This window comes from Amia ocellicauda, chromosome 18 (genome assembly GCF_036373705.1).
Source record: "Amia ocellicauda isolate fAmiCal2 chromosome 18, fAmiCal2.hap1, whole genome shotgun sequence".
NCBI lineage: Eukaryota > Metazoa > Chordata > Actinopteri > Amiiformes > Amiidae > Amia > Amia ocellicauda.
In genome coordinates, this window is record NC_089867.1 from 16935149 (window position 1) to 17206465 (window position 271317).

The 271317-nt window shown below is 43.8% G+C and overlaps 1 protein-coding gene across 3 annotated transcripts; it reads right to left on the reverse strand.

Annotated features, from left to right (window-relative positions):
- Positions 1–6896: 6896 nt before the first annotated feature.
- On the reverse strand, positions 6897–210827 carry agrn (agrin). 3 transcript variants are annotated; one of them, XM_066691166.1, is made up of 36 exons: positions 210311–210827; positions 207367–207628; positions 109153–109194; positions 83666–83881; positions 76353–76577; positions 74212–74436; positions 73103–73309; positions 62335–62556; positions 58341–58535; positions 57832–58032; positions 51226–51371; positions 50982–51087; positions 48479–48595; positions 47489–47653; positions 44240–44383; positions 44006–44130; positions 43735–43840; positions 40548–40985; positions 38278–38403; positions 36020–36147; positions 33745–33859; positions 32320–32439; positions 31649–32038; positions 29906–30098; positions 29504–29719; positions 27927–28156; positions 26338–26472; positions 23629–23725; positions 22523–22687; positions 21452–21563; positions 17790–17906; positions 17475–17658; positions 16613–16700; positions 10835–11059; positions 10574–10677; positions 6897–10191 (listed from the first exon to the last, which is right to left on the reverse strand). In XM_066691166.1, exons 1-36 carry the CDS (start codon positions 210509–210511, stop codon positions 10034–10036), a joined length of 6246 nt encoding a protein of 2081 aa, XP_066547263.1. In that variant the 5' UTR covers positions 210512–210827; the 3' UTR covers positions 6897–10033. The 3 variants fall into 3 exon arrangements, with proteins under 3 accessions (XP_066547263.1, XP_066547264.1, XP_066547265.1); XM_066691167.1 differs by lacking the exons at positions 207367–207628; positions 210311–210827 and adding an exon at positions 113169–114116; XM_066691168.1 differs by lacking the exons at positions 6897–10191; positions 10574–10677; positions 10835–11059 and adding exons at positions 13217–13500; positions 15533–15556.
- Between the last annotated feature and the right edge of the window lie 60490 nt (positions 210828–271317).

Here is a 271317-nt window from a genome sequence, read left to right on the forward strand (position 1 = left end):
TATAGACTATATATAATGTATTGTATGGTGCTGTACTGTACTACACTATTATGCCACTGCCATAACTCTGATGGTATTACTACACACAGACGCATGGTCATAATTTCTCTGGGAATGTGTGTGCCTGTGTTTGTGTTATTGCTATTGGTGTGTGTGTGTGCAGTATACAATCAGTGTAATGAGTGAAAACAGGGCTTAGTCCGTATTATTGTTGCTTTCCTGTCTCAAGTGTCGCTGTGTAGTCTGTTTGGACCAGTCAGAGCTGTAGCAGGAGATTGGCTTCAGCTGCTTTTATAGTAAGAATACACGCAAAACCTGCTGCCAACTGCAGTGTTTGCTTTACCGTTTTCTTCAGGAAATGAAAGCTTATACCCCCAAACACACACCCAGGGGTGCTGGAAATGAAGCTAGCATGAAATGAGTCTATGTGCCATGTCAAACACAATGAAATAACAGGGGAAGAGAAAACAATCTGTTCAACAACAGGTCCCTCTGCTCTCTGAAACAACCTCCCAGCACAAGTTGCTACATACCTTGTTGAACAAGAGATATGCTAGCTATGGCAACGCGTGGGTGAGCTATGGATGTAGTAGAAGCACGCAACATGGCTCCAGGACTCGGAGCGGGGACCGCCGCGCTGAGAGAGAAAAGGGACATGGATGAGCTCCTCTGACTTAGAGGGGATCTTAAGAAGAGTTTTAAATAGAAAACAATAAAACAAATAACATGGATTTACACACACACACATTTCTGTTGAAGAACATGAAAAAATAACAAATTCGGATTGATACACGATGAATGAATGAATGAATTAAAACATACATAAATAAATAACATAACATACAAATAGGGTTAGAAACCTGTTTATGACCTTAACGTCAGATCCAAGGGGATTTTCTTACAATGCCGGAATACAATTGTTATTTTCCAAAGTGTGTAAACAGCATTACCAACCCATATCCTCTAAAGTCAATTCAGAGATTAAAACCACACACACGCAGACACAATAATAATGGATTGTTCAGAGTGACTAAGATGGAGATAACAGAAGCGACCTTCTGTGTTGGGAATTATGAATGTTCTGAATCAGCTTGGCTTAGTACTCCTGTCCTTCCCAGGGCTTTACAGTTCACCGTGTGGCCTTGCCCTTCGAGTCAGAGGCGATCATACGGCGGCTACAGAAGCCCTTGTGTCGATAGGACAAGGAAGATGGAGGGATGGGAGGAGGGGACGAACACACTCCAGCGATTCTCAGATTCCCAGCTCAGCCGATCAGGAGGGACCGTTGCACCCAGGAAGCCAGTGCCGTAGTCAGCTTCCTTTTTTCCCTGCCTCACAGAGGGGCTTTCTCTCTCTTTTTGTCATCACATTAACGAGGACCTTGGAGAGGTGACTCACAGCATTTTATCTGACTCTTTATATATATACAGCTCTGCAAAAAATTAAGAGACCACTGCAAAATTATCAGTTTCTCTGGTTTTACTATTTATATGTATGTGTTTGGGTAACATGAACATTTTTGTTTTATTCAATAAACTACTGACATTTCTCCCAAATTCCAAATAAAAATACGAATGGAATGGAATGGCTGCCATACATGTAGAGATGCTGATTTAAGAAATAATTGCAGTGCTCTCGTAATTTCTTCCAGAGTTGTATGTGTGTGTGTTCTAATGTATTTACAGTTCATTCATCCATACATATTAGGTAATGGAGATGAGGCTTGCATAAAAGAGACAGGAGTTTATAGTTTCTGTGGGTGGAAGACAAACAGAGTCTCTGCTGGATTGATTTTTCATGACCACAGTTCTGTGAGTGGCAGGAATAGGTGTCAAGTGTCTGAGGGAAGTTGTTTCCAATGCAAACTGATAAAAAGCCGAGTACTGATCCTCACTGCGCAAAGGGCTGCACAGTTATAAATGAGTCAGTAGAATAAATCACCAGTTAATGAATGGTGCCGAACCTCAGCACCACCTCAGACACACCTGTCCGTGCCATGAGGTTTAGTTGATTTGTGTTTCGGCAGATTGAAGGTGAATGAATGTATTTCTCTCTTTTAGCTTTTCTTAGTGTTTGTAATGATTGTATGGTTGAGTATGTTCACCCGCCCCCCAAATTTCCTGCCTGTGTAAGGGGATGTGAAAACATTCAGTCTTGTCAGTTGTCTTTTCTGTTTACCCAAACGGCAAAGACTAAACCACCCTGTTCACAGTCAGCTGTGCGCCGGCCTGCAGTGCTGCGTTCAATGGGCCCCAGCTGCAAATCACCCTGCAGCCACAGCGAAATGCACAATTGTTCATTTAGGTTGGATTGGGATATTGAACATTGACAAGCATGGCAGGGCACAGAACGAATCTGAGTGGAAGTTAGCAGCAGAGGGAGCAATGCACGCTGGCAACGGGGGGCTCGCCAGTGGCCCCTCAGTGTGAAACCAGGTGAAGCTGTCATATCTGGTTTCACTTCTGCTCTGTCTTGTGCCCCAGAGCATTGGCTTCACAGCTGCAGCCTGGGGGGTTTGTGAGCTGGGGAACCCGGCCAGCCCAACAGAAGAGAGGCAGGGCAGAGAGGGACACTTGCTGTTGACCCTGCAGCTCCTGCACACCAGGCCAGACCATGCCTGTCCCCTTCATGGTGGGAGACCATTCGCACAGGTGCTATTCGGGTCTCAGGCACTCAAACCAAGCCAGTTTAGCTTTGTTTACAGTTGGAGGTTCGAACAGACCCATGTCCCTGCAGCTCTGAGGTCCTCCAGGACTAGGACCCGGACTGAAGGGTTAAAACTGAAGAGTTATGATTTTAACATGTCAGCATTTATGACCTGAAGAGCAACATAGGGGGCAGTTCATATTTCACCTTGAACCACTACTACCAGCTGTATATTATGCTAATTATGCCTCAGGGCTCATGCGTTTTAACTTCCTCTTCGTTAAAAGCCTCTATCACATTCCCTAAGTCATATGAATTCTGGTTCAATTACAAAGGAGACAAATTAGCATTGAATTATACATACAATACAGTGCAAACATTTTAGGCAGGTAAATGCTCTAAAGTAAGAATGCTTTCAAAAATAGACATGTTAATAGATTATATTTATCAATTAACTAAACGCAAAGTAAGTTAACAGAAGGAAAATCTAAATCAAATCCATATTTGGTGTGACCACGCTTTGCCTTCAAAACAGCATCAATTCTTCTAGGTTTACTTGCACACAGTTTCTGAAGGAACTCGGCAGGTAGGCTGGCCCAAACATCTTGGAGAACTAACCACAGTTCTTCTGTGGATTTAGGCAGCCTCAGTTGCTTCTCTCTCTTCATGTAATCCCAGACAGACTTGATGATGTTGAGATCAGGGCTCTGTGGGGGCCATACCATCACTTCCAGGACTCCTTGTTCTTCTTTACGCTGAAGATAGTTCTTAATGACTTTCGCTGTATGTTTGGGGTCGTTGTCATGCTGCAGGATACATTTGGGGCCAATCAGATGCCTCCCTGATGGTATTGCATGATGGATAAGTATCTGCCTGTACTTCTCAGCATTGAGGAGACCATTCATTCTGACCAAATCCCCAACTCCATTTACAGAAATGCAGCCCCAAACTTGCAATGAACCTCCACCATGCTTCACTGTTGCCTGCAGACACTCATTCGTGTACCGCTCTCCAGCCCTTCGGTGAACAAACTGCCTTCTGCTACAGCCAGATATTTCACATTTGACTCATCAGTCCAGAGCACCTGCTGCTATTTTTCTGCACCCCAGTTCCTGTGTTTTTGTGCATAGTTGAACTTGGCCTTGTTGCCACTTCGGAGGTATGGCTTTTTGGCCACAAGTCTTCCATGAAGGCCACTTCTGACCAGACTTCTCCGGACAGTCGATGGGTGTACCAGGGTCCCACTGTTTTCTGCCAATTCTGAGCTGATGGCACTGCTGGACATCTTCCGATTGCGAAGAGAAGTAAGCATGACGTGTCTTTCATCTGCTGCAGTAAGTTTCCTTGGCCGACCACTGCGTCTACGGTCCTCAACGTTGTCCGTTTCTTTGTGCTTCTTCAAAAGAGCTTGGACAGCACATCTGGAAACCCCTGTCTGCCTTGAAATGTCTGCCTGGGGGAGACCTTGCTGATGCAGTAGAACTACCTTGTGTCTTGTTGCTGTGCTCAGTCTTGCCATGGTGTATGACTTTTGACAGTAAACTGTCTTCAGCAGCCTCACCTTGTTAGCTGAGTTTGGCTGTTCCTCACCCAGTTTTATTCCTCTTACACAGCTGTTTCTGTTTCACTTAATGATTGTGTTTCAACCTACATATTGAATTGATGAACATTAGCACCTGTTTGGTATAATTGTTTAATCAGACACCTGACTATATGCCTACAAAATCCCTGACTTTGTGCAAGTGTACCTAGAAGAATTGATGCTGTTTTCAAGGCAAAGTGTGGTCACACCAAATATGGATTTGATGTAGATTTTTCTTCTGTTCACTCACTTTGCATTTAGTTAGTTGATAAATATAATATTTTTTTGTAAGCATTCTTACTTTACAGCATTTTTTCACACCTGCCTACAACTTTTGCACAGTACTGTATGCTATACACCAACACCATATATTAAAATGCACCAACTCTAGGTTGTGTGCAGATTGCACTTGCAAAACAGGTTGGCAGTTCTGCATACTCTCCCTCACAGGCACATGAACCCCATCCCAAAACTGTCAGGCACGCATAGTCATGTGAAAACAAACCAAAGCTATTGAGCGAGGTATCAGCACGACACCCACACAAGTGTGTTTCCTAATGCCACACATTGGGCAATCCCCCCCCACCCTCCACACACACACACACACACACACACACAGAACAAAACCAAAACAAGACCAAAATCTATCTTGTTACGGGATTGTATATATTCAGCGAGCCGGTGACATTTCGCGATGTTTGTAAATATTATTCCAACAGCATCCTCTGCGTGAAGGTTTTCACATGCAAGCCACCCACTCCACATCCTCCCTGCACCGCGCAGAGCCGCTCTACAGCTACTCTGACGATCTGCGGAGGACAAGGCAGTTCATGGCTTATTTAACAGCCTGCTCCAGAACACACCTGGGGAGAAGCACAGCCTTGTTCGAGAGCAAATGTACGACACTGAGCGCAAGCCGCCTCACAGAGTGGGCTGGAAGGAGTCGAAAGGTAAAGCTCAGAGTCCCAGGGAAAGGGAACGACTTCAGTCACGTTTTTTTTTCTTTCCTTGCAAGATTTAAGACTTGCTCTAAGATCTCCATTGCTCACCGTCACAAGGGGATTGCAGGGCAAGAGTTTCTGGAAGTACAAATCTTAGTAATCCTTGTAGGAAATTACAAGGGGGATGCGCATTAACGCACGTTTCTACTTTAATTTCCTTTCATCCCATGACACTGAGCCACCACAAAAGCAATTTAGAGCTGCAGCTGCTGCACTGATGCAGACATGTAATGAGCGGTTCGAGCAGCAATGCGGGCGGCAGCAGTGTGGCGTCTTGCCGGGGGATTGACGTCACTCCTCCTCGGTAATCACCAGAGGTTAATCTGGCACGGCGAGCTTTAGGGTTATGCAATTGTCTGAATCAAGAGGGTCTGAACTGCAGATTTACACAGTCCCACAGCGAGCGGGGCGGCCGAGCAGATACAGCCCGGACGCAGGGGAAAGAAAGGAAGGGAACGAAAAGTAAACTACCGGAGTTGCATCTTGCTTTTCCTGAAGAGTTAGCCTTTAGTCCATTGAGCATTTTAATTGACTTTTTGGATTTTAGGATTGCTAATCTTGGTTTTTGAATTATATAGGCCTAGTTTATCATATACATACACAGAGAGAGAGATTGATTAAAGTTTATGTTTTTTTAGGGAAAAACTACACACACACACACACACACACACACTAAGTCTAAATACCAGCATTGTTTCAAAGACAACTTTCTGGGACAGAGGTTTGTGGTGGTGAAGGCCGTGTAGAGAGCCGGGGAGGGCGGTGGAAAGGGAGCAGTCGGGGGAGTCGTGCGTTAGATGTCCATCGGCGTCTCTCTGCAGCATCTGAGTCACTAACGGAGGGATTGACTGGCGCTCTCCCCGCAGCCAGGACAAAGTGGGAGAGCATTAGTCAGAGATGTGCGCCCGCGTCTCGGCAGGAGGGTGGCGGTGGATGCATCTAAATCACCCAGACCCTTTGAAGTCGTCTAGCGTGAAATTAACTGTTGCACATTTATTTTATTTTTTAAACATAAAGCACATAGCTGCTGCCCCCCCACCCCACCCCCGGCATGCAAAGTTCCCACAGTTAATAAAGACCGGCATCACGTGTGTGGCAGTGCCCAGCCTCTCAGCAAACTGTGGATCACTTGAGTGACCTCCAGACTCACCATACAGGTCCTCTGCAAAGTGTACGCTTAACGCTCGTGTGTGCCGGCAAACTCGTCACATTTTAAGACGCGTATTGTTTTGACCCTCTGATAATTTACATGAACAATGAACTCACCAGATGCACTGCACATCGGCACACCCTCGAAACTGGGGAATCATCTGAGCTTCAGAGACAAAATCGTGATGAAAATACAGAATTTAAATTCATGGCACTCTTCTGCAAATGACTGGGGAAATACCCACCGTCTGATTCTATTTACCTTGTAATCACACACACATTACCTATATCTATCTGTTTTGGTTTAACAAAAGGATTGTCCCTTCTATCCAATGCAACCCTGCAGTGTTTTTAATGTGGTCCAGGGGCTCGGTTTGCTTAGGACCTACACAATAAAATAAATAACTGTTCAGTGGCCAGTGGATTGTGTTCGTTCCACCTGTAGGCCCTGGCCGAGACGAAATGGGACACATCGCCAGTGTTACAGTAGATGGGAAGCACACACAAGACCAGGGGAGTAGGAGGTTTTTACACTTTAATTCATGGTGGTAGGAACACAAGACACAAGTTATAATGTTAGTTAATGGAATGTCATGCTGCCCAAACTCTGTGCATGTCCTTCAGGTATATTACAAACAGCAGTTTACAAAGGCCAGATACAAGCCATGTGAAAGACACATAAATAAAGAGATATGAACTGGAAAAATACTATAAAAAACATCCTGGGCTTTTCATCATTATTATCATTATTATTTATTTATTATTATTATTTTTACATTATAGGGATGAAACTAATATACGTGCTAAAGTAAGTGCACAGAACAATATGCACACAGACAAAGGTCATTTAGGTTTAAGGCATTTCTGATACAGTATTGATCCAGACATCATTTCCCCATGTCCTTTTCGTTTGTGATTTCTCTAGTTCATCTGTTTTTGTTTTCTGGCCAGGCTTCGGGTAGGCGGGTATTATTTCATTTTATGCACAGCTGTGGACATTAGCTTAAAAAAAAAAAATACAAAATAAAAACAACCTTAAAAGAACCACTAAACTGTACCCGACCAATTTCTGTGCCCACTTCAACACACGGTTTCATTGTATTTATTCATTTATTTATTTTACAGTGTGAAATACAGCGTGGTCCAGATTGTACAGCTAACAGCCAATACATAAAAGAATATCCCTGAACTCCCTCAAGCCTGCAAAAACAGAAACTCCCAAAATGACACTTAAAATATAGACACATAAATATGTTCTTTAAAAAAACCCTACCTGCTCAACAGAGACTTCGGTACGGCAAGAAAGCTTGTAAATTATCCATGACAGGTTATACTTAGTTCCAGTGTATAATACTAAAAGACCTCAACAGTTACACATGACTAGTTTTCAGTTCAGATAGTAGATCTGTGCAAAAAGTATGTCGTCTTATTGATGGGGAACAAAAAAAAAGAAATCAAAATAAATAGAACTGAACCATGTCCTGGTCACTGCCATTCCACTGTGAATAAGCTTTTTTTATGATTGAATTTGTTCTAGATGCAATCCGAGTGCAAATTTAAAATCTCGTACTGCAAGCGCCAGCAGGAGGCTTGATTATACTATATCTCGCTTCAGGTTATAGAGTCATCCTAAACACACAAACCCATGCATTATTACTGTTATTAATGTTATTGTAATTTTCATTTGATTATGATTACTAGTAGGGCCGTGGATTTGAAGATGCAAGGGTTTAAGTGTAGCAGGTCGCATTTTGCTGCTGCTGCTGCTGCTGTTGTAGTGTTTGATTGCTTATGCTGGCTGGCTGAGCTCAGTATGGCAGCTTCTGGCTGGCCACTGCAGATAACACTTTCCTGCTCAAGCAGAAAGTCCCCCCAGCAGGGAAAAGTTCTCGGTTGCTTGCGACTGAGACCTCCAGACGGAGAGTTCGTTCTCTCTCTCGCTCTCTCTATCTCCTGTAATTGCCCTAGTGAGGGACTATGTGGTTCTCCAGCCCTGAACAACCACCCCTGCGCTCCCAGTGACTCCCAGCACTGCCTGTGCCACAGCGCCTCCAAGTGGGAGGAGGGGATCACGGCTCCATTTTCACTGTTCTTTTGGCACAGTTTTTAAAGTCATAAACCAACGAAGAAAAAGAAAAAGAAAAAATCTTGGCTTTCACCAAAAATAATATCGTTTTAAAGGCATCTTGCTCGGCTCACTAGCAGTGCCAGGCATTCAGTCGACTCTTTGATATCAGCCAAGGACTTGCATTTTCAAAAACGCTTTCGTAGCATTTACGCTTTTTATTTTATTTTTTATTACTGAACAGCTACGTGTTTGCCCAGAGTAAGACCTTCCTTTTATTATTAGAACAAAACTAATACAAATCAAAAACAGGAGAGCAACATGCAAAACCATGGTTCGTTGTCAGGCTACCACTTGCTCTCAAAATAAAAATGACACAGCTGGTCAGACGAATCCTCCTGCACGTACTAAAATATACACAGTCTCAGGTACTTTGCATTCAAATATCTAAATGATTTTGTGTTTTTTTTTGTATTTTGATATGCCATACAGTTCAATGTGATTCCTTTTGGAATGCTTAGTGTTTTTTTGTACATTAGGTTTTAAAACATGATTATTACACACACCCCTCTGGAACAGGCCAAGGATCCAAAAGAAGAAAACAAAATAAAAACAACAAACAAAAAGAAGGTGTTTGAGAGGTAATACTGGACAGGCCCTGACCGTCACGTGAGCAACTGAAAACTGAGCAGCTGCCTAACAAAAACTATATATAAAACCAAACCATTAAAAAGCACAAGACTCCTCATATCTGCCTCATGTTATAGACCGCAATACTGGTACTTATAGGTTTCAATTCACACACAACACAACAAAACAAAAAAACGAGCACAATTTTAAGACGCATTTCACTCTTTGTGGTTGGTATCGTCTCTAAAAACACCTTTTTTTATTTCTATATATATTACACTGGCCAACACCTGTCACTCTTTGTTTACCTTACACTCAGGCGTAAGTCACAGATACGTTTACATATAAATTAATTATTTAAAAAATAATAACAATACAGTAACATAAAAAGCCCATTTAGTTGTGGTTGTTGTTGCGGTTGTTACTTTGTCACGGTCACGTCTTGATTCTTGAGCCTGACAATTTTGGTGTTAGTCCAGCTGGGAAAACCTGCAGGTGCTGACAGGTTTGTGTTTTCAGTTCCGGCGGACAGAGGGACATGCGGACACTGAAACACACATGTGAAGAGAAAGCGCAGTACCATGACAAGTCAGGAGAGTAGACACCAGCACCAATGTCATTTGCACAATGTTCAAGTATGAGAGAAATTTAGAATTTGAAACAAAAAACAAACAAAAAACGATTTTTTTTTGTTAAGCCGGGTATGTGCTGGGGGGCAACAAAATTAAACAAAAAAACAAACAAAAAAACAAACACCTGCAGTGCGTCTCAGGAGAGGTTGGCGTACGATGGCTGACAGAGGAGGAGAACGTGAGGGAATGGAGCGGAAGACACAGAACGGAAACGAATCAATAAAACGAAACTGGGAAAAAAAAAAAAAGTATTTTCCAATATAAAAAGCAATAAAAGTTTACAAAAATAGAAAATAATTACAGCAATGGACAGGGTGACTGGCGGCGGTTATTTGGCCGAGCAGTGTAGTATTTTGGGGTTGTTTAAGGCATCCTCCACCAGATGCAGCTCCACACTGTCCACACTCACGTCCCGCACGCAGCCCACAAAGCCGGTGCTGAAGGCCTTGGGCAGCTTCCTCGCCACTGCCAGCTGCTCAAGGCCACCTGCAGGGGGCGCAAGAGAGGGTCATATACTGGGAGACAGAAATACAGCCCTGCACACACACACACAGGTCAACACTAATACTGAATAGACACACATACATAAAGATATACATACATATATATGTATATGCAGACAGATAGATACATGTATACATATATCATACGGTAGGTAAAAAGACAGACTGGTAGATGCATATATTGATATATTTAGTAGAGGTCAGGGATCTGGACGTCTGAGTGGGGTGTTGTGGTCACCCCGGGTAAGAAATATAATAATAATAATTTATTAAACCCATGTAAACAGGTACATAGACCAGTTGGTAAGAAGGTAAATACACATACTCGATATATATGTATTTGCAGTGCGGATCAGGATACGTACCTAGCCACAGTGCGCCGTCAGTGTCCAGCTGTGTGGCTGCCAGGGGTGACGAGCCCGTGACCGGAGCCTCGTTACCCACCTGCAGAGACCCGTCTCTCAGAGCCCTGCAGAGACAGAGAGAGGACAACATACTGAAACACAGGACAGCGCTGAGAGGGGCAGAGCAGCACGCTTAAATACAGCTGCCATAAAGAGAGACAGCAGACAGATCAGCTCTTCTTGGGGGGCTGGTCAAGGGTGGCACACGAACAAGTTGCCCACCTGCTGGCTTTGATCCTGATCCAGCGGTTGGTGTTGACCCGGACGCTGGACTGGAGGACGACGGGCTTAGAGCCAAGGTCATAGGTCATCTGGACACGGCCGTCCACCACGGCCAGAGCGATGTAGTCCGAGCGCTCCACACCCTTGCCGCTCCAGAGGATCAGGCCGTGTGTGGCCTCCGTCTTGATGCTAAGCTCGAACTTGTTCACCAGCAGGGCTTTCTCGCTGCACAGGGGGGAGGCAAGAGAGAAGTGTCACCCTCGGGCAGCAGGGCAGCCCAGCAGCCACATAAGAAACCACCTGAGCTTCATCAGTCGACACAGGGGTGTATCTCTGTCACTAGTGTTTTGTATGGCATGTATCCTATTGCACTGTACTGTATTGCACTGCACTGTCATTTTTTGTCATTTTCTGTATGACATACAAGTGCCGGGAAGCGGCTCCCCAGAGAACGAACACTAAAGCAGCTGATAAAATACAGCTTGTGTGTGCAAACCATGGGGGCTCAGGGAAAAGGGGTGGATAAGGCCATTAATGTGTCTTTTTCTCTGATGTCTGTCTCGTTGCAAATGTGCGTCACTGGAAAGAAAAAACAAGCAAAAATGAAATAACAAATGCCTGCTAACGCTCTCATTTAACACAGTTCAGCACACGCTGGGAGGAAACTAATCAGGTAGAAGGATTCCGATGAAATTAGCAGCCAAGGATGAAGATGTAATCTGTTTCATTTCTTTTTTTAAACCCATTCATCTACGTGATCTCGCTCCGAGCTTTTATGGGAACTTCTGCGGCTTTGCTCTGCGGTTACCTGCTGCTTCTGCACAATGAATACCCAACTAAGTGCATATCTGTAAGTGGTTGAATGTCCATATATATATATATGTGTATGTGTGTGTGTGTGTGTGTGTGTGTGTGTGTGTGTGTATGAGAATTTGCAAAGCGAGGAGAGGTAAGAGATATTGTGTTGTACTGTTGGGTGAAAAAATGCTGGACTGTCAAACCTGTAAACAAGAGAGCTACACACATATAAAATCCAAACACAAAACACACACAGGATGGACAACATGAAGGAGCACAGAGAACAGGGAGGCCTAGGCAGCTACAGTAAGCACACACACACATATATACACAGAAAACACACAGCAAGCAGCAGCCAGCTAAGAATACTATTTGCTGTGTAGGACCAGAAAGGAGCAAACTGCACTAGACCTTGGACAATTTGCCATCGACTACTGGAGTGGTGGTGAACAGGCCGCACTTGTTACAAGGACAGTGGGTAAGTAGGGTGGATCAAGCGACCCGGCACTGGAGGTGTCTGAGCACACCGGGGCCCTCGGCAAGCGCGCGATTACAGATTCTGCTCAGGAAGGCTAGCTCTTAGTATGCTGGAGGTATTGCACCTGACACCTGACACAGACTGAAGCACAAGAGTCCTAGTCAAACACCGCACGCCACTTCTAATCCAGAGTCTTGTCTTGGGTTAGCTGCACCCGAAGAACCAATTAAAATAAAAACAAAAAGGTCACGATGATAAATTTTTAACAATGGTTTCAGAATGACTTCTTGTGCCCGAATGACGCCGAGCTGTGCACACTAAGACAAAGACAATCTAAGACAAATTGGAGAGGCCATTAATCATAGGGAATTATAAGTAAGTAAAAGATGCACTCAATCTGTGACGGCAAGTACCAACACACTGCGCTTTGATTTTGTAGGTTAGCTGTTGTGAACAGGTTTTGAAAACCAAAAAACAACAAAGGATGTTTGGAAGGTCTGTTTTTCCTCAAATTCATTATCCTGCCGAGGCCGTGGCGAAGGCCGATTGGCCAGCTGAATTTGCTCAGAAATGTGACATGAATTGCTTGAAACGTTTGTTCAGAAGAGGTGTACAGCACACTGCAATTCACTGGACCCGTTCAATCAGCCTTCCCTGGCCAGCCTTACTCTGGGGACATCGTGAAATACCCCTCTGTGCAGTGTCTGGCAGGCTTTAAAACTCTCACTCTACTCTCAAAATCTCTCACTTCTCACTATTGTCAGCTTTAACTATGCACTGTGTGTGTGTGTGTGTGTATATATATATATATATATATATATGCAATACTGTGCAAAAGTTTTAGGCAGGTGTGAAATTACAGCATTTTTTCACACCTGCCTAAAACTTCTGCACAGTACTGTATATGTATATATATGTATGTAAGTTAATCAAACAGGCCATCTCCTGTTTGCTTTTAATTAACAAGAGAACAGTCCTTTGCACAGGAAATGTCCTCATTTACTCAGTCCTGTACAACATGCTGGATTTACCCAGTTTGATATCCTGGTTCGCAAATCACAATTAATGACTTTATTGCAAATTAATAATAATAATAATAATAATAATAATAAGGAACACAGCTATGGACAGGCGTTGATGCTGCCCCCAGGGTTCGAGCTGCAGCACGCAGAGAGAGCAGCCACTGAGTCTGCAGCCACAAGGAGCCCTGCTGTGTACCTGGGTCTGTGTTTGAAATTCATGGCCACCTGGTTTGAGGATTTATGACCCCACTGGTAACACAGCAGCAGCCCCCTGTGCCAGCAGCAACCCCAAGGGCACAGGTGGGGCATGCAGGGGGGCCGTGGGGAAGACTCACCTCTGTTCCTGCGGATATTCCAGCGACTCAGGACTTAGCGGAGCAGAAAGAAAATGAAGGCATGCAATAAGCAGCAGCACTGAGAGGAGCACCCCCAACCCCTCATGTCACCCCCTCTTAAAGCACCTAGTGGTGACGCAGGGGAGAGGATGGGGAGGGGGACTGAGTGAGGAGGCAGGGCTAGACTCCAGGGCTGGGAACTTCCTCAGCATAGAGTCATTTTGAACAGTCGCAGGCAGTGGGCAACGAGCCAATCAGAACAGGGCAGGAACTGACTCAGCTGACCTCGGGAAGGAAGGGCAGGAGGGGCACTGCGCTCTCTGTCCACCAGCTAAAGGGTGAGGCATACAGTCCAAACATCACAAATACTACCATTTAAAGTTTTAAGCAATGCCGATGGACTCGACTTTCAAAATCAGACTACGAAAAGGAGGAGGCAACAACAGTCACATAAAACTCATTACGCTTCTCCAGTAACTAGGGTACTAGTAGGGGAGCGGGGGTTGCACGAGCTTGACAGGATAAAATTGTTAACTTCAGCGTTTTAATAATGAACAGAGACAGAAAAAAGGGTCTCCATAACACACGAAACACAGCAGGAAAAAAACATTAGATAAGATATATATTTATTTAAAATCTCATACATTACTATGAACACATGATTTCATCAATCCTGCTTTATAGGCCACCAAGTTCAAGTTTACACGAGGAGCCGAGCATTAAGTGGGCAGCGACGCAGCACGGCTTGAGCTCATGCTTTCCGAGGGATTCATTAACGCGCCCAGCTCCGCTCAGAGCATCACGCTGAATGGACGGCGTTTGTGAGATGGGGGGAGGGTCAGCTGCCGTTAATTTACACACTGTTATCTTCCCCACACTGTGCGACTTCTTGTACAGCTCAGCCTGACCGAGGAGGGCCTCCTAACGGCTTATTCTTTTAAGTGTTATTGATGCCCCCCCGGCAGCACATTCGATCAGCTTCTTAAGGGCCTTCCCATATTAATATTGAACTTTAATAAAACAAAGACCTTGATTAACGTTCCAGCGCCAAGGACTCAATTATTAGAAATTACAGCCACAGATACACCAAGTAACATGACAAGGCTTAATATGGACTGCAACTTTCGGAGGCTCAGCCATTGTATAAATCACAGTAACTCACACTTTATTGGGCTCTGTACAGGTACTTACCTAGCTAATTAGGCTGAAGAAGAACTACATTGTTTGGCCGATTCATCATTAGTAAAGACAACTCGTTTTTTTTGCCCCCCCCCCCCATAATGCCTATTTGAAAGAGACAATTAGTGTCACTGTGAAGTTTTTAGTCTGACAATTTCACACAAAACGTCTCGGAATCTTCTATGACCAGAATATAATTTCAATATGAAAATCAAAATGAAAGAACGTCTGTTTATGTTTGATCACAAAGGAGTAATTTGTTTTAGGATGGTGGTTAATAACACTCTTGCAAAATGCGTGGATCAAAATGTAGAGATGGATTCTTGCATGCAGAGCTCGCAGTTTTTAATTTCAATTTTTACGGCTATAAAAATGTTTTTTCCTTCGAATCAAACAGTGCACATCCTGCAAACATGCAACCATGCAATTTAAGTATTGCGGCTCTAAGTATTTTTAACAAGATTTGGTTAAACTATCAATATGTATAACTGTATATCATCATAAACAACTTATATCAATTCACTATATATATACAGCTCTGGAAAAAATTAAGAGACCACTCTTATTTTTTTCCAGACCTGTATATATAAATACAGATATACATGTATATATTTAGTTATACATATATGTATAAACTCATATGTAGTTAAACATAAAGTTAATTAAACGGAAAGGTTACAATTATAAACAATTCCTATATGGCCAATGATACACTATCCTTATAAAATTGTATATTTCTCTGTGATACAAGGTAAAAGGTAAAACTAAGAAATTAAACAATAGAGTTGTCATAGAGCTGATTTTAAACCTTTCAATTTGGGTTAGTTAAAATAAATAAACAAATAAATAAATAAATAAATACCCAGAATGCATTAGGACTACTTACTCTGGTATCTCATTGGTCTGTTGGCTTGCGAGTAGGAAAAAGACAACAGGGACACTGATAAGACAGACAGACAGACAGACAGACAGAGCCAGACAGCACAGGACAGTGGGATATCGCTCCACACACAGTTCACTGCACACAGAGCGCACAGCTGACCTCCAGGGTGGAACAGCTATCAGTCTACAGATGGAGTTGAGCTCCCAGCGCTGGGCCTCGCTCAAGAAACGTCTCGCTGTCAGCACAGTACAGCACAAATGTCATTTAACTCTGGAAGTAGGGGACAAGTAGGGCCACACAGGCAGAGCGGGCGTGACACAGGAGAGCTGCCTGACTGGGGGAGCTCAGTAACTGACCTGCAACGCCTGGGAGTTCTCTCGCAATACAGGAGCACAAGAGACTCTGCCCTCTGTTTGACCATTTGTCTCAAGTAATTTCCAGTGGTTGGTATTAACTGCATTTGTGTATTACTCTAGTTTTGGCTCCTGCTAAAAGGAACGCTTAGAAATGGTAAAGTGAGAAAAAAACTAATATCAATGGAACAACTGCTGGAGACTGACGGCTGTTATCAGTGGCTTTCAATTTCAATTATTTTCTTTACCCCCCCACAGCGCGTCAAACCCTCAGAGCGTCCATGGAAAGACTTCTGAGGCATAACGATTGTTAGAAGTCTAGTAAACGTTCCTGCAGTAACAGGCAAGTCCAGCATGCACTAATTTAATTGGGGCTCTGTTGCTAATTGGCGGAGAATCATGTCAAGGATAAAGAGAAGGAGAAAAAAGGGGTCAGTTCTCTGGGAAACCCATTACTGCGAGAGAAATAAAATAACATAACATAAAATAATAAGAATAACAACCAGCGTTTCACAAAGTGGTTAGCCGTGCTTTGCCACTCGCTGAGTGTGAAAACGTCTTGGAACCATCTCAATCCCAACTCAGCCCCGATGACTCCTCGTCACTCCCACATGTCTCCTTTTTCTTTTCTGCTCTTCCACCACATTTCTCTCGCCTTCTCCAGGAGAGAGAACTGCGGAGGAGAGGGCGGTGCGGCGGCTGGCAGGGCCCTCATGGGGCATCCTCTTACCTCTTTGTCACAGCGTTGTGGTACTCTATGTAAGTCCTCCCGTCAAAGGCGATGGCTTCTGTCTCTCCCGCGGACTTCTCCACGATCGCTGTGGAGGTGGAAAAGAGTCCCCACACTGGAGTGAGCAGTAATTCACGACAACTGGCCTGTGCGCTGAACTGAACGTGGGATTTGTATATATTTATATGTATATGTTAAAATCCATTTTCTTCCTTTCTGTTTTTGGGAGGTCCAGAGGGCAGCGTCTGCCATGGGGGGACACACATTTCACAGTGCTGGGTGAAGTTTGATTTTCACAGTGCGGTAACAAGAAAGGCCTTCTGTACGCACTCACACACCCCATAGGGCACAACCCTAGGGCAAACCCTGCTCTTTTGTAGACTTAGAAGATCTGGTTCAGGCAGCGAGAATCAACAAGGAAATTATGGGTCCATTAAGTCATCACAGCCCTGGTTATGTTTGCATTAGGAATCTTGCGCTGCACCAGGCTCAATTAAGAAATTATCAATCCATTAAGTCATTAAAGCCCTGATTAGGTTCAAAGGAGGAAATATGTAATGGACAGAAGGAAGAACTCAAGCTTTCCCAGCACCGTTCTACTATTATAATTATCATTATGATTATAATTGTTTTTATTATTGTTCATCAATTTTCCACACAGCATTGTCCAAGGCGACATGCAAAGTATACAAGAGTATAGTATATGTATGGTATATGTCATCAATGCACACTGCTATATGTACCGGTCATCTACTATACTATTTACACTGATGCAGCAATGCAGAGAGGAATGGATTCCAGGAGTGAGTGAATGAAGTGTTCTAGAAGCCAGTGGTTCCGGGGGGGGGGGGGGGGGTCTCACCGTTCTCGCAGTGAGTTCCGGTGTAGCCATGACGACACACACACTCGAAGCTCTCCAGCAGAGGGTTGCACAGGCCTCCGTTCTGGCAGGCGTTGGAGAAGCAGCGGTGCTTGGGGTACATGGAGACGTCAATGGAGCGCACGGCGTTGGCGCGCTTGAGGATCGGGGTTCCCATCAGTGTGATCTGAGACGACACAGGGAGGAGACACACGGCCCTCTTCAATACCACGTCTGTTGGCCGCCAACTCAGTCATAATCCATCCGTCAGGCAGTCAGTGTATCAGTCATCCCCTGCGCATTTTGTTCCATACTAACCTTCTGAATTGCTCCCTTAAAGCCGTCCTTCAAAGACGCAGCTCTGGCCAGTTGGCTGAAATCTGGTGCCCCTCCAACGAACAGAGACTCCTTCAGGTTCAGGGAGGTGTGCTGGTTCTGTAACACAAGGCTGCTGCTTTACCACAGGAAGGAAAATAACTGACCTATGACCTAAGCCCTTCTATCTCACTTCACTTATAGCGCCTACTGGGCCATCTTCTGGTGCTGTCCTGAATTACATCTCTGTATATCCGCCAGAGCAGTGAAAACTCCTGTCACACACCAGGCTAAGCTGTGCTGTAATTAAAATCACTCGACTCTGTGGTGCTGGTTTGGTGTATAAACTGTGCAATTTTCTGTCTCATTATAAGATCTTGAAAAGATGCCTATTAGATATAGCAAATGCATAAAAAACATCAGACAACGCTGCAGCATTAGGATCCATTTCTCTTCACAGTTATATTGATTTTTAATCTTTGTATTTATATATTTAAAAGGTAATTAAAAGACATCTGTGCAAATGAAAGTTTCAAGTAGGTTTTTCATTTCCTAACTGTGAAACAAACAAGCATGAATGCTTTTAGGCTTGATTTGGTTCCGAGGCATTTGGATTGCTTTTTATGTTATGAAGGATTTTAATAGAGGTGTGATTATTTCTCCGCCTTTAAACGAAGAGTAGTAAACCTTAATTGGTCTATAATTTGCACTCTGCTTGACCGTGAAATCAGTTTTCCAACCTGCATAAAAATGCCACAATTACATAAGGACTTGCCGACGAGGCCCCTTCTTATTAAGAATTGAGGATCTTTATTTTATGTAGGACAGTAACTGCCTCAGGGCAAATCCCAACTAATTGCTGGAAAAAAAGTAAAGCAACTGCCAAACCCTGTGCTGGTGGCTGGCATGTTTTTGCTTTCCTTTTCTGTTGTCCCTTTAAATGAAAGAGATGTGCAAAGCAGAAAGCATCTCCATCTTGCGTCTGATCCAGCACCCTGTGTGCCAGAACCCTGCGTTGGCCAGAGAGCGAATATCGGGCCTCTTTCTGAACATCTGCTGCCTTAGGTCCTCGATAGACAATGTTGGCACAGCACCAGGAACACAACCCCCTACCCTGCCTTCGGACAGGAGATGACGATGACAGCCTGTTCCGCCCCGGTGATGTGAGCGAGGGTGACACAACGCACAGTGGCATGTGTGTTATTGTGGATCGATGCATGGGCAACACTACACTGAGTCAGGGGAGGAATACATGACAACTCTGTTTGGCTTTGCACCCATGGACTCCTTGTCTAACGTGTTTCACAGTACCAAAATCAGCAGCTGCTACACCTTGTCAACAAAAATCCCCCATGCCCCCTCACATCCACAATAAAGCTTTTGCATTGTGTGTTTATTTCACAAGAACCACACCACGGTGGGGGGGATGATACAGTAAACATGATCTTTTCCTCATTCTGTCTCATCAGGTTCAAGCCAAACAGAGTTATTTATCAAATGCTTCTACTTGAAGACATGAAATGGCAGTGAGGCGATGCCCTCTGTCGACGGCTAATCTTACTATCTCGTACGATGGAACTGAGATGAGGAGAAACGCAGTGTGACACAAGGATGGGGACAAATGAAATGTCTAAGAATTGAAGAGACTTTGACTCAGATCATTACCTTACGGGATTTCTTATATCCAGACAGCACGAAAAAAAGACAAAAAGGGAAGGGGGAGATGGGGAGAGAGGTAAAGATCAAATCAAATCAATAAGGAAAGAGAGAAGAGGACATCAATAGGTGTGCAGAATGAAATAATATAAAGTTAAATTAAAAAACAACATTCTGCACTTTACACACCACACAAAACTACAGCACACTTGGAAACACACAGAGACAAGGATGTTAATAACAAGCACACACACACGCACGGCCGTTCCCTAGGATCCCTGCGCTGACACATTTGAAGAAAGCTTACTGATATTTGCAGTTAAGATTTTCACCTAGAAGTCTGGGTTTTCCGGAGCTGGGAGACTTTACTCGGTTAATATTCTAAATGTTATCAATCTCTCATGACTGCATTTCAACAAAAGCAAAAGGTGGTTTGCTCTTTGAATTAGGGTTGGTCTTATTTCTTGTACATAATATATAAAATTCTCAAAAGGGAATATATTACTCAGCTGTCTCTGTGGGACAGGTGAAGATAAGCAGTGTTTTTAAAAGCCCAACCTGTTTCCCGGCCCTGCCAAAATTATTATCCATTTCATACAGGATATTACTGACAACTACAGAGCTTTCAAGAAAAAGATCTGCTGTGAGACTTTGAGAACCGGGCCTGGGAAATAGGATGCAGACACATTAAAATACATACATACATACATACATAAAATGCATCTACATAATTTCTGCCAGTTTAATATCCCAGAGGTATTGTTTTTAGGCCACTCCTTCACACTTAAAAACAACATTTGATCATTTAAAAGAGACCATTAATACTGAAGAGTGAATGCATATTTAACAGCTCCAACACAGAAAAACAAACAAACAAAGGAATATATTTCACAGCACAAGATGGCACATGCACAAACACACACACCAGCAGTAGCCTGGATCTGTGCGCCCCCCAGCAGGGCCTAAGACATCTAATCATGCAAAAAAAGCAGCACAAACCGGCTCTTGGCCCTTGCTCTAACAAGACAAGTGACTTTGTATGGGAGAAGTACGCATGTAATTAAGCAGTACAGTGCTTAATGTATTGGATGACTCGCAGCTTATTAGAGTGCTTTCAATTGTGTGTAGTAATAGGATGCTTAACTGCATATTTCATTAATGCCCTAGCTCTCCAAACGCATTTCTTTTTTTTGTTTTCCCCAAATACCTGTGGTTCAAGCTGACATTGTGTTGCCTGGATACACAGCAGACTGGGTTTAGCAAGGGCAGAACAGTTCAGACACAGAAACTGAAATCAGGCCAGAAGACACGCATGTACAACTCCAAACACACGTACAAGGCCAGTCAGACCTACAGCAAATAAAAACACTTCCTGAACGGCAAGAGCACCGACTCAGAGGGAGGGGGCGGGAGAGCCGATATGCACAGGAAGACATCGCTATCACGCATCTACGTCTTCTCCCGACTGGGTCTCTAGAGAGCTCAGTGCCTCCCAGGCCAGAGTCCGCAATGGTCTGTTGGTTTGCTTGTGGCAGACTGAAATGAAGGGGTGCATGTGTGGGTTTTAACAGCTGCACCCCTCCCTGCGTGGAGGAAGGTCAAGGTCTGGAGTATCACACCTGGAACTAGGGCGATGGAAATGGGTCCCCAGTGGTGGGGTCAGCCACTCAAACAGGGACCCACGTCTTGGTTACTTAATCAATTGCAGTTACCATGTTCTCCCGACTCCTGCCTCACAACAACACACCTCATAACAAAACACCCATCATACCCATGCATCACGGAGAGCGCAGGAGAGCGGGCCCCCTTTGCTCTCAGTGCCTGGAGACAGAGCGCCTCTGTCCGTGCTCCCCATTAACCTCGCAGAGCTGTGAGCTATAACCAGCCAGGAGCCTCGTCTGTTGCTACACAGCTCTGATTAGGCGGCAGCGGTGGCAGTTTGTATGCCCTGCTGACAGGCGGCCGCGGGAGACTGGCACATTAACGACAGACACAACACTCTTCCTTACCGGTGACTCTCCTCTCACTTGGTCCTTGTCGTTGACATTTATCTCTCCCTTGCGATTCATGCGCTCCAGTTTCACTGTGTTCCACACATTCTTCTTAATCCTTTCCTTGCTCCTGAGAGTGTCAATAAACACACAAAACAAGAACAACAGGCAAATAACTATTCAAATGTCAGGCTGAAGAAAGCAACACAAAAAAAACAGATAAAGGTCAGAACTGACAGAGCCTTTTCATTTATTCCTTTCACCTCGTTTTCAACTTGATATTAACTACGGCCAGATTGCTTTATTCTCACAATACCAAGACGTTTTATATATTTATATTTATTTTGTGTGTGTTAATGCTTCTAGCTTTATGATGTTGAAATTATTATTTGGTCTTTTGAGAAGCAAACAAAAAACATGAGCTGGGCTAATAAAATGTTGGATCTTAAGGCTTTGTCTTTCTTTGAGGTTTTTTAAAAAACAACGGTAAAAAATCCCACTGCCATCATTTTCTGTAACAATGCTCCGTGGTTATTCACCATATCTCTACACTGTGTGGAAGTTATGGGGTAGATAATGAACTGGACTAATCTGCTCTTCAATATGAAACTGGATGCATGGTGAGCACCACTAAACAGGCACGTCTGCAGGTGCTATTATGAAGATCTAATTAGCTGTTCTCCCAAGGCAACATACAGGGCTTGTCAAACGCAAGCATAAAATGTTTTACTAGATATAAATGACATGTAACAACTTCACTATTACACATCTACCAGCATTACTATACACAGATAACAGCATCACTATTACACATGTAACAGCATCACTATTACACATGTAACAGTGTCACTATTACACAGATAATCTCAGTCATCTTCTCATTCAACAGCACATGCATTAGGACTGTTCGCAGTATAAATGGATCTGCATTAAATGTGTGTATGTATATAAATATAAATATATACACATAGATTCTAAAAGGGGGGGCAGGGAAATTTGTTTAGGCAACAGGCGTCTGCACCAGGGTGTGATTTAATCAAAAGCTTGGAGGGGTTCGTGTGGACTGAGGGATGGGAGAGACGCACTGACCTGATTACGGCCGGCCCCTTGCCCAGGTCGTAGCGGAACTCCAGGAAGCCGTCGATCAGAGCCAGAGAGATGAAGTCACCCTTGCCGTCGGTCTTCTGCCCGTTGTAGAAGAGCATGCCGTTCGAGTCCTCGGCCAGGAACACCACCGTCATGCTGACCGTCTGCCTGCCAGACGCACACAGAGACACGCAGAACACAGAAAAGGGCTTCACAAGCTTGAAAACACGCACATGTACAGATTCTCATCTCATTTATCACAGCTCCCGAGTTTGACATTTGTGCCCTTTCTTTTTATGCATTCACAGTTAAACGGTCTAAATTCAAAGCTTGAAACACAAGACAACACAAAACCCCTACGGAAAAAATGAAATGGGTCTAGTTGTCTTTCTGCGACTATTTATCTTCAGTAGAGTGTGAGACGGTGTGAGGTGATATACACTCACCTAAAGGATTATTAGGAACGCCATACTAATACTGTGTTTGACCCCCTTTCGCCTTCAGAACTGCCTTAATTCTACGTGGCATTGATTCAACAAGGTGCTGAAAGCATTCTTTAGAAATGCTTCACAAATGCTTTGCTGCATACCTCGGTTGTAACGAGTGGTTATTTCAGTCAAAGTTGCTCTTCTATCAGCTTGAATCAGTCGGCCCATTCTCCTCTGACCTCTAGCATCAACAAGGCATTTTCGCCCACAGGACTGCCGCATACTGGATGTTTTTCCCTTTTCACACCATTCTTTGTAAACCCTAGAAATGGTTGTGCGTGAAAATCCCAGTAACTGAGCAGATTGTGAAATACTCAGACCGGCCCGTCTGGCACCAACAACCATGCCACGCTCAAAATTGCTTAAATCACCTTTGTTTCCCATTCAGACATTCAGTTTGGAGTTCAGGAGATTGTCTTGACCAGGACCACACCCCTAAATGCATTGAAGCAACTGCCATGTGATTGGTTGGTTAGATAATTGCATTAATGAGAAATTGAACAGGTGTTCCTAATAATCCTTTAGGTGAGTGTACACAGCTATGTCTAAACATGAAAGCCCAACAAAAATTCAAGTAACAAACAAAAGAAAATAAGAATAAATGTATGTTCAGCCACTCACTGCAAGTCATGTCCATAACTCTGCAGCCCCCGGAGCTCCAGGAAGGAATCCCCCCCGAAGAAGGGGATATAGGCCTCGCTGGCACCACTTCGGGACTCTGAAAAACGTACAAACAAAGAAAAGCTCACTTTCATAGTATTATCCAAGTTGGCAGTTTCAAAGGACAGGTGCTTACTCGATAACGCACGCGCACAACGCTCACACGGCACAAGGAGGCTTACGCCTGGCTCGGAACACCCTGATTACTGATTATGTGGGATTACCTCATGGTAATTTAGGAACAGCGTGTGCAGCCTTAAAAACTAATCAGGCAATGTAGGACTTGCTGACAACTGTTAGAAACAAACAAACAAGAACAAACAAACAAACAACGACAAATAGTCACAGAGCGACAAGAAGGATGAGAACAGAGTGAGATTTGATCCCCGCTGGCTGGGTCACATGCCAGAGGGCGGAAAAAACCCTGTTTCCACAGCGACTGCCCGTTTCCGTTTCCTCTGATGTTTCCGTGCACAGATCTGCAACTGCACAACTCGCTGAGGCTTTCTATGTGTTTGGATTAATCGAAGCCCACTGAAATGAATGGCAACAGGCTAATTGCATCCCAGGAGCTTGTGGGCGCTTGAAAGCCGCTACTGCTAGTTTTATAATATTTACTAACACAGGCGGTCTCTTGTATTCATTATGTATATTGTGATGCCGTGCTGGGCGGCGTGGTGCAGGACCGCCCCGTACTGCTCTGCACTTCCCCGGCCCCTGGGGGAGGAAAATGCTTTACTGTTTGTTCTATGTCTACATCGCAACCTGATGCTGTTAGTTTAGGCTCGAGAGGAGCTAGGTTTTGTTTTGGTTTTGATTGCTGCGCACTATGAATAATTAAACACTTATTTCCCCCCAACCCCAGCCTTGTTGTTTCTTAAAACCCCCCTTGAGAGCCCCAAACTCCATGTCAAACCCCCTTTGGTGTCACAATATATAATATCTTCTTTTGAGTGTGCGCTACATATGGTCCATCCAATCCCAGATGTAAGATACTGCAGCCCTCTACAGTCCTCTCATGCTCCCCCTTGACTATACTCGTTAATGCACTTGGCAACAATTTGCTCCCCACTAATGCTCCCTTTTACAGAGGCACTCCTTCCTGCTCTTTCTTTGCATTACTGTACCTACTTCTGCACTTCTGGAAATTTCAGCTGCTCTGACACCACTGCACACAAATACTGTGGTTTGCACTGATTATGGTTCACTTTAAGTAGGAATAATGCTGCGTATGACACTTAATTTCACTTGTACTGTAAAGTGTAATGTTTGGAGAAACATATTTGTTGTGACAGCTGTAAGCCTTCCGATAAGTAAGCCAAAAAATCAACTAAATAACAAGAATGTATACTGATAGAGGGTGATGATTTCATTATAAAAAAGGCAGGTCCAGGCTTCAATAGATTTCAATATGTCAGAGAGAGGAAGGGGAGCTGGTGAGACAGTTTGTATCTTGCAGGTAAACAGGCCAGAGGTAAATATGATGTGGGGTAAAATGTTTATTGGGGATACCATTTCAAATCATGGCCGCTGTATATGCTTAATAGCATTTTCTTAAACTGAACACTGATGCATTGACTGCAGATCATCGCAACTGCGCCTTCCCATCACCAATAACCCCCCCGTCCCCCCAGCCCCAAACCTACAACAGCTTGAAGGTGGCAGGGCTAATAAATAACTTATTGACATCTCACTTTAGAAGCGGAAGGGTGTTAAACAGAAGCTCGAATGGTTTCCTCAGACATTTCAATTGAACATGAACTCAATTGATCACAATATGTGGCTGGCTCATGCAATCGCTCACACAATTGATTTTTTCTTTTCCCTTTTCAGTTGTCCCCCCCCGCCCCATAGACTTTATATTTCCCTCTATTTTGTATTTCCTTCATGTGTTATAGATGTATTTTTGGCTGTTGTTGTGAATTCCACAGGCGACTCCCTCCGAGTGCTTTGTCTGCACTCCTCTCCTCTCCTCCATTTTCCTGTGGTTTCCAAAGATGAATCTTAATAGTTGATGTTTGTTTGTTTGTGTGCTTATTTACTTACTTGTTTGCTCGTTATTCTGACGGACTTTGTTAGATGCAGGAGCCTTTCAATTAAAAATAAACATATAAATAAAGCCCAGACTGGCACACTAATAAAGACTTCAAACAGAAGCAGAAGTAGTTCAATTCCTGAAGCGTAGCTGCTAAGAAAGCCCCACTGAGATTCAGCACTGTCTATTCAACACAACACCTGTAGGAGGGAAGAAAGAGCTGAGGTGCTAAAAAGCCAAATTAACAATGATACAAACACCCAATGCAGTCAGCTCCCATGATTCACCAGCGAGCCCCCGGGGGGGGTTAATGCATTTGATCTCTGCCTTCAGAATGTAAATGAACAGCCACAATGTATTGTAGAGTGCTTTACACCCCACAGCCATCACTGTGCACAAATAACAGCCCCTACAGAAAATGCACATCAAGAAATGCATAATCAGAAAGAGTTTTTATAAATATGTTAAAAACAAAATGGCCTGCAAAATAAATGTACTGCATTTTGTGAGCCTATGCTAGATGTGTGAAGATAGTGAGGCATAGCTAAAATATTGCAGCATACACCAACACATATTTAAGGCATATAAACAGCATACTGTAATTAGATTTAAATACACATTGATTGGGCCTTTACCTCTCTCACAGTGAGTTCCCTCGCGTCCCATTGGACAGTCGCACTTGTAGCCGCCCTCAGGCAGCACCTGGCACTGGGCGGTGGGGTGGCAGTGGTTGGGCTCACAGGGGTTATGCGCATCAGCACAGGTTGGCCCTGAAGTTGGTGATAAAAAAATGAATATAAATGAAATCGTAATTCACAAGAATATCATTCACCTTATAAAATTTATTAATCTGGATGATAGGAGATATATATATACACACACACACACACACACACACACACACACAGACACACACAGACACACACTATATGTATGTGTAATTTTTATTTTATTTTTTATCAAGGATTTATTCTATACTGGAGGTCATTTGTAATAGGATTTATCATGAGGGTGTCACGCTTGTGAGGCCTCTTGGCTCTTCAACTGCAGCTCCTTCAAGGACATTGATCTCAGCTGAGACGAGGACTCGTCAGAATCGAGCTCTGGTGCCGTTTGCTTGTCAGGCCAGATCGCTCCAATACAAGGCCACTGTTCTCTGAAATATTTTGCACCGGTGTTGGAAGTAAACTGTGTAAACATCCACCTTCGCTCTGCACACCCTCTGCTGATCTCCATATCTGATTTTCTTTTCTGTCTTTTTAAATCCCCCTCCTTAACAAGGAGGCTCTTCAAAAATCAACCAACCGCCAAAGTGTCAAGCATTTATGAAAATGGCGGTGCTTATCACACTGCCAGATATATGCAGACGGTGCTCTTTTACAAATGAAATATTTGCATTCTCAAAGGCTAACCTAAGCTCTGCACATCTGAGGCATTTCAAATAAAGAAAATAAATAAATAACTGTCATGTTGATGCTGCATGGCTGATTACATTTGCCTCACTTATTACCTCAGTCCTTCATGTATCTTTACGCTGCTCTAACCCTGGATTTGCGGGGGAGAGAATCCCACTATTCACAGGGAAGCTGCAGAGCCTTGCTTCATTGCCGTACTGCAGGGGGCAGAAATTTCTAGAGGTTTCTTTTAGTAGCTGGCAGAATGAAAAACTACCCACATACAGTCTGACTAAGTTCAGCTCAACTCCCTGACTACACTGGAGTTTGCAGATATGCTTTAGATCACCAGCTGGAGTTTAGACCACAAGGATGCAACCACTGTGTGAGAGAACAGCGTGACCTTTAGGCTGAGAACTGCAAATGTTTTAAGTTTTTTTCTTGTCATCTCTGTGTTTCTGACACCACCAACGACTCCCTCGCGTGAAACCGTGAGCTGTCACTGACCAGCAGCTGCCGTGTCACACCTCCTCCTTTAGTTAAAGGGCTTGGACATGACACGAAATCATCTCAAGTTCGTGGTGCTGGTGTTCGTGGTGTCCAGGATTTTGCCTGATATTTGTGGAATGAAGCTCATCAATAAAGAATAACTGGGAAACGTGCATATTCTTCATCCAGTTATTCAGCAAAAAATGAGGGTCTCTATTAAACAGTTCACTGTGGATCTCTGGCTCTACCGAGATGTGGTGAACAGACAAGACCTGGTTCCCTTTGCAAATCCTACGGAGGAAGAGGAAGGGAAAAGAGAAAGAGACAGTGGACGCACTCACCTGAGAACCCATTGATGCACTTGCAGTGGAACATTTCGGCCTCTTTGACCTGGCACAGCGCCCCGTTCCTGCAGGGGTTGGGCTGGCAGGGGTTGTTGCCGCACTCGCCCACGCCCGTGCCGTATAGCACGTTCCCGCCCTTCTCCTGCAGGTTGTACACCATGTTGTTGACGTCCAGCATGCGGATGCAACCCAGCAGCCCGGTAGAGATGGATGTCCTCTCCTTCACGCTGTAGGCAGACAGAGCACGGGCAGGTGAGAGAGAGAGAGAGAGAGAGAGAGAGAGAGAGAGAGAGACAGTGAGCCAGCGGCCAGGCACTGCTTTCAGTTCAGCTTCCCACCTTCTTTTTATTGCTCCCGGATTGTTGCATTTAACACACTGATTCAATATTCTAGTTTAAGGAACAGCTGCTGCATTTAATACTTAAGTCGGTAGATACTTAACTGGTTTTATTATATTTTAATTTAATTTTAATGTTAAAAATATATTTTAAATACGGTAATTGGTCTACAAGGCACAGCTGAAATGCGCTTGAGTCACTAGACCCCAGGTTTCTGATCCAACCAGCAACATGAATTGTTTATAAATATATATATGTGTGTGTGTTTAAAAAAACAAAAACAAAAACGCTTGTGTCCTTGCTTATTATATTCAAACTGAGCATAAGTGCATGTTTTTTATGCATAACAGAGCATTGTAGATATCTGAATAAAATGTCTGCTTTGCTGGTTGGGTCCCACTCCCAGACTGATGAAGGTGAGGGATGACTGATGTTAAGAAACCATGCCATAAGCGAATGGAATAAATATCTGCTGAGAGCTGCAGAATGGAGAGAGATCAGGCGATTGGGGGAGAAACACTGGAGTCTGCTCAGGCTTAAACTCCCCTTGCATCCTGCAACAAAGTGGAGTTGACAGAGAGTACCCAATTATAACTTCCAGCTCACACAGCGCTGCTAACTTCGACCACACTGTGCAGGCTGCCTCCACAGACTGTGACAGACCGGGCCGGATTGCGCAAATATGTTCAATCCGTTTTCCGAAAGCTGGGAGGGAGCAGTGGAACACCACACGGCGCTAATGAGTTTGTGTCACGGTGTGCGTTGGCAGAAAATAAGCACAGAGACCATATATAACTAATTAAACATCTATGACGTGATTAATTCATTGACTATCAAGAAATTTCTTCTGCAGTCTAAGCTGGAATAACCCCCCTCCCTCCAAAATCAAAACAAACAAGACCTTGTTTCACAGGATTTCTGTCACTACCAGTAATCAGCAGGTGACAATTAGAATCGACGTGCAAGCTAATTGTGCTAATGGCTAATTAGACTTTTTATTGTTGTGGGGCATTTAATTAATTAGTGCTTCAGATGGAAGTGTATTTCTTAGTCACAAAAAGGAGCAAGAGACGGAGAAGGAGAAGGAGAAGGAGAGGGAGATAAAAAATATTAGGGTGAGAAGAGAGAGGAAGGAGAAGGGTGTGAACATAAGGAGAGAGAGAACAGAGAAGAGAAAAAATGAGTGAAGAAAAAAATAATAAAAGACATAGCAGAGTAATAACTGCTGTCACTCACTCCTGCTGGAGCTCGTCCGGCACGCCGCCGATGAACAGGTCGGTGTCGAGGTTCAGCCCATCGGTGCCGGGGGGGCTCTCCCCGTTCACGTGCGATTCCCCGTCCACGCTCAGCATCCCGGTGCGCCGGTTTCGGGTCACGATCAGCTGGTGCCATTTCCCGGGCTCGATCCGCACCTTACTGGTCAGGGTGCCGGTGCCGGAACCGGTGTTGAACCTGTGAAGTGCGAAACCCCCGAATCAGAGATACAGGAGGAGGAGCAGTTTCAGCCCCACGTTGGCTTCTCTTTCAAATGCCTTCTCTTTCTCTTACGAAGACAAACTAGCCAAAACCATGAGTCAATTCATACAATACAATCTACACGGCTGCATGACCCCTGACTGCCCCCCGTCACACACGCACCGCAGCTCCACGTAGCCCGACACCAGAGTCAGCGAGATGAAGTCCTTCTTGCCGTTCTGCCCGTTGAAGAGCAGCACACCGTTGAGCTCGGATGCCCTGAACTCCATGGCGATTCTCACAGTGTGGTAGGCCTTCATGGTGGTGAAGGCCAGGTAGGACTTGCCCCCAAAGGCAGGGATGTAGTATTTGATGACTTCCAGGATGAAGAGGGGAAAAATAAAACAAACCAACAGAAACGTGAATCTTCACTGACAGGGAACGGAGTGTCCTCTTCCAGCAAAGACATGCATCAAAACCTCATATGGGCACATATTATATACATGTTTAAGTGTTTAATGGCATCAGAAGTAGAAAATAAAACAGCTCTGTTATTTATTATTCTTGTTATTATTGGTATTCTTTTTTCTTTCTTACGGACTCTTACACTCTTAGTTGTCACAAGAAACACTTTTCAAAAGCATAACAAAACACGGGAATCGCAATAAGTGCAAAATACAATACGAACCACATATGTCCCAGTAGAAATGAGGTAAAACAAGTACAAATAGGACTTGTAAACACAGCACCTCGAATGACAAGGTCTTTTAGAGCTAAGGAGTGCGTGTCAATCATAACCTTGTATCGCTGACAGGTTTAAATAAACAAGAAGCTTCTAGACATCACGAGGGGATTATTGTAACTATTATTGTAATGTGTATAAACACATTCTCCTGACCTGGTCTCTTTGATTTAAATACTTATCTTGGCAAATGAGTGACACTGCATGACCTGCCGTCCTGCCTTCTCCCTCATGTTCAGACATTGATAAGGTGTCTCTATGTCTCTGCTTTTCTAAATGTATTTCATGGGTACATGTGTGCGGTTTGCGTGCGTCACCCAGAAAAGCCCCAGGAGTGAGTACACGGATCTGCCCTGTCTGTAATGCACATTTCTGAAGAGCACTTAAACAATTTGTCGTTTGCCTCCGTTTAAAAGCCTCCTCTGGAAAGCTCTGAAATCGTTCTCCAGAGAATGCCGGTTTGATCCTGTTTCTAACGATAGCCCTGACTAACGAAGGCCCGGCTGAGCGGAGGTAAACTTTCACCAAGAGGAAAATGGGTCTCGTTGAGGGGAACACTTTCGCGATCTTGATGTGAGGACGTACACGTGATGCCTTCACCCAAAAAAGAAAGCAAGTACTGTTTTCTTCAAAGAAATAGGAAGTACAAGTTACAAATAGGAAAAATATATATATATGTTTTGCGAGATGTCATTATTTTCCCTTTAAATTGATGATAACTTCTCTGACATAAAACTAAAAAAAACTCAAGACTCTCATGATTCAAGATCAGGTTTTGAACTGGACCAGTTGAACCCTTATTTTTTGGGAAGCTCTTAAACACACTGAAGGTTTAAATAGCCCTCGAAATCCTTCAGGACTGCCAACATGCTCAGAGTGGCACAGTGCCGCCCTCCACACTGGTGTTACAAGTGTAGGCAACTGTTTAGATCACACATCTTCATGTTGTGAAAGCATGTCACTGTTTACTTGAATTTGTATTGGGGGAGAGAGAGAGAGAGAGAGAGAGAGAGAGAGAGATAGATAAAGACAGTACATTTTCAAGTAGTAGTAAGTATTCTCTGGTACAAAATAAAAGCACAGCCTGGGCACAAGTTTGCAATTTGCGATCTGGTTTGATCTGGTTGAGGCAGGGGAGAGAGAGAGAGAGAGAGAGAGAGAGTTGTGTTGTTAATCGCACTCACCTTTTTCACAAACGGCGCCCCCTCTCCCAGCGGGGCAGATGCAGGTGAAGTCCTTGCCATCGTCCTCGCAGGTCCCCCCGTGGATGCAGGGGTGGGAGTCACAGGGCTTATGCAGTTTTTTGGGATGGGGGGGTGGTCTAGCTCTGGCGGTGGTGGTGGAGGTTGGAGGCAGGGTGGAGGAGGTGGTGGTGGGCGGGCGGGGCGTGGCCACGGGGGCAGCCGCGGTGGTCTTCCGGCTGTAGGGCCGTCGGGTGGTGGATCTGGGTGTGGTTCCCGGCCGTCTTGTCGTCAACGAGACCGTGGGCGGGAGGGTGGTGGTGGTGGTCGGCACAGTGACTGCTGCCGTGGTGGTGGTGGTGGTGGTCGTGAAGTAGGGAAGCGTGGACAGACCTGCAGGGAGTGAGACACAGATGTTGGGTGGCAGGGACAGCTGTGCAGCAGCCATGTACCACCAATCAGAGCGAGCCACCGAAGCAAACTGTGATCAGGGATTTACTGCTAAAGCTCCCGCCTCCAAAGCCAAGGTCAGTGGGACACCGGGCTTCTGCTGGCCATGCTTTAAACAGTTATATTTACCCAAAGATTGCATCAGACTTTAAATGTATCAGTTTTAGTAGTTCACTGGGGTTTGAAATGCACAGTTATACACAGTAGGATTCGATGTAAATTACCAAAGTTATTGAATCTGATGTTATCCAATTCTGGCTTCTTGACCGATATCGCCTTCTTCTTGGAAACCCTCAGCTGTTTGAGAAGGGCATTTTCCACATCCTCCACTGTGTATCTGGTGTCTAGGATAAAAAACAAACAAACAAGCACACACAAAACAGTTTCACAGTGAGATGACATGACTAAGCAGAGCACCCTGTGTCATTTGTATATGATGCAGGTTGAGCTTGGTTGTCCCTCCTGTTAGAAGTCGTGCTTTGGCATCTTATGGGAAACCTAATGGCAAATTGAGTGTAATTCTCTTCAATAGATTAAGTGTACCCTGACAGCAGGGGGTAATAAACCCGTGCTGTACGTGGGGAAGGGATGTAAAAGAATAAGAAATAACCAATCATGCTGATGGCACTCCATGGGAGACAGCATTTTCAAATGATCTGTTCGTGCAATAAAATAACTGTGCTTCCTGTTTTTTTCCATACACATTAAGGGCTGCACTTCTTGATATGATCTGAGTATGGGAGTCTCTTTATGTCTCTGCAGATGGGGAGGTTATTAGCCATCGAGGACTGCTTTTACAACAGGCTTCTTTGCAAAAACATTCAATGGTACCAATTAAGGCAAATGCAGCGAGAGTTTTATGTGTTGCTCAGAATGCCTCTGAAAAGCTTTATAGTGAATGTCAAAAAGCTGTTCACTCTCAATGTTATTAAACCGATCTCTCTCTCTTTTTTTTGCCTTTTTATTTGTCTAAAGTGCAACTTGTTACCTGGGCAAATTTCATAAACGACTACTGCAGCTCAGATGGCACTCCTGAAAGCTGCGCAAACACAGTGCCGTGGCTTAAACAACGAGCCCACGGCTAGATTTCAATTTCAATATTGTTTGTATACTGGGGGGGGGGTTCTTCTGTCACTACTGAGTACAATCTTTTCTGCATTCATCTTGCCATTGCCTATGTTATACGGGATGTCACAATATGGAGGGATCCACTGCAATGATGCTGCAGTCTTCTAAGCTCAGTATGAAGTACGCTGACTGGAGCCCCCCAGGGCACTGACAGACCAGCAATGGACACATCCCCAAGAGCCCCCTGCCCTTTCTGAGGCAGAGGTGTCTGTGGGCAAAGAGACAGGAACACTTACAGAATGACTCACCTGTCAAGGAGTTCACTGCACCTAGAATGACTCACCGCCTGAGAGTTACACGCCCCCCCCCCCCAGGATAACCTTGTTTTTAGATTTTAGCTTTTTCTCCACAGCAACATTTTGTTAGCATTTAAAAGTGCCGATATCAGAAGCCACCACAAAAGAAACATTAAATTAAATTATTATTTGCCCTTTTCCTTTAAAGATATGTTGGACCCAAAAAGTAAAAGAAAATTCCAGCAAAGACCCATCTGTGAAACCCTGTGATAAACTCTCACTCACCCGGGTCGAAATGCGCCTCCACGAAGGCCAGGATAGAGTTGCTGGGAGCCAGTCTTCTCACTTGGACACTCTTGAAATCTTTCTGTACGTCAGACCGCCTGAACAAGTCGTTCAACTACACAACAAAGAACAAAAATACAATTTAGCTTGAATGACAAAAGTGGAGGTCTGAAGTACTGGCACCAGCCAGCAAAATTTTCACAGATATGAAGAAGAAGAAGGTATTTAAAACACAGAACTGGCACCTGGTGTGTTGCAATGACAATAGGTGCGGGGGCTGTTAACTAATTATGTTAATTATTACTAATGCCTAATGGTAATTTAAAAGCATTAGGTAATAGTATAATCCTCCTTTTTTGTTTTTGAAAGCTGTAATTATGTCTCCCGACTCCTGCTGCTTTCCAGATCGGACACTCACTTCAATAGAACTATCAGAGCCAATAATTACATTTGACAAATGAGCTTTAAAAAAAAAAGTCTTTCCCTGCAAGCATCACCTAAGTTTTTTCTTTTTTGTGTGTGTGAAGACTCCAGAAACCCTTTGAGTTGAGGAGTCCAGGACATGCAGACCAAAGCCCTCGGATTACCCTATCAGATTTGGCCCGGTGTGTGTTGTTTGTTTTCTGTGTTCCTGGGACGTGCTTGGATTATAAATGCCGGGTTGACACTCAAAACTACAGCTCTGACGTGTGTGTGTTTGCCGTTCCTCTCGACTCCCTCTGTTGACAGCGCGGCAGTTACACAGAAAACACACCCCCTCTCTCCTCGTCTGCCCCCCCATCCCTATTCCACAGCCTCTCCTTGAAAAGCAATGGAGCACTACTCTTCATCGTGACGCCCAGTGCATTTAATGTATTCAAAGTCCCCTGAGATTCTTCATGCGCAGATCAACCCCCCTTTCCCAGCATGCTCCTTGTGAGTAACCTCTATTGTCACCAAATCCCCGTTGGAGAGGGGGAGGAGGAAGGAGACTCCCCCACCGATTACCTTGGCAGGGGTGATCTGCCACTTTGGCCTTTTCACTTGCCACACTTCCTTCCAAGGTGAAGGCAAGATCACCAGAGATAATGGGGTGAGGGGTCAAATTAAGCAAGCAAAGAATTAGTGAACTCTCCAAAGGTCCCCCTCAGTGCAGTCAAATGAGAGACAGACAGGGAGAGGGGGGCAAACAAGGTTTAAAGTAAGGCCAGAAGCTCAGAGTGACCCAGACACCGGACAGGGCCTTCAGTGATGTTTATTTTCAGTCTATCGGGCAAAGGAAAAAAGAGAGAGAATAGAAAATAAAACAAAGGATTGTGTGTGGGGGGGGTCAGCTGCTTATCTTTTGATGCAGAGGGCTCTGGTAGGCTTAGCACATGTGGCATTTTGTTCAAGCTTGCCCTAATTTAAAGAGCCCTGGAAGGCACTGACACCATCTCCAGAGCCAGCACAGAGCCGCTGAGATTCTGATTTGAAAGTATAATTATTACTCGGACCTTCGGGTTTTATTCCCTATTAATTCAAACACACACAGACGGGAGAAAAAAATAAATAAAGTATAGGTCAAGCAATCAAGGCCGCCTGAAACTGGTATTTAAAAACCTCCATGTTGTGCTGCTGGCCCACAGTGAAGCATACGGATTGTAAACCTTGAAATATGAAGGAAATGTGAAAAATAAATACAAAAAATAAAAATCCTTGATTGCGAAACTCTGTTATTTTGAGTCAACTGTTCACAGATTTATAGATTTTTCTGCTCCTGCACAATAAAACAATAGGGGTAGTACACTGGAGGCAATAAATAAATAAATAAATAAATAAATAAAAAGGAGAAATAGCTAATCATGTTTTTTCTCTGAATGTCTCTGAATGTGTAGTAGGAATGTCCAGTGTAATAAGCCACTTGAGATTTTCTTTTTTGTGTATTCAGTCACGAAGCAAAAGGAGGCTCTGAACAGCAATACACATCTGTATGTCCACACCTAAGTTCAGACGTGAGCAGAATACCAGCCCTGCCTGTGAAGGCCCTCCCTGATCTGAATACTGTGGAGAAGAAAATAAAGAACTGGTCTGGAGGTGGGGGCCAGCTTCCCGACGGCCCTCCCAGGCCCGAGGCAGGGCCATTTTTCGCAGGGATACTTGTGAATATCTAATCGTGGTGCCACTGTGGTGTTTGCAATCAGAGCTCCGATTACAGCACATGGCACCTCACTACACTGACCTACACTGTCCTGCACTACACAAAAGCCATGTTACATCACTACTCTGGGAGGGGAGAACTTGTGTGGCTACTCACCGCACTCTCGATGCTCCTCGCTGTTTCGCCAAACAGCTCCGACTTGGGGTCCTCCATCTCCGGTGTGTAGAACACCTCCTGACCTTCGACCTCTTCCAGGTGCAGGAAGCCGCTGAACTTCATGGTTGCTAGAACAACCAGGAAAAAAGAAAACACAGGCTTGCGTGAACAGCTGGAACTGGGCAGATCTCTGAACACCCCCCATAGGAGGAACCAAAACCACAAACGCAAACCCTGACCCTGAAGGTAGTGCCAGTCTGGAGGTTAGTGTGATGAAAGCAGAGCTGTCATTAGTGATTCGTTTGTTTTGTTTTTTGTCCATGGTGTGGTGTGGTGGGGGGTGAAGAGGTTGGGTGAAGTTGGGGCTGCAAGTGGAATGTGGAAACGAGAGCCGCTGCTGTGAAATGACAGGTTGGAGTTTACCCTGCCGAGCGTCCCACGGTTCCCGTGAGCTGGGAGGACCATGGTGAACTAAGTAGAGAGAAACGTGTTAGTGACCACAGAGGACACACATTGACACCCACAGGACTGTAGTAATTCACCAGGCACAAAGACACACAAGAACAAGACAAACACACAGGACCAACATGTGCACACAGGGCCAGACACGCACACACGGGGCCAGACCAAACAAAACACGCAGGCGTTAGCAGAGGAGGAGAAGAAAGAAGATTGTTCTTGATTAACAATGCCTGCTCCAGTCTGCTTGCCAGTCCTCTTTTTGACCCGACACTATTCATGACACAGCCTCTGTGTTAGACCTCAGCACCCTACAGTGCGGCCCACTGCCCTTATATCTTACTGCAAGTCATTAAGACCTGGTGGGAAAATTGCACACAGCGCTAACAGGGACAAAGGAGGACTGAGCCAAACTCTTGAATGCACACATCCCATAAAACGCAGAATACACTGCCTGCATCAATCAAACTCCAGCGCTTCAACTCCTCTTTTCTGTGGTAGCACACTTGTACGATTATCTTGAAAGATACAGGTAATTGTTTCCTAATCTGCTGATTGAAAGGATGACAGAGAGCTCTATAAATTGCATGACAAGGATTTTTTTACTTCTTCTTCACGCATCTGGCTTAGAATTTGATATAAAAAAATAAAAAGAGACAGAAAAGCATTTTCCACGGAGTACAAAGGAAAACAGAAAAAGGCACACGTGAGCACACGCCACACACACAAAGGCAATCACTCAAAAAATTTACTAGAGATAAGAATCAGTGGTTTGAATTCACAAGAGTAGAAATCTTCTGGAGGGAAGTAAATGCGAAAGACACTGGCAGTGCTTCTGTGGAGGTTATTAAAACAATAGTGACAGTGACAGATAAGGGAATGAGGCCCGTCTTTTACCAAATACTGTCTTTTCAAATTTCATAACACTGGGTTTACAGGGATACCTTCAGCGCTTACAGGATATCTTGTCATTGAATTCAAACATCCAAGTGACAGAGCACTGGGACGCACTGACGGGACAACGTATAAACATATATATGGATGTACTGAATACTTCTATTTATAGTCCTAAGGCAAGAATAGCCCTTGCAGATGCTGGGAAAAAACAACATATTTTAATAGATATAATATAATATAATAGATATAATAAAACACCAGCCCAGTACATTCAGACAGCTTTACACCTCCGCTTTCTGATTTCAGAGGCTTGAAGGGATTTTGTTTCCTGTACAGAGACCTCGGCATGTTTGCTGTGCACGGGGGTGCGGAGGTATGCACATCGGCCGTGCACACTCTCAACACTCTTCATCAGATTTTCCACAGATCCATTTGGGCGTCCTACAGAGTGCTCTACAGAAGGTATCTGTGACCCAATATCAGTGTGCTCTGTGCAACTGCTCTGTTCAGATGCCAAAGCCGCCAGCTGTGAGAGGCGCCTGTCTTTGCAAACGCTCTACCGTCCCCTCAAACCAAAGGTGATTTCACGACAGGGATTCAATCACTTCTAAACAGTCTTAGCTACAACTCTGTCTCACTCTCTCTCGGGAAACAAAAAGATAATTGAACAGGAAATAGCACAACAAACACACAGACAGACAAACACACAGGTAAACAATGGGAAGACTTGCTTAGGTCCCAAGAAAGATTATGGATTATTATTATTATTCTTTGTTAACACTCTGCTTTCCTCTAGTTGGACTTTTGGCATGCCCAGATCTACTAAATCCCGAACTATAAATATTTCAGTTTCTTTGTTATGCAGCCAGGTGAGGGAGTTGGTGGGTGGTGGACACACTTACGTGGACAGTTGGAGCCATCGGAGTCACTGGCCGCTGTCCTGCCATCTGGACAGCACCCGAAGGCCGAGTTGTCACAGGAAGACCTGTCCTCAGGGGCCGGAGGAGGCGGAGCAGTGGTGGTGAGCTCTGACAGGGGCAGAGAGAGAGACCGAGAAAGAGACAGAAGGAGAGTGAGAGAAACACAGAGGGTTATTTGGAGGTCTACTTCGAATTCAAATCCAGCGATTAAAAGCTGACTTCCTCCCACGCCCTGTCGCACATAACAAACCCATATTGGGTGGTGGATTCTTTCTTCCTCTTCACTGGGAAAAACACTAGAAGAAAAAAAAAATCACCATCAAATATGGGGCTCTACATGTCAAGTCAGACAACTCAATTTAGGTTTAGTCTGACTCTGCAGCAGGGGGAGCAATGCCACAAACTCTGAATTTGCCAACTCATGTGTTTTTGTTGTTTGTTTAATTCATTCATTTGGCGTCAAATAAAAATAAAATACTGGGGCGCTAGGTTGCCTGAAGTGGACTTTATTCCTACTTCATATTCAAAAGACAAATCAAAAAGTTTTCAAACTTCTGAGCAGCATCATCAGATTTTCATCCGCAAAGTAAAAATGTGTGTTTGTGATCTGTAAATTAGTGTGCAATATCTATATGTGTGTATATACTACACATATAAATACATACCTTGATTTACAGTATATGTGTTTAATTCAGTACATTATTCTAAAGTGTGTATCTTCCACTCCAGCAATAATCTGCGATATTGTCAACTATTGGCTTCAGGGATCTTGTCTTGACAAATGTTTATGAGCTGAGGTTGACTTACGATGCACGGGAAATTAAAGAGGACGATAAAAATAAAATATATAAATATACGAGATGACAGGCAAACTAAACAAGCTATAAACATATCAGAGGGCTTCTTCAAGGACGCTCTGACCCCGGGTCCCCCAAAAAAGTGCAGGATGTGGAAAATTACTCTGGCAAAGAAGCGAGTGCGCCACTGTGCATCGGTTAACCCTGCAGCTACAGATTGTACGAGAGGGTAGTAAAACACAGCAGGACTGCATCTGTCAGGTTATAGCCTGGGAAGCCAGTGTCCTGATGGGGGATTCAGACGGTACCCAGCAACCCAATAAGATATGACCAGCCCGGAAACACGAGGCCTGCATGAAGCAGTCTGGTGTATTTTCATAAAACCCGCCTCACTCCCCCACCACACACACGAAATGCATATATTTTCATTGTGGAAATTGGCTCATAAAGTCAAGGATGCACTAAACTCATTTCAAACAGCCATGGGAGATTAAAAGAGCAACTGCCATATTATTATTGTTATTATTATTAATTCACTTTCTACTTCTATTACAATAATGTTGATGATGTTTAATTATGCAACCACTTTAACCTATATTAATAAAGATACTACTACCACTAACCATTGTAATAAACTTCGGAGAAATCAAAATCTTTCTAAAAATAAACAAACTTTGTTCTGAAGATTACAGTGTTTTCTTGTTCTTTTTCTTCAGACTTTCAATTTTACTGCTCCAGATACTGCAGCTGATGAAATATGTTATTTTCCCTTTGGGGTTTTTCACTCCTACCAAAGGTGACCTCAACGACAGCTACAGCATAAAGGACCTGCCGATCCATGCCCCGCGCTTAACGGTCTCGGCTGTAAACACTCAGGGATCACCAACCCACCTCTCGTGGTCTGAGCGCTGGCGTTTGGGTTTTTATATGGTGTTGTAAAAAGTCAATCAATTTGAAGAAGAAATTGAGTTCTTTTATGTATCTTCCCACCTTCAAACTGTGATTCATGCTTTTTCCTCTGTACTAGACGATAAGAAATAGATCTTAAATCCTACTAGAAGTTTAAAAATGTTTAAGTAATGATAATAATAATCTTAATAATAATAATGATAGCACAGCACTTTTTTAATGGAAAGCTTGAGTGAGCTTGAGATGTTAATCCACTTGTACCTTTTGATTACAGCAATATGAAATCAAGCCAAAAACTAAATTTCCACTCACTGCGACCCATAAAACATGAAACAGGTTGACAAATTAGACAAGTCTGTTGGGTTCTGTCTGCTGCCGGGTTCCTGGACTGGCTCCTTCTCGTTTGTCATGTTTCTTATGTTCTTACAACACGTTTGGTGGCAGTAAGTGGCATTTAGTCTGGTTTTGTTTGTAGTTTTGCCCTTTCTTCAAGCCCATGTCTAAATACCAATTCGGAGCTGGAATGTATTCGAAGTGCACAATTACCCGGAGATTCGTCCCCGCTAGCTTCTGGCGAGGCGCTACCCTCAGAATCATCATCTCCACTGGGCTCCCCACTGCCCGAGTCCTCGAAGGGGAGAGGTGAAGAGGAGGAGGATGAAGAGGAGGACGGGGTGGGAGCGGGGGCCGTGCTGGGGATGGGGGATGTGGGCCGGGCAGGGGTGTGAGGGACCCTGGCCGTGTGGGGGGACCTGTAGGTGGTGCTGGGGCGCTGGGTGGTCGGAGGGTGCCTCCCCTCGGTCTTTGGGGTGGGTGGGGGCGGTAGGGCTTCTACGAAGATAGGCTGCGTCTCCTCCACCGGAGTGATGGGCTTGCTCCGGCGCGGCGTGGTGGCTTTGCTGTGGGTGGTGGAGGGGCTGAAGAGGGAGGTTGGGGTGGGGTTTGGGCTGGGGCTGAAGATCTGCCCGGGAATTGTGATGGTTTCTGGAGAAAGCAGGAATGAAATGATGGGTAAGCACAAAAATGGCAATGCTTCTTCTTTCTTGATGCTGTTCTCCTTTTCCTCTCATCTTACACACACACATGCACACGCACACACACATATGCAAAAGAAAATCCCAACTTGAGGTTTGAATCCACAGCAGTTTAGACATTTCAGAAGTAGTTTAGTCTTATTTTGTACTTTATTTATTTTCTCCCTCTTCTCTCTTTTTCCAAGCTCCTGCAGGGAAACTTTAACAAACAGCTATAAAACCCTTCCAGTTATAAATGATTGATATTATTAGGACACAAACTGAGCTTTAGATCAAACTGCACTGGGGCTGCGGTAAGCATACAACACACGTCTCTAAATACAGCTGTTAAGCACTGTGGTATAGATGCATACGCCTGAGACAGGAGACATTTAACCCGGCCTTGATTCCCAGGTCCGTCCGCTCATCAGCGAGACAAATTCCATACGAGACACTGGACGGCGACTTCCTGTTGAAACCTACAAATGGGAAGCCCTGACTGAGTTGGTTAGGAATTGACGCAGTTGGCGGGATGGTCAATGTCCAGTCACAATGGGATTGCACAGTTTGAACACAGATTTAAATGGAGAACCTCCACAGTTACAGATGAAGCTACTGATGAGTGTAGTGGCATTGCAATCGTAGATTACTGAAGACATCGGTCACCATGGCCTAATGTAAAGCCATCATAATCATGTGCAACAACGACAGGGCTATCTATATTATAAATATCTATACTGCACCCATGAGAATGATGTGTCTCTTGAGGATGTATTCATGCTGACAATTCAAGCACAAATAGCCTCCGCAAACAGGTATCAGTTGATTTTTGGACTGTTTTTCATGTTTTCTTCTTATTCAAGAAGTGACTGTTCGGATTCCAGGTGGGAGTTTAGAAGGACTTCAAATACGGTGGTGAACACCTACGACCGCTTCAAACTGTACGGATCAGTCAGCCCCAGAGTGAGGCTGATTCACCTGAGAAGGCAGAATCAGAATGCCTCCCATACACACCGCTGTTTTCATGTTTTATTTATTGCTCCTCATTAAATGCAAAACAGTTTTTAATTAAAATACTAATCTGTGCTTGATAGGGTAACTGGAATAACCTAACAAGTGACGCAGTTGGAATGTGGTGGAAAAAAAGTAAAATCAAGGCATATACCAGGTAAATTATTTATAACATCTCCCAGTGAAGCATATCTGAACAAATCAAATCTTTTACTTTTTTTTTAATTACATTTGCTGCATCGTTGATTATTTCCCTGCCCTGTATACTCTCCCTACTCTCTTTTTTTCTCGGACAACTGCTTTCATGACAGGTACTATCATAAGGGGACAGGACGGCTGGTAAGATGTGACAGGATAGGCTGCAACATGCGAGAAATGAAGCAGCTGCACAGAGAGATTGGCACACCCCTCTTAATTTGGCTGGCATGCTGCATGCAATTGTATGCCACTTATTTAAAATCCAATTTGCTTACTCTGAATTCCGTTATTTATTTTCCTACCCCCCCCCCTTTGAGTTCGTACAGAGTTTACATTTAATTGCGCTGTAATCATCTCATATTTGATCAGTAATTACCGCATGCCGTGAGAGACATGTGACCTTTTATTGAACAAACTCCCTATCTCCACGCAGGACAGGGCTCGGAGAGCTGCTAGGGCATCGTGCAGCGACACCACCTTGGCGTGTGGGATTAATTTATTTTTCTCCTTGGCTACACCTGTCAATCACAGACCAAGCCGAGCGGCGCCTCTCTCTAGGAGTGTTTCAGTGCTACGCAGGTATACACACAGTCTGGGTGAGCGGAGTCATAGCAGATGAGACAAGCAGAAAGGAAGGCGTGTTGTAATCAAGGTTTAATGCCTTGCTTGATTTGTGACAGGCAAGCTATGAATTTTTTTTTTTTAATAGAAAAAGAAGGGAAAAAATATCTCTACAGACGTACATAAACGTATCTATATGTACTTACTTCGAAGCTGTGTTTTTAAAATCTCTCTGCATCTCTCCCACACTCACACACACACACTCACAGAAGCAAAAGATAGAAGCGAGATCTGACTAGCGTCCAAACAGAAGCATCTATACCCCACTGACCATATGTTAGTAAGCATTGCCAATGCAGGAAATCCATGCAGGTGACAGGACCATATGTGATGCAACACTATGCTGCCAGACTCCAGCAGAAACAACCCAAGAGCCGCCGCACAGTTTATTACACCAGTGTGATGCCAGAGGAGCGTGCACTCTCACATTCATGCCAGATATTTTCTTCTACACTTCTACAAGGTTTTGGCTGTAACAGGCAGTGCGGCAGTAAGGGGACCGGTATCTGAGAGGCCTGCTCCTGGTAATTTGTACCCAGCCACACATGAAATGAACCTCATGATCTGTCCGAGTACTGAGGTTCCGTACTCTCTCTCCTTCTCAGGATACCTTCAGAGCCACAGCTCACTCTCTCTCTCTCTCTCTCTCTGTAAATGTGTCTGTGTCTGTAAATTTATAATGCATTGTTTCTTTTCTCTGTTTATTTTACCCAGCAATCACAGCCATGGATAAAAGTCAGTTCATTCAGTCAAGTTAAATAAAAAGGTCAAAGAATAAATATGATAAACAGATCTCTGCAGAAAGGCGAAGACAGCTTTCAGTGGCGACAGTGACACACCCTGTGCGATGGAAAAGACCGGAGGAAAAAGGAAAAAAGTGCTGATCTCACCTGAGCACTGCCCCATGTTTCTCACAGCAATAGCCTTATTCTGTCGGCAGGCAATGGTCTTCAACTGGCACTGGTCAGCATAGGTCACTCCATCAGACCCACACACCTGAGCAAACACAAACACAGACCCTTAAAAACACCACTGTGACAAGAACAACAACAAACCCTATAAGCTACTGACTGAACTCAGAGATTCACCAGGAGGAGAAATACGATTCTGATCCTCCATCACGCCTGAGAGTCGAACTCCCGAGTTGGACGGCGGCCGTACCTTGGTCCTGTTCTTCTCGTCACAATCAGGAGGGGGGCACTCGCATGACGCCAGGCCGTTCACCACGACGCAGGAGGCCCCGAACTTGCACTTGACAGCTGCACAGGAGGTCTGGGGAGCTGGACCTGTTGGAAGGTGATGGTGGGGGGGTGGACAGGACAGGGCACAACGTGAGGGGATGGAAATCACAGCCTGGTAAAGGGTGACACTGTGGTGGTGTGTGGAGTTGCTTACCATTGTCACAGCCGCTCAGGCCCATCTGGCTGCCGTCGGCACACAGGTTGCACTTCATGCCGGTCACGCCTGTCTTGCAGGAACACAGACCGGTCATCTGCTCGCAGTCGTCTCGCACGGAGCCCGCCGCGTCGCAGTTACAGGCTGCACAGGGGAGAGGGGGGACAGGAGCACCACGGTGAGGAGGACACCACGGCAGCTTGTTAACGCCACTGGCTTGTGCTCACTGATGGGTGCAATGAAGTCACAAATACAAAAACAAAAAATGAACACTAATGGGGTTCAGGACCAGGGTTGCGGTCCATAGGCAGCCTGTCATCACATCAACCCCAATACCCACAATGTCAGCTGAACTTTGTTTGCTACTTCCAGCACGCTTGGAATAAATACATTCTAAGTGCTGGTAGGGACTGCATGATTGTGGCGGGGCGGACAGCGGCAGGAGGAGGAGGTGGCTGCGGGAAACATATCACATCCTGCTGAAAATGAAAGAGGAAGGTCTTTTTCTCATTGCTCTTGTTGTCGTTATTATTGTCCAAAATGTGAAATGGTAATTTGCCCCTGCCAGTGGGGAGACAGGAACCTTGCCAAAACCACTGTGATTCAACTGAACTACGTCTCAACCGGCTTATTATTATTATTATTATTATTATTATTATTATTTTACATCATTTGAAAATAAAGATGGGGCTTTAGCTTTTGTTTGGCTGCCATTTAATGCAGCTCATTTGAGGAAAATCAAGAGAGTAGACGAGCAACACCAATATCACAGGATGCAGACAAAGCCTGGGAGCAAGAATCTAAGCGTTTGCCACATTACAGCAGGTGGATCTGGGTTAGACAAGCCAGGCAACGATCCTCTGGAGCAGTGGTTCTTCACATTTGTTTAGGAAAGGCTCACCCAGACACTTGGAATTATGCTTAGACACACCACATTATATAATCTTAGAACTGCAGTTTAATCACAGATTATATTGCTTTTATTTTGCTAATTGTACATAGGCAATCAGTGCACCATGCATTCCCAACAGGCAAATCATTACTAACAAAAATACAAAATAGGTCTACCATTATAAACTTATCAGTGCAATTGCAATGGCCAGTGTGAAACAAACTGAGGTTTAGACTGGATTTTTCTGGGATGCACAATTTTGTTTTAAGATAAACAATGTATCCATGTTTTTGACTAAACACTTTGACTAAAATGTAACAAGTGACAATCTTAAGCATTGCAATGAGCGCTCCTATTCAAATCAAGAACAAAACACTATAAAACCACTGATTTAAGCGAATATAGCGTTGTATTAATTTTAAATTATTAATCAAAGTATTAATTTAAATAAAAACGAGTTTAACCTTATTTTGCTACCTATAAAAGCAAATAAAAATCATGTCAGAATACTCAAAACTGACACCATTGTTTGTAACACGGAAAACATCCATATACACTCACCTAAAGGATTATTAGGAACACCATACTAATACTGTGTTTGACCCCCTTTCACCTTCAGAACTGCCTTAATTCTACGTGGCATTGATTCAACAAGGTGCTGAAAGCATTCTTTAGAAATGTTGGCCCATATTGATAGGATAGCATCTTGCAGTTGATGGAGATTTGTGGGATGCACATCCAGGGCACGAAGCTCCCGTTCCACCACATCCCAAAGATGCTCTATTGGGTTGAGATCTGGTGACTGTGGGGGCCAGTTTAGTACAGTGAACTCATTGTCATGTTCAAGAAACCAATTTGAAATGATTGGACCTTTGTGACATGGTGCATTATCCTGCTGGAAGTAGCCATCAGAGGATGGGTACATGGTGGTCATAAAGGGATGGACATGGTCAGAAACAATGCTCAGGTAGGCCGTGGCATTTAAACGATGCCCAATTGGCACTAAGGGGCCTAAAGTGTGCCAAGAAAACATCCCCCACACCATTACACCACCACCACCAGCCTGCACAGTGGTAACAAGGCATGATGGATCCATGTTCTCATTCTGTTTACGCCAAATTCTGACTCTACCATCTGAATGTCTCAACAGAAATCGAGACTCATCAGACCAGGCAACATTTTTCCAGTCTTCAACTGTCCAATTTTGGTGAGCTTGTGCAAATTGTAGCCTCTTTTTCCTATTTGTAGTGGAGATGAGTGGTACCCGGTGGGGTCTTCTGCTGTTGTAGCCCATCTGCCTCAAGGTTGTACGTGTTGTGGCTTCACAAATGCTTTGCTGCATACCTCGGTTGTAACGAGTGGTTATTTCAGTCAAAGTTGCTCTTCTATCAGCTTGAATCAGTCGGCCCATTCTCCTCTGACCTCTAGCATCAACAAGGCATTTTCGCCCACAGGACTGCCGCATACTGGATGTTTTTCCCTTTTCACACCATTCTTTGTAAACCCTAGAAATGGTTGTGCGTGAAAATCCCAGTAACTGAGCAGATTGTGAAATACTGAGACCGGCCCGTCTGGCACCAACAACCATGCCACGCTCAAAATTGCTTAAATCACCTTTCTTTCCCATTCAGACATTCAGTTTGGAGTTCAGGAGATTGTCTTGACCAGGACCACACCCCTAAATGCATTGAAGCAACTGCCATGTGATTGGTTGGTTAGATAATTGGATTAATGAGAAATTGAACAGGTGTTCCTAATAATCCTTTAGGTGAGTGTATATACACTGTATAATCTGGTCCAGTTTCGGGTTGCCTTTGGACTGTGCACTGTGACAGGTTTAGGGCCAGCGCTCTGAGCTACTCACACACGAGGAAGGAGGAGAGAGACATGCACTTTAGATCAGGGAAGCAGAGCTGCGATGCTGACCCCAGGTGTCCAGTGGCTTATTTTACACTAACACAAAAAGCACCAGTGGGATAATCACTCTCAATGTAACTAGAGTTGAAGCTACTTCCTGACAGGCCTCTTCTTCTTGTTCTTCCTCGTACTCCTACTCCTTCAAATTTGTTATTTCCGCGGCAGGGCAACCCTGCTCCCTGACTGAATGTGAGACTTGACTGTCATTTATTTAATTAAGGTCAATAAACCAATTTAACAAACAGATAGACAACTGAATCGTCTCTAATGCAATACAGAGGGAACCACGAAACAGGCCCAGCAACAAGGTGCAGCCTATTGTAGGTCACCCCCATCCTCAGTCGCTTATCACAAAGCAAACACAGGGCCTAAGACACAAAAAAGGGAGCAGGGAAGAACAGGATGATGGAAGGAGAGGGGGACTGGCGAGGAGTGCGTACGTGTGCAGCCGCTCTTCTTCTCCGTGACGATGCCGCGGAAGTTCCAGAAGCCGGGCTCGCAGCGGTCGCACTTCTGACCTCCGACCCCGGGCTTGCAGGAGCACTGGCCGCTGGTGGGGTCACAGGAGCCGCCGTAGGAGCCATAGGAGTTACACAGACAGGTACCTGCACAGGGGGACAGGAGGAGGGTCCTCGTTAAGGCACTGCGCTGGGCTGGGCCAGACTAGGTGGAAATGGGCAGGAGTGGGTGGGACTGGGCAGGACCTGGGCAGGACAGTCGGACAAATCTTTTTTGCATAAGTAAAAACTACTATCAAATATATAATTGATGCAGAACATCATGTAACGTACAAGCAGTATATTCCATACAAAGGGTTATACATGACATAAAATAAATAATTGAATCCCCCTTCGTCAGTCACCTAAATCTACAGAGACCAGAAAAATGTCTGTCCTCCATGCATCGTTTCTTTCTTCTAGTCTCCTCAAGGGGCTGCCTCTCAATTTTATGGTATTATTAGTTTTTATGCCATGTTGTCCCCCTGAAACCCTGACAGGAGCTGAAAAGCATCCCTGTGATTCACCGAGATCAACAGGCTCTGTAATTAGATGTGCCTCGGCAACAAAACACCAAAAATCCTGGAAGCGAAAACAAAAAATAAAGAAAAAGAAAATAAATAATGATAATAATAATAATAATACCATTACTACTACCACTACTGCTAATAATAAAATAAACCAGGAACTACAGCTTAAAAGGTGAAACATATAAATACATGCACATTTCCTTCTACGTTCAACTAATTGCTCAGAACATTTTGACTGATCGCCTCTAATCAGTCTTGTCCCTGGGTTTGTGTGTGGTGACAGTGACGGAGGAGGGCAGCGCAGGTAAACACAGTGGGCCGGTAATGTAAGGAAAATAAAGTCAGCAGCACACTGCAGGGGGGGGGAACCCATCTGCAGGATGCATGGAGGGCCGGGACTCACTGGGGCAGCCTGCCAGGCCCACTCCAAGGGCAGTGGTGGAGTTGTCAAGGCAACAGCCATAAACCGTTTGGCTGCAGTGCTGGGTCACCGCTGTGGGGGGGCTGGAAACGGCAACGGCTGGAGAGAGACACAGAGGAGAGGGGGGGGTGAGGGTGAAAGAGTGAGGGGAGAGTGAGAGGGTGAGAGAAAAGTGGGTGAGCGTAAGAGGATTGTGTGGAGGAGAGAGTTGGAGAGGGAAAGAGGGGAGGAGAGTAGGGATAGAGAGGTTGTAGGATGAGGAGAGAGAGAGACAGAGAGAGATTATTAATTCACACAAACAGTTTGGTTTAATAAACACATTACCCATACTAAGACTCCCAACAGTAGCCTGCAACCGCTCTACCTGTTAGCCACCATTTGAGATATCGCTATGATGTCATGGCAAAAGCACTACAGAGTTCAGTAAAGCACAGGGAAGTGATGGGAAACCATGTAAAGGCACAGGAAGCCAGGATAATTGTAATGAAACGATGGCAAAGCGAAGGCACAGTCGCAGCGAGGGGAAAATCAGTCGCAGCTGAATGTCAGTGCAAAGTTACTGTGGGAAGCCTTCAGAACGCATGTTTCTATGACAACCATTCCCAATCACAAGAAGAATAAACGGCGAGCTCTTAACCCGAAATCAAGGCTGGTGTTTTGATCAGAGGGTGGGGTTGTCACCAGGAGCATTTCTGTCCCTCCCCAGGGGTGGCACATCTACAAAACCTACTCGCATCTTGCAAGCGCAGTCTCGACTGAACCCAACCCTTTTTGCCGCCGCTCTCCTGGAGCAAACCGTGCCTGGTTCAGCCACTCTCTCCAGGAGCGCTCTCAGAGGCAGCAGCTGTCTGCCATGCGAGTGGTGCCTGCAAGCGCAGCGATTAGCATTTCTCCGGCGGGGGCCAGTTTGTTGCAGGATGCAGAGTTCAGAATGCTAACCCGGACAGCAGGACGTCCTCTGTACACCGACTGCAGCGTGAGCGACATGGCAATTTTGGACCAGTCTTTAACGGTGATGCCTGGTGTGCGTCCTTCAGCACTTCAAAGCACACAAACATGGGGTTTAGATGCAGCTCATTAACCCCCATGCTTACGTCCTGCTCCTCCTGCCCCATCTATGCTAGGGCCGGCCACACTGTGCTGGATACATTTCTTCCGATGCCACGTCCTGCGTTATGCCCCCGTTGCTCTTTCTGACACAGCATGCTACCTCCTCACCGCCAGCCTCTCTCCAAGTTTACTTTCGGTCTGTTTGTAGAAGGTGAGGCAGCAAGGAGTGATGGGATGTTACTTTTAAATTTGAGCTTCCTGTTAACCTCCCCAGCAAAGTGTTCCTTTTTATGTCAGAAATAAGCGTAAAAAAATATGATCTCGCTTCTTTGATATGCGTGTCAGGCAGGACTCCAGGCACATGTGTGTGGAATGATCAAAGTGTCAACTGTACATGCAGCACTAGGCAATTTGCAATCCGAGAGTGGGCTGCGGGTTTGATTAAATCCGAGCCTTAGTCAATCCAGCAGTGTCTCTTCTTTGCAAGAACAGACGCACCTGCTGGGGAACACACACACACAGCCTTGGGCAAGTTATAATGATATTTATATGCATCGAACAATAAGATTTCACTTCATTTTGTTTCCTCTGACAGGGGCCTGTCACGACATCCTGTTATGCAGCCTAACTTTTGTCTGCATTGGCGTCTGAAATTTCGCTCATCTTATGAAGAACAACACACCCCGATGGGGATTTTGGTGCCGAGCTCATTTGGAATCCACTGGATATGTGACATCACCCTGATGCCAGACCACATACCCGGCAGTGAAACTTAAAGTATATATACCTCTGAGTTATTTTAACTCATCTAGTCTAAGTTCCTTGGACTGAAACACACACCTGAGCTTCAACACAGGCTTCAGACCAGCTTAAAAGTGGTCATCTGCTAGACTGACACCAGGACTGAAACAAACAGGCTGCTCACTAATAGGCTGGCTTTCACAGGGACCCCCAACCCCACCCTCTCTCTCTCCAGTGAAAGATTTGCTCCAAGCTATGTTTAATAAATTGATAGAAAAATATTCATTCCATTTCTCCTTTGCTAACTGTACATTTCCCATTTTACAATCCCTTCGAGAAACTTGGGAAACAAGAGGAATTAAAAGCTCTGGGAATCTCAGTGTCAGTCTGCCAGAGCTGCATGACATGTACTGAAGAACTCCTCAGCACTCCTTCAACTCTGGGGCTACCCACAAGCCATTCCACACATCCCAGATTCGGGTCCTAAGAATCTGGCAATGTTGCATCTATCCCGATACTCCTGTAGAGAATTAGGGTTGTGTGCAAAAAAAGAGTCTGAATTGTGAGAGTGTCAAAGCCTTTTCATTCAATCATCCGCTCATCCACCTGTCCAGTAATTTGCTACTCCTCCAGAGACAAATGTAACCACGCCCTGTGTGTTTCGGCGGCATGGGCTCAGGGTTCGAGCACTCACCCTCGCAGGTGCCCTGGCTCTGGATGTGGACGTGCTGCTGTCTCTCGCAGCGCGCCTTCTTCAGTTCACACTCGTTGCTGTACGTCAGGCCGTCTGACCCGCAGACCTGCAGAGGGGGCGGAAGGAGATAGATGGGAGCGCCAATGAGAGGGAAGCACCCACTGGACAGCGAAGGACAAGACAGACCAACAAATTTATTTATTTATTATTGGCAAATATCCCTTTATAAAACTCTGGTGCTCACCTGGCTGCGCGGCACACTCTCACACGTGAAATCGCAAATGCAGCGGTCGTCCTCGGTGTCCTCGTCCCAGGAGCCTCCAAACTTCTTGCAGCGCTCCTGCTCACACGTGCTATCCTCCCCCGAGCCCGAGCCCCCTGAGCCACACTCTGGACGACACACACAAAGACAGACATAAACAAACAAACAAAAGAAACAGTCAATAAAAAATAAAAATAAATCCTCAGGCAAGAATTGCATTCAGTCAAGCACACAGAAAGTGTGGCAGAGGCAGCCAGAGACGCGCAAGGTGTCAGGGAAGAAGCAGCCTCAGTATGAAGCATGTGTTTGGAAATGCAAGTGCCACTTTTGATTGGCTTTCTAAGAGGGAAAAAATTAAATGCAAACATACTATATATATATATATATATATATATATATATATATATATATATATATATATATATATCAAGGAGAGATTATGGGTAGGGCCAGCTTGTGGAGGCAGGAAATTAAAACCAAGAAATAACAATAAGGTTAAAAAAATGCAAAAATTAAACCAAAAACAACATTTGCTGGTACACGGACACACACACTTGGTATGTGCAGGTGGCAGGCAAACTGGTTATGATAGGGGACAGCCTTGTTCGGCTCCATGACAAATAGCCTTCCCTTGCTGGAGGCGACTAGATGGAGAGGAAGTACTTGTTTCCACCCGTCTCGGGGAATGTGTGCCGAAGGTTTCAAACACCTCCCCTCTGTAGACTTCTATTGATCAGCAGAGACGGGGTAGGGGGGGCTGCCAGTGCTGTGCCGTGGGAGGGCAGGAAGGTGCAAAGCTGCATGAGGTAGTGTGTTTGATTAAAGATCTGTCAGACATCGGGGGAAACACAGATCAAGAACCAGATTGGAAATGATGAAGCGTAGATAGACAAGTAGATAGGCAGACACTAGTTCAATTAGGTAGGAAGGTGGATGGATACAAAGAAAAGACAGACCCCTAAACCAGGCGTTCATGAACACAGCGAGTGGATTTGTCTTTGCAGTTGCCACAGGGCAATTTGTTCAGGTTCAAAGTTGCGTCTTTATTGCCAGGGACCCCTGCTGCAGCTATGTATGTCATCTCATAATTGCTAATTAAAACAGAGCTCCCTGCCTTGTCAACAGATCTGTACAAAACAATGAGTCTCCTCGAGGGGGGAGAGAAAAAATAAATCACCAGTAATGAAAATTACCAGAGGAAATAAAAATACTGGATTCCAATAATCGAGGAGAACGTGAAGGGAGGGGTACACCAGCACCCACAGCTACTCCGATATTAAAAATGTATATGTAAATAAAAGAACAATAAAACATTCATGGTGCTTCCCCCCCGCAGCAATCTTTAACCAGATAGGCTGAGAAGCAGGCCACGAAGTTTTTCCCAAAGTGTCTCGTCAGCGTGGGAGATCAGAACATCTTTGCTTGCGATTAAATAAATGGATGAAAAGCAGCACGTCTTTCTACCGCTGGAAAAAAGAATGAACTAACGTGTGAGCGTGGAGGAAGTAGGCGAGGGGGGAACCAGGGATTTGCCAAAATAAATTAAGCATAACCTGGCAGAGTCACGGCTGGGGAACTTTTATTTCAATTCATTTCTGAAACAAGCGTTAACAGAGATATTAAAGAGTCTGAAGTTGGAATCAATCTGACGGCGCTTCATGGACATTGATTTTCTGATACAAAGACAACATTAATTGCAGCGCACAGGATGCAGCGAAAGTCACTGACTAGGATGCACGGATCTATACTGCCTTTGGAGGGACTGGGTCCAGGCAGCTAAACTACAGCTAAATGTGGAAGGAAGATCAGTGTCAAATTAATTGGTTTTTCTTGGTCAAAAAAAAGAAAGAAACTAGGAGTAGTGTAGTGTCTTGAGTCGGACAAACTCAGCTTCAATCAGCGCTGGAAGACAGACAGTGAGGGGAGGGTGAGCCGACTGGATACAACAGACCAAGACAAATGCAGCGACTGGTCAGATCACATGTGGAGGTGGGGATCCTGTACAGTAGCCTAATAGGCAATTTACTGTGGTTATTCATCTGTGTGTTTATTTATCTGTTTATCTATCTATCTATCTTAACTGAAAATGCACTGCAGCACAAGGAAGAGATGAAATCCATGTTGTAGTACTATACACAACAGGCCGCATTTCTTTGTACTGGTTTTCTGGTCTTGGTGGCACCAGGAACGTCCCTGTAGTTGCTCAGACGTTCAGAAGTTATGCGCTATGCCAGCAAAATGGAACAAGTAGGACCCACACTGGGGCAATAACAGCGCTCCTTCTAAACCTGATTGGGGGCACTGGTCTGCTGCACCACACACCTGCACCGCTTGGCAATCTCCTTATTCCTACGGTCAATACTGCGCTCCAGTCACCTGACCATCGCACACAACGCAGGGCTGTTCTGCTGAACACCTAGAGTGCCAGTGGTGACAGGCAGGTGTCAGTAAGAGTGACACTGCCTGTTCACTCATCAAAATAACAACACAGCACCTCCCAGCTGTGTGGCAGGCCTCTCCCCATTGCCCAGAGTCTATTTTTCACAAAAAGGGAAAGCCTGAGCTGCAGATGCATCATTTTAATAATCCGTGCCAAGCGACAGCTCATATTTCTTGCTTTAAGTACCAACTCATTGCTGTCCAATTTTAAAATATAGATTTCTTGAGAAAGAACCAATCCTCCTCACCAATAAAATAAAAAAAACTAAAAGACACACACAGGCATGCACCAGGCCTTCGTTCCTTTCAAACAAAACCTGTATGTCACTTGTGATATTTTTCCTCTAGGCTATTATTATAATTTTTTTTAAAGCACAATCTCAAAATCACTGACTGTTTTTTTCACAACTGTGTACAGTGAATTCCCAGTGAAGATCACTTTTGCTTTTCCCAAACTCAAGGCCCCCAGAGCAGACTGCACAACGTCTCGTCCTGACATGTAGAACGTTCCATTCAACATCAGCGGCGCTGGAATCAATACCACCAGAGCGGAAAAATGAATAAATCAAGCATCTTATTTAGACCTGTAATGGTCATCTCTAGTACCACTAAGCTGTTAACTGAGGACTCCTATTGCTTGCCAATCCATACACCCCCCCAGAAGGATTCATTATAAACCTCAGTTAGTCAGTAACGGCTCTGGCTGCAGCTATCAAAGCGAGTTTGTGCAAACTGAGTGAAAGATAAACGATGTGGTAGGATTGAGTTATTTCAATCCATATTCAGCGCAGGCCCTGAAGAAAAATGGGACCAAAGTATAGGTGCCTTTCAATCAGTTTCCTAACTTCGATGCCCTTTGAAAATACACAGCTACACCACCCGGTATACTGCAAGGGGGGCCTCCTGTCTCTCTCTCTCTTTCTCGCTCACTCTCTCTCTCTCTCTCTCACACGCTCGCATGGAAATTAATGTGACTTTTTTTGATACAAGGACATCAAGAAAAACAAAAAAGGCGTAAGACGAAGAGGAGGCCTTCAAAAGCTTTCTCACAGTCCTCATGAGGAGTCCATCATATAGCACGGAGGCTGACAGATGTGCCATATAGTGCCTGAAGTGTTTTATCACTCCCCCCGCACTGCCAGTTTCCCAATGAGAAAACCAAACTAACAAACAAACAAAAAAAGGGGGAAAAAAACATCTAAAAAAATGGAATTATAACACCTCAGTAATCAAGCACGTTATTTACCAGCTGTCAGGGACATTTTGAACACTCAGTGCCAATGCCGTGTTCAGGTTTAGTGTATGTGTTCTGCTTTTTTTTGTATCCTCAACATGTCCAGTTTGAAGGATGTGATACCATGTAGACCAAATAAACTGTCAGGGCACGGAAGAAAAATTGCAGACGATAAAACAATAAACCCCATTGGTTTTAGCAACACAGTTTGGTGATTGATTGCAAAGCCACTTCTATCCAGTCTTTACAAATGCATCTCCACTCACCTTGACCACACCTATGCATTGCACAAATTACAGGGGATGTTGTAGTTGTTGTTCTGGTGGTTATTGTTGTGCTGTGTAATATTTCCGCACACAGAGCTCCTATTTACTAATCGGGCATTCAATTAAGCAGGCTGCCCCTACAGGTGATACAGTGCCAGTGCAAAGTGCTTTGTCATTGTCTACAAAGAACTTGGAGTTCAGACTACCCAAGTGTGAAATTAAACAGGTGATAAATTCCCCCATACGGCCACCAATTGGAACACTGTCATTTTTCATTACTGCTAAATAAAAGAGTAAAAAAAAAAAAAAAAAAAAAAAACCTCACCAAAAAAAGGCCCATTTATCCTTGTGACTAATGAATATGGTTTTTAAATTCTGTATAAGCAAACTGAAAAATGAATTGCCTGGGCGCTCTTACTTTCTCTCCCTCGCTCTCCCTCTAACCTCTGAAAAATGTATTTGAAGTTAAATGAGTAGGGAGATGGTAACAATGGAGGGAAATGTGACCCAGGGACAGCCTGTGTGAGGTTTGCACAGCCTCGTTTCCACTGATATTCCATTGCTATGCCACCGTGCTATTTAACATCTCAGAAATATCCTAATGAAAGAAAAAGGAGGACACTTGTATTATTATGACCCCCCTCTTAAGCTCTGGCTTGTTCCTTGTGTGGCTGCTGACCGCGCGGCGTGGTGCAGCCTTAACGGAGAATGGGTTGGTGCAGCCCTGATGAAGTGAAGTCCACAGTCAAAGACAAAAATGTATAAAATAAAACAAAAAAGACAAAAAAGTGTTGATTCTGGGGGTAAGAAACAATACGGCCTCAGCAGAGCAAGTGAGGAATGCTACATCCTGGTGGCAGGCCCCACACAGCCAGCTCTGTGTCCCACAGACGCGAATACTCACGCTCATGTAGGTGGATCGCATGGTTAAGAAACATAGCCCCATTGGTTTGTAAAATAAATAAACAAACAAACAAACAGACTATATTTATCCCTACAGCCCTCCTAACAGCAAGAGCTTAAATAAATGTTTTTGGGGCACACTAGGTGGAAAAAATTACAAATGTGCTGTTTTTTGTTTGTTGTTTTTTTTTTGTTTTTTTTTGCCTGGGAACAAAACAAGGGTCTGACAAACCCAGAATCTCCCTCAGGACAGTCCTGCGGAACAGCAGAATATAAAATTGGCCGAATGATGGCTTCTGCACTTGAAGAGACCTGACCCTGGATTGCTTACAAATCGCAGTCACAAGACTTTATATTCTCGGATTATTGGGTGGCCTAGCACCGCAAGTGCAGGGCACCTATTGTATCTGTTACAATGATTATTATTATTATTATTATTATTATTATTATTATTATTATTATTATTTTTAATTTAAAAGGAACACATTCAATAATTGGCATTTAAACTTTCTGACCAAGAGAGTGGCTTTGTTAAAGACTAACATACATACATACGATCCTCCTGCACCAGTACTGATGAAGCTGAGAGGTACGGCACCACTACCCCCCACCGCCGGGCCGACACAGCGTAAACAAATTAGGTCATTTTAAGCCCTGCAGTTGAAGCTGTGAAACACAAGCCAGGCAGAGACAATCGATTCATGTCTCCTAAATCCCAAGGAGTCGTGTTTATATAATCGTATTTTGTACTAGGATGAAAGTATAATTGTGCATTTTTTCATTCCATTTTTTATTTTTTGCCAAAGATCAGCCATCTGTCCTCATTATCAGAAGCCAGCTAAGCGGACGATAAAGTTTTGTTTACAATCACAAAAGGTCATTTTATATGCTGTCTCACACACACTTCACCCCCCCCACCACAAACACACTCTCGCCCAGTAAAACCTGCTCAGTGACACTTCTCTCTGTGAGTCAAATAGGCATGTTCCTGTGACTGAGTGCAACAGTAGGAGGGCTATAAATGTCATTTTCAAGCTCCCCTATGTAGCTTTGAGAGCAAAACAGAAGTGAAATACGGCAGCCGTTTTTCTCTTGTGCTGATAGCATTTTACAGGCATCTGCTGAGCTGGTATTTACAAGGATGAGCTACTAATTAAACCGCCTGAGACAATATTTTTTAGTAAATGTATGGGTAAAAAAAAAAAAGATTATTTGAAGAAGAACTAATAAACCATATTTTCATTACAAAAATATTTCAACCAGATATGCTTTCACTCTGTATCTCTTGGGTTCATTTGGTAGCCGGTCAGGATGTTTCTTGCAAACATACATTTTCTTTGTAGGGTTTTTTTATGGTTCATGCACTGAACTGGATTGGGTTGACACACCGCTCTACACCTCAGTCACAGTTCTAAGGACCTGCAACCGGGTGCTAAAAACACTGTACCATTGATGCCGTTTTCCCCTTGACTGGAACCCTTGACTGGAAACTTGAGAAAAACTCCAGGCTATTATGAGATGGGAAAATGTAACAAGCTGGTTTAAGGTATTTCAACCAACCAACCAACAATGGTTACTGTAAAACCTCTAATAATTGCCAGGTCAATATTAACCTGTCTCCAGATACGCACATGGTCTGCTGGAAAACATTGAAAATATGTCAGGGGACACTTTATTGAAGTTTTACAGTAATCCCTACTGCAACTGCGTGAAAACAGGCGGTGAAGTACGGTTTTAACATCATACCTTCTTCGCAGCTTCCGGTCTTGGCAATTTCAATCTTTTTCTTGCGGAGGCAGGAGGCCGTCTTCATCTCGCAGGCATTGTCATAGGTGACGCTGTCAGTGCCGCACACAGGCGTGTAGGGCTCGGCCCGGCACAGCGGGCACTCACACTGGCCCTTCACACATTTGGACCCCCAGGTGCAAATCATATTCCCACAAGTCTCTGTGTCAGAACCAGAAGAAGAGTCAGCAAGGGCACAGCAGACATTTCACCCTCACCCTGACTGCATTTAGCTGGATTTAATGAGATTGTACTTTATTTAGGGAGGAATATATACGGATGATCAAAAAAATATATAAAAAGATAATTCTAAAAATAAAGAAAATTCAAACATGAACTGTACTGTTTTATGTAACAGTACAACCCGTCATGCTGTGAATATAGCACCAGTCTATTTATTGATTGTGCTCTTGTTGACCTCTGTGTGTCTTCCTGGAATGAAGAGCGCCCCGGCCTGGGCAGATACTCACTGCACTCTCCCTGGGACGCCACCTTGAGGTCCTGCTGCTGGGTGCAGGCCCGCACGTTCAGCTCACACTCGTTGCTGTAGGTGGTACCGTCCGAGCCGCACACCGGCTGGTGGGAGTCCACGCACTCCGTCGGGCACACGCATCTGCCAGTCTCGGTGTCGCAGATGGCGCCAAACTGGCAACTGCTGCAGGTCTCTGGGGGAGAAGTTAGTAGAGGGGAGGTCAGCGAGCTAAGCCCTTATTGAGAGTGTACAGCAGTCTATTTGCCCCACGGTTTGTCAGCTGGCCCCTGGCTTTAACCATGGCCACACTATGTCTGTGTTGGGCTTTACCATGGGAGTCTGTAGTGGACAGTATTACACATCTCAGTGTTTGAGCTCTTTGGTTTACTGCACTTCACTATGGTTTTCCCCTGGTATACTAGAGCGCAATAATGAAGGAATCCACAGACCACCCATAGAAGACAGACAGAAGACTTGTGCGGCAGCTGCAGAGACTGATAGAGAAGTGGATATAATTCGAACCCTTTGTGCTCACCTAGTCACACAGGGGTGGGGAAGCATACTCGCTCATATTGTGAACTGCTTACAGATTAATGAATTCCTCCTGCCTAATCAGTTACCCTTCTCGTGCGGAGTTTGGAAATTCTCACAGTGCCACTCCAGGGCAGAGGAGTCAGAGGGAGTCCTCACAGCGCGCACTTTCCAAACCGCGACGGAGCCGAGGTGAAATGATTCTCGTGCCGGCAGAATGGCGTGTCGCCTTTTATCAGTGAGAAAGCCGATAAGACGGGCTCTTTATCTCCCTTCACTGTTAAAGCAGCGTGGGAAATCAGGCGAGATGCAGAACTCAAGATACTGTGAACAACGGGATCTGCGGCAAAGAGCTCTCACGTGCTCCCCAACGGCCTTGTTGCAAAATGAAACTTTGGAAGATGTAGGAAAAAAACTAAAAACAAAAAGAAAACAACCTCTGTGCAATCTGTCTTCTACGTCTTTTAGACTGAAGATGTGCTTGCAGGTAAAAGCAATAATTTCAGAAGGAAACAAAGAAGGCCAGACACTGGGAGACTGTTCAGCACAAAAACACGGGTAACTTATCACAATTGAGCTCCTCCACCAATTTTTTAATTAAAATCGCACACTTTCCTTAGCGTCTCCCAGTCGTGGGGGATTCGTAATCTGACACTGCAAATTCAAAGCAGAGTTTTGAGGCTATGGGGATATACGGTACTAAATACATGCAATAGATAATACGGAGCACAAGTATGAAAATAGATCTAAACAATTCCAATACTGCCCAAGGTTGTCCTTTTCCACATGGTAACATGGTATGGTATTGTGTATTGAAGGTCTGTAACGCAATACTGGCCAAATTACGGAACCCAGGCCATTGTACAGGTGTAATAAAGGCGTGTTCCCATCCTTTGTTCATTCACCCCGACGGCATCTTCCCAAGATTTGAAGCTCCGGCTTGGTGCCACACCACTGACAACAGCCGCACAGAGTTGAAAGACTGCCGGAGCAGCGGTGGCGGCAGTACAATAATCACTTGATTTAAAAGCCACCCCCAATTTGACACAGCTGCTTCATTGCTCAGAGGCCCCCGGAGCACATACTCAATCATATCTGATAGAGAACTGGAAAGTTCATTTTTTCTCACTTGGAAAGTACAATCCATAGGAGGCTTAGACAGATTTCCCTTCATTTTTTTTTCTTCTTTCAGTGCTTTAAATTCGGTTGCTAGGATGATTCCAAATGGTGCTCTCTCTCTCTCTCTTTCTCTCTCTCTCTCTCCCCCATTCTCTCTCTCTGTAGAGTGTGTGCATGTGTGTGACCTATATTTCTAACTATCATTCCCAACACCTGTGAGAGCAATTTCCCGGTTTTCTCTCCTCCTTTCCTCTACTCTCTATACGTACACGTTTGTGAATATGTACGTGTGTGTGTGTGTGTGTGTGTGTATATATATATATATATATATATAGCTTTTGACAACAGGAAAGATTCTTCAGAGCTCAAGTACCTCTACAGTGAGACAAGGTCATCCACCATTTTTATTATTTCATAACATTATTAAAAAAACAATAAAGAAATGTCTTTGTGTCAGTGTGAGCAGCCACCTGAGCAGTAAAGATAACCACTTTTATTAACATTTTTTTCTCAAGTGAAGAAAAAACGTATATATATATATATATATATAAACCACACAGACTGATTTCATATTCATTCCTCTACACAACTCTCTCATTTCCACGGCTGCTGATAATGGCTACAGAGGGTTTAATGAAAGGTCTCTCTGGTGGGGAGAGCAGCCACTGTACATAGCAAGACAACACCAAGTCCTTGTACTGGGGATAAGCCGGCTGCACTTATTGATGTGTTCTGTGGACGCAAGTCCCTGTGCGAAGTGAATGGCACCAAAAGCACCATATTACCAATATGCTGCCGCAGGTTTTAAATAAATACTATTTATTACATCCAGGCTCTCAGGAGATGTGGGCTGGTGTCTCTGTGATTGTTTTTTGTTTTTGCTTTCCTTAAATTGAGTTTACTATGCTCAGGCACTTTCTCTTGAATGCACCATATCGACTTTGGGGATTCAAAACTGGTTTATTGTGCATTTCGATCTAATTTGCGTGCCGTTTTCCAGCCTACTGGAATTGCTGATTGCGTTGGGAGCCACAAGGGCTTGACGGTGTGGGATGCAATTTTGTCCTCGGCCATGTGCGGTTATCCCCAGGTCCCCCTTGTAAAGGAGCCCTATGGCGCTCAACTCTTGGATTTCTAACAGCTCCATTGGAAGCTCACAGAAAGTAAAACACAGACACTGCAAAACTTGGGAGTGGGGGGGGTGTCTGCTGTCAAAATATCTGGAAATGCAGAGGCACACCCCCACCCTCCCCTTCTCACGGCACGCCTCACACCCCTGGAGGTTAAACATGCATTAAAATACTGGCTTGCCTCATTATGTTGCAGTCAGTGTGCTGACATTAAATGTGACCAGCAATGAGGTTGTATAATTTACATAAACATTTATTTTCCAACAGAGTAGATGGGAGTGCAGTGAGTAAAGGCTGATGGTTTTTTTTTTTCGTTTTTTCTGCAGGCTGAGATAATGTCCTCAGACTGCAACATCTCTGATAGGCAATGAAGTATTGGACGCACAGCAGTGAGTGAATTAGAATAAGCCCCTCAAGTGCTATCTTGCTTCTCAGCTTTAGGAGTAACACACATTAAAATAAATAAATAAGATAGATAGATAAATAAATAAATAAATAAATCAGACAAGAGGGGAGGTTTACAATGCACTGATCCTGCAGCTGCATAATCTTTCACCACAATGGCAGCAATTGTACATGTGCCGCCTCTACAAAACAGCGGACCGAACGCAGAGCATGAACTAGTGGAACCGTATCAGGTAGGAATGAAAGAAAAAGAAAATCCCTCCACTAACACAGAGACTGCTGGCACACTAGGCCCTGTGTGGGTCTTTAGATCCAAGAAGGGAAGTGATTTGCTGTACTGTACTGTATCGTATCTGGGAGTATACAAACTCAATCCAGCTGAAGATTGTGCAGGACTGGCCTGGCTAGGCTGTTGTGTCTCAGTGCCCCGATAGCAATGCATTATTGAGTGCAGGCATGGGAGAGCCATAGGGAGGAGTACAGTGGAAGCAAAAATAAAACAAAAACAAAAAAAACCTGCTGAGGGAAAAAATATATATATATTGTGGTAATGTGTGTGACATTATCATGAATATTTACAACAATAAACGGTCACAAGGGGAGCATCAAAAAGCCATTTTCAGCTTTTACTTCAGGGAAATTATTTCCTTGCTATCATAGTCTAGTGTGGTAAAGCACAGTAAATGCTCCTCTTGCAAAGCAGACGACCTGTGGTAAGTGTGCGGTCTGGCTGGATCCGAAGAGCAATCATAGCAGCGGTGGATCAGAACGAGGATGCGGGGTCGGCGGTGGGACTCTGGTACTCACTGCAGGGCCCCTTGTGCTTGATCTTGATCTCACGCTGTAAGACGCAGCCCATGGCCTTCATCTCGCACTGGCTGCCGTAGGTGTGGTCGTTGTTTCCGCACACCAGGTCCTGCAGCTGGGGGCAGGCGTCTGGGCACTCGCACACCGGCTCCAGGTTCCGTACCACGCACACCGCGCCGAACTCACAGGTCTTCTTCTGGCAGGGGCTGGGGACACTGAGGTCTGCTCGGGACAGGAGAAGGGAGGGTCAGATCACAAGGGAAGAGGGGCTGGGGCGTATTGGGCGGGTGGGTGTTGCGGGAGGGAAGGGGACGGGTATTGGAGGGGGATGGGGGGTTTCAGCAGCCAGCTGGAAGGAGACTCAAAAAGCTGGGGATAGCTGGTGCATGAACAAGATCACGTTATGGTGCTATACAGTGCCAGGGTTTTTACAGTGCACTTTGAGTATTCTTTTTCATCTTTGTTTTGTGTATTTGTCAGTGTGTGCGTGTGCATCAAGGCAGTGTACCTTTCTGCACTACACAGAGGGGAAGAGAGGGTGGTTTTATCCCCGTCCGTGACCTGATTGTTAGCATGCGAGGCTCAGCTGACCCCTGTGTAATAAAAAGCTTATTGCAAGATCACAAAGCCACAGGAGACTTGAGCACCAGCCCACTGAAGCATGCCAAGAATGCGCCAAAGACAGAGCAGAGCCTCCCTGTAAACATCTCTGACTAATAGATACGTCTTCCGCCCACCCCTCGCTTTAAATGTAGCGGTTTACATCTCGCTGTGAAGTACTCCGCGCAAGCCGGCTCCGAGCTACTCTTGGTGGAACGGGAAAATACATACACACACACACACACATACACACACACACAAATAAATAAATAAATAAATAAATAAATAAATAAAATAAATCAGTAAAGACGGCTCTGATTAATAATTCAAAAACCCGGCTCCTGAGCAGACAGAGACAGATATGAAATATGAACTTGACTGCATAGGTCCGTTTTCTTTTCTTTTTTTTTTTAAAGGGCTGCTCCACTTAAACTTCATTAAGAGGTAGAGCAGCCGTGTGGGACGTCAGCTTGTTACGTTACAGAGCGCCCCCTGAGCCAGCGAAAGACAACACAAGACCAGAAGCGTGCAGCAGAGGTCAGGGGTCATTTGAGGGCTGAGGTTCAATCAAGATTTCCACTGAATAATAATAATAATACAATTATTCCTCTAAAATGGAAAAACAATGGCAAATTAATAACCCCCCTCCTCAGAATGATTTAGGGATTAGCTTTAGGTGAATGTTCTCACCTGCATAATTTATGTGCCTTCAAAGTGATCTCAAACAGAAAACAGTAAAGCTATGCAAGCCCCGATTTCATTAAAGGAAACTTCAAATCTGAATCTCTGGCTCGAGTGAGTGTGTTGCGGTTGGACTTTGATCCCAGTTCCTAGTGAATAAGACACTTTTGATGGCTGCGTGTTCTCCCTCTCTCCGAATGGCCTTCACAGAAGAACTGTAGAGGCCGTTATCTGAGTGCTGGCTTTCCCAGAAGCTGCCCTCGGGCTGTGTCATTACAGTAATTATTCGGGGATTAGACACAACCACCGTGGGTGCTCAGCAGAAGAAGAGCACAGGATGCCGTTAATATTGCATAAACTTTCTCCTCCTCAATAAATTATCCCAATACTATAAAACATCCCCTGCTTGGTTGAGACAGGCTTTGTTTTGAAAGAGAAGTAAGGATTCAGAACAGGTGAAACACGGCCAACGTATACATTTTGCTTTGAGTCTGGGACTGAATCCACACATGAGGAACAGAACTGACTCGAACCGGCCACCTGACGTCACCGTTTAGCATCGTAGTGCCACTGTTGGATGAATTAAGTGACCTGGCCTCTTTGTTCTGAGGTGCAGAGAGACAGTTCTGCATTAGAAAGAAAAAATAAATAAAACATTCTAAGAGTAGAAAGCTCTTTTGAAATGCACTGCAGTGTTTCCACCTGCCTCCTATTAGGTGTACTGTTACTGAAGCTGTGATGCCAATCAGCAGCAGCAGGCCTAGCACACCAGAGTTAGTACTGTTCTTGTCCTGATTGAGCTCTTTAATAGCCAAGGTGATCCAGTGAAACTGTGGGCTTTAATGTGTGCCTGCCTGCCTGCTAGCACACAGGAAAGCTGTGTGATTTCTTTAACCACGGGTTAAAGCAGAATACATGATAAGTTGAGCTTAAAAAAAAAACAAAAACTTTCAGAGTTTGAGAACATAAAATGACATATGTGCGTATATTATGTATAAAACCGCAGCCCTCCAAAGAATACCATCTGCTGCAGACTCTTACTCGCGCCCGCTTGCACGCTCTGCTTTGGAGTCGAATCGAAGGACGAGGTGCCAATCACTGCCAACTGTACTGTAGGCTGGAGCTTCGGCCCACACACCACGGGTTGGCTGTCCTTTCCTGCCAAACCTTGCAAAGAGTCTGCCGTCATCCTATCACCTTTACTGCCTTTTCCACCAAGGCTAAGAGCACCAGCCCAGAAAGCGTGACAAGAAACACTTGTTTATTGATGCAAAGCTGCCTAGATACAGAATAAATGCGCTGTGGCCTAGGGGACTATCCCATTTTTTCAGGAACACCGACAGAATTCTGAGAACCCAGCTGTTGCAAGTCAAAAGTAAGAGGAGCAGGAAAGTACTCGCATGTAGAGAGGAAAAATAAATCATACATGACCAAATGTGTGTATTGTAACGATCATGTGTGACCGAGTGTGACATAGGTTAAGGCACCACAATTGTGCATGTCAGTCTAATTGAGGTTTGGTCTAGCTGAGGGCTTAAATGGCCCCAGTCTGCGAAGATGTGTGCAGAGTTCTGGAAGGGTGCTGGGCATTCGAGAACAAACTATGGCGTATTCTCATCTTTACCAGGAGAATCCCAAAATCCTACAGTATATACATAACCCCCCCTCTACACACACACACACACAAACCCTAATAATACAACAAAAATAAAGATTTACGATGAAGCCCTGCATGTCTCAGCGAATCCCTGGAATGGAAGAGTCTGGTGCTCTAGTTGAGAATATTTCTGCCTCTACACATTTTGTCACACTAATCGATTTCCATACTTAGGAGAGAAAAAAGACACAAGAAGGAACTGGTACAGGAGGGCATCAGGCAAGTTTGGGCTTCTGCCTAGTTTTATGAAGGTAATTTTCACATCGTCCCTTTTTGTTGCACCAGCTCCAGCCTGGCAACACCTGGCCTGTGAAGAGTTTTACACTGGTGTGGCCACTGAGAGGGGGAGTGAAGCCATTCCCCAGGGCACAGCGCCAGCGCCGGGCTGCTGCAGCAGGATAAGCTTCGTCCCTCTTATTTTTTCTTGTTTGACTATAAAGATGACAGGATCCCAAAATGATTTTCTCCAGAGAAGCATTTCCAGAACATTTATTGAGTGAGAGAAATTGTTTGTGTGTGTGTGTGTGTGTGTGTGTGTGAGCATGTTGGGGGGGTTGGGGGGCACTTTACATTGCAGCAATCTCTCTACATTTTCAATGTCTTACACCTGAACTATATCTTGCTGCATGTTGTAATTGAGGCAGTTTGCATATCCTTTCATGAAAAATGTGTTTTTTTTTACCCTTAGTGCAGACAAATCAGCCTACAAAACCCCAGGGCTCTCAATAAGATTGCCATTGGAAAATTACAGCAGCAGCACACTGGCATCTACACCACAGCCTGCTGAAATATTATAGGGAATGGTGTTTTTTATTTTTTTAAGTTTTAAACTAATATATATATATATATATATATATATATATATATATATATATATATATATATATAAAACTGGAATTGTATTGGGATTCGACACAAAAATAATCTGGACGGCCAGCATTTCAGTTAAATGGATTTTCACTGCTGGGATAAAGTCCTCAATGCTAAAGAGAATTACCTGCAGCTTGAACAAACAGGTTTGTCATCTAGACACTCAGTAATTCTCCAGCATAAGAAAACCTGAGCCTCACTTTCAAATCCTTTATCAACAGTGTTTTGGATTTGTGGAGGTAATGCTGTGTTGTTAAGGTCTGTCAAAATATTGTTTAACCAGGTCTGTCAAGATGTTTTATACAGAAAAACTGCACACAAAAAAAGAAAAGAAAAAAAACCCAGATGGATTAAATAACTCATCATCTTGGTGTTAAGTATTCCATGTATTTGAAGAAGAAGCCAACTGACAAACAGTTTGACATCTGTCTTCCCTCAAAGAGGCTAGGGCTGGAGAATATATATACTCCCAGGTAAAGCCTCCCTTTGAGATCATCTCTGCCTGTCGCCCAATTAAAGTTTTAATTACAAAGTTTTTGGGATGATGCTGTCAGATTGTTTTTTGCTTGTGTTTAGTGAAATTAATGAAGTACAGCAGGAGAAAAAATCATGAAGAGCTGCAATAAAAGACATACATAAAAAACAGCTTTAAACCTCTAGATATATGTCATGAAATCAACCTATAGATCCACAGTGGTGGAAGTGTGTGAAGGGTCTGGATGCCCAGTTTCTTGTTTACCTCGACTGCACATTACAATGCAAATGGCATCTTTGCTTGGGAGCTCAGAGGCCTTTACCATGCATCATAATCAATTCCTGAAAAAATACTGAAAACAGGAGGACTGCCTATCCCACTTAATCCAAGCATTCCTCACATAAAGCTGGTCATTCTGGGAAAGCAGGGAAGAATGAAGGCACCAGGAAGAGGAAGGACACGGAGGACAGGCACAGACAGGGACTCAGAGCCCACAGTGAGGACTGGGAAGAGGGAGGAACAAGAGGACACACAGATAAAAACACGCCGCACCAAGCACAAAAAGGGTGTAAAATTATCTATAATTTATACCTTGACTGCATGAAGCATCTGCTGTCTACTTCAATTTATTGGCCTTTTATTTAGGAGTTATTACATTCAGAGGGCTGAGGCTCTCTGGCTCCAGGGGAGAGGTTTTTTTGTCTTCATGTCACCCCCCCAAAGAAAAAAAAAAGAATAAAAAAAAAGATAAAAACCCTATTAGCATACAGAATGAAGAATCCCTTTGGGTGCTGTTTTAGTTTGACTACAAATACATCAAACATTAATGGCTGTCTGGAGAACACTCTTCCACAGCTCTACGGTAGTCAGAGGATTTTATACCAAGAGTTGATCTCATTTAAGAGGAGAAAAAACAGGGAGGGATAAAGTAAAATAACAAAGAGGGATTAGAGTTTGAAGGAATTTAGTTAACAAGCAAACAAACAAGGACGCAAGGCAAGACAGAACAAGACCATCTCAAGACAGGACCCATGTTGCAGGGGCAAGCGTATCCATGAAGGGATCGGTCTGGTGACAGGACAAAGCCAGGGCATGCACACAGCCTGAGTAGTGATGCACTGTCAGTGACGACGCCACACACACAGAGCTCAGCAAACAGGGATGTAGGGGAGAAGAGGAGGAGGAGGAGATGGAGGGTTTCAATGAATCACAGAGGACATACTGGAGTGCCCAATCCTATTTGATCAACAATAATACACTTGCAAAGCCTGGTGCCAGCTCCTGTCCACACTGCATCTCCCTCACGGCCCCCGCTGGGACGCCATGTGGAGTTTCCCCTGATGCCTTGTGGGAGGTCAGTTCCCTGCTCTGGGCTTCTTTGAGACGGCCAAGTCACGAGGCTCTGGCACAGCCACCCGCTGGAAACTGTGCTGCGCTCTACGGTACAGAGATCGTGGCTTTCCACAAAACAACCAGCTTATAAACTACATGGGAATGTATACATCTGGTCACAAAATATTAAGATATATGCATAAATATACTAGAATTCATGAGGTGTGAAATTATTCAAATTTTTGTCTCGTGGCATTTCTAAAATGTATTAATTTTTTAATACATACATCAATCTTTGGCGGAATCCTCATATTCATTACAATTTTGGATTAAAACGTTTCAGTCTTTTTGAATGCCTGAATTTTTAAAATATATATGTATTCATTATATAATTTTTTAACGTGTACAACGCACATCGCACTGCCTCCCTGCGCACACTGTGAGGGGGGTTGGTGGAGCGCAGGTAACATTAACGCACCAAGGGGCCTGAGGAACAATAATATGTTCCTCCTGCTGTAGCCGACAAGGGAAACAATTGAATTTCAGTGTAATAAACACATGGACATGGTCACATGACGTGGACAGAATTCACAGGCCCACAATGATCCTCTCTCCTGCTACAGAAGGAGTTATTAAAAAACAGTGGAATAGACTAGATGTTTCAGCTCTTACGGGGACATTTCTGGCCAAGGAATTATTTAAAATACATACATATAGTACTGTGCAAAAGTTGAAGGCAGGTGTGAAAAAATACTGTAAAGTAATAATGCTTTCAACAAATATTATATTTATCAATTTACTAAATGCAAAGTGAGTGAACAGAAGAAAAATGGTGTGACCAAACTTAGCCTTGCATCAATTCTTCTAGGTACACTTGCACAAAGTCAGGGATTTGTAGGTTGAAACACAATCATTAACTGTAACAGAAACAGCTGTGTAGGATGAATAAATTTCAAGGCAGACAGCGGTTTCCAGATGTGCTGTCCAAGCTCTTTTGAAGAAGCACAAAGAAACGGACAACGTTGAGGACCGTAGACGCAGTGGTCGGCCAAGGAAACGTACTGCAGCAGATGAAAGACACATCATGTTTACTTCCCTTCACAATCGGAAGATGTCCAGCAGTGCCATCAGCTCAGAATTGGCAGAAAACAGTGGGACCCTGGTACACCCATCTACTGCCCGGAGAAGTCTGGTCAGAAGTGGCCTTCATGGAAGACTTGCGGCCAAAAAGCCATACCTCTGACGTGGCAACAAGGCCAAGCGACTCAACTATGCATGAAAACACAGGAACTGGGGTGCAGAAAAATGGCAGGAGGTGCTCTGGACTGATGAGTCAAAATATCTGGCTGTAGCAGAAGGCAGTTTGTTCACCGAAGGGCTGGAGAGCGGTACACGAATGAGTGTCTGCAGGCAACAGTGAAGCATGGTGGAGGTTCCTTGCAGGTTTGGGGCTGCATTTCTGTAAATGGAGTTGGGGATTTGGTCAGAATGAATGGTCTCCTCAATGCTGAGAAGTACAGGCAGATACTTCTCCATCATGCAATACCATCAGGGAGGCATCTGATTGGCCCCAAATTTATTCTGCAGCATGACAATGACCCCAAACATACAGCGAAAGTCATTAAGAACTATCTTTTTCGTAAAGAAGAACAAGGAGTCCTGGAAGTGATGGTTTGGCCCCCACAGAGCCCTGATCTCAACATCGAGTCTGTCTGAGATTACATGAAGATAGAGAAGCAACTGAGGCTGCCTAAATCCACAGAAGAACTGTGCTTAGTTCTCCAAGATGTTTGGGCCAACCTACCTGCCGAGTTCCTGTGTGCAAGTATACCTAGAAGAATTGATGCTTTTTTTAAGGGAAAGGGTGGTCACACCATTTGATGTAGATTTTTCTTCACTTTGCATTTAGTTAATTGATAAATATAATCTATTAACATGTCTATTTTTGAAAGCATTCTTACTTTACACAATTTTTTCAAAACCTGCTTAACACTTTTGCATAGTACTGTATATGAATAACATATATACATAGACATATAAATATATGCAGTATGTATAATATATAAATATATATACATACATACACACACATACATAACCATATATATAGATATACAGATAGTTATGTAGATAAATACAGCCTCCTCCCCTACAGGCCTGCCCAACTCTGCATCTTATTAAGTTACACGCACATTGTCTGTGCATGGCAAAGGATGTGACGGTCCTTCTCACCCCACCATGTCTGAAAAGTGTCTGGAGAGATGGCCCGTGTGCTGTTCTCGAAGTTGACAAATGTCTTCCACTGTGTTGACCTTTCCCAGCCCTAGCATCTGGTTTCCAATGCCTACAGGCTCCTTTCTTTCAGTTTATTTATTTATTTTGTTGCAGTTTTTTTTCTTTTTCAACTTCTTCAAAACCCAAAGCCACAAGGATCTGTCAAGCCTTTAGGTCATCCCCTATAATCTGTTAGCGTTTGAAGGTCTTATATGAATTTCTCTCGTGTGCAGGGAATCCATAAAATAAAATAAAATTCAAACACACACATTCACTCATACAGTCTTTCTCCTGACAACTCGGACTGGGCTGTATGGACCCAGTGGTGGGCTCTCAGGACTTGAGTGTGGTTGTGAGCAGTGCAGGGCGGTTACATGAGGTCCGCCGTGCAACTGAATAGGATTCTAAGGCTCTCCAGATTGTGTCACAATCCCCCTTTATTCTTTGCGTAGGATCAATTAATTTGTCATCCATCGTGATCTTGCCGAGATGCCCGAGACACGCAGTTGTCCTTCACTTGGCTGCTTCCCTGGTTCATCTCCCTGGAGCCAGGTAGAGAGCAATCCCCACGAGATGAGTCCTTGGGCCTTAGCTTCCCCATCAAACCATCTGTCTCCAAACCTCCCCATGCTGCAAATGGGCGGCTGGCTCTCCAGCATCTGCTCATCTGGCAAAGGAAAAGGAGTCGCTTGGCAAGAGGAGAGATGGGAAGTACGACGAAATGTTTTGGATTTGTTTAAAAAAAATTGTTTTAATTCTCTGTACGCAGGCTGTGCTAAGCCGTGAGCATGCTGCACTTACAAGAATAGGATCATTTGGAGGGGGTGTGGTGTTGAAAAGCATGTTTTGTCATTAATTGTCTAGAGGCATGTCAGTTAAAAGAGTACCCTCTTAAATAAGTGAAGAGTTTCCACACGTCAGCTGAACAACAGCACAGCTGAGCAAAAAAAGATGACGAAAAAGTGTCTGATGTTTAATTGAAGAGGAGAGGTATGAGTTAATTATGCAGATAAAAACCTAGATAGTGTAATTTATCCGAATTCTGAATTTGGAAAGATTAGTGCATTTATGTCGTACATAATAACAATAAAAAAAACAATAATACTAATATGAAGAAACCATGAAAAACTATTTTAACTATAACGTCGAGAAAATGAAAAATAAATAAATAATAATAATAAAAACAACATAGCAGCTGGTATGAAACCAATTCCATGAGAGAAAACAGGTTTGCACAGATATGCAATGTTGTCTGTGGCTTAATGTGCCTCTGCACTATAGGGAGACAAGGATATAAAAAGAAAATTAGGTCAATTTACAGTATGGCGCACAGCCACACTAGTGAACAGATCTGCCTCAGAGAGAACAGAAATACGGGTCCCGCCCTCCCTGCATATCTGTGTTCTAATTAGCAGCAGACATGCTTTCATCTACAGATACAACTATAAACTGCTTACTGCTGTAGAGGCTGTCATCGGTTACCTGATCTCTGCCAACACGCCTGCCAAAAACAGCGCCAAGAAATCCCAAGAACAATGACGCCTGTCCACGGATCTCTTTGATCTCCCTTGTCATACATTTTTGTTAAACAAATTACACTTTCTTTGATTGTTGATTATTTCTATATTATAGAGCATTATATATTATGATTCATCTTTTTTTCTCCTTCTTCTAGACACCTAAATTCCCTTGACCCTCACTGTCCCATTTCTTTTGTCTGCATTTCTCAGCTCAGATAAGGCACCAGGAAGAACCCAACACTTGGTCCCAGAAGACATGGAGTTGCAAAGTGCATAAAAAAAGAGTGAGGTGGAACAGGATTTCCACATGCATATTTTTGTTTTTATCTTGCCATGCAGGATCGGGTCTCACGGCTTTTGCAAAGGGAGGGTTTTGGGGGTGGGGGAAGGTTGGGGGACACAGTATCCACAGAACAGACAAGCACAGCACTCAAAGGAAGAAGAGCTCTCCAACCTTACTGGCGCTTTGGTCCCCAATAAAGGGCTGCAGAGAAACGCAGGAGACAGAATAGACAGGCAGCTTGGGGGAAAAAACCACTTCAGGATTCAACCAATTTCCATGAAAGTAGCACGCAACCTGTCTGACACACTGACAGATTAAGGGTGGTACTGATTATGCACATTGTAATTGAGTTCGTTAAAATAACGGGCAGCATCAGTGATCATTATGAAGCATTTGTATCTCCGGTTTGTTTGTTTTGATTTCTTTTACTACTCAAGGCAAAAAGTATGACACTCTCTGGACCACTCACCACCCTCCCTACCCTGCCCCCCGCCACACCCCCTTTTGTCTTCCAGGTCAGCGTGACATGACCTCCGGGAGGTTTGAGTCTTCGCGGGAAAGGTCAAAGGACGAACTCTCCCCGATCACAAAGAGTGATGTGTCCAGCAGACGCTACAGACAAGACGGACAGCGTGACCCACTGCAATACACGCAGGAAACAAACATTTACAGCAAGAGAAACACACAGACAGATAAATAAAGGGGACACAGACCTGTGCATGACTTCGCAGGGGATGAGCACTGGCACTACCGTATGTGTGAGAGTCATGAGTGAAACATGAGGCGTGGCGACGATGGCAATGCAATTCAATGTCAGCGATTTGAAAAGTCTGGAGACCCCACCCCCACCCCTTCCCACAAAATAAAAAAATAAAAACAATCATTTTTTGCAATACCTTGCATTGCATTAGCCATAAGACAATGGCTTTTCACAGAAAACACATAGACAGGAGGAGGCTCCAAATGAAGACACAGCAGGGGGAAGACAAGAAACAAAACTGTGGAACAGTGGAGCCTCTGTGAGGCCTGGCACTGGAGGTCCCGGATCACTCGCCCCTCCTGGCCCCTGCACTTACCACACGGCCCCTGCTGTTTGATGGGGATGTGAGCTTTGGCTATGCACTCCGCCTTGCGCCGCTCACAGTCGTTGCCGTACGTCTTCCCGTCTTTGCCGCAGAGGGGCTTGTAGGTACCGTCGCACTGGATGGGCTCACAGGAACAGCGCGGGCCTTGTCTGTCCAGGTAACAGATGGCATTGAACTTGCACTCGTCTTTGCACTCCTCTGATGGCGAGGTGAGCAACAGTGCAAAAAAGGGAAAAGAAAGACAGACAATATCTAATTAGACGCTAATATTAACACTGATGTGTCCATCAAGTTTTTGGCTAAACCTGCTGTTGAAATTTCAACCCCAAATCACAATTTTCTCCCTGTTTAAAAAACCCAATACACTTCAGCACAGCCCTATTCCCTGTGCTCTGCCCTGCTCCATGTGACCACATTTCACATTGCGTTTCGTTCCTCCCCAGTTGTCATTTTGCTGCATGCATTGATAGAGCATTCTGGGAATGTTTGCACATTTTATTTTCCCCTTCAAATGAGCTTGTTGGAGCTTGCCCCATGAAGATGCAAACAGTACCAACTGTGGCTGTACCACAGGCATTGATTAAAAAAATAATCATACAGGATGGAGTGAACATTCAGGCAGAAAGAGTATTATGGTGGCCAGCAGGTTTCCAACCAAGCATGCAGTATTAGTTTTGTAAAGAATCTGAAACAGCTCATTATATACGTCAATTTGCAATCTCTCAGGGCTCAAGCTAAGCCAAAGACATGAAGACGGTAGTGTTGCAGCACTCGGGGTCTCAGGCTATGATCCGATCTGAGATTGGGAACTCACTGCTACCGAGAAAATACGTTGATCACGTCACAAAACTCCAAATGATATGGAAATCCATTCGTTTGCAAATCGCTGCTGCTGATTTTCTTTTCTTTTTTCGCTCAAATCTTCGGGCTGCCAAAGAGCAATCTGGGTTATTAAGTTGATGCACAGTCAGAAGATATCGCAATGGATTCTGTAGGATTTTCTGCAGATATTGCATAGGCCTCACTGACTTATTTGTTATTTAATGGAGCAGAAACGGCTTAAAGGTTCACATGAATCGACCGGGTTCCTCCCGCCTCACCGTTCTTCTTGCAGCGGCCATCATGGATCTTGCGCAGCTCGGTGCCCTTCTGCAGGGCGGACTTGAGCATCTTACACTCGTTGTCGTAGGAAAGGCCGTCATTGGCGCACAGTGGCTGGCCCCCCGGGGGGCAGGACTCAGGCGGGGAGAAGGTCTGCGGGCGGCGAGTGCGCGGCTCCACCCGACACCCCACGTTCAGGTTGTTCTGGCTGTCTTTGCAGGGGTCTGGAGAGGAAAGAGAGAGGGGGAGAAGAGCAGAGAGAAAAGAGGAGACAGTGTCACTGCAAGGTCAAAATTCTTGGGGTCTGTGTCACTGAAACAGTCGGCTGGATAAACACAGATCTTATAAATTACTGTGGCCTTTGAAAATGAGGTGTGTGTTGGTGTGAAGACACGTGAAAACAATGGTTTCACAGAGGAAATCAGAAATCTGCTCAGACATGGGCCCGTCCCACACCGTCACACACACGCCCTGGGCCAACGCAGAGGCAAGCTAATCCATAATTGTAATATAATTACCATGATGTTTATAGAGGGGCAGCGTGGAGACAAAGAGTTTGCTTGCCATCACTCCGCAATACAGCCCTGCCAAGCTGTGCGTCAGTCATTTGCTACCCACAGGGTATAAAACAAAACCGAAAAACGAGAACGGCTTCCAAGTATTTGGATTAAAACAAAGAATGAAAAAACGCCAACATAAATGAGTCCACAGCTTCGCTTTAATCTTTCCACAGAGCAGTGTGCATGGCTGCAGTGTTCTTGCCAGGTCCAAGGCATATTAGCGTAACAGCCTAAATCACGGATGAACAGCCAGGAACGGCACAACAGAACAGAGTACATTACAATACCAGCAGTGACACGGCTAATGGGCTACTGCACAATTCCAACAATCGTTTAGAAGAAGCGCTATTCTCGTTAAATAAAAGAATAAAAAATAAAGTATTTACAGGATTTCTCTCATTAAAACAAATACAAAAAATGACAATGCCGTGTCAGTGCTCAATGCCAATTTCAGCTCTTTCTGAGTAAGATGAGTGGGCCGCGTGTGAAAATGTGGCCACATCTTTCAGGAAGATTTAATATGTTTGGCCAATTTTTCCTGAATTTAGGGTTGCTCCGGAGAATTCAGCACGTGACATTTTCATTACCTTTAGTTCAATATATTACATACATCCCCAGGAAGAGAGAGCATTAATCTACAGATTGCCATGCCCGCCTCATCACTTTCTCAGGTGTCTACAGTGTTTATGTCTTTGTCTATAGTTGGATTTCAATACTTTTTTTTTTGTTCTTTTTCAGAAGAAAATGGGGATAGTTAATGAAAAATGGAGCCCGGATACAGCCGCAGTCTAGCTCCGGGATAAAACAGGCCGATGAACAGCCCACGAGAATAAAAAATAAATAATAAAAAATAAAAAAGAGAACTAATTTAACTAGTAGGAAGAACTGTACAGAGGAACAAAGGAACAAGAGAAAAAGATACATACAGCAGCTTACAACATGATACAAAAGAACACAGGTGGCAACAAAGACTACCAAAAATTACCTTGCTATGATGAACAACAGACAGCACGAGGAAAAAGAACGGGGAAAAAATACAAGTTGAACGGGAATAGCAAGAAGTGCAAAAGGAGAACACGAACAAAGAAGCTGGCAGAAACAAGGAAGGAGGAAAAGATGGCCTGTAAGAAAGGCAATAACAAGAAGGACAAGTGGGAATCTGGGGGGAAAACAGAACAAAGAAAGGACCGTCCAAGAAATAAACACTGGCGACAACAGCAACACGGAAATTAAGGAGAGCAGCACTGCCAACCATGGAGACAAAAGAAGGATCAGCAGTGAGGACAGGAGGAACAAGGAAAAGAAGGATCGGGAAGAATACTTCCAGGAAGAATGACAAGAAGAAGAAATAGAACCAAAGGAAAGAGAAAAAAGAAAATCAGTGATAATGAGTGCAGGAAGGAGAAAGAGACAAACCAGAACAGCAGGGCCAGGAAGCAAGAGAACATGAAGAAAAAACACTAACAGCAAGAACGGGAAGGGGGAAGAACAAGAAGAGAAAATGAAATGACACAGACAGGGACACGACAACTGGACGGGACGAGAGGAACAATGGGGGGGAGGCGGACCGGACAGCTCACCGCAGGAGCCATCGTGCTGCTTCCTGATGTTCCTCTGCAGGTCGCAGGCGTGTTTGTTCAGCACGCACTCGTTGTCGTAGTCCTTGCCGTCGCTGCCGCACACCAGGTGCTCGGGCTGCTGCTCGCAGGACAGGGGGCACATGCACTTGGCAGACTGGCCATCGGACGACTGGATGCAGGTGCTGCCGTAGCTGCAGTCCACCTCACTGCAGGGGTCCTTCAAGGCTGAGGAGAGACGGAGAGCGTCAGCACAAAGGGCCACTCCCCTTCTGCAGGCCGGGTGTGCTGCGGGAGTCCGCTGTGACCCCCGGGACAGCCCGATCGGTTATGTGAAGCAGAGTACTGAGAAGGAAGAAGGGAGGGGTGCTACAGACCCAGCGTCAATGGCGAGTGTGTGTGCGACCAATGGAGTAAAGAATGAGAGACAAGGCAGGCCAATGATGATCATTCTTCTGAGAGCAAAAGAGCAAGTAGTGAGAGTAAGTCTCTTGGTACATTCCGCTCGTTTGGGCACTTTCTTCATTCCACACGTGGATGGCTAGTGCCCGTACCACCCTGCACATGCCTTTCTCTCTACCCTGCTCAGAACCAGAAGCGATTTCCAGCAGTGATGCAATTCACACATTGCAATCTCTCCTGCAGGCGAACTGGCCTTGCTAAACCCTTACCCGGAGCACGGGAGGCATAAGGTCAATGATGCGAGGAGTGCTCAGAAGGGTAACAGAAGTGTGCGTGTAAGGGGATTTATAGGCAGCGTGAAATTAGATGTGCTAAGCTATAGCTTTTTTTAGTATTGCGGGAAGGCATCGTACTAGCAAATGGTGCTAAAAAGGCTCTATTTACCTTCTAATGGTAAACAGAATTAGCTCTGCTTTCCAACCATTAAATTACGGTCCTGTATTTTTCTATGGCAGCAAGTTTGCGAAAGCCAAGAGAGAGACTGGATTTGAATACTAAGAGGACGGCCCATTTAGTGCCTACTTCTCTGCACAGTGTTAGCACAGATCAGCTGTACTTCAGCTGCAGATGTATGAGCAAAGTTCTAGTAAGAATGTGACTGGTTTATCAAGTACAGGGAAAACTCCCCTGTGAGATCTGGTTAAAAGAAACTTTTTTGTATTTTTTATTTAAGATGTATGCTTCATCTCTTAATCAGGCTACTGGTGTGAAATGAAAGTCAGAGGGGATTGTGCAGGGAGTCCTGGTGATCCAACTGCAGTGGCGGGAGGTATGACATCACGATTAGGGTGAGAAACAGAAGAGAGTAAAATAAATAAATAAATAAATGAAGTTAACCTTAATTATAAAATAAAAAAGAAACCCTCCTCTCGCCTAAACCCTCTTCGATAAATGCTTTATGTTTTACGCTAGATTTATTAATACTTAATATAGCCAAGAAATACTGCAGGTTGACAGATATGCTCAATGCAACTTTAATTGGTATCCTCAGTTGTACACCGGGGACCACAACAGAGTGCTCGCTGGGGGCGGTATCAATCTTGTCTTGTTCAGATGAATACCGCAGCCCACTGGCACCGCCCTAATGAGAGCAGGTAGTGATGCCACACCACCCAGGCTACCGTGCTGAGAGTTTGTGCAAGACTGTCTATGGGCTTTGGGGAAACGGATATTGACAGCTCTGGGCCATTCATGGGACCGCACAAAAAGAACCACAAAAAACCCATATCCAAGCATCTCATTTCAGAGTCTTTTTCTTCGATGGGCTTTTGGTTTTTCTATTGTCACTTGATTTTATGTTTCTTTCCTTTTTGTATTCATCTCTTCTCCTCTAGGAATAAGGGGGGGATCCTTTGATTTATTTATTTATGTAAAATAAATCTATAAATAAAACGTATTGAATGCAGAAGAGAGGCCCAAAAGTTCAAAGGCCAGGCGGCTGTCAGCCCTGCTTCTGAACGCACTGCAGAGCCAAACTGTGTCACGGCTCCTGACTGGCACAAAAAAACCTGCCATATTTGAAAAATGGGTCCCAATAAAAAAATAACAAACAACAACAAAAATTTGAACAAACAGGGCAATTTGACTAAATGGTAAAGCAAGGGAGAAGGTGGCAAGGGGCCATGCCTTGACCTCGGCACGTTGTAGAGGGGCAGATTAGTCCCATTGTACACAGGGCAGACATCATACCAGTGGCACAAGAGAGATTTGCTAGAGTACATAAATAGATGAACAACCAAAATAAATACATGAATAAATTAACAAATATATACATAAATCAACAAATAAAATAAAATCCTGATTAACTCTGCTATCAAGCACAGATCCTTGGTTATCAAAACCAAAACCAGCCCTGGTGCTGGGCTTCCCCCCCCACTGGTAGGCTGGTAGAGATGATAACATGATCAGCAGGACCAGGTTGAGCTTTCAGCTCAGACTGGATTAAAACTGTCTGGAATTATCAAACGTAAAATCTGGATTTGGGAGTCTAAGGAAGTATGCATAGCCCCAACCAAACCAAGCTACTGCCCCCCCAATCCCTGCCAACAGCCCACCCCCCCTCCACCCCCCTCCACCCCCACTCTCGACCCCCACAGCCACCACCATCTGAAACCTGAAAGCCTCTCGACTAGAACCTTTCATGTCGATTTATCCTTATTATCACGCTTGCAGAACTGCAACTCGCAAATATGAATAAGCTCTCATCAGGGGGTGGATGTCTTGCTCTGCGCTCAAAGAGAGAGAGAGGGAGGGAGGGAGGGAGGGAGGGAGGGAAGGAGGGAGAGAGAGGATCTGACGAGCTCTGATCAACTCCAGAAAGAAGTGCAAAAACTTAAAGAAGAAAATAATAAGTTAATTTAAACTTTGAAAATTTATCAGACGCGTCCTCTGCCACCTGTCTCATTCTCTCGCTCTCTCGCTCTCGCTTACTCGCTCCGTCAGTAATATACTGCGCAACCAGACACAAATTCAATATTTCACTGGGTTCGATAAGCAAACTCATTCTACACAACACACAGCTAGGGCCGATAGATAGATAGACAGATAGAAAATGGAATAAATGAATGAATAAATATTAAAACTGGAAGAAAGCAGCGGCACTGGAGATGGAAGGAAGCATATAAAGTTGTATAGTATCTCTCTTTCTCTTTCTTTCTGTTACTCTCTCTCTCCATTTCTCTCTCACTCACTATAATTTCTCAATTATCACTGCTGCTGTCTTAAAGAGAAGGTCGCCAGGTCTGAAATTGTGTTTTTAATGTCTGTCTTCAACCTTCAGCCTCTCGGTTTTGGAGCAATTTTGCTTTTGCACCTGATAAAAGATACTCCAGAACAAAGCGCATTACCGTGGCGTCCTCTTGTCCACAGTGAGAACTAGTGGGAGGGCGGAGGGGATTTTTGATTGGGGTTGGGGTGTGGGGCCAGCAGACCCTATATTGCCTGGCTCACATCCGCAGCTGTTGCCTGCTGGGTAGTCCCTATATAGGCTATAGCTCATTAACCTGCATCCCTCTGCCTTGCGGGCTCTGACTGACACACAGTGCTGTGTTCGGGAGGGGGCAGGGAAAGGAGGCCGCACAGAGAGAGGGGGCGAGGATGGAAACGAATCTGGGGTTACACAGTCATTTGATTAATTTCAGGTTTCGGGAGGTGCGTAATACTGATTCAACGGTGTGTCAGTTGTCTTTGCGAATGCAGAACGTGGCGAGGGCAGTGTCCAGCAGCTGGGCTTTGGCTCATACACAACACAGCTCATAAAGTCCAACAGCTGCTGGCATTATGTTGGTAAAAGCACAGATTCCTTCACTATAAAATTCCAACAATGCTGGCAACACAATGCGGTGCGAAATATCACAATTAGCCCAGGCTGTCCTGGTGGCTTTCAATTAAGTCCATTCACAACTCCTGTTGTCTTAACAGTAGCTGGACAGAAGAAGCGGCGCTGGGTTAAAGTGTTTCCCAATGCAGAGAACGTCGGTGCATTTTAATCATGTCTGTTTCATTCCTCGTACCATCCTCTCTGTGCAAACAGTGTCGGGTCCTGGCAGTTTACAGCAGATGCAAGCCGAACAATAGAACATATTTCTGTTTACATATGGAACAGCGGCCCTCCCACGCGATCTTTGTCTGTATTGTTATTTTGTGGTGTGTATGTGTGTGTGTGCCTTTGTCAAAGGGGAAATCAAAAAAACGCATTATGCAAAGAAATGAATAAATAAATAAATAAATAATGAAGGGGGGGAGTGAGAGAGGGAGGGAGGGAGAGGAAGAGAAAGTTGTAAAGTGGAGCTCATATTAGCCTGAGCCAGCAAATGTCTGTTTTTAAATGAGGGAGGCCTTACACTAATCTCTGCTTATCTCTCCTGAGCAAGATGCCTGGCCCTTGCGAGGTAAAGGCAGACAGGATTTGTTTAACAAGTATCACTTCTCGGGAGAAAGGATGAGCATGTGAATGAGGAAGCAGATAGGATTCAAAACATTATAATTTTTCAAGCGAAAGCCTTACCTTAGAGTTGTAAGATTTCGCAGGTTTTGAAATGGAAGCAGCTCAATGCATTGTATACATCTGTGAGCAAGGTAAATCACACACACACACACACACCTATTATGTAGTTATTTATTTACTTGTAAATGGTACTAGCTCCACAATCCTACAGAGAGAAAAACTTGGTCTATTTATAAGCCAAACAGCACATTTTAATTGCTCCCATTTTACCAAGAGCTGCATTAACTCTCGATGGCCCTGCTTTAGCACCGCGTGGCATCATTGCTGTCTTTTGGAGGAGCCCCACTACTTCCTCCCCTGCCTTTCAAAAAACCCAGCAAACGGTGCAGGAGGGAGCGAGTAGGTATGGGGGGAAAAATTAAATAAATCACTGCAGGCCAAGTAAAATACAGGACCTGCTGCAAAATGTGCCAGTTTTTTTTTTTTTCCTCTTTCCTCCACCTTGAAACTGTTAAATAGCAATCAGCATTGTTCAAACCCAATTCACCCAAAAGTCAGGAGGGTGATTGGGCTAGCACACACATCTGAACTGGTTTAGAATATTAACAGAACATTGAATGTGAACCCCGACCCCCATGCACACAAACGCAACAAAACGCAGAGGTCATCCGTGTCACATAGAGAAGTGCCTTTGCTTTCGGTCTGTCTTTGTTTCCTTTCTTCTTCTTACAATCCCCTGCAAGCGACGCAGGCTTCGAGGGAAACGCATCGGAAGGAGCCCATTGTTACCTAGACAGGTGAGCGGTGTCGCCAGCACATCTACACGGCAAAAAACTCATTTAACCAGCTGATTGTAACCATGTGGCGGGAGCGCGGGGTCTGCAGCGCTGTGTCGCAGCAGCCCCGAGCCGCTTGAATAATGACCTGTCAAAGCAAACAATCGAGAGCCGGCCATTTATTTTTCAATTCACGTCCCTCTCTCTTCGTGTCAAAGCTGCGGCCACTGGCAGTGCAGTCTGAGACCAGGCCGATGGCGGGGGCGGTCGGGGGGGGTGAGACAGCTGCATTGTCTTCCTGGACATTGAGCTGGAAGACTAGCACTCCAATGTAAGGCACTGACACACACAGGAACACACACAGGATCACACAGATCCCACGAACACACACACAATCTGACACACAGAATCGCACAAATCGCTCACGCACACGTGCTCGTGCTCACAAACACTCACGTTCACATACAGACTTGTAAACCAACTCACACACTCGTAGGTGCAAAACAGTCCTTTCCTTGTCTGCTGTTCATTTGTGGTCTGATTACGTCTCAGCGCCACACTGAAGTCTCAGCGGAGATCGAACAAGACAGGTATGTACTGACAGAGCTTTAATTACCGGAGTGCCTGTCATGGCGAAAAACAACCACATCTGGAGGAGGCAGCCACTCGTCCAGTCACGCACCAGGCTTGACTGCGGACGCACAGCACTAGAACAGAAACACTAAAGAACAAGAGGCATGTTTTCCCATTTCTTCTCCTCATATACATATAATGGCAATGAGAGCCCCACTGTGCTTTACACTGCCCTTAAGGGATCAAGAAAACACAAACTCAAGAGGGAAATTCCTTCTCAATTTTAAGCAACAGCTGCAGTAAATTGGTTTGCTTTTCTAAAACTATCAGAAGGATGGGGAGGAGGGGAATCAAAAACTCAAGAGACCTTGGCTCCGATAGGTGTGTGTGATCTGTCCGTGTCACCGCACGGGAGGCCTAAAGCTTTTCATCTCAGCGCAGCAGTGGGGGCCCCCCAGGTGAACGGCTGCGGGAGAAATGAACAGTCTCATCAGCTGGCTCCGCAGCGCTCCCCTCACCGCTGATCAATCCTGACTCCACGCGGCATCGATTCCAGCGGAATGAAGCGCAGCCTTCAGAATGTCAACTCGCCGAGCGTTCCACAAGATTGAAGCTCACAAATGAGTTTTGAGATGAACTTTATCAGGCTGGAGACACTGTTTACTCTCTCTATCTTTGGAGGGCAACTTTATGAGCGAGAGTGATCTCCCCTGATCCCCTGCTCACTGGCACAGCCCCGCCGCTTCTCTCCGCCACAGCGAAAGCCTCGCAGACTCCCGTCCTCTCTGCGCTAATCTTCCGGATTGGTGGTCATAAAAAGCTTTCACAATTACACCATAAATGAAGGCCGGCTCGCTGAAGCAATGATGTTTATTATGCCATTGCCTCAATCTCCCAACATAATCTAACTGAAAAATATAAATTCAGGTTTACCCCCATGAAGCCTGTTTCTTCAGGAGGGAAAACCTGAATTTATATTTTTCAATTAAGGGGTTGGTGGGGGGGGCATTGTGTTCAGCTCTTAATGAAGAAGTCTACGGCCAAAATCTAATACAGCAGACAGCGTGTTGTTCGTGACTCTCTGCAGTCGGGTGACACACCGATTGCGTGCTGATTCTCCCGGCTGAGTGACAGTGAGGAGTGCTGCGCGGTGGGCGGGTGGCACATATTCTGGCGCTGGTGTCTTTTAATACCATCCCACCCCACACAGATCTTAGCCTCTGACTTTGAACACAGTAATTAAGACAACCCCCCCTTTGAAACCCCATAATTGCAGCCCTTGTTTGCAACGCGAGTGGCTTATGAGAAGATATGCTGTTTTCTGTGCCAACGCAATTAAATCTGAACGCGCTCTGCGATTATTAATGTGAAGCACTCCAAAGAAAAGACGACAACCTCTTGAGTGGATCTTGGCACTTCAGAGAGGCAATATGATGTCCAATTCTGTGTGTGTGTATGCGTGTGTGTGTGTGTGTGTGGCTTTTCTTTTTGTGTGTGTATGTGCCATATTAAAATGAGCAGACATTAAGTGTGCCCTGCCTGAATTGTGCTGTACTCACCACAGGGGCCCTTGCGCATCACCTTGAGACGCCTCTGCATGCTGCACTGGGCCTTCTCCAGCTCGCACTCGTTGGAATAGGTGGAGGAGTCGGAGCCACACACCGGCGCCACCACCGCCGGGCAGGTGATCTTCCTGCACACACACTCCGCCTTAGAGGAGTCCGCCGGGTCCCTCTCACACACCGCCCCGAAGCCACACAGCATCCCTCGACAGGCTGCAGGAGCACGGAAACAATACGTCAAGAAAATGTATATGAATTCGCTAACACGTGCTCGGGCTCCACCCCTGCAGAAAGAAAATCAATCAATAAATAATCAAACAAATCAATAATTAATATTCATCAGTTGTTTTTTTTTTAAGATATTGGACCATGATGAACAAAACCCTCCCGTGTAGGGTTCACATTTCACCGCATATGCCGCCCACCACACTGAACTGCATCAGAAAAGTTAAAATTGTACTTAATTGTCCTCTTCCCTGGATTACTGGATGGGGTAAATCACAGTACAGTTGGCACTTGATGGAAGCTTTCAGGGCTCAATTTTAAATCCCTGAGGCAGGGGTGTTAAACCCGCTGTGTCATGCCAGTTCAAAAATCCTCTCTCCCCCCTCCCCCCTACCCCTCGTCAGTCTTCCTTACACTTATCCTGAAATTATACTCTTTATGTCTCCAGCCTGCGTGCAGCGAGCCGGCCGGGTGGGTTTCTGATTCTCTAGCAGCTGGTTTGCATCTCTTGGTTAATTTCCTGGATGTTTGCTGCTCATCTGAGGCAGATGCCAGAGCACCTGCTGAGTGACATTGCGATACATACAGATATGTGTTTGTGTGAGTGTATATATATGTAGATAGATAGAGAGAGGCTGAGAGAAGCTGTAGACAGATGCAAGTGGAATCCCCATCTTGGGGAGACCTTCATCCAGCACTAGATGGCTAATGGTGATGATATAGAGATGGATAGATAGCTAGATAGATAGACAGACAGACGGATACACAGATAGATAGATAGATAGATAGATAGATATACACGCGTGTGTGTAAGTATATATCTGCTTGTGCTATGCACTCACTGACTCCCTCGCACAGCCTGGTAGGATGTGTGCATCTTCCATTTGATTATTCTTGCAGCTTTTTATTGTTTTATTTTTTATTGTTGGTGTGTGTGTTGGGGGGGGCTTTTCTTGCCGCAAGTGAGTGACAGAGCTGGTAATTTAGCAGCCGAGTTTACCGCCCCACCCCGCCCAGCACCTCAGTGCTCAGTCCTCTCCCCCCGCCAGGCCAGGGAGGCACACTGGTGTGTTCAGAGCAGTTGGTGCCGCGATCTTGGTGCTTTGCTCACAGTTTGCAATTAAGTTAAAGAGAACAGCCGCAGCCGAGCCTGGCGTGATCCGCAGACAGCTCAGGGCCAGCAGACTTCCTTGACTTACACACAAGGTGACACTGACACCGTGTCCCGCAGTGCTTACAAGACACATCACAGCACTGGGATTAAACAAACAACCAGCAACGAAGTGGAAAGGGTGCCAAGGAAAAAGTCACTGTCGGCATGTAGCACCGTCTCTGATTTTGGCATCATTTTGTGATGCCAGAACAGCACACATTGGGCACACGAATCTCACGGACTTCATTTATCCCCAATCTGGATGGAGCACTCATCAGGGTCGATATCTTGATCTCCCGTGGGGAGAGTGGAGCGGCCACGGTACTGTCACTGTACACTCACAACACTAACAGACACAAATTGGGTGAGCTATTCCATAACCGCATAGCCGTAATTTATACAGCAGCCACAGAACCACATGAACCACAGTCAGAAACAGACCGTTCTCCTTCCCTGACTAGGCTTCTGTACTATACCGCCCAAAGGATTCAACTAGAGATTTGAAATATTTTATTCAAAGCAATAACATAAAAGTTTAGGTGTGCTTAGGGGCTGAAGAATGATAGAGATGGCACTTGTAACTGCATCTCTGACAGGGCGAGCACACGCCTGGAGAGGAGGCTCCACCCTGCCCGCCGGCCTGGCGCTGACTCCGACATCCAGCTCAGCTCAGACACAAATTCGCGGCTTTGAAGTGAGTGCTGTGCTAAAAAGAGTGCAGCTCAACCAGTGTTCAGTACAATCCAGAGCTTTTCACCTTTGAAGAAGACAAGCTTATTGTCAAAGGAAGTTCTACAAAGGTGGGGCACAGTTTGTTACCCAGCGTTATTAAGCCCAAAGAAAAAGAAAGCAGGAAAAAAAGAAGCAGAACAACAACACACGCTCACACTATATTAAGCCGGGGTGGTCCCTCGGGCGCTTCGACTCATGCCGGTCACAGGAGAGCTAATTATGGAGTGAGGAACACAGGCTTCAGGTCATCTGATAAGATGGCAATGTGTGATGAATGCTTTCTGTATATGCACGCAAGCTCTTGTTATCTGTTCATTTATAGTTCTATTTTAAAACATATATGACATGCATACACAAACACAGTATTTTCCGATTAAGAAAAACAATTAAGACTTATTTAAGAAGTTATTACCCTGAGAGAGTAATTCTTTCTCTCTGACTTTTCTTGGAAACAATAATTAAAAAAAACCAATAACAAATGTATGTCACAGCAATGACTTGCAAGCTAAACACAACGTTTCCGTTTCTTGATATTGAAACGTGGGACCCGTCCTCTCCGTGCTGATGAAGGGCCCGCAGGCACGTGGCATAATTATCATTACAAATGTGTCTTGAAAAAAGTTCACCTGAGCATTGAAATTGAACTTGACAGCCAACACATTAATGGCAGCAACTAGCTCCCAAGAGCCCTTCCTGTCAAAATAATATCCCTTTGCAAGGAGCGGCGGACATATTTTAGGATTATAATCTTAGACTAACTAGGCAAAACGGAGAGTGGATGCTCTTGGAAAGAAAGTAAGGCTCTGTCCTGCATCAAATGAGAACGAATGACATCGTCATGAATAAACAAAGCTTCTTTTCCATAAGAGAGACAACCACTGGACCGAGCTGTTTCCCAAACAGCTTTGCTACTTTAGGCTCAGTATCAGATCTGTGCTGTGGCTGGTTTAAAGTGATCTAAAGCATTTTGTTCTGAGGAAAGTGAATGGCTCATGCATTGGCAATGACGAAAAGGATTTGCTAAATTGAGGGATCGTGTCTAAACCATTAACTAGGACAAAGTGACACTATGTAAATGATACACAGAGCGGTGACTATTTTGAAATCCAAGTGTTCGTGTGTGTGTGTGTTTTTCCCCTCTACACAGCTGTTGAACATTGATATGAGAAAATTAGGCTGCAAGCCAGAAGTGCACATTCTTATTATATTAAAGAGAATAAATAAATAAAAAGAGAATAAATTGAGGCCGGGGCCTGTAACCCTGCTGCTGAGAGACATCGCTGAAGCAGATGGGCACGTGGGCTTCTTTTCGATGGACAGATCATCTGGGAGGGGCAGGAAGGAAGTTCAAACAAATGAGGCACAGTCCAGAAAGGGACAGACAAAGACCATTCTTCTATCACTTGCGTCAGTTGTCTTTTAAAGTGTCAAACAGGTTGCTACACCTTGTAATGTTAATTTTCACTTCGGTTAACATCCTCAGAAGTCTTCCATCTTGCGCTCTCCCGCACTGTGAGTCGGGGGGGGGCGTGGCACGTCCATCCAGTGACAACCCAGTGCTTTGCGCAAAACTCTGTGCCATTTCTGAATCTTATTGCTGAGATTATGCCAGGTTACAGAAGTTGGTAACAATGATAAACCAAAACGCTCATTCGTATTTTTTTAATATATTCCGTTTTAAACACACCAGCAGTCACCATTTTCTCTGCCGAGAGGGAAGGAACCAGCGAACATGGATTCGAAAATGCCTATGCCAACATTTAAAAAAAAAGGTCCCCACCCCCACCACCCCCTCTTATTCCGCAAGGCAAGACCTTCTTATCACACCCTCTACCGATCCAATTCAATAAAAACCGGGACTGAAAGGCTCATGAACAGAGGAAGTCTGGCTTCAGATGACTGGCAGGCAACTGGTAGAGCTGTGATTAGACGCATCTCCCCTGGATGAACAGAGGGTGAAATCATAAAGAAAGCTCGGAAGAGGCTTTGCACATACTTTTGAACCCAAGTCTGAGTCAGAGAGAGTCACGGTCCTGCTGTAGCCTTGGGGGCTGTGCGCTCTGAGTCCCTGTGTGTTTGGGGATGCAGGTGGCTTCTCTGCAGATTAATGTAGATCCTCTGGCGCTGGGGGCCAGGCCTTTTGTGCCACAGAAAGGGGCACAGGAGCTGGCCGAGGATTAATACACTGATGGGGAGCGTCAAAGCATAACCCACCCCCCCCCCCTCCAGCTCCAGGCCTGACAGAATGAGCCGTTCAAGAAAAGTAACGCAGTCCAGAGACGGAGAGAGAGAGAGAGAGAGAGAGAGAAGGAAGATGTAGATGTCAGTCAGGATTTGTGCTGTGTGACGAGCAGTCTGTTGTGACAGCTGCCTGGGTTGCTCTGGTTACAACTCTCTGTCCGGTAGCCTAAACAAGACGGGTTTTGAGGAATAACATAGAATAAAGCCAATTCAATTAAATTGAGAAAAAAAAGTACACCAATAAAGATGTGCAGGGCAAAAGTCTGGCAATTGTATGGCACAGCTGTGACAGAAACAGTTGAGGAATCTCACAACACCTCCTCAACAACGTGTGTTTGCCAGTGTTGCGTGTCCCCATCCGATTGGGCTTCACGTTTCTTATTTAATTACATAATACAGGGAGAGAGGGAGAGATGAAAGCCCTGGCCAGGGGTGAATAATATATATAGTATATATATAGCAGTATATAGTAACAGGAAAGGCAGCCACCTGTGAGCTTGACTGGCAATTCAGCATGCAAAATCAGGATGTGCCGGCTGGGGTGTGAAAGTATTCGAAATAATAATACAAAATAAATAAAAAGTAACCAACAAATTATGTCCAAGACACAATTCCTTTCCAATCCCAAGGAATCTGCTTGCCTGATCCACCTCGAGCCGTAGTTCAGAGTCCCGTGACTTAAACACTTTCGCTGTGCAGTTCTTGTGAGCGCACAGACAAGTGAAGAAATAAATACAGCCAGTTTCTCATTACACCACCAGGGGAATTACTGGAAAGAGTGATAGAGAGGGAGGGAGGGAGAGGAAGAGAGAGAGAGAGAGAGACTACCCCCCTCTTTTCTCTACATATAAAAGACACCATCAATTCCAACTTCTTCTTCTACCCACTGAGCTGAGTGATGCATGATCCCAGGCTTAGGCTGGGTAAAATCATTTATTGCAGGAGTCTCAGTGAAATAGTCCCCAGCCTCCTGTCAAAAAATAAAAATAAATAATAAAATAAAGGATAGGAGGAGAAACTGCGAGGCTTATCCACTGTGAGAAATCTGCACTGCGCGGCCTCATCTCGTAAGAAAGCAAAGCACTGCCATTCCTCGCAAAGGTGAGACGCAACAGGGATGCAATTTTAAAAAGCAGATGTCAGAAGCTGCAGATTGCAGGAGCCCTGTAAGCTACATTTCTCATCGTGTTAAACTGACAAATTGGCATTTTACTCACAAGCAATGAAGATTTTTTAGGGGCAGGAAATCCTCATATATTAGTGTGTGAAGAGGGTCTGTTTCATTGTTTCATTGTCCCAATGTGTCTTGCTCCTGCTCCTACTTTCCTAAATAACAAACAAACCAGTTTTGTCCGTGCAGACTGTATTAATAATGCAGATATATTAGCAGTCCCGATTCTGTCACCTTTCATCTCAAACACAAAGGAAAGCAGGCGAGCTATGAACAGATTACAACTTCCTGAAATATACATTAATAAATCACCATCGCCTTGGCAGGCTCATCGCAAGATTAAATTATTAAAACAGTCGAAAGCCCCTGTTAGAGTAAAGTGCTCTCGTTTCTCTCTCCCTCTCTCTCTACATGCTTTCGCTCTCTCACCCTAGTGTCTTTTTTTTTCTCCCCAGCATCCCCCTCCACCCCCCTCAAAAAAAGAAAGAACAGAGATTGGTCCAGAGCAATCTTCAATCATCCAAAGCTGGAGAGGTGATGGCGGATCAGGGGAGGGTGGTTGAGGAAGATAACCGCTTATTCTGCCTGAGAAGCGCAGTGTTTTTGGAGTCACACTGAGAAGACGGTGGGGGGCAGAGACACTGAAGTAATGACCGAATTGAGCCGGCGTTCGTAGCAGACGCACTGAGATGTCATTCCATTTGGTGGCCACAGCTGTTCTCTGCCAATCGCCAAGCATGAACATCAGGACGGTGCCCAGTCCCACCTCCTCCCCAAATCTCACGCTCGTTCCAGGATACAGCCACCTACCGGCTCCAAATCTGTTCCGCTTTGATTCTGGCCGTGCAACTACAGCATTAGGCATGTATTGCTTTTTGCATAGATTTCACCGATCCTACCTCCTGTGCCCTGTGCCCATCTGGACCACAGCACCATGCAATGCATTCCTTTGAGAAGGTTTCTCCTGGGATACGCCCAATGACTCACTGCATGACACTCACACGTCAACTAATAAACACATCAGCAACAATAACAGTAATGCAGTGAGGAAAGTGGAAGAGAAGCCTGTTGACAAGAGCCCTCTCTAACACCTAAATCTGGCCGCAGCAGAGCGCTCTTGCATGGGCAGACACTGAGCGAGTGTCAGAGTGGGGACAGGACTCGCCATGGAGAGATGTCAGTCCCAGAGAAGACACTTCCATCTCTTTGAGTGAAGCATGATCAATAGCGAGCAGATCAATACCCACAAATCACTTTATATTCTTTCTCGCAGGTCAATCCAGAAAGAAAAGGGGGAGGGGGATCTGTCTGCATCGGCAATAAGCTTACTTTTCACTCAAAGGCCTGTCAGTGCACAATGAAGCCCGCCCATCAATTCGGCATTTTCAATGTCAGCGAAGCTCGTTTAAGCCGCCGTCACGCGGAGCGATTCTCGTCTTTCGCCCGTCCGCTGCCTGGGGTTTGTTTAATAACTCTCTCTCTCGCTCCCTCCTTCTCTCTGTGGAGGACTGCAGCGTATCATTTTGTTTTTTAAATCGCACCACACTTTCCCTTCTATCAATCAAACACTTAACCGTTTCCCTCCGCTGTCGTGGAAAGCAGGGGATGGGTGTAACACAGGCATGATCACATTTCCACAAGTGTTTACGCAGATTTCTCCATGTCGTCTACAGCACAGCAAACGTTTTGATATTAACAGACATGGCTGGACTTCTCCACTGTGCACTGCAGTGAATAGATTGCCGTCAGACATTAAAGAATAAGTGCCTCAGTCTGCTTTCTAGTTTTCTCTAAACTCACTGGACACCGTCAGATTGGCTTTGGGAGATTTCTTTATGGCACAAATTACTACATTACTCAGCAATAACGAGATTCAATAAAGGCGACCTTCCTATTCAGACTCAACTCCTTCGCCGCTTCCCTTTCTTTCTTCGGCTCTAAGCGTCTCTTAGACCACAGCTCTTCCATGTTAAAAGCAACCAAACAAGCCAAAAAGAGAATGTTGAATGTGTTTCTGTTTTTTTCTCTCCTCCTCCCTTTCAGATAACGACTGTGACAAGAAACATCGCTAATTGGAGCAGCATTCATCCCATTTCACCCCTAATTTCAGAGGAAAATATGATGTGTGGGTTAGAAAATGTGCAACTGAGAAATAAGGGATGTTTAATGAATAAATTATCGGTTTATTTTTTCCATGTTTGTTTGTTGCATTTTTGTCTATAAATAATGTTTTTCAGTTCAGATCCAATTTGGCAGCAAAAGTGAGGAGCAAAATACTTCTCAGTAACAAGCATTTCATTATGCTTTACACACACACACACACACACACACACACACACACACACAATATAACCTACAGTATTGGGACGTGAGATAAAGCCCAGAAGACAGCTGCGTACCGGGTGTAGGCCAGTATAGGTCTCACCATGAGACACAATCATCTTGACAAAGGGCTGGTAGAACCACTATGTAATGTTTTTGTAATGAAATGGGGGAAAAAACCTGAAATATTTTTTTAACACAATCCCTTTACGACACTTAAATGTACAACACCCTCCGCTACATTGTTATTAATGCACCACTGTAGAGCGGAGAGGAAATTGAAATTTGGAGAGGGTTACGATTACTGCAGCACTAGGGGTTATACTAATGATGTCATTAAAAGCAATCTCTGCACTGGGCTGCCGACAGCTGATAGGACCATTAGTGAACCCTGACCTCATGCATCTAGATCAAGTCTCAGCCGGCTGACGAGGACGGAGCCCGGAGTGCAGCGCCCGCCTCTTCATTAGCGAAATCAATGAGATGCGTTCAACAAAAGCCAAGTTAATTTTCCACACGGTTCAATCTCCACAGGACTTGATTGAAACCTATTATCACTTTTAAAAAAGGAAAATCTCTAGCTAGCTTACTATGGGTTTTGCTTTTTTTACAGGGCAATTCTGGAACAGCTGTAGTTTGGCGCTTTGAGTTCCTCAATAGGTCCCTCTCTCAGAGCAGAGAGCAGTTGGAAAAATACACCCTGCCATTCCCCCTTAGAATATCGATTTACTACCACCCAAAGAAAGGAAAATCAAGAATAACAGTGGCAGCCTGCTAAAGCACAATTGCAGACCTTACTTTCCAAAGTGTGCCACTATTTTGTGACCCTGGCCCTATGTCAACTATTTATTTTAAATATGGGATATGGCCTGGAGATAACAAAGCAATACACAGTCAAATCCAGGGCTCAAGTTCCCTGAGTGCAGTGTCCGCTTCAGTGGCACACTAACATCAGCCGACAACTTGCTGTCCCTTCCTCTCCTCTTCAGTCTAAGAACCAGCCTGGATCAAACCTCAGGTGGGAGACGAAATGCAATCAGAGAGGCGTGTGAGACGGGGCACTGGTGTATTATGCAAGCAGGCGCACAGCTGGATTTCTGCACAGCGCACCGGGTTCCAGGAGAGCACAGAGAGGAAAAAGCTTGCACGTCTTCTCCCGTTTGTACAGGGGCATACGTCACGGACCGTCCCGGCCTTCACGAACTGGACTGAGAGGATGGGGAATTAGCAGATGGTTTATGTCGTTTGTGGCAAAGTTCATGTTGACTGCGACTTAAGAGGCGTTAGTCACAGGAACCTCGCGGATTACAGCGGCTCATTTCACTCAGCCCGGCTGCGAGAGGACACAGATCCGTGGGTATGCAGCGGACGACAGGAATAAATGAAAACGCTCTTTATCTGTGTGCAGATCCGCGCTTACTGACGGGACCGGTGACACGGGAGCCTCACAGTTTCATTTATTTATGTCTTCTTTTTTCCCCCGGTCAGTTTTCTTTTTCTTTCCTCCAGTAGATATGAAGGCCCCAGAACAGAGATAATTGTTGGTCCACAGAGCTGTGGGGCTTGTGAAAAAACATATAGGGAACCTCATGACAAAAAAACCGAACCAAAAAAACAACACTAAAATAAATAACAGATCCTGTTTTCTAAATGTAGACGCAAGCTTATTTATTTATTTATTTTGCCATAATCACAGTGTGCAGCGCAGCAAGGAAGAGAGAAAAATATTACGTTTTTGCATGCATGGAGAATCATACATCAGTCAACTCTAGACCCTGCCGCATTAATAGCCTGCTATGCAAATTATGAAAATGAAACGCCAGCATCTAATTAAGCAAATAAATTATGGTACGTGACCAATAATTAGGTATAATTCCACCGTAATAACCACCAGGGAAAGACAAACCACAGTGGTCCACAGTGGTCTCAACACATTTGCAGAATAAACTGACAGTGAATCAATGATCCTTTGTAAAAGCTTCCAGTTAATAAATACATAAATATATGAAATAACAATAGCAATTATCTATCCATCCATCTTTCTATCTACATAATCCTACCATTTAATATCACTAATTTAGTCTGAGAGAATAAAATGAACTGCGATTAAGCAAATCCTATTTTGTGCAGCTACAACCGAACTGATGAGATTGAACCAGGAATGTAGAATCAGTTCTGGCTAAACGGGATACACACGGTAGGTATCCAATCTGAAAAAAAACAGGGGAACAAACAACAAAGCAAGCGGCCACACCGCCTGAGCGCTGCATTAAGGACCTGTCTGGTTTATTTAGTACACAATGTGCGGTCAGAATGATAGATTGAGTGTCAGCCCCAATTATCTCCGCGTGGGTCATTATTACATTTCACTTTCTCCTCTCCTCCAGCCCCGGCTCTCAAATAATATTAAAAAATATTAATGTGCATTAATATTTCATGCTTATGTCTCACTTTGCGTGCTCCTCTCCGAAACTCCATGGGGAGAGCTCGGCGCTCGCCTGTGGGCACAAAACCCAGGCTGCAAGGTACTAAAGGGTTATACAGGGAAGGGAAAGGTCAGCATGAATTGTGCATGAGGTTTGGGCTGGAGTTGCCATGGAGACGAGCAAGGCCCTGTCTCCAGCTGAGACCCTCATCTGTGAGCATTAACTCTTCAGAAGGCGGCCCGATGTGGTGTAAATATTCATCAAGGATCCCGCTAGTTATTTATTATTTTGTATGGGGGGATTTCTAAACGGTTCGTTAGACTGTAATTTGTTCGGATAAAAACAACAACATTCAGTGACATTTTGGGTTGTGAAGCGGAAGCTCGGAGGCTTTCTCCACACATGCAAATACATAAATAAGTGTGTGTCCATGAATATAAAAACACACAAACCGAACGCCCTCGCTAGGTGCAATTGATCTATACTCCCAGTGTAGATATGAGGAGGAGCCTACAAGTCTTGAATGTTGGCTGATGCAATAAAGACCTGAGGTCTGCAAGATGCATTAAAAAATAATACACATATCCATCATCATCATCAGCAGCAGCAGCCTTTGTCCACCCACTGCTGGATGAAGGCCTCCCCAAGTGGTTTCCACTCGTTTCGATGCCTGCCAGCCAAGCGCCTGCTCTCATCTTCCCATCTTTTCCATGCTGCCCTTCATCTCGGTCTTCTTTCATCTCTTGGGGGTCCATTCCACAGCTTCTTCGCTCCATCTCTGAGCCACTCTTCTGGCAAGGGGGCCAGGACCCGTTGCCATTTTGACATCTTCACCTTCTCAGTGCTGTCACAGCCCATTGCACATAAAGGGCACAAGAGGCTGTCTATCGAATGTGCAGAGCGTCTGGGATTGTCAGGCTGGAGGCACAGCCTGTGTGAATCAGCCTCCCCCCGGGGTCCCATCAGTCCGCCTGCCCCTTCAAGGCTGCCCTATATAAACTCTGGTAAGACGCACTAATTAACAGTTACAGCGATTCCTGCCCCACTTCCACCGCCCAGAGGTCTCGGGCGCACAGAGGCCTGCATTATTAAAGCAGCTCCAACCCTGTCTCTCCGTCTCTCATTTTTGTTTTGCTACACTAATGCTCATCCAACCAGCAAGCCTGGGCCACAGAAGCAGAGGGTACAGCTGGGAGAGGCACAGACAGCAGGGCAGCTCTCTTCACACTTATGGCTCATCGAGGAGTGAAGGAACTCAAAACACCCGCATCTGTAGCCATTAACTGTACACTGGTAACACCATGATCAACCTTCCATATTAAACCGGCCTATTTAAGCTGAACTGCTGACCATACCTGTCAGAGTTAAAGTGCATACGGACCAGGGGGCGTGGCATCTCCTTCTCCCCCAGCACAGCGCTCACGGCTGGACAGAATGGGCTGTTTGGTGAACAGTGCTCTATCCACAGACACACACTCATGCACATTCGCACCAATGAATGCATGCACCTCACACGCACCCCTCCACACGTGTCAGTCTGTCCTTGTCTGTGATGTATGGATCGGTTGTAATCCTGTTTTGTGCAGCCAGACATGTACTCACTCACACACCAGTCTGCTCTGGTGTCATCCACCTGTCTAATCCTAGCTTACATCAAGAATGGATGTTTCCGGAAACCCAAGGTATTTTTAGTCATCTGCGAGTGAAGTATCCCTTTTTCCTACCGGCTCATTACTGTCACACGCAGGAGACTGCTCTGTCAGCAGGCCCACGATGACCTCTGCACATTAGCCAGCTGTATGAAGTACAACAGCTGGTCGCTAATTCACAGTCCCGGCTCTGATGGGCATCTGTTAATACTACTACTACTACTAATTATTAACAGTGGGCGATACTGTACCAGCTGTACTATTATTTAGGGCCTGACCGATACAGGTTTTTTGGGTCCGATACCGATAATTGGGAAGCTGAATTTCCTGATTACTGATATATATATATGCCAATATTTACTTCTTCTTTTTTAGCATACATAACAGACATTTTCTAGCATTGATCCCTCAAATCTCTCCCTGTTAGAGAGAAATTGTGTCAAATATGCACTGAAGGCAGGATGTTTTACATTTTACATAATAAAATTAACATGCATTTTCATCATAAATAACAAGCACAAACCAAACATTTAAAAAATAAATAAATAATGCTGGGGTCACACTACACCATTTCTACAATCCGACCCGATTTTGTGAACAGTGCGCAGCTCACACTTCGGCGGCGAGACGCGCCCGACCGGCTGCCTGTCGTAACGATCAGGGCCGATCTGTCGTGAGGGCCAAATCGGGCTCAAATCGGGCTTAAAATCGTGTAGTGTGACCGCAGCATAAGGGAGAGTAAAGGAAACATAAAAATGTGCATGTTTTATACAGTCGAACAAATGACAAGGTATACGAGCAATTTCATGCACAAATAGAAAAATGTGCATGTTCTATACTTTAGAGCAAATAATATGAGTGCTGGTCTAGATTATATATCACACTGGTCAAGGTCTCTCAGGTTCAGTCAACAGTGCCGCTCACAGTGTTTAAAATATATTTAAAACTGCCCTCGAAAGCGAAACTTAATACGTATGTTAAACATAATGGTAAATGATTATAGTAACGACTGTAAAACCAAATAAATGTGTATATATTTATTGTCTGAAGCCTGACGAAGGATCTTATGGTAATTAAAAAAAATATAGCCAATAGTTTGAGAAAATATATCGGCGCATTATCGGTGGAATATGTGCCGATACAGATATTTATGTAAAAGACCAATATCGGCCGATAATATCTGCTGCGATTACTATTTGTGTATAATAATAATAATAATAATAATAATAATAATAATAATAATAATAACGAATCGAACGAGAACGCAGACGCACGCGTGGACAGTTCCAGTTCTAGAACAGAACACTGACGTCACTGACGCCGCCGGTTCGAAGCACTCCCGTTCGGCGTGCGGGTCGCTGAGCCTGGGCTTGTTCTAACGAGCTCAATGCAACTCGCGTTTTTGTTTCTCCTGGAATTCAGCTCTCTAATGCAATAATGTCTAGGAAATATGACACATTACGGCTCATTTACCACTCCTACAAATAATATGAGTGAAGCTCCTCCGACAGATTAAACAGCAGAGCTGCCTCTCCCGCGCCGTGCTGTCAGGCTTTCACACTCATCCCGGCTCCATTTCGTTATTTGTTTATTTATTTCGGATCTAGGACACACGGTGTTTACAGATTGCACTGACTTGCGGCTGTTCAATAATTGATACACTTTAGAAGAGTCGGCTCGCTTATGTAACATATGCATAAATAACAATGTGCACCCTGCCAAACCAGAAAATAACGACTTCGACTCGGGCAAAGCAGCTCACAGTGAGATCTGAAAATAGACGCAAGTATCTAGTTAATAAGAAAAATGCATAAAGGAAAAAAAGAGCGCACACAAACACGTTTGGTCTCCAGTGTGAAGTTCGGTTTTCCCATACCGAGGACCACCATTATTACACATCTGTTTCATATGGTGTGCTCAAATGCCAGTAAATGTAATTACATCTTTGAGGAAAAAAAAAAAAAAAAGAACATTTTAAAAAGTACCTCTATGTTACCGATCAATCATTAAAGTACCATCTCGCTATTCTGCATTTCTATCCGGGGGATATTCTGCATATGGTAATGAGTGTAGAAACCTGTTAGCAGAGTCCCTAACTAGCTCCCACCGCTATTAAAAACCTGCTTACTCACAAAGCAGCATACAAAAAGAAAAAGAAAAACGTACACTGAGCAGCATTGTGTTCACTGATCTGTGATGAGAAAACCTTGTTTGCTTTGTTATTCTTTGCTTGTGTCTGTGTGTTTCTTAAAAACAAACAAAAAAAATCATCTGAAAACTAAGTAATGCATGCATTCACATCTGGGGAACAAAACGTATAATCTTTGTTCCCCTCCCACTGTTAAGATGCATGCTTTTATTTATTTTATGATTGCGTTATGTGTACCTGCTCCAAGCAGCTCAGGTTAGGGGTCACTTGGTGTATTAAGCCTTGCTGCCCAAACACTCTGAAATTCCTGAGCACTACAGCGGTGGGTAAATGTACTGTACTGACAAGGGCTCGATAATATGTTTATTTACTCTAAATATTTTACCAGCAATATCCCACAGAGACGCGGTATTATATTTAAAGGGCAGCCGCACGCTAGCTAAGGAGAGAGGATACAGTAAGTAAGTGTAAGCAATGGAGCTCATGGATGCTTGAAATTAACTGCTATTTCTACAAAAAGGAACAAGGAGAAATAGCCCAGCTCTCCTGGCTGAAAAAGTGCTTTCAAAGATGATGCTTAAACTACAAAATAGTGTTGAACTGATATCCAGATCACTGTCACTCAAATCAAGGAAACTGGTCTCCACCAACTTTCTACCGAGTTGCATTCAACATCAGAGGCTGCCTATAAAATAAACATGATGGGAGGCCTCACGTCTGTCTGCTTCTCTGAAGCCCTCTCTCTCCTTGGGGACTGAAAACAAAACTATATAAAATAACTGGTTTTCATAAATATTCAAGGCCAAAACATCTGTGTAACACCTGTTTGCACCTACAGGTAAAATATGAAACTCCTGATGCCCTGAGGAATTGTCTCTGGTAGACCAGTCAGATGCTCGTGCACCAGGGAAAATGTCTTAGGAAAAAACTCTGTATTGCTCCTTGAGACACTAAATGCTGTTCCAACTAAAACAAAATCAGAAAAGGTTCAGAATTGCATGTTGAAATGACAGTGGTGGACAAATGCATCATAAAAACACCAAATGAAGGAAGCGACGGGAGAAATGCGATGCATTACGCCAATCTCTGTCCTTTCCCTATCATTCCTGTGCATCTTTCATAACGTGTTAGATAATGCCCAGACAAGCAGTCCTTGAAAGTCTTCTCAGAATAGGAGATGGACTTAACTGCAGCATATTACAAGAGGTTTAACAATCCTGTAGGGCTGTTTACAGACCAATCAATCAATCAATCAATCAATCAATCCATTCAGTTTCTATTTGTCATAACACCCTTCGCAAGGTTGCCACCGAGCATTTCACAGATTAACACAACAATGTGAGAGAGTGATAGAGAAGGTGAAAGTCAACCATTTGGCATGAAGAAGAGAGAAACAAAAACTCCTAAAGGGCCAACAGCAATTGGAAATATAAATTAATAAGAATACACTCTCATACGGCTCTCATTCATTTAACTTTGGGAAATTCCTGGTAGAATTAGGCCTAACAAAGATTAGCGTGCCTGCAAAATATTTGAAGTTAGTAAGAATCCCTTATTGCATGACTTCAAAAACAGCACCTCAAAGGGGGGTGGGGGGCAGTTAAACAGGAGAATGATCACATTGGACAAAGGCAGAACGAGACACCTGTATTGTAGCATACTTTTCATTCTCAATTGCTGGGATCTTTGGAACATCTTGGCCACGTTTATTTATTTTTTCTAAATTAAAAATAAGAAGGCAATGTTTAAACTGCATAAAGAGAATCTTAAAATAGAGATCTGAAAGATGCAAGTGACACTTTCACAACTTCATTGTGTTCTCTACTCCTCGGCAGAAAGAAAAAAAGATCTTAGCGTGGTTGGTAAATGTTTTATGAACAAGGATATATGCATCTAATTATAAGCCTGCATTTAGACTATTGGCTTAACCAGTCCCCCGATCACAGAGGAACCGTGTCAGTTGTTCAGAGAGAAGTGGGAAGTGTTTCGACTGAAACACATATAGCACAAAACAAAACCAGCAAGGTGCAATTACCAGGCCTCCAATAACAACCTACATACATGTTACTGCTTTCTTGATACAACGAGAAACAAAATCGACTGGGAAAATATCACACAACTTTCACAGTAGAACTGGGCAGAGGTTTGTTTCTGTTTGACCTGACTTTACAGTTTTTGTTACAATCCATTAATGCACAATTTACTTCTCTCTCCAAAGCACCACCAGCCCCCGACTCCACTTCCCACATGAGACCCCTTTCACAAATGAGTTATGGCGGCCCTGGGACGGCCTAAATCTCAAATGTGAACAGGGTCTCACACACACACACACACACACACACACAGACACTCACTATCTATAACACACATACAATATTGCTCCCCTTCCCTCCCATCACCCTCTAGAAAGTGGGTTTTAGCATTGCACATCCTCTCTTCCACAGACTGTTGCAGAATGACCCGGGGATTAATAGAATGTATGACAGCGTGGCTGAAGAAATGTACTGCTTTGGTTGGCTGGTAAAAAAAATACAATAACACACAAAATCAATGCCAGGTCTCCTTCTCACACCCTGCAAGCATGCAGAGAGCTACCAGGGTCGGCTCTCAACAGCCAATGAACAGGGGGGCCAGATTCAAGGTTAGAAAGGCACTATATAGATCTGTGTGTGTGCTATAGTGCTCCAAAAATGCAAAATCCAGCACAAAAGGGACTAACATCCCTACATCCTCCAGACAAGGGGAGCGCCTCGGTCATGTCGTGATCTCCCCTCGTATTCGAAGCCAACACTCGCCCGTGACACCCTCCTTGTCTTGGGGGAATGGGACAAAGACAGAAAAGAAAGGCAAGGAGCAAGGAGCAGGAAACAGAGACGTACATTACAAATCTCTCCTTTTGCCACAAGACCTCTGAGTAATTCCCTGGTGGTGGGGGGGGGGGGGGGGGGGGGTTGGGGGCACTGGTATTAAATATCATCCTGACAATAGAGCTGCACCCCCACCCCCTCCTCCTTCTAGTTCATGTGATCTCTTCTCACTGACAGCGTATTTGCAGAGGAGAACTCACGGCGGTGTTTTTAAGTTTAAATAAATAAATATATCTGTACACCAACGTGGGATGGTGGTTTCATATTTGTATAGAGTTCCCCAGCAACCTGGTGGATCCAACCTGAACCCCAGCTCTCCGCTGATGTTGCACTCCACTTGTCTGGCCTCCACACCTCCTAACGAGACGTTACTGCGCTTGTTACTTAGGAACCTCCAGCTAGAGCCCCAGGGAGCTGTGGGAGGAGAGTTTGCCGAGTACATTAATAGCACGGCATCGCTTACAGATTTCCTGCACATATGGCAGAAGAGCGATTCGGAAACCCTCGGCTGAGTGTGAGGATCAGCTGGGGGAGGAAATGCCAAGAGTCCAGCCATGTGGTGGGCTGAGATGGGAAGGTGATATGGGGGGGCAGCTGAGGTGAAGAGAGTGTGTGTGTGTATATATATATATATATATACACTCACCTAAAGGATTATTAGGAACACCATACTAATACTGTGTTTGACCCCCTTTCGCCTTCAGAACTGCCTTAATTATACGTGGTGCTGAAAGCATTCTTTAGAAATGTTGGCCCATATTGATAGGATAGCATCTTGCAGTTGATGGAGATTTGTGGGATGCACATCCAGGGCACGAAGCTCCCGTTCCACCACATCCCAAAGATGCTCTATTGGGTTGAGATCTGGTGACTGTGGGGGCCAGTTTAGTACAGTGAACTCATTGTCATGTTCAAGAAACCAATTTGAAATGATTCGACCTTTGTGACATGGTGCATTATCCTGCTGGAAGTAGCCATCAGAGGATGGGTACATGGTGGTCATAAAGGGATGGACATGGTCAGAAACAATGCTCAGGTAGGCCGTGGCATTTAAACGATGCCCAATTGGCACTAAGGGGCCTAAAGTGTGCCAAGAAAACATCCCCCACACCATTACACCACCACCACCAGCCTGCACAGTGGTAACAAGGCATGATGGATCCATGTTCTCATTCTGTTTACGCCAAATTCTGACTCTACCATCTGAATGTCTCAACAGAAATCGAGACTCATCAGACCAGGCAACATTTTTCCAGTCTTCAACTGTCCAATTTTGGTGAGCTTGTGCAAATTGTAGCCTCTTTTTCCTATTTGTAGTGGAGATGAGTGGTACCCGGTGGGGTCTTCTGCTGTTGTAGCCCATCCGCCTCAAGGTTGTACGTGTTGTGGCTTCACAAATGCTTTGCTGCATACCTCGGTTGTAACGAGTGGTTATTTCAGTCAAAGTTGCTCTTCTATCAGCTTGAATCAGTCGGCCCATTCTCCTCTGACCTCTAGCATCAACAAGGCATTTTCGCCCACAGGACTGCCGCATACTGGATGTTTTTCCCTTTTCACACCATTCTTTGTAAACCCTAGACATGGTTGTGCGTGAAAATCCCAGTAACTGAGCAGATTGTGAAATACTCAGACCGGCCCGTCTGGCACCAACAACCATGCCACGCTCAAAATTGCTTAAATCACCTTTCTTTCCCATTCAGACATTCAGTTTGGAGTTCAGGAGATTGTCTTGACCAGGACCACACCCCTAAATGCATTGAAGCAACTGCCATGTGATTGGTTGGTTAGATAATTGCATTAATGAGAAATTGAACAGGGGTTCCTAATAATCCTTTAGGTGAGTGTATTTTATTTTTGTATGGATTTATTTATTGAGGTAGTTGATTTGGGAGCTGGAGGTGGTGGTGAAAAAGCGGCTCGTGGTTTTAGTCGGCGCTTCAGCAGAGTCGGTATGTTCGTTAACGATCGCAAACTAACATGGAGTCTCTTGTTAACACCCCCCAACAGACCCCCGCAGAAATTAACAAAAAATAAATACATTACAGCAAAAGTGCTTTCTGCATCTGGACACAGTTTGAATCCTGCAGTGGAGGAAGCATCTTTCATTTTCCAGAGTAAAGTGAAATAAATTCAGCGAAGAATGTTAATTCCCTTCAACTCCCCACCTTTACAGATGCCTCGGCTCTTCTTCATCTGACACCTACAATCACTTTCATTATGCAAATCAGACAGATGCAAGGTTCTCTGGAGGCGACGGAAGCGTCTGCATACAAAACAGGTTCTATTTGTTCTGTTTCAATTAGAGATTCCGAGGTATATCATTAAACAGCAAGCAAAAACACAAGAGCAGCTGGATTGAACGTCTCCCGCTCCCTCTCTCCCTCTCTCTCTGTCTCTCCCTCCCTCTCTCTTCATAATTCGGCTTTAGTCAAAAGCCTGCTGGCGGTATCAACTTCATTAACAAAAGGGGGGACAGGGGGGAAAAACATCTGTAAGCTCAACTTTTTAATTTCTTTTCACTATTTTTCAAAGGGCTAGAAAAACAACACAAGAACAGGACCAGACACTGCAGCGACTGGAGGCACTGGAATCCAGTGGCCCGACTCAGTAAACAGTGTCAATAAAATTTGGCTGCAAGCCTTCTTTAACAGCCTAAGTACCTTGTCATAATTGTGTGCAGCGGTGCGGAGCACACATGTCAAACAAGCTATTAAGGGGAAGCCGAGGAAACAATACAAATTAGATTAGGATGAACTGGAATCATTTACAATCAAGTTCTGATACTCGCAGAATGAAAGCGAGAGTGTAGCACCCTCGGCTTTCAGTTGGCCGTCGAGTGTATTTATAGACCAGGATGTAGGTTACTGTTACAATGAGGGAATTATTCTTTTGGCTCTTTTTTTTTGGTTCTGATACGATATGGCTTCGCAGACAGTCTCTTACTCTTCTCTGGCACCATTTAATGAAAAAGAGAAAAAAAAGAAAATGCGTTTCAAATAGGATGCATTACAGCACGGATTTATACCTTGCCATATTCAGCAAATCATAGCACTCACACCAACTTCCCCTTGACTAAAATCCACTTGTCTAGTATAAGGGAGTTAGGTGTTTTAGATTGCCGCACATCACCTGGACACAGACACCGGGGCGTGCACAAGCTTACAGCTGAGGAAATTCCCTGGTTTGGAGAGCTGAGGTGCCTGTGGTCAAGTGCCATTCCATGCATTCCACTTTGTCTATACAAGCGCACTCAACGATGCACAGCAGGAAACAACAGCAACAACAACAACCAAATCTCCAATCCTTCTCCATCACACAAAACACATGTCGAGTAAGTTTAGAGATCTCCAATAATAAAAATAGTGAGTTGCATCTTTCAAACCCCGTAGACAGCTCCTGAAATCGAAATGAACATGTGTCTGTCTGTGCTGCAGAGCGCCTGTGATGATTTTTGTATCGAATTACACATCATGCAAACCAGGACAAGAGAGACACAGATCAAGCACTGACGGACAGGGGACAGTGAGTGGCAGTGTGCTGTACCAAGACTAAAATACAGGGGGTACTGAGATTTGGAGCTACATGCTTTTTTTGGATTTATTTTATTTTTTGAAGCTGCTTTTGAGAACAACATAAAAGAAGTAAAACTGTGAGCACCCAGTCAGGTGATTAGGATCAGTCTCTGTTGCACTAACATCCTTTATCTCTCCGATAAAGTGGTGCAGGACAATTTTAGCTGTGACAAACCTCAGCTAACCCTTTTCTCCAAGAAGAAATTGTTCTGAGCTGCAGGCGTCCACACCAGTACTCTCCATATCTGAGCCTCTGTCTTCTCCTGGATCAATATCACCCGTTCCTCGCTACATCCCCCTGTAACAGTGAGCTCGGTGTCACATGCATTAATACTGGAGACAAAGCTGGGTATATATATTTTTTTCTTTTTCGCTGCTCTCTTTTTTCCTCTCTCTCTTTTCCTCTACAAATCTTTAAATTGGCATCACTGGTGGGTCAGACAATTGTGATGCCAAAGACATTAACATTACTCCATAATACACAGTATGGCCACTCTCTCTCCCTCTAAAATGAAGCTCCCTCCCTCCATGGTAATCTAATCTCTCTCTCTCTCTCTCTCTCTCTCTCTCTCTCTCTCTCTCTCTCTCTCTCTCTCTCTCTGTCTCTCTCATCTCAGAAGTAATTTCAGCTACCCACAAAGAAAACACTGTCTGGAACAACAAATTATTAGAAAGTTGATCGTGTTGTTGGTGTTGCGAGTCAAAAGTAATCACACCCGTTGCTCGCAACTGCGCTATTTGGCAATTGGTTTAGTTTTAATAGCTAGGGATGCTTACACTCTGCCAATTTACCAGTGATGTCTTTCCAGAGTTTGTTGAGGCACTGATCCAGCCCCAGAGAGGAAAATGGGACAGACCCAAGTTGACTGAAACAAATCACCCTTTGGACTCCCACTCCAATTAGAACTAGCAATAGTTTCACCCACAATATTTAATGAAAGCTCATGAACCAGCAAAGGACATGGTGAAAAACTGTGAAGGACGTGAATGCTTTTGACTACCACTGCAAAGAATGGAGCTGGTTACAAGCTCTCTCACGTTCACACCACCATTTCTGAGCAGAATTGAATCACAGATGCCTTTGATCCTGAGAAAATGTGGGGCACCTCAAGAGGTTAAACCCACCTTGGACCCCTCTACATTGCAGGGGTCCCTTCCCTCGCATATCTTTGGGTCGCTCCCTGTCTCGTGGAAAACAAGGAGTACTGGGATGTGTATTGATTGAATATTGCACAAATGTATTTCCTGCACTTCCTGTAATGTTTTGAAAATGTTTTGCGAAAACGAATTCACCCAGGACAAGGGCGTCTGCTAATAAACAAATAAAGCAGGCTAACCCACGATTGCACAAAAGTGGGCACCGATGATGTCACAATGCCGTGCCGCCCTGCGCCGCTCGTGAAAGATGAAAACGATTCCGGACTCTTTTCAATGAAATCCGTGACATGAAAAGATTTAATTAAGATTGTGCTCAGTGGTAATAATTAATCCTGCTCTGTCTAGATGAGGGCATGGCTGACAAAAAATGCAGCGGGACTGCATGATTTATCAGAGTCCTGTTTGGAGAGAGTGTGTCTGTGTGGATTTTACTCTATCGTTTCCATGAGCCGATAGATGCTCAATCCCCCTCTCAGGGAGACGGGCACAGTGCTCACCTGAGTCAGGGAGGAACAGGCACAGCACAATGAGGCAGGATAAATTGCTTTTCAACTCTGGTGTAATTTGCAATCGCAGGTACAGCATACCCCCGCTACCCCCAGAGGCCAGTGCCAGTAACTAACACAAATTGAGGTCGGGGGTTAAAAGTTTTTGTGTGTGTGTATGAGAGTGTGTGTGTGCTTTTCCTATCATTTCTATTCTGGTGTTAACATGGCAGGCTGGAGCTGGAATTCATGATGGAAGACAAGCCTGTTGGAGGATACAATAGTAACCAGCAAACACAACTTTCCAAGTTATTATCAGGTTCCAGATTTATATAATATACATTTTAAATAATAAGCCAAGTATTGTTCATTTTCAGTCAAAATCTCAATTTCCCCCAAAAATCAGTCAAACACCAAGTGAGACATGAGAAGGGAGGAGGCGACCGTTGGTCCCAAATCTTTCAGATTAACAGATCCTCTGAAAAAAACAAGCCAAATAAACATGGCTAATGAAACCGAAGACTGAGCAAAGAGGGACACTAAACCAGAGCAAAGGATGACGATTGTTCTTATTTCCTTTTTACACAAGATTATACTTTTTAAAAATCGTTCCAGAATAATTTCAGAATTCAGCTTGCTAAATCCTACTTACAATTAACGTTGAATATTCTAAAAGAGAGGGTAGGCGTGTTGGTGTGGCATGTCTCTGTGTGGGCGTGTCCTGTGTGTGTTTGTATTTTATCAAATCTGTCAGTTTTCAATCTTAAAATAACAGGCTAATTCTCGACAATGGGTATTATAGTCCTGCCATGACGAGCTGAAATTATCCTTGCTGCCAAGATTTTGGATTTAAATACATGCAAGACTAATTAGAGAGTCCTTTATTACTGTGTCAGTTTTGAGTTGCTGATTAGATGGCTTTTATTAGTCAGGATCTCCTGTTAATTGCAGATATGTTTCCCACAAAGCTAAGCCTCGCGTCTTCAAGTGAGAACAAACCAAAACTTTAAGGGTCACTTCAATGTCTAACCGACCGCTTTCTTGCCGAAAGCCGCAGACGCTTTTATTTTGTTTTTAAATAAAGACGGCCTTATTAAACCCAGCCACTCAACTGCTGCAGAAGAGAATATTCAATATGATTAGTCTGCCAGAGACGCCTGCGGATCGGTGGCCTTTCTTTCCATAATGAAGTATTTTGTGATAATACAATGCTGAGAGACTACATGAGACAAAGAAGAGGAGAAGGACATCCTGCTCAGATTCAACTCGTTTTTAAAGTGAATCAATTTGCTACATTTTACGCAACACCGTAGGTAGTAACTGCCAATAAAATGAATCACTTTACTGCCCTTTCATCCTTTCAATTACACTCACTTAAAGGATCGGTGGAACTTTATACCGATTCACTGACAAACCAGAACAATATGAAGACAATGCGAAAAATCTGAATTATAATAACCATAACAATAATTGCTTTATCCTCATCATCACATAGGTAAGGACTATCAATAACTGGATCAATAAATATGTATATAATAGCAAATGTTTATCTCAGGTGCTTGCTTTATATGTTCTACTGGATTACTATAGTTTAACTATCCATGCACCTTCCCCCACCTGCCCATTCCACAGTGTGAGAGTATGGTTAATGGGGACAAGTAACCCCTCCCTGGCTCACCTGAAACAATGCACTTTTTATTTACTTCGATGACCAGACAGGCACTCTTTCTTTCTTTTTTTCATATATCAAATCATCCATTTTATCTGCAGTTTTCTTCTTCTTTCTTTCTTTCCATTGGCAAAACGTAAATGAGAATGAAACCTGGAGCCAGGCGCACTCACGTCTGCCAATGTAATGCAGCTGGGGAGTTTTAATTTCATTAGGCTTATTTTCTATCCATTTCAGACTCTTTTTTTTCCCCATGAATAAAACAAACAAATATATTAAAAAACAAACAAAACATTATTTCTTTTCTGATTAACACGGTTTGGTTGTGCAAGGCAATTTCATACCATTTAGTAGCAGTGACTGAAAACCAAATACATAATGTGGAATAAAAACAAGCTTCGCATTCCTCCTGGCTTTCTGAACTTATCCTTCCTCTGTGTGCATGTATGTGTGTGTGTTCGTGCGTGTGCATGTGTGTGTGTGTGTGTGTGTGTGTGTGTGTGCGTGTGTGTGTGTGTGCGTGTGTGCGTGTGTGTGTGTGTGTGCGTGCGTGCATGTGTGCGTGCGTGTGTGTGCGTGTGTGTGTGTGTGTGTGTGTGCATGTGTGTGTGTGTGTGTGTGTGTGTGCGAGTGTGTGTGTGTGTGCGTGTGTGTGTGTGTGTGCGTGTGTGCGTGTGTGTGCGTGTGTGTGTGTGTGTGTGTGCGAGTGCAGGTGCATGAGTGTGTAAAAGTGGGTGTGGGAGTGAGTATGTTTGTGTGTGTGTGTGTGTGTGTGTGTGTGTGTGCGTGTGTGCGTGCATGCGTGTGTGTGTGTGCATGTGTGTGTGTGCGAGTGCAGGTGCATGAGTGTGTAAAAGTGGGTGTGGGAGTGAGTATGTTTGTGTGTGTGTGTGTGTGTGTGTGTGTGTGTGCGTGTGTGCGTGCATGCGTGTGTGTGTGTGCATGTGTGTGTGTGCGAGTGCAGGTGCATGAGTGTGTAAAAGTGGGTGTGGGAGTGAGTATGTTTGTGTGTGTGAGTGGGAGCTTACACAAACAGGCACACACACACCTTCAGCACTGCGAGGGGAGCTGCATCTCTGACGGTTGTCTAAGCTGCAGTCTTCCAGAGCAGCATGAATATTCATAAGACCATAAGAAAAACAGCTGCTTCCCCAATTAAAGTGCGGAAAGAGCCACCGTTTGCCAATAAATTGTTGTCTTTTAATTAATGATTTTGCATCCAAAAATAGGATCCAGTAAACAGTGCATGGTATGTATGGTAAGTCCTTGTCTGTGAAGGGGCAGGCTGTGTGATAAATACCAGCAGCGCAGTGTGCAAGTAGTGCATGAGTGTCTGTCTTAAGTACAGTGACAAGTAAGGGGAGAATGGAAGGCTTCTGCGGCTGGAGGAGAGGTATGTAAAATAGTAGATATGACACAGTGAAGATGCTTCAACAATGCTGGGCATAATCTAGCTATCAAAATACCCTTCAAAGACATGATCTTCTTTTGGATGCAAACCAAGGGAGCAAATACGGCTTCATTTCAACACTTCAGCAAAGGACACAGACAATGCATGCATAGGGGACAGGGGGACAGGGGGACAGTGGGACAGGGAGACTGGGGATGGATAAGGAGGTCTTCAAAATACTTTGCCATAATTGAGACCAAAAAGGAGGAACTTACCATCAGGAGCCTGGTGGGCCGGAGTGAAAGTGACTGGCTTGTCTAGAATGGAAAAAAAGATAAATGTCAGTGGTCTTGTTCGATACAGCACAGCTTATCAGTGCCGGTGATGACATGAACAGCAATGCATGGATCCACCCAATCACCCTGTTATTAGGATTGTTTAATGACGAGGGGGGGGGCTTAAACAGAGACATATTTTCTCTTATTTCTCTTACATTTTGTATTTGTGTTTGAATCTGTAAAGCACTCTATGGCAACTTTGCGATGGTTGCTATATTAAATAAAAGGGATGGACTGATGGATTGGTGAGTTGGCTGGTTAAACACCTGATAAACAGCACAACTGTGAATCCATGCAGATCTCTTCCCCAGTGCAGAGGAGTATAACAACTCTCTGTGTCTCTCTGTCAGTCAAAGAATGCCCTGTTTCCCATTGGGGATTTTTTTGTAGTTATTTTTTTAGAAGTTATCGCTTTTAAACAGAAATATCAGGGGAATGGAATACAAATTTTAAAAATCACAGCAATCAACAATACCTGCTGCAAATCTTGTTTGCGGTTTACAGTTTAAGGCAGATAGTCCATATGGTGTTAGAGCATTCCCACGAGGGACATTTAAATCAATCAATCAATCAATAATCAGAATACAGACAGAAACATTAAACCCCTTTCAACATGAATCACCCCAGGGGTCAACCCTGCTGCAGATTACAGCTTAAGTACAGTGAGCGGGCAATAAGGACTGGGTGTTTGTCCCACTAAAGTAAAATGTCAACTCAGCAAGCCAATGCACTGTCCAGCATGAAATTGACTTTCTTTACAACGGGGTCAAGGGTCAGCATCACTATCTGTGAGGGAACAGGGAAGCCACTTCTCTGTGGAATTCTCCTTAGGGAAGCCTTTATTTATTATGATTTTTATACATTTTCTCAGCAGACACCCTTTGTCTGGGCAACTGGGTTGTCCAAAAATATGCACATTTCACTAAAACAGTTTTACAGAAAAAGCAATGAATGATTTATGTCATATTGCCCGAAGTTAAGTAGATTATACTAGAGGAGGGTACAAAAATCAGTGCAAGATTCTCATGCCAAGACAGACAACAGTACTGGTTTAGAACATGAGCCCATCCAGAACTATACTGTGTAACAGTCACAGCGGTCACGAAAGCCCTTACCCGATTCTGTGGGGCACTGAATCCCCTCAAAACAAGCTGAGAAAATACGAGCACACCTGATATCACAAATGAAGACGAAGTAGATAACAGACAAGGCAAGAAAACGACTCGACAGCTATGGTGTGTCTTGAGCCCCTGTGGTCAGAGAGGGGGGGTTCCCTCAGACACCTGAGTTAGTGTTCATTTGCAAAGCATGCATGACTTCTATATTTTGGAGGATGAAAAGAAAAGAAGTGAAAAAAAAGATATTGGAATAAAAATGATGCATAAGTCATAGCCCTGTAAAGAAGGCTGTCAGGGTAAGTAGAGCGAAAAGCTACATAATTTACTCGTTACACTGTGCACATGGTCGCTTATCGGAACAGCACACAGTGTCACAGCAACGTGAAGGGCCTGCTTTGAAATGAAAATGTGCGTTTCCAAAACATCACACGCTTTCTCCTTGTTGCTCTCCTTACCTCGACATCATGTCATCAATCCCTGACATGACTGGGAGAGGAAGGGCGGGGGATAAAATGGCACAAATAAAATAATCTACAAATAACTTGCACTTTCTTTATCTGCCACAGGCATTTCTTTTGACTCCCCCCCTGTGCAATAACCAGGTGCCAGCGCTGTTTAAATTTAGGCCACACTTAAAATTGCTTGTCAACAGCCAAGTGAAAGGGGGGGGGGGCGGGTCAGGGCTTTTTAGTGCTTCTGTAATGAACTGTCGGCAGGACAGACCTGCAAGTCAATCATACAGGGAACGGAGTCTTATCTTGTAAATGCAAACAAACAAAGCAGAAATGCAGTGCGTCCGGACACTTCTGCTAACCTTGGACTACAGCATCAATCACAGGACTGAAGGAGAAAAGGCCAGTTTGCTTTAACATACAGACACACACACATACACACACACAGAAAATAGCAAATTATATTCTGGTTGAGGTGTTGAAAGTTTGCCTCTGTCATGGCACTGGTACTGGTACTGCCTCTCCCTCTCTCTCTCTCTGTTGGGATCCTGATTCACTACTGCGCGTTGATTCACATCTGCACAGGGATGATCCGAACTATCACTGAGGGTGATGAGGAGAAATGGTGTGGACCACCACCTGCATTTAACTCTTAAGAAGTGAAAATAGATATTGCTAACCTCTCTCCCTCTCTCTCTACCTATATTCATTTATTTATTTATTAAAGAGACCAACATAGCCTCTGTGTTCACAGTGGGGATGCCCACTGGGTTCTTTGATTTGAACATTTGCACCGACAACTGTATTTAATTCAAAAGGCTGCCAACCGAGGCCTGCACACTTAAAACACCTCATCACAGTGTTTTTGTTTTTTTTTAAATTGGTTTTGAATACACTCAATTAGGAAGCACAGGGAGAGAAATAGAGAGCTAAAATTGTCATTAAAAAAAGAGAGGCTTTTCAGGGCTTTTAATCAGGCTCAGCTGTAGTGAAACAGGGTCCCCTGGAGACAACCTTTTCTGCTATTGAACACTTTTGGGATGATAATGGCTTTAGTGGATCTTCCTGTTCTAAATTAACCTGCCATTGTCACAGAGGAACGAACCACACGGGACACATCCCACAGACACAGATTTCTTTATTTTAAATGGGCAGGAGATTGTACATCTCACGCAAGAAACAACGACGACGATGACAACAACAACAACAAAAACAATCAGGCAACTGCAGGTCTGTTACTAAAAACAAAACAAGAAAAAAGATCCAAGCACAAAAGCCAAGAGCCCACATGCAGACACACACACAAACGCTGTCTCTCTCACAGGTACAACCAATAAGAAGTAGAGTAAGACCACACAAATGACACAACGGGACCAGGCACCCGCAATGCTGCAGCCCACGTTGCTCCAGAGGAAGGGCATCTTGCATGACTCTGGCTTCAGTGGAAAAGTCCATCTTCCCACAGAGCCCATCTACACACAGCGCACTGCAGGAGCAGTCAGGCAGAGCGGCTTGCAATGCACACCTTGCAAGTGGCAGAGCCGATTTTGTATTCATCCATGCCTGATAAAGCTATTAATTGTCTTATTAGCATTGACTTGTACATGGGCTCAGGCTATAAAATCAATGCCGTGGCATGCTGCGTTGTAGTGCCCATACTGTACTATCACTGAGCTCCCTGGACTAGTAATCTCTCTCCAATGACTGTTCATAGACATCTCCTTATTCAGATGGAAACGGGACCAACAAAGACCTACAGAGACATCAGCAGCTGATAACGTCCTGCTGCTGACATTAATGACACCAGTCGGGGGCGTGTTATGACAAGGTGGTCATTGACACGCTGATCAAGTCCACAAAAAGCCCAGCTACCACTCATGTTCACTCGCTTACAGCCTCACTGGTGAGCCTTCGTGTTCGCTTGATGGGATCAGACTTTCAAACTTGCTCCACATTGTAATAGGATACAGGATATGGGCACAAGTATATTCGACAGGCATACAGACAGAGTAGAGACACGTGCAGACATCATTGGGTGTGAAATGGGCGTAGTTAGTTATTCTGCTCTGTTTTAATGGCTTAATGAATGTAAAGTATTAGCAAATGAAAAAAACGTTTCTACTGCTGTTGCGGAACCTGAGCAAAACCAGGCCGGGAGGGACTGAGCTGCCAACTCCACCGCCAAATTACAAACACACTTACACCCTGACACAATCACACACACACACACTCACAAACCGAGACACACACACACACACTGAAACACACACAAACCGAGACACACACACACACACATGGCAGTCAATGCTGAAAGTGCAAACAACTACATTGTAAAAGCCTATACATTTCTTTTTTTTAACTTGAATGAGAAACAAGGACCTACAGTTGTTGAGGAAGAGGAGAACTGCGAATCCCAGAGTGGAGGTGGCCAGCAGGATCAGGCAGATATTGCAGGGGATCATAAAGTAGCGAACAACCAGGGAGACCTTGTGCTGATACATCCTGTCCCTGTCAGGGGGAGGGGTGGGGTACTGACAGCTGGTCATGGTACACTCTGTAACCTGTGCCTCAGCTCCACGAGGGGCAACAAGGAGGAAGAAGAAGAGGGGGAAGAGGAAAAAAAGAACCCTCTTCCAGAGAGAAAAAAAAAGTCCAAACGAGCTCAAACTTCAGTAGCGGCCCCCACAGAATCCCCAAAGCTTCTCCTGGTTTCCCAGCAACATATTTTTTGTTCCTTAATACCATCCACCATGGGTGGCTGGAGAACTGCCCCCCCCACCCCCTCACTAGCACCACTTCCTTACACTGACCCACAAACGCACAGTAAAAAAAAAGAAGTATATATATTACTATCACGATTATTATTCTTATGATTTACTTGTTGTTGTTTTTTGTGTGTTTGTTTTACATTGTTGCCTTCCCTTAGGATCCCAGCCGAGGATGGTGTTCGGCCAGACGTCTCCACAGAATCTCACTGTACATCCCCGGGAAAGTGAACCTCGCTGAAGCGCGCCAGCTGGGGACGGAGGCGAGGCGGGCAGCAGGTGCGGAATTCAACTCTTGTGCTCCTCTGAGACAGGGGTGCTTGTGGCCACAGGGGCAATTAGAGGTTCATGTCCTTTGCCACTGTGCGTTTCTTTTCCGTTTTTCCCCCCTCTTCAAAATAAGCCCTCGGAACAGGAACCACGTACAGAGAAGCAGCAAACCTTTCAGCCAGAGGATCGATCAAAGAGCCTGTGCCGACATTTCAGCGCTAAAAGCAGGCAAGTTGGACAACAATAGCTTGCCAGGGGTGGGGGAAACAAAAAAGTAACGTCCCCACTGCGCCCCTCACACATCTCCCCACCCTTCCCCCCCCCCACTCCCTGTACCTCTAGTCCTGCTGCCGCTGCCGCCACCCCTGTCGCCTAAACCACAGCCTTAGCCCTCAGAGAGCAGGCTGGTGTCTGTGCAGCATTTGTCAAGAGTTTATTATCAAACAGTGGCACATCCTCGGATCGCTGTGTGCACTAAATTAGTATCCAGGCCAGCGCTGGTGTTAGGGCTACAGAGAAGCACATTGGGGAAGATATATTGCTCGCTCGCTCTCTTTGCAACCTCTGGGAATAGAGCCCGTTTCTGTGGGTTTGTTTGTTTGTCTGTATCTCCCTATCTCTTTAAGTAATAGATTAAAAATGCATTTCATTAAAACTCCTTCCTACCTATTCTCTCCTGCACAGCGCTTCTCCTCTTGCTCCCTCTCTGTATTTCTAAAGAGCAATTAGTGGACAGAGTTTGAGCAGCTGCCTCACAACACATAAACCATATGGTTACAAAAGCACTAGGTTTTACCCTCGACTCCCCACTATCTTTCACTCTCTCTCATCGCCTCCCCCCAAACCTTAAAAATACTGGCTGTCTCTATTTGTGCAGCTCCAACCCCCGCTGCACCCTGAGAAGAAGCAGGTCAGGACCTGAGAGTTAGATGGACAATTACGCTGCTTTTCCCGAGTGCGACAGTGACAGGAAGAACTGATCGTTGCCTTGGACGTCTCTCGTTCGGAGCTGGCACTTTTTTACAGAAGAGGCAGTGGTGACTTGGCAGCAAAAAGAAAAAAGAAGAAATCCTGCAAAAAACCAGACAAAACCCCCACAGCGGGGTCTTGTATTTGGGGAAAAAATAAACCAAGCAATCCAATCGCACAATGCTCTCTTTTTCTCCCTCCTTCTGGTTATAATTCCCACAAGAAAAGGCCACCTCTTTCCGAACAAGAGTGTGAAGTTGCTGTTCCTTTCACGGCGACAAGCTCATTCACTCCTCACTCCTTCACGCCGCAGCTTAGTGCTTCCCTCAAGATCTCTTGTGTTTCTCCAGCCTCCTCGTGCTGCTCCCCGTGCTCCCAACGCCAAAGTTTACCCTGAGTGTAAACATTTACTGCCAGCGGAAAAAAAGGCAACTTCAGGCTTTGAAGCTCCCCCGTCTCTCCTGTCCTCATTCACGTCAGAAAATTCTCAAAGAAGCTAAAGCCACAGCCAGTGTCAAAGAAATCCCCATTCAGCTAAGGCAAAACAAATACGTGTGGAGAGGAGTGAGAGAGAGACAGATAGGCAGAGAGAGAGAGCAGGAGAGGGAGAGAGAGAGAGAGAGAGGGGAGAAGGAGGAGAAAGAAAACAGCCAACTCTTGACACCCTGAGCTTCATTCATCTATCTATCAGAAACAAAAGACTGAGACACTGTGCATTCAGCGCCTCACAATTCCCGTCCCTTTTCACCGACTCTGCCAGCAGGAAAGACAGGGAGGGAGAGAGAGGGAGAGAGAGAGAGAGAGAGAGAGAGAGAGAGAGAGAGAGGGAGAGAGAGGGAGGGGGGATGGGGGGAGTGTAAGAGGGGCTGTCTCCAACAAAGAGAGAGAGAGATTGAGAGAGGGAGTGTATAGAGAGAGAGAGAGGGGAGGGAGAGAGTGAAAACGGGAGAATAAAAGCTTTTGGGAATTCTCCTCTCTGGGTCTGTTGTGGGGAGAGGGACGACAGTGAGGAAACAAAAGAGGGGTCTGGGTAGGAAATGTCAAGGCCCTTCCCAGCTCAATATGTTGTCCTTTTAGTTGACTGAAGAGCCGAACAGACTCAATTTGCAAATGCGTTTTTTTTTTTTTTTTTTTCATAACATCGTAATTGACAGAGTGGGAAAAAAAGAAGAAGAAAGAGAATTAAGTAAAATGGGAGATGGGGGAGGGGTGAACACTTTTGTCTTTCCTCTATTTGGCCAACATTCATCTCTTCACTTTCCCTAACTCGGAAACATGCTCAAGGGGTTGTTTCTGCCCCTGCCCTATTTATTGCTATAACCAGCAAGCTGTCATGATTGAGTCGTTCCTCACTGGAGATATTACTCAGAAGTGAAGCAGCCGCCACCCCACTGTTATTTAAATGAGGCAGGGATCTTTTAAATATATTTCTCTGCTTGTTTCCATGTTTTTGACACCCAATCTCCCTGTCATGCTGAGGTACAATACAATCTATGGGCACAATATTCAGCGAGTGAACATCCCCCCCCCAACACCAGCTGAAACCCATACGAAGAGAGTGGAGAGGCTAGTGAAACCTACAACTTCTAGCAGCTTCTATCTAATGCAAGTACACAGACCTATTCACACTACATGTGAACCCCACTCAGATCCTGAGCATGAGACAGGAGAGCAAAGGAGGCCACAGAGAATATCAAAGGGGACCAGAGGAAAATTCTCTCTGCGTCTCTGGCTTTTCTTTAAAATCCAACACAAAGCAGTGATGTTTGATCCACGCTGTTAAAGTGCTGCCTCTTGACTTTCCTATCCGTCACATCTCTCTGAACCCGTAGGCAATTCCGTTGTGTTACCTATAATTAAAGAGCGATGTGATCAAGAAGAAATAAAAGCAAATGAATGCACTCTGAGACGCACACACGGGAGACACAATTCAGCTGCTCCCTCTCCCTCTTTTCCCCCCTTGTTGCAGTTGAGGCCAATTTTTTAAGCACTCAAAGTCTCTAAATACAATTTTCCAAAGGGTACACAGAACAAGGACCAGAGCTCAGCTGTTGTTTTCGGGAAAATTAGGTTTATCTACATTATCTGCAGGGGATGATTTAAGCCTATGTTGGCAATACCCCAGACACAGACACACAAACATCACAGTTTGTGTCTACAATTTCTACACTCCATCAGGTAGAACATAGGTGAAATATACGGAGACATCCTCACACTTCAGCTGCTATATTTAAGGGGACGTTGGCTGAAGCTTTGCTGCTTACCTGACCTTGTAACCACACCCTCCAGACTCTGAAACTAACCCTCCCAAAAAACCCACACACACACACACAGTTGCAGTTCTAGATTGCACCATAATGGCTTGCCGTATGTTTTCCATCAGCTTTTATTAATCTCACCTTGGAGTCATTTCACCGATCACTTCCCCCCCTGCACTTTGCACAACCATTTGCTTCTCGGTTCTCAACTGACACACAGCCCTGCTCTGGCTTTCATGCGCCAGTCAGGATACTTAAGCGCTTTTCACAATCTGCAGCACAGAGAACTCGCCAGCATCCAACCGCCTTCTTTCACAGTGGTTTTCTTGTGTACAGAAGTCTAGCCACAGCAGCAACACCCAACAGAACCACCCTGCTGTTCCTCCAGAATACTGCACCAAGATATTTATCAATACAGTAATTTAAACATGGGAAATGCAGATGCCGTAATGCGGGATGCTTCACTATCGAGAAGTGGTGTAATGCACGGTTTAACTTGGATTCAGGGCAGAACGATATTTATTAAAAGCATTTGTCTTTTTTTTTTTTTTCTTTGCCTTTAAAGATCCTCAAACACTTGCAATATTTGGACAGAGGAGGGCGCTGATGTTCCTAATCTGCTCTGTACGGATTAAAATGTAATCTGCTGGCCACCATAAAGTGAACTAAATTGTGGCAGAATCAATGGCTTCATTAACATTAATAAATTATTATATTGTAATGTGTTGTAGAGATTTTAAAGCATAACACCACAAATAAATGTTTTTGGTTTGGGTAAATACAAGCTTTATTTTTCTTCTTACATTTTACACTGGTGTCTGAAATAGGAAAACAGGATTTATAGTATTTATGTTTGAGCACAAGTGATATCTTAAAAGATTAAATCCCCTGTTTCAACTTGAAACAGGATACTTCCCCCTTTGGTTTCTTAGTGGAAATGGTACATTTCCTTTTAAGTCAGTGTTCCCTTTTAAGACCAGATGTTTAAGGACCAACTTCTTTCACAGGTGTTCTTCTAGACAACATCGATGAATGTTTCACGAACTAGAAAGCCTTATCTGGATCTTATTACAGCATCTGGTCAAGGCTACATTCTGTCTCCCATCTCCCTTACAAGAAGAAAGCAGATCTGATTTTGTCCACGGGAGATCAAACTGCATGGAGTCCTTGTAGCTTTGGGTGTCTGTGGACTGTTGAAAGTCGAAAAACTAATAAAATAAAATATAAATCTCTCACACATACACACTCATATCCAGATCAAAACAAACTAAGCTTCAAACGGCAGAATATTGGAGATCTAATTAAGAGTGAAAAGATAAAAGAGCTCATTTTAATGCACAGAGAGGCCGCAGCGGCGTGGCAGCCCGTGACTGAGGAGCCTTTCACACCTATGGTTTGATGCGGATTGATGTGCGGTTCGGTTCGTTCAGAGGTATATGTGAAGCCTCTGACATGGATCAAACCAAACAGACCAATATTCCACGTACCAAGTTCACTTACAAATGAACAGAGACTGCCCTTTTCTAGTTTTCTTGGTCCGTTTGAAAGCGAACTCCAGCCCAAGACTAGACAAACCTGCACCGCGTGGCCGGGGCTGGTGCTCTGTGAACGAGTCGTGACTGATTTACAGATTTGCAATTGCTTGACTGCTGGAAGCGGCGTCACTTTGCACAGCATCATGGGCAGAGCTCAGCAGCTGGCACGATTGTCTTTGAGAATTTCCTAATCAAATAGATGAGGCTGCCTTGAATTACAACCAATTCCGGAGACTACTCAAGTCATTAGAGGCACAGCGGCTCACGCTGGCATGGTGCTGAGGTGCTAGCATACTTGGCCGCTGTCCCTCAGGACATATTAGGCGTATAAAAGAAAGATAAAATCAAAAAGTGTTGTGCGGCGTGGCGAGCCGAGCGTGTACTGGAGTTGCTTATTCAAAAGGGGTCTGTATTGATTAGCCCCTCTCTCCCTCTTGCAGAAGTATTTTGTATTTGTTGTCTTACACATTGTCTCCACTAAGTAACAAGGGCTTGAGCAAAATCCCACATTGAGCCCAGACTCTCTCAGCTCACAAAGCTACCCTCGGGTCTTGCTCTCTCTGAGGCCTCCAAACCACGGCACCCGTGTTGAACCCAGTGCCTTTAAAATCCCCTGAATGGGAGCTACAGCGAGGGTTGGAAACCACTTTTCTAGCTGAGAGGAGGGGGAGCACATAACAAGCCTGAGCCAAGTTAATGGATCTGCACTGGCACTAATTACTCACGGGTTAAAACTGGCTATTCGTGTCAAGGCTGCTTTCACTTTATGTATTTATTTTGCCTTTTAAGTATTTTAAGTAATTAAATTCATGAAAACAGACTAACAACATCAGCTTTACACGCTCCACAGATTCCCCTTTTTTTCAGGGTAAGAGTTGCTTCTTTTTTCAAAGTGATTAGAAAATAAAAACGGACAATGATCGCAGTCCACAGACCAACACGCATTGTGCTGAGGTGACCGAAAAACAGACAGATGAGCACACAAGCATCACAAATTACATAGGTAAGACTATGGCATCAGGGACTGCAGCTGAAATTTGGGAATGATTTCCGTCAGGAAGATTGTTTTAAAAAGCAGCAGCTCTACTCACTGTCGAGAAGGGTACTCATTACAGCATTCATCACTTGTGAGCCTGCAGTGAAATACTGTCTCTGCTATTCAGATCACAGCTGGATAATAATATCATAATTAAACGAATCATTTGAACACGCACGCTTTTTAATCTCTTCTGGATTCAACATTAAAAACCTAAACAAAAGAAAAGTGTGCGTCTGCGCAAGTGTTTATAGTCTATAAGCCACTCGCAGACTGATGTGCACATGGCTGCTGCAGAGTACTGTGCACCTTTTGATTTCATAATTGAATAGGAACTCAGATAAAGATGCTTGCAGGACTGACCAATCCCCCCGATACACCCAAGTCAAGATACTGATGTGTTTGAGCGTGTTCTGTTCTGTGCTTTAAATTGTGTCAAATTCACATTCAATGTTGGAAGTATGGTTTCAGCACATTGGCTAGACTGCACTCCTTTGTGAACCTGGTAAGTCGTCTGTAAAATGTATCAATAAAAATGCTGTCCTTGTGAAGGCTGTATATTTTAATATGCCAGTACCTGATCTCCTTTCCACTCCTCGTCAAGGCTGGCTTGACCATCTCCTTTTCTCTCTCTCTTTCTTCACCCCTGTTTCCTATTCCTATTAACTTGCACCTCCTCATTCTTCCGTTGATGCCAGGGAGGCCGTGACTCCTCAATAGCTGTGCAAATAAAGACTCTCTCAGAGCCATGAATCCACATTGTAAAGCAAGACCACCCTTGTCTGTATCAATGAGACAGGGATGTGCTTTTCATTTACAAAGTCAGCTGTTAGCCACGGCTGCTCAGTGGAGAGATGTACACCACAGAAATTACCACACATTCATTCTCGAAAAAACAACCCCCCGTCCCCCACATTGCACTACAGATACCTCTCAGTACCTGTCCCTTCCGGCGACATTAAACCACAGCACTCTGGAGAAAACACCTTTCCACGGCGCCCCAGCCTCCTCCAGGGGCAATGCACTGGAGAGAATTAAAGGATAAAACCCTGATACACAAACACTTTGCAAAACATCTGCAGACAGCAGATAAGACACACTGATAGAACTTTAGAAGGGGGGTGCTGCGATGGGAAGACGGATAACTCCCAAGATGGACTGCTCCCTCGGCATGAAAGTCTCGTTCAGCCATGAGATAGAAGCTCCACAGCTCCATTCGGAAAGCTTAGCTCAATTACAGTACAAAAAAAAAAACTTGCCACTTTTTTTTTACACAAGTTTTGCTTGCACCCACACCTCAACTCCTCCTCGTCCTTCTTTTAACTTCTTAAAATAAAATCAGAAAATAGAGAAGAAGGAAAATACTTGTCAGATCACAACATTCAAACGCACAGCCCCTGCCTTTAATTGCGACTGGCTGCTTGGGAATCTGTGAAATTACCAGGAAAATTCATCTGACAGAGAAGCGGCCACAATTAGCCTCATAGAGACCCCCTCAATCAAACTCTCTATCTGTCCCTTCCCATCCCTCAGCCTCTGGACCGCCGATTAATTGAAATTCTGCGAACGAAGCCCACTTGCCAAGCATCGCAATGCCCACAGGGAACATGGGAGAAAAAGGTAATGGGTAATTGAATATATATCTGTATCTATCCTATCTATCTGTCTCTGTCTCTCTCTATCCATCCATCTATCTCTCTCTCTCTCACACTCTATGTGTGTGTGTGTGTATATATATATATATATATATATATATATATAGAGAGAGAGAGAGAGAGAGAGAGAGAGAGAGAGAGAGAGAGAGCAAGAGACAGAATTTTAATACTTATGAGTGACTAAAGAAAAGTCAAGATGGTAGTAAAAGCTGTGGGAGCAATGTAAAATAAAATTATCTTTGCATGTATGTGGGTGTGGGAGGAAAAAGACCACCTGTAACAATGTCATCAAGGCGAGGGGACGGTGGGGGTGATGGGGCAGGACTGCCGCCCACACCTGTTACCAATAATGCACCATTAAGGTCCATTTTATTTCCACTCCCGTAATGAAGCCTTCCTCGCAGTGTGGAAGTGGAGCTGCACACGGTGTCTGTAGCGGATTTCCATTAACGCAGCTGACAGTGATAAGGAACTACAGGGAGAGAACCCTTTAATTTGCATTTACAGTAATGAACTCACCCGCGCGCACTCGCATTCTCTCTCTCTCTCTCTCTCTCTCTCTCTACACTTCTGACAGGGCTTACTTTCTTAGGGAAAAAAAGGGAAAAAAAGAAAAAGGAGGTTTAATTGGCATACAATCCTTTTTCCCCCTCTCAGCGGCCAGTCAAAGAGAACGGGATTTAAATTATTAATTTAACGCTATCAGCAGATGCCCACCAGGCCCTTCAGAAAACACATTTTTCCTTTTCTTTATTTTTTATATATTTTTATTTTTTTTAAAGAGCCAGAATTAAATTAACGTAGAAAAGCATGCTGTGTTTTAATGTGAGAAGGAAAAAAAGCAAGAATGGTTTAAAAGAGGCTGAAGAGGGAGGGGGGGGGGGATTAACTCATTTTAAGGTTTGTTTGTTTTTTAAACAAAAATGTCACCTTGTCGAGTGATTTTTCCGACTATTGTACCACACACACGAGCAGTCAGGACTGATGGGGTCACATTGAACCAGGTGCTGTTTTTGCCCATGTAGATCGAGTTATTCACAAGGAGAGGAAAACTGAATTTCAATGAGAGAGGGAAACGTGAGAGATGTGCTTTCGCTGCCGATATGTCAAAGGTTCCCCCTCTTCGATACTGCCTGGATGCCGTTTTTTTCATTCATTTTTATCTCTGTGAAGCCGTGAGAACACGTATATGCATTTGCCAGCGTGTTCCCTTCTCCCGTTCAGGTTTCCAGGGATATTTTTAGTTTGAAACCTGTTGTTCATGTTCTGCAGGAAGAAAGCACATCTGCTGTACACCACGGCGGGGGAATATTCTTCAATCCGGGTTGCGTCTCTTCTGTTTTTTTTTCTCTTTTTTTGCCCCCAACTCTTTTAAAGATCCTCACCATTCAAACACACACAGCATAACATCTCGTTGTTCTCAATACCTATTGTACTTGATACCCACAAGCCTCCACTGTGCCCTGCACGTCTGGGCTCTGGACCCCCCAACCAGAGTCACTTACATACATGCAGTCAAAATGATATTGCCCCCACGGCATGTAAACAAAGACGACTGCAAACGCAACGCAGGCCAAAGGATCTGACCAACTAACCACCAAAGATGGAAAGAAAAAGAAAAAGACAAAAGGAAAAAAAAGCTCCAGTTGAAAATTGCGAACTCTTCACAGGAGAGGAACAGAACAGAACTTGACAGCTAACTCTTGCCGCCACCCCTCCTCCCCCACGTCCTGTCCCTGCTCCAGCGCTCCCAGCCTCGGAGCTCCAGGATGGGAAGAGAGTGGCGGAGTGCAGGTGCGTCTCCTCAGCGGAGAGAGAGAGCGCGGGCACAGTGTGCTGCCGGCACAGAGAGCCGAGTGGGGGGGTCAGTGACAGCGCTCCATGCATCTGCACAGCCCTCACAGCATCTGCCTGTCAGGAGTGGCTACGGGGGCTCCGAGCCAGAACAAGACAGGCTGGGGATGTGCTGAACAGCCAGAGCAAGAGAGAAAGAAAGAATAACAACAATAAAGGTGCAGAGAGGAATGGGGGGGTCTGGAAGTTCCCACGCTTAGCTGCTCTTTGTCAGACACTGTGGATGCCCTCATTACTTCCTGACAGATATTATCGCTTCCAAAGCTCCCCTCTGGATTTCTCTCCACTTCCACAGACTTAAACCTCACAGAGGCGCAAATGCATGCAGAACCGTAGAAGAAATTAAAGTGAATTTTTTTAGTTTGTGCTTGATTTTTTTAGGTCTAATTAGGCCGATTGTGCTGGCGCTCCCAGACTGCAGCTAGCCACTGTGCAGAGGTTCAGTCTGCCATTTTGAAAGGCAGCCACCCCCGCCCCCCCCCCACTTCCCTCAGGAGGATGAGTGAAGACTCGGCCGAGGCCCCCAGGCAGACACATGCCATCAACCCCCTCCAGCACTCAACACACAGGGGAGAAAGAGAGCGAGACAGGCAAAGAGTGAGAAAGAGAGAGAGAGAGGGAGAGAGGGAGGTTCAGAGAGAGTGGGGGATGTTGAGATGGAGTGAATGAGATGGAGAATGTGGTGGACTGAAGCACAGATAGAGGGGGGGAAAAAGAAAATGGGAGAGAGGGAGAGAAAATTAGATGAAGCAGGGGAGAGAGCAAGAGAATGAGAGCAAGTGAGAGAGAGATGGAACAAAAGAAAACGATGTGGAGTGAAAGAGAGCGAAATGTCTGTCTCTCCAAGCCCCTTCCAGAGACGACTGTGCTCTCTGAATGCAATGAAGCACAACCCTGGCTGTGCAGCCACCGGTCATAGAGATCACTGTGAGACGCTCACAGCCCCACAGGGGAAAAAATAGAAAAACAAACAAATAAATGCGTAGATGGAATTTAGGTCCTGGTACAAAATGTAATAACCGTACGTGACTGAAGACACCCTGCTATTTTTAAGACAAATACCTAGTAATACCAGCTTTGAGAAGACGGGTAATATTCCAAAGCAGTAGAACATGTCATCTATCCAAAATGTACTACACATGCAAATATACATATACACACGAATATTATATACATTATTCATACAGTCACTATAATATTACAAGCCTCATTCTGCCTCTAACTGGACTGGATTGGGCCGCAGCTTGACCGGCAGAACATACTATGTACGATATTTCGGACAACAAGGGAGGGATTTCAGCAAGCCAACGCTCCCGGTTAGTAGGCAAGGGGAGCGAGGCAGCCTTTTCAGAAATCATGTCTCTCCTGCCGCCCCTTTCAGAGTCCTGACCCACCCCTTCAGAACAGCCCCAGGGCACATGAGAAAGAGGCCGAAGAAACCAGCATCTCTCTCTGCACTGCAGGGGGAAACCGTGCTCTCCAGCCATCGGTCAGAGGGATTGCAGTGCCGCAGTCACTAAGGCCAGGGACATACCCGCACCCGTTATCTACACAGTACAGGGCCGGACTTCAATCCAAGCTTTCTTCTTATTCTCTCACCAGTTCTGTCCCGATACCTCCCGACTGATTGTTAACTTATTTTCCCAACCTACATCTTAATACAGGGGAACCTTAAAAAGGGGATTTTCTCTGGAGCCCAATTGTCAGAGTCTGCTGAAATTTGCAGGGAGGAAAGAGAGTTACACGTCTATACATGAAAATAAATGTATATATACACATAGAAACACACACACACACGCACGCACACATATGAATGTAAACTTACAAGAGGAGAGGGATTAATTAAATCTACACCTCTTCTCTGCATTCTTACAAAGACATATATTACATGCATCAAATAAAAGAATGGAAGAAAAATTAAAAATAAATCGACAAAAAGGAAAACCTTTTTAAGGTGCACTTGTGCTTTGCGAAAGGTTATCATCTTCTGCGTCAAGGATGAGTGCTCAGCACAATTGACTTAAGGGACAATTCCATTACCAGATTACACGTTACACGCCTTCAATGGACTGAGCCCGAGCAACATTAGTCCTCTCCCCCCGCAGCCCCTTCTGTGTGCTGCAGCCGCGCTCAGTTAAGGTGACACCCTGCCGAAGAGCCTGGCGTATCTCAGCCTTCCCCAGAACATCTTGAGTTTAATTTTAATCCAGGGAATTGAAGGGCAATTACAGGACACATTACTTCAGAAAGCAGGGTCCATTACGCTCATCTCCCACCCCCTGTACCATTTACTGTACAAGACCCTTAATAGTGCAAAATCAAATTACCATTATTTTTTGGTTCCACCACTACCGACGCATAATAATGTATGTTTAATGGGCTCTCTTTAATATTCCTTATGAAACGTCTGAGAACATGTGGCTCTGAGTACACATAATTATTTAGCCTAGAGTATACATAATAATTGAAAGCGTCTGATAAAAAAAGGTTTCCTTGTTAAATTCTTCCATTAAGGACATCATGAAAAGAAAGGGAGGAAAAAAAAAAAAAGAAGAGGAATATTCCCCCACCGGGTTTATTTGATTTAACATGGAAAGGACTTAACCCACCATCTTATCAATTAGCTCAACATAATCAATTTTGAAATGAGAAATGTCTTGCCACAGGGGGAAATAATATTGTCAATAAGAAAAAAATAAAAATAAAGAAAACTCCCAGAACAATTTATTCAATCAGACTAAGGATTAAGTCTTTATTTGAATAATAGGGTGTAAAATTTTATCTTTCTCAAACTGCAATTAAATATACAAATAGAAGGGGGAGGGTTGCTGCTGATCGTAAAATACCTACAGGATATTAAGAAGAAATTGTGCAGTGTAAATAGAAATTACAGCAACACATTAAATTACTCACTGGCTGTGTTCACGTCATTTGGAGTTAAATCTAACAATAAAAAGAAGATAGTCTAATTGTCTAATTTGTTTTTCTAATAAAGCATCAGGATTATATAACACTACTTGCGTTTGTTTGCATGTGTCACAAGAGAGAAACGCACATCAAACAGGCCGGGACGCTGCTGCTGCTGCTGCTGAGCAATGCCGCGTCATCCCAGAGACGCAAGCGATGTTGTGGCACATTCTGCACTTCTGCACTCTCATAAAACATATGCTCAGCGTCCATTACCGTGATCTGAAACACAAGCTCCTACAATCTCCGGGCGGTTCACAAAACTCGCAAAACTTTGACAGCAGCAAATGTGTCGATATCTGTCTTAATCAGCGTCACTGAGACATGAGCAATTGTGAATGCAGACAGAAGAGCACATTGCGGGATTCCTAGCACAAGGATGACTACTCATGTGCGGGAAAGTGCCGGAGCAACCTCTGCCTGGGCTTGACTGTTGGTGTTATGGTGTACTTTGTGTTTAACCAAGTGCAGCGCATCCACTGAAAGAAAGAAAAAAGCCACAACTTACATGCATCCCCGGAGTACCCAATAAAACATGTTGTTTTTAATTAGCCTAATTTACATATTTGTGGCTCGTTAATTAACTAGGGACCGAAACCTTTTAAGTTTCCCGTTGGCGCTCTCTTTCAAACGAGATCTGATGGAGTTGATCATACTTTCCTCCGGTGCCAACAAACCCTGTGCATGAACATGCATCGAACCTCACAATCCTGCAACTCCCAGAAAAAAGGGAAAGAAATGTAGCGAGAGAGAGAGAGAGAAAGTGAAGCTTGTAAGAGTTCCCTCTCAGTAAACATTTGCCTCCTCACATAATGTGCTCGTGAGAAACCCCACTATGTGTGCTCGCCTCACTCTCCTTTGACTGGTCTGTTTAATTGTATTACAGCCGCTGCTGTTCCACCATCCAGTGGCGTAACTTTAGTTTCAGGAGAGGAGGTTGGGGGGGCACTTATTTCGAATCAAAAGCTGAGGTCTTGAGCAGGGAGGGGGGGCTGCTGCCAAGTCGTCGAGTGTGGAGAGGCAAAGAAGGGGCTTAGGGAGGGACGGACATGTCAAAGAGTACAATTTCAACCATACACCTAGTCTGCCATAAATTGAAGGGACACCTATGATCTCCTTATGTATGTGTGTCTCTTGTCCTGGGTCTAAACATCTATTTCCTGACACGTACAATGGTGTGCTATTTCCAGCTCGGGCCACATTGGCTGCAGCCCCCCATGGGGAACAAGCCATATGCTTGGAGGATAAAAACAGGGAGGCGGGGGTGACCCAGACACAGTGCCTGGGCCAGGGGGCTTTGCGATCATTGCGATGCTTATCTGTGGTTGCCAGCAGAGGAGCCCTGCACGACTCTGAGCGACAGGCTAATGGAGACCTCAGAGTGGCTCGCCACGGCTCGGCTCCGACACCCACCTCCCCGAGACTGGATTCCCGATTCCCAAGAGGCCTGTCTTCCATGTAAACAAACTGGGCTCTTTCAGTGATGATTGCTGCAGAGTATGGACTGAGGGGCCAGGGGGGGCATATATTGGAGCCCAACCTCTTTTTAAACAGGTGCAATACATCTGTAATGTGTGCCGAGCAGATGGGAACTGCACTTAACGTCACTCCTGAGGGACAGCCCCCGAGGCCACGGCTGCCCTCCTCTGTCTCGGCACCGCTGACTGATAAATACATTAGAGTGGATATTATGCACAGAGCACACACACCCCAGCGCCCCGGCCCCCGACTCTGACCCCTGTGGTCGCCTTGCTGTTGCTGATTGGGGGAATTATTCAAATCACACTGACCTTCTCCCTCCAGTTTGAGTCTGATTATATTACATGTGAAACATATTTACCCCTCTTGGAAAAACTAAGGCTACAATGTATTTTAATTGGTATTCCTGAATGCAAAAGAAAATAATCATACAGGGGCGAGCCAGGGCAGTTATATTCTGTGATGATCCACCAGCACAACCTAGTGGTTATCCTAAGACTTGCAAGTTTCAAGGTATTTACCTTGTTTGTAGTGCAGCTCTTTAAAAACACACCGTTTGTTCATGCATGTGATTGTATTTGTCCATGCCATAAAGAAACGAGATATTAAGAGGTGAAATATTTACAGCAAAGGCAAGAAACACCTAATTTTAGATTTCTGAGAAAATATAAATTAAAAAGGGAGGTTGCCTATGCACAAAATAGTCTGAAGAGAAAAGTCCAAATTCAACCAAAGAAGTGCGACAGGACCTGAATGAAAACACTCCAGCCACAATGAGTGTGGTGATCCCAGCTCTCTCCCTCTCTCTCCCACAAACACAGTTCACTGCAGCCAACTCTTAATGAACCCAACGCCATGAAATCTAGACGAGAGGAGAATTCCTCACCTCACCACCCCCACCCTCAGCACTCTGCAGCTGGCTGCACTGCCAGAGCGCCCTACTACTGCACCCCAGCACTGAGCGAGGGAGTGCCCAGGCTGAGGACTAGCACCTGCACCTGTCCCTGTGAAACCCCTCTGCCTCCCCTTCCACCCTTTTCAAGGCCTGGGAACTGCAAAATCTCTGGACTTCCTCCAAAACACAGGCTAAAGATTAGTAGCCTATTTTTTTTTCTCCTTCTACAAACCACCTGCATTTGTAAGGCAATGGAATGCATTTGTGGACATACATGTACATACACATACACACACACACACACACACACACACACACACACACATATATATATTTAAAATAAAAAGATTAAGCAATTTCTTTAAAAATGCAGGGAGAAAGAACAAAACTAAACATGTCTAAAGACCACTGCACCTTCTTTGCCCTGCTCTGCCTGGGAGTTACAGCTTCAGAGAACGCCTCTGCACGTTTCCCACACACACGCAAGCCTGCTTTCAAAGCTGCTCGTGGCCTCAGCTCTGACACCAGGGAGGATGTCCGCCCTGCATTTAGGCCTCAGCCAGGGAATCTGTCAGGTGGGTGAGAAGGGACGCCCGTCTGTGGTGGGGCTGGGAGACTGCACATCTCCGCTGGGCCACAGGCAGAAAAACACACCAGGAAACATGAAGCAACGCTACTCCCATCGTACTTAACCCGTTAGAGACCCAGCCGTAACCCTATTATACAGGTAATGGCCAATATCTGGCGATGCTAGGAAAAGCACTGTAGTAACTCCACCCATGGTTGCATGTACAAAAGCCTACACTACATCCAACCAGTCTGACGCCTGTTTCATTGATTTTGTTTGGTTTTACTTGACCAATATTCAGGTTTGTTGGTTGATAGTTAATTTCCCGCAAGAGCTGTATTGTCTGTCAATCTGACAAAAGACTGATGCTATTTTATAATTATAATATTTTATTCATTTCAATGCTCTGGGATTACTTCTAATGCTCAGTGAGAGCGTGTAGCTTGCTGTCCCTGGCTAAGTGCATTGGCTACTGGGTTAGTTGGTGCAAAAGAGACTACGGCCTAACACAAGAAACCCAGTCTGTATATAATTGGTTAGGATCTGCCACAGGGAGCCACAAGATGGCGATAGTGACATTCCACAGTTCAGATTTGTACTGTAAATGCTTAGCGCAGCTCATCAGCCCCGCATATGAACCTCGGCCTGAGTTACTGTGCAAGTTATTTTGGTGCACACACTCTGTGCTGCTGGTCTTAAACACTGACACACACATACGTTATCCTCCCTCCATCCGTTTTCCCTTTTGAGAGTCTACCACAGTCAATCTGTGGAGTAATGTATCAGTTTCCTCATTGATATACCCAGCGTGTGATTTGCTTGACTCTGGATTTCCATGGTTTAGTCTATGTATAGGTATCATACTGGACCTACATCGCCATGCTTTGCCACGCTTTTGCTTTGCTTTCCTAGACTCTGCTGTGGTGTTTCAATGGTCTGCTACATTCAGTTTTTCCAAGGGTTACTCTCCCTGTGTTTAAACATCGGGCCCATGGGACCCAAAAGTACAGAACCTGGAACTATGGCTAATCGTGGGTCAACCCGATGTGCCGACCCTACAGCACAGGCTACTCTGTACTGGGGTGGGATTTGTCTCTACCCAGCTCCGACACTGCCATGAGCCTGGTTTGGGTCAAGTGCCAACTTGGCAGATGCAAGTGGGCAGTTTTGATGGACAGCCATGTGCACCCTGCCCAGCGATGCCCAGACGCAGCTGGTAACAATGGAGGCAGGGCGGGAAAGGAGATGCCTAAGGGAGAACCAGGGAGTTTTCCAAGCAAGGCCCAACTTGAAACCATGTTGTCATTTGAGATTTCGGGGCAGGCACTGTGATGGGGGGGCTGTTTACAGACAATGGAGGGACAGATTAATGAATTACTCTGGAAGATCACTGCGAGCAAGGCTGTTATGTTAAGTGCCTTTCAAAAAGCCTTTGCTGTGCACGCTGCCATGTTTCAAGTTCCACTGATGTGGCTTCCAAAAGTCAAATCCAAATAAGAGCTAAATGTGTGTGTTCATAAAATGACACAAGCATTAAAATATGAAATGTGTCCAATTAATTTTGGCCACAACTTGATTCAGATAAAAAGTTATCAAGTTACACACACAACCACACAGAACCAAACACATTGATGTGGTTTATGTTTTGGAGACGAATAACTGAAATCGAATTCTTGAGATGAAACAATGGAGTCAAGGAGCCAAATATCGTGCGTTTATCATATTTCAACACGTTCGGAGCCTCCTGGATATACAAATCCCACGAAGTCATCATTCGTAATGTCAACAGGACGGCTCAGGCCGAGGCATGCTGTTGACACTTCCAGAAACCACTGCGATTATCACTCCAACTCAAGGAACAAGGAACTATATGCCTCTTGGAGAGTAATTATACATTTGATGGATTAATCAGTTGCCCCTGAGGTGAAAAAAGCTAGAAAAAAAATAATTGATTTGTTTGAACTTGCGAGAACAATGCAGTGTGGGTGACACTGTTCTGAAGGTGGAAGTGTCCCACAGGAACCTTCCCATCCAAGCCTCCTCTACCGCCTGGGACAGGATCCATCTGTGTAAGACGGGCCTTCAAGTGGTTGGAGTGTCGCCTGATTGAAATTCAACAACAAGAGAAGCGAGGAGCAACAAAAACCTGCCAAGGCAATGGATTGAAGAGAGGGGGAATAAATAGGGACTGGTAGATTGAGATGGACAAGACACACAGGAACTTTATAATTGCAGACAGCATAAATGCCACTGTCCAGTTGTCAACAGGGAGAAAGGGGAGACAGGAAAGGAGCAGCAATCATCTCCCTCAAGATTAAGTTGTCTTTCTCCTTGAAATCACAGGGAGGCCATTCGAGGTAAATACCCAGGAATGTAAATTAAGGGAGAGAGTCCATGCTCTCTCTACACTTGTTTTCTACTCTTGACACCAGATGTCTGCTAATTACTGGTTCATTACTCAGACTAAAGTTAATGCATAAAAATAAAAAAATAAATAAAAGGTTCTCAAATAAGGACATAAGTATTTTTGGGATGAAAGGAAAACAGAGAAGAAAACGGGGTGTGTACCCACTGCCCCGATAAGAACAGAGTGCTACACACAGTGGCTTCGTGCCTTCCTCTTTGGCACAGGCACACAGACATCAAACCAGTTAAGGGCCCGTTCCCAGCTTTGCATGTCTTAGGTAGTGCACTGCCTGGGGAGAGCTACTAAAGAGTTGCACAGACTCCTGAAGACTCCATGTGTGCCGTTTCTGGCGGAAGAGAGATGTCCTTCGGCTGAACGGCTCGATCTGCTGTAGCTCCAAAACGCTCGGGCTGCGGGACTTCCCAAGGTGGGGTAAAGTAAATGCATTGTATGGTTTTAAATGCAGCAGTTCTGCCAAGACCAGCCCTGTGTCTGCAGTGTGGAAAGAGCTCCTGCAGAGAACACCGTCTCCCTCTCCTGTCACCAAGTATCAGCTCAGAACAGACACGCCAAAGAGAAAAGAGAGCGTAGAGCATGTGGTTTTTAAGGTACAGCAGGATTGCAAGGGATGGAAGGGTGTCACAGAAGGCACAAGGCTTTACGCCCCACGAAGCTTGATTAAGGCAGACTTGCGATTCAGGCAGATTGGAGGCAGGCTATGTGGAAGTATGTTTTCTTAAGCATATGTTACTTTTTTAAACATACAAACAAACACATTGAAGCTTTAGACTGATGGCCCTTTTTGAACATAAAATTCTGCCCTGTGACCTCTTTCCCTGCTGGAGGAACCCATTCGAGAGACAGACTGTTACTTTGTTTCCTGCAGATCTGTTCCTGACACATATGCTGCATTCTTACACAACTGTCCAGAGGCCGTCAACAAGCTTCAAATAGAGCCACTAACAGCATCATAAGACAACCATAAGAACATTAAAAATCAACAACAGGGCACCGAACGGGAGGAAAACATGCTGTCCGTCTGGTTGGACAAGAATGTCAACAAGCAATTCTTTATGCGTCAAAGGATCCCAAAGTGATGCGCTTTTAACATCAGGAACAAACTGTCAAAATGGGCAGGAGGAGACCACTCAGGCCTTTCATGTGACATGCATTTTCTCTGCATGTTTGATGGATTTTAAAATAAATAATCAGAAGGTGGAAATGCGTTTTAGCTTTGCTGACTTCTGATTTCCCCCAGGCTGAAGCGTCCTGCCTGCCACACCATGACATCCGTCTCTCTGACACCTGTTTGTTTACATGCCTCACGGGCGCCTTTAGCTGCTTGAACAAAAAACATCCCATCTTTTAAGTAGCTCCCTGCTCTCCCGCTCCGAGGCTCCAGATCCAACCCCCCCTCTCCTACAGCAGGAGAGTAAAAAACAAGAACAACAAAACACAAAACGCGTTGAGACAATACAGCTGCAACTAAACACGCCGTGAAAAAACACTAGAGAAGAAACGAACACCACAGTGTCAGGTTGTCGGCCTCAGGCAGGCATCATGCAGAGGGAGATGTTGTTTTTAAATATATATTTTTATATATGAATGTGTCCAAGTACAGTTTTGAAGAAATGTTAAAATGCTGCAAGGTGAGCACTGATTGAAGGATGTGCTCAAATGCATTCTTTTTTTTTATTATTGACATTTATTTATTTTAAGTTATCTTTCAAAGGAACCAAATTCAGCAAAGTATTAGAAGAGTCACACTGATGTCTTGCCTTGATATCTTCACCTTGATAAATTATTCTTTCTGAAGCTGCTTGTTGCGGCTGTATCCACTACGTGTTCCCTGTGTGTGTGTGTGTCTCATATAAATGCTAACTAACGCCGTGGAGAAGCAGTTTTCAAAGAAGAGCAAACGGTAAACGCAACTAGTACTTTGACTCCCATATCCCCGGTCAGGAAGCGGGAGGGAGGCAAAAAAACTTTAAACTCACTAAAGGCAAAAAAACAAGAAGAATATAAAATTCGTTGGGTGCCTGAGAGAGCAGACTTGAGAAGGAGTGGGCAGGGCTGCAGAATGAAAAAACATGGACATAAAAAAATCTAAAATGAGACACAAACACTTTCTATGATGTAGCACTACCTCGCTGTGTTGAACTGGCACTATGTTACCATATCCGTGGAAGGCGCCTAGAAGACGCTTGTGCCAAGGATAGTTCTTGGCCACCGATTGCCAGAGAGGCCTGAGATTGACTAATGGGGACGTTTGGTCCCTCTCCAGAACGCATCCTGGCATCGAGACAAATGAGCCAGAGTGGGCAGGGTGGCCTAGCATTGTTCTAGAAGCCCTGATGCTCCCCAGTAACCCTTGAGAGTGGAGAGAGTGGAGAGAGTGGGGGAGTTGAGGACAACTAACGAATTGACACACAGCCTTAATAACCTAAACAGACCTTGCATGAGCCTCTACTTCCTTCTCCCCGAACCCCTGCCCTCCCCCCGCAGCCCCAGCACACATCAGGAGTGCTCATTATCCACATTCACGCCCTGTGTGAGAAAATAAAGTCAGTAAAATAGACAAGAATGTGGGCGACTGCAGATGGAGCTCTGACAGTTGGCTTCTGTCAGATTGCTTTTCAAAGGCTAACCGTTCTATGTTTCTCATTGTCACACTTCGAGTTTAAAAAACAAAAAGAAGAAAACGCACAACTGACAAAGATTTTACACAGGGCCGAGGGTTCGTGCCAGCAAGTAAAGCACTGTTCTGTCTGTCAGAACTGTGGGTTGAGGTAGAGTTACCTTGGGGGGGACTTTGTGCGTCATAGCAGGCTGTTTCAGAAACCTGTGAACAGCTTTCACTCTGGGGCAAAAAGCTCTGACAGCCCTCCCCCTCCAATGCCTTTCTGAAGTTGCAGGTGAAGTGTAATCCGTAGCGACATATAAATGGGATCAAAGCGGATGATTCTCACTTCATCAGCCTGGGAGACAAAAAGACTTCAGGGGTCTGTTTTCATTGACACGCTGCACAGGAATCAATTTGTGATCCTCGTGCGGGGTCGGGGGGGTGGGGGCAGTTCCAGGAGAGTACCTGACACTGTGTCAACGACAAAACAAGATGTGCAACCCAAGCCGGGTGGAAGCCTCTGCTGGGGAGATCGCGTTTCTCCATCAACGATAAAAGCGACTGCAGTTGTGCGTGTTCTGCAAATTGGATCTGCCAACCGCGTTTAGGATGATCGCTGGTGGGGACTTTTTTCAGTTTGAGTCCAAAGTTTTATGCAGGAGATCAGACGGCCAAAAAGAAAACAAAAAATGTATATATAATAAGAACAGAATTGGGGAAAAGAAAGCCTCTTGATGGCTGACATGGTTGGCAAGGCGGTGAAAACCGAAAAGGGCTGGGCCGAGCGTCTGTCTGTGTGCACAGCTGCAGCTGTCTGCCGTGAGAATCTTGATGTTTAAAGTCCACTGCAGCTGCACTGCCCGTGTCCGTGAAAAGCCACTCGGCACAGAGTCCAACAGCACATCCATCAACAGTTACTCCTTTCAATGTGGCCCCAGAGTCTGAATTACAATTACAGTCATATTTTGTTCAATAACTAATGTGAGGGTTAATATCTACTGTATATGCGGGGGAGGGGGGACACACAAATGTGGTCATAAAACTCCCGCCCTCCCACAACTCTACTGCTCTGTGCATCTGCTGAGCATCTGTGCATCACCTCTCCGACCAGCCTGGCACAGCGGGGGGTGGGGGGGGGCTTTTAGGCAGAGGTGTTGGAGAGGACCCCCTGTTGGCAACTGTGATGTAACGGGGGGTGAGCGATCCTAAAAGTCCTGGATGTCAAGGAAAAATGAAAAATAAATACACTGGCTACACACCTTGCTGGGGCAATCTCCCTGGGACTGAGGAGCATGGTGGACTGTGGAGGCCTCACTGCCAAGTGCGTGTGTGCATACACAATTACACAACCACACAGGCACACACATACGCACCTCAACACAAGAACACGCTGCCCAGCACAACCCCTTCCCTGGCCCAGCTGTGTGGATCCCAGGGTCTCTCTTATGCTCTGTGCTGGGAATCAGGACTTTCCTAAAATATATTTTATCACACACAGCAGAAAGCAGCACAACCCTGGTTTGCGCTCAGAGGCTCATCTGTCTGTGCAATTCACTGTTGATGTTCTTTTTCATACAGGGAAAAAAACAACAGCCACCACCTGCCAATCTTCCTGACAAGACGGCCAACACATTCGACAGGAAAATAAGATGGTCTGTATTTGAACAGATAGCTCATCTCTGGTGCCTGGGCACATCCCAAAGGGTTAATCCTGTGACTAGTTGCTGCTTAATGTCATCATCTTCATTAAATAACACTAGATGGGACAGCTCAGATTTTTAAAAAGGCAGAGCGGATGTTGGGGCAATGATTTGTGCATTGAAGTGCTTAATGTTGTGTATACTTCTGGACCTCCAAGACATGAATTAAATCATAGGGAAGTGGAATGAAAATGCAGGGAAAATAACCAAACATGACTACATTTGGTATTTTTAATACATAAATTCAAACACAAATAATGGGAACCACTTTCACAAGAATGTGAGCAAGTCTGGAGCTACGCCCCCAGAAGTCACTTTGTGCCAAAGAAAAAAGTTTTAAAAATCTGAAATCTCTCAACAGTTGATGTAAAACCAGACCCTCCCCCCCCGAACTGAAATGCAACCGCAGTGTTTTAATATAGTACCAAGAAATTACTTGTCAGACTTATCCTAAATTATCTACAGGACCTATTTTACTTGACTTAGTTTCAGCCTCCTGCAAAACAGTAATAATATAAACTGCAGGAGGATGTTGAGGCAGGCCTGACCTGAAAAGCTTCACTGGATCTTGACTGACCACAGGGGGTCAGCCCCTCAGTTTAACATCTCTTTCAAAAGGTCATTTCCCAGAAAGCTGGACTCATCAACGAGAGGCCAGTGGATTGATTTATTTTTAGTTTTTTTAAGAGCAGCAGCGGTTGAGATGAAGTGTAGTCACTTTAAACCTCTATAAAGTCCACACACTGCCCCCCTGCTGTGACTCAGACCTCAGGCCCCAGAAAGCAATAAGAGATATTAGCAGAGTGAAGTTATAGGGGTCCTTTTAGGGCCCGGAGGGGAGAGCGGGGCGAGGCACCACATGGGCCCGAGACTCTAGATTACTAGACCTCCCTGGCTCGTTACCGAGATGAGGGCTAGCAATAATGACAGGAACACGCTAGCTTGGTGTCACATATTAATTTACCAACCGCCCCGATGCAGTCTACAGTCAGGGCGCGCTCGGAGGGGGGGGCCTCCCTGCTCAGGTTTCCAAATAAAAAGTCAAGCCGTGCTTTCAGACTTCCTGCTCGAGGTGCAAACACGGTACGTCTGTGAAACACCGCATACACAGGGGCGCCTCACAGGCTGCTAAAGTAGCGCTGATGCAAGATGCTCTGGCCAAACCTCATGTGTTTGGACACAGTTCTCTTTATTAGTTTCTTTTTTAAATAACAAATAATACAAATAATCATTCACTTTTCTATCCGTTCCTTCAAAATGGGTTTGCACAGTGTACCCTTCCCTCTCCCCTTGCCCCAATTCCCTCCTGTGTCAATAAAAGCATGCCAGATTGCAGACTAATTTATTGCCTTCTCTTCCCCTAGAGATCCCAGAATCCCATTTTCAAAGAAGCGACTATTAGTGAAGGCGAGAATAAAAGCTACTGTATCTACATCTCTTAAAGGCACTCTAGGGGTTAGCAGAGGATTGTGTACAGAGAGTCATTGATCGCGCACATTCATTATTGCTTTTTCAGTTAGACCAGGGCACAGCTATTAAGCTGCTTTAAGAGGGAGATATTTTTCATTCCTCTTCAGATTTTCACACACAGAGGGCAGGGCCCCTGCCTCATAACTGGCGTGTTTTTTTCAGTACTGCAAAACACAAATAATGAACTGGGGGAAAGACAAAAAGGATAATAATAAATAATATATGTGGATAGAAACAGAAATAAAAGCTTTATACTTTCCAATAACTTTACTTACGAGGGAGTTTCCTTCAGCGAGGTGCAGTATATATTACTGTACTCAATGCAAGTGCATTCAAAGAGAAATCGGTTCTACAACTCCAGGACCAGAAAGTATCTCTTCCTGTAGCTTAAATGGTTTGTCATACATGGGAAGTAGAGCCAAAGCAGATGACAGTTAATGAAGTGGATGAGGGACGATGCGGTAAAGAGAACCATCGAGCTGGGCTACTCACCTGCATGTAACATCTTATGATCTTGAGTTAGCAAGCGGGGAATAAGAAGAAGGAGAAAAAAGCATGGTTAGTATCCAGAGAGGGAGAGAGGCAAAGTAAATGAGAAACAGAGAGAGAGACTGCAAGAGAGAGAGAAAGATAGCAGTGAGAGACAGCGAAAGAGAGAGAGAGACAGCAACACTGACAGTGAGAGACCAAGAGACTGTAATTTGAAAACCAACCGTGTTCACAGGCCCAAAACATCGCTGGAATCAGAGCACCCAGACACCACAGACGAATCTTGATGACGAACTCGACCAGACTCTGCATAAACTCTGACTTCCCAAAGGGTGTCTACTTATTAATTAGGTTTTTAAATTAAATTCCACAGGCCATGAGGACATTTTAAGAGTTTAATGCTTCAGAAAAATACTTATTTATTCATTTCTAATTTAGGGAACAGAGGCAGTTTTTTTTTTGTCTCTTTACAAATTCTTGGCCGCTTGCCTACCCTGCACATTCAGAGACTGGGAAATTCTCCAGGGCTGCAGAGAATCTGAAATGACCTGTCCCCTCCTTCACAGCGATGCAAATCCATGTGTATATTGGGAGGGGGGCATTGATAATTTAATCTAGCCTCCTCTTCCCTGTGGTGGAGCAAGTAGACGTGCTGGGGCAAGTAGACACTATCTCAGAAATGGATGCACAATTCTCATTACCTGAGAGATGGAGCCGATCGCCCGACGAGTGGAAAACAATATGTTGCTTTTAATGTCAGCTCCATTGTAATGCAGATTAAACAAACTGGGAACACACAGCCCCTCGATGCCACAGACTCATTAATAAACCATGGTAGCGGAGCAGGCAGCATTTACACTCGAATAAAAACATGTCACAGCGTTGTGTATTATTAAAAACTAAATGGACAACGATTTATATTTCGCCATTGCCATTCCTGTCATTTCACCCCCCCACACACCATCAAGACACACTCACACACACATGCGCACTCTCCCCTTCGTATACACAGTCTGTCCTGCTGTTCCCCTTTGAATCGTCTCTTGTAGAAGCCAGGGTTTTAATTGCTAGATTTGGATTGTCTCCACCGAGCCTTTACTATCTTGTACCGCATCAGAGCCCAGCGTTTTCTTTACCTACTCTGACAGCTCCAGTTATATTCTTCCTGTGCGTGTGCCTGTGATCGTGTCTCTGAGAAGAGTTTTGATTCGACGGGCACCTTAAAAGCCTCTCGTGCTCCAGCAGGGAACGCCAGCTCGCCAGCCGCCTCTTAATCTGAGCTTTTTGCCATCATTCCCAAACTCTGGGCGACAGCAGATGAGTGAGTTTTCGTGTGGCAGATGGATGGGCTCCTGCTTTCGGCCTGTATAACAGGTTGTGAGGTGGGGGGCACTGCCGCCAAGAGCAGAGGCTGGAAGCGATAGCACCTAACACCTGTCTCTGTGCAGTTCATCACACACAGCAAGAACAAACACAAGTAAAACACAGGCCCCTGAGACCACCCCTTCTGCAGAGAACAGGGATTGCCCTGTGAAATAGGGTCTGTGATTCTGATTTTTATTCATTTATTTATTTTGACATAAGTCCATAAGGAAAGGAGGGTTAATATCTGAACTCATCTGAGAGACACAAGAGAAAGAGGTTAAGAAATGAGACAAAACTAAAAAACTCCCCAGAACATTTCAGCGGCTCAGACCACAGAACATGGAACCTGAAAGTCTGACTACAACCAGGCAACTTAAAAAAATATTTGAAAGAGACAGAAGAAGAAAGGGAAGCTAAGCACCAGCTGTCAGGTTCCACTCCCTGTGTTCTTCGGGGGTCTATTCCATGATTTATGAGCTCTCTCTTCACGGGGGATCTGAAACAGTCACTCCCCACCCACCACCCCCGCAAATGAAGGCGTCACATCCAACCTGGCAGCAGGTAAGAATGCTGAAGGACTCATTCGCAGTCTCCAGACAAAGACTGGCATCACAACTTGGGAAGTGGGGGGGAGAGAAGCAGAGACAGCAGAGGTGGTACGCACTTTCACTGTTGGGAGGATCTGACACAGCTTTAAATGACCTTCAACACGACTGGTAAATTAATAAAGTGAACAAAGTGCTCATTGACTTCGCCGGCTTTTGTTCTCCTGTGCTGCTGCCTGCTCGGCTTCGTCACACGGGCTCTGGCTGCCAAAGGGTCTACGGAGATTAAGTGCGGCCCGCGGGCTTCAGAAGTCAGGAATCAGTTCAAGATGTGGAGGTGGGAAAGGGCGGTGGGGTGGTGGGGGGAGGCTGGGACACACTGGACTTCTTTCATGCTTTTAAATTACCTCCTGTCCCATCCAGCAATTATCCACCAGATAACCATAAAGGATTTTATCTTTTTAAACAGGCCGACTGTTTTTTCTTGTTATACTGAAGATATAGGCCAAACCACATCCAAACCTTGAGACACAGATTCCTCTTTGAATACAAGAGGACACTAGCCTGGCCTGGTAGTCCTTCTCAGCAGAACACGAACTGGGCCACACACAATCATGGAAAGAGTGTCTGAAGGAATAATAATTTTTACATAAAGAAACAGGCCAACGCTTCCAGAAAATGCAACCGATGATGTCACTCTCTCAGAGAAATCTTTTCATATTCGAGAAATACTACCAATAACAGTCCTTTGCATTGTGGGTGTTGTTCTTTGTAAACAGCATGGGGCTTCGAGCCCACAAGAGCCACCTTAACTCAAAGGCCCAATCCTCCGCCACAGCGTCTCGAGGTCGTTAAGACTTTGCCTGAGCTGCTCCACACATAAACGCCACTTTACCCCCCTTTCGATTTTAAGACATCTGCCGGGAAGAAGTGTGCTGCATGGAAGTTGCAGGCTTGTTCGAGGGCATCTCGAGACAATGAAAAGCAGTATTATTGAGAGAGCGTGTCCGAAAAATAATTGACAAGGCCAGTGAGCTCAAGTTTGAATCCGAAGCGGAGATCGTGTTCATGTGAGAATGTTGGATGAAACTGAAATCCACGGCTGCTGCTGAGGCTTTATTTTTTACTGAAATCTATGGCCAGGAAAAATAAAACTCTCTGCATTACAAGGTGTTTTCAGCACCGGTTGAAGTTTGTCATTCATTTGTGTTGTTTGTGTGTACTTATTTTTTATTCCATCTCTTTCTCCAGCTGGTGAGTAACAGAAATACCCAAATCTGTTTTGTGTGTGAATGTGAGCATGTCTGTGCATGTGTGTCTGACAATGTTTGAACTAAATTAAACACTCAACCAATTACATTTGTGTGTGTGTGCAAAGCTGGCTCGATTCCAGTGCTCATAATAATGGTTTATAAGAAAGGAAGAAAGAAATCATAATTTATTTCCTTTATAATTTATTTCCTTCAAGCTTCCTTAGGTCTTTTAAGCTTTTCAATTTATTGATTCTTTGAGATGCCTTTTTTGTATTATTGCTCTTCTTGCGTTTAGTTTCTAGAAGCCCAGTGTTACAATATGAATAATCTGACGTAATCAAAGCCGGGAAATTGACTGCCTTGCTAATCTTGAATTGCGGAAAATGAACTTGGGACAATGACTCTCGCTGTAAACTTGTGAATGCTGGCTGTGAATGGGCCATTCTCTGAAATGGATTCAAACACGCTGAGCCAAAACTGTTTCTCACACACAGGACTTTAAACAGTGAATAACTCCATTACTGTCCAGCTGTGCGGTATCTATAGCTCTCTCTGACTCATTGTCTGCTTCTCTCCCACAAGTGTAAGACAGGCAGGGACTCTCCTTCACTTGTTTACAACTTTCACATAGCGCTTTTTGATTATCCTAGTTGTTTGTGAATGTTTTCAAAACTACTATTTCTAAAGCATACACAACCAATCAAATAAAAATGTATATACAGCTCTGGGAAAAATTAAGAGACCACTTAACATTGATTTCACACACACAAATACACACACAGTCACAATTGAGTTCATATCTCCATCCTGTATCTCCTGAATGCAACACAATCTACATATAAATAGGTTTACTGACTGTATATGAAGTCTGTATTTCAGAAGTCTGTTTTCAGCCTATGTGTTGTGAACAGGGCTGGTAGGTTTCTAAACGCAGTACACAGGCCCTCCTGCTCCCCAGGTGTTATGTTGCTTTTCTTTTTTCTTTCTCCAATCCATCTGAAATACAGAGTGTCACCACCCTGCCCTTCACTGTACAGCACTACAGCACCCTACCCTACACTGTACAGCACCCTACAATACTCTGTACAGCATTTCACCACCCTACACTCAATCAAGCGCTCTTATCTGGGGGGTTTGACACTCATCTAAGGTTAGTGCAGTGACTCCATCATAACAGACCCCCGTGCACAGTGAGCCATGTTCCACCATGCGACGGCAATCATCCGTCCTCTTCTCCCTGGGCTGCGGTACTGTATCGTTCACTCGTAGTACATTTATTTTCCTGTCTAATCCCAGGGAGGAAGAACGGAGGTGGGGCGGGGAGAGAGACGCCACCAACTGCAACGCGCCGGCTCTCAGGACCAGCGGCGGGATGAATCTTTGAGGCGCACTCTGATTGCCCCCTCTGCCTCCACCACCGCACCGAATGCGGGGCGTTGCCATGGAGATCAGCATAAGTGCAGCAACACTGTACTCTTTCTCCTGTCTCCGGGATTCCAGGAGTTTACGGGGGCCGGGGGCGTCGTTGACAGCCCACCCACCTGCTCCTCACCCTGATGAAGGCCAGGCCGCTTCAATGTAAGACACCTAGCAGCCCCAGCCCTGACAGAGGTGCGTCAGAGCCAGCAGCACAGCTGGCCCTTCTCGTAAACACAGACGGTGACAGAACGAGCCCACGGTCTGTTTATCGGCAGCGCGCTGTTGACACCACTGCCGGCTCCCGGGTTTCGGTCTCCGAGTGCTTCAGATTCCAGATGTCACAGCTGTCTGCTGTATCTCCCCTCCCTAACAGAGAGGCCTACGAGGGTCAGGCTGTTTAAAAGGCAAGCGTTCACAACATGCGTTCACAGGCATCTCCACAAGCAGCAGGCATTAAACCAACCAATTATTATTATTACCCCGCGCCACCCCCGTTTGTTTATATAACAATACACTGCAATCACAGTTTCTAAACCAGAATCAATAGAAATGGGGAGAATAAACGCATCAACAAATAAGTAAATATAATCTTAAATGGTGCAGAAATGGTTGGCATCACCCCCGCCACGCTCAGTGCTGCACACAGAAGGGGCATTTTGCTCAGGTAACAAAACAGACCATCATTCTCCCTGTCAGGAACAAGTGCGGCCGAGTGACTCCGCCCACAGCGCTCCCCACACGCAGTATGTACCGAGACACAGCCATGACAGGAGTCAAGGTGCAGCACACCAGGGCACTGTCACGCGCCGACCTCCCGGACACAGAACCGACGCAGCCAAATGGCCATGCCGAGTTCAAAATATTTAAATAATATCAAAATTAATTTCAAAATGTGTTGAATTTTATTTTTGTTTAGACACAGTGTGTGACATAAGCATGTGACATAAACCATGGCTGGGTTTGCCATAATTCAACACTGCATCTCAAACAAAAGATTAACTATTTGCCTCTCCCAGTCCCACTGATCACAAATTCTACTCTCAAAATCTCTTCCTCATTCTTCGCTCTCATGTAACAAGGTTCTTGGTTGGCGCAGATCGTCCCAGCTCTCGCTCACCCCTCCCACAAGGCACACTGGGCTCTGAAACCTGATCACAAGGATCCTGAACTGAACCATTAAACAAACTGAGCCACTCAATAAAACAAATTTCAACCAATTAAAGCAAATGGCATTTAATCACAAGAGGAGAAAAACGCCACATAAATTGGTTTCAATACCTTTTTAGCTAATTTATGGCCCACATGTCCGATACAGAGGCTCGGCTAATGGCTGATAAGTGAACAGATCTACTTAATCACCAGCTCAAATTACAGCTCAGAAAGCTTGTGGTGCTCCCTTTCCCCTACAGACACACTCTCTCTATCTCTTTCCCTCTCTCTCCATTCTTTCCTGTTGATTTCAATGCATTAATGAATGCATCCTGAGGAATCATACTGAGTGCATTCATTAACTTTTACAGCCTACCCTTGAGAATGTCCTGGAGACAGGAAGGTGTGGTCTTGGCACAGGTCTCTGTCATTAAAAGTAGGGTCTTATCACTGACACTAAAAGCTTTCAGCACTTGTCACCCCCAAAGGAGCTGTCTAGGTATACATGTTGAGTTACACAATATATATATTCCGTAAATAAGAGCTTTCTTGAGTTTACACTCTGTAAAAGGCAATAGCTTCTAGAATATGTATCAGACCTCGGTTAGCTTAGATCGCATTTTCTCTACATGGTTTCTCATTGCTTCCCATTGGCAGCAAAGAGAGCGAATTGATTCAAATAGAAAAATACACAACATCTACAATAAAGGTCCCTCACTCACACAGTCTATATAGGCTGCTGGGTATTTTATGAATGAATGACACACTTCAGGAAAATAATACATAAATGCTTAAACAAATAAGAAATATATACATGTATGTTTTTTTAGCTTGTATGAATTTCATGGTTAATTTTCAAGTGACACTTGGCGATCGTACGCACGGAGCTTACTGAGGAATTTCGTCCTTGGCTGTCTTGAGACACATGCCAGCAAGAGGAGATTATAAAAGGATTTATTGGTTTTCACTTCCAAGGTTTATCGGCACTAAATCACAGAGAAGCGCCTAATGAGGGAACAGCAGCGAATTTGCCGAAACAATTTCCACAGTGATTAAGTTGTCAACATCATTACAGAGGAGACAAAAAACTGACTTTGAGTTATTTTTTCTATTTTTTTTTAATTTAACCTAAGATGCAAACTGAGAATCTCCTGAAAACCGTGTGTGTATGCGTGTGTGGGGGGGGTCTGAAGCCTACCAGAGAAGCCACAAATCAATCTCAATTTCTTTTAGCACAAGCTATTGCTACAGCCCCTGCTAACGAGGATCACAGCCTGATTTTTTTCCCCTGGCGCTACACCAGGTAATTGATCAGGCCCTGGCACATAGGGGACGTAGGTTAATTAGCACGAGAGTGGATGCGGGTGCAGAAACTTAATTGAACATGCTGTAATCGCCTGCCACGCTTCTCAGGAAAACGCCACTGCTCTTGTTAAACAGCTTCCGCAGAGAGCTACCAAGCCATCTGCCAAGCCAATAAAAATGTCTGGACTATTAAAATGTTGGGTGGGAGGTGAGGGGGTTGATCTTCCCCCCGAGTCCTGCAGATGATAGCGGAACGGAGAATGTCTGAGGGGGCTGGGGGAAGCAAGGAGGACACAGAGCTATCCCAGCGGCCGGATTCACATTCAAGACCAACCCCGCGCCACCACCACCAGGTCACTCCGAACCAATTGCCTTAAGTGTCCTGATTGACAGTGAGAAAGGGCTGGAATTTAAATGAGTGCATTAGTTCCCTCGTGAAGCCTCCCCTGCCCCCCCACCTGTTTAGAATATCAATAGGAGAGCCGAGGGGATGTGCGTTTCTCTTGCTGCCTGCGTTCCACTGATCCAACGAAGAACGGACGCGCTCAAGGTTCAATAAGGCACTAGGTAACCCATGCCAGCCCCATGCGCTAACGTAATTGAGAGGCCTCATCGATTCAGACACTCCTGACTCATTGCCTCCCCTGCCCAGTCCTCGCTGTGGGCTGCTGGGGTGAAAGATGACCCTGGTGATGGAAAACACATGAAGTGGCAAAGAGATCACACATCCAGCACTGCAGGTCGTGCGTCTCTAAGAGGGTGTGATTATTCTCTGGTCATGAGGAAGTGAGGAGCCGACAGTGAGCGTCAGACAGGTGCGGGGGTCACACAGCTGACCACCTCACCTCATTCCAAAACACAGACACGCCCTCCCACCCATCATGCACTGTGGCTTCTCCTAACTTATTTAATTGGGTTGTGTCTTGTCAGTCTATCACTGACCTGTCCTCAAGCCCCTACAGATACTGAGGGCTAAACCAAAAATTGAACCTTAGCCTCTCATGAAAATCACAAAGCACGAACCTAAACCCCAACTTGGTTTAATTCACTTTCTACTACTTGTAAATCAGAACGTGATTTTTAATACATTAATCATCTTGCTGCAGAACACACTGCAATAAACAAAACAAAACAAAAAACTCAATCATATCAGATGAACCCGTTTGCAAACCCTCCCCTCTTCTGAAAAGACGACCGAGTCATTTTGTGAAAAAAAAAAAACATTAAAGAAATTCCTTCTGCAATATGACAATCACATCTACCCGATTTATTGGGACGAGGCCATCAGTGAAGAACAAACAAAAGCAGCAAAAATCATTCTCAGAATATGGACATAAAACAGAATGTAAATGTGGGAACAAGAGCTTTGTCGTGACAACTGATAAAAAAAAAACTAAAAACTTCTCTGCCAAGGGTTTGTTTCACATCAAGACTAATGAAAGCCACCTACTTACTGCTTTCATCATGCGGAACTACAAAAGGGAAGCATCCAGGGTGTTTATGTTATAAGCGGGAATTCAGATTTACTCGTAATGCCTCCACTGCCAATATTATGTTCAAATGACAAATCTTTTATTGTATTGTATTGTATTTTTTTGGATTGAGTACTGAAGTCATGAACGAAAATGAAACCACATTATGTAAATCTTAATTTGTGTAAAAAGATGTCTTGTTAGATTATTGAGATCTGGGACCTAGAGGGGGGAGGGGGGGATCAGCTAGGGAAAAACAGTTAAATTGTGTATTTTCAACATACCAATTTTAATCTATTTTCAAAAGAACAGAACAAAAGTTTTATTGTTATGAAGGTGTGCACACATGCATTTAAACAGCATTGTTCTGTCTTCTTCATACAACTCTGGGTTCAAAAAGTGAAAGTGTTACTTTAGAGATGTATGTGCATTTATTTACTGGGCAATGTAATGAAGGCAGATCTCATGCAGGTCAAGCTGCCCGTCAACTAAGGAGGTTATATATGCGGGAAATTAAAATGATAAATTTAGCTTATATGAATGAACATACATAGAATATTGTGAGAGATGTATTGTTAGATGCTGGTAAATAGATACCCATCAATAGTCTGTGCTTGTCTGCTGTTACTTACGGTTACCTGTGATTTTGTGATGCTCAAATAACCGTATGGGAGGAGTAAACAGGTAAAGGTATGAAGCAGCTCATATGAGGATTCAAGACGATGGGGATAGATAACATAGTGTTGCCTTGTGTTGCATTGTGGGACTAAGTGCAGACCATGATAAATGTGGTATAACAAGTAATCTATATCTTAAGGCATATTTATAGAATAGAGGAAAGTGTTTATCTGTTTTAATATATTCATTATTATCATCATCATCATTTTGTTAAATAAAACTTGAATAAAATAATTGCACTTTTTGCCCTTCAATCTGATTGTCTGGAGTTGTCCTTCTACATTTATCACTCGAAATCCCAATAAGAGAGAGAGAGAGAGAGGTCATCTTAAACAACATATAAAGAGTTAAAGTCTCCTGAAAGACATTGTCATGTAATGTTTAATTGTTCTGTCTTTTGTTTTTCTTGACAGTTTGCCCAGTCTGTCTTTCTCATTCTCAGGGAAATTAATACTCAGAATGTGAATGTGTACACACACACACACACACACACACACACACACACACACACACACACATTTATAGCTTTACTTAGGGACAAGATAAATAATTTGAATGCACGGCTTTTTAAATAAACACTTTGGTATCAGGCGATCCTATGTGACTGTTCATCATTGCTGTGGGCCTGTGACACCACATTTATCATTGTTCTGTGATTAGCAGCCTTATGGTAATTCTAAACATGTTCAAAACATAAATGGGAAGGAGCTTTATTTCTATTCTGTTCATCATATCATAATGTTTCTTTTCAGGTGAAGAATGTATGACTAAATATTACAATATTTAAAAACACTTGTGGTATATATGGCACAGACACACACACACACATGACTTGACTGCCCTATGAAAAAGCCATTTAGCTGTTTCCATGCGTGCCAACCACACAGCCACTTTAAGACAGGTTTTGTTTACTAAAATACAAGCATAACTAAGCCCCAGGTTAAAGCCATTATTCTAAAGCTACCGAACAATATCACAGCTCTGAGCAGATGTTCCATCATTATGTGATCTGTTTGATTGGACTCCTATCATCCATTCATCCACTGTAATCTAGGAGTTTAGAATACAATTATGACAGACAGAGCTGAGAGACATTAATTTAAATTGTGCTGCCCCTGACAATTCAACCATGGCTGCAGCTTTGGAGTGGGGGAGTTAATAAAGACGAGACCGGGCTTAAACAAGATTGAACATCTTCCATCCGCGGACGAAGAGCAACAGCCAGCATATTTGCCTAAAAGGGCGAAAGTGCTGGAACGACTGTTCTGAGCCCTGTATTAACCTCAGTTTAATAACTCGGCCTTGTAAAAGGCTTACTCCATCACAGCTTTATTAGATTCTACCATTGTCCTTCTGAAGACAAAACAATAATTTAGATCACATAAGGAGATGTACTTGGCAGACAATAAGATATAGATATAGATGTATACATAGATAGATAAATAGATATAGATATATATAGATAGATAGATAGATAGATAGATAGATAGATAGATAGATATAGATATATAGATACATATATATATATATATATATATACATATATATATATATATATATATATACATATATATATATATATATATATATATATACATACATATATATATATATATATATATATATATATACATATATATATATATATATATATATATATATATATATATATATAGGAGGGCTGGCTGGCTCACATGGTTTGTGTATTTTACAGATAATACAGAAGTCTGAGGTTCAGTCTGGCCTCACTGCCACTAGGACCAAGCAGAGGGGTGGCTTTAATTCGCAGTTCATTGGCATCGCCTGGAGAGGATTTTAATTTTGACTACGCCATTGAAATGTCCCAGTCTACAAAGCTCTCTTTTGCTATCTGCTGTAGTTCACGTTTTGTTTGCTTGTCTGCTGTATTTTTTAAGGAGCAACACTATTGACCATACATGACCGTACTGTAGGAACATTAAAGGTACAAGAACACGTTTGTAATAAGAATATCTTGGCTGTATCTGTTGCAGCTACCAATGTTTGCATGCTGCTTTCCGCGTGACCTGTTCAGTTAGATGTGTGATTGTAATTTGCAGCAGCATATGGCAGCAGCATGAAACAGTATGCATTATTAATATGAAGCTTAATAGGAGAGCCCAGCCAGGCAGTCCTGCTTTGCTAACGACTCTTAAACCTCATGCACTCGCATCCCGTTCTCCTGTTCCCCTCACCCAGGATCTCTGCATGATTACATATTTCAGGAAGAGACCCCAATTTGAAATCGGAATCTTGTCAATGGATGGCTTACCGAAGCTGTGATATCCATACACACAGACTCTCACACACACAACTTCTATATATAATTAACTCATCACTGTGGGACAAACCATTCCCTTTCTACACAAAGTACGAGAGAGTGTAGGTGACTTGGCACTGTGTGGGAGGAGGGCCATGCAACAGTAATACGTTCAGGGCCTCTGCCGTCTGCAATGAGAATTAATCTGGAGTTGGCCAAAACTCAACCCCTGTATGCCACATTAACGCTAAGAGGTAAGGTGGCCCCCAAAGCACATTACAAGCTTGAAAGAGCACTGGTATTAAATTCTCCTATAACGCAAAAGACAATAATTGGAGACAATCAACTGCAGTCCACACTCTGGTGTTATACTACCTGCACCACAGGGATCTGCACGGACCAGGATTCGAAGATTATACACAAAGGCAGGCAATCACACGCATTCATTTATTTTCTCATCTCATTGTCTGTAAATGAGAAATCCAGTTCAGCAGCAACAGCTTATCAAACAGCACTGCAGTCCCTTGCCGACCTGGTGAGGCACTGTATCCCGAGAGGATCTCCTGTAAGAATGTGGGTCATTCGTAATTCTAAACTCACTAGGCTAGCCAGTCTCTGTGAAACATAATTGTGAACTCCATTGCCCTCCAGTGTGTAAGACTAAGTAGCACTGATCACAGAGTTCAGCCCTCACCCAGAAGACAGTGCCAACCTACACCGCTCCGAAAAGAATGGTCTCAATAAAGCAGCACTGTTAAAACAATGAAACACACACACAAATAGCATGTCCTTATTACAGAAGAGAGACTTGCAGGTCCATAACTTTTAAAACCCAACATGCCAGAGGTCTAACAGTCCAGCCAGAGCAGATTCCAAAGAGACGCAGAAAGAGCAACAAGGGAATTAAGTTTTGTATGCAGACAGTTTTATTATCTGCTGAAACCCAGCTTTATAACCATAGCAAATACTTATAAACAAAAATGAAGTCTTTAGGAATGTGTGGGGAAAAAAAACCAACAACAAAAATAATAAGGGAGTATATTTATTCCAAGTGAATGCCGCTGATTGCGATAACATGAAAAGCACAGATAAAATATAATTCCATTCTACACATGTCTGCTGCTTGGTCAACAGACTGTGCGATTTACTAGGATTTTATTCATTTGCTGCTTTTGGCAGCAAGATTGTACTGAGACAAAAACAACATTGACAGCGAGTTCCAGCTCCTGTATGCCGTCGCAATTAACTCACAAAATCCAGGTCGGCACTTCATTTGTAAGGAGATACACAAGCAAAAGACAATGGGGCTTTATTAAAACGGGCTGATTACAATCAACAAGAACATACTTGTCACATATTCTCTCTGCCTAAAACATCAAAGTGCCATCTGTAAAAGCAATAGAGCAAATCATAGTGTCTGATTCTCTGATTAGAGAAACAAAACAAAATAGAAAAGGATTACTAAAAATCAAGATGACTACAATGTAAAATGTCAAACAAGTGCACCTCCGTTTTGGTCTTAAATACCATGGCTACCGTGGTTACATCAGTAAGTCAATCCATACGTTCTACACAGAAGGGCCATAACAAGTTTACACACTATCCTCTCGGACTGTTTCACTTTAGATGCTCTGTGTTGCATCTTCCACTGTTTACTTAGAGACAGTTTTTTTCTCTTTCTTTGAAGTCTCCCTCTAAAGCAAGAAATAATCAAAATTATAATATATAAATGAGCAAAGGTCAGTTTTTTATATAAGGACCTAAGCAGATAACAGCACCTCTGGGAGAGAGAAATACAGCACACAGCAAATCTGCACTGTGCTGAAAAACAAACCGAAGACATAAAGGAGCTCAAATAAAAGCCCGGAAATTTAAAAAAAGCAGCCATATAATTAACACAAAAATCAGTTTTGCAACAACAGCTTCCTGACTCCTTTCATCTGCGCCAGTCGAGGCCCCGTGTATTTATGAGCGCAGCCTCTTCATATGTGAAGTGCAATCAAAGACAAGCGTCAGATGCAAGACGAGATGAATAAGGCTGGTTTCCTGCTTTGCCCGTTTAATTTGTTGCTGCTGCTGTTGTTGTTGTTTTTAATGAAGATGCATAAACCTGCAAAGCACCACGACTGCTTCTGGAGACAAGACACAGCCCCAACAGGACTCTGTCTTCCTCCCAATGTGTGTTTACACATCTTGACATTAAAAACAGACTTCTCACTTTACGTACAGGTCCTGTTAAGTTAAGTTAAGATGACTCTGGCTTGCTTGTTAACACCCTAAGCTATTAAATCCAGCAGATGGACTGGACTCCAGACATACTGCCCACTGGGAGTACTGGCACTAGCTGCAGTGCTTTTATCAAGGATGTGAAGAATTAACATGAGATGAGAGGGTCAGGTCGCAGAGACAGCCAGCGAGCGGCGGGGAGTGACCAGATACTCGGGAACGTTCACATTTTCTCGCAAATTTAAAATCTTTCTGCTTTATTTGCTCTTGGCACTTGGGTCCACAGCTTCTCCCCTCTCTCTGCCTGTTTTTTGGCTTTCTGCTGTGTTAATCCCTTCAGTCTGATACGTGCAAGGTCAAACGTGCTAAGCATTTACTCCAGCCAAGATTTTTTTTTTAGGTCTATAGAATCTCTCTCTGTCCACAAACTTCTCAACCTGAGCAACTTCACCCTCCCCACCCCACACATGTGACAGTGACCAGCCGGGTACGGAAGGGGAGGAAACTGCTTAACCCCATCAGCAGTCAGACGATCCACCCCTCCTCTGGCCCTGGTGGATGGCAAGGCCCTTTATCTGGGAAACAAATGGATCCATTATACAAAAGCACCAGCCTCCTTTTGGCCGGAGCTAATTCAATTAATAGAGACATTGAAAAGGAGGTGTCGGGGAGGGGGGGGGGGGTGATTCGGTGGTGAAAGAGGGGTCCTTCCACAAGGACAGAGGATTCTGGGAAGGCTTCCAGGAGTTCCGAGGGTGGGCTATAAATGGCGTCCTGTGTCGGAGTGATGCTCAGTGGAGCCAGTGGGGTGCCTACAGCCTGCACTCCACCATAGCGCAACTCTGTGACCGAACACTATATTTTCAAAGACCCAGGCAGATCAACCACTGACCAGTCCACTCCTCTCTGGCCTCTTCTCTTCAAGAATAGATGACAGACTAAAATAGAAGCATAGACATAGGCTGATATGTCTGATATGATATCTACTTCTATTATTATTATTGTTGTTTAGTATTCTTATAAAAGTCTGTTTTCTTTCCAACACATTTAAATGGAATCTGCTGTAACTAAGCATATTTGTCATATTGTCACATGATCACATCACAATATTGAGAGTGACTTCAGCAGTCTGTAAAAGCATGACATTTTCTAAACTGTCACCTTAAAATCTCACGAAAGCCATACGGTTACCATCACCAACCAAGCGAAAAAGGCACACGCGATACCCCTGCCTAATCTGAAGCTCTGGAAACTCCCAAAACACATCAGATGGTGGGGAGACGGTGAAATCGGAGACAACGCTGGGTGAGTTTGGAGGAGGGTATTCAGCCGGCTGCTCTTTTCCCAGAGTGCAGTGCGGACATCTGTCAGAACACTTTCCGCCATTAAAGACGTTTAAACCGGGGGAACTCGACAGGCGGACTTCAGGCCAAGGAGCAGCGCCCACAGAGAGACTTATTAAAACCGAAAGGCAACACACAGATCTTAATCCAGATCCCCTCTGTAACAACTCTCTTGAGAAGCATTATACAGTACCCAGAGAAAGTGTATAAAAACCCATGGCAGTGTTATCATGGCGCTGCTTTAGGACGTAACATGGAGAGGAACAGAGGTGTAGTGTTTTACAATGGGAGGAGGAACCCTCGGTACAAACCAAAGCTGCCCCCTGAGCCACACAAACTATCCACACATACACACACACACAGACATATACACTAGCCACACACAGAGACACGCACATACATATACACTAGCCACACACACACACACACATATACACTAGCCACACATGCACAGATATACACATTTTAACCCCTGCCTTAAACCTTGAACTGCTGAAAAAAAAATTGTGTGTGTTCTCTGCAAACAGCGCCCAGTGCCTTTGAGGAAAGAATGCAGTTCAGGTTAGCACATGCCTCTCTGGCCTGGAAATGCAGCCATGCATCAAAAAAAAGCTGGTCCTCCATCCCGCAGCATGCTCGGGCTCGCCCCAGATACTCGCAGCCAGCTTTCTGAACACACACTCAGCCAGACAATTCTTTTTTTTCGGGATGGGATTTAGTCTTATCATGGATTTTAAAGGCGGACATGAAACGCCTCTGTGTTGATCATTTTAAAACGGTGGTGTTTCAAAAAAGAAAGAAAAAAAGGACACTTTTAGGAAATCGCCTTTTATACAAAAGCTCAAACATGCAACGCCTCTTTTAACAGGTGAGGCACACTGCCCAGGCAGCTCATGTGTCACACTAATTGTGTTGTCTCATGCTATGTTTTCTTGATTATGGTTTGCCTGTTTTTATTGCTATTTTATCAGTTTACTCCTTTGTAAAGTGCTTTGTGATATTTATTCATGAAAGGCGATATATATGAATATTATTATTATGTTTGCAGCACAATTACATTTTTTGTCTTGGACACGCTCAGAGACAGGAACCCAAGAAAGTGTTCATACTTCACAGTTTACACACTGTGCGTACGGAAGGGGGACAATAGACACTGTATAATTCCTCAAGGAGACATTATTGTGAATTAGCCTATTTTTAGGTGCCGGACACAGCCCTGTCTGTCGGCAACTGTATCAAGTTCCCAGGACTGTCCTCAGCCTGGAGGCCTGAGTGCCGCCGAGAGTCCCAGGGTGTTGGCAAAGAGTTTTAATTGTGTCTGAAAACCCGACACATCAGGTCACACACAGACAGTTACCGGAGACGCTTAAATTCACACCTCAGACTCGCAAAAGGTGACAAGCCCATCTCGCATAACTTCGCGTATTGAAATGTTAGTTCTCCATCTCTGTAATGACTGCCATTAGCACTGGAGACAACTGTAAAGATGCACTTCAGCAGCATGTGTGTGTCAACAAACTCAATAATTCGTAAGAGAGGATATTTATTTTCAAAGCCATCAGCCTCCATCTACCGGAGGCTATTTACTCTCAATCCAAGCACACAGTAAAGCTGTTCTGTCTCCAGGTGTCTGCTCATCTAAACTGTAAGCATGCTGGTTAAAGCTATAGACTAACTGGGGAGTACATTGCAGTTTGAAAGGTAATCAATCATAGTTTTTATTCATTAATTAATATATAGTATATATATATATATATATATATATATATATATATATATAATTTCAGAATTAATACAGATTATGACTGATTGCCTTTCAGTGTAAATCTCTCGATCTTAGTGCCAAGCATCAGAGCTGCCTGGCTATGGGACACATAAATTAGCCTACACATTGCATATGTCATGTAGGTACATGAATTCATATAAAAGCTATAAGATGTGAATCTGAGGAGTCTTCTGATTTGTAATTGAAATTCCACTCTCTCTGTCTGGATAGTTTCTGTGCCCAGACTACCATGTTAGTATGTAACATTAAATACTATGTTACCATGTATGTTACATGTTACCATGTAAGCTAGTCAACACTGCTGAATTTAAATTCTGCCTTGTTGTCATGATGTCACAAATGTCTGACAGAAGTTCTAAGGGGCTCCTCAAAACGAATAGACACTTTCAACCAGCATGTCATTCTTTGATCGAAGATAGAAGTGTATGCGTCACATATAGGCCTATATAAAAATATATATGTACATGAACATATATTCAACCTACAAGGAAGGAAAGACGCATTCAACCTTCAAAGGGGGAAGCAGGATTCCTGGAAAGTCACATGGCTAATCTCATTATCACAGAGTGAAAGAAGTCTGCATTCACAATACAACACATTTTTTCCCTTCACATGTCAGCCTCACTGTGGAAGCCTTTGACACATCAGACCGGCCACGATAGACGCCATTCAACAGATGTTCAAGGCCCCTGCCTCTCCAGATAATGGGCTCCAGGGTGTTTATTCTTCACGAGGCGAATTGCGATTCTTTCGGATAAAAAAACTAAACTGAAAACTAAATGAAACCCTCAATACTCTTATCTACTTCACATAAGTGGACCCACTGGTGCTTCAAAAGTTACTTCTCTGGAGTCCGAGAGGGCACAGAAAACAACTCTGAAGGAGCTCCAGTTGTTATGAGAACCGAGCAGTTTCAGCAACACAGGGCACCATCTTTTCCTCAAATCACCCCGATCTCGCCACGCTGTCCGGCTCCAATTAGGATGCATTGATCCTTGAAGAGTGCAAACGGCACACAGAGGCAGTAGGTACACTCAGGGTACGCATACACAGGACAGGCATTCACGAACATTACTTTTATTTTATAAAAAAGCATCAATGAAGTTCTCAGGTCTACAGAGCTTGAGGGAGATAAGCAAAATATGCATTCACAGTGTTTCACTTTCAGAGGAAAATTGAATTGGGATTTATTATTATTATTATTGGGATCCTGTTTTTTTGTTTTGTTTTGTTTTGAATGACTGGAAACTGCAAGAATGAAAACCAAAACACTCGAGAGTCTTTTTCCCAAGCTCCTGGGGTGGGCACCAATGGGGCATGTTAACAGTTAAAACTTATTCAAACAGAGAAGGAAAGTACAGGCAAGAGAAAATCCTATTAAGCTTCACAAAGAGCGCACTGTTTTGCCACTAGACTATAGTGCATCGACTTTAAAGAAGGGCTCCATTAGTCAAGAGTTAGTCACTGAGGCAAAAATCTAAATAGAAACTAATTTCTCCTCTTTTGGGGCAGGCCCACGAAAAAGACACAGCGATACCACGATACCACGTGCCTTTACGATGTCTCAGGAAAGAACGTTCCATGAAAGTACACGGCAGAGTAGAAGCGGGGTAAATGGAGGAGAAAAGAGAGGGAAGAGGGAGAGAGAGTCAGCCTTGGGAAAGAGTGCAGGAAACGCATGTGCACTGCTGTTGGGAGTTTGCCTCCAAAGTGCACAGCTAGGAGCGGAGACCACTGCGCATTTTAATACCGTGCTTTAGAAAGAAAGAGAATGAAAGAGCCCATTTACTGTTGATAAAGTGACCCCCCACGTCTACTGTGGGAATAGCGTCGCTCACAGGGACAGGACATCTCGCTCGTGAGAGTTCACTGCAGAGAGGCCACCAATGAGACAATGTCATTACTGCTGTGTTGTGCAGCTTGATAAGCAAGAGCACTGTCTGTGTGTGTGTGTGTGCGTGTGCATGCGTACGTGAGCATGTGTGCATGCGTGTGTGTGTGTGTGTGTGAGGGGGTGTAATCGCTCTGCTCAAAGAAAGTTCCCTACTGATTTCATTTAGATTACACCCCCCTGTCAAGTGACTGTGCCTGCATCAGTGGAAGCTCATTTAAAAGTTTAAAAGTAATTTTTACATTTTAATGGCAAAACTTTTCTCTATTAAATTCTGAACTCGCTTGCTAATGTTACACTCTGTCGCAAATCATGACTCATGACATCCCGTTAGTTACCAGAATTAATTTTAACCTCAGTCCACTAGTTTCAAAGATGCTGCTGCCTACAGAATCCCCCCCACAAGGGAGCAAAAACCAAAACAAAAAAACACAGTTAGCTACCGAGTTCAATGTGAGCTTTCAACCTATTAGACGAATGGAGATAGAGAGTGTGCGAGCGAGTGACCATCTCCTTACACTGTGTTTGATCTGACAGGCCTCCCAGCTCCGAGTGCACTGAGACAGAACCCCGGTGCACTCGGCACAAACAGCGCCGCTCTCCACTGCAGATAAATTAGGGCTCCAGAGAGCTTGAGCTTACTACAAGGCTGTCAGCAAACCACCAAGACAAGTCCTCCAAGCTTGAAGGAGCTCTTTAGCCTTTCCTCCTTTCTTCCTTCCCTCCATTGCCCCTTCTCCTCCACCTTCCCTCCTCTATGTCCTCCTCCTCACAGCAGTATTATAAATATTGAATGGGTCTATTTTAGTCTCTCTTCAGAGTTAGGCCTGGAGAGTTCTTCAACAGCCTGTCACACTTCTCTGCATTAAAGAGACAATGAGGAAAGGAAAACGCCTGAATGACAAGTGATTAAAACACTTAAAGATCTCCCTGTTATTTTTGTATTCAGGTTATTTTTTATGTTTTGCTTTTTGAGGTTTTGGAGATCTGTTTGAAAGAGCTCAGATATTTGGAAGGGCCAGAGAAGGCTCTCCTTGTTGGCTTCTGTCTCTCTATCTGCGGTGGTAGCAGGGCAGAGGGCCTGGGATTAACAATGGCCAGCTCTAATTTGGGACCGAACACCAGGAAAGAAGACCAGGTTATATTGGGGTAATGCAAGTAGGCAACTGCAGGTGGCTGACTGCACGTGTCACTCTGAGTAAGAGTGTGTCTGTGTGGGAGTGTGCGCGTGTGTGTGTGTGTGTGTGTGTGTGGGAGTACGTAGATCAGGACAGTCTGATACAGTTCACAGCAATTCAAACTGGGCACAGGAAGGGAGCCGAGGCAACAGTCGAGAGGGAAACGGAAACTATTAAAACTGTTCAAAAAGCTGTAGAGCCATTTGAAAAGGGAAAAAAAGAAAAAGAGAAAAGTTCTAATAATAATAATAATTTCAATAAAGAGCCATTGCACTCCCAAGGCACTTTACTGGCTCATAGCAGGCCTGCTGGATTGCGGCCCAAAGTCATATATTAAGCAACTACTTGCATGGCACCTGCCTCACGGAACCTGCTGAGTCACTTAATAGAGTGATTTACCAGTCTATAGTGGTGCTTCCAGACAAACCCTGACAGACTGACTGACTGACTGACTGACAGGTAGAGGTGCATGCAAAAAGACGGATAAAAAGTGAAGTTCAAAAGCCCACACTTCTGTAGGTCTCTCTAGCTGTGCTTTTCTCTTTACGACCCACAATGCACAGTGACTCAGAGCGCGCTCGCCCTCACATTTCTACGCCAGCACACCTCCCTGGCAATCAACAAATCAACCTCAATTTAGGAGTAAGGTACCCCAGGGTTTTACTGTTATGGCCAGTAGGTGGTATGTGTCACCTTAATTCTTGATGACTGTTATGTGAGTTTTGATTAAAGATAAAAAAATAAAAAAATAAAAAAATAAAAAAATAAATAAAAAAGAACCTTACCTGGAATAAGCAGATGCCAGGAGCACATTCATGGTACAGCACATGAAAAAGAGAGAGAAACAGGGCCATGTTAATTGCAGTTCCACACAGATCAATCTTAAGGTACTCATTACTTCAGTGTTTTGCAGACAGACAGAGCAAAGAAGACCGGTATGTATTTGTTTTACTGGATTCACATATCCCCACAAGCCTGCACACTTGTATTTTATTGGCACTGCTATTATGGACATGGACATGGACATGGAAAAGGGAAAAAAGCGGCCCTGAAAATGTTTTAACAAAACAGTCAATTCACCAGCCTCTCTTTGCTGAGACAAATATTTCCTTTGGATTAAATACATACAAAAACATACTTACACGAGGGGTGATTGACAAGTGCAAGTGCAATTCAAATGTCTATAGTAAATACATGCAGTGTAACAAATCTGGACAGATCCACAAGGCTTCAGGATTAGTTCACACAGAGTAGTGTATGAAAGCTGATGAGACTGATACTAAATATCGGAGATCACAGTCCAGATGCGACCCTGGCGAGACGTGACAGGTCGGAGTTCAACACATGTTCTCTGTACAAGAGGTTAAACAACAAAGCCACCCCGCCTGGAAGAACTAAAAGAGGAGCAGGTATGAGACAGGGAGCTCCTCTTCGATCTCTTCTGTACCTGGTGCCTTGATGCCCAGATACTCTGTACAGGGCGATGATTCTAGACAAAATATACTTTTCTTTCTCACTTCAGGCGATACCAATCTCGTCTGTCTTGGGATTGGCCTTTCTTTCAGTTATTTTTCTTTTCTTTCTTAAAGACTCTAAACACCAGTTCTGCATGACCAGACAGATCTTCAGCCCTACCTTCTCTCTTTGCGGGAGGAAATTCAAATTTCCCCACAGGGCCCATGTTTCTTACAGCGCACGGTGTGAGTAGATCAAGAGCCACAGGATTCAAACACAGGGCAGCCTGCCACCCTTTACCCCAGGAGGAGAGGCAGGAAGAGCAACATAGGCCTAAAGAAGGAAGTGATGCTGGATGTTCTCATTTCACATTGAAATGGTCCTACATTTATCATCTAATTAAACCTGACTTGCCTCGGAAATGTTGAGTAAATACAGGTTTGACATTTAGAGCACTTAACTATATAAGGAAAAGTGGTGGGGGGAGACAGTGACTGCTTTAACACAAGAGCCAGGAATGGGCACATTTGTTTAGCTTGTTTATCCAGGCTAAAATATTTCAAGAGTAAGATAAACTCTCAACTTTAATGCAATTCTGTCAGGCCAATTCAGCCATTTATCCGAGACGATCCTCTCGTTTGCAAATGGATTGGCTTGGCTATGCCAAGCCAAAGACGTGCGTTCATGTCCTCCGATAAAAGCCCAACAAGCAGTTCCAGTCCCTGTATTTCCATGCTGATTGAAGGAGTGTGTGTGGGAAGGAGAATATATGGAACATCAGCTTGCACTACAGAAAATGCACGGTCTTGGCTGAAATGCACTGAGAGTAATCAAGTTACTCAGTAATCTTCATTATGAGCCCTGCACTCAGCTTTATTGAGATTCAGCACAGGGGGACTGCCAGAGTCGCTTAAGGGATTTATTGATTGCACTTAAAGCAATAACTACAGAAAATCCCAAAACACTTTAATTTGTTTGCAAGGGAATACACTTCCTTCTGTCAGTGGCAGTCCCAATCATTAGTGCTGCGAGTCAAACATATTGAAATGTCTGCAGAGGCCTAATGAGAGCAGACTGGCCAGGACACAAACTGCCTACATTCATATTTTTATCAATTTACTAGGAACTAAAGGGTTACAAAAGGTAAGCCAAGATTAATTTGAAACTCAGATGCAAGATGTTTTCAGTGGACCACTTTCCTGTTTATCATGCCAAGCCAATACATCAGTGATATTGCAAATAAAATTAATGTAAACTAGGTGATTATGGGAGATGAGATTGTGTGGAAGCGCTCATCCCAGTCCACAATATTTGTTGGTAAATGAAAAAGTGGGAGAAATGAGCATGAGGAAAAGAAAAATCATAATAAAATGAATACATAAGAAAACATTGAGATTACTCAAATTAAATGTACTTGTTTTCTTTAACCCAAACCAATGCAAAATTTTAATGCAAAATTGATTTCTCCAAAACACCTAAATGTGATCATTAGACCATTCCTACATTAAAACATAGCTTGGTGTATTTATCCAAATTGTTTTTCTGCATTTTTCTAAACGTGATTTTTTTCTACAACATCCAACCTGACATTTCTTACAAATATAAAACAAATATAAAACAAATATGAAGTAGCCTAATATTCAGAATCTTTATTCAGAACTGAGATACTGAATCACAGTGCCAAAGAAAGACACTTTAGACGACACACCATTCTAAATGTATTAGCAGGGTACCAGACACATTTTAAGTCCTAAAAACCTGCACCCCAACCCTAGTGAGCACCAAAATGTAAAGTTAGTATATAAATGAATAATATATAAATGAACAATTCCTACCAGAATTACACAAACCTGAGATTGCCCAACAGGCCAAGCTCAGGTTTCTCTGTGTTTTGTTATAAAGTTTATAAAGGAAGGGGGCAGACAGGAGGGCTGGTATGCCACACAAGATTTTAAGTGAAGTATGTGTGCCTTAGGCTCGAAAAGGTTGGGAAACACCACACTATGTACAGTGTCAAAAAGCCTGCCTTTGTACACAGATTGTTCTGTGACAAGCAGGTTCTTTAGAGGTTTCTATAGAAACAATGGAGTACTATGTTCTTTGAGCCATTCCACTGCAGGGTTCCCTTCCCCCCCGAATTGAGTTGCAATGAGCAGTCCGTCGGCAGAATATAGGTTTGAAACACAAAACAAACAAACTTCAGTATAACAAAACTTTAATGTAACATAAAAATACATATGCAGCAGAAGGAGTCTCAAGCAAGGCCCCCTCTGTCACTCTCTCGCTTTCCAATCTGGATAGAGATCCGAAGCCAGTGTTTTTCATCTGCGGCCTTCACCCGTATGCTTTTGTAGGAACAATTTAAATTGCAAGCTTCTGATTATTTCTTGTTTCTCATAGTCAGATGCTTTGGTTTCACAAGCCATTATTAGCACGGCTTCTCCGCCTATTCTGGCCAGCCGTCTAAAAAAACAAACTGAGGACTAAAGACGGGTAGATGGAGAGGCGAAAAATATATAGGCAGCTAAGAGGGGGCTTCTGTTGCTCCAGCTGTTGCAGTCTTGCCACGTTTATTCATTCCAGATGTTCTTTGTCAGTAGCAATCCATTAAGTACACTTTCCTACCCAGTGCTGTAAAATCACCAGTTGTCTTTTTTTTTCTCCTTCCTTTCACACTTTTAATTAACCTTTGTGTGTATTTATTGATTTTCTTGCTACTACATACAATACACAAGGGACTTCCAACCCTTGCCCAGGAGAGCTGACAGCGGCATCTGGTTTTCGTTACAACTGAGCTTTCAATTGCTTAATTGGCCCAATTATCGGCCTGATTAGTCCTGATGAATGTGATCCTTAGCCACCGATGCCCATAAACACCTGCAGGGCAGGGACTTGGCAGGACCAAGGCTGGAGCCCACTGCCGCGCCACAGGAGTCGACTGACTAATCTTTGTGAAGTGCATCACATGGTGCATCAGGTGCTTTCATAGCTATCAGTCAGTAGACGACAACAACAAAATACTCTCAGTGCTGAATTCAGTAGAGTATAGGTTGCAGGAGGGCAGGGACATCAACAGAGTCAAATTTATTGACAGCAGGTCCTCAGGTTGACGTCTCACCCAGAGGACAGAGCCAGAGGTGAATCGGAACTAGCCTGGGCTGAGTCTGAACCAGGAGCCAAGTGCCTGGTAGCAGTTTCTCTCAACCACAGAAACGCCCTCTTCATACTGTATAGTAAATAGTTACCCAGAAATGATCCCAAAGAATAAGCCAAGTAGACGGTCTGTGGTCAGCAGAATGAAATAAACATTAGGTTTAGTGCTCCTGGAGTTGAAAGGTGTTGCACAACCCATTTTAACCCATTGAACCCAGAATGCTACTTGTAAGCTACTGTATGTATTACTTAAGGTAGTCAACATTAAGGAATTCAAAACCCTTGATAAAGATCACTGGACTCTAATACGATCAGGCTAAAATCAGGCTGTTAAAAATCCACTGAAACTGGGATACAGCGGCACTCCTAAAACCTAAACAGAAACAACACACAGATTTCAGACTTGTAAGCGGTTTCATAATAACATAATTAATGTTTCGCCTTTTTCAAGTAACAGCACTGGGAAGTATTACACTACAGCACTGACCTTGCATTGGGTTCAAAGTAGAGGTTCTCTCTTCACTACACACATAAAAAAAGAAAATAAAACAAAAACATGAAAGAATAATTACCAAGACTGGAAACATGCCAATATTATGTGGTACCTTCCCGCCCCCAGCATTTCTTTATGTTTAATGTTAGGTTTGGAAGGTATAATTCACAGGCTGAGTCACAAATATTTTAGCAGCAAAGTCATATTCCAAGCACACACAGCCCGGAGTCATTCCCCCCCCACCCCCTTCAACAAGTGTAATAATTTGCAAGATCGAAATAAAGAGCATGCAATGATTTATGCCCCACAAAAACTTCCACCATGACGTGCAATTCTTACCGGTTGCAATAATTAGATTAAAAGACCTCCCCAAAGACTCAGAGTTCCTTAAAAGCATTCTGCATGTGCTGGCTCTCATCACGTCTCCTTTCTTTGTGTTATCAAAACGTCAGAATCATGTCGTTCTTGCACACCAGATCCTAGTGCATCACAGGATTATCAAAAATAACCTCCTCTCTTTTTTCTATTGTTTTTCTATATCCTGGTTCTATAGGAAGCACGGTCTGTGCCAGCCACCTGCAGATTCACTGCAAAAGCATTCAGAGTCATGAGCAGACAGGTCAAGTCACATTGCTGTCTCAATAAAGGCCTTATGCACTTGTACAATACAGAAGTCATCCTAGAGTGAATGATATCGATTTGCTGGGTTTCAAAAGTGCTTGAATTCCTGACTCATTGCAGACAAAGAAAGCTTTAAGTACATTTAATTTGTAACTAAAGGCGAAAAAAACTAAAACAACTCAGTCAAGCACTGAATGAAGAGCGCAACAGTCAAGCAGGGGAGTGTCGCAAAGCATGAGTCAGAAGTCAGTGTGACTCTCAGATTGAAGTTAGAAGTTCATTCAAGATTAAACCTTATAGTTCCTGACCATGCCCCCCCCCCACGTCTTAGAGTATGGTCTTAGAGTATTCCGCATATTGTCCAAGTCCCTTAGCTTAGTGGCCTGGGTGCATGGAAACTGCCTGTGCCTTCCCACCCATACAACACACAGTTTATAAAAGCATCCTCCTGCCACAGACACAGGTCCAATCTGGATCTCATCTCAATAGGGTTTTATAAATGTTCACTTAATTTGAAGCAGCTGATATCCCTTATAATTTAACATATCTGGCTTCCCTGTAATAATGATGTGTTAATCATACTGCATTTTTCCCGTGGTGGTTTTGTTTTGTTGCGAAACCACTGTTTCTTCTGCACCTTGCATCTCTTCGAATCTCAGTTCCTCGCCAGCTTGTGAGAGGTGGACAGAGCTTTATAATCAAGCTGCCCAAAAAGAAAAAGTGAGCTCTCAACAACAAGCAGCCATCAGAAGTTTTTAAAAATGTGTTGAAGAATCGTTAATGCTGTTACCTCTTGTTACGCAACAATATTATGGTAATCGGATTCACCACACTGGGGCTCTCCCGTACAGGCGGCAGCTCACTCTCACCCTCCAAGTGACCCGTCCAGAGTACAACAGCATTTTGCTTTCAGATACTGATTCGCACTCACACACACACACACACCTCACAGAGCGAAGATCCGAGTGACTGGGGCAGAGGTGACACCAGAAACACACCAGTCAAAGAACACAGCCATGCAGCTCTCAGGCGGCAATGCAGCTGAGGAGGCACAACACCGAGCAACACAACAAAACAAGCCCCCCCCCTGCCAAAGAGGACTAAATCATGCTGCATTTCAAAAACTACACCGAGACGTGACCTGTCATCCACGCAGCACTAAGCATCTTTGACTTATAGGGGACACAGTGTGTTACACAGTGCTGCTCTATTAATCAGCCCGGTGGAAATTGTGTGCGTTCCACAATGTGGGCAATGGAGAGAGACAGATGGAGGGAGAGCTCTGGAGCCGGCTCAGGGCCCACTGTCTGCTCCCACAGATGCCTAGACAGAAGTCCAGGGCAAGATGTACATAAAACAAAACCTTTTCTCTTTTCTTTTTAAGGAAAATTATTTTTATCACCAAAGCAGTGGAAGCATAATATGGTCAAAAGCATTTATTTAGACCATGGAACATTTTTTTTTCCAGGGCTTCACAATACAAAGAGTTATGCACGAACACGAACAGTACAGACACAAAATGAAATGGGTGACAATGCAGATCAATGAGGTCATTAGGAAGATGAGTATTCTCTTTCCAAGAGCACCCTCAGACATCCTTTCCTCATGCAGCTTGCGAGACGTGGACAGAGCTTCATAATCAAGCTGCACACGGACACCTCTCAAGTTATACCTATTCAGTCTCAGTCACTAATGAGCCGTGCCTACGGAGTTACTGACTATCTCCTTGAAAGCAAAACCACTTTGTTCAAGGTATGAGGGGGAAATTCCCGAAGTGCAGACAAGGTGACAATGGGGTCAAAGACAAGCTGGGCCTGGGAGCAGACCCAAAAACAACAAGCAAAATGCAGAATAACTCTTTCTACGACATACCATGAAAAGCAATGTGACGACAAAGGCCTGGCATCTAAGCCTGGGCCTTAAATACATATTCATTGCGGTCCTCCTTGAATCCATATCTTAAGACTCAAAGCATTGTGACACGTAGCATGCAAGAAAGCTCCTAAAGCAATACCTATATAGCACATTAATCTCAGCCTGAGGTACCAGACAGGAATTCCTGTAACTTGCAGAGAGTAACCCATGCTCTCTCATGCCCATGTGTCAAACACTGTCTCAACGTTGGCCCTATCAGCAAAAGTCAACCCACAGGTGACAGGGACTGGCTTGATCAGAGGAACAGGTAAGACTAAGACATCCCCCAGAAGCTGCTCCCATATCCATATCCCATATCCCATATCTTCATCAAGACTCCACCCCCCCACCCATTTTGAACACACATCTCCAGAAAAGTGTAACCCAAACACCAAGACATATCCTGGGGGACGGGAGGATGGGGGGTCACTGAGACTTTATCACAGCGGAAGATCAAAACGCATGTCGAACTGTGGCACAAAAGGGAGATCTTATTCCCTGACTATTGTTCCTGCTGTCATCCTGCAACACTAGTTATCCCCACAGCCTCATATGTACATTCATCTCTCTGCTGTTGGGGGTAATACATCACAGGCAGACAAGCTGAGACATTTTAACCATGAGCCATAACTTAAACACTTAAGCAATCTGGAAATGCTCATCATCTCCCCACACGAGGAGTGGAAGCAACGGTCACACAGAGTACTGTCTCACCATGCAATCTTGGATGAGGAAGTGAATGTTCACATTCCAGCCCAGACACTAACTAGATCTTTTATCTGATGCAGAAATTAAGTAAGTAATACTGGAGCCTTTGTGATCCAAAAATAGTTTTCTTCTTCTCCTTCCCTATAACCAAACTGCCTGGAATAGAAAGATTTTTTTTTTAATCAATTTTGAATAAGTAGTGCTGGTATTAATACGAGTTATTTGTGATACAATCAGAATTATTGCATTTCACTTTTCTTCCTTCGACATTTAAAAAAATACATAAAGTTGTGTGTGGAATTTATGCAAGAAGAATCAACAATATATAAATATACAGTATTGTGCAAAAGTTTTAGGCAGGTGTGAAAGAATTCTGTAAAGTAAGAATTCTTTCAAAAATAGCATTTAGTTAATTGATAAATATAATCTATTAACATGTCTATTTTTGAAAGCATTCTTACTTTACAGCATTTTTTTCACACCTGCAGTGCCTAAAACTTTTGCAAAGTACTGTGTGTGTGTGTGTGTGTGTGTGTGTGTGTGTGTGTGTGTGTGTATATATATATATATATATATATATATATATATATATATATATATATATATATATATATACATATATCATATATATATGATGAAAAACAATTGTGTAGCTGCACTCTCAATTGTAAGGTATTTGGACAAAAAACAAAAACCAGCATGGCTACCTGTTAAAGACAGTAGTATCCCAAGTAGTGTTAAAAGGCTTTTTTTTTGTTTTTCCGTAAAATGAAACATTGTTTCAAATACAAGGACACAGGACTATTTCTTGTATTTGAAACAATGTTTCATTTTAATTGAAAAACATAAAACAACACCTTTTGACACTAGTGTGTCATCAGGTAGCCATGTTTTTAGTTTTTCATTAAAATTAAACATTGTTTCAAATACAAGAAATAGTCCTGTCCAAATACCTTACAAGTGAGAGTTGATTTGTTAATTATTTTTGCCTTATTTGGGCCGGCACGTCACAGGGGAGTGAAAACACTGCAGTGTACAGATGCTTTTAAGTTACATTTATATATAAAAAAATATGTAAGTTGGTTGAAGTAAATCAATGAATACTCGAAGAAGTCTAAACTTACGTGTACCTTGGACAAAAAATCAGCTATTATGGTAGAGATCAAAAGAAGAGTGAAAATGGGATGGAGTGCATTTGGATGAAACAGCACGTGGTTGAAAGGAAATCTACCCACTTGCCTCAAGAGAAAAGTATTTGATCAATTCCTACTACCAGTTCTCACGTATGGATGTGAAACATGGTCACTTAATGCAAAAATGATGCATAAACTGCAGATGACACAAAGGAGCATGGAAAGATGTATGCTTGGAATGACAAGAAGAGACAGAAAAATAAATGAATGGATCAGAGAACAAACCAAAAATTGAAAGAGTGAAAATGTTAATGTTATGGGCTGGACACACTGCAAGAAGAACTGAACAAAGATGGACAAAGGAAACTATTGAATGGATACCAAGAGATGAAAGAAGACCGAGAAGACGACCACATAAAAAGATGGGAAGATTATTAAATTATAAACTTTGCAGGTGTGACATGTAGGCGTTCATCCATCAGTGGATCGATATATAGGCTGTTGGTGATGATATTATACACACACACCTAAATTAATTAATTGGCAGCACATGATGGGCTGTATTAATAGTGTGAGCTTGTGAACACAGTCCTACTTCATTATATCTTATGCACAAACAGCAGGGGCTTAAAAATCACCTTTGTTGAAAATTATTTGCATAGTCTCTGACCCTTTCTGCCTCTCTTAGAGGAATCAAGCACTGCAGCATGCATCAGTGGCACAAATCCTGTTAAACCCAAGCTTGTAAGCTGCTCACTTGGTATCTGACTCAGTTGCAAATGTACCATAAAAAAGTGGATTCTAATTTGCCTGTATTTGGTTACCCCATTGGCGCAGGGCATGTGCAGTGCAACACAAACCACCAGAGCAAAGGGCACTGGTTTCACGGCTTCCTTTAGCAAACAGCCCACCTAGGCGTGTTACGAGCAAGACTATTTCTCTAGGCTTTAACAATGCCATTAAACGGAGTTAGTGTTTATTAGCTTTTCAAAAGGAGGATGCTGCGACTGGCCTGGTGGGGGCTTTAACCTCACTAAAAGGCATTTGGTAAATACTGCATTTGCATTCCACACAGTGGCTGGGGGCAGTTATTGCATACTTTCATTAAAGGGAGCTGTGAGTTTCCACCCTGAATATAATGTAAACAAACCAAAAAAAAAAAAAAGTATTTGTATGTCTTATATACCATTAGTTTTCTTAGTACACCACAACAGAAATGCAGAAGCTTACAAAATACATGGATTAGGCTTACACATGGCCTGTACATCGCTCTATTCTTCACAAAGACTCGTATACTCACACACAATGAGTCAAGTCAAGTGCTGTTAGAAACATCACTCGAATCATAGAGGATGTGCTTTTCATATCATTAAGCCAGACTGGTCCCACACAATGTGCGGCCGGGACTAGCACAGCTTGAGAGGGTGGAAGATTCTTGGGGAAAGAACTCGCCGTTAGAGATCTCGCTTAAACTGCTGCAGCCTGCCAGTGGCGACACTTCATTCTGCAAATGGATCTGCCATATTACATAAGCTGAGTGGGGGGGGGGGCAATCCCAGATGGAGCTGGGAGGAGGGGGAGATTTGCACTACTCCAGTAAATCAGTTCTGGCTACAGATCTGGACAGGAGAGGAATCTTATTTCTGTCCCGTGCCCCCCCTGCAGCGTTCCACTAGCTGTCACACAATTCCACAAAGGGAGCGCACCTCGCAAGCCCCGCCCCCCAGGAATGTTTGGCGTTTGGCGCCCAGTCTGTGTGAGATGAGGACTTTAAATAAGAAAAAAAAAATAAGCAGATGGACACTACTTAGTGCTCCCCTTATAAATGCAATTATTTAATTATGTAAACCATCTGCAGGTTATAAGAGACTTTGAGATGTTGATAATGCAGTATCAAGCAATGAGGTGTTTCTGTGAATGACATTCAAGGAGGTCATTAATCTCCCTTCTCTCTGAACTCCGGATGGGCAGTTACCAAGGACTCAATACGAAATATGGCTTAAATCCCATTAATCTTCTGGGAACTGTAATGTCGACTACACTGCTTGCTTTTCTTACTTTTGGCAAATACCATGACATGCAGCTTTTTAACCAACACCACGTACAGCACACAACACAATTTGTTGGATGCAGCGTTACACACTTCCTAGTCCTTCAGACCAGCATCAAACTGAAATTAAACTTCTAACATAGCCAAACACAGCTAAAGACCTGCCAGGACACCCGGGGAATGAGCTTCTCTCTTCTCCCCCCACCCTCCTGCCCCTCTCTCTTTCTCTTCCTCTAAATCATCAAGTTCAGGGAAAAAATGCAGCAGTTCACAGTCCTCCAAGGGACTGTGTGGGAGTGGGTTGGCGGGGGGGTTGGTGCCCAGTAGAAAGGTCCCTTTGTTCTTTCAGAAATCTGGGGCCTGAGTCAATCTGACACAGGTATTTCTGCAGATAATGCCAACATTGTGCTGGGGGGGAAAGAAAGCTTGGACACCTGTTCCAAGCCGGCTGCTTAAAAGAGCAGCCAATGAAGGAGGATGTGAAATGCTGTTGTTCTGCTTTCGGCTTTGTTTTGTGATTTAACATTCATTCACACCTCTCCAATAAAAGGCCACTGCTGTAAACATGCATAGAGAGGCTTTCCTATTCTTCCTCTCTCCGTTTTCCTTCCTTTCTTTCCATCGTCAGCGTCTGGGCCGCCGCGAGAGTCAGAAGCGCACGTCAGGCAGGGAGAGGGGCTGCTGGTGGGTTAGAAGTCATGAGCTTGTTTTCTTTTCCTTGAGGATGCAGGCTCCTGTTCCCATATCTGTCTGCTATTCTGGTTTCAATCAGACTTTAAACGGCTGGGGTGCAGAGGGGTAGCCATTCTTCAGCTCCCCAGGGTGTCCAGCTGAAGACCGCTGGCCTATTTCCTGCATTTCAGCTTCCCCTCCGAGCACTGCATTCTAACAATGGGTTTCACTACTGACACGGATCAGGGGGGATAGGGTCTCCCAGCGGGGCCATCCTGCAAGAACTCCCAACATCTTTGCAACAGAGTTTATTGACCATTTCAATTTCGATTTTCTTCTCCCAGAGTTTCCTTCATCCTCCTCACTCCACCACTAGGCCATTAATCTGTTTTCATCCATTCAATTAGATTTTGCCACTGATCAACACAAAAAAGTCCATAATGTGTATTACAAATACAAGAAACAATCGATTTCTTAAGTATTCACCCCTCTTTGGTATAACACACCTCAATAAGCCCTGGTGCAATCAACTGTCACTAGAAGTCACGATACAGCTGCCAGCTGCCACCAACCACAACCTCTTCTGAAGAACAGAAACAAAACCCAGGCTTTGAGCTGAGCTATACAAGCAGGTCAGCAGGTAATGCCTATGTCCCCCCCTCCCGCCCTCCTTCTAGACACAGTGGAGTTCTGGGGTGCAGTTTCCCAGCATCAAACAATAGAAAGGAAATCTACTACAGGGAAGAAAAAATAATAAAATAATTAAAACTTAAAAGGAGCTGCTATATATGTTATATAAGCTTCATATGCAACATTTCTTCTTATTAAAAGTTAAGAAAATTAGATTAGGTTCATATCTGAGTTATTCTCTAGGGAGGCAGACGAAAAACAAAAAACAAACACTGCAGCACCCCAAGCAGCACTGCATTAAGCGAGAAATTAATAACAGCTCTAGTATGGTTTGAGGCAGAATCTTATTAAGATCTTTGCTTCTTTAAAATAATGGCAAGAATCTTATTCTACTCCTACTCAAAGTGGGGCAAGGTCTGACACGGGCACTCATGTGAAGGGTGTGGCACTGTTGATAGAGAACTGGACTCGCCTGATTAGTTTTGATTTCTCATGTTATCTATGGCAGGGCTGTGTATTTCCTGCTTTAGATACCTAGTGGGTAAGGAGAGAGGTAAGAAGGGAAAATTGAATGTCTACTTGCCACAATCCAGCCTCCGATCAAAGACAACCCCACTGCAATAACAGGAACAGCAAACAAACAAATAAAACTACAAGAACGCTGATGAATAAGCAGTGGCACTGTCACTGTACTCCATTGATTGTGATTGACAGAGTATGTGTAATTACCTACTGTGTATTCAGCTGGCTTTATTGTAAGTTTCTTTGCTTTGTTTCTTTCCCCCTCTACAGTGAAAGTCACCTCTTCTCAAAGCAAATTACTTGCAATCACATTTCAGAGTCACAGTACAGATCACTTTCAGGCCATTTACAGTTTCCCGATGCACTCAACTACACAGCCTTCTCGTTTCGCACAGTCCTCTAAGCAATCTTGCTCAGCAACCAGCTTAGGGAAATGCTTATATCTTTCTAGGGCAAAGAAATCCATTGTAACTGTGCAATCATCACAGTGTCAATGCAGCACGCTTTACATTACTGTGGTTGGCAGAGATACATTGCCGCGATTTTTATTTATTTATTCATAAATAAACCATCATTCACTGACGGAAATGGGGATTTACAAAATGGAGACCTTTGCTGTAGGTGAATGAAGACAGCACTAACGAAGCTCACTGAATAATTTATACACGTTTTAAATAGGACATTTCATTTAATGTGCAAAACATGCGTGTATGCGCATATGAAAATGACAAAATGGTCATTTTCTTATTGTTGTTTTGTCCCTTGCGATCCATTCCACTGCGTCTTTAGTCCACCGCTCATCTGCTCTGGTTGCAGTGTGTCCGTCCCAGTTGCCGTTGTAAACCACTTCACTTTTTCAATTATGTTATATAGAAGTTTGTTCCATGCTTAAATTATTGCTAATATTTAATAACATTTGCATAACACTCCCTTGTCTTATGGTAATGAAGGCTTATAATAACAATTAAGTATTTCAAATTGATTGCTTAGGGAAATTTTAATTAGCTATAATCACATTAGCGACCCAAGTGCTATAATAATCACAGACCTGACGCCATGTCCTTGTGCATGAGGACATTCTTCAGAAAGGTGGAGGTGTCAGGCTCTGAATAAATTACTTTTTTTCCATGTATGCATGCAGTGTCTTGCTAAAAAATGTATTCTTAATCAGGGCGCTTCATGGAGTTTTGCATTGAATTAAATTGCAAACAGAAAGATCGAAAAAGAGAGGGTCTGCATTAAATCATGTGGACTGGATTTTCTCTTATTTATTTTTTTAATTTTAAATTTTATTAGATTTTTTATAATGCTCCTTTTCCAAGACAAACACATCTGGGGAAAATTAGCTGCCGTGTCTAAATAACTAAGCGATTCCGCATTTCCCTTCAGACCAGTTCACGGCCATCAGGAATAAGGGAGCAGGGGAAGAGTCCCCAGAATGGTTCCCGGTGCCTGCTGCCAAGTCTCTCTTCTTCAAACAGATGGAAAAGGTGAAAAACTCCAGTCTGTGGGGCTCTAAATCCAATAGTTTCTCTTTTTCTGGCTGTTGTCCATTCTCCAAAACCACAGACACATGGACCTAATTGGTTGGGATGATGTCCACACTCCACGTCGCACAGATCTTTCACTTCCAAAACACCACACCAGTTATGTGGTCTCATGTTCTCTGAATTTATTAACCGTGCTCAGCCTCCATGTCTGGTTATGTCCAGGCAATGACAGTCTGTAGGAATGCATTCTCAGCTGAACTGAGGTTTTGGATCCTGAATCTGCAAACAAGGCACAGCACAGGAGCTAGAGTCCCCCAGAGCAAGTCTCAAGGCTACCAGCTACAAGACAATGCACACAGCCCCATAAGCACAGACTGATCACTCACAGTGATGCTTTAAACTGTTCTGTAAGCATGGACTACCTTCTGCAAAACAGAAATAAATCTTACGGGATTAAAAAAAATAGTTTAGATGCTTTCAGCAATGAGTGGTTATGCTTATAAAGACACAAATGTACTAACTAACTCTCTAATGAGTAGCTGGGGAATGAATACATACATACATGCATATATAGATACATACATACATGCATACATAAAATAGTGGGTCTGGCACCTTCACTAATATACCACTCTGTGCTTGATTGAAACTCTCTGCCACTAAGGCCCATCTAAGCCCATGAAGAACTGGCTGTTGTCAAGGATATGCATCCCTGTGGGACGTAATGAAGTGCCGGCCCACACTGTGCCCACAAAGCTCATTAAATGCGCTGAGAAACACAGCAGCCCCTGCTTCCGCTCTTCTCTTGGAGGTGCGTAGCACTGTGCCCCCCCTCCCTGAACTCTTGTATCTTTACATTATTAGTGCCGTTGAAGTCACTGGAAGATCGAGCCCGCCGCAGCTGTGCACCCGAAAAGGGAGCCGTAGGATGTGCCCCACAAAACAGCAGCCTTTGAGCTGTAACCTCGTTAGTGTCCAGGGGAGAAGCACGACTCACAATCTCATTTCCTTCCAGACCTCCTCACCCCTCCTCCCACCACCAGGGAAACTGCCTCAGATCTTCTTCTCAAACTTTTAATTGCGTTTAGGTTATGCCACAGCCCCATCTAGTCGGGAGACATCTTCCACATTCAGAGCGACCGTAACAATGAAGGAAGAGGCGGGATTATCGGCGTGGCCCCCAAGTGCACTCCGGAGCCCACGCTGTTAAACTCAGATTTGAGACGTCAACGGAACAAGCAAATTGCCATTCTGAGAGACAGATGGTTCCAGCTGCTGTTCAATTGCGGGGCCTTCTTCTGATTAAAAAATAAATGAATAAATAAAAAATTATAATGAACTCCGTGATCCCAATAAAAATTAAACACTGATGTTTCATATTAGGTAGCAAATAGCACAGCCAATCTGCATATTTCATTTCACTTCAATCCTAATTGCTTTTGAAACCAAAACAGTTTTACAACCTGCAATAACTGTCTGTTCTTAACTCCTTTTTAAAGACAGAGATTTATATATATTATGTATTGTGGTGTCGTGCTGGCAACGCAGTGAGGCACCGCTGCGAACTGCCCTGCACCTCCAAGGACCCCGGGGGAGGAAAATTACTGGGAGCACAGCTGACCACCGTTCCCTCCGTGACTGTCTCCCCTTTTATAAAACAGGGAGCGATAAGCTTCCTGGTGTGGTGAGGCAGGGAGGAGAGCCTGGAGTGAGGGAGTGTGAGAACAGCGAGAGAGACACAGAGAAGAGAAACAGGATTGAAAGTACAGTAATGACCTTTGGACTTGATTTTGGATTACGTGTTTATTGAATGTTCAGAGAGGGACAAATGTTATATGTTATAGGCTCAAAGAGGAGCAAGATGTTGATTTGGTTTTGTTTATGTCCATTTTGTATTGGGGCACTCTTGTCCTGTCACACATACAGCTCTGGAAAAAATTACGAGAGCACTGCAAATCTTTCTTAAATCAGCATCTCTACATGTATGGCAGCCATTCCATTCCATTCGTATTTTTATTTGTAATTGGGGAGAAATGTTGTCAGTAGTTTATTGAATAAAACAAAAATGTTCATTGTACCCAAACACATACCTATAAATAGTAAAACTAGAGAAACTGATCATTTGCAGTGGTCTCTTAATTTCCAGAGCTGTACATACATGCATAACAGAACTGTCTGAACTTCACAATAGATTTGGTCTGCATAGTGAGATGTGAGGATTCGTGAAAGAGAGGAGATTTCAGTCTTGAACAAAAAACAAGGACTGGACCTCATCCACTTTCTCAATGACATCATATATCCTGCGCCTTTATCTTGACATAGGTCATGCTATTGCAAGATAATTCAGAAACCACAGGCACGCAATCTGGAAAGAACTTAAAAGGTGGGGGGGGTCTAAATCTCTCTGTCTGACCCAAGATGAGACACAGACAATTTTGTTCTTTATGTTTTTTGTTCTTTACTGAAAATTCTATAGACAAACTGGACTGATATTGATAAATATGCTACTTCACTGGACATATTTATGCAACAAAGTGTTCCAATTGCCCCTCACCTGACTCGGAGGAGCCTTGTATAATATTTACATTTTTATATAAAATTATACTCACTATTCCTGGTCTGGTCTAGGTGGAAGAGGCTTTTGGGTGCAGTGCCCAGAGATGTATGGTTATGTATTGGTTAGGGTTATTATCATTTTCAGGGATATTTGGGATCGGCACCAGTGTTTGAGACCCAGAAAATCTGCCTGAAAACAGTGTGCCTGAAAAAACATAAATGGTTCATATTGTTTGGTTGTTATTTTTTTATGGGTTTTCTTTAGCCTTGTCATGCATTACAATTCCTTTTATGAGCCAATTGTTAACAATCTAATATAACAAACGCAGCCTGTAAACCCATTATATTGCATTTAAACAGAACTGCTCAAGTCTGGCCATAAAAGTAGAGGATTAGAAGGTAAACAATTAAATTTAAAAATGAAAGGATTTAATAATCTGAAACACGTTCTGCTAATTAAATTACCCAGGAAGAGCAAGACAACTGACTGCCAGATGTTTAGGAACATTTTATTTGCGAGAAAAGGGGGTGGGATAAAAAATAAGGGGAAAAAAAACATAACATGCAACACACTTTGCCCATTAGGGAACACATGCAGAGCAATCTGCTTCCCATTATGTTCAACTAACCCAAGACAAGTTCATCTGCCCTGGAGACTTTCCAGTGACAACTGGATAAGACCCAGGGAAAGCTAGATTGACACCAGACCGGGCTGCCAGATTTCTCTAAAAGCATCAACTAGGAAGTGTTTCAAAGCAGCCACATCCCACGGGTTTTCAATAAAGCCATTTTCCTCCGAGATCAGCAGCGGAGTATTAGCGTATGAATGACGTACTCCCTGCCAAACCCAGATTCTCACGAGCAAAGGTTAACACACAGCCGGGACTGGGCACCAGAGTGTCCAGCTGCAGGTTGGCTGGGAAGTGGAGATAAAAGAGCAAGGCTTTAGACAGAGTTTGTCAAATTGACACACAATTAATATTAACCCCCACCTCTCGCTGCCATCGTTAAGCATCTTGCTGGTTAATGGCACGCCATGATACTGTGCCCAGCCGTCAATTCTCCAAGTGTGAGTTCCATGTCAAAAGGCAAACAGTGGGCGGGCGCCCCTATGGAAACAGCAAAGTCTGGGCCAAAGGGAGTCCCAAGGGTAACTGCGGTCTTAAACGGTCTCCAAGCATTTCCCTGGGTAAAGCATGCAGGCTCAGAAACCTCAATACTCCAGCACGCCCCGTTCACAGCACTTTTATCACTGCCATCTCTTTACCCGTCTATCTGAAGCATCAGTGTTAATCCAGTGATGTGTTGCACCCACAACACATCTGTTTTTTGCTTTGCTTCTGGAAAAACCACAGGGAGACCAGACTGGGTGAAAGGTGACATTGCTGAGCATCCTGTGAATGGCAGGTCCCCCCCCTGGGCATGAATCGGGGACCAGGTCTTGGAATAATCGGTGACAGTTTAGGATGGATGAACAGGAGGAAAAGGATGCAATGGTGAAGTCTCTGATAGAGAAGGGGTCTCTTTCTCTCTCTCTCACAGTCTGTCTGTCTCTGCCTGTCAATCAAAGTCACTTTGAAGTCACACCCCCCAGGAGGCTCCTAATACCTGGAGCCCCTCCCCAACTTCCAGCACAGCCCCTCCCACTGAGAGAACCAGGCTGGAACCTTCATTAAAAGGGTCATGACCTTGAACTTTCTTTTTTAGCATTCCAGAACATCAGCAAGTCCAATCACCATGTCCCTGGACTCACGCCTGCTGTCCTGCCTGGAGAAATTGCTTTAACTAACACGACTCGTTGTTCTGTTTCTTCACTGGAGGCGTGCTGTGGAACAGACTGGACTGGGAGCGCTCGGCCCCGTTCCATCCACAGTACAGTAGACGAGACTGGCTGGGCTGCAGGGACTCGCCAGGTCTCCCAAGCAACCACTACTCTGTGTGCAATCGAATTAGGAACAAGGGGTGCTGTTGTTCAGCCCCCGATGAGCACCACTCTGAACACATGCTCCTCAATATGCTGGGTATTAGCCCTTTGTGACCGGCTTCAAAACCACATCCACTTCCTTCCCAGCTGTTTAGTATTTATTATAAAGTAACTTCACTGGAGAGCCCGACCTGTCAGAGTGCACTGGGGATCGGATTTATTTCCTCTCCCAATCAGACTGTAACGACACTGTAGGGCACTGGGGACAAAGAGCTGCTGCTCAGAGGGAGAGAGTCCAGAGGAGATGGATACACTAGTGGTAGGAGAATAGACAGCTGCAAGCACCCACACCTACACCCGGATTGGTTCTCATAAATAGACATATACTAAGCCTGTGTATAGGCTAGACTCATGCCACAATGATAAGTCAAGTCCATTCTGTATGTCAAAACAGGGATTAATTTCTCCTGTAAAGTAAAACATCAATTCTCCAGCACAGGTAGGTTGTCTTGAAAAAACTTAACAGAAACATCTGTTTTATCTGTAACACCAGCATACCAGAGCTGGGTGGTCAGCATATGAGTACATGGGTAAGTTTAAGCAAATGACTAACGTCTCTGAACTGGTTTCTTCCAAAAACATTCCCTAGTGGATAACATAAGTGGTTGAAATCACTTGAAAATCGTGCTCCTGCAGGTGTTTTCCTTCATTCGTTATTCTCTGTGTTGCTTTATAAGGCTTTCAAAGCTGGGAGGTTCTCTGCCCACCCCCCACCCCACTCACAATTTTGTCTGCTAAAAGGTTTCTGCACGCACGGAGAGACAGCAAGAGGGAAGCAGAAACCCTGAGCCACTTTCTGATTCTGTTCATTAGTCATTAGTTTCTTAGGCTGCGGGACTGCAGCAGACATTCCTGTAAATAATTATTACGGTGTCTTTAACGGTTAGGCCAGTTTCTTCTGTGCCAGATTTCTCATATCAAAGTTCAGAGCAGAGTGACTAATTGAACAGTAAACACTGACTCACTTGCCAACTTTCCAACACACACTACTCACGCTTAACAAAATATCCTTTCCTGAAGAACATACATACATATCTCCCTCTCATTTCCCAAATTAGAACAGATAATGAAATACTCAGCAGTTAGCATTTCTTCCAGCCACTGATTTCAGTTAAAACTGGAACCTGTTGCCTCCCAAATGCTCTTCAGAGTGTTAAAAGGTTTGGTGAGGCGCTGTGCAAATCTGTATTTTTGACAGGTATACATGTTTCCCCAATATGAGCACGATCTTACTGAGAGATGTCCAAGTGAAACCTGAGCCTGGGGTATTATAAATCTGGTCAGCACACCACAACAACCACAGCTGCTTTTGCATGAGCACCTGCAAACTTTTGAAAAAGATGCACAGTTTATAATGCTGAGGAAAATACGTCTAGTGAGAGCATACAGTGCAAGTGCTGATTTCGCTTGACTTGGTTCACAGAGAGAGCAGAGGGAGTGGGAATTTGATTACAATGTGCGCTCAACTGTGGGCAGCTAAACAAACACAAAGTGCATTTACAACCACAACAATAACACGCACACAACAATTATCTTTAATTTGTCACTTCCTGCTGCAAGTCTCTCTCGCACCATACGCACAAGAACAAGCGCAGCCGTAATGGGGAAAGCGGTATTTCACTTGCTATAACTGCGAACACTGCTGTGGCCTCTCTCAAATAAATAAATGCATAACCAAGAGCACTGTAAAATAATTATGTCTTGCAATGCAGGCATAAAGGAAGTGCACTTGAAAGCAATTCTGAACGGTCAAGGATGTCTAGATCCACAAAGGAAGTTCAATCTGACAGGACAGTCAAGTGAACAACACCACTCCCCCCCCCTGTGTAAATTTACATTCAACTCCCAGTTGTTCTATATCTCACACTTCAGGGAACAAGTTTCCCGACTGTCTGCAAGCTGCCAGATAAATCAGGGAGAGAAGATAGGGGAAAAGGCTGGAAATAACCTCTCAAGCTCCAAGCTGTTCGAGACCGTCCTCCGATTCTTTTTTCTTTATCCCTGCTGGTTGCTCTGCTTTTGTGTGCATTTCTTTTCCTTTTATTTCTTTAAACACCTGTGTCCACACCCTACCATTTTGTTAATCTCTTCGAAATGCAGGTGCCCCTTTGCCCCCACCCGCCCCCCCGACTACAAGCCTCTTCTGACTTTGAAGTTAACTCAAAGGCAGTTTAACTCCCTTCAGAACAGCTATGATTCAAGATCACCCACCAGAAAAAGAGTGCAAAAAAATGAAACTTTTGTTTTCATTTCATAATTCTCGTTAAACCACAATTGTATTTTTAAATTGCCATTTTTCCTTTTTAGTTTTTTTCAAAACCTGTCAAACACGACATCTTAAATAAGAATTTGCAGAATGTCATTCAGACAAGTGGTGAATGCACAGATGCTCAGAACTCAGTAGTCCATGTGTTGCTAAAGCATTCACAGTTCACTGCGAAGTAGGATGGGATGGCCTGGCATGTGGTGCAGTCCTAAAGGGGGTTCCCATATTACTTTGACAATAAAACAGCAGGAAAACATAGCAGCTTTGAAACTCTCATTTCTCTTCCCCGAGCCCATAATGCAATTAGCGTTTTGTTTGCACATGAATTATTCATGATGTTGCTACTCATTTGGAATGGTCCTGTGCTGCCATCTTAAAGAATTAGTCTTCCAGAGAGATGGTAAAATCAGGCTCTCTTACCAACACAAATGCAACTCCTTTTTAGCTGTTTGCTACGAACATTTGTAGCAAAGATCAGTGATCCTTAAAAATGAAAAGAAAAGTATGATGGGTAGTTGTTAAAGCCAGACAATTATTTCCTGTGAGCGGTAACAGAATTTTTAGTTGTGCAGCGCACTCATTCAATAAAAAGTGATTAGCCGAAAATGACTCAACCAGATGTGATGTGAAACAGTTTAAGAAATAGAATAAAGGATTATTGTCTGGAAAATGCAGATACTACAATACAAGACCTAGCACTTCTAAGAGGTCAGTAAATGAAACATTGTTGTGTGTGTGCATAGCAGGGCTGTTGAACAATATATACAGTGGTTGTGTATAACTTTGTCTAAAAATTACTTCAAAGAAATTCAGTCCAATCAGGCTACCTGGGTCAGCTGAAGCCAAAATTAAAAAAAGACTGAAACCTGGAGGCACAGTTATTAGGTTTAAAGGCCTTCATGTATACCAGATTGCCCTGTAAGTCAAGCATTCCCACACTATGATATTACAATACATTTTAAAAAATGATTTAATACAGATCACTCAAATGTTCCTCAAAAACAGGACAGTGCACATTTCAAAGGAAGGAAAGCAGTCACTTGTCAAAGACACTAAATGCTTTTTATCTGAGGTTTTCTGAACCCGACAAGAACTTGGTTAAAGGAGGAGGGGCATGACTTTGCAGTGAATGCCTGCTCCTGTAATCCACAAGAGCAGACAGCAATGACAACACCAAAATTAGCTTTTCTGAGCACACGCCAGGTGACAGCACATGAAAGATAGTGGTGCTGGGAAGACAACATTTTGAAATAATACAATACATTCATAAATGCACAAATTAACTAATTTAAAATAATCCGGAAACCCAAATAAGATGGAAGTGGGAATATTGCTTTTCCGATCACTTCCCACCTGGCATTCCTTCAGAGTCCAAGTCATTTAAACCGCTCTCTCTCAGATCACCACAAACCATTGAATAAGTGCACGCCTCCACACATACACACACACACCAGCCCCCACCATCCCTATTCTCTCTGTCTATCCGGGGCCAAGGGGCTGACCACTGGCACACAATGACGAGGCCCTCCGAGAGTATGGAGACGCCAGGCAGTGGGGCCCAGGCGAGGTCAAAGGTGAAGACAGGGAGGATTCTCAGAAAGACGTTTGAGAAGAGCCGGGGAAAACTGAGCCCCCCCCAGAACACTGGAACGCCAATGAAAACTGCAGGGCCCTGCCAAATCAACCCCATTACCCTTCGTACATGGATGTGTCCCGGTCTGCACCATTCCCAGGATAATAATATAATTTTTTTTTTTTCATGAACATCTAGGAGAGGGCTGCTTCTGGAGATTACAGATTTCATGTCTTCTCTGTTTTGTGCTCAGTATTGTGCTACACGAATAATATGTGCATGTCAGGGCTGTCCTTTTAATATTGTATGGATCAACCGGCAGCATCGCTGAAAATTTCTGTAAGCAAGAGAGAGAGAGAGAGAGAGAGAGAGACCGAGAGAGAGAGTAAACGTATCTCTGGGACTGTTTCATAGCTGGTGTATTAAGACAAAAGCTTTGAGTACATCTAATTATGTGAGGGACAGTTATTCTGCTGAATATTATGTTGGCCAAACAAAAAGAGTAAAATCCAAAGCAAACACGTATCTTTCCGTTGCAAAGCCTCAATATTCCTCTACAGGTTTTCTGTAATTACCCGAGGCAGAGCATTATTAGCAGAATCAGCGAAACGTCACAGTGAACTCAGCCGAGAGAAACCACAGGAGGTTGCAATATTCAAAGCCCCTTCTCGGTGGACAGAGATGAGAGAAATGGTTAGACAGTAAGGCAAGAAGATACATTATTTTCTAATATGGAAACATCAACAACAGAAAAATGCCTGAAGTTAATAAAAGTAGGATGCTAGCTGCTCTGTCTTATACAAGGGTGAAGAGCCCTCCACAGGTAGATTCTGAGATGGATTCAGTCCAGACACTTGCCAATGAATAGTTATACAAACAGCAAAAAGTGCCTCTCCTGGGAGGCTGATATGTGCCTAATGTAAACTTGGCAAAGAGTGTTGTTTTTTGATGTGTTTTTTTTCCCTTTCCAATTCTGTCGAGGGCTCTCGTCTGCTCCAGAACTTACATTACCCAAGAGCCCGTTCCTTTGCTACATAGCAAGTAGCACTTCACAACTGGTGCCCTGTGAGTGCAGCCACTACCCTGAAGCACCACGTCAAGGTCTCTAACCACTCAATGTTCTGCCATTCATGCATTACCTGTTTGGCTATAGATTTAATTATTTATGTATAAAGCCTGGAATCTGACATTTTATTTTTTATTTTGTCCTTTTCATACCCCTTCCCCCTCCCCCCCACCAAGTTCAGTGACAATACCATGAGTTAACAAATGAGCAAAGGGGATTCCCGTTGAGCAGAAAGCTGGGGAAGCTGTCATCTCTGAGACCACCTAAGCTCTGAAACCTACACAACCTCCTTGAGGAATCCAGGTCACAATGTTGATCACATGGCCCTTATTCCAACCAGTTGTGTCTGGAAGAATCAGTGGAAACTTTTCCCAGGGGGAGGAGTCACACATGAGTTCCTTTACGTATCTGTCAGCGCAGACGTATTCGATGATCTCAGCCCTGGCCAGCAATCTTCTTCCTGGACTGTTAGTGCATCGCTTTTAAAAACTCTATTTCTCTTCCTATTTGCCCCGAGGCTGCCCCTATTTCTCTTCGTTATCAGAGTAGACTGATGCAAGCATTAGGTAAAGAGCTAAAATCAAATCTTTAAAAAACTAAATGAATTCTGTCCTGACCATGCAGACTGCAGCCATTTAGGCCTCCACCACTCCATTTAGGAGTCATCAGCTCCAGTCTCAGCTCTGCCGTAGCAAATAGCAACGTGCTGTAATAGCTGCTTGTCTGCCTGCTTTGAAGCCCGACGAGGTTTTCCTTTGATAATGCACCTCCGCCTTCCCTGCACTGATGTCTGCAGCTTACGTTCTATAAAGGCCACAGAAGGGAATAGGGGCCGCTGGGCGTCTCTGGCTGGAGAGCTCCCAGCTGCGCGTTCTTTGAAGACAGGCAGAAACACCTGCAGAGATTTCACAGGAGACACCTGCGCCGCACCGCACCTCTCCGTCTCATCAACAGGCTGCAACACAAACCCTCGTTCTAGGATCCTGTCGAGGGTTTCCACCACAGGGAACACGGTTGCAGTTCATTACAGCAGTGGGGGGGTGGACGTGGAAACAAGAACTACGGGTTCAGATGATTAGCACCTCAGCATTTGCCCGCCACCAATTCAGCACTAGTGTCCCGATTCTGTGCTGTTATTGGCTTAAGAGCGCCGCCCCTGGACAGCTCCAGCTGCCAATGCAGAGGGGGTGAAATTCTTCCAAAAGTAAATATTTAAGCATGTTTACCACAGACAGAGCTCCTTGGGCCACTCCATACTCTTGCTTCAACCTCATCCTACAACAACAAACTGTCTCTGTACCTCTGAAATGCAGCCATCAATCATACGCAGAATATGGAACACATACACACAAAGACATATACACACACAAACAAGATATCCATCATCCTCAGAGACCCTGTGGTATCCCTGCCAGTCTGTCTCGAGGAAATCTCACTGTAAAGTTGAAAAGAAAGTGAATTCCATATGCCAAAACTCATGAGGGACTGCAGATACCTAGTTATCTGGATTTCCAGAAGTTACACCTTGGCACAACATCTGGAATTCATTACGATAAATCACTTGGCCTTAACACTGCTAAGTGAAGGAGTGCGTCTAAAATGAATACCGCATGCTTGTTTTTCCTTTTTCCTTTTACTTCTTCTACCTCCTTCTAGCAGCAAAAGGGGCTGTCATGGTAAATTTAGGGCTTTTGTTAATTTCTCCCCTGGGAACTTTGTGGGAAAACATGTTGCCCGGGAAGAGAGGAAAAAGGAAATAAAAAAAACAGCAACAACTGGACAACTTGCATAGCAACTTCCCCTGTGGATCAGTCCACAAGCCCTACTTGTGGCTTTGTGGTTTTCCACAATCGGAGCCAGATAAACAAAGAGAGGTCTGTAACACTGTCTCCCAGAATCCCTGTCCTATCTGTACTTCCTCCAGACCTGGTAGAGAAGAACAGACATGAGAATGTTCTGGGGATTCCAAAGCCGACACAAAACTTTGAGGTCTGCATTCTATGCCACCCCCCCAAAAAAATATCAATAAATAAAGTGACATAGGCTGCACAACTGTCTGTCAATTTGTTTTATAAAATAATCTTAAATCTGTGGTGCTGCAAATTTGTCCCTCACACAATAACCCATACTTCCATGACCTAATAATTACTAAAAATAAATACATTCAGAAATTAAATACATAAGTAAAATCCAGGCGGAACTTTCTCTCAGCAATTGATTTAATCGGTCCACAGGGAGCTCTTGCGCTCTAATGCTCTCCCCAGACAGACAGTGGCACAGAGCATGCAGTGATAATGAAGTCAGCAAGTGTCCCAGCCCCACGTTTTCCCATCCCCCTCACTGCTCTTCCACCCCCCACCCCCGCCCGTCGTCCTCCCTGTCCCCCAGATCCCTGACATCCACCTCCTGCTTAGGCAGCCTGAGAACACCAGCTCACACCAGCCACTGCAAACCAGAAAAAACACTATTTTGCGGTTTCCTTCCTGTTTTTCAATTTGCTCAAGAGTAAATATGTCTGTGTTCTTTCTTTGATTTGATTATTATTGCACTGATATCCCAGGAATATCTTAACTTTACAATTACTGGGAACAAAAGACAAAAGTACAGACAAACACAATCATCCTGGACACTGAATGAAAATATCTAAATATCTATCTTTAAGATTCCTGTGTCTCATGACGTCTGTGAGCTGAAGACATTGCGATGCTTTTGAACACAGTCTAGGCGCAGGTCCAGGCGGGTGTGGGTATGTGGAAAAAGCAAATGCCCAAGGAAGTATTATAATAGTCATTTAAATTTGTTTTGGCATAATTTAAAGAATTTAAAAATGGTGGAGAACATTTCCAAAGCCTGCATAAAAAAAATTGCAGAGAGAAGTAAAGGACATGAGACACATACAGTATGTTACCGTGCGTGCGAGCATGTGTTTGTAAGTATATATACATACAGGAACATCTAGAGAAGCCACTATGATTAGTCAGCCACAGAAGCAACTGAGATGTTTTCTTTGTAGCCACTTGAAAAGTCTGCAGCACATTACAAAATAAAAAAATCTGTACAAAAATAACATCACAAAATCTCTCACACCACCCACTCAGACAGGCTCTGTCAGTGCAAACCAGACCAAACATTTGTTTGCATGTCTGTAGAGCATCCCTGGGATCCTGCTGTGACACACAATGCGGTTTGCAGCTCCCAAACACCCTTCACTCCCACTGCGTCTGGCATCTTGGTACACAAAATGACGGGAAACTGCGATTAAGTGAAACTCGCACCTTAACACATGAGGCTCTGGAATGCAAGCTTTGGTTTTGAAAGTCTTGTGGCCACTTCTTACAAGAAACAATAGATATGATCCCTGATGCAGCAGCTCCATTTCTCAGACTTAAGATTCCGTTTTGTGATTTTTGTGATCACTTTTTCATATTTTTCTCCCCTCTCTGCACACTGAATGAAGCTTCAACAACACACACGAGCACGTGTCTGAACTGGGGCACTCTCAACTTGTTTGGAGCACCAGTTTGACTAAGTCTCAAGCGCTCTGCCCCCTGCAGCAGATCAGTTTTCCTACATTGAATCCCACCCCACAGTTTAACTCAACCACCACACTGTGGGGAGTGATCACGGTGCTGCCCTTTGCAATCCGATTTTAAAAAAAATATTTCTGTGCTCAATCAAAATCAAAATGTTTTTATTAATGCACATCAACAGCTTTCTGCAGCTGACAAAACTCTGACCTAAAAACCTTCTTCTTTACATCTGAGTAAGTGGCTTTAAAGAGCAGGTAATGCCTGCAATTTGGGGCAGAGATGGTTGATTTTCCATTGTTGACGCCGGTAATTGTTCTACTTAATACCACGGCTCTGTTGCAACCTCTTGCAAATGCTGATTTGCCCCAGCACACAGGCCTCACAAACATTAGGCAATTCCACAGCTGAGGATCAAAAGGGTCTGTGTTTGGGCCTGCCAATATTTACAGCACCGCAGTGTACACAGAGCGAGCTAGTGATTTATTGCCGGCCAACCAAGGCCTAAGGAGAGACTTATCAATGGAGGGCTAAATAAGATAACGTCAGTCGGCAGAAACGCCAAGCCGTCATAGGGCCTTTTCTTTTCTTTTTCTTCCCTTCTTTCTGAAGATACAGAATCATGCAGGTTAAACTAAGGGACCCTTACCCCTGTGCTCTTGCTTTGGGGCGTCCACATTAGAATGGGCACTTACAAAAAAAAAACAAAGAAAAAGAAAAAGGGTCTGGATTTTCTTGATATGTTACTTTGATAAGTGTCTTCTTCGAGAAACATAATGGTTGCCGTGATTGTGTTTTAATAATAACAAGGCCAAAGATAAAGCAGCCCGGAGTGGGAAGTTTTCACAGGTATATCAACATCCTGATCAGAGTGGCAACAGCCATCTCCAATTCTCCCACTCAGGGCTTTGATGAACTTGTATAGGGATCCAGGGCCCCTTTCTAAAGGATAAAAGCCAGCCCCTGTTTACTGGAAACACAAAAGCTACCATCCTGTGGTAAGGCTTCCCTAATGTGCAGTTAAGGCCACAGATCACGACGGCCTATCTGCACCCATACTGGATGCGTTGTTCTTTTAATTTAATTCTCAGTGGAGAACCTCTGATTTGGTTCTGTAAAGTTTTGAAATTGTCACCTTTCATTTCTTTGGATCCAACTTTTCTAAAAAGGGCTCACCAATTGAAAATATAAAACAAAAAAAACAATGGAATGTAGGCCTGAATTATAGGAAATTAATCAGTAACGTACTTGTATGGTAGAACGAGAATATCAAGGTTATTACTGAGCGCAAGCCTCAGCATTTCAGCATTCCTGCCCTCGCCCGTCTGTCCTACGAGTTACAGCTTTCAGCGTCTTCGCTGTCAGTCACGGAAATGGCACGGTTGGATTCATGCTAATTTGCTCCCGGAAGACAAATAAAATGACTCAACAGCCCTGGCAGTTCAGACTCCATTCATCTCAAACCATTATAGTAAATCTTGCCTTTTTAATGACTGTGTTCCAGCAGCTAAAGATCAGATCGCGAGCAGCTTCACTTCCGAGGACTGCGGATCAATCCGGTCCGCAGTGCAGTGGGGTGCAGATCTGGGGGTGGCCCCGAGAACACGCCATTCCTTGTCTCCCCAGAGGAGGTAGCCCAAGCATGTGGCAAGGGGTGGGCCACAGCCACGAGGGGGGCTTCTGAAGGAGCTTGCCAGGTTTGGGTGTTGTTTTTCCCCTTTATTTTTTTAAACATTCTAATCTCCTAATGTGATTGGTACTATCTTTTTAAGAACGTCATGTTTTTGGTAACATATAAAAACATAGGAAGAGAAGAGTTTGAAAAAGAGAGAGAGAAAAGTATTCAGCTCAGCCTTTACAGTGCAGGACAATGCGCCCGCGTACAAGTGAGGAATTAGAACAGGAAGAGAGTCTGTTCGGCAATTCTTTGGCTTGGAGCTTTTTTCTTTTTTCTCCCCCCCCCCCCCCCACCCCCGCTTTGATGAACAGCCCCCAACAATACTCTGATTCTTCAGCGCCAGCAAGGTCCTCTCCTTAATCCCCCTCCTTCAATGAACTTGGAGTTTCTATAGCGAGGAGAGGGTTATAGCGGGAGGGCGGGCGGTCTGATCACCCCTTTCTTCTCCCGCACCAGTCAGGGCTCGTTGACACTTTAAAGCACAAAACCCTCCAGCAAACAGAGGCCCGCTTCGCACTGAGGGCTTGTGCGGTCACCGTCTGCACCTGGTTTTTGATTTTAGTTAGGGCTGTTACTTTAACACACACACACACACACACACACACAAACAAACAACGCAGAGTAGTATAAACCTGACAGCGTTTGAGGGGTCACAGGAGTCTCAATTAAATGACTTTCCTCTGCTTGCGGCCACCTGCCCTGATCAGTATAAAGGAATTGGCGGTAAATTAAACTGCATACAGGTCATCATCTGCTCTGTTTGACAGTTATGTTGGGAGTATATCTAAATACTCTTGGGAAAATAGGGATATTCAGCTCCTACAGCCTCCTCCTCAGCAATCCTACAGTCATTGGGTAGGGGGAATGAAAGAGTGTAAAGCCAGACAAATTCAGCCAAACACCTCCTACTGTTTCCTAAGAGCTAAAGCCTCAGCTTCATACAGTAGAAAGTAATAGGGCTGTGGAATAGCACTGTCTGCCATCCAAAATCCTCACCCACTAAGCAAAGCATGTCTGGCTGTATTACTAGGCAAGAGCGTTTCATTGCATTTCCCAAACTATTGCCATCTCTCACAGTATAATCTCTTGACAAACCAATACAGATTAACAGATCACACTTTCTCTTTCTTAAGCAGTGGGGGTGGGGGCAGAAACAACAAGATCCAAGCTTTGGAATTTACTGTTCATAATGCTTTAGCAAAAGGACAATGCGCCTGCTGCACACTGCTGGTTTTCTCCCACATCCGAAAGCTCAGAGCATGTGTGCAACATGGTAAGCAGATCTGAACTGGTGGAATTTGTTTTGCTTCCCTTTTAGCCCCCCTTTTTCAAATATCTGCATTACAGACAGTAAAGACAGTATGCCTTGAACTGCACTGTATTATTGCACTTTGCATTGCTCTTAAATTTTGTAAGTCACCCTGGAAAAGGGCGTCTGCTAAGAAATAAATAATAATAATAATAATAATAATAATAATAATAATAATAAAAGAAAGAAAGACGTTCCGACAGACTGTTAATATTGTAATTTCACATCACTGCTCAAACCACAGAAGCCTGTCTGGAAAGCAAAAACACACAAAAAGTCACCATTATTCTACAAACATATACCTCAGAGACAGGAACAGAGAGAGATGGTGAAAATGTAAGTTGACCCTATAACTTGTTTGCAAACAAGAAAACATTCAATTATCTGCTAGCATGCAGTGTGCTGTTAGTGAGACTTTATTTTTATTTTTAATCAGTCATTATACTGTAGATTAGTACTGCTATGGAGAAGCCTGTCATCCTGGTTTGATACTGATCTGTGAACAATGAAATAAAATTAAATAAACAATCTGCCATGGAGGGGAAAAAAAACTAAAAATCTCTTGAACTTGTTCACTGTCTGAATGATTCTCTTCCATTTAGAGAATAGAGCTAATCAGGATTCCACTGGCATTCCAGAACCATGCTGAACAGAATGAGGCGGAGTTGGGTGGGAGGGGGGTTGAACAGGGGGGATTTGGGAGGTGGGGGTGAAAGGAAACCTGACAGGGGACTGCTAAATCTTAAAAGGAGCCTACTTTTCTGGAGGCTGTTTATTTGCTGGATGGGCTAGGCAGCATGCGAGAATGTCTTACTGGCCGCACAACAGAGCGCTACCTAACACACATCTATGTTAGTGTAAGAAATAATAATAAATAAAGGCTACACACACGAAAACCGAGGTGGAGAGGGGGTTATGGACTGAGAGCTACAGCAGCCAACAGGTAAAAGACAGGAGGAAGAGAGAAGACACACACGAACACACAGCACACTCAGTGACACACTCACACACACAGTAGGTGGATATTGCGCTCCTTCCCTTGACCCTGAGGTGAAAGGTCAAGATGCTTTAGGAGGGTCAAGATCAACTTCATCACTAACGAAAGGAAATGGGGAAAAAATATACAATAACCACAATCACCTGGTCCCTCCCGCCTGCTGTCTGAAGGTCCTGTGCAAAGTGCCCTTCGGTTGGCCTGTAATCCCCCCCCACCTGACCTGCGCGTAGCACACATTCCTACTCCTGCCAGGAGAACAAAAGGCAATGGGAGCTCAGCACTGTGGACGGAGAGGGAGGGAATTCGGCCGTGAAAGCAGCCGCTTTAATGACCAGCGCTCCCAGGGCCTTGCTGCTTGTAAAGGAGAAACTCACTCAACAGTGCAATCCCACCTCACCCCACCCCCACCCCCACAAAGTTTTTTTCTGGGGATGGAAGTTGAGCTCCGGACCGCGGTGGGAGTCAAACCCGCTGCGGGGCGATTTTGACAGCACAAAAGGTTTTGGAATCCAAGTACCCTCACAGCCCCGTGAAGAATCCCTATCTCCCTCCCTTTCTCGTCCATCTCTCGTTTAGGCCTAAATGAAATGTAATTAGATTGTTGCCTCTACCTGCCCTGATGACCTTATTGGCCCTGTAATCAATTCATTAGCAGATGTCACTGGAACCCTGTGCCTCTCAATTGGCTCTTTGTTCTGTCCATGAGAACTTGGAAAGGACCCTGGGGGCAGCTGTGCTGAGTCAAGGAGAGTTCTCTGTAGCCCATTAGGTGACAAAAGGTATCTGTAGATACAGCTTTATTTATACATATAGAGTACACACTCACTCACTCTCTTTTTAAATATCCATGTTCTGGAAACTTGAACAACAGTTAAGGCCCAGCACCGGAGGGCCAATCTGATGTAGTAAACACTGTGTATTCTCCCAGGGTAGGGCTGGGTGCAGGGAGAGGTGGGATTGACGGCCGGGGTCAACTTTTTCCTTTAGAAATTGGAGACATGAAAGTGAGAGAGAGAGAGAGAGAGAGACAGAAACACCACATTCCCACCCAAACACATGCCCTCCCCAGTTAAGGGACAGGGAGGATGCACAGTGTGGTTCAGGGTGTATAGGAAATGAAACGTTTCCGCCCAGTGCAACAGTGAGGGAGCAATGACTGGAAAATACTGAAGGTCTTGCAAGTCAGAATCCTACTGCGGTTATGACACCTGCACCCCACCCCCTCAATGGCTCGTCAGCTCGGCAACTGCCCAGTAGTGATGCGCCACTAATGTTCTCATCACACTTGCGATCAGCCTGACAGGATCCCCCTATATGGCACAGTGCATCAGAATGGAGAGCTTTCTCTCAACCAGGGTAAGAAGCTGAAATGTAAGCCAGAGCTCCAGCATAGTCCGATGTGGCCTGGGGCTCCGGCTGCACAATCCCTGCGGATCAAAGTCTTCAAAACCTCAGAAGTGGGGCCTCCACACCACGACCGATCCACACAGCAGGAGAGACTTGGATGCCCAGAGAGCAGGGCAGAGACTAAATTGAAGCAGCAGAGCATTTTCTTCCACCCCACCCCCCACTCTCTATCACTCCTTCCTTATTTCTCTCACCCCCATTCTCTCTCTCTCTCTCTCTCTCCTTTCTTCCCCCCTAGCTTTGCAAATCGGACAAATCAAAGTTCTCTGTGTTGCGACTTGCTTCAGCTGCAGATCAGCATTTCAGGAATTCCTTCTCGCTTGCAAATATGGAAACTATTCGAAAGCTGCTGAAAACTACCGATTCATCGCGCCCGGGTGAGGGCCAGTCCGAGGCAGGCACCACCGCCCACTGCCATTCTTCAGCTTCTCAGATCGTACATTGCTTTTTAACTCCATTAGATGTAATTTAGTAATGTATTCACCTCACCCCATCACCCCCACCCTGCCCTCTCTCCTTTCTGCCTCTCACCCCCTCACATGGGGGAGGAGCTCCTGGGGATGAGGCTGTAACCCTTGTCTGAAAGTGCCGCTCTCCCCCCAGAGGGCTTCGACTGGCAAGGCTGACGACAGTCCTAGAAAGCTTCTATTTAAAATGTCTGTGCGAGGAGTAATTTCTCCAGGCGCTTCCTTTGGGCTACACGATCATCAACTCCACATGGTGAAACATCGCTGACGGCCACAATTTAATTTCTCCCTTTTATCAGCACCAAGTACAGATCCAAACACCACCCAGACAGCCAGAGCCGAGCACACAAGACACACGAAACACACGCTGCACAATGTGTCCCTTGAGGAAACTCAGTGACCTGGTTGCCTTTTGTGAAGATTGTGATTTGATTGTAAGTGCAGACCAGGACAGTTTGGGGAAGTTTGCTCAGATAATAGAGGAAAAGAAAGAAAAAGACTATCTGGTAAGGCCCACATCAAAAGAGTTAACCAAACCCAATCTTTAAACTCGGGGTGAAAACTTGGTCACATTATTTTAACTGCCTCAGGGAAACCAAAATCAATCAGGAAGCAGATTTAAACTGACAGAAAAACAAGAACGACCATCATCTCTCTCATGATGGGAAAGCATCAAAGCATGGCTATCAGTCTGTATGACACATGGACACATTCCTGATTCCAACTGGGAAGAAAAAACAAAACAAAACTGTGAACTGCCAGTGATAGCAAAAGACCCCACCTGCAAAAACCACATCCTCCAGCTTTCCCCCAGAGACCTGTGGGAAATAGCCACGGAGCACAGCAGCTTTGGAAAAACCCAGACTAAACAGTACAATAATGGGGCCTTTGACATCCTGAAAGCAACAGGACAGCTCCTTTAGATAAGTCTGCCAGCGCAGCCTTGTAGATGCAAGGTCCCCAGTATAAGCTCAACTCAACAAACTCAACAAGACTCCATCTTATGCACGACTGTCAGCAAGGTTGTTACATCACAGCTGTGAATTTATTGCTGGTATTGCCTGAAATGACAGAAAGCTCAGCTCAATTGGTTCTGTCCATTCCTCACCACGGGCAGAAGGAGGCAACTTTACAGATTTATGGTTCTGTGCATTCTGCTCAGAATCCATCTGGAGAAGACAAGCATTGCCCTCTCCCTTGTGTTTATGAAATTCAGTAGCAGACACCCAAGAGTGCACAGGTTCATTTGAATGTGCATGGGGGGCACGGGGGAGTGTATATGGAGGGGGAGAGCACTGATCTGGTTTGAGATTTGTTTGTGTCACCAAGAGAAAACTATTGTTAGCATTATGTTGCCAACTACAAATTCTGAACAAATTGCTCCTGGATTAAAATGTAATACAAAACCATTAACTTTTTATGCACCATAAAACAATTAACTAAAAGGCGAATATTCACTCACTGTTATAATAATTATAACTGTCATTACTTGTTTTTTTATTTCAGTGATTGTGCTGCATCAGACAGAGACAGTGTGTGTGTGGGGGGGGGCGCAACCTCCCAGTGTGTCATAAATTAAGTGCAGGGTGCATTACAATTAAAGGTTTGGGGTGATGCATTAAATCACTGAGCTAGCGTCTCATCTTCATACATCAGCTCACAGATGCCTGTAGAGATGCTGCCCTTCAGAGCCGGGATTATAGTCTTCCGTCTTGGCTGCTGCTGCTGATTGCTTCACCACAACTTGCCCTGTTTGCTTCTGTAAGCTATCACTTCCTTGCAATTGTTTGCTAAAACAACAGGATTCCCATGGATGGAGTTTCTCCTATTCAGGCAATCTCACGGCTGAACTGCTAGTGCATTAGATGGCTGCATTCCACACACAGCCAGCAGCCAGTGAGAGAGCAAGTGAGCGAGAGTGGGCCAAGCACAGATATGATGTGCTTGTTTCCCCCACGCTACCAATTTTGCACTGCATCTCTAAAACGTTGTTTGCCCTCAGCCTGAGCCTCTGCTAAAGATGGAGAAAGAAAGTATATTTTTAAATCAAACTTATTTTTATCCCTGAAGTGGAATAACTGTAAAGACGCCCAGAGGCATTGCATTTCTCAGATTCTTTCAAGTGCAGCTCAACACTTATCACTTATCTCGTTGAGTAGTCTCTATTGGGATACTGTGTTTGTGTTTAAACTACACCACCTTACAGTTACTCTGACAGTCTCCATGCCTGGTCTGGATCTGGCATGGCACCTTGTAATTACAGGAACAGGTTTAAACCCTCGGATTCCACTCTGATTACAGGTCGGGTGTACCTGCAGCCAGCGTTGTGACCTCAGGGTCTGTGAGAATACAGAAGGCTGGGTGAAGCTGGGGTCACCTCTGGCTGTTAACCCCACACTGTCTGAAGCCACAGCCATCCAGGGGTCCAGGAAAAGACACAGCTGGTCAGGAATGGTAGAGAGGGCGGTTTCTGGAGGCTTTCACGGCTGTGCAAAGAGAGCGGATTCTCTGGTGTTGGCGTCTCCCGGCCACCAAAGCATCTCCAAGCATCGTTCTTGTGTCTTGTCTATTTTAATTCGAAGGGCTCTCTGCTCAGCCAAGCCTGACCACCTCAACAACCCGATCGCCTGTGTCTGAGAAGGATGCAGCTCATTGGCCGCCTTGTTAAAATGGCAGCAACACAGGCAGACAAGGCAGCGTAGGGCCAACGCACAGCTCTGGTTATCGAGCCACATACTTTCCAGGTCTACAACTATGCAGACGCATTACCAGACAAACGATATCCCTGATTTAGCGTCCAATTCCGAAAGTGCACTTAATCTAATGATCTGTAGACAGACACCAAGACAGAATCTGCTGCCTAGGCAGAATTTGGATTGAGCAGCAGGTTTCTGTCCTTCACGACTCATCTGATCGCATCCAGCACTCCCCCCCACCCCTTTCCGTCCTTTCCGACCTTGTCTGAAGTCAATCCTTTTAATAGTAAGTGACCACCAATCTTCCAACAAGACGACCTTCCACTCGTAACCTTGCAAATGAAGCCCAGCCACAATGGGTTGTGGGTAATGAAATCAGTGCATTAATCAAGGCTAACCGCGGGAACACAGCACTGTGCTTGGGCCTGTGGGTTCATCAGAACCAATTTAGTCAATGCAAATGTAAGAAAAGCATTTCAGGGAACGAAAATAATAATAATAACTGTAAACAGCAGTATCTTGTAAGCTAGTGAAACTAGGAATGTATTGCAGAGAGATTAAAACTGAAATGTTTACAAATATTGGGACAGTAGACTCCCAATCAGGGAGCCAAAACTGAAAACTGGGAAAAGGCAGAAACAGGAGTTGAAATTGACATACTACTGCAATCTCTCCCTTAGCAACTGTGCTGACAGAGAGCTAGCTCTCTCGCACAGTCATCACCGGGGGCCTCTCACCCATCACAGCACTAAGCCTGTTACATATTCACAGAGCAAACAGACTCTGTGCCCCAGGTTGACCCCTGACCTCAGGAGAGGTTGAAGCACTTTCCAAGGAGATGCAAGATCAACAGCCTACTGCCTTTTTTCCCCATCATTCAATAACACACTTCCTGTTTTAATGCCCCCAATTTCCCCTGCTTATCATGTAATTAACCCCATCCAGCCCAGTGCCTACATCATTTCCACAGCACACCATAACTCCTGTCATATAGATTTTTTTTAATAACTCCATCACAGCATAGCTGTGTAAAGTTCATTTTTCCCACTGCAAGGCAGAACAAAACAAAAATACTATTCTTCATTGACATTACTCGACACCCCCAATGGATTTAAGATAAAGTCACAAAAACAGGGCAGTCCAAACAACTGACTTTCACACTACAAGAATATAGAAGCGCCTTTTCTTCTCTCATCTGACGCTCATGTGATCTGCAGGACAATAACTACAAGGCCTCTTTATATACAGCCATTATCTCATTCACACGCTTGCCATAGGTTTCCAAATTCTACCATTTAATTAACATTCTCCTGTAGATGCCGTCAGTCGCTGGGCCCTGAAGTTAAAACAGACATTGCAAAATAATTAATTGTCATAAAAAAATAAATCAGCCAAACCTGATAAAAACCTACAGGCATGAAATTGAAAAGTTTGCTACTGCTACTAAGTCAAAACATTAATGGAGGTATAAAATGAAAAAGAGAAAACTATCACAAGAGACTTTGGTGGTTGTAGTCCACTGAGGCACTATAATAAGACCGTCAAGATGATAGAAGGGACAGGACAGCCCCCATCTTTCTGTGGGACTGTGAGACCACTCCTGTTGTGAGAATGTGTTTTTTGCGACCACAGCAGCCATACCCGACTCGTGCCTGGGTCCACAGCATAACGTTCCTGCTGCAGAGATCTTCAAAGGCCAGTCCATTCCCATTCTACACACCACCACACCCCACAGGTGCACAGGCACAAGGCACTCTGGATGGCTGTTTCTTTTATCTCAGAAGCTCCCCCGTATTCTGTAAATCACAGCTGGTTTCCAGTTCACATCCAACACAGCTCACAGGGAGCCTGAGAACAGTACAATGGTATCATCTTATTTATTTTGTTTTTACACAAAGTCCCCACCCCCCACCAAAAAAAACTCTTCAGCTGCAATAATCCATGCAAATAGCACTTTTCGAGTTTCTGTGCCTTCCAAATCAACACAACCAAATGAAATTGCTGTTCACGCTCCGTACCAATAACACGCCACAAACACCTGAAGACAGGTTTCTTTGTTCCCTTGTTTGTTTGTCGTGAAAGACATCAAAAACGGTCTATCAGACCCGCATTCAAAAGCATCATCACAAAAACTTGGCACAGCAACCTCTTATCGCCCTCACAGCCCTCCCTCATAGGATGCATACTAGAGGAGATCAGATTATGGGCGTGAGCATGAGCCTTTTGACGCTGTGTTGCCCTTCCAGAGTATTGCATTACAACCCTGCATCTTCCCACCTTCCTAGTCAAATCAACAGATTATAATAAATCACAACCATGCTGAATATTGTCAAGCTTGTTAAAGTGTTGCAGATGAACTGAAAACCTGAAAACTGAAACTTGAGTTGTTGATATTCTGTTTGTTATTCAACATATGATCCTTGAAATACAATATACCCTGCAAGCAGTTTTAGGTCTAAACAGAGACCGCATTGCCTGAGGCCGAACATCGCACAGACGTGCAATGCTGAACTCTGCTCCCGCGTATGCGTTACCTTGGGAGCACTGACTTTACCAAGAGATACAACAGCTGAGCTGCAGCGAGGGATTCATCGAGAAATAGCCGCCAGGAGGGCCAATGCCACGACCAAGACACCACTGACAGCTGAAATCTACAAAGTGTACCAAGGCCATATGTACATAAATATATATATATATACACTCACCTAAAGGATTATTAGGAACACCATACTAATACTGTGTTTGACCCCCTTTCGCCTTCAGAACTGCCTTAATTCTACGTGGCATTGATTCAACAAGGTGCTGAAAGCATTCTTTAGAAATTTTGGCACATATTGATAGGATAGCATCTTGCAGTTGATGGAGATTTGTGGGATGCACATCCAGGGCACGAAGCTCCTGTTCCACCACATCCCAAAGATGCTCTATTGGGTTGAGATCTGGTGACTGTGGGGGCCAGTTTAGTACAGTGAACTCATTGTCATGTTCAAGAAACCAATTTGAAATGACTCGACCTTTGTGACATGGTGCATTATCCTGCTGGAAGTAGCCATCAGAGGATGGGTACATGGTGGTCATAAAGGGATGGACATGGTCAGAAACAATGCTCAGGTAGGCCGTGGCATTTAAACGATGCCCAATTGGCACTAAGGGGCCTAAAGTGTGCCAAGAAAACATCCCCCACACCATTACACCACCACCACCAGCCTGCACAGTGGTAACAAGGCATGACGGATCCATGTTCTCATTCTGTTTACGCCAAATTCTGACTCTACCATCTGAATGTCTCAACAGAAATCGAGACTCATCAGACCAGGCAACATTTTTCCAGTCTTCAACTGTCCAATTTTGGTGAGCTTGTGCAAATTGTAGCCTCTTTTTCCTATTTGTAGTGGAGATGAGTGGTACCCGGTGGGGTCTTCTGCTGTTGTAGCCCATCCGCCTCAAGGTTGTACGTGTTGTGGCTTCACAAATGCTTTGCTGCATACCTCGGTTGTAACGAGTGGTTATTTCAGTCAAAGTTGCTCTTCTATCAGCTTGAGTCGGCCCATTCTCCTCTGACCTCTAGCATCAACAAGGCATTTTCGCCCACAGGACTGCCGCATACTGGATGTTTTTCCCTTTTCACACCATTCTTTGTAAACCCTAGAAATGGTTGTGCGTGAAAATCCCAGTAACTGAGCAGATTGTGAAATACTCAGACCGGCCCGTCTGGCACCAACAACCATGCCACGCTCAAAATTGCTTAAATCACCTTTCTTTCCCATTCAGACATTCAGTTTGGAGTTCAGGAGATTGTCTTGACCAGGACCACACCCCTAAATGCATTGAAGCAACTGCCATGTGATTGGTTGGTTAGATAATTGCATTAATGAGAAATTGAACAAGTGTTCCTAATAATCCTTTAGGTGAGTGTATATATATATTTTAATATAATCCACTATTGCAATAAAGTAAAAAGCAGTTCTGATTTTAACCTGATTTTGTTTTAATTGCCTGTGTTAATAGATCCCAACAGAAACTACATTACAAATATCATGAAAAAAGGTTTGGTGCACCTGACCCCCACAGTACACCTTAACAGACTAGCCCTGCTGCACCGCTGCACCGCTGAGTTTCCGCTCCTGGAAAACCTTGCCCCCGAGCACTTCGGCACTGATCTTATCTTGGCAGTCTACCCTTGCCCCTGCTTGTTTATGCTAAGACTCCTGGGATGTTGAAGTCTACTACCGCTCCGTACAAATATGCCAAATCACTCGGGAGCACTCAGAGCAAATATTTTTATTTTTTATTTTTATCCAGGGAAAGACAGTAAACCTACTACTACTACAACCTACATGGCTGAAAGGAGGACGGGGGCCAGCTTTACACTGGGAGAGGGCTGTGTGGTGGCAGGGGAGTAGGAGTTGCTAACAGTCTCTGTCATGGCTTTGCAATTCAGAGCCACCGTAGAGCAGGAAATAGCAACCCTGCTGTGTGATTCCTAAAATTTCCATTCTTTCATTAAAAATGAAAAATAAAAACTATAATAAGCTTTGCAGAGCCGGAGTGAAGCTGGTCCGTGGTCTTGTGCCCTCACTGCTGATGGACAGGGTGACGGTGTCGTGCGTTTCTGGGCGCTGGCCGGCTTGGCCTTGCCCATATAGGGCAGAGGCTGGGAAAGCGCCCGCAACTGCAGACTCCCATGGCTACCCCGGAAACCTGCCTGCCATCTTAAGAGTCCCTTCGCAAAGCATTTTGTACACAATTGTACAGAGGCACAGCAGGAAGCGGAGAACAAAAGCTCTAAAAAAGTCATAGCATCTCATTATTTCAATCACTGGGTAGGAAGATTTCATTGCCCTAGTGAATAGTGAATACACACACACACAAATTATATAGATATACAGATATATATATATATATATAGATGGATAGATATTGAAAAATGAAACAACACAAGGGAAGATTTAGCCTAGAATGAGGTGTACCCTCTCAGGAGGTTGATGCCAGAATGGGAGCAGAGGGAAAACTATCAGAGCTCATTAGAGAAACAAGCGCTGACTGATTTGTTTGTTTCTAAATTATTATTATAAAAAATAATAATAATGGGGGGGGGGGGTCAATTAAAGAGGATATTGTTTATGGTACTACAAATTCCAGAAACAAAATTCCAGTTAAATCAAAACTTTAATTCAAGCCCACGCCCCATTCCATCGCAAAAAAACAGCTCAGTTGATGGATTTGGGTCTCGCTGGGGGAAACCCACCAATGAGAACTTTCTCTGTCCTTAGCTTAGCTGACAACTCTTTGTTTAGTTGAACAGAGAGAAACACACAGAATGAAGTGCAGATGCACGCCCACCATAACCGATGGAACGCTTGAACTCGACAGTTCCTGCGTGGTGTCTCGGACAACTCATCTCTTTCATTTGTGAATCTAAACTTTCTTGTTGTAACTGATCCACGCTGGATCCACTTGACCACGTCTTTTATAACAAGCCGGTCTATCAGAATAATGACAACTGATTCTCTAGGGACACTCTATACAGGCAGTGTGTTGTCACTCAGCAAAATGCCTCACTCCTTTCAGTGGCAGCTCAAAGGTCATTTTCATTTAATGGCATTGTACTCCACCAAATAACTATTGGAAAGAAGGGAAAAAAAGACCATAACAATGCAGTCATTCCTTTAAGATTTATGGCATTAAATACTAGACCATTGAAATCAGATGGAAGTCACTTATACAAAGCATCCTTGATGATGTATGTACTGAAGCAAACAAAGATATGTATAGAGGGGTCAAACCAAAAAGACGGACAGCAAAAGACTGAACAATATACAGTTAGGTCCATATATATATTTGGACAGTGACACAATTGTCATCATTTTGGTTCTGTACGCCACCACAATGGATTTGAAAGGAAACGATCAAGGTGTTATTTAAGTGTAGACTTTCATCTTTAATTTCAGTGTAGTTACATCCAAATTGGATGAACGGTGTAGGAATTACATCCATTTTTATATGTGGTCCCCCAATTTTAGGGGCTCAAAAGTATTTGGACAAACTAACATAATCATTAATTAAATTGTGAGTTTCAATACTTGGTTGCAAATCCTTTGCAGTCAATGACTGCCTGAAGTCTGGAACCCATAGACATCACCAGATGGTGGGTTTCTTCCCTGGAGATGCTCTGCCAGGCCTGCACTGCAGCTGTCTTTAGTTCCTGCTTGTTCTTGGGGCGTTTTTCCTTCAGTTTTCAGTCTACACTTAAAGGACATCTTGATCATTTCCTTTCAAATCCATTGTGGTGGCGTACAGAGCCAAAATGATGACAATTGTGTCACTGTCCAAATATTTATGCACCTAACCGTAAATAAATTGCATACAGATCCATTCTTAGAGTGTGTATTTAGTCAACAAAATAAATTAAGGTCAACATAATACAATGCCACTTATTAAGGCATTTGACAGGAAAACAGGAAGAACTTAACTCTAACACACACAATAGAGTTAAGAACCCAATATGAATGACTTCTATGTTTTTACGGTTTAAAACACAACTGCTTCAATCAATACTTAGAAGAAAGGGGAACACAAAATTGGAATTGCCTTGGAGGAAGTTAACCGCAGTTCAGGTGTAGCTGAAGGGAGAGACTGAAATATCCAGTGCTTGCTCCTTCTGCAAACAGAAGAACAAACCTCCCTCTCCAGACGGCCAGAGAGTCACTACAGACCTCCTCTCCCAACCAGACTTCAGCATTCCACAGAAATCCCCTTTGCACTTACAAGAACACGACGTGCCTGTCATTGCTTCAAAGGCCTTGTAAAAGTCTGTGATGACAGCAGAGTGCACTGGACCCCCTCCATCCTTGTCAGATAATGCTCCGACATAGTAGTTCAAGGGGTTTCAGAAATACAGCTTCCACACAAAAAACAGAAAACACAACACAAACACATTCATTAAGTTGTTAAAGTTTTCTTGTTCAGAGATTCAAAGGGGAACAGGTTAGCAGCATCTGTGACTGGCTTATCTTAAGTTAGGTCTCTTTAGTATTCACTTGGAAGTATTGGGAGCATACCAGGCATGTCTTTCTCTCTCTAGGAACCGAGCTGCACTACCACTAAGACTTCCACCTCCACAGCTAACACTGACTCTGCAGGAGTGAGAGGGGGGTGGGGAGGCTGTGCTGTAGGTGTAAAAGTGCTGCTAATTTGCCATTTGTCCTTTGGCCTACTCCTGCAAGGAAAATTCGAAGACTCTGTGATAATAGTGGCATTAATCTAGCTGGAAAGCAGCTGATAGAAGTTGCAGGGAGCCTCTAATGAGACTTCACCGATAGCATCTCCCCCACTCAGTTCAACACCTTGCCTACGGAGACCAGCTTCCTCAGTTTTCTCCTCCTCGCAGCTGGTCAGAGCCAGGCGGCCCTCATTAGTGGGGCATGATTAAAAAAATGCAACGAACAAACAACAGGTTTTTTATGCTGTGGTTGATGTTTATCTTTTATTTTAATCTGAATGTGTTGCTTTTGCTTCTGCTGCCTCTCCACCTGAACAGTGACAGGGCCCTGGCCACGAGGAAGCAAAGCCCAGAGATGAGCTCCATCCAGTGTGTCTCTCCCAGACAGTATGTGCTGCGGTCTCTCTCTCTCTGCCATGTGGTGGGTACGGCGCATCAGCAGGGTTAATACCCTCTAACCTTTGAGGCTCCAATCTGTTTGCAAATGTGCCATTCGAACGGGAATGGCAAACATCTGACACGAGCTGCGGTTCCACCAGAGTCAGCAGGTAGAGCAATATGTGAAGACTGGGGTGCAACACGAAACAACCCCCCACCTCCAGAAAACATGGGCTGGGGGAGGAGAGGAAATAATTGTTCTAATCATGGGATACATATTCAAACTTAAGTGCAAAAGGAGGTCTAGCAGCAGGTTTTCCAGAAGTCACAAGAGAGACTCCAGAAGTCCTGTCGTCGGATTTGATTTTTAAAAATCAATCAATCAAGCCGCCTCATATCAGTACCAGTAATCCAGTAATACCAGGCTGCGACATCCGAGTCCAACAAGTGGGTTGGCAAGAAACTGAATAAGTGACACTCCTTATTTGTTAGTCAAAAAGACCAACCCCCCTCCCCCATCGTAGCGCTGCCTGGGCGGATGATAATGTTGGCTTAAATGATATAATCATGTCCGTCTAATCACACAAGCAGAGAGGACTCGGGAATACTTCTGTCAGCGCAGGAAAGCCGAACAAGACCGAGCTGTGACTGAGGCCTGGAGAACACACACCTGCGGGGGCTTTCTTTTCTAAATTGTGGTTAAATAATCCTGTGTAAGGATTTTGTTGGCTTCAAGGTACAGCGACCGCAGTACGGCTGCTCTGACTCGGAGAATGCAGCGCCCCAGGCCCTTCTCTCGTCCTATTCTTCTTCCCCGCCTTGGTGAGACGCACAGACTAAGAAGTGCCAAACAAAACACGACGGGCATTCCAGTCTGCACCTGTACAAAGAATTTCTTCACTGACTTATTTTCTTTTTCCCCCAGTCATGGGTAAAAGAATACAAAGATCCATTTACTTTCTTTAAAAAAAAAAAGAAAACTTTTCATATTAGCGTAGCTGACAATTCCTACACACACTGTCTACTCCTCAGGGAACAGTAAACAGAGAAGTGTGTAATATTACTCTTGTCAACACGTACCATCCTGTTTGATTGCATTACCCCACACAGCATACCTGGTTGCAGAAAGCACTAAATAAGACCCATTACCACAGTGCTGCAGGGGTGGTCTGACTGAAAGAGCCCCGTGCCCTGCTCTAGGGTGTTACCTGGCACATTGTTTTGCAAGATCACCATGGTTTCTTCCAGGCAAAATAAATGCATTCATTCGTATGGCCTAATACATCTCCTGCCTGTTGATCCTGACCTTGTTGAACCACACTTCATCTAGGAACCCGCCTGCCTCAACCGTTAGCGCACGGGCCGAGAAAACAAGCGCACTGTATCGAGAAAACCAGCGGCAACACAAACCGATCAACTCCACCCCCTGGTGTAAAACTGCACAGAGCTGTGGGGGGACTACTGGGGCCGACATCTTATGCCTTTCACCTACATTTCCTTCCTGATGAAATCTCCCCACACAGGAATCGGAATGAATTATTCAAAGCCTGCTGACAACTTAAACAAGGGCTTGATTTCCTACAGTCTTTTCTTTCTTTCTCTCTCCTTTTTTTTTTTTTTTTTAAAAAAAGCACCAGCTCTGCTTTGGAGAGATATTGTCCCTGAAGAAGCCAACACTCGCTTCCCAGAAAAAGGTCTTTTAGGGTTCAGCCAGCCTGTGCAAGAACAGAGGCTGCTCGACATCCCATGAAGAGCCAGAGCACCCGCGGTCTGCAGTGCACCGTCATCTGTTCTGCACTGGCTGCTGGGGGGCTGGCTGTGCACCACTTTGAAATTGATGTAAACACTAATGCAGTCTTTCCTAATTAAAGTGCTTTGCCAAATGAGATTTGCATCATGCCCTCCCCCCCCACCCCCACCCCAAGTCTCCCCGCAATGAGATTTGTTGCTCGGCAGGGAAATATCATTGCTTCGTGGCAATCAGCTAAGACACAGTGGCAGTTGGCAGGGCTCTGTGAAAGCTGCAGCAGGGTACAGGCACACAGTACTTCGATTTCTGTCACACATTACACGCACAAGATTGTCGTTTGTTTCTCAAGCCTCGTTCTAATAGCACAAGAGCTCTGCACCTTGCGCCACAAGCTTTACTAGAACAAAGTGGCTTAAACGACAGAAGTGTGCAGAACAAATTAAATGTCAGACAGACATATTGAAGCTGTGTGGCTGTACTGGAGGAATCAGGAAAACAAAAGTGTTGTCCTAAATCCCAAATAATAAAAAAAGTAATGATACAATAAAGAAGCCAAATCAGCGGCCAAATATTCAAGTTCTACTCTCCCATATTAAAGATTCCTAAATACATTTCCACATGACCTAAAATACACACTTAACACATTATGGTTAATTTCAACAGGGTAAAACTTTGATGATTGTATTTGGGCATCAGTTTCACAAGGAAATTAAACCAACATTCAGTTACTCATGTTTGAATTAATTTTTAATTAATTTTTTATCCCTGATAGGCAGGCAGCCTGTGCATTTTGTTTGATTCTCTGTATTAGAACATCTGCATCAGAACACAGAGCTCAGAGTAACAGGAACAGTTATTGGGGAACGCAGGGAAAAAAACAGACTGGCCTTCCAGGGAGGGAGGGCAAAATAAAACAAAATAGAAAAGAATACGGCCATGACCACTATGAGGGGGGAAGGTCAGTGCTGAAGCGTGTCGGGCCTGGACAGAGTCCTCTCTCCTTGGGAGTCATATTCAACTAAATACCGCAAATGGACCATTCACGTTCAACATTAAAGAGCTGGGCGAGAAACAAAAGCCCCACCCCTGTAGAGGTTCGGATTTAAGTGGGACAGTGATCCAATAACTAAATAAATACATGATGCATGCCGACGCAGATGAAGCTAGGTGCTTTGTCCTGCTTTGCCCTGGAATGTGAAGCTTGTAGGTGCAGTGGACTGTATCCTTGAACAGGTGCCAGGACTGCTATGAATCACAAGCAGCTGAATTGTAAGAGGGTTTCCAATTTGCACCGAGGAAAACCAAACACACACTTGGCTTCTTAAATATTGCAACTTGCTATGCTTTTGGTGTCCTTACACACCCTGCTCACTCGGGGCTCCAGAAGGAGTCATTTAAACCCCCCGAGCACAACATCCCCACCACGGCTGCAGGCAGCTGCTTGTAGCTGATAATTGCACAGACATCCCCTTTAATCTGCAGTGTTGATATTCCAGCACGGGTTTGTGATATCGTCCATTATCTCTTACAGACTCGGAAAGGCATTTTAAAAACCACATGGTTACGGGGCACTAAAAGATTCTGACCTTTCACTGGTATTTAAACTTTTTTCCTGGCCAGTCACTGATTGGGACTTTATATATAATATCAAATATTTTTTTTAATTATGCAAATTAAAGTGATCCTCATTCTTAGTCAATATGTGTGTGAAGCCAAAACAAGGAGGCTCATAAGGCTTTGTTTTATTCTTCTATGCTCCTCCCTTCCAGTCTCCTCGTCCTACAGTATTAAACTTAAAGCAGCCAGCAAACCTGCATTACTGCAAGGGACTGTGTGCTGGTGGACTCAGTGCAGAGATGTCACAAAGACAGGTCGCCAATAAACAGGCAACGCAGTCACGTCTTCGCGTGGAGGTTTTACCTAACCGTGGTTTCCATAGTGACAGTACCGAAATGCTGCTAATGTCACTATTTGCAAAACACCTGCTTAAACGCTGTCTGCCCCATGTGGTGGTGAAATTGTTTTTTGCATAGTTTAGAAAATGCAAAAAAAAAAAAAAAAAACTGTCTGTAAAAGACAAATCCCGTGTGTCTTCCCTGGCTTGGGATACAGGTAGGATGACACCACCTACACAGAGCGGGGGCTCCTTTGGACTTCATCTAATGACCAGCTCCTTTATTGTCCAGTTATAGACGGATCAGGCTTTATCTTATTTTTAAATGACTCGTTTACCAGCAGCGTCCAAAACCACAAACCGCAATACCTGAGCTAGCATTCAGACATCCCCAATTAAACCCCTTTCCCAGACTGAAAAATCACCCACTCTAATTCCCAGATCAACAGGTGACTGACTGTAACTCCAAGAGCTGCAGGGCCATCTTTAGTTGTTCCCGTCTGAGCTCCTAATGGTTTAATTGAAGTAATTTAATTGAATACTTCATTAATTGCTGAAACTGAACATTACTTCCAGGTGTTCCAGCCATTGATTGCTTAAAGGTGCCTATAGACGCCGTGGGCCGAGGCTGTAAGGAAACAGCAGTTGCCCACCACTGTTGCACAAGTCATTGCAAGAAACTACGACTTGAAAATATGAAGCGTTCCACAAAACATCACTATTTAGTTTCCACTGTAAGTTGGCATTAAACTTCATCTCAAGCTAAGAAGTCTATAGGCATTACCACACAGAAGATGGTATCTAAAGGAAAATTAATCACATTAATTAATCCTCCTTCCAAGACAATGTGTGTCCCTTGCATTGGACCCCCCCCCACCACCACCTGTTTTGTAGATTCAGTACCACACTCTAAGCATGCACTCATGATGAAGCAATCCACCGCATCTCTATACAAGATCACTAAGGCTTGTCACAAAGAATCGTGCAGGCTTATCTCAAGCAACCAAGGATGAATGCCATGACACTGTTCTCTAGCTGCACACCGTACCTGCCACAATCAGAAACTGAAGCAAAAAACTAAAAAACAATGAAATAAATCAGCTAGTGCCTCTGGAACTCGCTATAAAATACCCCCGTACAGAGAGAGTGTCCCTGCGTGCTAAACCAGTGATTCATAAATAATGAGAGTCTGGCTTTCATTCCAACTGACCTTGTATTAATTAGTCAATTTAAGTAATTGTTCAATTTTAAAGACCAATTTCACCCTGATTTAAGCAGGAAATGGTTTACAGCGACTTAGAAAACCTGTAGGATGGTAACCCTTTAGGTCTAGATGTGAAGAACACAGTTCAGATTGTGTTTTGTTCATGTGTTTGTTTTAAAATAATCCATACTGCACAACAATGCAAATCATCCAGAGCAGCAATCTGAATATCTACACGCATGTTTCATCAGAACCATCACGGACCTCTTTTTCATATATTAAAATACAGAACAGACTGACAGCACACCAAGGAAATCACATTGTTTCTTTTACTAAGACCACATCGGGACCAGATGCAGTCTGCATGAAACGAGAAAAATAAATAAAGAATAAACAATAGTCTATCTCGGGGATGCAGTCAATCAAATCTTTATTCATCCTTCAGATTTTTTTGTATCCCCTGGGTGGATGTAAAAACTTCGCTTGTGGAAGACGGTCACAGTAAATTTACACTCTAATTTAGCACTTTTCTGATGCTGTTCCCCAGTGCTTAGTCCACACATTTGCTTTGCATTGCCATGGTTTCCTATGGGCTGCGTCTCAGTTCATCAGATCTCTGTTCTGTACTCATTTCAAGGTGATTTACTACACCGCATGTGTCTGTGTTCTTACACCTGTATTTCACAGTGAACTTCTAAATACGCGTCACCTCGCTGCAGTGAACACACTGAGACAAAGCAGAGCAATTAACGCAAATGTTAGTCACTTAAGTGTTGCTTATGCCTGCGTGTGCCATGAGATTATAAAATAAATTAAAAGGATAGGAGTAAAACGATCGTATACAGTAGTCAATACTTCTATAATACGAGATCAATGAGTAAAAATGAGAAGAGCGAGGGGAGTGGCTGTGGGTGCGGCGGGCTGGGGCTCCCCCTTACCTTCCACGCAGTGCTCGACATCCTCCAGGTTGCGCAGTGTAATCCGCATCAGGCTAGAGTTCAGCATCAGCTCGTTCTTGTGGGAGGGCCACATGTACTCAGGTGCGAGGTTCACGAAGAAAATGCGCGTGTCGCCCGTGGCCACCTGATTGTCGCAGATCCCTGGGTCCCCGAAGCCCCCAATCATGACTTTATTCCCGCCGTCCAGCAGAATGTCTCTGGACACCGCATCCTTCCCCTTCAGGTAGCGCCACACCCTCACCTGAAGCCAATACACAACACAACAAGCACCGTCAGGGTCAGGCGAGTCTACAGAAATGTACATATTGGCCAACCCGAGAGCAGCACATTAAGAATCCCAGGGTTCATCCTCAAGCTGCCTCATATGCAGAAAGAAATCAGTGGGATGGTGACCCTTGATAACAGCAAGAAACCGCTGGCCAAAGGTGTGTGATTTGTGACTGTTTTTGGAGGATCGACATTTCTGCTTAATTTAGTCCAGAATACACTCTCATATATAAACATGAATCTCTTCATCTTGAAGAGAGAGAGAGAGAGGGAGGGGGTTACGCACTTATGTTTAAGAAAATCTGTGCCATGAACTGATTATTTCTTTGTGTTTGATGGAAGAAGAAGAAAAAAAAGCACAATTAAACTTTAAGGGAGTCAACATTGGGGTCATGTCGTTAGAAAGTGCCTGCTATTAAAAACAAATGGAAAGTTTATGCAGCATATAATTAGACCTGGTCAGAGAACTCTCCACAGCGGAACTGGGAGTTACCGACTGAGCTGACTGGAATCCACTGTGTTAATGAAGGGGCTTCCCAAGGGTCTGAACATGGGACAGTATTCCTGGCTTTAAAACAACTTGAACTCACCTAACTAAAACTAAACATAACATAACTAAAACAAAATGTATTCACTGCCTTTGTTTTCAAAACTAAAAAAAAGTAATAGAGAATTAGGCTACTTCCAAAAGAGGGACGTTTGTTCCTGCACAATGGCAGCTGAAAACAATCTTTAAGCTGAAATGACAAGATAGGAGGGGATCCTACAGCTATGGGCATACATCCAGACACCAGAGCCACAGTATGCACAGAACACATCATCAGAGAATAAAAACTGATGAAACCTGAAATACTGAAGAAACGCAAAACCCTTGTAAGAGAGTACAGTTTGAATGAAGTGCCTCCAATCAACTAGTGAAATACCGCATTCCAGAAGAATGAAGACTTGAGCTAAATAAACTGACTTTGAAAAGAAAATAGTAAAGAATGTTGTCTTGAATACAGTAAAGAATAGGAAGAAGAAGAAACACTGGTGGTTTTCTTCCACATATTGTTGGTGCGGTGATTGGAAACCCTGGAGAGAGAGCGGTGTGATGAGCGCTGCGCTGGAATCCGCGCCACGGCGCCGCCGGGGTTACGTAGCAACAAGTGCTGCGCGGCTGCGGACGGGTTTTCTGCCGCATTAACTACACGAAACCATGCGACAGTCAGTTTAGCATTTCAAAATCGGTGTTGTCTTGGCGCATTAATCGGGGGAGGCAGGAAACCCGACAGAGAAACGTACAGGCAAAATAGTATCAATAATGAGTATCATTTGCCCCACACCCTTTTGCATGTGTAGCTAAAAGTTATCAATAATAGTAAGTGTTGCGCAAATTCCGAACGCTTCTGTTAATGTTCTACATTCCATGTTCTGTCAAAACGGGTTTCCAATAACTCTCTCCAAGAAATTAAAATAAACTGACTGGTAAGGAGTGTGGGGTGCGCTGGTTGTGCTTTTCCTGGCTATTCTCTGACTAGACTGTGTTGTTGCTATATTTCAAGCTCTCGCTTTGTTTCGTCCACATTAGGTCTGTTCTCAGACAAACGAGCCAACGCAGACTATGGTCGCCTGCTTGTAGCGCAGATGTGCACAATCCCAGCGATGGCGTTGGAGCAGCGGCGCAGATCCGCGCAGACCTGCGGAAATGTGCGCCGCAGGAACGCCAGCAATGCTTTGTAATGGAAGGAGGTGGCAGACTGCTTTGTCATACAGAGATGTGTACCCGGGAACCTTTAGAACAGACCACAAACCACCTAGAAGTGCTAATCCTCGTCTGGAGGTGGGTGGGCATGGTGTCCACGACTCCACCAAACGTGTGTGAGATACGGGTTTAGTCGGCTTTAACAAAAGATAAAACGTGCGTCATTTTTTCCCCTCCACTCAAACATCTGTAAAGCCCGTTACAAGAGTCTATGTTTTGATAAACTGCGATGTATTTTTTTTTACATCGTTTGTGGGTTCTTTGTTTTCATTATAAATTCTGCAATTCTCTTTAAATGCTATTTTTTTTTAGTGAAAGTGATTGAAATAATTTTGTTCAACAAACTTGAGCTTGCTTTGGGAAAATAGGTTATTTTAATTAGTTTAATTTAAATTTAGGGTGAAAGCGTATTCTATGCGGAATAATATACGTTATTTGGTAGAACTTCATATATATATATATATATATATATATATATATATATATATATACTTTTTAGAAACGGGCTACCTACTAGCAATATAAAAACATGTTCACATAATATGGACAGAGTTCATAATCAGACAGGCTTTTTGTTAGTTCTGACAGGTGTACATTTTCCGGGCTGAGACACTTTGGACAGGAGTCTAGTCAGGTTTAACCCCAGAAGCAGAACCCACGTGTAATTTTGAACATGATTTGCTTTTTTTTTTACAATGGTGCTGTCTTAACTTCTCTTGTGTGGGATCTCCACACGGTTGAGCCCTTTCAAACCACTGAGAAGATGCGCACCACTCCATACCAGTGTAGAGTAACTTGGCACACCTATTTCCCTGTATTACTATTAGGATTGTTATCATTATTATTTTAAATGAATACAATGTTGCCCAAGGCTACAGGCTGCGGTCCCCCTCGCCCGACAGGCAGCCTTACCTTGCAGGAGTATGTGTTGTGCACCGGATCCATGTTGATAATCTCCTCCACGGTCCCGGTTAAAACTATATTCGCCTCCTCTTCTCTTCTCTCCAGATCTTTTTCGGAGCAGCTCGCCTGGCAGCAGCGCTGGTACCACACCGCGGCCAACATCACAGTCCACACACACAAGTTGCTAGTCCGTCTCCGCTTGGTGCCCATGTTCAGGGGAAATAAAATAGCAGCAGTAATAATCACAGTGCTGTTACCAAGCCCCCACCTCCACTATCCGACCAAGACTCGCAAAGCTAACCAAGAACTAAGCAAACCTTCCCTTTTCGATAGGCAAACATACACCTTATGTGAACTTTGCAGAAGCCCGCATTGAGACAGCCTCCGGTGGCGGCGAGATCTGCTGTGTCTGGCAATCGGTTCGCTACTTTGTTGCAAAGAGAAGAAAAGAAAACGAATTTCTCCCCATATGAAGAGGAATGTGCAAAGCTTCCCTCTATCTCCCCACTCTGCCTCCCTCCCTCTCTCTCTCTCTCTCTCTCACTCTCTCTCTCTCTCTCTCACTTTCAGATTCTTCCCCCCCCCCTTCGTTCACAAGAATGACGCTGTGCTGATTTGCATGCAATCTGAATTGCTGATAAGACCCAAGGAGGGAGAGACAGAGAGAGAGAGAGAGAGAGAGAGAGAGAAGAAAAAATCACTCCGGTCTGTTTTACTTCATTGCTCAGGGTGGTGTCAAACCCCGCCACTAGAAGAAAAAAAAGCGTAGCAGCTACATGAAAACTAAGAGGAAGGAGAAGAAGGGAGAAAACACCCCTCCATACAGGTTAATGGATAATCGCGACGCTGGGACGTGATCTGAGTTTTAAAAGTACGGGAGCACTTGTTTTACACCGAGTTGTTTACTGGAAAGAGGAGACGGACTGCGAGATGCAGAAGCGATGCTGTTTTAACATTTACCCACACACATGCTCTGGGGTTTCTTATTTTGGATTTGTCTCTGCTTAATAGTATTGTTTAGTTTTGTTTCATTCATTCATTCATTCATTCATTCATTCATTCCAATCCATCGCGCTGCACATGTTCAGCCCAAAGTATATTCAGTTTCTTTTTTCCTCGGTTCAGAATTGCCACGGTTTCTCCCAGAACTATAATTTTCCCAGTTGATCGTCTATTCCTGGAAAATGACAGGCTTGCACGGTGCAGATACAAACTGCTGAACACAAGAGGAATTGGAGGAGATCTTACTCTGCATATAAGAAGCATACTTCTCCGTCATTACTGCAGTTGTGGCTGTACACTCACAAGAGCTCATTACAAAACATTACATTTTCCCCGGAGCACTAAAATGATGATGAACACATTGTACATCTCTTCGAAAGTAATAAATATCAGGGATCTCCATTTCGGGTGCCTTTGCGGTTTCATTAGGGCCTCCTTAAACTCAGGGCAGCAAGAGTACACTATTTATATGAGGAAAAAAAGTCACTTTCCCAACTGTGAGATTTTCCAGGTCATCATTACAGAGTACTCACTTGACCCGCTGTGTTCATCCACCTCAATTACAATTTCAGTTTCTGCTATTCTCTCTCATTACATGCAGACTTATGGTTTCACTCCTGTCTCCTTAGGTGCTACTTGGAGCTGGAGTAGACCCTACAAGTCTGTCTAATAAGTCTATTTATACATGTGGACATAAACACACAGTACACACTAGAGCCAGTGTATACTGTATATAATAAGTGAATTTATACTGTGAATGAACTGCATACCTACACACACATACACACACACAACATATGAGTCAAAGGCTGTGCAAAGGACACACACCCCTGTCACATAGGCTACTATATGCCCTACAACACTTTATGTTTGACTGACTCAAGACACAAGTGACAACTCGTATCCTATACCATAGTCTTACTGAACTACATAGAGTAATACACCGATCAGCCATAACATTATGACCACCTGCCTAATATTGTGTAGGTCCCCCTTTTGCTGCCAAAACAGCCCTGACCCGTCGTGGCATGGACTCCACTAGACCTCTGAAGGTGTGCTGTGGTATCTGGCACCAAGACGTTAGCAGCAGATCCTTTAAGTCCTGTAAGTTGCGAGGTGGGGTCTCCATGGATCGGACTCGTTTGTCCAGCACATCCCACAGATGCTCGATTGGATTGAGATCTGGGGAATTTGGAGGCCAAGTCAACACCTTGAACTCGTGATTCATCAGACCAGGCCGCCTTCCTCCATTGCTCCGTGGTCCAGTTCTGATGCTCACGTGCCCATTGTAGGCGCTTTCGGCAGTGGACAGGGGTCAGCATGGGCACCCTGACTGGTCTGCGGCTACGCAGCCCCAGACGCAACAAACTGCGATGCACTGTGTGTTCTGACACCTTTCTATCAGAACCAGCATTCACTTTTTCAGCAATTTGAGCTACAGTAGCTCGTCTGTTGGATCGGACCACACGGGCCAGCCTTCGCTCCCCACGTGCACCTTGGCCGCCCATGACCCTGTCGCCAGTTCACCGCTTTTCCTTCCTTGGACCACTTTTGACAGGTACTGACCACTGCAGACCGGGAACACCCCACAAGAGCTGCAGTTTTGGAGATGCTCTGACCCAGTCGTCTAGCCATCACAATTCGGCCCTTGTCAAAGTCGCTCAGATCCTTACGCTGCCCATTTTTCCTGCTTCTAACACATCAACTTTGAGGACAAAATGTTCACTTGCTGCCTAATATATCCCACCCACTGACAGGTGCCATGATAACGAGATGATCAGTGTTATTCACTTCACTTCAGTGGTCATAGTGTTACAGCTGATCAATGTATGTCACCGCTTCTGATATACATACATAACTTACACAGCACGGGCACTAACTTGCCTGCTTTTATCTGGACTGTAGTGTTGATTATTTTATTTCGGTCTGGATTGACCAGCTTCGTTCATTCATTTTAAATCGCACATTTACTGAGAGCCATGGGGTCACCTGAAAGAAAGACAAAAACTCAGACTTTAGACTTTTAAACTCGAAATTACACTTTAAGGAAGGAATACCGATATATTGAGATATAGAAATGGCTGGCGACATTATTGATTTTCTCCGGATCAGGTTTAAATGTGCCGTACAGATTATATGACAAATACCATTGGACCTGTACTGTATTGCCGTCTTGTAAACGGCGAACTCGCCTGAGTTGTGCATCAATGTGGATCAATTATATCGGTCTTATTTGACCATTTGACCGTAACCATGTGCTAGTAAAAATATCGCCTTATACAGTACACACAAGTCTGTATAATCTGCTATTTGAGGCATTTTGATTTTGAGGTACAATGCACCCCTCACTTTTTCAGTTGTTGTGAGTTTTCAAAGCGGCAATTTCAAAGTCGATATATCTAGTTTAAAAGTCGAAATTTCGAATACAATTATTGTTTTTTTAAGTAAATGTGAAAACTGTGACATAATATCAATAATTACCTTACTTTCACTCCTAATTCCTCGTACACTTTCCCTGCCTCAATCACCGACTCTGCTGACGTCACTCGCACTGATGTTATGAACAATGGTGCATTATGGGATTGGTCTTCTCAAAGTTTGCTGATTGCACCCCAAAACTACAAGAAATAAAAAATCCCAGTGACACATTCTTCCGCTTTTCTCTCTAATAATCCACTACAGGTCAAATTGGCAGTTGTTTACAATATTGTTATGACTAAGGTCACTCTGGGACATGAGGATCGGAAGTAAGGGGGTTAATTAGACCAAACCCTACAATGCTGCTGGCTTTGTAATTTGCTGTTGTGGGTTTCACATATTCTCACTATTTAAATGTATTATAAATATATGCTCTTTCTTCCATGTCCTTTCATTCAATCAAAACAGTAGGCAGGTAAGCCTATGTGGTGCGTAACACAGCAGAAAGTCTGGAGGCCGACATCTGCTGCCAGTGAAACACAGCAGACGGTACCTTTCAGAGAAGAATCTTTTACTTTTTTCCATCGAGTGGAAATGAAAAATGTCCCCTCGAACTCAGTTGTGGGTAGAGTCATGTTTCAACACAATAAAAAGGAGGCCAGGCATTAGCACAAATCCAGAACATTTAAATCTCATAAACATGACTGGAGCAGACAGCATGGATGCCACACTGCAAAGATCCTGGGAAAGCATCATCTAAACAACATGTTTCATTATATCTGCCACACTGATAGTTTTTCCCTATGCTATGTCAATTTTAATACGCCTGCTAGATGTATAAATGACTCCAAGATGTGCAGTTAGTGTTTACCCACACAAGCATGCCGCAGGGCTGCATTTCTTACCAAGTATATATTTTAATGCTAATAATACACTCTTGGAATATTACTAAAACTGGAGTACTGGGAATCCCAAATGATGCTGTTGAAGCGCATAAAAACCCAACATTAGTATCAACTGAATTTTTACTATATAAGACAGTAAGTTATGCAGTGATCACTGATATTTATATATCTTCTAAAATATTACCAATTTCTGATAAAATAAAAACATAATATTAAAAAACAAGAAAGAACAATCTTCTCCTCTCATCCCATGACTGATGACACAACAATAGCCACCCATAAGTGTAACAGGGGAGAAAAGCAATAGTGAGACATTTCAGCCAAAGAAAAGAAGGTATCAGGAAGTTAGCTACGGCAAGAATAATGACTAGTTTGGGAGTCTAACAGCTGTAGCAACATGTGGGGAAGTATAAGGGCATATTTTGGGAGAACCCACTACTTGCCATTTAAGAAGTTCCCAACATTGAAAATGATGTGTTACTATGAAAGATGTGGCTACAGCTAGCAATGCAACAAACTGAGGGCCAACGTCCTGCCAAACCAGCCAACAACCAACACAGTGACAGCAGTTGCTGGTTGAGTGGGAAATTGAAAAGCATGTAGAAATATCCTGCCCAGTGGTTTGTGTGTGTGTGAGTGTGAGTGTGTGTGTGTGTGTGTGTGTGTGTGTGTGTGTGTGTGTGTATGTGAGAGTGTGTTTGTGAGAATGTGTGTATTTATGTGTTTGATTGTGCGTGCGTGTATGTGTTTGTGTGTGAGTCTAGTGTGAGTGTGTGTGTGTGTGTGTGTGTGTTTTGTAAGCTATCTAGCAGGTGGAGATTTGCGTTACACAACAAGCTGTGGGAGGCTGTTGGATCTCCCTGTCGGTGGGAATTAGAAGTCTGATGCAGTATATAGGCCAGTTCTTGGACTTGATGCATTCAACAACTGACAGCCAACTCCTTCTGTTTACACTGTTAATTATCCTCATCTCATCCTATCCTCTAAGATGGGAGTTACAAACCGCCTAGTCTTTCTCTCCTTCCTTCCTTCCTTCTACTTTTAAAATCCTCTCTTTTCTTGTCAGGCAATAGGGAAGTACAATTCACAATTCAGACACTGACTGCTGGGAGCAATGTTAATTGATGTTAAGTGTTTAAAAAAAGAATCCAGCATTTACATATAATTTCAATGGAATAAAGAAAGAAGACAAAGTACTAAACTTTACAGGATACAAAGAAAAGCAGGGGAGTTGCAGGTTTAATGAAATGGTTCTTTCTCTGGGTCCTGATTCAGAATGGTCCCATCCATGTCAAGAGCATTACAAACACATGAGGTGTCTTGTGTTCTGACAGCCACGGTGCTGCAGCACCCTCCTTCAATTCCCAAATATTTGAGCACAAAAGCTCAGAAACAGGCTGTAACAAGCAGTCGACACGACGAATTTCATTCTGTTTTTTGACTTGACTCATAATCTCCACAGTAGTTGCCAAGCAGTCAATTACTGGTGATTTCAATATCCAAAGAGCAAAATACGTAGCCTCCAGGCATACATTCAAACTTGTTTGAAACATATCTTCCATAAAAAGGTGTTCCAGTTTATCTACAGGCTTGCACAGTAGCCCTGCTCTGTGTCAGTGCCATGGGGGAGCAATTTAAAGGTGGTAGGAATAAAGCCATTAGAAATTAAAGACCTGAACAAATAACTGCTGAGGAACAGGTACCTATGACAGTGTGCGCTGCAATGGCAGATTCACGCAGGGAGGTATGTTTGACATACAATGCTTTTTTCTCTCGTGGAAAACTTTCATTTTATTTCATTTTTCTGAACAGAAATTGTAACAGAGGTTAATAAAGAACAATGCAATTTTTTTTTCTTTGATTGGATTATTTTTTTCTTGAAAGTTGTTTTTATGTGCATAATGCTGAGAGGCAGATACTTTATAAAACAATAGAAAAACAGACGAGAATTGTAAGTTTCCGGTCTGATATAGATTTCCCTGTGGGTGGAGAATTCCAAAATCTGATCTGTATTTCATGTGGGAAATTCCAGGTGCTCAGTAGGAGAGACTCTCATTTTTCCATCACCGAATGGAAAACTACAGCAGTGCAGCACAGAAGAGTGACTTTCCACTGTCCTGCACTGTCCCTGTCCTCCACAGATAAAAGGAAAACAGATTAAAAAAGAAAAGTATTTGTCAATTGTTGCAGTTTTTTTGGTGAAACTAGTCACACTCTCCTCAGTGTACCATTGCCTCTCCCGAGGGATGTTTTGATCAGTTCTGTACGACAGCCACACAGGTGCGAAGAGCATCATATACACAGACGGGTAACCCCATATAAGGTAGGCAGGATCACAGCAGAATAAAATGGGCTGGATTTTAAGAATAACACTCCTTATTATACCATGGTGATTATTTACATGATTTAAAAACGTGCATGTTCTTTTTATGCTATGCAGCTCATCAGAAAGAGGCTTAATCTTTAAAATCTGACAAGCTACCTTGAGGTTTAACAGTTGTGAAACCATGTCATATTCTTCTTTCAAATGTGTTGTCATGAATATATATATATATATATATATATATATATTTGTATGTTCCTCGCTTTATCTGGCAGGCCTTCTGTTTATATTTTGTTTCACGGCACAGATATGGTGTGGCATATCATTTTCATCAGGTTCAGGAATACAACATCTCACTTCTCACCATCTCTCTCCCAAGCCCAGGCATGAGCCGGGCCATAAATCTGCCCACAAATGAAAGAGAAACACTAACAAACAGAGCTCTATCTGGCAACCTCTTTCGAGTTTGATTTGTTCTCCCATCCAGTGGCTTTGTTCTGCTGTCTACACACAAAAAAGAAGAAATTCATTGATGACACCATAATATACGGCATATCTAACAGAAATAAAATAAAATTGTGCATGGACCATTATGCCCAATACACTAGTGTGGTGTGACACGATAATATTTGTAAATGCTGCCCTAGACGTGGAACTGGAATTTCTGGTCTTGGTTTTGGTTGGTTGTTTGGTTGAATTGCTTGCTTGCTTGTTTCTCTGCTAACAAGGCAGCAAAGCTTCCATAGGTCCATCGCTGCTGTTTTTGCAAAGGAGCGGCCTGGATGGTTGGCTCTGGTTTCTAGAAGTCTCGACCTATTTGTGTTAATGGAGTTAATGCTGAACTGTCGGGTCGTGAGAGAATAAAAATGTGAAACTCAGAAAGAAATGACAGACAGCAGTCCTCTCACAAGAAACGCCCAGACTCCAACCCAGCCATCGGTTTTATGTAACCGGAAGCAGCAAGAGCAGGGGACTGCTAATTAATCAATCTGTTAGCTCTTCAGGCGGTTTCTTTGCACCAAGTGAAGTCCCTGGAGACAAACAAACGATTGGAGTAAACAGACAACGCTTACTTGTGGGCATCTTGCCAGATGTTCTGTTCCTCGGTGGTGTCAAGTCCAAACAGGAGAGAAATTCTCACACCTGTTTTGTGTGTGTGTGTGTGTGTGTGTGTGTGTGTGTGTGTGTGTGTCGTCCTCTGCAGACAGCTTTCCATTGGGCTGCTTTTGAATATTTGGGTGACATGGACCTTCAATGCACGGCACCTCCATATAAAGATCTGCTTTCATGTGCTGTTGGCCAGCAGTGTACTGTGTCCTTCTCCATTATACACAACAGGCAAGCAAGTGACAGAATCTCACAACCCTAATGGGACCAGTTGTGCATTTGTGTTGCAACATCATTCAAATCATCCTTTGTCCTAGGATAGCTTAAGCCAGCTGTTGAGCCTGGCTTAACAGGCAGTGTAAAGAGTGAGTTTAGAAAGTAGATTTATTTGCTTGTTTATTTCCTAATTCTGCTAATTCTTCCTCCAGACAGACTACAGCACTTGAAAGAAAAAATGAAGGTAGAATACCTGCTTCTTTGGGTTGCTACGATGACATGAAATGAAATAGGAAATGAAGTATTGTTTGGTGTAATGCAACAAGCCTTTTAAAATAAACAGAACCTCGAGTGACTAAGACTTGTGCACACACAGTCGTAAGATGCAACAGCAGAGAGACAAAAGGACCCAGATTTTCTCTTGGGAGAAACTTAGTTGAAGTAGCAGAGAGGGGGCGGGGGGATGTCTGGACAAAAGGCTATAATATATTTTAAAAGCAGCTTGTTTCTAGAGACTCTTTGGCAACCGGGACGCTGAATCAATTAGGAAATGAAGCTGGGAGGTAATTTAAGTGTCTTTTGCTGTCATAAATTCATTCCAACCTAAACGTCGAGATGAAAACTGAGGGCATTTCAGACTGCGGAAAGGGACGCAAGCAGCGCACTGGGGAACAATGAAAGAGGGTTGCAATTATTCAGCACAATGGGGGAGAAGAGAAAATAATATGTATCTGCTAATTGAATTGCAGGTTTATTTATTTATTTATTTTAATGTTAATATTAAAGCCCTGTCAGTTTGTATAAATACTCTTCATACACATTAAATGCTCTCTGCTTTCAGGTACCGAGTTCCCTGGGGGCATAAATCTGATTTTGATCTCTAACTCCGAGCAGGCTATGGCAATGTAACGATCATTATAAATGTGACAGGACGCGCTGCTTGTGATCCCATGAGGAGCTGCTCAGAGGAAATGCAAATCGTGTCTCTAATGGTGGTCTTGGCTGTTCGTACTGGCTAACCAGTTCTTATGCAAAATATGAAAGGAGCAAAATATAGCTTATCTTGTCAAGTACAAAACCTTATTATACCCATTTTAGTACCTTTACCTGTAGCATCTGACCCACCCAGACGGAACCCAACTCCTTCCTTAAATTTATTCCATTCTTTTCCACCACAGAGGTTTCGGGTTCATTTGATCGGTGCCTGTCTTGTTCATTGGTGAGAACGGTGACCGAGGCTGTAATCCATCTGATTACATTATATCTCAGTTAGGATTAGCTAGCAGAGTGACAGGTTATAAAAGGGCTCTATTTGCTTGGGTCGAGGATGATGTAAGAGATGGAAGCTGAGCAATTTCATGCGTGTTCAATAGTTCGGCATGAGATCCGTACGTTTTTCATTGCCGCTCTCCCTGCTCTCATGCTCCATTATCTCAGTACTACTCGTCTCACACCCCAGGGCACTGTCTGTCAGACTCCTTAGGACAGTATCTTTCTCTGCAGCAGTGGCAGGTAATTTGGGGGGGTGGGCCTCTCCAGCTAGCAGCAACACCCAAAAAATCTGGAAACAGATGTTAGAGCATATCATTTAAAATACCCCCACCCCTGGGCTCTTATGATTAATATGAATCATAAACAGCCTGCTGTGTATAAAGAAGTGCTGTAGAACAGACTATGGTTTCATCTTTGCACCCACTAAAGAAGCACAGCTTTATCTACATTTTATTCTGCTCTTCTTCTTGTCATTAAAGCATCCTTCATTTCCTGGGAGAGCAGGGAGAATGGAAGACTTCTTGTGGTTGAATTTAAAAGGCCTGTTCAGTACTTTGCACACCACCCTGTAGAAGGAGGTGGAGGACACTCATAATTTGAAGTAATGGAGTTTATCTAGCCTAACCCGCTTGGCTGAGGGGACGACGGCCTGGCCATTTGTACAAGGCCATCGCAACACCCCCACATAGTGGATGGAGCCAAGTCGCGGCTGCCGAGGCAGAGACGGGGTTGTGGGGGGGTTGCTGTCAGTGTTTTAAGCGAGAGGGAGCGTGATTGCAGCGCTACATGCACGCTACCGCTGCAGGGGAAAGGAGGCTTGTAACGTGATATTTATGAATGTGTGTGTATCTGAGGCAGTATCTGACTGGTTGCGCTTGGGAGGCAGAGTGTGATGCAAGATTGGGAGGTTGTCCTCCGCCCGGACTTTAGTTAAAAGCCCCATTTGAAGACCAGCTGGAGGAAGTGGTTGAGGGAACGTTTATGTCCGTTGCACGACAGAAGGTTAAAAGGGGCTTGTTATAACTTGCCTCACCCAACCCCCTCCCCAAAAAAAGAAGAAGGAAACGAAACACTAAAGCCCGGTCCTTGCTTCCAGCAGGTGGGTTTGTTTAGGTGCCTACCCTTTTATATAATGAATAGATATTGTGGCTCCGGGCTATTTGTGTCTCATCTCTGTACAATTCATGAAAGGAAGTTGGGGGCCTGGCTAGCTGTGGCTGTCATTGTGCCGCCATACAGCAATTGTTAAAGTGTAGGATTTGTTACCTTTTCATTTCATGTTCAACACGGGAGCTCTGCTGGCACTTCCTGTCATAGTACGCAAGCCACTGAGTTAGGAATAAAGGAGACTTGTGTTTCCCAATTAAAGCGTTCTTTCTGAGCCACCTGAGAGTGTACTTTGCATTCACCTTGAGTCTGCGGCACGCACTGACAATAAAGATTTTTATTTAATTGCAGCAAGTCAAAAGAAAATGAAAATTCATTTATATTTAAATATATTAAACAGGTCCTTAACTCACACGATTCAGTAACAAGTATACCTCTAAACCCCGCCTCCGCTGCAGCACCGTACTAGTCTACATAATAGTGTTTATTTATTGATGGCGTATGGAATAGAGATTAATGAAACGGGGATGGCGTATAACTATGTCACCAGTTCTGCCGCAAGCTCTGGGCGGAAGACATGCACAGTGTGCTTTCTTTTCTAGGGGTTACTTACTGTTTTCACAGCTCAAACAAACAAGCTGACTGGGTTTCAATGAGAAAACACCTGCAATTAATCAATTGACTTTTCTAACACTTCCCTGGCATTCAGGTGCACTTGACCATAAGCACATTATATTCCTGACTGTCTGCACAGGCCGCTGCCCTCTCAGGCCAGTGTGAGTGATTGTTACTTCAGTGAAGCAGAGCCAGGCTTGATTTCAAACGCTGCTGCTGTTTATCGAAAAACAGGGTTTGGTGCTTCCTGCTCTCTTGGGCTGGACTGTCTAAGTAATTAGCTCGCACACAAGGAGATGAACTGAAACTGTTACAGACTGTTGCTTTCTTTTCCAGGTCTCCCTTAAAAATAAAAGAGCAAGACAGAGAGACAGAGAGAGAAAGAGAAAGATTGTCTGTCTCAAGAGGGATTCATGGTAAAATTGGGCAAACCCTTATGGAAATTAACCTTGCTTCAGTCTGCACAAAATTTAATTTTACAGCCAAGAGAATGCTTCCCGAGCACTCACAGAAACGATCTGTTTTCCATGCTAGTGTTTAAAATGATAGCTGGCTCAAGCCAACAGGCCCACCAGCAGCCTTTGAAAGCACTCTGCCGTGTGATACTAATTAAAAAATGCAGCCCCAGTGCCCGGTAATGCTACAATAAACTACATTTCACCCACAAGGCCAACAGTGAATTAATAAACAAAACCACGGTCTGTCTTTTTTCTTCTCTTTACTTCTATCCGCAAGTCCCTACATTTCCCAGTAATGTAAAAGTAAAAAAATTAGAAGCTTTAATACACTTCCCAAATAATATGATAAAGTCACAGCCCTCTTGAAAATAATATATCTTTATGCCAATGGTTAGGAGATATATTTTAGGGAAATTCAGACTGACGGGTTAATTTATTTGTTAATACAATTTCTATGGAGTGCTTGGCTGTGTGTGTGTTTTTTTTTAATCACTCAGGGAGATTTATAGTCAGAATTTATGATCCTTGTGATATGTCTTAGATTGTGATTGATTCTGAAATATATGTCAACAGTAATGTGATATATACACTGTATATGCACTATATATATATATATATATATATATATATATATATATATATATATATATAAAATATAAAATGAAGTTTGACTTCATACAATTTATAATCCACAATTACTTATCCTTGGTCTGTAATAATAATAATAATAATAATAATAATAATAATAATAATAATAATAATAATAATAAGACCTGATTTGCTATTTGTTGCTGTTCTGACTTTTAATCATAATGAAATATAATGCTTTTGCTTTTGATCATGATGAGATGGCATTTGAAGTCAGGGACCTGAACTCTGTAGACGTTCATTGAAAAGGGGCTTGACGATTCTACTCCAGTGAGAAATTAGTCCCAGCTATCAGACGTTACAGTGATTGATTCCTCTCACATTCTCTGACAGCAAATTGTCATCCACCTTGAACAGGTGGGGGAAGACTCATCAGTGGTAGGTATTAGGGACGGCTCGCTCGGCACTTCTTCAGCACACAGAATATAAATCACATCTGAAGGGTGATAAAATCTGTATGACTCATAAGCCCTGTCCGCCCACCGCCAGTATTCAGTGGATTTGAGATGTTACATTCATTTTTCATGATGTGCCGGCAATTAAAGATCAGACGGAAATGGAGTGGCTAAGGGAAACAAACTAAATGCAAGAAAAGCAACAAAAACAACAACCTTTCATCTCTCCTGTTTTTCATTTCCTCGGGTTTTCAAGTTCCCTTTGTTTCAGGCTGCAAATTAAAGATTTACACAGGTCCACTTGAAGACAGCTCTGGAGGCAGACCTTTTTCAGAAGAGGGACGCCTTGCATCTGTAAGTTATGAAGTAGAAAGCGTAACAAGCCTACAGACGTCACTGTGTGTTAGTGAGGATTTCTGCTTGCTCACAGACAGGCTGCTGCAGAAGGCTGTGTGTGTGTCTGACAGTGCTCACCAAACCGTATCTACGCCTCGGTGCGGAATAGCAGCCTGACAACAAACAAGGCAGGTGAGAGCGGGTCCCCACAAGGGTGGCGATTTTACACATCTGTGCAAAAACAAAACTTGCCCGTCGGCAGCAGCCAAGACCAGGGGTGGGGGTAAGCGATGAGAGCAAATGAGAGAGGGCCCTTCTGTCACTCTTTCTGCCTGTAGTGTAGAGTAATGATCTCATCAAGACATTTCCTTAAAAGTTACTGCTTTTTAAAAAGAGTGGTGTCTTTGATATGATGCACAAGCCTTCAGACAATAAGTCTGACATGGAAAAAGTCTTCATATTATCAGGTGTGCTGCAGGAATGACTAAATGTTTTCCCTTTGGCTTTTCAAAGTCTCTGGTAACTTGAGGCAGGACGCGAAGGTCCAGTATGTGTAGCAGAGACTGAATGTGCCACATTACTGTACATCACTGCTCAGGGGTTTTCTGGGAACACTACGTCAATGACTTCAGACCCGTGTCACACTATGCCAAGCCTGGTGAGCACATAACGGCATCTTCATGTAGTCCATGGGAAATTATCTCGCCGTACAGCCCGAGATGTTATTTATTGTTTTTATCCTTTTCTGCTGCACAAGTATAGTGCATTCTACACTGCGGCTTCTATTCTTAGCTACCTGTGTTTCTAATCAATCAATCAGAAATGTATTACAAAATATATGTATTATTATTATTATTATTTATTAATTAGCGTTAATCTAAACAGTGCTTCTTAACGCACCGGCCTTCCAATGCTTTCCAAGCCGGGGGAGAACTTGTATGCCAGACGGCGCTGGAATGTCTCATCAGCCTGTGGGTCAGGCGGAGAGACGGACCCCCGAAGCCTGGCGATATGGAGACCCTGCATTGGAATGCGTTGGGAGGGGGACGGCCTTGTCGTGAGTGACAGAGCTAATGACGGGAAAGTGATAGCAGGACACTGTCTGTTATTATCTCCGTAGATTGTGCTGTGGCAGAGGCTAGAGGCTTCCAGTCGGAATGGCATTATCACTCAGAGGCCTATTAGAGCGCAGCACCCCGGCCCAGGAAGGGCTCCGACATTACAGCACTGGGCCGCTATTCAGCAAGCAGAAACAACAACACTAAGAACAATTATATTAATAATAATAATACATGAATGCTTAAATAAACCAATAAATAATTATGCGTCCAGGAGCTGGCTCTTAAAAAGCCACCTATTTGTGCTCACTCATAATTGCCAGTTACATCAGCGTGGCCGCGATCTAACAGCTGTTCTCATTGGCGACAGAGGCTCCCCGGGCCTGCTGGTCTTCACAGGACCATTCTAACCAGTCTAACGAAACTCCAGGGGAACAGCCATGCTGGGCCCACGTCAGATAAGCAGTCCCAGCTCCAGCGCAGTGGGGGGGGGGGGATCACACAACCACCCTGCTCGCTGGGGTCAACGGCTCCAAACACACACGCCCTGCCTTCTCGAGCAGCCATGACAGCAGCACCAGAACAGCTCATATGTTACACTGAACCAACACATATTCCCAAATTGTCACACGGCAAGGTACAATTGACACATTTGACATCCCCTGTCCTCTACAGCACGCCTCGGTACCATAAGACAATATTGGGGAACCCCTGCTGTTGCCCCTTGTTGTAATATGTACTCTAGTGTGCTGATTGTTACTAGAGTCCCTTGTTGTAACAGATCCGTCTTATAACAATACTATTGCCCTGCACTGTACTGACTATTCTTCTGTTCGGTAGATGTGTGCAGTGCTTGTAGAAGTTAAACATCTGTTGCAGCAGCTCTAGATTATCAGTCTAACTTTCTGTTAGTCAGTATTTTTATAGGCTAAACATACAAATAATTTAAATAAATGCATTCGTGGACAACTGTCAGTGTGTGTATTTATCCTCCAAAATGTGTTGCAGCTGCATCCTTGGGCCTTGTAGTAAACCTGCTGATTTGACCAATTTGGTCTGTGTGTGTGTGTGTGTGTGTGTGTGTGTGTCAGACCTCCACCTGACCAGAATGCAATGCGCACTGTAGCATGAAATGGAGTGAAGAATAAGCATAGCATCATAGGGAATGGACAGAGATGCTCTAGATGACCATTATTGCATTAGATTTTAAAATAAAGACATTTGTATCCATTCACTTTGGTTTGCTGCATCAAAATAAACTATATTGATTACTACGGAATCTTAAGTCGAGGTAGAGAACAGCTATATGTGTTCACTGCTGACTGGCTATTAAGCGTATCAAGCATTTTACATAAAATGTCTGTTTGGCATTTTTTTTGGCTGACATTTTGCTGTCTGTCTATTTAACTGTACTTTGGGGGGATTGGAAAGCTGAAAAAATATGTGAAAGGAATCATAATAATAAACTTCTATCAATCTAATAGTCCACACGAGGTCAAATCCTTTTGCAGATTCAAACCTGCAGGAAGGAGAGAAGATACGCTGTAACGGTATTGTTACACCGTCTGCAGGAGATTGCGATCCGAAAACAAACAACTAACAAAGATAACACAACCACTACGAAAACATATATGTCTGTAAGGAATTGCAGTACGTAAGTGGGCTGACTCATAACTTGAAACATTAAACATCGCTTGACATATTCTGACCAGAAAACATTAAGCTCTCTGGGCATGATTGAATCGCAGCGCTGCACGTCAGGGGAAAGGATCAACCATTCCTTTTATGGAAGGCCGAACACCGAAGAGGTGGGCCGCGCTGGAGGACGGAGAACGTCCCTGAATTCTCACATGGTGATGTAAAGGGGTGATTTGTAAAATGTGTGGAAACCTAAAACTGACTTCTAGACTGGAATTGTCAAAGGGTATCTATTGTTAATCATAATTCTATGTCCTTCTTATCTCACTTTGATATAGTAATCAGCTCCCGGTTGATACAAAGCCAGGACTGATGACCTGATATGTGCAGGACACTATCCAGAGCCCAACTAAGACAGCAGGGTCATCTCCTGGAGCAGGGGTGGGGGAGCAGGGATAGTAAAATCTGTTCCTGCACGTAGGGGAGAGGTGATAACATTTTATACATTATACATGACGTTATTCCAGGAGTAACAGCGACGTTGATTTATTTTATGTATTTATTTTTATAGTGGATGATTTTAGTCAAAGCTCTTAACAAAATATACAGTACTAATTATTCTTTAGAAAACACACTGGAAATCCCTGGAGAGAAGTCAAATTTGTCCAATTAATCAAATCCTAATTAGGGCAATGAGGTAGCTGTGAACCTACAGTGCTGGGCGAGGAAAACCAGAAGACATATTTCATATACAGCTCTGGAAAAAATTAAGAGACCACTCCAAGTTCAGAAATCAATTTTAAGTGGTCTCTTAATTTTTTCCAGAGCTGTATACTGCACATCCAGCCACACATTACAGTGCACAACATCCAGTCATGCATGGTAGCTGGCTGAGACCGAAACTTAGCTGGTGTCCAAATACAGGAGTTAAACAAAGCAGATGATGATTTAAATAGCAGTACAACCACGTGTGTGCTGTATATACAATGCTGTCAGGCGCAACGCAAGGGAGCTGATCCCAAGCACCGTTTAATTTCACCACTGAATTGTCCGGATTGGGAGACAATGAATCACTGAGTCACAGCAATGCGTTTTTCAATGCTATCCTGCCCCCTTGTGCTTCAATCTTGTTACTACAACGCTTTTGTATGTAGAGAACGATGGGCTGGAAATTGGAGGTCTACAAGTTGATTTATTATTATTACTATTATTATTATTGATGACACTGATGTTGTTGTTTGTTTCCAGATTAGGATTATGCACTGGTATCTGTACATACATAGGGAGCAACGTGAAAAGAAATCCCCCAAAATACAGTAATAACAGTCCAGTCACTGAAATGTGAAATGTGAAAAGTGGAGATAGCAAACGCAATTCAGTGCCAACAGGGCTGTTGCGATTATTTTTTATAGCTTGTCTTAATTAATTCTGTATACACTTGAACCTACAATAACCATGAACCACGTTTTCAGTGTCCGATTTCTGGTCTCTCTCAACACATAGAGCCCCACAGACAGAAGGAGAGCCAATCACAGCAGCGCCACAGCTCTTATCCAATCACAGTGGCTAATCAGGTGAAGCCACGCCCCCACCCGCCCTGATTGGATCATGCTCTGTGAGGCCAAGCGGGATGCTGAGGAGAGAAGACAGGCCTGTTGGAGGGTCTTCTTTAACAAGGTCAAACCATCCTTTTTAATGACATTAACAGGTCCTGATTAAGGCAGTGTCCTTAAATGAGACATATATCCCGTCTCTGTTTCTGGAGCTGCCTTGTCTACCCCACACTGTGCAGACTTTTAATGCTCTCTGCAGGACTGAGGCAACCAATCACTGGCGCTGCTTTTAAATCATCTTTGCCTTTATAGTTACTGAGACCTCTGATTCCACATCGGTTTCTTGACAGATTTAATTTCACTCTTTCACAAGTAAAAGGGGGGGAATTAAGAAATTAAATTAAAAAAAAAAAACTCTGGGAAACTATCCAATAATACCTTCTTTGTTCAAGAGCATATTTCCCCAAGCTTAACCTCATTACAAGAACAATATCCCCAAAATCTTGGAAATGCATCAAGACATTTTTATCAGCTCAAATACCCTTTGAGGTAAAAGAACAAATGACTCACAGGAGACTGGAGTGAATACAGGAGTGACACTTTGGCTGTGTTTCAGCATTGATGTTAACTTAAAAAAAAAGGAAAAGAACAAAAAGGCAAACCATCAATAATGTTAAAGATTTTCTCTCTCTCTCTTTATCCCACTGAGAAATGCACGCTGAGATGCGGGGCTTGGAATTCTACCCCACGTAATGCCCGGATTAAGCGAGAAGGATTGATGAGATAATTAGCAGAGCAGCCTGTATTCCTGAGAACGAGTGTTTCTAGGCCTGGTCCTGCAGAGCCACTGTCCCGCGGGGTGGATAGGAAACTTCACATGGACATTGGGCAGAGACCAGGAAAAACACGCTAACCTTTTTCTGAATTTGCAGAAAGTGTCCAGCGGAGTGCGAACGAACGCTGAAGGGCTTGTTTCTCTGGAAGACCAGGGTGTCTGATCAGTGCCATGACATGCTAGTGGCAGCCGGGAGATACACCCCACAGTCAAAATGTTGTATGCTGGCTGAGCCTGCAAGAACAGAGGTCTTCGTGTGTGTGCAAAAGTATCTTAACGACTGATGAGTTCTGGGATCGAGAACAACCTAACTATTCATCATTTCAAAGAAAGAGAGCGAGAGAAAGAGAAAGAAAGAGAGAATGAAAGAAATAAAGAAAGAAAAAGTGATACATTAAGTTTGTTATTAAAACTGCTAACTGATTATTCTTTTTAAATTCTGTATTCAAGAGCAACATAACAATTAATCATTTAAAAGAAAGAAAGAGAGAAAGAAAATGAAAGAGAAAGAAAGAAGAGTGATGCATTACGTTTGTCATTCCTATATAAGTGATGATTCTTTTTAAAGTCTTTAAATGTGTAGTTCTTTGAGGAAACACTAGAGGGAAGAACAATCACACTCACAGCTCAATAAGCGACAGCTGCAGGAGCGGTGCAACTCCTGTAGAATAATGCAATCAGATAGGTGGGGAACAATTTATTTTCCTATGAGCTAATTGCAACTAATTAGCTTAAGTTATTAATCAATTGCTTTACTTTTTATTCAAATACTATATTTAAAATACTTTGCAACATAAAATAGAAAGGCATCTGCATGCTCCTTTCTCCCCTTATCTATCAAGATTGTGGTTGATGGCGAGCAGCATGATGAGCTACAGTGGCATTGCCTCTGTACAGCCTGCTTGTTTGAAAGGTCTGAAAGGGTTGCGCAGGAGATGCGAGGAGGGTGAGAGACAGGTCCCTGGGATGTAACGGCAGTGATTGTAATTATGATCAGCTATCCTTCTCTAACAGGCCAACTCCTAAAGCCCCTGCAGAATAACTTATGCCCCACAGACTTGATTTTCATTACAAGAGGAAGGTTTTGTGTCGTGTTATCCTGATATGAAAAAAATCCCACATAGTAGATAAATCTTGTCCACCACTATGTGGCGCCAGAGAGCTGTACAACTGGCACTCATTTGAGCTGTATTACAAAACTTCTACTCAGTAATCAGATGTTTACTTTGTTATTTCAACGTCAATCACTACCCGGCCACATTTATCTGATTTTGTTTTCACGTCTCCCATGGATGAATTTAGCCCTGAACAGATACAAGTTTCAGATGCTGAGTCTCTGGATCAATCATAATGTACTGCGTGTTGTTATATACCAGGCATTAACATTTCTCAAGTACACACTTCCTTACTTATTAGAGCTGTGTTTGCCATATAGAAACATTAGAAACCAAAGACACAACATTACAACAGCCCTTGACTAAGCAAACACCAACCGCGTGCGTGTCCGGGGAAATAAAGTGGAAAATTCCACCATTCAGATTGAAATATCGTTTTCTTTGTAAAAGGAGTTTCACAGTTTTTGCCGAAACATTCAGCACAGAAGCATTGCACAAATTCAAACTCCTATTCTACAAAGTGTTTCATTCAGATCAGTTTTAGTGGGTTGATTTGATGTAACAAACAAGGAAATATACTATATATGTGCGTGTGTGTGTTGTATTATATATATACATATAAAATGCAACACCCACAGCTGTGAAATAAATGTAAGAAGTGACAAAATCAAAGACACTATTCAGAGAGTGCTTCAACAATGGGGGCTCCAGAACCTTCTGGCATTAAAGCTGAGCATGTGAGTCTGGGTCCTCAAAAGGAGCTGCCATCATATTTGTTTCTTGCCGGGTGCTTTGATTTAGACGCAATGACTCAGAAATGGGACCCATGGTTGGATTTGATTTGCAGAGCAGAAGGGGGGTCTCTCTCTCTCTCTCTGTCGTGTTTCTGTTCATAAAGTCAAGATTGGCGGAAAGAAAAAACAGGGTAATTCGGCAGCACAGTGTATCAATCTGTCATCGGGAAGAACACAGCACAAAAGAACAGAAAGAAAGGCGAAGTAGAAGGCTTGTGAAAATGTGCTGCGGTGGCTCCTGTTTAGATGATTCAGGGCTCTCCTGCTGGGCCCAGTCCAGCGCTGCCCCCTGCCTCACAATGCCATCAGTGGCCTCCTTGTGTCCAGATGCTGGCCATGTGCTCAGTTAGCGCTGACATCTTGGGCCTGATGCTGAACCATATGGCCCCACTGAGCGCGAGTCCCTGTCCGCCGCCCCTCCCTCGCAGCCCAGATGCCAGAAAGCAGGATCCCCATGGACAGGGGGCTGGAAAGAGCTGGAGCAGGCCTGTCAGGGCACGACTGAAGAGACCAGAGAAATTAGTAGGTACTGCATATGCATGATTGTTGATAAAGTGATAATTAGCAGGTGATTGTGTTTGTGTATGTGTTGATGTATGTATATTCTCTTCTTTTGTGCGTATAAACCCATCAACTGCCTCTGGATGGACAGGCTCCTGTGATGCTAGAAGAGAATTCAGCTCTTGCCACACTGATATTATATAGATACGACAAGGCACACCATATTTAAAATGAATTGATGACACTGTTGTAGTGTCAGTCATTTTATAACAAAACAAACAAACATATATATATATATATTAATTACCCGCTGATAATCTTTCACTGAAATCACCACTGAACATTTCTATACAGTGTGATGGTTTTCTGTGGGTTACGGGGACTATATTTAGTATTTTTTCTCAGGCTTGTTGATTTGAGCCGTGTGGAAGTATGACCAGTATGAGTAGCTGTCTAAAATTGACTACATTATACCTGATTTGTGATAAACTGAACATCTCACAGTATCTCTTCACACGCTCTTGTTTCGCCACCGTCTCACAAGGTGCCACGTCCACTCATCACCGAGCCTGTGAAAATGAGGCCGCGAGGCAGTCAGATAACCGGCACAGAGACATGGCCATTCAGCGGGGCCTGTGGGCCACACACGCCGCCTCCGTCTCCATTGAGGTATGGCCATTAAAACCATGAATGGCTTATTTATAAGCGAGGGCCCTGTTTTTTTGGGCTACTTTCAACCCCCAGGTTGTGACATTAACTAATGTTGACATACTGGTGAATATGTTGCCATTTTGATGCTAATTACGGATTTAACCAGCTCCTCAGACACACTCTCCCAGCTTTTTTTTCTGAGAGGCTGCTCCTTCGAGGCGTCTTGTCTTGGATAACGTGGGGATCGCCTGCCCTGGCTTTTTCTTATTAGAGCTCACCGGGTCCTTTTCTTTACCTTCCCCTCCACCCCCCTCCCCTCCTGCCCCTATTATTATCCAGGCTGAGGAACCATCTCTGCAGACAGATGTGCTTCAGAGGCCGGTTGGGAAGAAAAAGGAGCCCCGATATAGGAGAGCCACATCTCCCTATCGGTTCTGAGTGGCTCCCATTTATTTGCCAAGCAGGGCCTGTGGTTCTGCCAACATGCTGTCCCGGCTCTGTGCAGGTGGCTGGGCTCCTGTAGCCCCAGTGTGCCATGGAACTGAAGAGGCAACTCAGCTTCCACAGGGCCACAGTCTCTGGATTGGACTGCATTTATTATTATTATTTATTCATTGGCAGATGCCCTTATCCAGGGTGACTTACAGGTTACACAAGTATGCAAGATGTACTTCCTCCTTCATATGTTATAAGTAGCGGCACCTTGAATCAAAAGACTATGCTAAGTTATTTACTGCAAAAGAAACAACAACAACACACACAAAACTTTAAACCAATGTTGTATACCTGAAAATGATTAAATACCCAGATTTCTGTCTCCACAGAGAGCTCCAGCAGGCATGGAAACCAGAGGACACACGTCGGCTCCTCCAGCAGCTGGAGAATTACAATCAGCTACTGGAAATCAAAATATTCACGCAAGGTCACATGGAAGGCAGGATGAATAAACAAAACAAAAAACAATAAAAAGAATCCTATTACACGGGACATAAATGGCCCCTACAGGTTCGTAAATGGTGCTGTGCAGATATTCACTTTCTGTGTAGAAAATAAACAATTGCAGGCCATGAAAGAGTCGAAAGCCTTTCATTTTTTTGTCTTTGTGCGTCTCACACAGCTGGGTGTGAGATATATGAGAAAAGGCCGTGGAGAACTTCTCAGACCCGGGACAATGTTGGGCTCATGGGAGAATGCAGCCCGATCGCCCAAAGATCGCGGCTCTGACTTCTCTAGGGTCCCATTGAGACACTGATCACCCGCTACACAGAAACAATGACGAGACAAATAAGAAGAGGGACAAGGAGGCACTCCCTTCTTCTTCTTCTTATTCTTCTCTTCTGATTCTTATTATTTATTGGGTGCATTCCTCCTCCTAATTAAGGCAAGTTAAAGTTTAAGTTTAAGGTGTGGTTTGTTTAGGCATTAGTAAGACAAACAGAGTGGATTAAACTGTTCTGTGGGATTTCAAGTGGAGTGGAGCAAACAACCACAGTCAGAGATCCTCAGAGACTCAGGGACAGAAATTAGTCCATCAGAGGACATTTTATAGCGCCCTTCAGAGTGCTGTAGTCATTTTAGGCAGGGGCAGGGGTGGTGGCGGGGGGATCTTATTAATTCCAGAAGGCCAATCATGTAATCACCTGGTTTCAGAAACAGACTACAGGAAGCCAAGACACCAGAGATTCAACAAGTTCAAAGTTTAAGCATTTACATGAAGTTTATAAATGTACAAGAAGTTAGACATAAAATCCATGGGAGCAATAGAAAAGACCCAGTGGCATAATAAATTAATCTTTTAGTGCATGTTTAATCTTCTTCATTTTTAGAGAGTGTCTCAGATGGGGGTAAACGAGAGTTTGCAAAACTGTATTCTGATCTGCATTTTTTTCCAGGCTTGTACAAATAATCTGATTTGGTTTTACTTTTGACGAAAAGTAAGTGTAAACATAGAGCCGTACGCAAAATCTCCTGCAGTACAACGTGTAATACAAGTTCAAGCACAAAGTACTGAGAAAAGAAAATCCATTCACTACACTTAGCATACGCATCTCATATTTTAAGCACATAAATCACGTTCCTGCACATTTTGTTATTAAACAGAATTATATATCTATAAAAAATATATATATATTTGTATCTGTGATGAATTGCATGTTTACCAAATATAACTGGAATATAAACCGAAAACATAAGACCCCAAGACGTTTTTTTATTCATGCTTCCTTATGTATGAATGATGAGAATTGCTTATGAAATATTAGCTATAGATGCAGCTAGGCATTTATATTAACAAGGAGAAGAAGGAAAAGGAGAAGAAGAATGCAGCGAAGGATGAAACGAAAATGGTCCCGGGAAAGGAGCAGAGAATGTGGTGGGGGGAAAAAAAGGACAGACCAAATGCAATGATCTATATAATATAAAACTTGTAACTTTTCTCTTTTTTTCCCTTTTTCTTTTTCTTCTTTGGGTGGTTAATTCTAACCATGAGGGTTGGCTCAGGGGATACAAAGGCAGGGAGAGAATGGAAGGGCAGGTGGTCATTAAAACTCCTGTAATCCCTTTCATGAATAGCTCAGAGGCTCCTTCCTCTCAGGGCTTGACAAGGCCAGCGAGAGGGGGGACCTCAGCTCTTTAACAGGAGGCACGGCTGTGTGTCACAGCGGATGTGTTAACAGCTTCTGGCTCAATGAAGGGAGAAATTCCCACAAAGGGAGGTGTACAAATATTGTGGGAAATCTGTCTGCTCTTTAATATTTCATGAAGCCCCCAATCTATTCATGGGAGTAAATTCCTTTTGGGATTGGTGTTCATTCTTGGGCAGGCAAGCTCAATGGGACACTCTTAATTGAGTGGCACTTTATTCTTGAGTTCGTGCTGGATTGTTCCTTGAGAAAGTGCCTGTTTCTTCTGCTCCTTCTTCTTCCTCTTCCTCTTCTTCTTCTCCTTCTTCTCCTTTTTGTGGGGAGCCAAAAAAGATGACAATTGCTCATGGGATCAGACAATAATAACACAATGAATAATAATCGTCATCATATCTAGACACTGTTGCTGTTACAAAGAAGGGGGCTTTGAATGGGCCCACACATTAATCCCCCAAATGGGGAAATGAGTTCCTTTGAGGAAAGCAGAGTGATAGGTAGGGGTAGGATGATGCGGGGGGGTAGGGGTCGGGTGCTGTCAAAGCCTGTGTGAAGGGCTGTTTGTCTCACTGTTGAGGAAAGGCTGAGAGGTATACCAGGGGGCAGTTGCTGGGCTGGGGAGGGGGCCAGCTGAGAACTGGATTTACAAGTTAAAGATAAATTATTATAATTATTCTAGGAATCAAGTGCTGTGAAACAAGCTTGTTTAAATATAATTAATTCAGCCCCTCTTTGCAGCCCTGTCATTTGGATTAACTCCCACGGTGTGTGTGTGTGTGGGGGGCGGGGGGGGCACCGGGGAGCAAAAGTTAAGATCCCATCGAGAAACAAGTTTCTCATGTGCCTATACAGTCCGATGGTGTTGACTGCCTTCGACTGAGACAGAGAGGCAAATGCCAAAAAATGAATGCTACAGAATGACTTTATGTTGCTACAGCAACTTCTGCACAGGGTCACTACCCCCTTCTGTATTCATTTTAGGCTCTGGGATGTTATTTAATTTTAGATTTTTAATTACTTTAGATAAAGGACCTTATTTCTAAATGTTGGATAGTGTGCTCAGCTCAGTTCAGTAATTTTAGTAACCAGCTCCTGCTTCTTTTTAATTTAAAACGTAAAATAAACATCTTTTGCCACTGTTGTGCTGTGCACTTTTTTTTATTACAGACAACTAATAGTATTGGGATGGGGTTGTTGTGCAGTGGGTAGTTTTCCTGCTGGAAATAGCTTAAAAGTTCAATCCTTTTTAGTTGTTGTTATTCACCATCATTGAGAAAATGTTCGCTTTCTTCCCTTCCTTACCACATTGATGTATTAATTTAAACTAAAAACAGATAAAGGCAAAAACCACGACTTCCAACTCACAGTTTGACAGTCAGTCAGCGTTTCGGACTGGGAAAGCGCTCCTACATACATTTATGTTCTCCCATATAAAGCCTGAAATTTAATTAGCCTTTATCTGTCGAATCTGATTAACATAAAAAAGCAACGATGCTCAGAATATTAAACAGAATAGGGACGAGGTTCAGAGCTTTCCCCATGACCTGCTCCTGCAGTGCAGTTCTGGTGTGTACAGTGTGACGGCCCTTCTCCCAAACGGCTAACGAAAGGTCATCCTGTGAGATTGGCACAAGCAGGTTTATTTCAGCTCATTTTGTGAGGGAGACCTGATGTGTGTCCAACGAGCTTAGCTTGGTTTCGTATGGCTGGAGGAGACTGATTCCCAGATTCCTGTAGTGTTGAATACCCCCCCCCTGCCTATCACTACAGCTCTGTATAAACCCCCAGAAAGGAGGTAATTAAATGACCCTACTGAGGTTTTACACATTACTTTGCAACAAAATGTGTTATTTGACCCCTTTGGAAAATGGCCTTGAACATCCAGGATGATACTGGATTGAATCAGTGACTGAAAACTTAAAAAATAAATAAAAACTCCTGTCTAGGAGCACAGAGCCTGGAAAATAATTAGCATTGCATTGCCTTGTTATTCACACAGAAGGTGGCATTGTCTTTTTACATGCTACTGTTAATAACCGTTAATTCTCTTAATTTTATGGCATGTGATTAAAAATGTATTTTCTCCTTCAGGAAAAAATACCAAAAGCCAATAACATGCTTAATAAAGTGCCCGCTGTTCGATGTGCTTGGAGCCTCGGCGCAGGAGAAGTCTTACGGGTGAGTGAAGAATTAGCCAGAACACCGGAGAGGCACGACCCTGCAGTGCAGGGCTCTCTGCGGTCATGTGACTGCACCTTGCTTGTTAACCTAACAAGTGGATGATAAACCCAGGGAGTTAATCCCCCGTGTACTCGGGCAAGAGGAAATAACCTTGGTGGCTAATCCGAGCCGGTAGCGGTCAGGAGAGCCCGCCGCGCCACTCCACTCCTGAGCTGTGCCTTTGTGTTCGGAGGATTTAGAGCACGAGAGTGGGTCCAGGCCAAAGCAATAACAGGATTGTGAAGGCCAAGAAGAAAATGAATTTGGAGAGGGAAGAGAGGAGGGGGTGGAGGGGGAGGGAATTTGTTTATTTATTTATTGTTGGGAGGAATTGCATCTTTCATAATTCCTTTACAGTGTTTGGAGTTTAATCTGTCCTTGTCCAGGCCTGTATCATTTCTTTCCACTTTCAGAGTGTATCATTGTTTTGGGGAGATGTTCCTGCAGTTGGGTGGCTTTATAATGAAACTCTTCTCTGAAAAAACACTTCTCAAGTGTCTACCCAGACACTGCCAAGATTGAGCAGGCATTTCGACAGACACAGCACGTGGTCATTCGAATTGTGCTGTTGGGTTTGTAAACTATTTTTGCAAGCACTGTGATTTACTCTCACAATGTGAAGACCTTACCATAAAGAAATACGTGTCTCAACCTTAAAACTGAAGCAAAAGACACCTAATTTCATGATGTAGGATAAACAAATAAAAATCAAACCGTGGTTAACGAGTCTCTCTGTCTGCATGCACAAACAGGGCTCTTTAATTCATAGTTGCGGCCGCTGGCCCTGTCTGTTGCTAAACACATCTGTTGAAGGGCTCAAACTGCAGTGCCAGTGGCCTATAAATTCATTCTCTTAAGTGGCAGCATTCGGCCAAGAAAATATTTATACCTTTAACATTTGGCACTGAGTCGCTTAAATAAACACTCCTGGAGGTTCATCTCCTCTCAGACACAAAGAGCGTGAGTGTGCCGCCACTAAAGACAAGGCTGCCCTCTGAACTCTGAGGGCCATAGGTAGGGTCTGTGCTTCAGTGACAGGACAGAAGGGTCCTTTCGCTCCTCATTTACCCCTTTCTTGAGGCGTCTTTCATCGGGCTGCCGCCACAAAGGCCTCGGTCCTGACCCACTTGTACTCCCCCCCGTCTTCTTTGCTCAGCCTGGCCCTTTGAAACCTTTTGAAGAAGCAGGAGTGTGTTGTCCCTGCCTGGGACAAAGGTGGGGGTAGTGACCCTTGAACTGTGAGTGGGGGTGCCATTGTTCCTGGATTAGGGTCAGTCTCTTTCTGCAGGCGGTGATTGCTCCGCAGTCACAGAGCAGGGCAGGAGTAAACACTTGTTAAGAGATCATTCTTCTTCTGGCCTTCTCTCCCTCTCTGTCTGCTTCTTTTTATGTGTGTTAATGACAGACAGGAGTTTAAGGCAGTTTCCTTTACTGCCCGTTTTTATCGTCTGCTGCCCCGCCACCCTGGCCTGTCAGGGTGACAGCTAGCACATCTGCACCACAGCTGGCCTGAAAAGGGTCTGCAGATTGATGGGACAATGCAAAGGGGGGTCCCAGACAGAGACAGCCGCCCAGCCTGCACACAGCTGCTGTATCTTGTTTGCCGTGCCTAAGTGGCTTGTGGGATCATGAGGCAGGGAGAACACGTAGTTGACCATGCTGCCGCTGAGCACCTGACATGCCATCCCACGCCGAAACAAAAAAAAAACTGAAATTTAATCCTGGAAGAAACAGATGAACAATACAGAGGATTGCTCAAAAATTAAAAAAATAAGAAAATTCCCAAAACACACTGTGTTGCATCTGTTTGTATTCCTCCCTGACTCTTGCAAAATAAATTAATATGCCTTAAACTATAAAAAAATGAATGCATAAAAGGATTGCCACCATTCTGTGTTCTCTATTGTCCAGCAGATCTCCTGACCAAATGTTTGATGTTAGGGATCAGCCCTTCCCTATGTTGTGACGTTTGTATTAAGTGTGTCAGGTCTCACTCACAGTGCAGGAAAGTGGCTGTGAGAAAGACAATCATCTTTTCTTTATTAAGCAATGGCAGAATACAGTCACATACAAGTCCCTTACATAGTTTACCCAAGAAATTGGGAAATACACACATCTCTTGTGCAACTTTGCTCGGCTGCCCAACTTAACATTTGAACTTTAGAAAAGCACAACTTGGCCATCAGGACTTTGATTGTTTTTTGTAATGAATGAAATGCAATTCAGCGCCAAGTGCCACCACTTTAAAGGCAGGGCACCTTGGGACCATGCAGACAGCGTTTGTTTGCAAGGTAGTCCAACAGCAGGCCTTTTCTCCTGCAGACGTTTGCAGGGTCCATCCGCTTTACAGCCCTACTGTATCTCACTGTGCCCGTCCTGTCCAGCGTTGCCTAGGATACCATCCCGACCACCGTATACCTCCACTGCCCCCCCGCCGGGGTCCCATGTCCCTATGACAACTGCTGCTGCATTCTTCATCTGTCTCCAGATGTCATTCATGCACCTCAACAGGGTGTACCGCCTGAGAGCCGCACAAAACCATATGGAGTGAAAAGGGACTTTAAAGCTGGTGCTGACGTCCCAGGGGACAGATGTCCATTGTCCCCGTCCCTCCCCTCGGCAGCGGTTAATGGTGCAGAACAGTATTGTACAGTATTGTAAACTCTCTTCTTCTTCTTTATTTGGCTGCCTTTATTTTTGCAGGCCAGGGTGTGTGGGTGGGTGGAGGGGGACAAAGCTCTCTCTGCTGCAGTGAAAGGGTTTTTATTGCTGCTCTTTTCCTTTCTCTCTGTTTCAATTGCTTCCCTTTCCCAATTCTCTTAGTTTTACTTTGTTTTAAATGTTTTTTTTTTTTTAATCTGCTTGTGAAAGAAAAAACGTAACTGGGTGCTTTCCCTGGGGTATCCTCCGATGCCTCGTCTCACACTGAACCTTTTCAGTCTGGTTTTCTCCTGGCTCTTTTTCCGTGTTGTCAGAATTAAAGTATGTGCAGTCCCCCCCACTCTCTCTGGGAAGGAATTGCAAAGGTTTAAATGACAACATGGATGTGGAAGAGAGTAATGACAGGAATGTCTGCTATTGTCCCCCCCTACTCATATACAGTTTCCAAAGAGCTACACTGGGAGCAGGAATGGCTGGAAGCCCCATAAGCAAAAGCCAAAATGAGCCACAGGTCCTGGAAGGCCGAGCTGAGATTGTCTGGTCTCACAGGAGACATGAGCGGCACATAAAGAGTTAAGAGGCTTCACTGATGTGTGAGTCATGTTTGCATGAGACACACACATCATAATCATGTTAAGATCTTCAAGTTTTCACTGCTAATTTTGATTTTCTTTTTCTCTAAGAGGCAGCAATGGTGACCAGCCAGTCCAGAAGAAAGACATCTCCTAATTTACGGACCCTTCTCAATATCTTAGGACTCCCCTGACTCCTGTGAAAGGGAAGGAGTGTGACTGATCCATAAAGCTGTCTTCAGCTGTGGCATAGTCTATTGGCCAAGTGAAATACATCCCCGGTTAATTGACAGGTGACTTCAGCAGCTGCCTGACAGATTTGCCCAAGATGTGTTGTCGATCTGCTGCGACACACTTCCACCTCGCCCCCGGTCATTGTCCCTGCACTGTGCTGGGCTGTCACAGATGCTGCTTTTTACTTCTCTGATGCTGCTTCTTGTGTTTCTTGTTTTTTTTGTTTTCCATTTATCTGACCTTCTGGCCCCCTCAGCACGTGCCTGTGTGCCCAGGGGGTCAGTGAGACACCCCAGTGACATCCTTCCCCCCTCCCAGACCCACCACCCTCCCTCCCCATCTATTCCCTGGACCCACCTCCCTCTCTGCAGCTCCCTGGGCTGTGGAGGCCAGCTCTGCCCCACTGCCCCTACCCCACGCACAGCAGTGAGCCAGTCTTCACACACTGCCGTTCGGTGCCTGTGTTTGTGTGCATATATGTGTGTGTGTGTGTAGTCTAGTGTCTAGTGGTAGCAGTAGTATAAGTAAGTGTTAATGTGCTGTTATTGCTACTGTTTGCTTGTTTGTTGCTTTCTTTTTCTTTTTCAATTGTTGGATTGTGTCCCACTTCTCCACTGAATTATCACACCGCAGCCTCCTAGGAACAGTCCTGCCAGGATGTCTCAAGTCTTACTGTCTGGAAATGCAGTGCTTTACAGTAGGGGGACACATTTCAGTGTTACGCAGGCTTCAGCTCAAAATCCTGCACTGAGACACCTCCGAGGGCACTGCCACCTTGGTGTACCCACGCCGTAATTGTTTTCACTTTCCAGCTGAGGAAGTTGTGAACTATGACACTTGTTGTGGATGTCCTAATAATTGCTGTCCTGCAAACTCTGAATGTAACCGCCTTCATTTTGTAACTCGCCATGCGTAGCCGAGCCTGTCATGATAACGGACCCTTTCAGTTAATAACAAGGGTACTAATGAATTAGCACAACCAATGCATCACATGGCAAACTGTCTACATCACTTTTCTCATTTGTTACAAAGCAGTGCAGATGACCATCCTTGCCTGTTCTATTGCTGTTTTTTGTTTCTTTTTTCCTGTCGAATTTCTCTTTGCTCTGTAGAGGGGATCCTTCCAGTTGACCAGGTCTCTGAGTGGGGAGGTGTGCCTGTGTCAGGGGAAGGTCCTCCGCCCCCCTCCCCCAGGTCAATGAGACACGTGGCGGAACAACACAACGCCCACCCTGTCCCAACCAGAGAGCAGGAGAAGGAGAGGCCGTGGGAGGGAGCGAAAGAGGTGGGCTTTTGAATGCACAAACCTCATTTAGTTCAAATCTATCATGATCAGATACTCCTTGTACACATGCACTGTGGTATCCCGTGGTAAACGCATGGTAAAGCACAGTAAAAGCAGAGTGCAATGTAGCAACACATATAGGAGACCGTGGAGATGTGTGCAAGAGAGGAAGGGCGAGAGGAAGGATGCCCAAGGAAAGATTTCCAGATTTCAATAGAAAATTAAAAACGAATGAAAAGAAAACAATAAACAACATTAAAGTATATATTTTAATTCTCATGAAGAATCATTAAAAACTTATCTTGCCAATAACTCAAACGAGGGATTGATCACAGCCCTGTACAGCAGGTTCCTGATATTATTGTGGTCGCAGCACAGAGTTCTCTGTGTCCTACAAGGTGCATAGGCTCGGGTCGGGTCAGGGCCGCGGATGGCAGCTGGACAGCACAGCGCACAGGTCGTGTACTGTCAGGGCCGTGTGGAGGAGAGCGTGCAGCACTGTCTGTAGGAATGAGTATCTTCCCCCGTGCTGATTTAAGACACCTTGTGCTCCAATACCCCGACACAATCAGAAGTCACAATTATCTATTTAGAAATCCAATTAGGGTTTGTGGGGGGGGGATCAGCTACCAGTGCTATTGATGGAGGACAGTGAGAGTTCAGGACCCTCTTGTCCTGATGTTAAATGGAGATGGGCCGAGCAGGCCTTTCTCTGCAGGTCATTATCTTAATGTGTGCCTCGCTGTGCCCAGGGACATCTCCCAGTAGCAAATAAGGTTCACAGATGTAGGCCTGCCCCCCCTCCTTTACTCCCCATTGTTCTGGTAAATGAGAATTAATTGTTTCTCATTCAGCTTCTAGCTGGGGTTGGATAATAACTAGCTCCCCCTCCCCCCCCCTCCTCCCCCTTTTCTTTCTGTCTTTCTGTCTTTCTTTCTTTCTTTTTTTTTCTCAGATGCAGACCCTGCTTCTCAACAATGGGAATCCAGAGCGCCAAGGATTTTTACACATGGAAATGCACTTGCCAAACAGGATGAATGATTTTCATCTCAATAGAGAATGAAGCAGCAATCAGTCTTGCGATACAAAAATGTGCCTTCGAACCCCCCCACCATCCCTTCTTCTGTATCAGTAAAAGAGGCCCTCTCTCCTGGGCTCCCTGTACAAACCTTCCCCTCTGTCCCATTCATAGATCGTGACATTAGGATTAGTGCTTCCATTACCCAGCCTTTTTGTATTCCTTTTTTTTCACAATGACACCCATCTATCTATCTTGTCACATTGCCTCGGCCTGCTTCAAAGTCCCTCTCCTAATGGGACGCGCTGAAAAGGTGCCGAAAAGAGAGAAAAAGCTGTGAGCATTAGAAACACAAGACAACACTGGAAAGAGACATGTGTAAAATTGTATTAGCAGATTGCAGATATGCGGATTCTAGGCCCACTAACAAGAAGACCACAGCACGTGATGCAGAAGCACAAGCTGTTGAGCACGTAGAGCTTTTCTTGCAGAGTCGTCTGCAGCCTGGCAGCTGTGAGATTACAGCTGTGTAGAGATTGTTTTCTTCTGTTTACATTTCATTAAGATCTTAATCTGAGAACCATAAATTAAATAAAAGGATGACTCTTACTGAGCTACAATTTCTCTGTGATTGCACACCAACCTCTGTATCTTAAGTAAGTCATATATATATCGCAGGGGATGAAAAAAGACCTAGAAGATGACCACATAAAAGGTGAGAAGATTAAATAATAAACTTTGCAGGTGTGACATGGAAAAGAGAAGCTATATATTGAAGTGGAAATAATTTGGGGAGGCCTTCATCCAGCAGGGGATTGATATAAGCTGAAGATAATGATGATGATGATATACACCGATCAGCCATAACATTATGTCCACCTGCCTAATATTGTGTAGGTCCCCCTTTAGCCACCAAAACAGCCCTGACCCGTCGAGGCATGGACTCCACTAGACCTCTGAAGGTGTGCTGTGGTGTCTGGCACCAAGATGTTAGCAGCAGATCCTTTAGGTCCTGTAAGTTGCGAGGTGGAGCCTCCATGGATCGGACTCGTTTGTCCAGCACATCCCACAGATACTCGATTGGATTGAGATCTGGGGAATTTGGAGGCCAAGTCAACACCTTGAACTCGTGATTTATCAGACCAGGCCACCTTCTTCCATTGCTCCGTGGTCCAGTTCTGATGCTCACGTTCCCATTGTAGGCGCTTTCGGCAGTGCACAGGGGTCAGCATGGGCACCCTGACTGGTCTGCGGCTACGCAGCCCCATACGCAACAAACTGCGATGCACTGTGTGTTCTGACACCTTTCTATCAGAACCAGCATTAACTTTTTCAGCAATTTGAGCTACAGTAGCTCGTCTGTTGGATCGGACCACACGGACCAGCCTTCGCTCCCCACGTGCATCAATGAGCCTTGGCCACCCATGACCCTGTCGCCGGTTCACCGCTTTTCCTTCCTTGGACCACTTTTGACAGGTACTGACCACTGCAGACCGGGAACACCCCACAAGAGCTGCAGTTTTGAAGATGCTCTAACCCAGTCGTCTAGCCATCACAATTTGGCCCGTGTCAAAGTCGCTCAGATCCTCACACTTGCCCATTTTTCCTGCTTCTAACACATCAACTTTGAGGACAAAATGTTCACTTGCTGCCTAATATATCCCACCCACTGACAGGTGCCATGATAACCAGATTATCAGTGATATTCACTTCACCTGTCAGTGGTCATAATGTTATGGCTGATCAGTGTATATATAATGTGGGTGTCATAAAGAACCAAGTATTAAAATGTATCTTAATTGATCACTTCAGTTTCTTATAGGTCAGGGTTAAATTGACCATTTCTTGCACCTAATCCAGAGCCGCTGTGTTTCGATGGTCTTGCTCTTGTCGTTGCAGTCATTGCTGTTGTTGCTGTTGGTGTTGTTGTCGTAGTCATTGTTGTTTTAACCCTGAGACAGAGGGAGCTTGTTGCAGGGAGTGGAGGCCCTAGGCTGCTGTGCGTCTCTCTGTCATCTGCTCTCGTGTGTTTTGGCATTCCTGTTTCCACTCCTCGGTATACACCTGTATCCAGTCTACCTGTCCACATGCCTAGAGATTACAGTGAATTAAACAGAATGACATCATGGGTGTCTGATTACCACGGACTGTCTCAGGCCTGGCAGAGTCAAGCTACGAAACCTGACAATGCAGGCTTATCCAGGGATTATCAAGATAAAGATCTGAACACCCCATAAGGAAACAGATCCCTCCCGCACGTTTACCTTGGTCATTTTACCATTGGAGGTTTTCTATGACATGGTTATACTGTGCTTTGCTGCAGTGGACCATGGTGTGCTATAGGATACAGGCCTTAGAAATGTTTACCACTGTACAGCACGGTATGCGAAGAGTGGGGCAGAATGTGAAGGCCCCCCGTGAGTAAATACTCTCCCCCCCATTACACTGTCTTCACTTTCTCGTGGTTTGAAAATGGTAACAAGACCAGGAGGCGGTGAAACATTAACCCGAGAGCTGGATCAGTGCCGAGAACACTGCCTGTGATGGACGCGGCGGCACAGAGGGGCTGAACGGCTCTGTTTACAGACGCGTCACATTGAGGGATTGTCCTCAGGGTGGCTCGTGGGGGGTCGTGGGACTCTGGTGCCTGTCCGGCAGATTTACTTACTTAAACAGGTGCAGCCCTTCTTACACCTCACTGTGGGAACACCGTCTGAAGAACCACAGTGCAGCGAAGGAAAGCGTGGTGATGGAGGGGGGGATTGGTAATACAACCTATAGTCCACTTCCCTAACTTGGGGATCTCCCGGCGATTTTCAATGAATCATATTTGTCCTCACGTGCCCCTCAATTTGGACCCCACATTACTTATACATGCATCGTTCACATCTCTGAGCCCAGGCCTTCTCCAGGTTGTCCACAGCTCACAACCCTTGTTATCTCCATTGTGACCCTGAGGCAGAGAGGGGATCTTGCATATTACCACCACCTCCTGGAGACAGAGGGATCAATTAAAGCCTTGACAATGCCACCATGGACCCAGGCTCTCATTTGTTTGCAACCCTTCAATCCATCTGTCATCTGTGCCACATTGTGTGTGTGTGGGTGTGTGGGTGAATGTGTGTGTGTGTGTGGGTGTGTGGGTGGGTGAAGGTGCAGGGAGGGGAGTGGGAGTTTTGGTTAATCAAGAAAAGCTCGCTCGGGGAGGGAGGGAGAAAAGAGGAGGAGAATTGGGGGGTGGGGGGGTAAGGTGGTCTTTATGTTTATATTCCTGTTCCTTTTCAGAACCCATTAGAGGAATAGATCTTTTCTTTCTTTCGTTCTTTCTTTCTCCTTTTCTCTCTCTCTCTTTTTTTTCTCTTTTCCCCCAGGCAGTTTCTGACACCTATGCTGCCCATTGTAGCCAGCCCCTGGGTGGTCACGTTTAGAATAGGGACTGGGAACGTTGTTAATGAGAACACTCTCCTCTGCTCTGATTGGGGCACCGCTGGTCCTGCGCTAGAGCTGTGCTCTGAAGGCATAGCATGGCATCCTGGGTCCCATCGTTAGCCTGCGTGTGAAACTGGAAAGTGAATGTGAATTGGAGCTTTTTTTCCAACTCTAACAAGTGCAGCACTGGCAGCGCAGGCAGGGAGATCACAGGATAGGCCTTGCACTGCCGCTGTAGGATTTTGAGCGATGGGAATTTCGGGGGAGGAGGGATGAGAAGGGGCTACACTATAAAGGAGATTGAGGAAACCCGCTTCTCCTGAACTCCTACTAGTTGTTGCCTTTATTTTTCCAGTTTCCCCTGTTTGAAACTCACCTCGACAGCACTTAACCCACCTAGAAGTCCAGCTGCTTTTATCATCTCCTCCTTGGCTTTGTTTTCCGCATCTCCCATTGTAGGTGCTGAAAGACAAAGGCAGGGTGGCCATTTGTTCCTGCAGTAGTTTGACAAGCTGTCCCTTTTCACCTTGTGGAAGAGAAATCGACACGTAGGCTTCTCTCTATTTTTCATCCGAAGACACAATTCCTAAACATGAACCCTCCCCCTCACAAAGCCCCCCCATGCCCCGCTCTCTATCTCCCCCAGTCCCAGCAGAAGAGCTAGGTTCATGTTGGCTCCCCTGGACAATGGGTGAAGTGCTGACCCTTGACCCCTGCCATGACCCTGTCTGTGGCAGGGGTCAGGGGCTAGGGCAGCTGTTGATAAACTTCTTGTGCATCTGTGAATAGGGCACACTTGTTAAACGGCCCCTGCTTTTTTTTTTCTCCTTCCCTCGTTTTAAGCTCCAAGTAAAGCTGGAAGGTCTTACTAATTGGGAAGACGCGTCGGAATGTGAAGTTCTTATACGGGTCGGCGAAACCGAGATGCAAGCAATACACAAAGGAAGGACAAAAGGGATATTTGTGTATTTTGGGAAAATAAAATTATTTTAGCCAAGCAAAAAACTCAGTGTTACAAGTTAGAAGATCAATACAAAATACATATATACTTATTGGAGAGAGGGAGGGAGGAAGAGAGAGAGGTAGAGTGAGACAGAGAAAGAGATGAGAGCGAGAGAGAGGGAGAAGAGTGTTTGCTTATACAAACTTAACAGGATGCACGTCAGATTTCAGTTTATTTATTTATTTGTTTATTTTTGCTATATTAATAACAGATCCAGACAACAGAGTTAAGACGTGTGGATGTTTGACTGCCTGTGCATTGACGCCTATCAAGTGTCATTCCAGCCTGTATCTCAGTTCAGACAGCTGGAGTGTTCAACAAACTCTGAAAAGATGTCAGTGAAAAATATGTACACTTTAACGAACAATATTTACTAAACCAAATAAGAGGTGTGAATACATTGAAAACTATTAAACTGCACAATCCCAACACTGTGACCACAAACAGATATTCCCCACTAGGTAGCGCCACTGTATTGTGGAAATTGTTGAAATCATTTTAGAATTGATATACCATATAAAGAGCTCCGTGCAATTCTTACAGGTCTTTTTCACAGTTTCTTCCAGGAGAACATGAGAATAGCATGAAAATATGCTACTTTCCATACACTGATATGTGTTGCATATTCAAATGAAATATGTCACAATTCCCAAGGAGGGACATCTCTACATTCCTCACTAAAACTAAAACGCCTCAACATAAAGTGGCATCTTCCCACCACCTCCTGGTGAGGAAATACACTATTTAATTAGCTTTAATTGATAAATAATACAGTATTTTACCCATAGTTCATAATAAGTGTTTGCTCTGGGAATGAAGGTGTGCAGTTCTGGTGTGGACAGGTAGGTGGGGCACTCGCACTGGATACTGTGGGGCGGAAAGCCTTGAGACTTACAGAACAAACTGCGATGTGCTGTTTCAATGCAGAAATTGATGAAATTGGTAATCATTTCAATTCCACATTTCAATAGAGAATCGTTTCCAGCACTGACCAACATAGATTATAACTTCAAAATGAATGTTATTTATTCCGCTACTTTTGATGGCGTTTGTATACAACTGCATGAATTGAAAACGTTAACCACGGGGATACTAGAGCAGGTTTGACTTAAATAAATGGTTCAATGGATCTTGTTTCCCAGAAGCAGAAATAAAACATTTGACATAAATAAATAAATAAATAAATAAATAAATAAATAAATAAATGTCACATAATTATCGCACTTTGTATGTAATTGTTTACTAGTATGCCTGTGTTGTGTGGTAGTAACGTGTGTGTAGATGTAATGAGCTCTGACACAGTCCTGCTCCAGACCCACAGGTGCGAGGCGGGGTAGAGTCCCCGGATGTTGGCAGCTCTGTTCCCCAGCCAGCCTTTAACCCAGTGCTCAGGCCGAGGCACACAGCTCCGCCAGCTAATGAAACTAATTCACTTATTAAAATGATGCATAACAATATCTGCATAGACTGGAAAAAATAGACTTCAGGTGGGTGTGCTTAATGATCCTTAATGGCCTATATATCGTAGTTTTACTAGCCTAGTTCTCGTTTAAACTGAGTAGGCCTCCATTTTTAACGTATCCATTCATATTTTGTCCTGTGCTGCAGTATTGAGTCTGTGTTGGCAATAGGGTGGAAATATAAATATACAGGGACACTTCACAATAATGGACACTAATTCGTACGAAGCCCAAAATTATAATATTAGATTAGCATAGTCTCACACACTTGGGTTATTCCTTTGGAACTGGTGCATTAATTCATTAAGAAGTCATTAGGGCCTGTAATAATAAAGAGTGACTAAGTATACTTTTTTATACTGTTTTATATTGTTAGCAAAATAGCATATTCTACTGTAAAACCAAACCAGTCCTGATTGAGCGCCGCAGCCCTGCCACCTGCGCCATCAGGGTCAGTCGGCCGAAGTGACCAACAGGGCGGAGTGACTGTCATACAACCCCTCCCACCGCCAGGGATTAAAGAGGATTGCGGGGTTTTAAAATGTGCTTTTCATCACGGATCTGCTTGAGAGATGAAAGGCAAAAACAAGCCCGATATCCCAGACAGAAGCTCTTTAAAATTATTAAAATAATAATAATTTTATATATATATATGTGTGTGTGTGTATACAGCCACCAAAACAAAAATTAAGCTTTAGAAGATGGAGTGACATAGCTAAAAAGAATGAAACAAGAAAGCTAATCTTTGCAATTGAGAAGACATAGCCTATGGGATCAACTTGATCAAGTAAAGCAGCGACAGCTCTCCTCCACCTCCACAGAAACAAAGAAACAGACTGGATAGGATCCTTGGATCACTCGGTTATTAATGGACACCAAACGAGCACGATGGGGCGAATGGCCGACTCTCAATTCCAAACTTTCTTATGTCTCTTCTTATGTGTCTTAAACCCAAACAAGTGCAACAAGAGTTTGTTTGAACCCTTTCCAGATAGTAAATGTTTTGGTGAAATTTTTGGTATGTGTTTTTTGAGTTCTATAATGAATCCCCAATTGAAAGTGTTTATATCAGTTTCCCTCCTTGTGTGTCTTGGGCATCCCTCAGAGACCCATGGAGTAGTCAGTATAACCTGCACGCTGGGCATTATAGCAGGTATTAATTATATATAATGCTTTTTAAAAAAACAAACAAACCAAAAAAAGTAACAGTAACTTACTGGTATTTACAAAGTTCCAAAGAATGGGTTAAAATGCATTGTTTTCAGTGTTTAAGGGTGATGTGGAACATGTATATGTGGCTTATCAAGAATCACACAGTTACTGAAGTGGGGCAAACTGGTGTGTGTGTACATATATATATATATATATATATATATATATATATATATATATATATATAATAACCACTACATTGATGGCATACATACTTTGAGTATGCATGTTTTTTGTGTGTATTTTTGTCCCTTGCCCAGTCGTGTCCAGTCCAGTCCAGGTGGAGGTGTGGGCAGTGGCCAGGTTACAGGTCCTGGGATTCATTGATCAGTAAGTCTCCATCCCTCCTCTACTCTGTCACTAGCAGATCACTGCACTGGGTCTTAGGGTTTGTCCATATCCTTCTGAAATCACTCTGAAGCTTTCCAGAAAATGGGTTTTTAGTGTTTTTAAAATAAACATAGTAAAAAAGCATTCTGACACTGCACCCAGAGTTTAGACAGCGGGGTCAGGATGTTGTCAGGATGTGCTGATGATCGACGGGCCGGTAGAGAAAATAACATGCAGGAATTTTGCTGAGTCTTTGGTTGTTTTTTTTCCCTTAATGAGCTACGCATAGTTATTTGAAATGTTCTCGGGGGACGAGGGTGACGGAGACAACGAGTAAGCAAAGGTAATCAAGGCTCTGTTTAAATCAGCCAAAATGGGACAGGCTTGCTGGGTTTCAATGGCCCTTTTCTTTTTCCCCTTAAATTCTTACTGTCTCCTCCAAGGAATTGGCAGAGGTCACAGTCTGCCCCTCGCCCTGGTGTCAGCAGGGTTAGAGCAATATCAGTGTCCATGCATGGACTGCTTTCATTTTTTCCATGACACCGGAGTCATAAATGCCTTGTTTCCATTGTCTGCCGTCTCATTGCGGACATTGTCCCCCAAAGATCTACCCACCAGCAGCCAATAAGTCTAACATGGCTTCCCTCTGAGCCCCAGTCTAGCATTCCTTGCATTTCCAGTTGTCTGTCCCATCTGTGTTCCAGCGGCTAATGATTTCAAATAATTTATGTGCCTTTTCTTTTGTGTGTTGTTTTTGATGTTCTGTCGAAAACTGTAGGATTGCAGTTTGTTAATAAAAAAAAAGTATTAATAATAATTTTTCAAAATCAGTGGAGAGATGGAAAGTGTTGTTCATGTCGCAGTACCGAACAGTATTAACTAAATTCTACGATCATTACCCATTTAGAAATAGCTGGGCACGCGCTTGCTTAAGAACTAAAAATGGACAGAATAAATTAATAAATACAAAAATACCAACATTTCTTCAGCTACTATTATGCCAATGATTTGGTACATTTCTTAAGTTAAGGATTTGTCTTACAAGTGCCTTCACTCTTGGCTCCCACAGCTTGTGATTTCATAAATTACTTGCATTAGCAGCCTGCTGGTTCTCAGGGTCAGTGCAGTGTCACCCCTGCCTGTTGACAATGTGGAGTTTGCTGCAGAGCCTTGAAGTGTCAACCTTTCAGCCGAACGAACTGTACCCACAAGGCGCATGACAACATATCACCTTCACAGAGATACGTACACAGAAAATTAAATACAATGAAACAATAATGTGTTGTGTTTCTTGAAAGAAAGGCGCCGTCCTAGAATGTTGTGTGATATTCAACAGGACTGTTTGATTAGAGAAACCACTTAGAGTAATAGGGGAAACTTCTTTTTGTTGTTGTTCGTTTTTGGAAGTAGCTTTCCTCAACTCTGCTGATCAAGCTGCTGCTTGTTGCCAGCTGGTTTACTCTGGTTTGTTTCTGCTGTCTTTGTGTCTGGCGTTAGAAGCCACCCATCCAATTCATAATACACGTACAAAAATGAAGAGGTAACGCCCTTAAAGGGATGCAAGAATGACAGTTACGTCATGGTGTATGGTTAAGCATTGGACAGAAGCCAGAACTGCATTTGTTTGCTTACTTTTTGTTGTACATTTTTCTGATGCTGTGCTCCCCTTTGCAATGTGAACCATTTGCTGCACTTTCGCAGATGAGAGATGGCTCATGTTGCTGAGGTTTAGTTGTTGGAGCCACATTTGGGGGATTAGAAGAACAAGAGCTGACTCTTTTTGAAAACCTCCGAATCAACGCGTAACGAATTACACGACCACGTTGAATTATATTTGGGCTTTGCTGAGTTCCCTGGACCTGATAATCCGGGTTTTCAAGTGCACGTGTTGAAATGTTGCCCGGGGACCCCACGCTGTTCCCACACAAACACCCGTGAGGACGGGATCTTTCATCTCGGGGGGTCAGCGGGGGGGTGTTCTTCCTGCTCAAAATTATTAAAATCCAGAGATAAGCACCAATGAATTTTCAGTACATTTAACTTTTATTTTGAGGACATATGTAGCAGTGACCTTTCAGTACTAAGAATTGTATTGAGCTGCAAGGGTCCCATTTCTGACAGGTCCTGCTATTTACAAGCTTGAAATCAAAAGTTAATTTTAGTTGTGCAAGAGGCTCTAAGTACCATGGAAGTGTGCAGTGAAATATTTTATTTTTGTGTTGTTGTTTTTTTATCTCTTCCTGGTGAAATGTTTTCAAGAATGAGGAAATTGACTAAATAAATAAATAAGAACATAAGGAAATGCATTTAGGAAATAAGTACATAACTGGTCTTGAGTGAATTCAGTGCGTGAGTGGACGCTAGTGCTGCCAGGAGCTATCCAGCCAGAAGGGTCGCACAGGAATCTCCTAATCAAGTTTCCAGCAGGAGTTCCTCCAGTTTATTACTAAGATCCCACTTTCCCATGTAGGTAACCAGGGGCTCCCAGCATTTTATTTTAATATGCTGTTTAACCATGCATTCCTATAAATTACTTTTTTGTTGTTGTTGTTGGTTTTGCTTTTAATTAAATGCCTCCATGCATGCAGTTTTTTTCTTTTTTAAACAACCATGGACATTCCTTTGTTGGGAGAAAACATTTTTTTTAATAGTGAAGCTGTAAAAAAAAAAGAAAAAAGTGAATGGAAATAATTTCTAAAGTTTCTTCTGTTCCTGGAATACATTATTTCCCATCCTTTTTCTGCGATCGTTTGTCCTTTGCTACAACAGTCTCCCCAGTTTGTCTAGTTTTGCTGCCATGTACCCTACTGGCATTCTGGTGGCTGTGAACATCACTGCTGTAAAGGAGAAAGTGCAAATGGCGTAGCCGCTGATACACTAATTCAACGAGAAAACTTGACTTAAGGTAGTGCTCTGTTTCCGTGCTTGGAGACTTTGAGTGGGAGGGCACCGTCGAGAGAGTGGCTAGCTTTGGGAACTACCAGATAATTCGAAAAAGGGCTAATGATTAAACTCAAGATGATTTAGACTTTGTCGGACAATTTCATTTTGTGTCATGAGAACCAGTGCTTTCAACTTAATAGCCCACTGTGCGCACTAAAACAATCAAAGTTGCTCAAAGCAGCAGGCATCTGCATGTCACTCAGTTGCGCCACGGGATCGGGAGGCTCCAAACATCCCAAATGGTGCTCTTACCCACAGTCACCATGAAATAGGTAGCCATGCTTTAAACAGACAGACAGACAGACAGACTGACTAAAGAACAGACTCAATCTTTAAATGTAACAACAGCTATAAAAAGAGCCTGATATTGATCAGTTTCTAAATCAGCTGTTTCTGGTGTTGAACAGATGTCTTGTGGTTCACATGGTTTGTTTTTAAGTGGTAGTTAAAGTATGTTTTTGAAATGTATGTATATCTATTACATATAATCGGCATTATTTACTGTATGTTCGCTATCTCGTTACATTATTCTGCTAATGTTTTCTTGCCTATTGTACAAATGGTGCAGTTTATTATTTTGTTTTATATTAAAGGTCTAATTTAAGGCACCTTGGAGCCAAATCAAAATGCCAATTCAAAGTCACAGACCTGCCAACCAAGTGAGGAAAAGTTATTCTGCCGAGTCGGCAGAGACTCTTTCGGAATTAAGTGTGGAAAGGACAAACTATAGACGGAGGGAAAAGAGCGCCACTCACACTTGCCTCTGACAGAGTAAGATGTTAAAAGGAGAGAATTAAAGTCCCATTATTGATAGATTATGAGGACTAATCCAGCACAGGGTGTATGCATTTTAAAGCACCCTGAAGGCCCCTGTAATCTTTTAAAACAGTAGGGGGATATTGCAGTTTGAATAGGCTATTACTGGCAAAAGCCTTTACTCTGGGTTTCAGTGTGAAAGTCAGACCAGAGACCATTTTAGATACTGAAGCCTAGTTTTCCTCAGGGTGTCATGCAGACCTACAGCTGTAGTTGTGGTGTGCACACACACACAAAGAAAATTAAATAAAATGAAGATAACACACAATGCATTAGGGTTTGTTGGCCTAGTCATATTTTGTGCTAGGCCATTTGTGTTTAAGTACTTAATGCAAGGTATTTGCATAACAGTTACCTGCAGTGCAGAGACAGCCAGAGGGCATTTTCAGCCATTAAACAGGAGAGGTGGGTCTGGAGCCCTTTGAAGGCAGGCAGCTCAGTGGCAGTGCTCTGTCCCCCAGGGCGCAAGGAGCCTTCCCCGCAAGAGTGGAGCCTGGGCTTCACACTTGTCTCATTCATCTCCCTGGCCCCCTCTGAGAGAAGGGGGGGGGAGATGGAGAGAGAGGATTATCCCTCTGTAAGTGTGTAACTGGAGGAATTTGCAGTTGTGTCAGTCTCTGTGCTAATCCGGCATTGCAAAAACGCTCCTCCGCAGCGTAGCGTGGCAGATGTGGGTTAGACAGCGCAGGTGTGAGAGCTGTAGATGGGCGGGCTGTGGGGTGCAAGGGCTGCATCAGAGCTGGGGGTGATTACAGCGTGGTGATGAAAGCAAAATGTCCCGGACACCAGTCTGCTGTGTCAGAATGCTGAGTTCCCCATTTCTGTACGTGCAAGTCTTTCGGGGGGGATTTAAAAAACCATTTACCTTCCTCTGTATTTACATGCACTGAATCATGTGGGGTCAAAGGGCAAGGCTTAATGTCCAACCCAACCCCCCAAACCCCCTGCGTCTCATACCCAGTCCAATCTCTCACTCTGTCCAGAGATTATGTCCCTGCAGTGGACCCCAGCAGTAGCAGTCCATTGTCCCAGAGTACTCCAGGGTCCCGAGGCAGGTCCACGGTTCGTTAGTGAGGCACAACCCCCCGCAGATCCTGAGCTGGCTCCAGGGCACTGCCCCCCGAGGCCCTGCTTCGTCATGAAAGTGAAACGTGAGCGGGGGGGGTTCCGACAGGCTCGGACGCTCCGGATACTTCACTGAAAGGGCAGGCGCCCCTTCCCTGCTGCTGCTGCTTTCAAACCAAACCTGTCCCCTGGTCCTCCGCAGCGGCCGCTGGGAAGGAAGAGGCAGCGTGGCCTGTGGGGCGGCATTTCTACTTGGGGCCACAAACTAAACGCAAATCAAAGACAAAGAGATGTCCTGCCGCCCGTGCTGTTACTGTCTGTCCCTGCGTTTGTTCGTTGGTTTAGGTTGGACTTTTTTGTGTGGTTGGTTTGTTTTGTTTTTAAATGGTGTGTTTTAAAAAGCATTAGCAAGTGGCTTTTTTTTGTAGAATCTGTCACAGTATAATTCAATCACATGTCAATTAGGTTTTATGGCTGTGGGAAGGAGAGTAAAAGTAATGGATCTGTCCACTTTCTCTATCGCTAAACTTCATGTGGTTTGTAAAAGGCATTCCTATCAAATTAAGTGTTTTCCTGCACTACGGTTGTCCATTTGTAGGAATTTAAAGCCAACATACAGTTGCATGCACCATTAGAATATCAATATCTGTATATTAATAGCAGTAGTGCAGAGTGAAATACACAAAATAAACCTCAAATTCATAGAATTGTGAAATGTAACCACTTTTGTTGTGTTACCTTCTATACAGTGATTAAACAAAAACATTGACTACAGATCACATAACGTGTATATATATATATATATATATATATATATATATATATATATATAACAAACTCGTATGTACTAATAAATATAGAATATTATACATTAATTTTGTGTGGATCTAAGTTCTGTTACTTCCCTGTTTTTTCTGTTCTTGTCATGCTGCTGAATGGGTCTTGGACATCCGCTTCATGTTTGAAATGTTTCCCATCTTGGAGAGTTCAGTGTTAGCTAGTGTAGTGTGTGTGTGTGTGTGTGTGTGTGTGTGTGTGTGAGAGAGTTTTTTTCTCTTTTTACCACCTTGATCTCTGCTCATGTGACAAGGTAAGCTGCGTGGATGTTAAAGATCGTGTCTAACACAATGTGACGCACTCCAGAGCCTCTGCTCTTGAGGCTAATGAGTGTGGTCGTATTGTCGGGACGTTCCCATGAGAAAATCGAGAACTCGCAAAGTCTCTCGTTTCATACGGAGGCAAAACCAAAGGTCAAGCCATTGGACATGAAATAAGTACCACTACTCATGGTCCTGCTCCTACTATACTACCACTGCTTCTACTCCAATACTAGAACTATTGTTATTACTGATATTATTGAATATTATTCAGTATTATAATGATTATAATTATTATCTTAGTAGTAAAAATAAAAACTCTGATTATAATTTCCCAGTGCAGCGTATTTGGTTTTGTATCGAACTGGTCTGTAATTTACTTGTGTGTGTTAGTGTCCTTTGTCTGAGCAACTGTAGAAAAAATGGTCTCGTTAGGAGAGGTTACATCTGGCAGGACACTCGGAGACCCTCAACACTGCCCATCGTGTCCGCTTAACCCCCCCGTCCTACACCCTGGCCGAATACCTGCAGACCTGGCAGAAAAAAACAAAACGACACATTATTAGACCTGCTGGATGTTGATTAAAAAGGGTTGAGACTTAGGGGGGGGTGATGAGTCAATATTGGTTTTCATAGCAGATGGAAGAAATGGCGACAGTGCAATCAGAGTGGTGCCACTTGTCTATAACCTCAGTGTGCTGCTGCTCACCCCATGCAATCCCTTTGTCTCGTTTGGCCACTGTGAGGATCACAGACCGCAGGAGCCTAGCAGAGCGAGCCACTCTGCCAAGAGGACGGAGAGACAGGGAGAGAGAAAATGTGAACAGGGATGAAAGCAGAGGAATAAATCTCCCTGTCTCTTGGCAAAATAAATCAGACATACGTATCACCTTGCAGAGAGATCACATTGAGAGAGTGTCAGTTTTTTTTTAGTGCAAATAAATAGTTTCATTTAGGCTGCTTTTTTTTACTTATTTTCATCTGAATAATGGCCCACATTTTTTTTTTTTATGTTTTGGACTCACAAAAGAATTTAAAGTTGAATTGAATTCGCCTCAGACTGTGCTGTTCCTTACACTGTTGCAAGAAAATCCCTGTAAAAGATCCCTGTAATGTGATTTATTAGAGCACCAAGATAGCCCACCGGCCAGAGCAAATTAGGCATTTTGTAACTGAAGCATGGATGCCCACCTTTTCATGGAATTATTAATGTGTTCATTCCAGTATGCTGTGTCTATGATTGACATGTGCTTTGTACGGCCATAATAAACTATAAACAAGAAGAACAAAAAAGAAAAGAAAAGACTAGTGGATATAAAGAGTTAATCCGTTTTTTATCTTTTCTTTTCTTCCTTTTCCTTGGGTGAAGGTGTCTTGTCCTGGCCACAGGGACAATTAAAGAGATTCGGTTGAGTTAGCTGAAGTGGAGAGAGGGCTTATGCGCTGTTACTGCTGCCTGACTCCAGCGGGGCTGCATGTCTGGCTGCCCTGTCGCTGTTGCTCATACTTCACAGATCAAGGCCCTTCCATCCAGTCCGCCGTGCTGCCTGGCCCCTAGGTGGGCAGACTAATGAGGGAAATCTGGATTTTCCTGGAGGTTCCCATCGGTGGCGGGGGCAGAGGGCGAGGAGGTAAGGTCAGACGCCGAGAGCAGGCCTTTTCGCAATAAGCCACAGATCAGAGGGAGGCGACAATGGCTGCGAATGGCACTACACTTGTAAGCTCACATCAGATGTTACACTATGACATGCGAGTGAGGTAGGAGTGTTTGGAGGAGGTCATACCTACGAATAACGGGGCCCCAGAGAAATTGTTCTGGCGACTCCAAATATAGATTTTGGTTCCTTTTTATTTAACCACAACAAAAAAATGATGATCAAGCATTCTGCACAAGCCAGGGGTCTTTCCTTAAGAGCCAACGCCACCGTACTGGGCTCTCGCATTTCCAGGGGTCGACGTTGCTGCATGGGGGGTTTCCGTCTCGGCGGAGGGGCTAATGAAGGAGTCCCCCCAAACTAGTGGGTCTCACTGCTTCAGTGGAGTGGAGTGGAGTGGGAGAAGGGCACAGGTGAAGGTGTACCCTGGCAGGACTGCTAACTGACCACCAGCACGCTCGCTTTTCTGACCCCCCCTCCCACACACACACTCTCACGGGGGTGGTTGTGTTTTGTAGTGCTGTCAAGTGCAGAAACAGACAATATTAAGTATTTCCATATTGTTTCTCTTCATAAGGGTTTGATAAAATAGTTACATTTTCTGTAATCCTGCTTTGAGATACCATGACAAGGCGCGATGTAAAGTTGTTGTTGTGGGAGAAGCCTTTAACCTCTCCTTCAGTTCCCTGTTACTGCCCCCATGTGCTTGAAACTGTTTTCCACATAAGGGACCCATGTCTGTGTTTTCGTGAGCTTCCTGCTAATTTGTGCATTCAGCCTGGTGTTGATATGGTTTATAGTGCTTTTAATATGCCCATAACGTGACTCATTGGAAAGCATGCCTGCGTGCCATGCATGGCATCTCTGTCTCTCATACACACACTGAATAGAAACTTAAATTGAGGATTTCAGCACCAAGGTAAATAGGCGTGGTAATAATGTGTGGTTCTCCGGCTGTTTTACCATGCCCTTGTTCATTTAGTTATTTATTTATTTATTTTAAATGGATTACCTTTCTATATATCTCCCCCTCCAGATTTTACTATTTCCACTGTAAATACCGTGGTCCTATCTTGTAGTTGTATCATACCTGAAAGAAATCCAGGTAACAAATGAAAGTGTTTGTCTTAGCACCGTTTCTGTTTTCTTAGCACTTGATGGTTTTGATCTGGTGGTCGTGCTGTGTTTTGACCACACAAAACACCTCCTTGCCTTTTTGTTTGGCCCAAAACACAGTGAAGAGACAAGTGGAGTTCACAGGACTTTTTCATCCTGCACTGCTGGGAAACAGTCTGCCCTCATTGATCAGCTACAGAGGGGGCTCTTTTCAAACATCTTACATTACAGTTATTTAAAAAAAAATCTATGAGACCAGCTATATTTTGTGCCTTAAGATGACGCTCTTCTGAATGCATTCCTGACACACTCGGGGTGAAATGGCTTTTACGTTTTCATAAAACGACAGCAACAACAAATAGTTTTTTCACAATGCCTTTTGGTACATATTTTGCTTCAGCTTTAGAGATTTTTATTTCTCACTGTCTTTCTCTATCACCCCCCCTCATAAATCACAGCTTTGTTCACATTTCAAAGAGTAATATTGTGTTACATAAAATGGGAATTGAAATATATTTTTCTAGACCTTTAGCTTCACCCCAACATGTTTTTTTTTTTTTTTAGAGGAGGGGGGTGAGTTGCAGTGATAGTGGGAGGGTGGGGGTTAGTATATTAACCTTAAAATTAGAGCTGATGTCTTCCTCTAATTGATCTGTGTGTGTACTGTTTAGAAAGAAGCCCGCTGACCGGAGATTCAAAGAGACTCTTATATTTAAGAGACTTATAGGAGCCATGCGGAGTAGCCCAAAGGCGGCCTGGTCTCTGTACTGGGGGGTGCAGAACACTGGCTCAGTGTTCCGGCATCATTAAACGCTCATCAGAAAAATTCCAGCGCAGACAAACAAGACATGCTCAGAAATAGACTTCATTCGCTATCTGACAGAATGCGAAGTTCAGAAGATGAAAAATAAATGGTAAACACATACATACATACATGCACAAAAAAAACATAAAACAAACATAATTACCTACCTAGTTGATGAAATAGAATAACATTTTGAAATGTTAATGTAAACAAATATGTTTTTAATATATTTGTGTCTTATGTTATTACTGGAATTAGTTTGGTTGTTTTTAAATCTTCGTTACCAGCTAAACTGTGTAATTGTCCACTATATTTTGGAAGGTTTTAGGAGGGGGGGTTGTTTATAAATGCCATTTAATAAGGAAGAGCAAAAGGAATCATCTGCAGACTTTCTGCCTCTTTGCCTAACTTGATTGTCAGTCAGCCAGCTCCTTAATTGCTTAATTGAAATCCACAGACTTCCAGCGGGATGGCATGAAGACTTTAAGGCTGCACACATCTTAACCTGCATGTACAACACAACACTGTAACACTCTTGCATACCTTGAAAAATGTAAGATTTATATATCTTTTGTTCACTCTCTCACCAATTAGTATATAGAGCCTATAGGAATGGAGACCTTTGACCTAAGCTGATCTCAAATGTATTGCTGTGCATCTGGACAGCTGTGTTCATTGTAAAAAGTAACCATGGAACAAAATATAGGCAGTCTCTAGTATCTGGATGATAAACGGTACAGCCTACAAGTCAAATGCATCCTTCATAGCTCTGTACATGTCAGCTGTATTATGGCCATTACGTATTATTATTTTTCTTGTTTATATTTCAACTTTGTTCTGTTCTTTTTTGTGTACACATATGTGTGTGTGTGTGTAGTACAAAGAACAGCAGTCTCACTCGTGGACTTGGCCTATTTTACATTGATGTTCTTCCCAGATGCATTTCTGGAATCATTGTCTATTTCCTCTTTCAGGGTTACTTAAAACCTGACACCCATAGTGAGAGCAAATGAGAGTCAAGCAGAACACGCATAAGGGTACTGTAGCAGAGAAGAACCTTATATAACACAAGAAAATTACTCTAAAGATAATATTTTCTCTTCTCATATAAGAACATAAGAAAGTTTACAAACGAGAGGGGGCCATTCGACCCATCGTGCTCGTTTGGTGTCCATTAATAACTAAGTGATGCAAGGATCCTATCCAGACTATTTTTAAATGTTCCCAAACTTTCAGCTTCTACCACATCGCTGGGGAGTTTATTCCAGATTGTGACAACTCTCTGTGTAAAGAAGTGTCTCCTGTTTTCCGTTTTGAATGCCTTGAAGCCCAATTTCCATTTGTTGAAGCCCAATTTTCCTATTGTATTGTTCTTTTATTCATATTATTGTAAAATGCTTCCTGCAGTTCAAGAGCTCACGATGCCTTAATACTCAAACTGAAAATACACATATACTATCATTATTGCATTATATTATGACAAATATTATTTATTATAATTAAATTTTTATCCAGGGCGAGAACATTAATGCTATATAAATATATATATAGTATGAGATAGCGAAACAAAACTGGCTTTCAAATATGCATTAGGAGATGAAGGATATGTTGAAAACAATACATTCTGGAACCATTAAAGATTTCGGCCAAAAAAATCCCCCAAAACAGTCCAGCCACATTCCCTTTGACAGGCCGTAGGGTTAATCTTTGCTCGGAGGCAACAAAAGGGTGCCAGCAATGACTGTGAGGTGTCTATTGAGACATGGATAACACATGGCTGTCAGTGAAGAGTAAGAAGTTTGTTTTTGTGTGCAATTGTTGTCTTTCACATAGCCTTCATTGAGAATGTGTAAAATTCCCCGTCTGCATAGCTCTCATTAGTGTGAGTCTACAGAGATTTTTTTTTCCGAAGGAATCTGGTGGGAACGGTTATATCTGCTGGTGATATATCAAGGCTTCAACAAAAGAGCATCGCGAAGCAAATTGACAGCAAATTATATCTGGCCTGTTCATTTGTTGACCGGAGCCCTTTCCTTAGGTTTGGCCACTGCCTTAAAGTTCCTGGTTTGTTTTGGAGTGCCTTTTTTTGTGGGAATAAATAAAGTCCTTATTTTTCACAAACCACAAATAATAGCATCTGTTGGAGCTTCCTGCGGTGCTGGTCAAGTCGGAGTGAAGAAAACCGCACTCACACAATGTCCTGCAGCCATAAAGGACTCTTTGTTATAGGAGGAGGGGGTCACCTCTTCACGTTCTCGCAACTAATAAATACAAAAATTCTATACTTTTTTGTTTTGTTTTGTCCCTGTCCCCCCCTTACACAAAAAAGCATAGAGACGTTATTTATTCACAGCAAGAAAACATAAAGGAACAAATTTGCATTGATTTATTTTTTCTACAAAAGAAGTCAGTTTTGGTGAAGGAGACTGTAAAATGAGGCCTATTGCATGGACAAAACCAAGCCACACAAAACAGATAAATGCCACCTTCATTACGCTTATCAGGATAACAGACCTTCAAATTGTCCCTTTGAAATAATATTAATTTTGACGATTTTGTTCTTTATGTCAGTATCCATAGCTTTTGCGTCTCGTTTCCTTGGAATGCTCTCGTTGGGACAATTGATAGGAAACCTCTTTGCACAATTTGAATATATTTTACTATTGAACGGCACAATGCTAAATAACCCTGAAAAGGTTTCTTTTTAAGCCAAACAGATTGGAAGAAATAGGAATATAAAAAAAAGGGAGGTGACAAATGTGTTTCTTTCCCCCTATTGTGGATGTATTCTTCATCTTTTCACCAAACCCAACAATATTAGCCACAGATGTGATTGAGCATAGGAGACACCTTTTCTTCTTTTTATGTCTGTGTTAGATTTCGAAATGGATTGGACACAATTTAAGATCTTTACCAGCACTGACATAGCACTGAATTGGAGATTTGGCAGGTCAATGCCGGGGACATTATCACACGTTTACACACCCAAACGCTCTCCTTGATCAAGGGGACATAAATCTCTGGCTTTTGCGGGCAGCACAGAACAATCATTGTGTTGGGGGACCGTGCAGCATAAACAGCTACGCCGTGCATGCAACTCTTTGTGTGCAAGCGCTTTCTGAAAACCCTGAACAAATGCACATACCAGTTGAGGTTTTTTTAATCTTTTTTCCGTAGTTTGCCAAAGAGATGTACCATTTGTAAATGCAGTTAATTCTCCTCTAGCTCCTGAATGAGAAGTGTGTTTCAGTTTGCTTGGTCTCACAGGCCATAATTAGCACCAGTCTGTACTGCGCTTACCTTCATTGCGCTGCAGCAGTCGGCTCATTGTAGCAGAAGCCCTTAACAAGTAATCTTTTTGTAGGTCATTAGCTGTTTTTTCTGTTGTTTTCTCAGCAAATTAAAACTCACACTGGTACACGGCATATGCATTTTAAAGGGGGTACTTATCCACTTGAAATCCACAGTGTCCTAAGCCCAAGTTTTGATTATTATTTATTATTTATTTATTTGCTTTGTAGACTGATGATACACAGTGATTTAGGTCCCAGAATATGTACGATTTTAAACAAACAAACATGAATGCAAGTAATAGCAGACATTATTTAAAAACTAAGCATTAGTTTCTGTTTGGAAAATGACATATATCAATAATTATTATTATAATGCACAGGACTACAATCTTTCGTTCTGTGCACAAAATGTCACAGAAATGATGAATGTCAGATTGAGTGTAACTTTCTTCTGAGAACATATCAAAGGTGTATAGTCAAAGTTAATAATCACAAGTTAAGAATAAAATGCACACTTGCCTTAACAAATCTTTCCTAGGTTGTGCTGCATTATTGCGGTTGTATAATAACATTTATTTTCAGTAGTTGCAGTATGGACCAGTATTATTGTTACATAGTGTAATTGTTATAACACGCACTGTGCTGCAATCTCACTTTGTGGTTAAAACACCACTTGTCGGAAAGGATTCAGCAGAAGCCTTTTACCAAAGATAATGTTTATGACAAGAGTATTGTGAAACACATACATCTTTATATGCATATGTGTGTGTAATGTTGGGCTCCACAAGTCTTTAACTGCGACTCTTTTAAGAGATATCGAAGAGTGGTCTGTTCCGAGATAGTTATGAAATAAATATATTTCTGTATTTTATTATTATTATTATTATTATTATTATTATTATTATTATTATTATTATTATTATTATTATAACAATAATAATAATGTTATCTGTATTTGTTCTTGCTTGCTGTTTGATCTATTGTGTTTGTCTCTGTGTTGAGTTGTGTGAAATGTGAGCAGACTGAGTGTCAGAGTGAGAGAGACAGAAACGTCCTGCTTTCATCCATCACTGAGCCCAGATATGAATAAAGAGGATGCGGCTCTAGTGTAGCTGTAAAAGCTGAGAATGGCATGTAATATAATTATGCACACAGCCATTGGTAGATCCATCAACTCACTTCGTCAGCCACTTGCACCCATTCATTAAGCAACCAGCCCTGTCTTTTTTTTTTCTCCCTCTTCTTTTCTTTTTGGGGAACCTCTTTAGTGAAATAAAGGCCTTCATCTGTATCTATTGTCTTCATTGTTTTAGTAAGCCTGTTATTAGCAGGGGAATCGAATTACTAAAAACCACAGAGGCCCACGAAGAAAGAGAAGCAGAAAGAAAAAATACATGTTTTGGTTTTGGAGGGAAGGTAGTTTTTGCTAAGTGTTGCAGATTCATTTTGTATTTATTTGTGGAACAGTAGCAAAAAAACAACTGGAGAGTAAATACAACTATTGAGAGAATAAAATTGGTGAGCTCTGGTTCTGTGTACTGTACTCAGGATGGGTTTATTTTATTGATATCGTCATGTTGTCTTAATTGATATACCTTGACTTTTTCAAACTTCATTGCATTGTAGTGTAATACATACACATGTTAAAATGTTGAAATTGTGCCTGCAACATCATAAACAGCCATTGTTAATAGGCTTATTACCTGTATGTGCATGGAAGACTCACTGCGCGGGTATTTTTTATTTATTTCAGAGTTCACAGTGGGAGGAAAATAAGAAACCCATATTAAACTAGATTAATTTATAGCATTATGCAAATATATCTGTGGCAATAGCAAATCATAGCAAACATGTCTAGTCTGTCTGTCTTATGATCCTTATTGAAAACCAGGATGTTTCGTAACATATAAATCCTTTATGGGCCTCATTATCAGCACCAGAATGCCTTTTGACTTATAATTATATGGATATTTACTTTACTGTGGCTTTTTAAATGCCTGTATAACAGATTGCCTAAAAAAGGGAATGTGTTTATTTTTTGAGCATTTATTTTTGCAAATATATTTTAAAAGACTAGTTAAATGTTGTTGTGTTGGTTTTTGTTTGCTTGTTTTTTTGTTTTTACCCTTTTCTAAGGCATGTAAACTGTAATGTGCAGAACGTTTACATGGGTACATTTTACAAAACAACACAATTGCTGTTTATTTAACTAAAAGACAAGCCTGCAAACAGCCATGGGTCCTTTGGTATTATGAACAGTGTCCGAGATAAAGCCTGATTGCATTAGAGATGTCGCTAACACGGATTTCCTCGAAATATTTATTTTGTGAATCAAATTAAAGGTTCCAGTGATTTAGGAATTCAATTTGTCCTTTTTTTCTTTTTGTTTTTCTTTTTTCCCCTTTTTTTTACCCCCCCTCATTGACACTAGTCAGATTTCCCAAATGCATCATTGCACAACTTTAAAGCCCTTTCCCCGGCATTTCAGTTTAGTGACCCATTCTAACTAACCCATATCACTTATGGAGTGTGGTTTATAAAAGAGTTCATTGGAAACTGCTTACAAAAGATTTTTTTTCTTTTTCTTTTTGCTTTCGGTGAAAAGTGTTACATAAAGGGGAAGGAGAAGTATTCCTACATGTCAGTGAAGAAAACAAACGTCTGTGGCTGATGTGAGTTGACTTAATCTGATTAGGCCAACCTCATCAACAGCCCACTTAAAATAGAGAAGAAAGCCATGAATTGGGCAAAAAGGGAGTCTTTTTACTATCAGAGGCAGGGAAGTTTTCACATGAAATGCATTGTTGTGAACATGCTGGCTCACAGATGGCAAAATGACAACAAACATTTTGAAAAGCGAAGCAAATATAATTGATCCAAGTTTTTTCTCTCTTTTTTCAGCAGGTATGAGAACAAAAAAAAAAGTAATGAGATTAAGAGCAGAAAGTAAAAGGGCCCATGAAATGCCTCAGTCAGCTGCGCTGGTTGTTGTGCTAACACTCTGCTTTGATGTTTTCCAGGGCTGAATTGACTTTTTTTTCGCTACACAACGGAAGAAATATCTCCATATTTCAATTAATTAAATTAGCAGAAATTCTTAAAAATCACCCCACAGAGCTGGTCATAAATCAAAGATGAAAAGATGAAAGGCTTAAGTAAGGAAATCAAGTAAAATATTAATAAGCGTCAATGTGGATTTACAAAAATACATTTCCAGCAATGTTGGGTCTTATAAAAATCCCTGCTTACTATAAGTGTGGGGCATCTTTTCCTGCCAAGATCACTTTCTGTCTGATCTTTTGCCAGTTTTCTCCCTGTTTTGCCTACATGGGTTCTTGTGGCATTTTAAACATCAAAAGCGGTGATATTTTTTTATTAAAAACAAAACAAAACCCACCAGAACATTTAAGATGTATTTGAACACTTTATTTGTTTCATTAAGTAATACAAAATTAATCTGTACTTTTCAGTAGTCAAAATTCTTATTTTTAAACGTTCCAAGTGTTTTGATCATTCTCTACTGAATAGAGAATTACAAATCTTGCACAAGTTGTTAGCCTAATACTATTGTGTAGTAAAATGTTCACATTCAATTTTAATCTTGTATTGAAATTAGCACACACAGCAATAAATACACAATGTATAATACCATTCCCACTTTCTGTCTGACACAAAGTGAAAAATGATATGTCTTAAGACACACTTATGCAAATTCTCCATGTGGATTTATTTTCCCGTTTTATGTTTACTTCATTTTTAGTTGTTATTGTAATGAAACCAGCCACAGATATACCTGTTCCCACACAATAATCAATACAGTACAGATTAGCAGATGCAAAAACGACCCCCGCCCCCGGCACGCCACCTCACTGCTCCCCACCCTGTTGAAGGAGTTAGTGAATCTCACATGCAATTCCTCTGTGTCAGTAAAAGCAGCGTGCCACTTTCCGCTCTCACTGACTGGTGTCATTTCAGACGTTCGGACAACCCCAGTAGACGTATGTAGAAGGTAAATAGAGTTTATTTTGGCATCGACTTGCTGGACTAAGGGAACGATGACTTGGCCACGAGGATGAGGCCATTGCAACCCCCCACTAGGTGGAATGAGCCAGGGTGCTGCTGCAGAGGCGGTGTGAGGGCTGGAGGAGGGAGGCAAAGCAATGAATGCTGGGAAGGGGCGTTGGTTGCCAGATAATTATGCTGGGAAAGGCATAGGTCAGGCACGAGACTGGGGTTGTCCTCCCAAATTTCAGCTAAAAAACCAATGAAGCGCTCCTCAGAGTGCCTAGGACGGGGGTCTACTGGGTCAGCATCACGCCCGTGGGCAGCATGGAGCACGAGGCAAACGCTAGCAGGAGCAAACGCTCTGATTTTTGCTCTGAAATTGTAGAATTCATTTCACCAGATATGGCTGAGAACCCCCCCCCTTTCTTCTGCAGCATAGTGATGTATGTTTTTTTTTGTTTATTTATTCTATGCATGGCTTCCCCTGCCCTGAGTCACAGAGCAGTGTAGGGCTGCCTCCTAGGGTTAAAACAATGGGTTAGCTCATGACAAGCCTTTAACTCGCTTGTGACTTCTTCATTCAGCAAACAAGCAATGCTCAAACAGAACTGCTGCAATCAAAAATAAAAAACTGGAGTAATGACAAAAGCTTTATTTTCTGACATATAACTGCTTCAAGGGGTGTGAACTGAAGTTCTGAAAATACACTGAAAACTGGTTTTATCATTTTAAGCACCTGATTTACTGTGTAGTGCAGAGGTTTTTTAAACATCAGAGACAACAAAAAACATCAACTACTACTACTACTACTACTACTACTACTACTACTACTACTACTACTACTACTACTACTCCCTAATGATGATAATAATTGTAATCACTTCACAGGACTCAATGAAAATAAATAAACACTAAAAAATATCACAGACATTTCTGTTACAGATTCAGCAGCCGTGATTTCTCCTTGGTGTTGGCTTTTCTGGGTCTTATGTGGGAGATACATCACAGTAAACACAATTAGGAAAAGTGTGAATGGAAAGCGTGTAAAGAGATTGGCTTGGCAGGGCTCACTAATACAGATATAATTGACTCTATTTTCTGCTTTCTGAACATGGATTGCCTGGACTCGGGCTCATTATCCAGCAACAAATTAACAAGATCCCGGTCAAAAGAGCTTGTTGAGGCCGCCCCGGCTCCAGAGAATAGTGAGCTGGACTGTGTTAAATCTGGACACAGGGCTCCTCCAGGCCCTCAGGCTTTTCATCTTTGCCGCATTCTCAAGACTTTTCCCCCGAGCTTAAGTCAGAAAGCAAAGTACTCAAGAAAAAGCTTTTGATGTTTTTTTTCCCTTTCTTTTCTTTTTCTTTTTAAGAGTATAGCGGCATCTGGCTCGGATAGGCATCTTTTCCAGCGTTGGCTGTTATTGTTCAAAGGCACAGGGAGAACGCCCAACCTGCGGAAAAGTCAGTTGCCTTAAAAATAAATTAGTTAATTAATAAACTCATCCCTGCACACCTTGGGAAAATGCCTCAGTGATGGGGAATGGTCTTAAGGTACCTTCATACTGTGAGTTTTGTTTGTTTTTGTTTGTCAGAGAAAAGCATGCTAGTGGCTGTTATGGTAGCTAGGAATTGCTATCTTAAAAATATAGAAATGTCTCTTAACATACAAATCGAATCATTGCATGTGTTACTTTATATAAAAAAATAAAAAGGTCTCTAACTTGTCAAAAGGTAAATAGCCTTCATTAATCCTGTTTGGACAGAGGCCAGGCCTGTGATGGACATTATCTCTCAGAGATATTCACCCGATCGCTTGTGTTAAAGTAAAAAAAAAAAGAAAAAAATGAAAGAATGAATGAAAGAAAAAGAAAGAACGAGAGATTCAATGGCTTGAAGGAGAAACAGATTGGGGGATCTGGGGGATTGGGGACTGGATCAACCAATGGAAGATCCAGGGTAGCTTTGCACCATTGACTCCAAATCCCTGGGCAAACAAGGTAAATGTGTGCCACCGTACACACAGCTGGCTGCGGGACTCTGTGTCCTCGGCAAACATTCCTCTCCGGTCGCAGCACAGCCCTGCAGGAGGAGCAGGAAAGCCCCAAACAATGTGCATCATGCTGCTGAACACCAGCCTGGGCTTACTCTCTGCTTAGCACTCCTTTATTCCTGCTATCAGTGGATTTGGGCTTTTAATGGGCACCTTATAAACCCAGGCTTATAGACTAAAAGAAGGGCTGATGACTCCATCAATACGAGACATAGCCCAGGATTCCAGAAATGTTATTGTTAACTTGTAAGCAGTGTAGTGCGTTAATAAGTAGATAGATAGATAGATAGATAGATAGATAGATAGATAGATAGATAGATAGATTAAAAAATGCAGACATTAATGTGGCAATGTCTTGTATTCTGACAGGGAGTAACTCATAGAATCTATATCTTGTCCAGTGGAGTGGCTAAGGATTTACTTTGTGCAAAGCTTGACTTCTCAGCATTTTGTAGGAATACTTTAATATATACTTTATACAAGGACCATAGTTCATCCCTGCCTTTGCTCTGGCAGTGACCCACAGGTATTTTGAACTCCAAAAGACAGGTAAAATTTGGTTATTTGAAAAAGTAAAAGGCAGAACATATTTATTGTATTTTTTCTTTCAAGAGACTGCAAAATACGTTGACCCCGTTTGATCATTGCATACAGCTATCCACATGTTTAATGTGTGAGACTGTTTTAAACACGACAGCGGTTGAATGTTTGATCCCAAAGCAGTGAATTAACATGCTTTTCTCATCGGCGATATGAGCGCAAAACGACACCAGTCTTCACAATCCCAGCGGTCTGGAGATGGACAGAATGGAGGAGTTGGGAGATTATAAACCATTAAATATATATATAGATAGATATAGATATATAGATAGATATAGATATTTACATGAACACTGTAATTAGAAAAAAAATATATACTTAGATATTTCGTGATTTAAATGTGTGGTCATAAAACATTTTATTCGTTTGTGAGCAACAACAACAACAACAACAACAACAACAACAACAACAACAACAATAATAATAATAATAATAATAATAATAATAATAATAATAAATGCGTCAATTTCACATAACAGTCATTATTTTAAATACATTGTATTTTTTATTAATTCAGATACAAAAATTACAGTAAGAAATTAAAAGTGGCCAATTCGTGGAGTTATAAGATTGCTTCCGAAGATTCCCAAATTGATCTGCATTAAAATGTAACTGTACAGTATTTTCGTTTAAGTTGACCATACACATTGTTTTATATGTTACAAAATAATCGTTTTACACGGCCAATTGAACAATATTTCGTTTTAAAAAGATAAGACGCCTCATGAGAGGTGCGCAACAAAACCTTTTACCTTTGCGAAATGGGTCGCACATACACACACACAAGCAAATACAACGTGTACTTAGTTCGAAGGAATGTAAAAGAAGTATTTACCCTCAGCTACGTAGTGTAAGAGTATAAAACATAGTCCTGTTTATTTAGTTTTTAAATCTATTTAGAGGAACTCATACAAAGCCACCAAAACAATCCAACGGCAGACTGCATTTAATTAAACTACGACTGCAAAACTTCTGAATCACGTTTAGATGCATTTGGTGCATATCAGAAGATAGCATTTGTGTTTAATGAACGTTTGTAGTTTTGTAATATACTATATAATATATGAGGACACGAAGTGCGCGAAATCGTCGTCTGTAGTGCAATATATCACGCGACTGGATATAGGCTGCAACTGGGTAATTGTGTTGGAACTGGCGCCACCTGGCGGAGGGTAAATACCAGAGTAATTAAATGTAACAGCAGCCCAAACTTCAATTATGGAAGTGTGTAGGCGTCTCCTTGCACCACTCTGTAGGTACGTGCACTTCCAAGCCCTTGAGACAATGCAGTGTGCACAGATGGATTCTATTACATTCAAATGTTCATTTTAAATAGAAGGTTACTTAAAAGTGCCAAATACACATGGATGGGTATGCGTTTATCAGCGTAATTGTCCCGTAATGCGCAGGCTGAATGTCACGGAGAAAGACAGCAAGAGTCGGAGGTCAGCGTGAGATGACAATCGTGAAGAGATTCGAGTCTAATGGAAATAAAGCGCAGTTTGCGCTGTAGTACCTTAGAGCTCCAGTGGGCGGCGCTCCTCGACCCCTAATTGAGAATGATTACCTTTGCAATGGGAATTGATTTTAATTGACGCGATACAGAATTGGGGCGGGCAGTTGAATCGGGTGTAATACTATTTTTGTTTGTTGGTTCTGCCAACATGGAACTGTTTTTAGATTTAAGCTAATGACATTTGCGAGGAACACATTGTGTGAGCAATACATACATTATAACAAGCCGTACACAGACAGCTCTGCACATGAGAAAGAGTACTCACACAACTTTGTGTTATTGCTCCTGTGGTGTAAAATGCATGGTTATTACTGTCTGACTCTCTAAGCCAAGAGACCATTGGGCCAAGCATGCACAGCTGAGCGCTCTGGTTTGGACAGGCATGACTGCGCCGCGGTCGGCTCTCTGATCACGTTGCGGGACCTCCACGCACCGGGCGGGCGGGCGGGCGGAGACACCGTGACGCAGGCGGCCGTGTGCGGGCGCGCGGGGGCGGGGTTTCCCCAGGCCGCGCGCGGGCGCCGCTCCGGCACGTGCTCCGCAGAAGCCGCGCGCGCACGGAGCAGGCGCACACCGCGGGGCCGGCACGCGGACAGATGTCGCTGCGTGCGCACCCCCGTCCCGCCCCGCCCCGCCCCGCCGGGGTGATCGACAGCTCGGGGAGCGCTCAGCCAATCGGCGTCCGGCGGGGACCGAGCAGCGCGCAGCGCCCGCGTCCCATTGGCTGGCAGCGCTGCGGCGGACCGCCTCCCTGCGGAGCACACGCATGTAACACACGCACCATGCTGTGCATATATGCATTTGTAAAATGTTACAGATGGAATTAAATAGTGAGCCAAACAGCATGTGTTGAATATATATATGTATGTATATTCGTTTACAGAACAAAAGAAACGCCTGTGACTCACACAAAAGGGCCACATAATCACTGCGCTTCCACACTTACCTGCGTGCTTTAATGAGCAACCACGTCCACTGCGACCACATGAAACACAGCTGACAGAGAGAGAGGGAGAGAGGGAGAGACAGAGAGAGACAGAGAC

Bases quoted from the DNA above. Each gene is read 5' to 3' on its own strand.
- agrn (XM_066691166.1), bottom strand. From the start codon at position 210,511: ATGGGCACCAAGCGGAGACGGACTAGCAACTTGTGTGTGTGGACTGTG. The intron at 62,557-73,102 runs GTAAGTGCAGGG...TGTCCCGAGCAG, and splicing joins CAAACAGCAGGGGCCGTGTG to ACCTCAGTGTCCCCAGCCCC. The intron at 30,099-31,648 runs GTGAGTGCGATT...TCATCCTGGAAG, and splicing joins GGGCGCCGTTTGTGAAAAAG to TCATCAAATACTACATCCCT.